General features: G+C 41.9%; 6 protein-coding genes and 1 long non-coding RNA gene across 13 annotated transcripts in view; 4 read left to right on the plus strand and 3 right to left on the minus strand.

Moving 5' to 3' along the window:
• Positions 1-1313, minus strand: part of LOC106603293 (nuclear FMR1 interacting protein 2-like) — a 12090-nt gene extending 10777 nt beyond the window's left edge. Inside the window, exon 1 of one of the 2 annotated variants that reach the window (XM_045717029.2) lies at positions 1011-1313. In XM_045717029.2, coding sequence (XP_045572985.1) covers positions 1011-1158 — 148 coding nt within the window. In that variant the 5' untranslated portion in view covers positions 1159-1313. Of the gene's footprint in view, positions 1-279; positions 945-1010 lie in introns of those variants that run through there. The other variant, XM_014196784.3, reaches the window with a different exon arrangement.
• Positions 1314-3617: 2304 nt separating this feature from the next.
• On the plus strand, positions 3618-4414 carry LOC145878651 (uncharacterized). Its single transcript, XR_014392156.1, has 2 exons — positions 3618-3861; positions 4106-4414. It is a non-coding gene; the product is annotated as an uncharacterized LOC145878651 (long non-coding RNA).
• Positions 4415-44543: 40129 nt separating this feature from the next.
• Positions 44544-47713, plus strand: LOC100194650 (ribosomal protein L36a-2). Its single transcript, NM_001139734.1, has 5 exons — positions 44544-44561; positions 44901-45006; positions 45610-45677; positions 45874-45996; positions 47646-47713. Exons 1-5 carry the CDS (start codon positions 44559-44561, stop codon positions 47664-47666), a joined length of 321 nt encoding a protein of 106 aa, NP_001133206.1. The 5' UTR covers positions 44544-44558; the 3' UTR covers positions 47667-47713.
• A 37788-nt stretch (positions 47714-85501) lies between these two features.
• Positions 85502-88571, minus strand: LOC106603294 (glycine receptor subunit alpha-2). The gene is made up of 6 exons (XM_082973813.1): positions 88534-88571; positions 87520-87647; positions 86546-86613; positions 86229-86452; positions 85936-86018; positions 85502-85736 (listed from the first exon to the last, which is right to left on the minus strand). Exons 1-6 carry the CDS (start codon positions 88569-88571, stop codon positions 85552-85554), a joined length of 726 nt encoding a protein of 241 aa, XP_082829939.1. The 3' UTR covers positions 85502-85551.
• Positions 88572-102645: 14074 nt separating this feature from the next.
• LOC106603296 (non-POU domain-containing octamer-binding protein) lies at positions 102646-107131 on the minus strand. Of its 3 annotated transcripts, none has more exons than XM_014196788.3 (10): positions 106854-107131; positions 105962-106088; positions 105676-105869; positions 105068-105369; positions 104864-104959; positions 104504-104700; positions 104064-104251; positions 103809-103839; positions 103247-103347; positions 102646-103032 (listed from the first exon to the last, which is right to left on the minus strand). In XM_014196788.3, the coding sequence occupies exons 1-10, from the start codon at positions 106914-106916 to the stop codon at positions 102928-102930; spliced, it is 1404 nt and encodes a 467-aa protein (XP_014052263.1). In that variant the 5' UTR covers positions 106917-107131; the 3' UTR covers positions 102646-102927. The 3 variants fall into 3 exon arrangements, with proteins under 3 accessions (XP_014052263.1, XP_014052262.1, XP_014052264.1); XM_014196787.3 differs by having other exon boundaries at positions 102646-103035; positions 106854-107129; XM_014196789.3 differs by having other exon boundaries at positions 102646-103035; positions 106765-107021.
• A 151-nt stretch (positions 107132-107282) lies between these two features.
• On the plus strand, positions 107283-140813 carry LOC106603297 (melatonin receptor type 1C). Its single transcript, XM_014196791.3, is given in 4 exon segments — positions 107283-107580; positions 137805-138106; positions 138108-138173; positions 138175-140813. Coding segments are annotated over 3 exon segments (462 nt in total). The 5' UTR covers positions 107283-107580; positions 137805-137822; the 3' UTR covers positions 138287-140813.
• A 7356-nt stretch (positions 140814-148169) lies between these two features.
• Positions 148170-241662, plus strand: LOC106603298 (neuronal PAS domain-containing protein 2). Of its 4 annotated transcripts, none has more exons than XM_014196792.3 (23): positions 148170-148708; positions 166692-172917; positions 205599-205800; positions 209524-209580; positions 210406-210560; positions 211044-211135; positions 211390-211479; positions 213178-213298; positions 223396-223509; positions 224507-224625; positions 225657-225739; positions 227218-227324; positions 227658-227805; positions 228076-228160; positions 228477-228606; positions 228826-228935; positions 229051-229131; positions 231144-231341; positions 231541-231729; positions 231889-232082; positions 232600-232692; positions 237532-237742; positions 237863-241662. In XM_014196792.3, the coding sequence occupies exons 3-23, from the start codon at positions 205745-205747 to the stop codon at positions 238061-238063; spliced, it is 2634 nt and encodes an 877-aa protein (XP_014052267.3). In that variant the 5' UTR covers positions 148170-148708; positions 166692-172917; positions 205599-205744; the 3' UTR covers positions 238064-241662. The 4 variants fall into 4 exon arrangements, with proteins under 4 accessions (XP_014052267.3, XP_014052271.3, XP_014052274.2 ...); XM_014196796.3 differs by having other exon boundaries at positions 148171-148708; positions 228829-228935; XM_014196799.3 differs by lacking the exon at positions 229051-229131 and having other exon boundaries at positions 148172-148708.
• Positions 241663-244150: the final 2488 nt, after the last annotated feature.

The following is a 244150-nucleotide window of genomic DNA, read 5'->3' on the forward strand; positions in this document are numbered from 1 at the left end:
ACAAATAACATCTTAATGTTATAGCCAGAATAACTAAAATTGTGTTAAGTGGTGTTCTATTTTCTTGTCTGAACTGAAGCCAAGGTATTTAACATTTTGTTTTATGCATGCCATCAAGTGTGAACTTGTCGAAAGAAACTGGTGAGGCTACAATTACATTTCAAGTCACGTAGTTAGCTAAAACATGCAGAAATTGGTTCTGAATTGTTTATTAAAATCAAAATCCCATGAATCACCCCGCTTGCTAGCAAGAAAATGCTATGTCGTCAAATCACCTACCCAGGCTAACATGTTTGCGTGGCTTCATCATGGTTAACTAAACGCAACAGGCCCGACCCAGCCGAAGCTGCTTGCAAGTGTAAAATGTCTGGCACTAACTAGCTATTTAATCCCCGAAAAGTCTCGAAAGTAAGTTAGTTAGCCATCTTGCTTTTGCAGACCTGTCTGCACCCAGGTGGTAGTAAACAAAATAAAATTGAAACTTGTTTTATGCACAAATCTCACTCTCGTTGCTAGGATTAACTAGCTAGCTCGTTAGCTTTCCATCTCGCATTTTCTAACATGGCCGACGGGAAATGGCAACTCAGAACATTCCAGTGGAGCCGGCTTGTTTTTGTTAGCAAAATATTTAACGGAATTCCGACCAAATTTGCATGAGTTTTTTGACAAAGTCAATGTAAGCACGTGACAAAATAATTGAACTACAAAATGACTAATTAGTAACACAGGGGAATTTTGTCAGGGAGTAGCATAAATTTAGAAATGGGTGGTGAAACCGGCGCACAAGGTCAATCCGCATCTGTCAAACCATCAGCTGTCATGCGACGTTTAACTACCCCATCCAGCAATATGCAGCGCTTGACCCAGCTAACTAATGAGCTAAATATGTTTTTTTAACAGCTTGCAACCACTCTGCTATGAGTCACGCAAGCTACATCGACGTAAGTAATAAACTGGCTAGCTAAGTCATTGACATTAGCTAGCTTGCTAACTTTTCCGGATGGCCCAACCTGTTTTCTTCGTCTGCGTTTCCTGATGCTGGTACTGGAAGTAGATCTGATCATTTTTTAGAGATGTTTTGTATTGAATGGGGTTTCTTTCTTCTCCATGGTGGTGATATCGTCTCTCTTGTGCCCGATCTTTGGGCTGTTCCTCCATTGAAGTGTAATATAATATCCGAGCTCGTCTACCAGTGTGCACAGCTCACTGGGCAAGTGGAAAGCAGACTGTTGAACTGTCCAATCAACGCCACTGACAAACGGAAGCTATTCGAGGCCTCTGTATTCGTCAGCTGTATATCTAAGAAGTATTTAAAAAATGTTGGTGGTTCCCCCAGCAACATTGCAAAGGTATTGTCAATATATACATTCATGCAGGTTGAACAACTGGAAATATTATATAAATCAGAAGCGTAGAGATTATATTTTATTCAAGCAAATCTGAACTGCCCAAAGTGGCCCTCTCAGTCACACACACCATTGAGACCTGCTGAGACATGTACCCATATACGGTTTATGATTTTATCACATTGTGGTTGGTTGGTTTTTACAATACATAATCCTGTATCATGCATCATTCTAGCCGCATTCAACTGACATGGGATACAATCTAATCAAGATACAAATACTGTCTGTGTAAAAAGCATACCAATTCTAAAATATAGTTTAACACATTTTGAAATATGCGTTGTAGCCATCTGACATGGTGTAGTGGACAGCTCTTCCTGTCAGAGCTACTGTAAGTTGCTATCCAGGCACCAGGTGGTGGCATTTCATAGTTTATAGATTTCATCCCACCCTAATCTTCAAATACTGGTAGTCAATGTTTGACCACTCAATTTGTATTTTAAAAGCACATAATGAAACTAATTATTGTACAGACATATAACCTAAGGGTACTACTATGCCATAAGAAGGATTAAACTGTGAATAGCTTTCATACACCATGAAGATAAACCCACTATTTCCCATTCCCTATTGATGAACATATGGCACCAGCACCACTTGACATCTCACCACAGAGATGTAATATTGGTTTATGCACATCACATGTGAGTCCTTCCCCATAGAGAACCTATGCACTGCAAGTCCGAGTGATTCAGCCACCCTCACCCCTCCTCTCCCAGCCTGCTCTCTAAGGTGCTGGAGGTCACTGTGCTTGTGTTGCCGTCTGGAAGTCTACTTGAGTGTAGTAAAGATGAGTTAATGTAAAATACCTCGTTGGTTCCGTTGCTGCTGGCTTCTTTCTTTCATTGACTTTTCAATCTCTCTCCATTTTGGCACTGTGGATGATGCAGTAGGACAGGTGGCAGTGAGCAGACTGGACGTTGTCTCACAGGAGGCACAGAGAGGTTTGGTGGTCCTGGGACCATTGTCGTCTCTGTGGAACGACTTGAGTTTCTCCACCTGCCACTGGGCTTCTCAGCACAATGGTAAGATTCAGTTGTGAGTATGTTCACTTTTGTCAAATCATTCATTTCTATGTAGTTGTTCATCGTTTTTAAGTTAATAAACAGTACCAGTCAAAAGTTTGAACACACCTACTCATTCAAGGGTTTTTCTTTATTTTTATTATTTTCTACATAGTAGAATAATAGTGAAGACATCAAAACTATGAAATGACACATATGGAATCATGTAGTAACCAAAAAAATTATAATTAAACATAGTGTGTGTGATAATTGGCCTGTCAATGGAGAATGTGATAGGGCTACAACAGTTCAATGAGTCTGAGGCTATCTAGTGTTGAGGCTGTCTGGTGTTGAGGCTATCTAGTGGTGAGGATAAAAGGAAAATAAGTTCAACAGTTGATAAAGTTTTGGGGTGTTCTAGGATGTAGAACAAATACTTAACTCTTGATTCAACTTGTTGACCACCACCATTGTGGAAACTGTTGACAAAACCCTTTCAATCAGAGAAGATCAGATCTCACTCAGGGAATTTGATGTAATGAGTTGTGTGCTCATCACAGCAGCAGATATTCATATATGCATACATGCCAACACTTTTTTCTGTCATGTAATTCCTTAGGTTGCACTTGTAAGTGCCAACAATTTTTTTTTTTTAAATGTTCATTCTTAATTAAGGGCATTTCACTCATTCAAAAGTTCTGGTCCTAAGCCGGAAATGTAATCTAAAAGGCTTGTATCAGATCACGTATCAAAGAGCAGACAGTGTGAGACAAACTTGCTTCTTGTCAGGCAACAGAGCTCTTCCCGCACTAGCTAATCCCCATGTTCCTTTGGTAACATCACTCATTTCGCAACCATAGGCAAGGTTCTCAATTGTTATTAAAATTGTTTTTAATATTGTGAGAGGGTAATCCTCTCACAAACAGCACTACTACCATAATCCATGCCTTATGGTAGTAGTACTGGAGAGCATGACACCCGGTGGCAGGTAGCCTAGTGGTTAGAGCGTTGGGTCAGTAACTGAAAGGTTGCTGGATCGAATCCCCGACCTTGACAGGGTCATTCTGTCCCTGAGCAAGGCAGTTAACCCACTGTTCCCCAGGTGCCAAAGACGTGGATGTCGATTAAGGCAGCCCCCCTGCACCTCTCTGATTCAGAGGGGTTGCGTTAAATGCGGAAGACACATTTGAAGGCATTCAGTTGTACAACTGACTAGGTATCCCCCTTACCCAGTATGCAGTAATGCTAAGTCTCATAGAATGGTTTCCTTATTTGCAGTGGCACATCTTTCGGGGCTCCGGAGTGGTGCAGCGGTCTAAGGCACTGCATCTCAGTGCTGGAGGAGTCACTACAGACCCTGGTTTGATTCCAGGCTGTATCACAACCGGCCGTGATTGGGAGTCCCTTAGAGCGGCACACAATTGGACCAGCGTCGTCCAGGTTAGCCCAGGGTAGGCCGTCATGTAAATAAGAATTTGTTCTTAACTGACTTGCCTAGTTAAATAAAATAATACATCTTACTGCAGTGTGTGGCTTAGTGGGTATCACAACCATTCATAAAGGTCAGAACAGATACAGTATATGGTTTGCAGGAAGAAATCACTTTAAGATTCACTCATATGTGCCTATATTTGTTATCTGTATTTGAATGGCCATCTGACCATACTGTCATGTGTCCCTGCTTGTCTCCTCTAGCTCGGGCATGCCTCTCCATGCCACAGTGTCAGTGTGAGCCACAGCCACACTCTGGGGGGTCCGTGGGGTCCTGGGGACCAGTCCGGCAGAGGACAAGCCAACCAGCAGGGAAGGCAGTGTGAAGACTGAGATGTGTTCTTCTGGTGTAGGGAAGTCCAACAGAATCCTCATAACACCAGGTAGGACAGTGCAAATGGAAGGTTTGTGTTGGCCTCTTTTGAATCCGAGTGTGGAAGTCTCCTTACGTCTCTAGTATACAGTCCCTTTACAAGTCAAAATGTTGAATAAACGTCATTTTAATTTACTCTACCTGTTGTCTGCTGATTTTGTTCTTCTGCCGTTGAATATTTTAGCCAAAATATCCACAGGAAAGTATTATTAAACCAGCTTCAAAACGCAGGTCTCCAAGTGTGGCTCTCACAATTTGTTTGAGGCACATGCACAAGACGTAAGTGTATACTATTGGAAGTCTTGCAGGTGTTTACATGGTTTTGCAAGTGTCAGGTGATAGAAATCTCAATGGCAGTACCAGTGTTTTGAAAAGTCAGTTTAATAATCCTGTGGATATTTTTTCTCAAATTTGTAGATGCAAAGACCAACAGCACAGAAAACCGGTAGACAACTGGTAGTTCAAATGTCATTTATTCAACATTCTGGCTTGTAGCTCTTGTGAGAGAACATTTTCCAGACAAATGTACAGCATTGTCTCAGACAGAGGTATCACAGTCTGATGTATTAGATTTGTGTATAACGCATTATTCCTAATGCTTGGTGTTCGGATTTTCGTTATTTAGCCCTCCGAAAAGGCTCACCAGGAAGCACACAATGTCATGACTCGTGTTTTGTCCTTAATTTTATTTTAAATCAAATGACCACAGGTCATAAACCTGAAATACAACAAACAAGTAATGACAATATATTATTCAGATATTATTTAGTATATATAATAATAAATCAAAATAAGCCTGCACCACCATCAAAGATGTGGCGAATCTGGCTTAAAACAGCACCGACTACATCACCCAGAATGCCCAGCGCCAGAGGAGCATGCGCACAGTGACTCTGCCGTCACAGGTTGCTATGGACGCTGTCACAGGACACAGAACCCATGCCACCACATGCCTCGTCCAAAGGATTTACACACAAACGCAACATAATGCGGCACTCCACCAGGGATCACCGAACCAAACCACCGCTATCACCACCGCCACCAGAAACCAGCAGAGTGCTCCGAACAATCAGCACAATGCAAATGGCTGATAATAATAGCCTAATGCTATATAGCATCTGGGTCGCTGAGCTACCGCACCCAGCGAGCTACAAGTTACTCCCGCCCAAACTAACACCAACACAGTGAGGTAAACATTCAGTGCACAAACATATAAGTGACTTAAACATCAATGCTAGACTGAGTAGTTCGCAGTTACATACCAACGGGCTGTGTGCTCCTGATGATTGTCTACGGGGAAGTGATTACCAGGTGCTGTAATTTAAGTCTCTAGTGAAGCTACGCATGCGCACATAACATAACATATCCGAGCATCTAAGAAACTTAAGGAAATCACTCGTTCCCCATTTAATTGAACACATCAGACCCATTTGCTTCTCTTTTATTTCTTTATATATATATTTTTTTTTTCTTTTCCTGAGTGAGCTAGAAATCTCAACACTTGGAGAGAGAAGTGGCATATAGCACTGAGCAGAAGGGACGGGCCCTGTCTGAAATGTTATTGTTAGCCTTGGGTCTGCAGAGACCATACATACTTACTATGAACTGTATGTAATGTATGCACATGTTAATATATGTAATGTAAAATATTGTGCATGAATGTGTTTGCATAATATTATGTATATGAGTTGGGTCTTTATACGAGCTTGGTCTATAAAGAGTCCACAAAGAACATGCGTGTGTGGTGTGTGTGTGTGTGTGTGTGCTTGCTTGTTTGCGCCTGTTCATGTGTGTGTCTTGTGTACGCTGATGCGAAGACTGATGTTTCTGGGTTAATGAATACATAAGGTAAGCTAGTCAAGCAGAAGGAGAGAGATGCAACCATGCGTTTTCCCCAGGCATTAGCTTTCATCTTCAATACAGAACAACCCATCTTGCTTTTTACTGTGATGCCAGTAGAAGTCAAGCTCAACCCTGATAGTTTGAAGGATGCCTTTGTGTGATGCTAACATCACATAATAGATACTTAGTCCACAGTATCCTTAACTGGGGTGTGTTGTCTTGTGCCCTTCTAGATGTGTTTATATTATGGGACTTACCATCTGCTATCTGTTCATTTAGCCCCTGACATTCTGTACCTGTTACTGTGGCCCTGTTTGTCAATTCCATATTTTCCTGTTTGTTTATGGTTTACAGTTTTTGTAAATTGCTACTTTGTTTGTGCTGTGTTGTTTTTGTCACTACCGAGGAGGATGGAACTCATTGAACCAGGCAGAATTCTATGGAGAGCGGAGAAATTTGCGCTAACACACAGCTTATCTCGGAGGCTTTAATTGGCACATGAACCATGAAGGGACCCCCACTGACTCTCACAGCACTTAGACAGGCTGGATTTAGCATTTTGATGGCTGGTGTTGACATTGAACTGACAGAAAGTAGACGTTGCTCAATCATAGATAACAGAGGGAAACATGCCCTGCAAGAGTGATACTTGTCATTACCATGTTGGATTGAGCATTTGAGGGTTCCATCTTTCAGACTGCTGGGCTCAGAGGTGTCCTCTGTCAGGGTATTGATTGGCTCTGGAGGCTGAGGTCAGGTCATGGGTCACTAGGGCATCTTTGTCTGTCTGTAGCTGGTAGGCTTGGTCTGGTGTGAGGAGGAAGTCACTATAGTACATTTCAAACACATCCATTAACTTCCCTGGGCTAGTCAACAGCCAGTGGAATCGCGTGGCGCGAAATACAAATACCTCAAAAATGCTATAACTTCAATTTCAACTTCAATTTCTCAAACATATTCAAAGCAAGCATATATGTCACCAAAACCACAGCTAAATGCAGCACTAACCTTTGATGATCTTCATCAGATGACACTCCTAGGACATTATGTTATCCTCTCTGGGCTAGGTGGGACGAAATCGTCCCACCTACGCAACAGCCAGTGTAATCCCGTGGCGCGATTTTCAAATACCTTAGAAATGCTATTACTTCAATTTCTCAAACATATGACTATTTTACACCATTTTAAAGACAAGACTCTCGTTAATCTAACCACACTGTCCGATTTCAAAAAGGCTTTACAACGAAAGCAAAACATTAGATTATGTCAGCAGAGTACCCAGCCAGAAATAATCAGACACCCATTTTTCAAGCTAGCATATAATGTCACAAAAACCCAGAAGACAGCTAAATGCAGCACTAACCTTTGATGATCTTCATCAGATGACACACCTAGGACATTATGTTATACAATACATGCATGTTTTGTTCAATCAAGTTCATATTTATATCAAAAACCAGCTTTTTACATTAGCATGTGACGTTCCGAACTAGCATACCCCCCCGCAAACCTAAATAATCCATCGTTATATCCAAATAGCGGTGTTTTGTTCGTGCGTTCAAGACACTATCCGAAGTGTAAATAAGGGTCACGAGCATGGCGCATTTCGTGACAAAAAAATTCTAAATATTCCATTACCGTACTTCGAAGCATGTCAACCGCTGTTTAAAATCCATTTTTATGCCATTTTTCTCGTAAAAAAGCGATTAATATTCCGACCGGGAATCTGCATTTAGGTAAACAGACGAAAGAAAATAAAGCATGGGGTCGACTCGGGCACGCGCCTAAGCCCACAGTACTCTGATCGGCCACTTGCCAAACGCGATAAAGTGTTTCAGCCTGCCTCGATATCATTCAGCTTTTTCCCGGGCTCTGAGAGCCTATGGGAGCCGTAGGAAGTGTCACGTTATTGCAAAGATCCTCAGTCTTCAATAAAAAGAGCCCAGATAAAACACAACTTGTCAGACAGGCCACTTCCTGCATGGAATCTTCTCAGGTTTTGGCCTGCCATATGAGTTCTGTTATACTCACAGACACCATTCAAACAGTTTTAGAAACTTTAGGGTGTTTTCTATCCAAAGCCAATAATTATATGCATATTCTAGTTCCTGGGCAGGAGTAGTAACCAGATTAAATCGGGTACGTTTTTTTATCCGGCCGTGTCAATACTGCCCCCTAGCCCTAACAGGTTAAACATATTTATATCAAAAAACAGCTTTTTACATTAGCATGTGATGTTCAGAACTAGCATACCCACTGCAAACTTCCGGTGAATTTACTAAATTACTCATGATTAACGTTCACAAAATACATAACAATTATTTTAAGAATTATAGATACAGAACTCCTTTATGCAATTGCGGTGTCAGATTTTAAAATAGCTTTTCGGCGAAAGCACATTTTGCAATATTCTGAGTACATAGCCCGGCCATCACGGCTAGCTATTTTGACACCCACCAAGTTTGGCCCACACCAAACTCAGAATTACTATTAGAAAGATTGGATTACCTTTGTTGTTCTTCGTCAGAATGCACTCCCAGGACTTCTACTTCAACAACAAATGTTGTTTTAGTTCCAAATAATCCATAGTTATATCCAAATACCTCCGTTTTGTTCGTGCGTTCAGGTCACTATCCGAAGGGTGACGTGCGAGCGCATTTCGTGACAAAAAATGTCTAAATATTCCATTACCGTACTTAGAAGCATGTCAAACACTGTTTAAAATCAATTTTTATGCTATTTTTCTCGTAAAATAGCGATAATATTCCAACCGGGCGACGTTGTATTCATTCAAAGGCTGAAAGAAAAAAATGGAGAATTCTCATGAACGCGCATCTCCAGTGTCACTGTCCCCAGGCTGACCACTCACAAATTCTCCTGCTGTTCTTCGCCCAGAGACAGCAGACACCCCATTACACTTTCTGGCACCTTCTGAGAGCCAATGGAAGCCTTAGAGCCTTACAGCAGAGATGCTGTATTTTCGATAGAGATGCAACTGAAGGACAACAAATTGTTAGACAGGGCACTTCCTGTATGGAATCTTCTCAGGTTTTGGCCTGCGATATGAGTTCTGTTATACTCACAGACACCATTCAAACAGTTTTAGAAACTTTAGAGTGTTTTCTATCCAAATCTACTAATTATATGCATATTCTCGTGTCTGGGCAAGAGTAGTAACCCGTTTAAATCCGTTTTTTATCCGGCCGTGCAAATACTGCCCCCTAGCCCCCCCCCCCCCACACATTTTTGAGAAAAATGTTGTATTTAAAAATACCAGATTAGTGTTTCCTATCCACAGTGTGGGATTGGAGAATCTCTCTGACATCAATGAGACTACAGCGTTTGCTACAGTACATCATTAATTTCTCTCCTCATAGAAGTATTTGGGAGTATGGCTAGACGGTACACTGTCCTTCTCTCAGCACATATCGAAGCTGCAGGCTAGAGTTAAATCTAGACTTGGTTTCCTCTATCGTAATCGCTCCTCTTTCACCCCAGCTGCCAAACTAACCCTGATTCAGATGACCATCCTACCCATGCTAGATTACGGAGAAGTCATTTATAGATCGGCAGGTAAGGGTGCTCTTGACCGGCTAGATGTTCTTTACCATTATTGTCGACACGGAGCCCCGCCGATCTATCATGACTGGACTGCCGATGTGATCGCCCGATGTGGTCTCAACAGGCTATTCTGTGACGATATCACCAAAGAACCATCTACTAGCCCCGACCCGCTAGCTTTTCTGAACGCTGTGTCCCCTGCTCGCCTAGCGTAGTAGTGACCGAACAGCACCCTGACTCACCTATTGCTGCTCTTTTGACAATATTATCACTCGGCTACGCAGCTGATGCCCCCTGGACTGTTTCAATAACACGGTACCTCTTTTTGTTTATCTGTCGGCCCCAGCCTCGAACTCAGGTCCTGTATGTAACTAACTGACCCACTCTGCCCATTCATCGCCATTTACCCGTTGTTGTCTTAGCTCTCCTGATCAACACCTGTGATTGCTTTATGCCTCTCTCTAATGTCAATATGCCTTGTCTACTGCTGTCTTGGCTAGTTTGTATTGTTTTACTTCACTGTAGAGCTCTCAGTCCCGCTCAAAATGCCTTAGCTCTTTCATCCCACCCCACACACATGCAGAGACCTCACCTAGGTTAACTGATGCCTCAAGAGACTAAACCTCTCGTCACCCAACACATAGGTTTACCTCCACTGTACTCACATCCTACCATACTGTCTGTACATTATGCCTTGAATCTATTCTACCACGCCCAGAAACCTGCTCCTCTTATTCTCTAGACGACCAATTCTTATAGCCTTTAGCTGTACCCTTATCCTACTCCTCCTCTGTTACTCTGGTGATGTAGAGGTTAACCCAGGCCCTGTAGCCCCCAGTTCCACTCCTATTCCCCAGGCGCTATCATTTGTTGACTTCTGTAACCGTAAAAGCCTTGGTTTCATGCATGTTAACATCAGAAGCCTCTTCCCTAAGTTTGTTTTTTTCACTGCTTTAGCACACTCCGCCAACCCTGATGTCCTAGGCGTGTCTGAATCCTGGCTTAGGAAAATTCTGAAATTTCCATCCCCAACTACAAAACTTTCCGCCAAGATAGAACTGCCAAAGGGGGTGGAGTTGTAATCTACTGCAGAGACAGCCTGCAGAGTTCTGTCATACTATCCAGGTCTATGCCCAAATAATTCGAGCTTCTACTTTAAAAAAATCCACCTTTCCAGAAATAAGTCTCTCACTGTAGCCGCTTGTTATAGACCCCCCTCAGCCCCCATCTGTGCGCTGGACACCATAAGTGAATTAATCGCCCCCACCCATTTTATCTTCAGAGTTTGTACTGTTAGGTGACCTAAACTGGGATTTGCGTAACACCCCGGCCGTCCTACATTCTAAGCTAGATGCCCTCAATCTCACACAAATGATCATGGACCCTACCAGGTACGACCCTAAATCCATAAACACAGGCACCCTCATAGATACCTGACCTCTAAATAAACCCCTGCTGTCTTCAACCAGGATCTCAGCGATCACTGCCTCATTGCCTGCGTCCGTAATGTGTCCGCTGTCAATTGACCACCCCTCATCAATGTCAAACGCTCCCTAAAACACTTCAGTGAGCAGGCCTTTCTAATTGACCTGGACCGGGTATCCTGGAAGGATATTGACCTCATTCCGTCAGTAGAGGATGCCTGGATATTCTTTAAAAGTGCTTTCCTCACCATTGTCATGACGTTGGCCTCTTTGAGTACAGGGAGGACAGTTGACCCCCTCCCCCCTTGCACCATCCCCCAACCTACCTCCCCCCACCCAGGCCCTGTGTGAAGGGTTGTAAAATTCCAGAGGAGAATCTTACAACCACATGGCCCAGTTGAGACACAGAGGGGTCCCATAGAGAGACACAGGAAATTCTTCCAACTCACAGAATTGGGGAACCGAATGACATTTGTGTTCTGGAGAAGGTATGGAAGATTGGTGAAGAATCCAGCTACGAACTGGTCCGCTTGGTACAATTTTGTGATACTCAGAAGAGACAATATAGCCATATTACCATAAAACGGTTTATATAATAGCCTCAGCCTTGAAACTTGCATCAACATGGTTGTATAGAATGTATTAACCTCTTGGGGCTAGGTGGGACGCTAGCGTGCCACCTGTGGTGCACTCCATCAACAGCAGGTGCATTTCAAGAGCGGCAAATTTGAATCCAAATAAATGTCAAAATTCAAATTTTTCAAAAATACAACTATGTTACACCATTTGAAAGATAAACATCTCCTTAATCTAACCACGTTTTACGATTTCAAAAAGGTTTTACGGCGAAAGCATAAATTTAGAGTATGTTAGGACAGTACATTTACAAGAGTTGTGTGTAATGTTTTGTCAAGTCAAAGACAGGGTCACCAAAACCATAAAACCAGCTAAAATGATACACTAACCTTTTACAATCTCCATCAGATGACACTCCTAGGACATTATGTTAGACAATGCATGCATTTTTAGTTCTATCAAGTTCATATTTATATACAAAAACAGCGTTTTACTATGGCATTGATGTTGAGGAAATCGTTTCCCTCCAATAACCGGCAGTCAAGTCAGCGTCAGAAATTAAATAATTAAAATTAGAAAACATTGTTAAAATATTATATTGTCATTTAAAGAATTATAGATTTACATCTTTTGAACGCAATCAACTTGCCAGATTTAAAAATAACCTTACTGGGAAATCACACTTTGCAATAATCTGAGCACTGTGCCCAGAAAAATACGCGTTGCGATACAGACTAGACGTCATGTTGGGGAGATCTAAAATCGAAAATACTATGTAAATAATCCATTACCTTTGATTCTCTTCATCAGATGTCACTTCCAGGTATCACAGGTCCATAACGAATGTAGTTTTGTTCAAAAAAGCTCATCATTTATGTCCAAAAATCTCCGTCTCGTTAGCACATGATGTAAGCCAGCCGGACTTCTCGTCATGAACGAGGGGAAAAAATATATTTCCGTTCGTTCAAACATGTCAAACGTTGTATAGCATAAATCATTAGGGCCTTTTTTAACCAGAACATGAATAATATTCAAGGTGGACGAATGCATAGCCTTTTATAACGTATTGGAACGAGGGTACCCAACATGAAGTAGCGCGCCAGGTGTCTAATGGGACATCACCGTTCCATGGCTCTTGTTCGGTCAGATCTCCCTCCAGAAGACTCAAAACACTTTGTAAAGGCTGGTGACATCTAGTGGAAGCAATAGGAAGTGCCAAAATATTCCTAAACCCCTGTGTCTTTCAATGGGATAGCTTTAAAGTCAATACAACACATCAGGTATCCACTTCCTGTCAGAAAATGTCTCAGGGTTTTGCCTGCCAAATGAGTTCTGTTATACTCACAGACACCATTCAAACAGTTTTGGAAACTTTAGAGTGTTTTCTATCCATATATAATAAGTATATGCATATTCTAGTTACTGGGTAGGATTAGTAACCAGATTAAATCGGGTACATTTTTTTTATCCAGACGTGCAAATGCTGCCCCCTAGACCCAACAGGTTAATAAGGATATTAATTAATTGTATAGAATGTATTAATAAGGATAAAGCTATTTGTAATACATTGAATTCATATCATTGAACGCGAAGACCAACGAAAGAGAGAGAGAGAGAGAGAGAGAGAGAGAGAGACCACTCCTTCCGTGGCCTCCAACTGCTCTTAAATGCATGCTCTTCAACCGATTTCCCGCACCTGCCCGCCCGTCTAGCATCACTACTCTGGATGGTTCTGACTTAGAATATGTAGACAACTACAAATACCTAGGTGTCTGGTTAGACTGTAAACTCTCCTTCCAGACTAACATTAAGCATCTCCAATCCAAAAATAAATCTAGAATCGGCTTCCTATTTCGCAACAAAGCATCCTTCACTCATGCTGCCAAACATACCCTCGTAAAACTGACTATCCTACTGATCCTTGACTTCGATGTCATTTACAAAATAGCCTCCAACACTCTACTCAGCAAATTGGATGCAGTCTATCACAGTGCCATCTGTTTTGTCACCAAAGCCCCATATACTACCCAACACTGCGACCTGAATACTCTCGTTGGTTGGCCTTCGCTTCATATTCGTCGCCAAACCCACTGGCTCCAGGTCATCTATAAGTCTTTGCTAGGTAAAGCCCTGGCTTATCTCAGCTCACTGGTCACCATAGCAGCACCCACTGTGGTGGCTAATTTCTGCATTACCAAATGAGGAGCGTTAAACACACCAGTCCGAGTTAACTACATCTTTAATACTTAAGATACTTTTGCAAAAGTACTTGACCTTCAATAATACACTCTCTCGAATGAACCATTGAACAAGGTGATTACACAATGGCTACAGGGATCTTTTATAGCAACGATACACCCCCTTCAACGTACATTGACAAACCACAGATACTTAGTAACAGTTCACAAAGGTTAAGTTTTGTATGACAGATATCCATAAAACAGAGCAGGCAGTAACTGCTATGTCAACAGGGTTCATTATATAGACCAGTATCTGGTCCCTTTAGAACTGTCCCTCTCTGGTACGGTATTGAACAAAACACAATTTCATCCAATGGCATATATCAATTGTCAACTCTAGATACTCCCATCTCAAGCAAACCCCCTCTTGACCCTACTCCTGGACAGGCTCACTGGGGAGTGAGCCTCTAGGCCATATATTATCACAGGATAAGTGCGAGATCTAAGAGAGGACATACAAGGGTCCATTTACTGCCATAATCCTCCCCACAATAAAGAAAAGGAGGGAGTGACTTGCTCACAGACATTGTGGAGACAAGTCATTGGTTCCCCATTAATCACGCCATCGCTTCACATGGTTTACGAAATAGGTAAAGAGACATTCCCATGACGACAAGTCTGACCTCTCCCCTCTCTGGGCCCCAAGTGTCTGAGCCCCAGCTAAGGGAGACGTGCAACTGAAAAGACACCAGAGTCCAATGGACACTTTCTAATGACAAGTACCTCAAATAAGCATATTATACTAATAAAACATCTTAATTTTCTATGTTACCCAACTAATTCTGATTCGTCCACGACACCACCCGTAGCATGCGCTCCAGCAGGTATATTTCACTGGTCACCCCCAAAGTCAACTCCTCCTTTGGCCGCCTGTCCTTCCAGTTCTCTGCTGCCAATGACTGGAACGAATTGCAAAAATCACTGAAGCTGGAGACTCATATCTCCCTCACTAACTTTAAGCATCATCTGTCAGAGCAGCTTACAGATCATTGCACCTGTACATAGCCCATCTATTTACAGACCACCCAACTACCTCATCCCCATATTGTTATTTATTTTTTCTGGTCCTTTGCACCCCAGTATCTCTACTTGCACATTCATCTTCTGCATATCTATCACTCCAGTGTTTAATTGCTATATTGTAATTATTTCACCACTATGGCCTATTTATTGCCTTACCTCCCTAATCTTACTTCATTTGCACACACTGTATATAGACTTTTCTATTGTGTTATTGACTGTACATTTGTTTATTCCATGTGTAACTCTGTGTTGTTTGTGTCGCATTGCTTTGCTTAATCTTGGCCAGGTCACGTTGTAAATGAGAACTTGTTCTCAACTGGCCTACCTGGTTAAATAAAGGTGAAATTAAAAATAAATTTAAAAAAACATTCGGCCATCAGAATTTCCACCAGTGCTCCTTATAGGACACATCACTGCACTCTATAGTCCTTTGTAAACTGGTAATCTCTGTATGCCCGTCGCATGACCCACTAGTTGATGCTTATTTATAAAACCCTCTTAGGCCTCACTCCCCCCTATCTGAGATATCTACTGCATCCCTCATCCTCCACATACAACACCCGTTCTGCCAGTCACAATCTGTTAAAGGTCCCCAAAGCACACACATCCCTGGGTCACTCCTCTTTTCAGTTCTTTTTGTTGTCTCTTGTCGTGTCTGTGACTATCATTAAATGTGAAGACTTATTTATATCAAATCAGTTCTCTAGGTTTAATTGTTAAGTGATGAAACTAATAATGTAAACATTAATTAACTAGGAAGTCAGGGCACCACAGAAAAAGTTGAGATTAAAGTTATAATTTTCCAAATATAACTCTTCAGATATTTTAATATCTGATAAATTAGTATTTTATTAATTGTTACCTCAGTCTCATTACAAACAACGTAAAATTCTTGGTTATCTGCACGAACCCAAGTTTCCATAATGAATCAGCAATATACAAATTGGCTCAATTATTTATTTACTAACTAACTAATCACAGAAATGCATAAAACAAACAGTAGATATTGGTTACTAACAATGATAGAAAAGTCCCTAGTGGGCTAAGCCGATATGACGGCTTGGTAGACAAAGGAAAGGGGTGGGGACTGAGAGAGCGAGAAAGACAAAATGGATTCAATTCACACAGTCTATATAATTATATTCATTGAAATGCTAATCCTTTGCACATGAACGGCCGCTCATTCTGAAAGAAATTGCAATGTACATATTTACGCCTGGATGTCGTTGTCTCTCCGTTAAACACTCGATCGTCCTGTAGAGTTCATCAGAGTCTCTGGTTAACTTTCCCAGAAGTCACAATGTCTTTCGTGGTTGTAGGGGGTTAGAATGCATACTTCAGAGTACCATTTGTAAATGTACTCATAGAATGGATGCTTTGGTGGTTGTCGGTATTCTCGTTCTAGACTTATGTAATTTGTAGCTGCAGACTAGTAATTATACGTCTAAGATTTGCTCTTATTCTGTAGTGATCAGTAGTCTCGGAGTTTAACCATTTCCAGCTGTGTAGCCAAACTACAGCTGTATGGTCTCCGATGGCCTATGGAATTGTAGCCATTCCAACGTGGGGACTCCTGTCCCGGCGTTCTCTGACTTGTTAACCATTCGAGACGTCTGGCTTACCGTGGGTCTCTTTGGCATGAAATGTAATTTCTGAAAATAGCCTTCATATATCTGCAGTAATAGTGGAATGATAATGTTTCACAATGTTTTTTCACCCCAAATTTTTTGGGGGGCCCACATAGCTTGGCCTTAACTTCTCTAGGGCCGGCGGGACGAAATCGTCCCACCTACGTAACAGCCAGTGGAATCCTGTGGCGCGTTATTCAAATACCTTAGAAATGCTATTACTTCAATTTCTCAAACATATGACTATTTTACACCATTTTAAAGACAAGACTCTCGTTAATCTAACCACACTGTCCGATTTCAAAAAGGCTTTACAACGAAAGCAAAACATTAGATTATGTCAGCAGAGTACCCAGCCAGAAATAATCAGACACCCATTTTTCAAGCTAGCATATAATGTCACAAAAACCCAAAGACAGCTAAATGCAGCACTAACCTTTGATGATCTTTATCAGATGACACACCTAGGACATTATGTTATACAATACATGCATGTTTTGTTCAATCAAGTTCATATTTATATCAAAAAACAGCTTTTTACATTAGCATGTGACGTTCAGAACTAGCATACCCCCCCGCAAACTTCCGGTGAATTTACTAAATTACTCACAATAAACGTTAACAAAAAGCATAACAATTATTTTAAGAATTATAGATACAGAACTCCTCTATGCACTCGATATGTCCGATTTTAAAATAGCTTTTCGGTGAAAGCACATTTTGCAATATTCTAAGTAGATAGCCCGGCATCACAGGGCTAGCTATTTAGACACCCAGCAAGTTTAGCACTCACAAGTCAGATTTACTATAAGAAAAATGTTATTACCTTTGGTGTTCTTCGTCAGAATGCACTCCCAGGACTTCTACTTCAATAACAAATGTTGGTTTGGTCCCAAATAATCCATTGTTATATCCAAATAGCGGCGTTTTGTTCGTGCGTTCAAGACACTATCCGAAAGGGTAAAGAAGGGTGACGAGCATGGCGCATTTCGTGACAAACAAATTGTAAATATTCCATTACCGTACTTCGAAGCATGTCAACCGCTGTTTAAAATCCATTTTTATGCCATTTTTCTCGTAAAAAAGCAATAATATTCCGACCGGGAATCTGCATTTAGGTAAACAGACGAAAGAAAATAAAGCATGGGGTCAACTCGGGCACGCGCCTAAGCCCATTGTCCTCTGATCGGCCACTTGCCAAAAGCGATAATGTGTTTCAGCCAGAGGCTGCCTCGATATCATTCAGCTTTTTCCCGGGCTCTGAGAGCCTATGGGAGCCGTAGGAAGTGTCACGTTACAGCAAAGATCCTCAGTCTTCAATAAAAAGAGCCAAGATGAACACAACTTGTCAGACAGGCCACTTCCTGTAAGGAATCCTCTCAGGTTTTTGCCTGCCATATGAGTTCTGTTATACTCACAGACACCATTCAAACAGTTTTAGAAACTTTAGGGTGTTTTCTATCCAAAGCCAATAATTATATGCATATTCTAGTTACTGGGCAGGAGTAGTAACCAGATTAAATCGGGTACGTTTTTTATCCGGCCGTGTCAATACTGCCCCCTACCCCCAACAGGTTAAAGACGTAACATAGTAAACGTAAATCTGTGACAATTAGTATTATATGTTAGGTATGGTTACATAAGACAGAAGGTTACTTAAGGATGGGTGGGAGTACAACGCGAATGTCTCGCAACTCAAAGGTTGCGTGTTCGAATCTCATCACGGACAACTTCAGCAATTTATCTAATTAGCAACTTTGCAACTACTTACTACTTTTTAATAACTACTTAGCATGTTAACTAACCCTTCCTCTAACCTTAATCCCTAGCCTAGCCAACGTTAGCCAACTAGCTAACATTAGCCACAACAAATTGGAATTCGTAACATATCATACTAATTTAAGTGTCACAGATTTACATTTACAATATTGTCCCAAGTTGAGTCCAGGTCCCAGGTTGAGTCCAAGTCTGCTGCCTCAGTTTGCATGATGGCAATTTGCATATACTCCAGAATGTTATGAAGTGTGATTAATTGCAAAGTTCCTCTTTTGCCATGCAAATGAATCCTCCCAAAAAATGTCCACTGCATTTCAGCCCTGCCACAAAAGGACCAGCTGACATCATGTCAGTGATTCTCTCGTTAACACAGGTAATGAGTGTTGACGAGGACAAGGCTGGAGATCACTCTGTCATGCTGATTGAGGTCGAATAACAGACTGGAAGCTTCAAAAGGAGGGTGGTGCTTGGAATCATTGTTCTTCCTCTGTCAACCATGGTTACCTGCAAGGAAACACGTGCCGTCATCATTGCTTTGCACAAAAAGAGCTTCACAGGCAAGGATATTGCTGCCAGTAAGATTGCAAGATCAGCAAGATCATCAAGAACTTCAAGGAGAGCGGTTCAATTGTTGTGATGAAGGCTTCAGGGCGCCCAAGAAAGTCCAGCAAGCGCCAGGAGCGTCTCCTAAAGTTGATTCAGCTGCCGGATCGGGGCACCACCAGTATAGAGCTTGCTCAGGAATGGCAGCAGGCAGGTGTGAGTGCATCTGCACGCACAGTGAGGTGAAGACTTTTGGAGGATGGCCTGGTGTCAAGAAGGGCAGCAAAGAAGTCACTTCTCTCCAGGAAAAACATCAGGGACAGACTGATATTCTGCAAAAGGTACAGGGATTGGACTGCTGAGGACTGGGGTAAAGTCATTTTCTCTGATGATCCCCTTTCAGATTTTTTGGGAAAAAATCCGGAAAAAAACTTGTCCGGAGAAGACAAGGTGAGCGCTACCATCAGTCCTGTGTCATGCCAACAGTAAAGCATCCTGAGACCATTCATGTGTGGGGTTGCTTCTCAGCCAAGGGAGTGGGCTCACTCACAATTTTGCCTAAGAACACAGCCATGAATAAAGAATGGTATCAACACATCGTCCGAGAGTTACTTCTCCCAACCATCCAGGAACAGTTTGGTGACGAACTTTTCCAGCATGATGGAGCACCTTGGCAAAAGTGATAACTAAGTGGCTCGGGGAACAAAACATCAATATTTTGGGTACGTGGCCAGGAAACTCCCCAGACCTTAATCCCATTGAGAACTTGTGGTCAATCCTGAAGAGGCGGGTGGACAAACAAAAACCCACAAATTCTGACAAACTCCAAGCATTGATTATGCAAGAATGGGCTGCCATCAGTCAGGATGTGGCCCAGAAGTTAATTGACAGCATGCCAGGGCGGTTTGCAGTGGTCTTGAAAAAGAAGATTCAGCACTGCAAATACTGACTCTTTGCATCAACTTCATGTAATTGTCAATAAAAGCCTTTGACACTTATGAAATGCTTGTAATTATACTTCAGTATTCCATAGTAACATCTGACAAAAATATCTAAAGACACTGAAGCAGCAAACTTTGAAAATTAATATTTGTGTCCTTTCTCAAAACTTTTGGCCACGACTGTACATTAAGTAAGCCATTAAACCCAGACCACTTGTTGGGATCATCCTCAGATGAAGGTGCTCTACCAGGCACTTGGTATGATTGGATTATTACAGTATAACAAGAATGTGTGATATACAGTGTCTAAGATGAAGAGACAGAAATTAGCTCTTTGTCACTGCAAAAAATCTGGGTACACCTGAAGTGAGGACACTCCATTATGTGGTGCTGATCTAAACATGTCCATATTTCCCTCCTTTCCCCAGCTGATCTGAACAACACCAGGTTCTCTGCATATCGAACAATACATGAAGCTGCGACGTGTACAACAGGCCTAGAGATGTGTAATTTAGTAATTTAGCAGACGCTCTTATCCAGAGCGACTTACAGTAGCAATTAGGGTTAAGTGCCTTGCTCAAGGATACATCTACAGATTTTTCACCTAGTCGCCTCAGGGATTCAAACCAGCAACCTTTCAGTTACTGTCCCAACGCTCTTAACCGCTAGGCTACCTGCCTCCCCTACTTCTGAGTATTTTGTATATTGCATTACACTGGGCTGACTGTACCGGCACCCCCTGTATATATTGTTATTTTTTGACTACTCCTCTTTAATTACTTGTTACTTTTATCTCTTATTCTTATCCGTATTTTTTTAAACTGCACTGTCAGTTAGGGGCTCGTAAGTAAGCATTTCACTGTAAGGTCTACACCTGTTGTATTCGGCGCATGTGACTAATAAAATGTGATTTGATTTGAACTACACTCCATTGTATTTTGTAAGAAGATACTTTCGAAAGCTGTACTTTAGTATTTTCAAAATACAAAATCATTTTCAAAACCATTTCGTTATAACGGTTCACAATTTTGTGGCCTCCTTTCACCCTGCATTGGTATTAAGTCTGATGGCACTATGGTGTGATAAGAGCATCTGCTAAATGTATATGTAAAAATTAACAATTGCAAAGCATGATGAGTATTACTCTGATGAGCTCCGCCCCAAAACAAGGCCAATGACAATACCCAGTGTGCTTTGCAGTTGTTCATTTTCACATACACATTTACATTGGTCATTTAGCAGATGCTCTTATCCAGATTGACAGTGCATTCAACTAATGTAGATAAACAACAACATATCACAGTCAAAGCAAGTAAGAAGTTTTTGAGAATGTTGTTGATGTTCGGCCGGCTACTTGCAAATGTATTTTAGTATTTTAAAATGCATATATTTTAATTAAATACAATACTTTGGTCTTTAGGGTATTTTGTAGTTGTATTTTGTCATTTATGCCTGTCCTTGTCTGTGTCCTATGTCCTGTCTAAGGAGAGGATGCTCTTTTCTGGCAGGTGTCTGGTCCTGGTGGATGTGCTGACCAGCAACACCTCAGTGCTCCAGGAGCTCATCCAGGTCCCACGGCAGCTAGGAGAGGTGGCCGCCTTCGGAGGGAGCAACGTGGGGCCCAGCGTGGCCAGCTGCTTTCGCATGGTGAGCTAGGATTTACGTTGGTCAAAATAAGCATTAGCTATTACTATTAAGTATAGCCCAAGGTTTTCCCCATGTTAGTCCCTGTTATAGAACAACATTACAAGAAGAAGTGTAGAAATAAAATCCAATCTGTGTTAAAAACTCTCATTGGATTATCTCCAATCTTGATATGTGATGCTATTGATTTTCAAAATGGATTTTGAATATTCTTTATGCACTTGTAAGGTGAACTTTAATCCATTATGTGAGCAGCAGACTAATGTCAAGAGAGGATTTGAGGCTATTTATACATCTTTGAGAGTAGCTCTGAGACCATGGTGGAGAGATGCAGATGCCTAAACACTGTGAGCTCTATTAAACTGAGCATCTAATTTATGATGACAGTTATGCTAACTCAAACCCTATAATGTCAAACAATCATGATGAATACAGTGAGACATCAATGCCTTGTTTCTGATCGACTCTTATAGATTAGTCAGTCATATGTCTGCTGCCTCAGTTTCATATTGACGTGTCTGAGATTAGTGTACACTAAATTGTTTGAAGGGGTCATGGCATTTTAATGGGCTGTGTTATCCGAAAGGGCTAATCACCACAGGCTCTGTCTCTCTGACCTTGTGCTGTCTGTCAGTTTGCTTGTGTGGGCTTTACAGGGGCACTTACGTGTACATTAGGCGTATTGTGTACGTTGTGTATTTGTACATGCACACACGTTTGTGTAGTAAATATGTGATTTGTCCTCTTATGTATCCCTGAAAGATACCCAGCAGTCTCTTACTCCAGGAGAATTGGGATGCTACTATAGTAGACAGGCTTTATCAGGCTCCACAGCTGGATTAGAAGACACCACTGGAACCCAAACGGGAATAGCAACTTAATTATGTAATTTCTCTCATGTAGACCCTTAAGAAATTAAACATGGAGTGCCTTTCAAACCCTTTTAATGAGAACTGTGTCCAGTAATGAACATTAGTGACTCATGAGAATTTTCTTTAACATTTCTCATCATCAGTTTTATGACTTATTTCTGGAAATAAATGACTGAGACTAGAGTAATTTACTACAGCTCTACTAAGTCAGTCTCTGAAGGGAACTACTGTCCCCAGGCTGCCAGAGAGCATATGCCCTGCCTCTGGATCTCTGGTGGTCTCATGGTCCTCCTCTCCTCTCTTCCCCACCATGTGGCTATAGGCTCCTGGGAAAACCTCCATCCAGCTCCAACTTCCTGAGGTGGATGAGCCTGGAGCTCCAGTCCGTGGTGTGGCTGTCTGTGCTGCAGCGAGAGGTCCAGGCAGAGAACGCCCAACACCAGGCTAAGTGCTCCATCTGGAAACAGTTTCCCATCAAGAGCTTTAGGTGAGCCACAGGACCTCGACAGGTGAACGCTATTTCAACCATATAGGGAATGTCAAATCTGCTTCCTGTCCTGGGCAAGGCTTTAATTTACCCCATCATTGAGTACTACAGTACACCCCAGTAAAAAGCGTAAATCATAGTCCACAGACGCTGAGATACGATAGTCTCGTGTCCCATCTGAGACCACCAAAGTGGGGGAGGAACATCCACACAATTCCTAGCCAACGCGACGCCGGTACGTGTCCTCTATTCATTTGAATGTGTTGACAGTTGGTGAAATTGCTTGAGCTGTGCTGAGAATTCGAAAAGTATGAAAGACAACGGTCCAATGTTGTAGAACACTGCTGTGCGTACGCATACACATTCTGGACTCTGATAAACCCATAAGAATAATTTCATTAAGCCATCAGTTTTTTTTATGTCACTCTCAGCCCATCCCAGCCACTCTCAACCCATCCCACCTATCACCATAGATCACCCTCGTGACCTTTCTAACCTTTCTAATCGTATATTTCTTATTTTTATTTAACCTTTATTTAACTAGGCAAGTCAGTTAAGAACAAATTCTTATTTACAATGACGGCCTACCAAAAGGCAAAAGGCCTCCTGCAGGGACGGGGGCTGGGATTAAAAATAAAATAAATATAGGACAAAACACACATCACAACAAGAGAGACAACACAACACTACATAAAGAGAGACATAAGACAACAGCATAGCATGGCAGCAACACATGACAACACAGCATGGTAGCAGCACAACATGGCAGCAGCACAAAACATGGTATGAACATTATAGGGCACAGACAACAGCATAAAGGACAAGAAGATAGAGACAACAATCCATCACACAAAGCAACCACAACTGTCAGTAAGTGTGTCCATGATTGAGTCTTTGAATGAAGAGATTAAGATAAAACTGTCTCGTTTGAGTGTTTGTTGCAGCTCGTTCCAGTCGCTAGCTGCAGCAAACTGAAAAGACGAGCGACTCAGGGATGTGTGCTTTAGTATCCACGGATTGTGAGCTTAAGATGAAAACCTTTCCTACGAGTATTATTATTTTATTTATTGACTGACTATGGCTTTCTAAATCGCCCAACACTTCTATTTGTAAGGTTCATTTTAAGTGAATATTGTGTTTTTTTTTATTTTATTTTTTTACCAGAATAAATGGGCTCCCGGGTGGCATAGTGGTCTAAGGCACTGCATCTCAGTGCTTGAGGCGTCACCACAGACACCCTGGTTTGATTTCAGGCTGTATCACAACCGGCCGTGATTGGGAGTCCTGTAGGGCAGCGCACAATTGGCCCAGCGTCGTCCGGGTTTGGCCGGTGTAGGCCGTCATTGTAAATAAGAATTTGTTCTTAACTGACTTGCCTAGTTAAAAATTATTTATTTGTAATTAAAAATTTTATTTAATGTAAAATTAATCTAGGGATTCTGTCTATTCTCAGCTAAATCTACAGAGCTGAGATTGTTGTATGCCCCATGTATGGCGGAAATGATTTTGTATCATTTAAATTGAAAAACCTGAAGTGTTGAATCAAGTGTTGTTTTTTTGTACCAGTTCATAAACCATGTGCCATGGAATCAGTACGTCGAAAATCTCTTCCCATTTATTTTGAAACCTGTATGATGCTGCTGTCAACATTTTTGTCCTCAAAAGAAACTCTTATATTTTTCTATTTATGCCAAATCCTTACAGCCAATTTGTATCTTTAATATATGGCAGGCAAACAAGTTCCCTACCTTCTCCCTTTTCCACTTGTCTCCTCCATTTTTGTGGGTAATGCTGCAATCAGTTGGTTGTAAATTTGGATTGAGCAGACATTCCCATATTTTCGATAGCTACATATGTGACATAACTCCACCGTTTCTATTCATAATATCATTAATAAATTCTTCACCACGCTGTCTGTGTGAGTGGACCATTTCAGTTTGTCCGTGATGTGTACGCCGAGGAACTTAAAACTCACCACCTTCTCCACTACTGTCCCGTCAATGTGGATAGGGGGCTGCTCCCTCTGCTGTTTCCTAAAGTCCATGATCATCTCTTTTGTTTTGTTGACATTGAGTGCGAGGTTATTTTCCTGACACCACACTCCGAGGGCCCTCACCTCCTCCCTGTAGGCCGTCTCGTCATTGTTGGTAATCAAGCCTACCACTGTAGTGTGATCTGCAAACTTAATGATTGAGTTGGATGCGTGCATGGCCACGCAGTCGTGGGTGAACAGGGAGTACAGAAGAGGGCTGAGAACGCACCCTTGTGGGGACCCAGTGTTGAGGATCAGCGGGGTGGAGATTTTGTTACCTACCCTCACCACCTGGGGGCGGCCCGTCAGGAAGTCTAGGACCCAGTTGCACAGGGCGGGGTCAAGACCCAGGGTCTCAAGCTTAATGACGACTTTGGGGGGTACTATGGTGTTAAATGCTGAGCTGTAGTCAATGAACAGCATTCTTACATAGGTATTCTTCTTGTCCAGATGGGTTAGGGCAATGTGCAGTGTGATGGCGATTGCGTCGTCTGTGGACCTATTGGGTCGGTAAGAAAATTGGAGTGGGTCTAGGGTGTCAGGTAGGGTGGAGGTGATATGATCCTTGACTAGTCTCTCAAAACACTTCATGATGACTGAAGTGAGTGCTACAGGGCGGTAGTCATTTAGCTCAGTTACCTTAGCTTTCTTGGGAACAGGAACAATGGTGGCCCTCTTGAATCATGTGGGGACAGCAGACTGGGATAAGGAATGATTGAATATGTCTGTAAACACACCAGCCAGCTGGTCTGCGCATGCTCTTAGGACGCGGCTGGGGATGCCGTCTGGGCCAGCAGCCTTGCGAGGGTTAACATGTTTAAATGTTTTACTCACGTTGGCTGCAGTGAAGGAGAACCCGCAGGTTTTGGTAGCGGGCCGTGTCAGTGGCACTGTATTGTCCTCAAAGTGAGCAAAAAACTTGTTTAGTCTGTCTGGGAGCAAGGCATCGTGATCCGCGACGGGGCTGATTTTTCTTTTGTAGTCCGTGATTGACTGTAGACCCTGCCACATACCTCTCGTGTCTGAGCTGTTGAATTGCGACTCCACTTTGTACTGACACTTAGCTTGTTTGATTGCCTTGTGGAGGGAATAGCTACACTGTTTATATTTGGTCATGTTTCCGGTCACTTTGCCCTGATTAAAAGCAGTGGTTTGCGCGTTCAGTTTTGTGCGAATGCTGCCATCAATCCACGGTTTCTGGTTGGGGAATGTTTTAACCTGTTAGGGCTAGGGGGCAGTATTTTCACGGCTGGATAAAAAAACGTACCCGATTTAATCTGGTTACTAATCCTACCCAGTAACTAGAATATGCATATACTTATTATATATGGATAGAAAACACCCTAAAGTTTCTAAAACTGTTTGAATGGTGTCTGTGAGTATAACAGAACTCATTTGGCAGGCAAAACCCTGAGACATTTTCTGACAGGAAGTGGATACCTGATGTGTTGAATTACCTTTAAGCCTATGCCATTGAAACACACAGGGGTTGATTAATGTTTTGGCACTTCCTATTGCTTCCACTAGATGTCACCAGCCTTTACAAAGTGTTTTGAGTCTTTTACTGTGAGATCTGACCGAACAAGAGCCATGGAACGGTGATGGCCGATTAGACTCTGGCGCGCGAGTTCATGTTGGGTACCCTCGTTCCAATACGTTATAAAAGAGAATGCATTCGTCCACCTTGAATATTATTCATGTTCTGGTTAAAAAAGGCACTAATGATTTATGCTATACAACGTTTGACATGTTTGAACGAACGTAAATATATTTTTTCCCCTCGTTCATGACGAGAAGTCCGGCTGGCTTAGATCATGTGCTAACAACACGGAGCTTTTTGGATATAAATGATGAGCTTTTTTGAACAAAACTACATTCGTTATGGACCTGGAAGTGACATCTGATGAAGAGAATCAAAGGTAATGGATTATTTACATAGTATTTTCGATCTCTCCAACATGGCCGTTTGTCTGTATAGCAAAGCATATTTTTCTGGGCGCAGTGCTCAGATTATTGCAAAGTGTGATTTCCCAGTAAGGGTATTTTTAAATCTGGCAAGTTGATTGCGTTCAAGAGATGTAAATCTATAATTCTTTAAATGACAATATAATATTTTACCAATGTTTTCTAATTTTAATTATTTAATTTGTGGTGCTGACTTGACTGCCGGTTATTGGAGGGAAACGATTTCCTCAACATCAATGCCATAGTAAAACGCTGTTTTTGGATATAAATATGAACTTGATAGAACTAAAAATGCATGCATTGTCTAACATAATGTCCTAGGAGTGTCATCTGATGGAGATTGTAAAAGGTTAGTGCATCATTTTAGCTGGTTTTATGGTTTTGGTGACCCTGTCTTTGAATTGACAAAACATTACACACAACTCTTGTAAATGTACTGTCCTAACATACTCTAAATTTATGCTTTCGCCGTAAAACCTTTTTGAAATCGTAAAACGTGGTTAGATTAAGGAGATGTTTATCTTTCAAAGGGTGTAAAATAGTTGTATGTTTGAAAAATTTGAATTTTGACATTTATTTGGATTCAAATTTGCCGCTCTTGAAATGCACCTGCTGTTGATGGAGTGCACCACGGGTGGGACGCTTGCGTCCCACCTAGCCCATAGAGGTTAATAGACGCTGTTGGTACGACATCACCGATGCACTTATTAATGAACTCACACACCGAGTCAGCGTATTCGTCAATGTTGTTGTTCGCAGCAATGCGGAACATATCCCAGTCCACGTGATCGAAGCAATCTTGAAGCGTGGAATCCGATTGGTCGGACCAGCGTTGAACAGACCTGAGGGCGGGAGCTTCCTGTTATAGTTTCTATCTATAGGCTGGGAGCAACAAAATGGAGTCGTGGTCAGCTTTTCCAAAGGGAGGGCGGGGGAGGGCCTTATATGCGTCGCGGAAGTTAGAATAACAATGATCCAGGGTTTTACCTGCCCTGGTAGCACAACCGATATGCTGATAGAATTTGGGGAGCCTTGTTTTCAGATTAGCCTTGTTAAAATCCCCGGCTGCAAGCTTTTAGTGAGAGTTTTAAAGCTTTAATATTTAATCATTTTAGCCCCCCAAACTCATATTCATTATATAAATAGGCACGTTTAATTTTGTCTGGCTTAGCATTCCAAATAAAAATGTATATTTTTTGCTCATATGATTTAAAAAATGATTCATCTGGAGTAGGCAGTGCCATTAGTAAGTAAGTAAACTGTGATAGGACCAAAGAGTTAATCATTGTGATTTTTCCATAAATAGACCTCTCCATGGTTGCAGAATCTTATCCATTTTTGCAAACTTTCTATTGAAATTGATTGTGATAAATTGATTTATATTTTTTGAGATGTGAATACCAAGTATGTCTACTGCACCATCCGCCCATTTTATTGGTAAACTACAAGGTAGTGTAAACACTGTCTTTTAATGATCCAATACGTAATATGGTACACTTCTCATAATTAGGTTTTAGTACAGAAGATATAAAAGTGATCAAGATCTTCAATGAGATTGTGCAGGGATCCAGATTACAGATTTAAGAAAAAATTTGAGTCATTGGCATACATTGACACTTGTTTTTATCCCCTGGATTTCTAACCCCTTGATGTTCTTGTTGGATCTAATTTTAAAAGCTAGCATTTCAATGGTCATAATAAATAGATTTGGAGACAACGGACAGCCTTGTTTTACTCCTTAAAAGCTCAACACTTTCTGAGAAGTAACCATTATTTACATCTGGGGTTGCTGTACATAACTTTAACCCATTGTAATTGAGATTCACTTAAAGTAATTCAGGTATTTATATATAAATTATAGTCGTACTTTATCAAACACCTTTTCAAAATATGCTTTGAAGACCAGGCCTTGTATATTTGATGTTTCATAACGTTCAATTGTTTCAAGTAATTGTTGTATATTATCTCCAATATATCGTCCATGTAAAAAAACTGTCTGATCAGGATGAACAATATCTGGTAAAAAACTTTTTTATTCTATGTGCTTTGCATTTCGCCAGGAAGTTCGCATCACAACATTGAAGTGTAAGAGGCATCCAGTTTTTTAAATGGACTGGCTTTTTATACTTACCACATGGGTCCTGTTTTAGTAGTAATGAAATCAGACCTGGTTGAGTACTTGAAAGTCTACCATTTTTATAGGAGTAATTAAATCATGCTAATAATGGAACTTTGAGTACATCAAAAAAGTTCTGATATACCTGGTATACCATCAAGCCCTGGTGTTTTTCCAGACTGAAAAGATTTAATTGCCTCAAAGTTCCTCTTTCTGTAAATTTGTTAATTTTATGCCATCATTGTTTACTACATCCAAGCATGGATTGTAGAATATTTCCAAGGATTTGAAATGTCTGTTATTTTCTGATCTCAGAACAGGGGAGAGGATGTGTGATTTTGCCAAAACATTGAAGAACAAGTTCAGATGTACAGCCTGTCTTGGGGGCAGGGAGTGAGGATAATTAGTCCTAAAGCCTGGGAGGTCTTATGTGATGGAACATCCAGAGACTGTCAGCACAGATTGACACTCCTTATTTTGACAGACATCTCTGTGCTTCCGTCAGGTCCAGCTCGTCCCCAAGGCTTCCCCACTCAGACACACACACTCCAGAATTGAGCACTATACCTGTAGGTATGAGTCAAGAAATAATTTTATAGCATCACCCACCTTCTGCTGCCCACTAGTTGAGTAGGCTTCACCCCAGGGGTATTGATCAGTTGTAACACAGCTGTGAATAAGGCTCAGAGAAGTCAGAGAAGTGGGCCAGCCCTACCAGACAGCACAGGAGAGCACACTGAAGGTCAGCAAGGTCTGCAGAACTTCATAGCCCAGTTTTTATCAGGCAATGACTCCTGCAGACTATACTTTGAACAGCTGGGTTGAGATCAGCAGACTGTGCATAGTGAACACTACTTGCATGCAAAGGGTAGCCCCGGCACCGTTATGTTTACTTCAACAGAGCAAGTCTTAGATCAGCCATGCATCTGTCAGTTTCTTTACTTAAATGTCAGGGGGAAAAGTTATCTGTAGTAGGCTAACTCCTTCATTTTAATGTGTACATTATGCATGCATGCAGTCTTTGTCATTATATTCTGCCCTCATCAGCACTGCCCAAAATGTGCCTTTTCTCTGAAATAATCTTCTCCACACAGATTAACATGATGCCACTAATGAGTATGGTGGAGTGGCGTGACTCCCTTGTTTAGGTTTTAATCATATTAAATAATTTGGTCTGGCGTGTCCTCGTTCTCTGCCAGATCATGTTTATAAAATGTAAGCAATGAGTGAAGAAAGCACAGAAATGAAATTCTGACAAAGAAAGTGTCTACAGAAAAGCACACAAACCTGATTTAGCAGCAACAGCTAGGGTTCCCCTTTTGTAATGTTAAGACTGCTGGATTTGCACTTCTTGGAATTCCCTCCCATGACACATTAATTTTACAGTGAACTATGTTTTTACTCTCTGCTTCTGTTCAAGACTCGTTGAGATGGAGAACCAGAACTGCTCCTTCTTCACTGAGAGCCTGTGAGTTTATCATATAAAGCTCTTACGATACGACAAGATGAGACTGTGTTAGAAAACATTAGATTAGCTTCACTCAGGATTCCTCACGTCCGCATAGTTCATTCTGTCCTTCCCTCTGTTCTGGTTGAGGATTCTGGTTGAGGATCAGTATCTTGACCGCCTGGATCAGGACTCCCTGGCATCCTATGACCATTACCTGGGTTATACAGGCTGTGAGACCTAGGATGAGCTGCAGAGAACACTGACCATGCTGTAGAATGAGAACAGGTGAGAGGTCACGATCCCTCATGTCCTTTTCATCTTATGAGTACCAAAGTCAGTCCAATCACACACAAATAAAAATATTTCTGCCATCAGGGCCCAGTTTTTCAATGGTTATCTATCTGGATTTTGCCTATCGGATAGGATTAAATGCATAGAAACAGAATGAATAGAGCAGACAAATCATTTACTTTAATGGGGACTCCCGTTCTAATCATTCTATTTTTATGCATTTAATCCTATCCAATAGGCGAAATCCAGATAGATAACTTTTGAAAAACCGGGCCCAGAGTATCTAATCATAATGGGTTTACCTCAGATCTAAGAAAGAAAACAAGTAGGCGGCCAGTACAATGCAGAAATCTTTAGTGAACTATTTACAGATAATATATACATAAAGTAGGAGCCAATCAGCCTATAGTTTACATCAGGACGCACAACTGCAACGCGTTTCGAGTACTACAAGAGTCTTCTTCAGGCAGTGTTTACCTTAGATCTGCCATCATATCAGAGCACAGTTGTAGACATAAAACACAAAGTACCTCGGGTCACAAAAGTGTAATTCCCCCCAAGGTACTGCAGGGGGAGTACTGACATCTAGAGTGGCAGCATGCTGAGGCCAGGCCTGACCACATCTGAGGGAGGGCTCCATGGAGCAGTAGGACTACCAGAACCAGGCCTTGCTGGCTGAGGCCAGGGATCTGAGGTACCATCAGGGCAGGCTGGAAACCTGCATGCAGATCCTGGAGTACCCCAACAAGGAGCTAGAGTCCCAGCTCCACCGGCTGAGGGAGATTCTACAACAGGGAGTCCCAGTCAGAGGTAAGCAGACAGGGGGATGCCTTGAATGCAGTCCTATCCACATGAAGGTGCATCCTTTTATATCCTCATGATATTAGTATATGTTTAGAGAGGGAGGATTCCAAGGACAATGTATCGACTGGAACCCCATCATCGGTGTTATAAAGAGACCAGCTGGGGAGACAGCTAAGCACAGGAGCCAGCAACACAGAACCCCCAGGTAACATAGTACGCTAGTTTGATATGAGGATTAACTGTCAAAAGGCATTAGGGGCCTGTCTAAAAGGGAGCCCTCGTGCCTTTGTTTTCCCTCTGTGTAAGCAGGACTGGCCTTAGGCTCGATCACCCTGCTCCAGCTCCATCACCTTCAACAGGCCATAGAGCAACTGAAGAACGTCTTTCCCTTACATGGAACCCAAACCGGCTGTGCGCGTGCGCCATGGTGCATAAATGTATTTTGTCCCCCCACACCAAACGCGATCATGACACGCAGGTTAAAATATCAAAACAAACTCTGAACCAATTATATTAACTTCTATGGGCTACGTGGGCCGCTAGCGTCCCACCTGCGGGACACAGCCAGTGAAATATCAGGGCGGCAAATTCAAAAACAACAAAATGTCATAATTCAACTTTCTCAAACATACAACTATTTTACACCATTTTAAAGATAAATTTCTCGTTAATATAACCACATTGTTCGATTTCAAAAAGACTTTACAGCGAAAGCAAAACATTAGATTATGTTAGTAGAGTACATAGACAAAAATAATCACAGCCATTTTCCAAGCAAGGACATGTGTCAATAAAACCCAAAACACAGCTAAATAAAGCACTAACCTTTGACGATCTTCATCAGATGACACTCCTAGGACATTATGTTACACAATACATGTATGTTTTGTTCGATAAAGTTCATATTTATATCCAAAAACTGCATTTTACATTGGCGCGTGATGTTCAGAAAATGTATTCCCACCAAAACGTCCGGTGAATGTGCACATCAATTTACAAAAATACTCATCATAAACGTTGACAAAATATATAACAATTATTTTAAGAATTATAGATAGACTACCCCTGGATGCAACCGCTGTGTCAGATTTTAAAGTGGCTTTACGGAGAAAGCACATTTTTCAATATTCTGAGTACATAGCTCAGCCATCACGGTGAGCTATTCAGACACCCGCCAAGTTCGATGCAAACCTAAACTCAGAATTAGTATTAGAAATATTCTCTTACCTTTGCTGATCTTCGTCAGAATGCACTCCCAGGACTGCTACTTCCACAAGAAATGTTGTTTTTGTTCGAAATAATCCATATTTATGTACAAATACCTACGTTTTGTTCGTGCGTACAGATCACTTATCCAAAGGCATAACGCGCGAGCCTGGAACGAGAGACAAAGTCAAAATGTTCCATTACTGTACTTAGAAGCATGTCAAACGCTGTTTAATTTCTTGGGGCTATGTGGGACGCTAGCGTGCCACCCGTGGTGCACCCTATCAACAGCAGGTGCATTTCAAGAGCGGCAAATTTGAAACCAAATAAATGTCAAAATTCAAATTTTTCAAACATACAACTATCTTACACCCTTCGAAAGATAAACATCTCCTTAATCTAACCACGTTGTCCGATTTCAAAAAGGTTTTACGGCGAAAGCATAAAGTTAGATTATGTTAGGAGAGTACATTGACAATAGCTGTGTGTAATGTTTTGTCAATTCAAAGACAGGGTCACCAAAACCATAAAACCAGCTAAAATGATGCACTAACCTTTTACAATCTCCATCAGATGACACTCCTAGGACATTATGTTAGACAATGCATGCATTTTTAGTTCTATCAAGTTCATATTTATATCCAAAAACAGCGTTTTACTATGGCATTGATGTTGAGGAAATCGTTTCCCTCCAATAACCGGCAGTCAAGTCAGCACCACAAATTAAATAATTAAAATTAGAAAACATTGGTAAAATATTATATTGTCATTTAAAGAATTATAGATTTACATCTCTTGAACGCAATCAACTTGCCAGATTTAAAAATACCCTTACTGGGAAATCACACTTTGCAATAATCTGAGCACTGCGCCCAGAAAAATATGCTTTGCTATACAGACAAACGGCCATGTTGGAGAGATCGAAAATACTATGTAAATAATCCATTACCTTTGATTCTCTTCATCAGATGTCACTTCCAGGTCCATAACGAATGTAGTTTTGTTCAAAAAAGCTCATCATTTATATCCAAAAAGCTCCGTGTTGTTAGCACATGATCTAAGCCAGCCGGACTTCTCGTCATGAACGAGGGGAAAAAATATATTTACGTTCGTTCAAACATGTCAAACGTTGTATAGCATAAATCATTAGTGCCTTTTTTAACCAGAACATGAATAATATTCAAGGTGGACGAATGCATTCTCTTTTATAACGTATTGGAACGAGGGTACCCAACATGAACTTGCGCGCCAGAGTCTAATCGGCCATCACCGTTCCATGGCTCTTGTTCGGTCAGATCTCACAGTAAAAGACTCAAAACACTTTGTAAAGGCTGGTGACATCTAGTGGAAGCAATAGGAAGTGCCAAAACATTAATCAACCCCTGTGTGTTTCAATGGCATAGGCTTAAAGGTAATTCAACACATCAGGTATCCACTTCCTGTCAGAAAATGTCTCAGGGTTTTGCCTGCCAAATGAGTTCTGTTATACTCACAGACACCATTCAAACAGTTTTAGAAACTTTAGGGTGTTTTCTATCCATATATAATAAGTATATGCATATTCTAGTTACTGGGTAGGATTAGTAACCAGATTAAATCGGGTACGTTTTTTTATCCAGCCGTGAAAATACTGCCCCCTAGCCCCAACAGGTTAAAATCAGTCTTTATGGAATTTTTTACGTAAAATTGCGATAATATTCCAACCGGACAATAGCATATTCATTCAAGAAGAAAAAGAAGGAACGGCATGCTCGCGTGACTGCGCATATCCAATCCCTTTGTTGCCAGGCAGACCACTCAGTAACTGAGCTCATATTATCTGCCCAGTGACAGGAAAATGCTCAAACCACTTTCTGAAGGCTTTAGACAGCCAATGGAACCCTTAGGAAGTGCAACGTCACCCTACAGACACTGTAGCTTCGATAGAGAATCAAAAGAACTACAATTCTCAGACTTTTCACTTCCTGCTTGGATTTTTCTCAGATTTTTGCCTGCCATATGAGTTCTGTTATACTCACAGACACCATTCAAACAGTTTTAGAAACTTCAGTGTTTTGTATCCAAATCTACTAATAATATGCATATTCTAGTTTCTGGGCCAGAGTAGTAACCTGTTTAAATTGGGTACGTTTTTCATCCGGCCGTGAAAATACTGCCCCCTTGGTCAGACAGGTTAATTTGGGGACAGGTCGAAAAGCATTAAACATTTATGGCAATTTATCTAGTTAGCTTGCACTTGGCTAATTTGTCCTATTTAGCTAGCTTGCTGTTGCTAGCTAAATTGTCCTGGGATATAAACATTGAGTTGTTATTTTACCTGAAATGCACAAGGTCCTCTACTCCGCCAATTAATCCACACATAAAACGGTCAACCAAATCGTTTCTCGTCATCTCTCTTCCTTCAAGGCTTTTTCTTCTCTTGACTTTATATTGCGATTGGCAACTTTCATAAATTAGGTGCATTACCACCACTGACCTTGTTCGTCTTTCAGTCACCTACGTGGGTATAACCAATGAGATGGCACTTGGGTACCTGCTTCTAAAAACTAATGAGGAGATTGGAGAGGCAGGACTTGCAGCGCGATCTGCGTCAGAAATAGAACTGATTTCTATTTTAGCCCTTGGCAACGCAGACGCTCATTGGCGCGCACAAGCAGTGTGGGTGCAATAATTGAATAACATAGATTTCTAAATGTATTTATTTTGCAACGCTCGCACACGCGATGCGAGCGGTGTGGTCAGCCTGTTAGAGACCAGAGAGAACTGTGAGCTCCCTTTCAGTCAGTCAACTTCCGTACAACATACTATGGGGAGTCGCTCTCTCGTGACTTCGGTTGAAGGATCTACAACCACGCCAGACAAGGCCAATGAAATCCGCGCCTCGCTGGAAGCCCCGCCTTCCACAGGTGATAAGCGTGAGGCTTGGATTCATTCCTTCAATTATTCCACCTCGCAGGGCTGTAACCAGGGTTTGATTTTAGGTGAGGTCCAGAAGGGGGCTCCCAGGAATTTTTCTGAAAGTTGAAGCTCATTTTATGCATTTCTATAAAATAAAAAAAAAACGATAAAATGCTATTTGGAGAACAGTAAAAACAAGCAAAAATGACCCCAGCCATTATCACCTTGGCTGCTGTAGGTTAATTCACCTCAGTCGCTCTACAAACACATAACCTATTAGCTATACAATTCTAATGTTATATCCCTGAAAGGGGGGAAATATGATTATTCACACTGACAAGTAGAAGTCAAGTCGGGGCGGCAGGTAGCCTAGTGGTTAGAGCGTTGGACTAGTAACTGGAAGGTTGCAAGATTGAATCCCCGAGCTGACAAGGTAAAAATCAGTCGTTCTGCCCCTGAACATGGCAGTTAAGCCACTGTTCCTAGGACGTCATTGAAAATAAAAATGTGTTCTTAACTGACTTGCCTAGTAAAATACATTTAAAAAATAGAAAAAAAAGTGACTAAACGAAAACATTACATTTTTAGAACAGTATTGTTTGCATTTTAATGTAGGCCTACGGGGAAGAGGTTCATATTGAAACATCTTATTTTAGTAAGTTCCTAACTTGTTTGATAAGATTATTACAGATTTTCTCAGGGGACCCCAAGTTTGGGAACCACAATTAATAACCTCTCTCTGCTTGCTTTCTCTCACTCTGTCTCCTCTTCTTCCTCCTGCATGCGTTACAGCCTGCCTCAGCCTCACCACTGTGCGCCACATCACTGTTTGTCTCAGTAGTGTACTCTCTGTAAAGCAACGTTATTATGAGAATTTAGAAGCATATTTTTTGCTCCTGCTGAGGTAGGCTCCGTTTAACGTTAACTTCTTACTTAATCCTTCTAGCTGGCTAAGTAATAGTAGCCAGAGCCCTTCAACGTTACTGCAATACGTCTCTACCGGCAGCTAGCCACCTGACTGACTGACATATCTATAAGCTACTATTTACCAGTTGTGCACTCATTCTCTGAGTCTGGTTTTTATTTGTTTGGGGGTTGTATGTAGACACGCCAGGAGTCGCGGGACGGTTTGAAGATGGCATTTTTCCAGTATCTCGCAAACACTGTCTGCAGCATCTCTAGTTACCTACTTGAGCGGACTCCAAGATGGGGTAGTTCGTTTCACATCTCAGGCACTCGGCTTGTCCCACGAGAGGGTGGAGTTAGTTGTTTGAGCGAGTGGTGAATGTGGTGCTAAAAAGGCAAATCCAGGTATCAAATCTGGGCGACGCAGGAGAAAATAACGAACAAACCACTGTTTATGATTCCCACTCATTTGCAGAGGCAGGCGCTAATATAATTCGGTCAGATCAAGAATATAAGGTTTCGGAGCTTTGATCAACGCTAGGAGCAATGTTTAGATGTTGACCCGTAATTGATTTTCTTTGTGTACAAACGATATATTTTTATTTTTTTAAATTCAAAAGTGTGAAAAGATTACCGAGGTCCGGACCTAAGTGTCCTATGTAGTTACGGCCATGTCACCTCGGTTTGAACATGAACCATTAAGGCTACTAAAACAAACAATTGGAACACGAGACTGTCTTACGTTGTGCCAACTAAACTGTCACTTAGTGGTAGTAGAGCGTGCTCACCCCCTGGACGTTGTGTGCTGAAGTGTACTATAGAATACTACAGTACTTACTGTAGAATTATATAATAAACAGTAGTATACTGTAGAATACTATACTACACACTGTAGTATATCTATAATTTGTAGTATGTTGAATGTAATAGAATTTTGTAGTATACTGTAAAATAATATAGTAAAAACTACACTTATCAGAAAAACACTGTAGTAAATACTACAGTAATGTCCTCAAAAACACTACACCTTTTTACTATAGTAAATACTATCATATTTCATTTGAATATACCCTGCCCATTCCCCTCCCCATAATGCAATTTGTGCCAGCTATAAGTGAGAAACCTACATGCTACAAGTATAGACCATATTGTGTTCCCTACAGGTTGCAGAAAAGAGCAGAAGGACAACATTTGCTCTTTTAGTATTTCTCCAGTACACTATAGTAAATACTACAGTAATATCTGCAAAAACTCTACAGTAAATACTACAGTATACTACAGTCTGCAAAAACAATACATAAATACTACAGTATACTACAATCCGCAAAAACACTACACTAAATACATTATACTAGAATCTGCAAAAACACTACATTAATTACTATACTTTATACTACATTGTTCTATTACTACAGTTTTCATACTATAGTCGACTGTAAGTACTACAGTATACTACAGTAAATACTATAGTGAATACTACAATATTTATACCACAGTATAATATAGTATTTTTTTTGTTGAAGCACCTTTTGGCAGCGATTATAGCCTTGAGTCTTCTTGGGAATGACGCTACAAGCTTGGTACACCTGTACTTTCTCCCATTCTTTTCTGCAGATCCTCTCAAGCTCTGTCAGGTTGGATGGGGAGCTTTGCTGCACAGCTATTTTCAGGTCTCTCCAGAGCTGAGCAATCGTGAGAGAAGGGCCTTGGTCAGGGAGGTGACCAAGAACCCGATGGTCACTCTGACAGAGCTCTAGAGATCCTTTGTCGAGATGGGAGAACTTTCCAGAAAGACAACCATCTCTGCGGCACAGATGAAACCTACGGTGAAGCATGGTGGTGGCAGCATCATGCTATGGGGATGTTTTTCAGGGGAAGGGACTGGGAGACTAGTGAGGATCAAGGGAAAGATGAATGGAGCAAAGTACAGAGTGATCCTCAATGAAAACCTGCTCCAGAGAGCTCAGGACCTCAGACTGGGGCGAAGGTTCATCTTCCAACAGGACAACGACCCTAAGAACATAGCCAAGACAACGCAGGAGTGGCTTCGGGACAAGTCTCTGAATGTCCTTGAGTGGCCCAGACAGAGCCCGGACTTGAACCCGATCGAACATCTCTGGAGAGACCTGAAAATAGCTGTGCAGCGGCGCTCCCCATCCAACCTGACAGTGCTTGAAAGGATTTGCAGAGAAGAATGGGAAAAACTCCCCAAACACAGATGTGCCAAGCTTGTAGCGTCATACCCAAGAAGACTCAAGGCTGTAATCACTGCCAAAGGTGCTTCAACAAAGTACTGAGTAAAGGGTCTGAATACTTATGTAAATGTCATATTTCAGTTTTTTATTTTATTAAAAGTTGCAAAAATTTCTAAAAACCTGTTTTTGCTTTGTCATTATGGGGTAATGTGTGTAGATTGAGGGGGGAAAACTATTTAAATAATTTTAGAATAACGCTGTAACGTAACAAAATGTGGAAAAAGTCAAGGGGTCTGAATACTTTCTGAAGGCAATGTATATATTGGAATAAATAAAAAAAAGTATACCAGTTTAATTTAAGGACCAAAAATTAACAGCTGTGCCATACAGGTTGCAATCTAATTGGGAGGAGATTTTCAATGTACCGATTCCATGACACGTGGTCTATGAACTGATACACAAAACGACGCTGGATTAAAACACGTAGTTTTTAAATTGAAATTATCATACAAAATTCTTGCAACTAATAAAATGTTATATGGGGGATACAACCATCCCAGCTCTGCAGATTTTGCTGCGAAGAGAGAATCATTAGATCACTATATACAGTGGGGGGAAAAAGTATTTTATCCCTTGCTGATTTTGTATGTTTGCCCACTGACAAAGAAATGATCAGTCTATAATTTTTATGTTAGGTTTATTTGAACAGTGAGAGACAGAATAACAAAAATATCAAGAAAAACGCATGTCAAAAATGTTATAAATTGATTTGCATTTTAATGAGGGAAATAAGTATTTGACCCCCTCTCAGTCAGAAAGATTTCTGGCTCCCAGGTGTCTTTTATACAGGTAACGAGCTGAGATTAGGAGCACACTCTTAAAGAGAGTGCTCCTAACCGCATCTTGTTACCTGTATAAAAGACACACCTGTCCACAGAAGAAATCGATCAATCAGATTCCAAACTCTCCACCATGGCCAAGACCAAAGAGCTCTCCAAGGATGTCAGGGACAAGATTGTAGACCTACAAGGCTGGAATGAGCTACAAGACCATCGCCAAGCAGCTTGGTGAGAAGGTGACAACATTTGGTGCGATTATTCGCAAATGGAAGAAACAGAAAAGAACTGTCAATATCCCTCGGCCTGGGGCTCCATGCAAGATCTCACCTCGTGGAGTTGCAATGATCATGAGAACGGTGAGGAATCAGCCCAGAACTACACGGAAGGATCTTGTCAATGATCTCAAGGCAGCTGGGACCATAGTCACCAAGAAAACAATTGGTAACACACTACGCCAAGGATTTCTTGAGCAAGGTCCCCCTGCTCAAGAATACATATACATGCCCGTCTGAAGTTTGCCAATGAACATCTGAATGATTCAGAGGACAACTGGTGAAAGTGTTGTGGTCAGATGAGACCAAAATGGAGCTCTTTGGCATCAACTCAACTCGCCGTGTTTGGAGGAGGAGGAATGCTGCCTATGACCCCAAGAACACCATCTCCACCATCAAACATGGAGGTGGAAACATTATGCTTTCGGGGGTGTTTTTCTGCTAAGGGGACAGGACAACCTCACCGCATCATTTGACGGGGCCATGTACTGTCAAATCTTGGGTGAGAACCTCCTTCCCTCAGCCAGGGCATTGAAAATGGGTCGTGGATGGGTATTCCAGCATGACAATGACCCAAAACACACGGACAAGGCAACAAAGGAGTGGCTCAAGAAGAAGCACATTAAGGTCCTGGAGTGGCCTAACCAGTCTCCAGACCTTAATCCCATAGAAAATCTGTGGAGGGAGCTGAAGGTTCGAGTTGCCAAACGTCAGCCTCGAAACCTTAATGACTTGGAGAAGATCTGCAAAGAGGAGTGGGACAAAATCCCTCCTGAGATGTGTGCAAACCTGGTGGCCAACAACAAGAAACGTCTGACCTCTGATTGCCAACAAGGGTTTTGCCACCAAGTACTAAGTCATGTTTTGCAGAGGAGTCAAATATTTCTTTCCCTCATTAAAATGCAAATCATTTTAACATTTTTGACATGCGTTTTTCTGGATTTTTTTGTTGTCATTCTGTCTCTCACTGTTAATATAAACCTACCATTAAAATTATACACTGATCATTTCTTTGTAAGTGGGCAAACGTACAAAATCAGCAGGGGATCAAATACTTTTTTCCCCCACTGTATGTAGCTTGTTTTTGGTCGCAGGTTCAGAAATGGCAGAAACATTTCTACATTTACTTGAAGCTAACTCTGCAAATAGCACTGCTGGGTGATATGAAGTCATAGTAAATTGATCAATAATATAATAATATTCTTAGCAAAAGTGTTTATCTTTAATTTACAATCTGTAGAAACTATGAGAAAAGAAAGGTTCAGAACTTTTGTGAAACATCACAGCACAGTGGAAAAATATATGGCAGCTAGAAATCAAAACTGGATGGTCTTCAGAAATAGATGGGAGGGGTTGAGGGTAGCTGAAGGCTAGGACTAAAAACAAACAAGATAACTAATGTAAAATATACTGTCCATGAAATGTATGTATATGCTGTAAGTGGAAACCTACGTATTGTTGTCCAGTAGTTTAGGGGAGGGGTGGTAGGGTTAGGATGCGTATTATGGGACGTTGCAAGAACATTCATGTGTCTAGTTTTCTGAAGGTTAGGGAAATATTCCATCAACTTCCCGCCAAACATACTCAGAACATGGTTGCCATGTTCTCAGAATGTAAGATACAGTATTAAAGTTCTACACACGTTTCATGGGAACGCTGCAAGAAAACATTCTCCCCAAAAAATAAATGTCATTACATATCACAACTTGTTACTGTTGCCAAGCCCATCAGGGCCCTGATCCATTCATATATCTTTGTTTGGCAAGGTAAGGGATACTCACACACACAGTGCTTTTAACATAGTGTTTTCAACTTACATGACACTTCGACATACATGATTACATTGTGCATGTTAATTTATACAGTAATTATTATTCATCATGTCCTCACCTGGGATTTGGACTCACAACCTCTTGGTTCACAGCATTCAGATATTTCTACTATGCCACCATGTATGTGTCAGTTATCAGTTAATTTTACTATTCTCTCTTCATTGATTTTATATTTCAACAATTTAAGGGCTTTTGGTATAGTTGTCTAATGTTGGTGGGGCATATTAAGCCATTTTAATTATACTCCTGAATCTCTATGATCAATAAAAATCTTGGGTATACTTTTAATTTACTTAAAAGTGCATTCACCCTGATGCTTACTGCTATCAAGTTGTTTCAGATCTACACAAGTACCTAGGGAGGAGGGGTTAGGTTTTAATCTGGCCAGTGCCTAACTATACTGGCCCAATAAGCACATGCCCTAGAGATATCCCTTATTGGACAGTAGTTAGGGTGTTTGTCATTGGTGCTGGTGGCCTGGGTTCAAGACCTGCTAGGGGAGTCACCCTACTCTCACATTCATAGCAATATATGTTAACGTCATTATTTGGCATAAATTACACCACACCTATCTGTTCTAATTAAAATGAGTTTCACATTGAAAGATGTGAATCGGTAGAATTCTATATAGTTGAGCATCCACACCACATACCCTGAACAGTAGAACAAACATGTCTCTCATTAGGAATCACATCAGCTCTCATCATTGCATTTCTATCTGTAACATTCTTAAATGTATTGCTGAAACATGGCCCAGGTGGTAGTGTTGCTTCTGATAGAAACATACCCAGATCATGGTTGCCATATTCTCAGAATATCAAAAATGTGTTTACTTAGAGTAGCATGTCTGTACTTTCTCACATTTGCCCTTTAAGCATTGAGGATGCCAGTTATGCAAAAACAATACACAACAGTGTTTCAAAAACAGATTCTGTTCCAAAAACAGAATCACTCGGGAACAGTGTTGGGTGTAACATATTACTTACATGTGTAACGGAGTAATAAGCTCTTGTCTTTAAATATTGTAATATTAGTTACTTTTTCAACCCGTATATTACTTTGAAGCATATCTCTACCGCCATGTTATATAAGGTATACATGTTTAATGCCTTGTCTCATGGTAACGGAATTCATGCTGTAGGCTAACTTGTTTCCAATAGGCTATCGTAAAGCACGAAAATCAAAGAAAGATGGCAGCTGTTACCCTGTTTAACCTTTTCCTTGTGGAAATGCTCCCATTATTTTTTGTTTAATCGAGGAGATCAGTCAAATACAAACTCTGGAAAGTTCGTCCGGAAACACCACATCAAACTTCAAAGAACATCTTGAGGTCGTGCACAAAGCTGGTAGCCAAAGTTCTACAAATGCGTGAAATAGGAGAAATCTACACAGTGTACAAAACATTAGGAACACCTTCCTAATATTGCGCTGCACCCCCTTTTGCCCTCAGAACAGCCTCAATTCGTCAAAAGTTCATCGAAAGCATTCAACAGGGATGCTGGCCAATGTTGACTCCAATACTTCCCACTGTTGTGTCAAGTTGTCTGGATGTCCTTTGGGTGGTGGACCATTCTTGATACACACAGATAACTACTAAGCGTGAAAAACCCAATTCTTGACACACTGAAACCGGTGCGCCTTCCACCTACTACCACACCCCGTTCAAAAGCACTCTCTGAATGGCATACATACACAATCCATGTCTCAATGCCTGTCACCTCCCCTTCATCTCCATTGATTTGAAGTGTATTTAACAGGTGTCATCAATAAGGGAACATAGACTGACCATGTGAATCCAGGTGAAAGCTATGTCATGGAAAGAGCGGGTGTTCCTAATGTTTTGTTAACTCAGTGTATCGGTCTGGACAATCTATATACCAAAAATGATTAAGATCTGATTATTTGAACGTGTATTCACTTCACTTGATGTGTGAAATGTGTAAAAAAAACATTGACCTCATGTGTCCAAAGACTAAATATAGTAAAATATAGAAATAGCTGTAGTTCAAACAAAGTGTTAAATCATAATTGGCACAGGTCAAATAACAATACTATGATTTTAAACAAATACATTCTGAAAAGTATTTTAAAATACATATGCTGAAGTCATTTTAATGATTTTTAAAAAATGTTCTCAAAGTCCCAACTTTGATTGACAGTAGAAGAATGATTGTCATTATCTAAATATTTCAATGTGGCCTGTGTAGACACTTGTACTATGTTGACACCAAATTTCATGCAATAACACCAAACATAATTTGTTCAGTGGTGCATTTTGATATTGTATTAAATGCCGTACAAGGACGTGAATGGGTTAATACACATTGAAATGAATAAACAGGCTAATGATGAGAATCATGACTCCGTTTTACAAAATCAGTCTAACGTTACTGGATGGAAATCTGATGTGTTGTTTTATGGTATCAGGGCAGTCTGTCTATGTTGACGTAATATTTCATGATGTTAATATTTTTGACATTTTCAATAATTAATACATTCATAATTCAATGTTTCTCTCTAACATAATTATTTTCCACAACAGTAAATTTCCACATGCAGTTATTTATGTCAATATTACATATTCTAGTATCTCAGTAATGGTTTCAGTAAATGAAAGTCATATTTCATTGTCACAATGTAGGCTTACAAGTAATTTCTTCATTCTTACATCTGTTAACTGGGAAAAGCCATAAAAACCACTTACCTGTAACAAATATGGTTTAGTATGGTTTAGAAACTCTGCCAGTACTTTCCATGAAATGATTTTCTCTTCTGCTAGGCGGACTTAATCCACAGGACGGCACTATTGCATTGCACAGATCTCTTCTGTCCAGCTCACACACGCATTTCCGGTTTCATCTCCATGCGGTCTCCTGACTTATTTTTCTTCCTTTGACCTCCTGCATCAAGAGTGTGCAGTCATGGTACGTTATCGCCACCAATTGCTAATTTGTAATCTGAAACTATTTAAATGTATTTAAGATAGTTTATATTGTATGTAGGAGATAATGTGTTGCAACTATTGTTCTCCCTCACGTTTCATACGAGCCAGTTGATTGTGGCCCAAGAGCCTATTAACAGGAATTAGCTAGCGAACGTTAGTTTAGCAAACACTTCCAATGCAATGTGGTTTAGCTACTTGGCAACTAGCTAACGTTACTGAAGTTGCTAAAACGCAACGGAGCATATGTTACAGCGGAGAGAAGCCTTAACTATAGTATCTTTGGTACAGTCATTTACTTCGTTTTGTATCATGTATCTAGGTAAACGTACCGAAGACCCGCAGGACTTACTGCAAGAAATGTAAGAAACATCAAACTCACAAAGTTACCCAGTACAAGAAGGGGAAGGATTCTCTGTATGCACAGGGTAAGTTTGCTATAGTCTAACCACATATAGAACAATGAGGCAGATATTTCACAGGATGTATAAATGTGAATCATCCGCATTTTGTTTCCACTCACTACCAAATATGGCACTGAGAGGAAGCCCAGTGGCCTGCAGTGGGAGAAGATGGAAATTGGCCTGGCCGACATCCTGAAAATTCTCATCCATGAAACATTTGACTTCAATAGTAGTTATCTGTTCCCACAACTATAATCTGTTATGAACAGAGTCGACTACATTTTGTGTACTTTACCTTTTGCCAAAGTAAAAAAGTGTTATTTAGAAGTGCGAAGGCAAATTGAGTTATTGCACATGCACCTCACAGGGTAGGCAGTCCCTAATGGATATATGCAGATGCATGCTAGAAAGGGCCAGTAGGATCTGCTTGGCTCTGCCCTCCTTGAATATGCCAAATATGATTAATTTGTTCCCATTGGAAACGACAGGCTGTGGTCTATCTTGGTTTAGTTATAAAAAATCTTTGGTCTAACGTTACTTCGCTTTCCCTGTCTGCTTGAACATTCACATGTATTTATTATGTGTGGTATCGACCTTCCATGCATTTATCAGGTAACTGTCTTTCAGGCAAAAGGAGATATGACAGAAAGCAATCTGGTTATGGTGGCCAGACCAAGCCTATTTTCAGGAAGAAGGTATGGAAGAATCATAATGAGAAAAGATTTACAAATTCAACTTGTCTTCCCCTCCTACAGATGGGACATGTTTGTTTGCAAATTGCCACTGTCTTCTGTTTTAGTTTCCATGTCAATACTCAGTCTACTAGTCAGCACATAAATCATTTCCATCTTTTTATGTTACTTGCTCAAACACTTGTGATTTCTCCCGCAGGCTAAAACTACAAAGAAGATCGTGTTGAGGCTGGAGTGTGTGGAGCCCAACTGTCGGCAGAAGAGAATGGTGCCCATCAAGAGATGCAAACACTTTGAACTGGGAGGAGACAAGAAGAGAAAGGTAAACATACTGGTTCTCCTCAGTTTTGAGAGCCAGCAAACTTGGCTTCTACTCGAAGCCTAATGGAGAGCATTGCTTGGAAATAAGGGAATAGGCAGACGGTGGTTTTAATGAGATTGACACTAATACGATTGAGTTAACCTCTTGGGGCTAGGTGGGACGCTAGCGTGCCACCCGTGGTGCACTCCATCAACAGCAGGTGCATTTCAAGAGCGGCAAATTTGAATCCAAATAAATGTCAAAATTAAAAATTTTCAAAAATACAACTATGTTACACCATTTGAAAGATAAACATCTCCTTAATCTAACCACGTTTTACGATTTCAAAAAGGTTTTACGGCGAAAGCATAAATTTAGAGTATGTTAGGACAGTACATTTACAAGAGTTGTGTGTAATGTTTTGTCAAGTCAAAGACAGGGTCACCAAAACCATAAAACCAGCTAAAATGATGCACTAACCTTTTACAATCTCCATCAGATGACACTCCTAGGACATTATGTTAGACAATGCATGCATTTTTAGTTCTATCAAGTTCATTTTTATATCCAAAAACAGCGTTTTACTATGGCATTGATGTTGAGGAAATCGTTTCCCTCCAATAACCGGCAGTCAAGTCAGCGTCAGAAATTAAATAATTAAAATTAGAAAACATTGTTAAAATATTATATTGTCATTTAAAGAATTATAGATTTACATCTCTTGAACGCAATCAACTTGCCAGATTTAAAAATAACCTTACTGGGAAATCACACTTTGCAATAATCTGAGCACTGCGCCCAGAAAAATACGCGTTGCGATACAGACTAGACGTCATGTTGGGGAGATCTAAAATCGAAAATACTATGTAAATAATCCATTACCTTTGATTCTCTTCATCAGATGTCACTTCCAGGTATCACAGGTCCATAACGAATGTAGTTTTGTTCAAAAAAGCTCATCATTTATGTCCAAAAATCTCCGTCTCGTTAGCACATGATGTAAGCCAGCCGGACTTCTCGTCATGAACGAGGGGAAAAAATATATTTCCGTTCGTTCAAACATGTCAAACGTTGTATAGCATAAATCATTAGGGCCTTTTTTAACCAGAACATGAATAATATTCAAGGTGGACGAATGCATACTCTTTTATAACGTATTGGAACGAGGGTACCCAACATGAAGTAGCGCGCCAGGTGTCTAATGGGACATCACCGTTCCATGGCTCTTGTTCGGTCAGATCTCCCTCCAGAAGACTCAAAACACTTTGTAAAGGCTGGTGACATCTAGTGGAAGCAATAGGAAGTGCCAAAATATTCCTAAACCCCTGTGTTTTTCAATGGGATAGGTTTAAAGTCAATACAACACATCAGGTATCCACTTCCTGTCAGAAAATGTCTCAGGGTTTTGCCTGCCAAATGAGTTCTGTTATACTCACAGACACCATTCAAACAGTTTTGGAAACTTTAGAGTGTTTTCTATCCATATATAATAAGTATATGCATATTCTAGTTACTGGGTAGGATTAGTAACCAGATTAAATCGGGTACATTTTTTTTATCCAGACGTGCAAATGCTGCCCCCTAGACCCAACAGGTTAATGAGTGGTGATTTGAATCTTTGCAGCAATCTGAAATGCCAATTTCTAATGTCTTTTTTCTCACTCTTTCAGGGCCAGGTCATCCAGTTTTGAGCTCTTTTCTTGGGTCACTTGTCAATAAAATATGTATTCTAACTGTACCTGAACTTGTACTGTATTTACTGTCAGTTAATAAACCTTTATGCGTTGAAACATTGGAACCAATCACATAAGGGATCTTGAGTTGTCTGGCACATGTAGTTACACATTAAAGGTGCAATATGCAGAAATCGCTCTACCATTTCCTGGTTGCTAAAATTCAAATAGTTAGCCTAACTTCATTTTGACAAAACAAGCAGTAATTGTGTAGAGAATCATTGTACCATCACTGAAATGTTTTCCATCACTGAAATTTGTATTTTCAGCTGTTAGAAGCTGGTATAGAAAACTTAAGATCGGGAAGCATAGAAATAGCGCACATAAAGCTGATCTATTGCTTCTTAGATCTGCTTTCAATGAGAATGACTGATCTATAACTCACATTTCTGTGAAATTTGGTCAGGTGCCCAAAAAGATGCATTAAATGTGTCTGTAGTGAAGCTTGAGGATGATACCTTTGCCTGAATTGACTTTCAATGGTGTGAAGCAAATTGCTACATAGTTATCTTGCTTGGGGGCAGAATGTTTCTAGTTGTTAAATACTTATGAAGGAAAACAAACTAGATAATGCCTATGTATTATTCAGTGTTTCTAATGGAATAGCTATGGATTTTACACTGACTCGAAGATGTACGCTTTATGCATGTTTTCATTCACTGACAAATAATTCATCAATGGAAGCAAGCTTAGAAACATTGAGACATCTGCATGAATTTGTAGTGGTGACAGCCATTGTCTTATATTTAAACAGATTATTTGTTTTCACTCTAGCCATTTACAAAACATCCAAAACAAGGTGCATAAAAAAGGCAGACAATTAACGAAGGACATCGCCTAACTAGTCAATTCGAAATGTCAAGCATTCACTTCTGTTGATTCATGTACCAATAGTACTGTCCCATTATAGTGTACCATATTAGGTTGAAGTCATTTGTAGGGATTTATTAACAATTTGCCAATACTGTAATGTGGCAGAAACGAGTACAAAATACAATTCCGGGGAGGGGGGAATCCAACATTTCCATGCAGTCCTGCCTCAATATCTGGGCTGGTGCTTGCTCCATGAGAGTGACATTAAAAGTATCCATAGTACAAGGACTACAATATGTGCTCATTAGTGCATTCCATTGGAATTGTAAAAAATACATTTAAAGGGGCAATATGCATTTGGTACATCTATTTTTGGACGTAATTTATGTCTACCCATTTGATTCTTAAAGCGCTAGCCTAAAAACATTAAGTTTATCATGGAGGGTCATTCATTGAATCCATAACTGTACACATTTGAGTGGTTATACACTGCTCAAAAAAATAAAGGGAACACTTAAACAACACGATGTAACTCCAAGTCAATCACACTTCTGTGAAATCAAACTGTCCACTTAGGAAGCAACACTGATTGACAATAAATTTCACATGCTGTTGTGCAAATGGAATAGACAACAGGTGGAAATTATAGGCAATTAGCAAGACACCCCCAATAAAGGAGTGGTTCTGCAGGTGGGGACCACAGACCACTTCTCAGTTCCTATGCTTCCTGGCTGATGTTTTGGTCACTTTTGAATGCTGGCGGTGCTTTCACTCTAGTGGTAGCATGAGACGGAGTCTACAACCCACACAAGTGGCTCAGGTACTGCAGCTCATCCAGGATGGCACATCAATGCGAGCTGTGGCAAGAAGGTTTGCTGTGTCTGTCAGCGTAGTGTCCAGAGCATGGAGGCGCTACCAGGAGACAGGCCAGTACATCAGGAGATGTGGAGGAGGCCGTAGGAGGGCAACAACCCAGCAGCAGGACCGCTACCTCCGCCTTTGTGCAAGGAGGAGCAGGAGAAGCACTGCCAGAGCCATGCAAAATGACCTCCAGCAGGCCACAAATGTGCATGTGTCTGCTCAAACGGTCAGAAACAGACTCCATGAGGGTGGAATGAGGGCCCGACATCCACAGGTGGGGGTTGTGCTTACAGCCCAACACCGTGCAGGACGTTTGGCATTTGCCAGAGAACACCAAGATTGGCAAATTCGCCACTGGCGCCCTGTGCTCTTCACAGATGAAAGGAGGTTCACACTGAGCACGTGACAGACGTGACAGAGTCTGGAGATGCCGTGGAGAACGTTCTGCTGCCTGCAACATCCTCCAGCATGACCGGTTTGGTGGTGGATCAGTCATGGTGTGGGGTGGCATTTCTTTGGGGGGCCGCACAGCCCTCCATGTGCTCGCCAGAGGTAGCCTGACTGCCATTAGGTACCGAGATGAGATCCTCAGACCCCTTGTAAGACCATATGCTGGTGCGGTTGGCCCTGGGTTCCTCCTAATGCAAGACAATGCTAGACCTCATGAGGCTGGAGTGTGTCAGCAGTTCCTGCAAGAGGAAGGCATTGATGCTATGGACTGGGCCGCCCATTCCCCAGACCTGAATCCAATTGAGCACATCTGGGACATCATGTCTCGCTCCATCCACCAACGCCACGTTGCACCACAGACTGTCCAGGAGTTGGCGGATGCTTTAGTCCAGATCTGGGAGGAGATCCCTCAGGAGACCATCCGCCACCTCATCAGGAGCATGCCCAGGTGACGTAGGGAGGTCATACAGGCACGTGGAGGCCACACACACTACTGAGCCTCATTTTGACTTGTTTTAAGGACATTACATCAAAGTTGGATCAGCCTGTAGTGTGGTTTTCCACTTTAATTTTGAGTGTGACTCCAAATCCAGACCTCCATGGGTTGATAAATTGGATTTCCATTGATTATTTTGTGTAATTTTGTTGTCAGCACATTCAACTGTGTAAAGACAAAAGTATTTAATAAGGTTTTTTCTTTCATTCAGATCTAGGATGTGTTGTTTAAGTGTTCCCTTTATTTTTTTGAGCAGTATATATATATATATATATAATCCCATGGTCGTTTACCAAATCAGTGGCGGGTGGACACTTTTTGTTATTGTATGAACTGCAGATTGCCCCTTTAAGGATGACACTTGGACTACATAAGGTTTGCTAACTTTAGTGAAAAAAATGAATGGAACTGGACATGCAGTCAATTATTTTTCCATTGGCACAGCGGATGGATTTGACATTGTCTATAAAAGTGTTCTGTGGAAGACTAGGTTCAACTCCGTATTGGTTTTGAGTGCTGTAATTCAGTCCTCATGTTGGTTCGTCACAGAGTAGCTCGGATGGCTTCATTCCGCAGCACTTTGTAGGTGAGCCAATAGAAAACATTGAAGCAGAGGAAACTCAGAGGGAACACAGCCCTAGATATGGTGTCGATCCTTTTTGCCCGATCTACAAACTGCCTGCGGATGTCATACAGTGGGAACCCATGAGGTAAGGCCTGAAAGATTGGGGCGTCCATCTCTGGTGGTGCATCGCCTGCTACTCCATAACTATGGAGAAAATAGGCCTGGCTCTGCTCCACCAGCTCCTGCTCCTAAGAAAGAACAAAAGGAAAAGAGCCAAATGTCTGTCACCCTCAGTCATAACCTGCAATATTTTCTCCACATTACTTGCCGCATACTGGATTATGATTCAAGTCTTGCAAAGTCAACAAGGCCTTTGTAGGCATTTGATTTTGTGAGAAATACATTCCACAAGGTTAAACAGACAACCTTAACACTAAGTGAGATCTACAGTGCCTTCAGAAATTATTCACACCCCTTTACTTTTTCCACATTTAAAGTGTGATAGAAAAAATATTTAATTGCCATTTTTTGTCAACGATCTACACAATACTCTCAAATGGGAAGAAAGTAATATATCTTTTTAATTAATGGAACATAAAACATCTTAGATATTCAACCTCACCGAGTCAATACATGTTAGAATAACTTGTGGCAGCGAATACAGCAGAGTTTTTCTAGGTAAGTCTAAGGGCTTTGCTCACTGGGATTGTACAATTGTTCAATACTTCAAGCTCTGTCAAGTTGGTTGTTGATCATTGCTAGACAGCCACTTAATTCTTGCCATAGATTTTCAAACCTAAACTTTATAAACTAGGCTGGTCAGGACCATTCAACATTCAAGGATTTTGCATGTGCTTCTCTATTCCATTTATTTTTATAAAAATAACTCCCTAGTCCTTGCTAAAGAAAAGTATACCCATAACATAATGCAGCCACCACCATGTTTGAAAATATGAAGAGTGGTACTCAGTGTTGTTGGATTTGCCCCAAACACATTTCTTGCTATTCAGGACAAAAAGTACATTTTCAGTTTTACTTTAGTGCCTTATCGCAAACAGGATGCATGTTCTGGAATATTTTTATACTGTACAGGCTTTCTTTTCACTCTATTTATGTTAGTATTGTGGAGTAACTACAATGTTGTTGACCCATCCTCAGTTATCTCCTATCACAGACATTAAACTATCACCACTGGCCTGATGATGAAATCCCTGAAGGAAGGGCGCCTGTATCTTTGTAGTGACTGGGTGTATTGATACACCATCCAAAGTGTAATTAAATAACTTCACCATGCTCAAATGGATATTCAGTGTCTGCTTTCTGCTACCAATAGGTGCCCTTTTTGCGAACCATTGAAAAACCTCCCTGGTCTTTGTGGTTGACTCTGTGCTTGAAATGCGTTGCTCGACTGCAGGACCTTACAGATAATTGTTTGTGTGGGGTACAGAGATGGGGTAGTCATTGAGCCCATGCAACTTGTGACTTAAGCACATTTGTACTCTGAATTTAATTAGGCTAGCCGCAAGTGTTGAATACTTATTGACTCAAGACATTTCAGCTTTTCATTTATTAATTTGTAAACATTTCTAAAAACAATTCCACTTTGATAATATGGGGTATTGTGTGTCGATCAGTGACACAATCTCAATTTAAACTCCGGCTGTAACACAATGTGGAAAAAGTCAATGGGTGTCAATACTTTCTGAAGGCACTACCATTTTGTGGAATACTCCATTAAACTAAACTCCAGTCAGCATGAGAAATGTAGGAGTTTTTACCCTGGCACAGACGCTGCACTGCTGAGGGCCAGGCAGGGTCCCCTGGGAGGAGTTGTTTCCTGGCACGTTGTTACCTTTCACTTGGCTGCTCTCCCCACTTCCACTTCTCTGCTAATAAACCCAGAGCAACATGGAGGTCTAGCAGGCATACATGAATACTGTGATTCAATCTAAACAACATGCAGTGACACATTACTGATTTACATTCATTTTTCAAATGTACATTTAATAAAGTCAGACATACCAACTGAGTGTGTAAAGATCTCAAAATAACATGAGAACTAGGAGAAACAGTAGGCTTCCTGGTTTCTGGAACTGATATAGATGCAAGTGTCAGGGAAAAATAGAGAATTTTAGTAACGCTTAATTTTAAGGCGTCCTTATTACAGTGTAATTACATGTGTAATTACACTAAGTATTGTAGTTAATTGTAATAACATGTAACTGGTGGTAATTGCGGTCTAATTACAGAGGTGTAACAACAAATGCTTGTTTTCATGCTTGTTACAAATGGGCAAGTATCTACTAAATTCACCTATTTAGTGTTTAGTTTCTTCCCTGCTGCATCGGATTTAGTGATAACTGTCACAAGGTTGTAATCTCTTGTGCACTGGGTGTCCGAGATTAAAGATTGGAGGCTCAATAGGCTCCAATTACCTACCCGTGAATGTGCACTCAACAACAAATTGTTGCTAGAACTTGCCACAAAAAAGTACCATCTGGGTTAACCTGGTTGCGTTTACAATTACAGATCCGACATAGGTTCACCTTACCGACTAGGGTCTATCATACGGGTGTCATCCCAGATTATTTATTTACAGTTGAAGTCGGAAGTTTACATACACTTAGGTTGGAGTCATTAAAACTCGTTTTAAATTTCTTGTTAACTATAGTTTTGGCAAGTCGGTTAGGACATAATTCATTGTATCACAATTCCAGTGGGTCAGAAGTTTACATACACTAAGTTGACTGTGCCTTTAAACAGCTTGGAAAATTCCAGAAAATGATGTAATGGCTTTAGAAGCTTCTGATAGGCTAATTGACATAATTTGAGTCACTTGGAGGTGTACCTGTGGCTGTATTTCAAGGTCTACCTTCAAACTCAGTGCCTCTTTGCCTGACATCATGGGAAAATCTAAAGAAATCAGCCTAGACCTCCAATTGCAGACCTCCAAGAGTCTGGTTGATCCTTGGGAGCAATTTCCAAACACCTGAAGATACCGCGTTCATCTGTACAAACAATAGTACGCAAGTATAAACACCATGGGACAACGCAGCCGTCATACCGCTCAGGAAGGAGACGCGCTCTGTCTCCTAGAGATGAACGAAACTTCGGTGCAAAAAGTGCAGATCAATCCCAGAACAACAGCAAAGGACCTTGTGTTGGAGGAAACAGGTACACAAGTATCTATATCCACAGTAAAAACGAATCCTATATCAACATAACCTGAAAGGCCGCTCAGCAAAGAAGAAGCCACTGTTCCAAAACCTCCATAAAAAAGCCAGACTACGGTTTGCAACTGCACATGGGGACAACAATCGTACTCCTTGGAGAAATGTCCTCTGGTCTGATGAAACAAAAATAGAACTGTTTGGCCATAATGACCATCGTTATGTTTGGAGGAAAAAGGGGGAGGCGTGCAAGCTGAAGAACACCATCCCAACTGTGAAGCACGGGGGTGGCAGCATCATGGTGTGGGGGTACTTTGCTGCAGGAGGGACTGGTGCACTTCACAAAATAGATGGCATCATGAGGGAAAATTACGTGGATATATTGAAGCAACATCTCAAGACATCAGTCAGGAAGTTAAAGCTTAGTCGCAAATGGGTCTTCCAAATGGACAATGACCCCAAGTATACTTCCAAAATTGTGGCACAATGGCTTAAGGACAACAAAGTCAAGGTATTGGAGTGGCCATCACAAAGCCCTGACCTCAATCCTATAGATATTTCTGGGCAGAACTGAAAATGCGTGTGCGAGCAAGGAGGCCTACAATCCAGACTCAGTTACACCAGCTCTGTCAGGAGGTATGGGCCAAAATTCACCCAATTTATTGTGGGAAGCTTGTGGAAGGCTACCCGATACATTTGTCCCAAGTTAAACAATTTAAAGGCAATGCTAGCAAATTCTAATTGAGTGCATGTAAACTTCTGACCCACTGGGAATGTGATAAAAGAAATAAAAGCAGAAATAAATCATTTTCTCTACTATTATTCTGACATTTCACATTCTTAAAATAAAGTGCTGATCCTAACTGAGCTAAGACAGGGAATTTATACTAGGATTATATGTCAGGAATTGTGAAAAACTGAGTTTAAATGTATTTGGCTAAGGTGTATGTAAACTTCCGACTTCAACTGTATATATAAATACAACTCGTGTACATTACCCATTATGACAACCTGAACCTCCTTGCCATCCAAGTGAGAGGATAAATCCATAAGTACAATGTAACTTCTAGGTGTGATACAGGATTTAGCTGTTTACAATGAAGTGTATTTTGAGGTGAACTTACATAGTACAGTACATTACCCATCCTGACAACCTGGTCCTCATTTTAAGGCTTCCGGAAGTGCCATCCAAGTGGGAGGACAAGCATACTAGTACATCAGAATGCATGTAATATCTGTAAGACCAATGCAATTACTAGGTGCTACAGAGGATTTAGGTAGTTAAAATTTAGAGTATGTTGGGGGGTACTTGTAATTAATGTGTACTTATATTGTACGTTACCCATCCTGTCCCTCATTTTTAAAGTTTCTGGAAACCCCATACAAGTGAGAAAATAAACACAAGTACACCACAGAGTACATGCAATATCTGCATAAGTACAATGTAATTACTAGGTGTTACACAGGATTTAGCTAGTTAAAATGAAGGGTATCTTGATGAGTACTTGTAATAATTGTGTACCTACAAAGTACATTACTCATTCTGACAATCTAGTCGTGAGAAAATAAACACACTAATAGACCACAGACTACATATCTGTAATGATTAAAAAGTTGTCGATAGTTCTTACACAGGATGTAGCTATTTAAAGTGATGTGTAACTGTACCTATGAGCAATTTCTATATAATTACTTATTACCAAGTGAAAATACCTACAAAAGAGCTTCTACTTTAGTCAGCTTTATTGCAAAATACCCTTACAAAAAAATGTAACCTTTTGTGAAGGAATTGTGCAGGTGTCCTGCGGGAATCCTGTAGGATTGACAAAATCCTGCAGGAAAAGTCCCTGATGCTTGTGCAGGACTCCTGCAGTAGTATGACTTGTCCTGCAGAAATGTTGAAAATTCTGCACAAACATGACAATTCCTGCAAGAATCCTGCAGGACCGAAACCTGCAGGATATGGAAATTCCGGCAGAACCAAGTAAATCTCAGCACGAATCCTGCCGAACCGCCCTTACAAAAAAAGGATTGCAGTCAGAGTGCAGCATGTTGCAAATACTGCGTAAAGCTTTTTTTACTGCAGTAATTTCACAGTGTAACTGCAGTTACGGTGCAGTATAACTGCATTTACGGTGCAGTATAACTGCAGTTATTCTGCAATTACTGCGTCCAAAATAACATAGTTGACTGCAGTTACTGCACTTTTACTGAAATATTTTTTTTTGTAAAGGTGAATCCTGCAGGATTTTGATATTCCTGCAGGGTTTATGGTGGCGCACAATTGGCCTAGGGTCATCCTGGTTCATGGAGGGTGGCGCACAATTGGCCCAGTGTCGTCCGGGTTAGGGGAGGGTTTGGCTGGGGTAGGCTGTCATTGTAAAATAAGAATTTGTTCTTAACTGACCTGCCTAGTTAAATAAAGGTTAAATCAAAAATGGCAATTCCTGCAGGACCAATTCCAGAACGAATCTTGCAGGATTTTGATATTCGTAAGGCCATATCAGATAGTCAAACTACTGGAGGAGATAAAGTGTGTGTGTGGTGGTGAGTGCACATCATTTTGTATATAGCTAGCTAGTTTTTGATTACCCAAAAACGTGTTTTAAACTCTCCTTTACAATCTACAACAAGAAGACGCACAGTCATGTGACATCTTGGTCACCATAGCAACAGTTGAGGAAATGGCTGCCAGGCAGTTTAGCTAGCTAGTTCAAGTACTGCTAATATATACTTTTTTTAACAGGTAAAGAGTTAGAGAAACATACTAAAACTGCAACAAATGTCTATATAAACATGTTAAGGGGTCGCATAGTTATTTTTTAATGTTGTTTGCAGAATATTTTATGAGTAAATTAGCTATCTTAGCTAGCATGTGCTCTACCTAGCGTTGACAAAAAAAAAACGTTTAACTTTTTCTTCCATGGAAAGGGACAATTGAGGTTTGATATCCCCCCTGCTCTGTCTCTTTAGTGCTGTTGTCACAAGTTAGGCTATGTTTCATTGTTTTGAAACGGATGGTGATAGATGCTTTAAAAAAAATTGCTTATTGGCTTGCACTTGCCGACGGTAACCAAGTCACAAGACTGATCATGACATATAAATAAGGAAGTGATTGAATTTAAGTAGTAAAGGGGGTTTAAAACATTGTCTATGTTCCAAATTGCATACTTGCATTTGGGTGATCTTCCAAGAACACCTGAGAGAGCATACCGTCTAGTATAGAACGCAGAGCCCTTAAAATCTGCTAAATTTGAAACGTACTACGACATGACCTCTAACTTAAATAGGAAACTGCATTATCACGCAGCTGACGCCAACAAAGCTAGCTTTTATGCTAGCTAGCTACATCTGTTTACATTGTAGCAACTAGTGCTAGCAATTCAGGGAACAACTATCCCAGAATGGAAATATTTAACACGAATAACAAGTAACAGAATAGATTTTCTCTGTACCTGTTAGTGAATTAAGCTGACACCAACCAGAATAATTTTAGGTTGGGTCCTCCTCTCACAAATTGCTTGGTCTGCTGCTACATCATTGTGGACGTATGACAGGTAATCTTTCAAATCAAATTAAACTTCAGCAGTCACATGCGCCGAATAAACCTTACCGCGAAATGCTTACTTACAAGCCCTTAACCAACAGTGCAGTTCAAGAAAGAGTTAAGAAAATATTTACCAAATAAACTAAAGTAAAAATAATAAAAAGTAACAACAAAGTAATGAGGCTATATACAGGGGGTACCGGTACCGAGTCAATGTGCGGGGGTACAGGTTAGTCGAGGTAATTTGTACATGTAGGTAGCGGTGAAGTGACTATGCATAGATAATAAACAGCAAGTAGCAGCAGTGTAAAAAACAAATGGAGGGGGATGGGGGGGTCAATGTAAATAATCTGGTGGCCATTTGATTAATTGTTCAGCAGTCTTATGGCTTAGGGGGTAGAAGCTGTTAAGGAGCCTTTTGGTCCTAGACTTGGCGGTCCGGTACCGCTTGTCGTGTGGTAGCAGAGAAAACAGTCTATGACTAGGGTGACTGGAGTCTGACAATTTTTTGGGCCTTCCTTTGACACCGCCTAGTATATAGGTCCTGGATGGCAGGAAGCTTGGCCTCAGTGATGTACTGGGCCGTACGCACTATCATCTGTAGCACCTTACGGTCAGATGCCGAGCAGTTGCCATACCAGGCGGTGATGCAACCGGTCAGGATGCTCTCGATGGTGCAGCTGTATAACTTTTTGAGGATCTGGGGACCCATGCCAAAGTCTCCTGAGGGGGAAAAGGTGTTGTTGTGCCCTCTTCACGACTGTCTTGGTGTGTTTGGACCCTGATACCCTAACTCTCGACCCGCTCCACTAAAGCCCCGTCAATATTAATTGGGGCCTGTTCGACCCGCCTTTTCCTGTAGTCCACGATCAGCTCCTTTGTCTTGCTCACATTGAGGGAGAGGTTGTTGTCCTGGCACCACACTGCCAGGTCTCTGACCTCCTCCCTATAGGCTGTCTCATCATTGTCGGTGATCAGTCCTACCACTGTTGTGTCGTCAGCAAACTTAATGATGGTGTTGGAGTCATGCACGGTCACACAATCATGGGTGAACAGGGAGTACAGGAGGGGACTAAGCACACCCCGAGGGGCCCCAGTGTTGAGGATCAGCGTAGCAGACGTGTTGTTGCCTACGCCTTACTACCACACTGACCGAGTCTAAACATGTAGGTATTACAGACTCGGTCAGGGAGAGGTTGAAAATGTCAGTGAAGACACTTGCCAGTTGGTCCGCGCATGCTTTGAGTACACGTCCTGGTAATCCATCTGGCCCCGCAGCTTTGTGAATGTTTACCTGTTTAAAGGTCTTGCTCACATAGGCTCCCGAGAGCGTTATCACACAGTCGTCCAGAACAGTTGGTGCCCTCATGCATGTTTCAGTGTTGCTTGCCTCTCAACGAGCATAAAAGGCATTTAGCTCGTCTGGTAGGCTCGCGTCACTGGGCAGCTCGTGGCTGGGTTTCCCTTTGTAGTCCTTAATAGTTTAAGCCCTGCCACATCCGACGAGCGTCAGAGCCAGTGTAGTAGGATTCAATCTTAATCCTGTATTGACGCTTTGCTTGTTTGATGGTTACTCTGAGGGCATAGCGGGATTTCTTATAAGCGTCCGGATTAGCCTCCCACTCCTTGAAAGCGGCAGCTCTAGCCTTTAGCTGGATGTGGATGTTGCCTGGAATCCATGGCCTCTGGTTGGGATATGTATGTACGGTCACTGTGGGGACGACCTCGTCAATGCACTTATTGATGAAGCCAATGACTGAGGTGGTATACTCCTCAATGCCATTTGATGAATCATGGAACATATTCTAGTCTGTGCTAGAAAAACAGTCCTGTAGCGTACCATCCGCGTCATCTGACCACTTCCGTATTGAGCGAGTCACTGGTACTTCCCGCTTTAGTTTTTGCTTGTAGGCAGGAATCAGAAGAATATAATTATGGTCAGATTTGCCAAATGGAGGGCAGGGAGAGCTTTGGATCCATCTCTGTGTGTGGAGTAAAGGTGGTCTAGAGTTTTTCTTCCTCTGGTTGCACATGTGACATGCTTGGAGAAATGAGGTTAAAACGGATTTAAGTTTGCCTGCATTAAAGTCCCCAGGCCACTAGGAGCGCCGCTTCTGGATGAGCATTTTCTTTGTTTTCTTATGGCCTTATACAGCTGGTTGAGTATAGCCTTAGTGCGAGCATCAGTTTGAGGTGGTAAATAGACTGCTACGAATAATATAGAAGAAAACTCTCTTGGTAGATAGTGTGGTCTACATTGTGCATTCATGCATTGTACAGAGGCAGAAGCTGTCACGGTCGTCGTAGTAAGTGGACCAAGGCGCAGCGGGTCGAGTGCTCATCTTAACTTTATTTGTGAACACTTAATAAACAAAACAAGAAATGAACGAACTAACAGTCTTGCAGGCTAAATACAGCAGTGCATAGAACAACCTCGCACAATACCCATAACAAACATACTCCTAAATATAGGACCTTCAATCAGAGGCAACGATAACCAGCTGCCTCCAATTGAAGGCCCCAATCCCAATTACCTAAACATAGATCTAAATACCCTAGAACAGACATAGAACTATACAACATAGAACTAAACCAAAAACCCCGGAATACATAAATCAAACACCCCTCTACATAAACACACACTCAAAACCATATAAAACAAATACCCCCTGCCACGTCCTGACCAAACTATACTGTTCAAAAAAATTAAGGGAACACTTAAACAACACATCCTAGATCTGAATGAAAGAAATAATCTTATTAAATACTTTTTTCTTTACATAGTTGAATGTGCTGACAACAAAATCACACAAAAATAATCAATGGATATACAATTTATCAACCCATGGAGGTCTGGATTTGGAGTCACACTCAAAATTAAAGTGGAAAACCACACTACAGGCTGATCCAACTTCGATGTAATGTCCTTAAAACAAGTCAAAATGAGGCTCAGTAGTGTGTGTGGCCTCCACGTGCCTGTATGACCTCCCTACAACGCCTGGGCATGCTCCTGATGAGGTGGCGGATGGTCTCCTGAGGGATCTCCTCCCAGACCTGGACTAAAGCATACGCCAACTCCTGGACAGTCTGTGGTGCAACGTGGCGTTGGTGGATGGAGCGAGACATGATGTCCCAGATGTGCTCAATTGGATTCAGGTCTGGGGAACGGGCGGGCCAGTCCATAGCATCAATGCCTTCCTCTTGCAGGAACTGCTGACACACTCCAGCCACATGAGGTCTAGCATTGTCTTGCATTAGGAGGAACCCAGGGCCAACCGCACCAGCATATGGTCTCACAAGGGGTCTGAGGATCTCATCTCGGTACCTAATGGCAGTCAGGCTACCTCTGGCGAGCACATGGAGGGCTGTGCGGCCCCCCAAAGAAATTCCACCCCACACCATGACTGACCCACCGCCAAACCGGTCATGCTGGAGGATGTTACAGGCAGCAGAATGTTCTCCACGGCGTCTCCAGACTCTGTCACGTCTGTCACGTGCTCAGTGTGAACCTGCTTTCATCTGTGAAGAGCACAGGGCGCCAGTGGCGAATTTGCCAATCTTGGTGTTCTCTGGCAAATGCCAAACGTCCTGCATGGTGTTGGGCTGTAAGCACAACCCCCACCTGTGGACGTCGGGCCCTCATACCACCCTCATGGAGTCTGTTTCTGACCGTTTGAGCAGACACATGCACATTTGTGGCCTGCTGGAGGTCATTTTGCAGGGCTCTGGCAGTGCTCCTCCTGCTCCTCCTTGCACAAAGGCGGAGGTAACGGTCCTGCTGCTGGGTTGTTGCCCTCCTACGGCCTCCTCCACGTCTCCTGATGTACTGGCCTGTCTCCTGATAGCGCCTCCATGCTCTGGACACTACGCTGACAGACACAGCAAACCTTCTTGCCATAGCTCGCATTGATGTGCCATCCTGGATGAGCTGCACTACCTGAGCCACTTGTGTGGGTTGTTGACTCCGTCTCATGCTACCACTAGAGTGAAAGCACCGCCAGCATTCAAAAGTGACCAAAACATCAGCCAGGAAGCATAGGAACTGAGAAGTGGTCTGTGGTCCCCACCTGCAGAACCACTCCTTTATTGGGGGTGTCTTGCTAATTGCCTATAATTTCCACCTGTTGTCTATTCCATTTGCACAACAGCATGTGAAATTTATTGTCAATCAGTGTTGCTTCCTAAGTGGACAGTTTGATTTCACAGAAGTGTGATTGACTTGGAGTTACATTGTGTTGTTTAAGTGTTCCCTTTATTTTTTTGAGCAGTGTATAATAACAAATAACCCCTTTACTGGTCAGGACGTGACAGTAAAGGGGTGTACTGAACAAGCTTTTGTTAGGTGCAGCTTTTGTTAGGTGCAGACCCCGGATGCACCTAACAACAAAAAATATCTACAAAATTAAACCCCTAAACTAAAGGGAGGGAAGGGAGGATGGCTACCGTCACCGACGGCTCCCGTGCTACACCCCCCCTCCCCAAACCTCCTACAGTGGAGGTGGCTCAGGCTCAGGCCTTAGTCCCCCACCTGACCAATCCACCCCTACTGAATACCTTGGCCTGAAGCATGTCACTGGAGACCCTGGACTGTACTCTGGGAGCTCCGGACTGTAGGGCGACTCTGGGAGCTCCGGACTGTAGGCCGTCTCACTCGGTTCCGGACAGTGGGCCGTCACTATACGAGGCACTGTCGCCGGACACTCTGGACGAGGCACTGTCGCCGGACACTCTGGACGAGGCACTGTCGCCGGACACTCTGGACGAGGCACTGTCGCCTGACACTCTGGACGAGGCACTGTCGCCTGACACTATGGACGAGGCACTGTCGCCGGAAGCTCTGGACGAGGCACTGTCGCCGGAAGCTCGGGACTGGGCTGACGCACTGGAAGCCTGGTGCGTGGGGCTGGTACTGGAGGTATCAGATTGGAGACACGCACCTCAGGGCTAGTGCGAGGAGCGGGAACAGGATACACTGGGCCGTGAAGCATTACTGGCGGTCTGGAGCATACAACCCCTATGGCCTGAGTGCTCACTCGAGCATGGCACTTGCGAGGGGCTGGAATCATTTTCACTGGACTGTTCGTGCGCATAGGCGAGATCGTGCACACTTCCGCATAGTACGGTGCTCCTATGATCCTCTGTTCCCCATAATAATCACGGTTAGTTGGCTCAGGTCTACTGCCTGCCCTAGCCAAACTACCTGTGTGCCCCCCCCCAAAAAAAATATTTTGGGGCTGCCTCTCTGGCTTCCTTGCCAGCCGTGTTCCCCTGTAGCGTTCCCGGTCCTCCTCAGCCTTTCTCCATGGTCCCACTCCGGCTAATATCTCCTCCCAAGTCCAAAACTCCCGATAGTCCACCTGCTGCTCCTTTTCTCCGCTGCTTGGTCCGTTGGAGGTGGGAGGTTCTGTCACGGTCGTTGTAGTAAGTGGACCAAGGTGCAGCGGGTCGAGTGCTCATCTTAACTTTATTTGTGAACACTTAATAAACAAAACAAGAAATGAACGAACTAACAGTCTTGCAGGCTAAATACAGCAGTGTATAGAACAACCTCCCACAATACCCATAACAAACATACTCCTAAATATTGGACCTTCAATCAGAGGCAACGATAACCAGCTGCCTCCAATTGAAGGCCCCAATCCCAATTACCTAAACATAGATCTAAATACCCTAGAACAGACATAGAACTATACAACATAGAACTAAACCAAAAACCCCGGAATACATAAATCAAACGCCCCTCTACATAAACACACACTCAAAACCATATAAAACAAATACCCCTGCCACCTCCTGACCAAACTATAATAACAAATAACCCCTTTACTGGTCAGGACGTGACAGAAGCAAAAAAATGAATAATTGTTAAATAAATAATTTTGCTTGCTGTTTAAGAATGATAAATAGCCATGATAGTGGTGTTTCACTGTGAAGCTAAAATTACATTGCATTAGGACCACTGGTGTTGTATTTCCAATGAGCAGGTTTGCATTGTGATAAATTCATAACACTATAGTACCCATTCATATTATTAAAGGATGCTGATGTTCACGATTAACTTGGTTTTATATTCACCTTATGCATTGATAACTAAATGATAGCTGACATGATGCAATACAACTAGATTAGAAGGCCTAGACCAGGGATACTAAAGTACTATTTGAGGTCCAGTCACACACATTTCCTAGGTGGAAAAGGTCCGGATGGATAATGTAATTTATCGGCGTAGTAACAAACCCCCACCCCGCAACCCATGCGACCCCAAAATGTTCACACCCCTCTTGTTGGCAGTGAGAAAAGGTTGCAGTTTTAAAGTGAATTTCCAGCAATTCTATACATTTAGCACAGGGCAGATTTTTTTGGCTGTTTTAAAGTTCATTTCCTGCAATTATATGAATTTTTCCATGTCTTGTGTGTGTTTATAGTATACCAGGGGTCGAAGCCCGACCGAGTAAAATAAATAATAAAATAAAAAACAATTTTGGGGGTGTGTTGATCTGCGGTCCGTATTGACCCCGTTCTGTGTCCGGATCCATTCCGCCAGTTGAGTATGGAGGGCCTAGACTATTTCATCCTAATGTAAGCTAAATGCATTGGATACAAAACGAACACTGGCATATTATAAAGGACGATATCCACTTTAATTATACGCATGCATATCAAACAGGAATATTCAATTAACACACCATTGGAATATTATTAATGCCTTTCTCTCTCCCTACAGGGGATTAGACAGATGAACTGCAGCCCAAATGCCCAAGCCTCAAAACCAGAACAGTAGGGAGACATCAATACTTCTCCTTTTTTATAGATATTAACCATTTTATTGGTTTTCCTGTATCTGTGCATGAACACAGATCATTATAGAAAAGTTGTATTCATCGTATGTACAGGATACAGATGGTCCAACGAAATGCTTACTTGCAGGTTCATTCTCGACAATGAAACAACAATAAGAAATAAAAGCTAATACGAATATAAAGTAAATGGCTCAGTAGAATGGAACACATTTTAGAATTCCCAAGTGACGGACATCAAGGAGATTAACATTCAAAAGCTTGTTCAGTACACCTCATTCAACTAATTGTGGTCTAAATTGTAGACGATGAAAAGTTGAACATACATGGTGTTTGCTTGGCAGGAATAAAGACTTGTACATAGCAGAAATCATCCACGTCTGTATTTTAGATTGAGCTTCATATGTTATAATGAGCTGACAATTCTGCATGATAGAGAATAACATGTGTGGATCTACTTCTAACATAGCGATGTTGCACACTGCTGAATAAACTCCTGAGATACGGTGATTTTCATGGTGGATGGGAAGTTCCCAAGTTCTTTACATCTGTCTGGGTGATGGGGTGGGATGTGCTTCAACCTGAGGCGAACAGAGCAGACATATAAGGCCAAGGGAGGAGAAATGAACCTCACTGCTCAAATTTGAGTGCTGGTTCAAGTTGCTGAGAACCACAAATAGCTTTGTTAATGTGCAATGGTTTTGTAGACAGTTTCACATATTCATAGGCTTGATCAAGTTGTCACTGATTTACTTTTATTTAATAATTTCATTATTTAAAAAAATGTCTTTGTATGCAATGGTGAAACACGAGGGGAGGGGAAAGTGACAAGAAGAAAGTTGGGTAAAACACTGCATGCATTTACTGATCATGTAAGAATGCACAAATAACTTGGCTGGCAAACAAGCCTAGATTGAACAGAACACGGCTATCTGCATTTCGTATGTTCTTAATCAGATGTCATTAAAATGTCAAACCCATAAACCAGTCAGATCATTTTTGTCCTGCCATTGCCATGGAGTGAAATCAGTTGCCATCTGTCCCTGAAAACAAATGAACAAAAAGATTTGCTACGTTTCTCAATAGCTGCCTATAAAATTCACCAATAAAGGATAAAAAAAACTGTCCGGTTCTTCACAATTGACACCGCTAATTTTACGATTAGTTAGTCATCCCTAAACAGCTGATAAGCAGGATGAGATCGCCTGCTAGCTAGCAATCGCGTCCAACAAGCTATGAATGGGAAGCGGTGTTTCGCCGCACGGCATCCTGTGCTAGTGTATCATGCCTATTAGCTTGGCTAGCGGGCTGATAAACAGCAGTGACTCAACATTTGAATTCAAAATTCATATTAAAGTAATTTGTTGAATAAATAAACATAATACTTGCATTTTACAAAGTTATTCCTTATTCCTCTGGAACATTTTCTCCCAAGCGGGGACTTCAGTCTGCCATTAATTCAGAAGTTTTGGGAATTTTCGCTGTGTCGCAAGGTTTTATGAGATAGCCTCCCCGGCGAAGGGAACGAGATGTCACGTCCTGACCATGATAAGCTGTTATTTTCTAATGGTAGAGTAGGTCAGGGCGTGACAGGGGGGTTTATTCTATGTGTTCTATTTCTATGTTGTTAGGGTCTAGTTTTTGTATTTCTATGTTGGTTTGTTTGGGAGGATCTCCAATTAGAGCCAGCTGGTCCTCGTTGTCTCTAATTGGAGATCATACTTAAGTAGGGGTTTTTCTACCTGGGTTTTGTGGGTGATTATTTTTGAGTAGTGTTTGTTTTACCTCTGCATCACGGTTTGTTGTTTTGGTTATACAGTTTATTTATGTATTGCATAGTTTCACAGAGTAAATAAATTGTGTAACGACACACAGGCTGCACCTTGGTCCTCTCATTCCTACGACAGCCGTGACACAAGAATGTATGCTCCCTTGCGTGCGTTGTTTTCCAGACCTCCCAAGTACGCTTATAGAACCTCAGGCAAACCTAGTACATACTTGCCGTTACACATTCTTAGGTTTAGAATCGCACTTGAAAAATTACAGTTGACTTCCATACTCGCTATACGCTCTAGATAGAACACATATGCAATTTGGAACACAAGCAACGTTTATCTATGAAATATCACAAATTTCACAGAAATATATTTGGTCTCAATTGAATATACAAATAGTTTGATTTAAATAAAAATTTATAATTTTAACATGACTTTCTTTCTGTTTTACTTTTAGCTGCTTGGACAGTTTCACCACCATGTGAGTTATCTTTTCCCTTACAGCTTAGTCTACAGGGAGCACAGAAAACACACACACCTAGTATTTCACTGTACTTCTTTACATTCTTTGCATTTCTAACAGTTTAGCAGAAGGCCACCATACCGCATTAGAGATGGTAAGTGCATGAGAAAACAATATATGTATTTTTTTTTAACTAATTCATCTGTTTCTGATTCTTTGTCTGATTTGGAGCTCCATTAGTCTACTAGTTAAAGGTGAGTAGGTTGTCTTCTACTACTACAATATATAATTTGCGCTATTTTGTCACTGTTTTTCATGTAACACACAGATGTTCTGCAGTTTTATTCTGAACTCTGCCCCTCTCATCTCTCTCCTGTCCTGCCCAGTTAAAACCTGCCCAGCCTGTAAACAATAGTGAGACTGACTACCACAGATGGCAGCACTGGACAGCCATGCAGGCGCAGATAACACCACACACAGTTTCAGCCTCTCATTTCTGCCTTTAAAACAGAGCGTAACATGCATACTCACAGATGTTGTTGTACCAGCCATATTAAAACCAAGTTGCAGACAGTTTCCCTTCAAACCAATACCCATAAGCTGTTCATGTGATGACACCTTTACTCTCTCTTGTTACAAAATATGCTTTTCCATATTTATTCAAAATCGAATTTTCTTTCTCCTGGAAATCATATTTTATGCAGTGCTGGTGATATGGGCAATCAAGCATGTCAGCTGTTGCTTCATTGGATAATAAAATTGCCATACAATCTTATATCTTGTGCAATCCGTCCATTCTTTCAAAAGAATGGACGGATTGTCCTACATTAACTTCTCTGAAGGATGAGGAAGGAATTCAGCAGGTTGTCCAACAGGAAAATTACCCTGGAAATCTTGTGGAATTACCTACAGGATATCCCACAGGATTTTGGGGCAATTTTAGTGTAGGACAATTCCTGCAAGTAGTCCTTCAGGAAACAATCCTGCAGGATTTATTTGAGAACTTTCTGCAGGATTGTTTTCCTAAAAGACTACCTGCATGGTTCCCACAGGAAAGTGGGAATATCATGTGGTATATCCTGCAGGTCTTCCTATTCCTGCAGGATATATATTCTGGAGGATTCCTGCAGAAGTTTTCGTTCAGGATTCCTCTAGGACTTTTTTGTAAGGGTATAAAAATACCTTACATTTCTTACAAAATAATAAGGATTTTATTGTTAGATTAATAATTTTATTAATTAAATTAAACAAAGATATAGGCCTACTCAATAAAATTAAAATTAAAATTCTAGTGATGACTCAAATCTGCAGCCTATAGTATGGTGAGTGGCCTAGATAGCTAGCTAAATTAGACAAATGGGATTGTCTTTTTCTTCCCTTTTTAACATTACAAGAAACAATGGAAATCAAGAACTTTCACTCAGTCTTCATCTGTTCCTTTCTTGTAAGCATTTTTCCATTCTGCAGTCTGAGGCCTTGTGGCAATGTGTGGTAGAGAAGAAGTTTATGATAATTTAGCATAGACACTATACATTACCGCTAGTTATCATCAACATTATTTGCATAATTTAGGCATATAGCTGCCTAGGCCTAGCAAATGTTTGTGTTATCCAGCTAGCAATAATAGTGTTTGTGGTGTCTCACGAAATAACCTTGGGGTACGGATACCCTGAGAGCAAAGTTCAGGGAAGATAACACCATCGAGCCCAGCTGACATTAGCTAGCTAGTTAGCTAACAAGTAGCGACCATATTATATTTGCCCACTTTAGGTAGCTAGCTAGCTAGGAGTAGTTAGAATGCTAGGTAGAGTGCTATCTATTCCGATACAACTCAAAAGTATGTGGACAACCTTTCAAATGAATGGATTTGGCCATTTCAGCCACACCTGTTGAGATTGATGTGGAAGAACTTGACTGGCCTTGCGCAGAGCCCTGACCTCAACCCCATCGAACACCTTTGGGATGAATTGGAACACAGACTGTGAGCCAGGCCTAATCACCCAACATCAGTGCCCGACCTCACTAATGATCTTGTGGCTAAATGGAAGCAAGTCCCTAAAGGAATGTTCCAACATCTAGTGGAAAGCCTTCCCAGAAGAGTGAAGGCTGTTATAGCAGCAAAGGGGGGGACCAACTCCATATTAATGCCCATGATTTTGGAACAAGATGTTTGCCGAGCTGACAGACATGACTTTTGGTCATGTAGTGTATATACCTATGCTAAATCCTCCAGCAGAATTCATGTATCCAAAAAAGTAAAACAAATTGCATGGAAAACATACCTTCTCTCTCCTGTGTTGAAGAGTTTGACCTACAACACTTTGTTTCTTCGGCGGCAATATTTAATGTCTGGATTTTGCACATTGACCTTCTTGACCCCGTTCTTTTTGCACTGTTACATGACTACAGTGTCAACACGTGGGCACGTTTGAGGTCGTCGTTATTTCAAGCGTGTTGTGCAGATGGGCAGATCTTGACATGCCTTAATTCTTGGGATAAATAATTTTTGGGCTACTTCTAAATTGCACTGCGGCCGCCATGGCAATTTCTTAAAAATATATTTTCACTGTGACCTGCTGCTGAGTGTGTGAGTGAGAGAGTGAGTGCTCTGCTCACACTTACTGTAATGGTCCGAGCCTCAACCATACAAAAACAACACTAGACATTATGGAACACAAAGCTTTGACTATTTCACCCTGGAATATAAGGTCTGAGGTCATCTGCCTTTGGCCTAATGAGCAGGAACCCAGACTTCATCAAAGAAATTGGAAATATAGACATTGTCATCCTACAAGAAACATGGTATAGAGGAGACGGACCCAATGGTTGCATTCTAGGTTACAGAGAGCTGGTAGTCCCATCAACTAAACTACCAGGTGTGAAACAGGGTAGAGACTCAGGGTATGCTAATTTGGTATAGAGCAAACCTAACCCACTCTATTAAATAAGTCAAAACAGGAACATTTTACATCTGGATAGAAATTAATAAGGAAATGATCTCAACAGAGAAAAAGGCCTTGTGTGCTACCTTTATGCCCCCAATAGAATCCCCATACTTTAACAATGACAGCTTCTCCATCCTAAAGGGGAGATCAAACATTTCCCGACCCAGGGACATGTACTAGTCTTTAAAAAAAAAAATATATATATATATACACTGCTCAAAAAAATAAAGGGAACACTTAAACAACACAATGTAACTCCAAGTCAATCACACTTCTGTGAAATCAAACTGTCCACTTAGGAAGCAACACTGATTGACAATAAATTTCACATGCTGTTGTGCAAATGGAATAGACAACAGGTGGAAATTATAGGCAATTAGCAACACACCCCCAATAAAGGAGTGGTTCTGCAGGTGGGGACCACAGACCACTTCTCAGTTCCTATGCTTCCTGGCTGATGTTTTGGTCACTTTTGAATGCTGGCGGTGCTTTCACTCTAGCGGTAGCATGAGACGGAGTCTACAACCCACACAAGTGGCTCAGGTAGTGCAGCTCATCCAGGATGGCACATCAATGCGAGCTGTGGCAAGAAGGTTTGCTGTGTCTGTCAGCGTAGTGTCCAGAGCATGGAGGCGCTACCAGGAGACAGGCCAGTACATCAGGAGACGTGGAGGAGGCCGTAGGAGGGCAACAACCCAGCAGCAGGACCGCTACCTCCGCCTTTGTGCAAGGAGGAGCAGGAGGAGCACTGCCAGAGCCCAAACGGTCAGAAACAGACTCCATGAGGGTGGTATGAGGGCCCGACGTCCACAAGTGGGGGTTGTGCTTACAGCCCAACACCGTGCAGGACGTTTGGCATTTGCCAGAGAACACCAAGATTGGCAAATTCGCCATTGGCGCCCTATGCTCTTCACAGATGAAAGCAGGTTCACACTGAGCACATGTGACAGACGTGACAGAGTCTGGAGACGCAGTGGAGAACGTTCTGCTGCCTGCAACATCCTCCAGCATGACCGGTTTGGCGGTGGGTCGTCATGGTGTGGGGTGGCATTTCTTTGGGGGGCCGCACAGCCCTCCATGTGCTCGCCAGAGGTAGCCTGACTGCCATTAGGTACTGAGATGAGATCCTCAGACCCCTTGTGAGACCATATGCTGGTGCGGTTGGCCCTGGGTTCCTCCTAATGCAAGACAATGCTAGACCTCATGTGGCTGGAGTGTCAGCAGTTCCTGCAAGAGGAAGGCATTGATGCTATGGACTGGCCCGCCCGTTCACCAGACCTGAATCCAATTGAGCACATCTGGGACATCATGTCTCGCTCCATCCACCAACGCCACGTTGCACCACAGACTGTCCAGGAGTTGGCGGATGCTTTAGTCCAGGTCTGGGAGGAGATCCCTCAGGAGACCATCTGCCACCTCATCAGGAGCATGCCCAGGCGTTGTAGGGAGGTCATACAGGCACGTGGAGGCCACACACACTACTGAGCCTCATTTTGACTTGTTTTAAGGACATTACATTAAAGTTGGATCAGCCTGTAGTGTGGTTTTCCACTTTAATTTTGAGTGTGACTCCAAATCCAGACCTCCATGGGTTGATTAATTGGATTTCCATTGATTATTTTTGTGTGATTTTGTTGTCAGCACATTGAACTATGTAAAGAAAAAAGTATTTAATAAGATTATTTCTTTCATTCAGATCTAGGATGTGTTGTTTAAGTGTTCCCTTTATTTTTTTGAGCAGTATATATATATATATATATATAAATATAAATATATATATATATATATATATATATATATATATATATATATATATATATATATATATATATATATATTATATATATCTACATACATTATATATATATATCTACATACATTTTATATATATATATATATATATGATTGATATATATATCAACGAATTGGCAAGGGCACTAAAACAGTTTGCTGCACTCACTTCTGTCATCACGAATTGCTTTGAGAGACTAGTCAAGGATCATATCACCTCCATCTTACCTGCCACCCTAGACCTACTTCAGTTTGCATACCACCCCAACAGATCCACAGATGATGCAATCCCCATCACACTGCAGACTGCCCTATCCCACCTGGACAAGAGGAATACCTATGTAAGAATGCTGTTCTTTGACTACAGCTCAGCAGTCAACACCATAGTACCCTCCAAGCTCATCAATAAGCTTGAGGCCCTGGGTCTCAACGCCGCCCTGTGCAATTGGGTCCAGGACTTTCTGATTGGCCCTCCCAGGTGGTGAAGGTAGGAAACAACATCTCCACTTCGCTGATCCTCAACACTGGGGCCCCGCAAGGGTGCATGCTCAGCCCCCTCCTGTACTTCCTGTTCACCCATGACTGCATGGCCATGCATGCCTCCAATTCAATCATCAAGTTTGCAGACGATACAACAGAGGTGGACTTGATTACCAACAGTGACGAGACAGCCTACAGGGAGGAGGTGAGGGCACTTGGAGCATGGTGTCAGGAAAACAACCTCTCACTCAACATCAACAAAACAAAGGAGATGATCGTGGACTTCAGGAAACAGCAGCACCCCCATATCCACATCAACGCGACAGCAGTGAAGGTTGAAAGTTAAGTTCCTCGGCGTACACATCACGGACAAACTGAAATGGTGCAACAGCACCTCTTAAGGCTGAAGAAATATGGCTTGTCACCCAAAACCCTGAAAAACTTTTACAGATCCACAATCGAGAGCATCCTGTCGGGCTGTATCACAGCCTGGTATGGCAACTGTACCACCCTCAACCGCAAGGCTCTCCAGAGGGTGGTGCGCTCTACCCAACACATCACCGGGGGCAAACTACCTGACCTCCATGACACCTACAGCACCCGATGTCACAGGAAGGCCAAAAAGATCATCAAGGACAACAACCACCCAAGCCACTGCCTGTTCACCCCGCTTCCATTCAGAAGGCGAGGTCAGTGCATCAGGTGCATCAAAGCTGGGACCTAGAGACTGAAAAACAGCTTCTATCTCAAGGCCGTCAGACTGTTAATCAGCCATCACTAACACAGAGAGGCTGCTGCCTACAAATAGACGCAAATCATTGGCCACTTTAATAAATGGATCACTAGTCACTTAAAATAATGCCACTTTAATAATGTTTACATATCTTACATTACTCATCTCATATGTATATACTGTATTTCATACCATCTATTGCATCTTGCCTATGTCGCTCGGTCATCCATATATTTATATGTACATATTCTTATTCCGTCCCTTTATATTTGTGTGTATTAGGTAGTTGATGTGGAATTGTTAGATTACTTGTTAGATATTACAGCAATGTCAGAACTAGAAGCACAAGAATTTCGCTACACTCACATTAACATCTGCTAACCATGTGTATGTGACCAATAAGATTTGATTTGATTTGATTATCACCCAGCCTCACCCAACTAGAATCTGAAGTAAAATGTCTACTGTTTGCTGATGATCTGGTGCTACTGTACCCAACCAAGGGGAGCCTACAGCAGTACTTCGATCTTCTGCACAGTTTCTGTCAGACCTGGGCCCTGACAGTTAATCTCCAAAAAAGGTCCAGTTGTCAGGACCACAAATACAAATTCCATCTAGACACCATTGCCCGAGAGCACACAACAAACTATAACTAAACATCAGCACCACAGGTAACTTCCACAAAGCTGTGAATGATTTGAGAGACAAGGCAAGAAGGGCCTTCTACGCAATCAAAAGGAACATAAAATTTGACATCCCAATTACGATATCTCAATCAGTTATAGAACCCATTGCCCTTTATGGTTGTGAGGTCTGGGGTCCGCTCACCAACCAAGAACTCACAAAATGGTACAAACACCTGCGTGTACAACACCAAATAATGCATGCAGAGCAGAATTAAACGATACTCCGCAAAATCCAGAAAATAGCAGCCGTTAGAGTCTACAACCACCTAAAAGGAAACGATTCCCAATCCTTCCATAACAAAGCAATCACTTACAGAGAGATTAACCTAAAGAGTCCCCTAAGCAAGCTAGTCCTGGGGCTCTGTTCACAAACACAAACAGACCCCACAGAGCTCCAGGACAGCAACACAATTAGACCTAACCAAATCATGAGAAACAAAGATTTTTACTTGACACATTGGAAAGAATTAACAAAAAAAACAGAGCAAACTAGAATGCTATTTGGCCCTGAACAGAGAGTACACAGCGGCAGAATACCTGACCACTGTGACTGACCCAATATTAAGGAAAGCTTTGACTATGTACAGACTCAGTGAGCATGTCTTTGCTATTGAGAAAGGCCGCCGTAGGCAGACCTGGCTCTGAAGAGAAGACAGGCTATGTGCACTCTGTCCAGAAAATGATGTGGAAACTGAGCTGCACTTCCTAACCTCCTGCCCAATGTATGCCATATTAGAGACACATATTTCCCTCAGATTACACAGATTTGATAAACTCCCATATCTATTAGGTGAAATACCACAGTGTGCCATCACAGCAGCAATATTTGTGACCTGTTGCCACAAGAAAAGGGCAACCAGTGAAGAACAAACACCAATGTAAATACAACCCATATTTATGTTTATTTATTTTCCCTTTTGCACTTGAACTATTTGCACGTTGTTACAACACTGTACATAGCCATAATAAGAAATTTCAAATGTCTCTATTCCTTTGAAACTTGTGAGTGTAATGTTTACTGTTCCTTTTTTGTTTATTTCACTTTTGTTTATTATCTATTTTACTTGCTTTGGCAATGTAAACACATGTTTGCCATGCCAATAAAGCCCATTGAACTGAATTCAATTGAGTGAGTGAGTGGTGGGGAGGGCGTTGAGAATGAGCACTGCAAGCAGGCAGCTGAGCCACATGAGTGAGAGGAGACAGAGCAGCATATGTGCATGTCGTTTTACCAGTTGTAGGTAGGCTATTTAGATTGTCATTATGGAGACACCTATTTCCAACCCTTTTTTCATAAAACATATTAATGCGCTAGAACTCACTTTAGGTGCTCTAGAGTGCATTATATAAATTTGCTCTGAGGTGGTTTAAACTGCCTTCTAATGCCGACTGCTTATGGAAACCATATGAAGCGAAGGGTTTTACACATGCTCAGTTCTTGGATCTCGAGTGCAGCACAGTAGATCCCCACAGTGGAAGTGTCATAATACCTAGTGGTCAAACGGAAATGGTTCCAAATGTTTTTCCACCATTCATTTTTCACATAGGGAATTTTAGAAACACTTAAAATAAGGGCTGTGTTTCGTGTATACTGTAAACCCTTAGTTATCATTACTCAAAAGTTGTGGAAACCCGCTGCACTAGTATACTAAAGTACAGTTACAACGTTAGAGCTGGCTTTACTCAAACTATAAGTGTCACATTATCCCAAATGGGCCACAATTTAAAGTTGATTAAACACAAAACGTTTTAGTAAGTAGAGAAATATTTTAAGTACGTTGTACTCAACAGTTTGCTAAATTACGTAGATTAGTAGTGTAACGCACACTTAATTTTTCTCCAATAATGGTAATTTCAAAGTTACATAAACATAGTTTGAGCTAAATCTACTAAAAGAGTCTGGGCAACATGTTGAAGTATATTTTTTTGAGTGCAGAATACTTAAAAGAGCTGTCCATTAACTTGCTTTTACTCCCTATAATAACTTTAGCTGTAAAAGTTCTGTTTGTACTCAAAACATTAAAGCCATGGCAACTTGGCACTTAACTTGGTTCTATCGTATCACTGTGAATTAAATTGTTTAAGTACCCAAACTGTGTAACTTTTGTGCAACTTACTTAATTCCAAGTTATATTACAATATTGTATGTTAATATCACTTGATTAATAACTTAAATCATTCATGTTGTATCACTGTAATTAATTACTTTAGTTACACTATTCTTTGGAGTGCATTCAACAAATACAGAATCAACATGTTCAAGTTTGCATACAACTTTTATTGAGTAAATTAAACATTAAAACAGTAAAAAAAAATATTCTAAAACACATTTTAGTCCTGTGTAACTTGATATTTTTTGTTACGTAACTCAAATAATTTGTGGAAACCAGCTGCACTTCCACATTTTAAGTCAAAAACTACTCTTAAATTCCATTTTTTTCCTTTTAGACTTACCCTAGTGTGACGTTTTGATAACCATGTAAATCTCTCGGACTAGGTGACTACTTATCAATATATTCGGCTCTATTTACTCTCAGATTTGAAAATGCTAATTAGCATCAAAGTAGACATCATGCAGACTACAAATCCCTGCATGCTCCTGCACGTCATCTCTAGCTGACACCTAAGCTAACAGGCATTGTGTCAATTTAAAACAGTTTAAGAAATTTTGCCAATTTATTCATTACTAATTTTAGCTAACATTAATGTCTACAATTTTATACAATAAATATGTTGAAATAACGATATCACTGGAGACATCGCAAATCAATTTGTGCTACTTGTGTAGCATACCTTGTATCAAGGTGCAAGGCGAGACCCAGATGCAGACACAGGAGGCACATGGTTGGAGTCTTACAATGTGTAATAATCCAAAGGGGTAGGCAAGAGAATGGTCATGGACAGGCAAAAAGGTCAAAACCAGATCAGAGTCCAGGAGGTACAGAGTGGCAGAGAGGCTCGTGGTCAAGGCAGGCAGAATGGTCAGGCAGGCGGTTACAGAGTCCAGAAACAGGCAAGGGTCAAACCCGGGAGGACTAGAAAAAGGAGTATGGGAAAAACACACTGGTTGAATTGACTAAACATGCAAGACGAACTGGTACAGAGAGACAGGAAACACAGGGATAAATACATTGGGGAAAATAAGCGACACCTGGAGGGGGTGGAGACAATCACAGGAACAGGTGAAACAGATCAGGGCGTGACAGTACCCCCTCCCCCCAGGGACGCCACCTGGCGTCCTACCTGGGCGCATACCTGGCTGACCGGGGAGTCGGCGGTGGAAATCGGCGATGAGGGCCGGGTCCAAGATGTCTTTAACCGGGACCCAGCAACTCTCCTCCGGGCCATAACCCTCCCAGTCAACCAGGTACTGGAAACCCCTGCCCCGTGGTCGAACCTTCAGGAGGCGTCTCATCGTATACGCTGGCAGGCCACTGATAACCTGGGGTGGGAGGGATGGGCTTGGAAACAGAAGACAAAGGACAGTGAGACACGGGCTTAATTGTAGACACATGGAAGGTAGGGTGAATATGGAGGGTCCGGGGTAACACAAGATAGACAGCAGTGGAACTCAGGACTCTGGAGATGAGAAAAGGACCAGTGAACCGGGGAGACAGCTTGCGGGACTATACCCGTAGGGGCAGATCCCGAGTGGAAAGCCATACCCTCTGCCCAATGTGGTAGCGGGGAGCTGGGGTCCGGCGACGGTCTGCTTGTCGACGAAACCTGTAGTTGGTCTTGAGAATAGCCGCCCTGGCTCTTCTCCAGGTACGTCGACGCCGGCATCCAAACATCTGGGCAGAGGGTACACTGACCTCCTGCTCTTGTTCCAGGAAGAGTGGAGGCTGATACCCCATGGAGCACTCTAAAGGGGAGTCCCGTGGCAGTACTGGGAAGGGTGTTCCGGGCATACTCCACACAGACCAGTTGACGGCTCCAGGTAGTGGGGTTGGTTGAGACCAGGCAAATTAAGGTGGTCTCCAGGTCTTGGTTGGCTCGCTCCGACTGACCGTTAGTTTGGGGATGATATCCGGATGACAGACTGGCCGACGACCCAATAAGGGTGCAGAATGCATTCCAGAACTGAGATGAGAACCCTGATCGGAGATCATGTCTACCGGGAGTCCATGGCTCCGGAAGACATGCTGCACCATAAGCTGGGCCGTCTCCTTGGCAGAAGGTAGTTTGGGAAGAGGGATGAAATGGGCGGCTTTGGAGAACCGATTGACTACAGTCAGAATGACAGTGTTGCCATCAGACAGAGGGAGCCCAGTGACAAAGTCCAGAGATATGAGACCAGGGACCGGTAGTGACTGAAGGAGGCTAGAAGGAGCTTGCCGTGGAGTCTTGTTCTGAGCACACACTGTGCATGCGGTGATGAAGGCAGAGACGTTAGGGACCATTGTGGGCCACCAGAAACGTTGTCAGAGGAAGGCTAGTGTACAACAGGACCCTGGATGACAAGTCAGCCTGGAGGAATGAGCCCATTTCAGGACCCGGGACCGGACTGGATTAGGGACAAACAGCCGGTTAGCCGGGCCCCCTTCATGTCCAGGCTGGGAGCATTCCGCCTTACGGCCCAGCTTCTCAATAACCCAATCTGCAGTGGCAGCAAGTAATGAGGTAGGGAGAATGGTTTCAGAGGTCGAGGGTGTGGCAGAGGAACTGGGAGAGGGTGTCAGGCTTCACTTTCTTTTACCCAGCGCGGTAGGAGATGGTGAAGTTAAATCTGGTGAACAGGAGGGCCCACCGGGCCTGCCTGGAGTTGAGGCGCTTGATAGTATGGAGATATTCCAGGTTTTTATGGTTGCTTCCAGCCAGTGCCTCCACTCTTCCAACGCCATCTTCACCGCCAGGAGTTCTCGGTTGCCAACATCGTAGTTCCTTTCAGCAGGATTGAGATGATGGGACAGAAAGGCCCCTACTCCAACATCCGAAGCATCCACTTCCACCACAAATTGACACGAGGGGTCCGGATGGATGAGAATGGATGCTGTTGTGAACCGATGCTTCAGGTCCACAAAGGCTTTGTCGACAGCTGGAGACCATTTGAACAGTACCTTGGGAGAGGTGAGTGCCGAGAGGGGGGCCGCCAGGGTGCTGCAGTCGCGAATGAAACGCTGGTAGAAGTTTGCAAACCCAAGAAACCATTGCAACTGCACCCCCTTACCCCCAAGCCATAAGACTCCTGAACAGGTAATCAAATGGCTACCCGGACTATTTGCCATTGTGTGCCCCCAACCCACCCCCACCCCTCTTTTTACACTGCTGCTACTCTCTGTTTATCATATATGCATAGTCACTATAACTATACATTCATGTACATACTACCAGAATTGGGCCGACCAACCAGTGCTCCCGCACATTGGCTAACCAGGCTATCTGCATTGTGTCCCACCACCCACCAACCCCTCTTTTACGCCACTGCTACTCTCTGTTCATCATATATGCATAGTCACTTTAACCATATCTACATGTACATACTACCTCAATCAGCCTGACTAACCGGTGTTTGTATGTAGCCTACCTACTGTATATAGCCTTGCTACTGTATATAGCCTGTCTTTTTACTGTTCTTTTATTTCTTTACTTACCTATTGTTCACCTAACACCTTTTTTGCACTATTGGTTAGAGCCTGTAAGTAAGCATTTCACTGTAAGGTCTACACCTGTTGTATTTGGCGCACGTGACAAATAAACTTTGACTTGATTTGGACGTTGGTTGAGGCCAATCCGCCACTGCTTTCACCTTTCCACGATCCATCTGAACATTGCCCTCAGCAATGGCATATCCCAGAAAGGTGATTGCAGAGCGGTGGAACTCACACTTCTCGGCTTTCACGAACAGTTGGTTCTCCAGGAGACGCTGAAGGACCTGTCTGACATGAAGAACATGTTCTTGTGCAGATTGGGGGAAAAAACAGGATGTCGTCAAGGTACACGAACACAGACCGGTTTAGCATGTCCCGAAGCAAATCATTGACCAAAGCCTGGAAAACATGACCTGGTACTCATAATGTCCACTGGCTGTGTTGAAGGCTGTCTTCCACTCATCCCCCTCGCATATCCGAACCAGGTGGTAGGCATTTCGAAGGTCCAACTTGGAAAATATGGTGGCCCCCGGGAGAGGTTCAAACACAGAGGAGAGGAGAGGTAGGGGGTAACCATTCTTGACACTAATGTCATTAAGTCCCCGGGAGTCAATGCACAGATGCAGGGTCTTGTCCTTCTTCTCCACAAAGACAAACCCTGCACAGGCAGGAGATGCAGACAGACAGACGGTGGCCAGAGACTCCTCTATGTACTCTTTCATAGCTTTGGTCTCTGGTCCGGACAGAGAATACAATCGATCCTGAGGTGGTGTAGTGCCTGGGAGAAGATCAATGGTACAATCATAAGGACGAGGTCATGGTATTCTGTGGGGATAGCAGAGACATCCACAGTCTTGCTAACATCCAGAGGAAGAAGACTTGAGGAAGGCTATGCTGCTTGAAGGCAGTGGGAATGGCAAAATGGGCTCCAACCCAGGATGGAGCTTGTGGTCCAATCAGTCATCGGATTGTGCTTTTAAAGCCAGGAAAATCCCAAAACATGGGGAGATGCAATGAGGAGGAACTGTATTGTCTCACTGTGGTTACCAGAAACCCATAATTGAACGATCACAGTACAGACAACAGTTTTTATTCATCCTTTGTGAGTGTTCCCCAACTGATAACCTAGCTTCCCAACTGCATAGGCTCAGGAGTATCCAACTCACCCGTCGTAGATTCCCGAGAGAGCTCGGGTGGCTTTGAATCCTCTCTGAAGAGCTACCTTCGGAAACTTCCGGATTCCCTTGGAGGTGAACGCACCAAAGCAGGTGCACGAGTGTGCCCGAGACCAGACCTCCTCTCACTCTTGCGTTCCCTTAGGCATCCATCAATTTTAATGGTAATGGCGAGAAGGGAGTCCAGATCCATCGGCAATTCCCGAGCAGCTAGCTCATCCTTCACCTCCTCAGTGCAAAAAAGTATCAAAAAGAGACTGCGGATTCCAGGCACTCTCGGCGGCCAACGTGCGAAAATCAGTCCGCGCCCATCCCGACATTAGCGTAATAATATACACTATCTTCGGTCTGTCTGAAGGAAACGAAGATGGCTGTAGCTCAAAAATAAGCATGCATTGAGAAAGAAAACCTCAGCAGAATTCCCCGAGAAACCCGCTTACCTCCTCCGGAGCGATATTCGGGGAATTCTTTCTCATTGCACGCTTATTTTTGAGCTAGGGGGTAAGCGGGTTTCTCGGGGAGCCGGGATAGGCTGTACAAACTCACCACAGATAGGGGGAAAATTACTGGGTGATTGGGGTTTTTCAGAGGTGGCAGGTAGCCTCTGAGCTAACTCCCTGATTTGATCCATAATGGCCTTTAACCCATGGTCGTGGCGTTCCATCAACGACCTGAGCCCTTCCAAAAGGCCCTGTATCAACTCCTCATGTCTCCTAATGATGGCTCCCTGCAGGGAGACAGCGTGGTGGAGCTGGTCCAAGTCTGCTGGGTCTCTCATGGCCAGTTCGTACTATAAGGGCACAAGGCGAGATCCAGATGCAGACACAGGAGGCACATGGTTGGAGTCTTACAATGTGTAATAATCCAAAGGGGTAGGCAAGAGAATGGTCATGGACAGGCAAAAAGGTCAAAACTAGATCAGAGTCCAGGAGGTACAGAGTGGCAGAGAGGCTCTTGGTCAAGGCAGGCAGAATGGTCAGGCAGGCAGGTACAGAGTCCAGAAACAGGCAAGGGTCAAAACCAGGATGACTAGAAAAAGGAGAATAGCAAAAGGAGTACAGGAAAAACACGCTGGTTGACTTGACTAAACATACAAGACGAACTGGCACAGAGACAGGAAACACAGAGATAAATACACTGGGGACAGTAAGTGACACCTGGAGGGGGTGGAGACAATCACAGGAACAGGTGAAACAGATCAGGGCATGATACCTGGAGCTGTCAAACCTATTTCATCAGTGGTGGAAAAAGTACCTGTGAAATTCATCCAGTTAAATACTACCTGAGTAAAAATCTAAAAGTATTTGGTTTTAAATATACTTAATTATTAAAAGTAAATGTAATTGCTAAAATATACTTAAGTATCAAAAGTAAAAGTATAAATCATTTCAAATTCTTTATATTAAGCAAACCAGACGGCACCATTTTCTTGTTTTTATTTATTTATGGATAGTCACGGGCTATTGCCATCACTCAGACATAATTTACAAATGAAGCATGTGTGTTTAGTGAGTCCGCCAGATCAGAGGCTGTAGGGATGACCAAGGATGTTCTATTGATAAGTGTAGGATTTTGACCATTTTCCTGTCCTGCTAAGCATTTAAAATGTAACAAGTACTTTTGGGTGTCAGTGAAAATGCATGGAGTAAAAAGTACATACTTCACTACATTCCTAAAAAAAGTAAAAGTAAAAGTTGTCAAAAATATAAATAGTAAAGTACAGATACTCTGCAAAAAACGACTTAAGTAGTACTATTACTTAAGTACTTTACACCACTGGATTTAATAAATAGGCTATTTTATAACTTCAGTTAATTGTTGTTGTAGCCTTGTGTTATTATGCAATTATTAATGCCAATGTTTAGTAAATTAAGTAGTAACTAGTAACCAAACCATAGCAAAGTTGAATTACAATCATAAACCAGATTTTAGTCAGTAGGCCTAGCCTATGGAAATGACAAGTCAATCTCGCAAACAGGCCATTTATAACGGTTTGTAGTCATAACATCTGGCACATAATAACAGCACAATTGCTAGAAAATAGCCTAACATTTGTTTTTTGAAGTTTAATAAGGGCACATTATATTTTCTCTTGCAACATATTCAAATTCCTTTATTAGTCACATTAGTTTACAAGAATGATTATTTTGATGGAAAACCTTCTTAGGTTGTTAGAAGTTAAGTCGATATCCCTTCTTATTTCACTCAATAACGTTATTGATAAAGGGTTTATTGGCTAAATGTGGCAACTTCTCTCTTACTGTGAAAAAAACATTTAGGCTAGCTTTCAGGGCGTGTTTTGAGTAGTCATTGGGCAAGAAATTTTAACTAGATTGGGTAACTATGGGGCAAAACATACGAGGTTGGCTTAGATTGTTGACATGTAAACTATATTTCATTTCCAATGTTTATTAAAAACATAAATACATTTGCACAATGAGCACTTGTTGTCTCTCAAATACTTTGTTACAGTTGTTGGTTAGCTAGCTAGCAAATTTTAGCCATATTAGCATTGACATGAAATCAGTCAAAACACCTCAAAACAAGACATGTTATAGAGAACAAGATGAAACCAGCCTCTTACGATTCACCACATGGCCATTTCTTGTCATTCTTGCTAGCAATCTGGCCACCCAGAATCACAATAGCTGACTTCTGCCCAATGGAAGCTCGCACATCGTTTTCATGATGTTGTCAGCTAACCCGTCGATAGGCTTACAATTTGTCAAGCACAAATGACTATCTCACAATTTTAACTATAGTTTGTTTATGAGTCTAAAAATATTTAATTGATGGTTAAAGTAATTGATCCATTGTCAAATGCACCGTTAAAGGATTTAACAATTTAAAGTATTTTATTGAGGTGAACCGTTTGTGAACCAGTTTTTACCATTGGGCCTGGGCATCAGACTTAAGATCTTTATTGCAGAGTTATGTCAATGAGGTGGTCGGTTTTCAATTGGCTTACACTTATCACATGGTTTGTGCAGGCTGAAATATGGTGCGTTTGGATGCTATCGGAAACTTTAAGATTTGTAACGAGCATTCGTTGTTACACCCCTGTAATTACAGACTGCAAGTACCACCAGTTACATGTTGTTATTACATTGTAACTATGAATTATTACAATTAATTACAATACTTGTTACAATGTAACTATTACACCATGATAAGGACTACTTAAAATGAAGTGTTACCAGAATTGTCATAATATTGTGGGCAGGCTAGCTCTGGAGCTACACACAAACTACTACCACAATTCAGTTAAATAATTCCTGACCAAAAATGTTTTAGATCATTCTCTTTTGAGTTACTTGTTTACTTTCATATTTGTCTCATTATTTTGAGATGCAAAGGGAAATGGCAAGCTAAGCTGTTGTGCAGAGCACTTATAGCCAGAAGAAGAAAGAAAAGGACTTGAATTTAGCACAGGCCAGTGGATCTGTGGATCTCCCAGCATGAGATACGACAGCCAGCTGAACTGTGTAGCTGCTGCATAACTGGGCTTAGATGGAATTGCAGGCGACAGCAGCCTGAGGGGGTGGCTGCACAGGGGCTTGTACCAATGATTTATACACTAGATGACTGATAGGGGGGCACTGAGTTGAAGCCACCGTGCCTCCATCTTGGCATTCCCCCCACCATTGTAAAAAAAAATATTTTGGAAGCTATAGAAATGCATTTATTAATGTCTACATTTGTTTTTGCCAAATGTATTCTATTACAGACATCTTAATGCATACTTTTTTTGTATTACTAATCTTACTGACACTCTACAACATTTAAATACTTAAATACATACATTTGGTCCTTGAAACATTTAATTGAAATACTGCACAATTCCATTCATTCCTATGGAGGATTGCTTTTACTGGGGAGTGCAAATAGGGCTACCCAGTGGCTTCAAAGCCTCTCAATGGCCAATACATAGCATCAGCAATGCAATGTTTATATACATAATTGTATTGTACTCACAGTTCTCTGCCGCTGTTGTTCTTTGATCCTTTTCCTCAGTCTGAAGAACTCTTTGTGTTGCCGTGAAACAAAGTTTACTGCTGCATACTCCAGCAGTGCAGCGAACACAAAAAGAAGACACACAGCCATCCAGATATCAATGGCCTTCACATAAGACACCTACACAACCCACAAAATAAATTAATAATGGTTAGAATCACAACTTTAACATGCAGGTAAACAACACGGTGATGGTGCTCTTAGTACAGGAACATTCCCACCACTGAAATAATGTGGGGGCCTCCCGAGAGGCTCAGTGGTCTAAGGCATTGCATCGCAGTGCTAGCTGTGCCACTAGAGATCCTGGGTTCGAGTCCAGGCTCTGTCACAGCCGGCCGCGACCGGGAGACCCATGGGACGGCAAACAATTGGCCCAGTGTCATCCGGGTTAGGGGAGGGTTTGGCCGGCAGGGATGTCCTTGTTCCATCGCGCACTAGCGACTCCTGTTGCGGGCCGGGTGCAGTGCACGCTGACATGGTCACCAGGTGTACGGTGTTTCCTCCGACACATTGGTGCGGCTGGCTTCCGGGTTAAGTGGGCATCGTGTCAAGAAGCAGTGCGGCTTGGTTGGGTTGTGTTTCGGAGGACGCACGGCTCTGTACGGGAGTTGCAGCGATGAGACAAGACTGTAACTACCAATTGGATACCACGAAAAAGGGGTAAAAAATTAAAGAAATAATGTGTGATGATTGGGTATTAACTATAGAACTGGTAGTTTCTGAGTTAAAACATATTTTTAAATAAATGTTTATTGACTATATGTTGGTTGTCCAGACAGAACACCTGAGCAGAATACAATATCATTTCTCTCTGACCTTAGGCAGGGATGCCCTGGACCCAGAGCTTTGGGTTGTCATGGTGAGCACTGTGGTGATACCAAGGCCCACTCTAGCCGGGGCGGCGTCCATATTGATCCAGAAGGAGACCCAGGAGAGGATAACGGTTAGCAGGCTGGGGATGTACATCTGGATTAGGTAGTAGCCCATCTGTCTCTCCAGGTGGAACTTTACCTCAATGCAGGCAAATTTACCTGCCAGCATGCCAGATGGTTGGAGATTACTTTTTTTTTTTTTAAATGCACCTTTATTTAACCAGGTAGGCCAGTTGAAAACAAGTTCTCATTTACAACTGCGACCTGTCATAACCTCTTAAGGATTGGACCCTTTAAAATTATTTTTTTTTACCTAAAATGACATGCCCAAATCTAACTGCCTGTAGCTCAGGACCTGAAGCAAGGATATGCATATTCTTGATACAATTTGAAAGCAAACACTTTGAAGTTTGTGGAAATGTGAAATTAATGTAGGAGAATGTAACACATTAGACCCCCCCCCCCCCCCCCCCCCCCCCCATCTTTGAAATGCAAGTGAAAGGCCAAAATGTATGTCTATGTCCTGGGAAATGTTCTTGTTACTTACAACCTCATGCTAATCACATTAGCCTACATTAGCTCAACCGTCCCGCGGGGGGACACCGATCCTGTAGAGGTTTTAAGCAAAGTGTGACAATAACATACCATTGGGAGTCCAGAATCTACCTGTGTTATAGTGCTTGGTGCAGTAGCCCAAGTCTTTCTCCTCTTTCAACACAAACTGAGGAAGCATCAGGTCATCAGCCACCTGGACAGGACCAATGTCCAGCCACTGGAAACACAGGTCATTCATGGTGTAGCCAACTAGAGCACAGAGGAGAAGAAGGGAGACCATGGGTTTCTTTTATTCATGGTATAGCCAGTGACAGAGGGAGTTTATTTATAAAGTTGTCAACAGCAAAAGCCTGTGTAGTCAAGTGTAGAGAATGGGGAAAAAGAGGCATCAGGGAGTAAAACTAGCCAAGTGCAAAGAATAGATAAAAAGAGGGAAAAGAAAACTCACAGCTTTCCAGCTGCATAGAGCATGTCTGAATGTCCATTGGGAAATTCATCAGATCCATGGGGCAGGACAGGATCAGAGTTAACCTGGCTCACAAAACCAGAAGCACATAGTGAGAAGATGAATCGAAGACAGGTATGGGGAGCTTGGTACAATCTAACATTACCTGTGGCTTCAAATTGAGTGTAGAAAGTCAAAGATGTGAACTTTTGCTAATTATTGTTACTGATCACATTATAACATTTTACTATTATCTATCATTATGAGGAGACTACTGTTTTAGAGACACCGGTCACCTGATACTGTAGAGGACATTCCCATCTTGGAATATCCTCAGCAGTTTGTTATCTGTGGTGACTTCATGAAAGTTTGCCCCCTTTTCATTGGCAAAGAACAGGTCAGGTTTCCAGATGGAGTCCAACATGGAAGGATCCAGGTCCAGAGAGTCATCAGGGTACTCCTTATAGGCCAGTCGCGGGTCGTTCCATTGTTGACGTAGAAACACATTGAGACGATAATCCTATGGTAGTTATTGTATAAAAGAGACTATTAAATGGAGCGAACAGCCACTGTTTAGATGAAAGGTGGATGACGATAGTGAAAAGACCCTCACCATTGTGGTTTCTGTGATGGATCCAAAGCTGTTGATGAAGAGGTTAATGGTGACATTCACAGGAGGACCTGAAAAATTGTCCATGAGAAACTCAACCATTCATATGTAATATATCTGTAATATAAATATAAATTCCATGTTTCACTTTATGCTGCTTTCTGAAACAGGCAGTGTTCATAGCTTCAGATGTACAGTAAAATGTATTACTTATACATGTTCATTCATATATGTTTATTATCTCACTGAAAGGATGCAGCGTCTGTGGCAAACACAAACTGATCAGAAAACATTTTCAGGTCTACAGTATCTAAATTGCAATTACATGAGGATTGTATTGTCTACCATTGCATAATGGAATAACAGCTCTCTTACATTCATAATGTGGCAAGTTGTCTTGTATTAGATTGAGTTTTCACAAACAGACAAGAATAAAATGGTGTTGTCATTTCCAATACACTCTCATTAGTATATTGCATCTCTCAACTACTGACATCCTACATTCTTCCTAATATAATTTCCTAAGAGGGTATAATTTATTAATTCTACTTGAGTTACATTAGTGTATTTATAGACATCAGCAGGGAGTTACCCTGCAAGGCATGTACTGGCATATTTCAGTGATGTGGAGCATGCATGAAATATATATGACGAGATGTGACCCCTGAGAAATGAAGAGGAAGTATGTCAGAGGGAATCTGCTGGCTTCGCTGGCTGTGAAGAAACAAAATAAACTAGGCCTGTGGGTGAACATGCATTCAAAATGACACTTCTAACCAAAAACAAACACTGAGTTATTCTGGGTTCAAGTACCACAATAAATAGAAAGTGGAAATCTTTCTGATTTATGTCACATTGTGTCTTAGATTTATTCTGTAAAACTACTGTACTATACCCACCTGTTTAGGGTGTACTATACTGTAATGTGTATTAATTACTGTACTGTGTAATCTACTGTACTATGTATTGCAATATACCTTTGAAGTTGGGTCTAATGCGGGCGTCATACCCAGATGTCCTTCCCATAAGTTTATCCAGAAAGTCAGATGGGGAAGGGGCCTTCCCTACCCTGATAGGTAGCTTAATCTCCTTACAGGACCCAGGCCTGCCAAAGGGGAGGAGGAAACCGTGAGAGGAAAAGCAGGAGTGCTATTATCTGGAAGTGATGAGCAACTACTGCTTCAGATGATGGCCATGATAAAGGAAATTTGATTCATACAGGTGAAGGTGAGGAGTTACACTCTGTTTCACAAGTGGTTTTCTGCTAAAATATTTCTCAGAAAATATGAGGAAATAAGATATTCTCTTTGTATTTGCCATCTTTTTGTAATGAACCACATGCACTAAAGTAAATTCGTTTTTGGTAATACAATTGTAATATTACTATAATTACAATTAAAAGGATGGTACTTCAGTGGGAGTGATCAGTTATATATTATATTGAAATTAGAAACACCAAGGTCATGTAGCTTGCCCCTTTATGTAGACTGTTGTATTTCTCATCCAATGGACAAAATCCTATCTCCACTGTGTCTTTCCCAACATTCCAAATTGTCTCTTTCCGTCTCTCAGCGGTTTACAAATCCTAGTTATTGGTCATTCCTTTTACAAAATAAAATGTAAAACATGTTCAGCTCATCACCTCAATAAAATATATATGCTACATGTGTTCCTTAGGCACATTTAAATAACATGAATCTTTCAAATAACTATATTTCTCTGTAGGTAATTAGCCTGATTTTCATATAATTGGCAAAACATTGTAAATTCCCTATGGTTGAACAACTTCTCTCACTTCAAAAGTAGCTGATCTATATTTCTTCATTTGATTACACATTATAAATGTACACTGAAACAACATATTTCGTTTTTCTTAGTCTCCTCCCCAATTTTACTCAAAACAGGCAGAGGCATAGGCTATAATAAAACAATAATAAGTACCTAAAGGCTTAGTAAGCCCAAAGGCAAGACAATCATTAGATGTGTCTTACCTGCCTTGTAGAAAGCAGACAGAGGAGACCCATACCATCCATGGGACTAGTGAAAGCATTCTCTGCTTACAGCAATACACATAAAATAAAGGACAATTTTATTAAGTATTCAGAGGCATATAACTCAGTGAAGAGTCTGTGAACCTATGCAGAGAACCATGGTATTGTTCCGCTACCCAGACAAATCCTTATGGAGCCCTCTGAGCCTCCCGCTCTCTGCAGGTGTAACATCCAAGACGATGCTTGACTATAACTCAAGGTCTGGGGAAGTTTTGCTATATGAGTGTTTGTGTGGAAGACCACAAGCTTTATCTCTTTTTCATAGCCACATGCATGCTGCAGGAATTACGTCAGGAATATTTAAAGAGACAGCAGCATTTTAGACTCTCTTTTCAGTGCACTTTTGGGCCCAAAATACCTTGAGATTTTATCTTATGATGCTTTAGACTTTGACCACAGTTTGGATCCACACTCTTATTTTGCATTTTATGTGGAATAAATCATTTTTCCCCCCCACAAATAAAAACACATTCATAACAGAGAACGTGGACATACATTCCCCAAATATATACTGCTCCAAAAAATAAAGGGAACACTTAAACAACACAATGTAACTCCAAGTCAATCACACTTCTGTGAAATCAAACTGTCCACTTAGGAAGCAACACTGATTGACAATAAATTTCACATGCTGTTGTGCAAATGGAATAGACAACAGGTGGAAATTATAGGCAATAAGCAAGACACCCCCAATAAAGGAGTGGTTCTGCAGGTGGAGACCACAGACCACTTCTCAGTTCCTATGCTTCCTGGCTGATGTTTTGGTCACTTTTGAATGCTGGCGGTGCTTTCACTCTAGTGGTAGCATGAGACGGAGTCTACAACCCACACAAGTGGCTCAGGTAGTGCAGCTCATCCAGGATGGCCCATCAATGTGAGCTATGGCAAGAAGGTTTGCTGTGTCTGTCAGCGTAGTCTCCAGAGCACGGAGGCGCTACCAGGAGACAGGTCAGTACATCAGGAGACGTGGAGGAGGCCGTAGGAGGGCAACAACCCAGCAGCAGGACCGCTACCTCCGCCTTTGTGCAAGGAGGAGCAGGAGGAGCACTGCCAGAGCCCTGCAAAATGACCTCCAGCAGGCCACAAATGTGCATGTGTCTGCTCAAACTGTCAGAAACAGACTCCATGAGGGTGGTATGAGGGCCCGACGTCCACAGGTGGGGGTTGTGCTTACAGCCCAACACCGTGCAGTACGTTTGGCATTTGCCAGAGAACACCAAGATTGGCAAATTCGCCACTGGCGCCCTGTGCTCTTCACAGATGAAAGCAGGTTCACACTGAGCACGTGACAGACATGACAGAGTCTGGAGACGCCATGGAGAACGTTCTGCTGCCTGCAACATCCTCCAGCATGACCGGTTTGGCGGTGGGTCAGTCATGGTGTGGGGTGGCATTTCTTTGGGGGGCCGCACAGCCCTCCATGTGCTCGCCAGAGGTAGCCTGACAGCCATTAGGTACCGAGATGAGATCCTCAGACCCCTTGTGAGACCATATGCTGGTGCGGTTGGCCCTGGGTTCCTCCTAATGCAAGACAATGCTAGACCTCATGTGGCTAGAGTGTGTCAGCAGTTCCTGCAAGAGGAAGACATTGATGCTATGGACTGGCCCGCCCGTTCCCTAGACCAGAATCCTATTGAGCACATCTGGGACATCATGTCTCGCGTCATCCACCAACGCCACGTTGCACCACAGACTGTCCAGGAGTTGGCGGATGCTTTAGTCCAGGTCTGGGAGGAGATCCCTCAGGAGACCATCCGCCACCTCATCAGGAGCATGCCCAGGCGTTGTAGGGAGGTCATACAGGCACGTGGAGGCCACACACACTACTGAGCCTCATTTTGACTTGTTTTAAGGACATTACATCAAAGTTGGATCAGCCTGTAGTGTGGTTTTCCACTTTAATTTTGAGTGTGACTCCAAATCCAGACATTCATGGGTTGATAAATTGGATTTCCATTGATTATTTTTGTGTGATTTTGTTGTCAGCACATTCAACTATGTAAAGAAAAAAGTATTTAATAAGATAATTTCTTTCATTCAGATCTAGGATGTGTTGTTTAAGTGTTCCCTTTATTTTTTTGAGCAGTGTATATTTATAGATACTTCCATTATTAAAATAGTAATTAATTTCTATAATTATTTATTAAATAAATATTCATTGGTAAAAAGGATTTTGAAGTCTAGCATGAGAAGAGGGGCACTCAAGGCAGTCAAATGCAATAATAAAGGGTACAAAGTTAAAGGAAAGTACTTTCAAGGAGTAAAATAAAAAAGGTCAAAAGGGGAAGATATTTTGCATATTTCTTTCTTATGAGAAATGTTAGTTGTCTCAACTAGTTAATTAAACTCTCCCTCGGAGGGTTACATTTTCTGTTCACAGGTTAATTACTTCAGTATCTTTGAACACCTAAATAAATTACAACACGTATGGAGTAACCCCCCCCCCCCAAAAAAAAATGTTTTATTAAAAATAAAGGCACTTCCCTTTTACCACCAGTACAAACTTTGCTGATAAATACTTTGAGGGAAAATGTACATGATATGATTGTGATGTGTACCGTAAATTCCGGACTATAAGCCGCAACTTTTTTCCCAGCTTTGAACCTCGCGGCTTAAACAATGACGCGGCTAATATATGGATTTTTCCCGCTTTCAATTATTTTATTTTTTTTAAACACATTCTGTGACGTGCTCAGTTTTTTGGCGGCATGAAGCTTTCATTAGACCAATGAAATTGCCGAACGGGTTAAGGTCAAACAACATTTTTGTTTACTGTTGAGATTAAATCGAGCGCTCTCAAACTTCCCATCATTCTGATTACGGTAGTCATTTTGTCACCCTCATCATGGCAAAGACACAGAGAAATGCATATGATGCAGCTTTCAAGTTGAAGGTGATTGATCTGGCTGTTGGAAAAGGAAATAGAGCTGCTGCACGGGAGCTTGGTCTTAATGAGTCGATGATAAGACGTTGGAAACAGCAGCGTGAGGAATTGACTCAGTGCAAAAAAACAACTAAAGCTTACTGCAAATGTTGAATTTTTTGTTACAAGCCGTGTTTCGTTAAAGCCTGTGTAAAGTTAATTTGTTTCAATGTACCGGGACGCACCTGTGGCTTATAGACATGTGCGGCTTATTTATGTTAAAACATTTTTAAAAAAGTAAATTCAATGGGTGCGGCTTATATTCAGGTGCGCTTAATAGTCCGGAAATTACAGTAGTTGTCTTACCTAGCTACAGTATCATAAGATGAATGCATTAATTGTAAGTCTCTCTGGATAAGAGTGTCTGCTAAATTACTAAAATATAAATGTAACACAGATTTATAGTAAAAGTCAAACATAAGGTAGCAATACATTTCACACAGTTTTTAAAAATAGTAATTATGCCTACGACTATGCAACAGGGATGTTAGCTGCACATGTTGTCATAAGACCTTTCCCTCACATCTGTAAGACCTTTCCCACCTTCCCACAAGAAGGTGTTTAAGAGCCAAAGTGTCAGCGGATGGGGAAAAATCATTACAATCATGCAGTAAGTTTTCTGCATGTAAAACCATTTCCAGTTCCATAGTGGTGAAGTAGGCCGGCCTTAATTTTAATGTGGCAGCCTTCTTAAGAGCATAACGTATTCTGCAGAGCATACTGCAGACCTACTTTTCCAGTGAGTGGTTCTGTATGCTATAACCCGCACAGGTCAGGTACTCTCTGAGCAGGACTGCCTTTTCCCAGCCACTCCAAGGAGAGCCATGGCACTTTTACCAAGCCAGGAACAGTCTGTAGGAGCAGTGCAGGCAGGTTAGTAGTGATGGTTGAAATTTGGGAATGGCTCTTTTGATTAACTTCAACATGGTGAGCCCTTGCATAATAGATTCCAAATTTGAGCTTGTGTAATTTAATTACCAACATTTCAACGATGCGAAACCATGATGTCTTAATAAAGTACATTTCCAAGAAAACTTGCATCAAGGTGCTAGACTATAGTGCTATCATTTCATATCAGAACCAGTTCCCCGAACTGAGAGGTCATATCTTTGGACATAATAATGCAAATGGTAGGATAATTCAAAATATTTTTATTGCAGCCTTTAACATAATGAACTGCTCTGATCACACTGAAAAATAACCTCCACGTACCAGTATATTGTTAGTACTTTGTACACCGTCACCTGTATTCCCGGGATGAACAATTTCACCTTGATCACAAAATGCAACATTTATACTATAGATTGATTAGACAGGGTGAATATCACTATTCACTATCTTGAATAGAAAATAAAAAAACAGATGCATGTGATATAAATTACCAACATATGAAAATATTCCAGCGACATGAAATGTACATGTACAGAGTAGATGTGTCAGAGAGTCTCCCTTTTCTTTTCAAATGCATCATCATATCAGGGTCTGCCAAAGCCTGGCGATGACTGTGAAAGTTCAAAGCCTTCATGAGTAGTGACAGTGTACATCTCCCAGCATAGGCTCAGCCTCCCCAGAGGAGCGAAGACTCAGTCATCGTGAATGTTGAAGAGCTTAGCCACTTCATTCAGATCGGCATGTTCCTCTCCATCTTTGATGATCTGCAAAGACAAGAATGCAAAGCAAATCAGTCTATATTTAACTCTGCTTTGAACTTCACTTTGGTGACACTAAGTGTTAGAACAGAGAAAATATTTATCCTCCTACATTTGTGACGGTTCTCACCTTCCTTGCAATGGGCATTCTGTTGAACACGTTCCACTGGATAATGCCTACCACCACTTTGTGCCTACCACCACTTTGTCTCGCAGATAGAAGTTCACTCCTTTCCTGTAGTCGTCCTTCTGCTGGGGTATTGGAGGGGGTGCACAGGTGGAAGAGGCTACAGGGCTACTGGTCATCCCCTCAGTCTCTCTCCGAACGGATTCCAGTTATTACAGCAATCAGAGGAAAGACGCTCAGTCTATGTCTTCAAATCAATTGTTTTGGGGGGATATTAAATATTTATTCTTGATTTGTAAAGTACACAGAGGTCCTTCTGTAGAATCAGATGTTGACTGTAAATCAGTATATTGTGGAAGGTCATACCTGACTTCTCTGTGGCAGCTTTGGGGGTGTTCTTAGCAGTGGCTTTGGCAAACACTCCAACAGTTGGAAGGTTACTGTCTACTATCCCAATGGACTCATAGCCTACATCAGGCCCCAGGTCACTACTGTGGGACACAATAGGACATGAGATGCATAGTCAGGGTTCAGAGGTCAACGGAGAGGGAATCATTTGCTGAATCCCAAATTATTCCCTTCCCTCGCCCCTCCATTTGTGCGTTCACACGCGCCTCTGGCATATGCACAAGTATCCCAAAGCTGAGGGAGTGAAAATTACGGAGGGTGTAGGGGCTCATTAGACCCTCCAATAGCCACTTTGACTGAGCCAGCTACGCTGCCGGCTTCAGAGCTAAGTGGTATCCCATAACGCACTGCGTTGTTTTTTAGCTTGTGCAATTTCACACAAAAGAATGAAGAGGCATGCCTAATTATGAGCCACCTGTATTTGCTTGTGTCTGATTTCGAGGCTTGACACATGCATACAAAATACCTCAACATTTTAATGTTTCATTGTTACTGAGGTTTATGTCTTGTAAAACGGCAGCGGACATTTTTTTATTTGAATTTAATGCTTGTTTTATTATTTAAATGCTTTATTTATTTATTTTACCAGGTAAGTTGACTGAGAACGCATTCTCATTTATTGCAACGACCTGGGTAATAGTTACAGAGGAGAGGATGGGGGATGAATGAGCCAATTGGAAGCTGGGAATGATTAGGTGGCCATAATGGTATGAGGGTCAGATTTGGAATTTAGCCAGGACACTGGGGTTAACACCCCTACTCTTACAATTAGTGCCATGGGATCATCTCTTATCGGCTCTTAACCAACCATGCTATTTTGTTTAATTTTTCGCATTGTTGTTGCTACCGTCTCTTATGACCGCTAAAGTTCAATCGGTGGAAAACAAATGGGACGAACTCAAAGCACGTATATCCTACCAACGGGACATTAAAAACTGTAATATCTTATGTTTCACCGAGTCGTGGCTGAACGAGGACAGGTTATACAATCTATCGGCAGGATAGAACAGCAGCCTCTGGAAAGACACAGGGCGCGGTCTATGCATATATGTAAACAACAGCTGGTGCACGATATCTAAGAAAGTCTCGAGGTTTAGCTCGCCTGAGGTAGAGTATCTCATGATAAGCTGTACTATTTACCAAGAGAGTTTTCATCTATATTCTAAGTAGCTCTCCACTGTTGACGTTGAGACTGGTGTTTTGCGGGTACTATTTAATGTAACTGCCAGTTGAGGACTTGTTTCTCAAACTAGACACTCCAATGTACTTGTCCTCTTGCTCAGTTGTGCACCAGGGCCTCCCACTCCTCTTTCTACTCTGGTTTGAGCCAGTTCGCGCTGTTCTGTGAAGGGAGTAGTGCACAGCGTTGTACAAGATCTTCAGTTTATTGGCAATTTCTCGCATGGAATAGCCTTAATTTCTCAGAACTAGAATAGACTGATGAGTTTCAGAAGAAAGTTCTTTGTTTCTGGCCATTTTGAACCTGTAATCGAACCCACAAATGCTGATGCTCCAGATACTCAACTAGTCTAAAGAAGGCCAGTTTTATTGCTTCTTTAATCAGAACAAGAGTTTACAGCTGTGCTAACATAATTGCAAAAGGGTTTTCTAATGATCAATTAGCCTTTTAAAATGATAAACTTGGATTAGCTAACACAACGTGCCATTGGAACACAGGAGTGATGGTTGCTGATAATGGGCCTCTGTACGCCTATGTAGATATTCCATAAAAAAAAAATGCATTTTCCAGCTACAATAGTCATTTACAACATTATCAATGTCTACACTGTATTTCTGATCAATTCTATATTATTTTAATGGACCAAAAAATAGCTTTTCGTTCCAAAACAAAGACATTTTTAAGTGACCCCAAACTTTTAAAGGTAGTGTACATATTACCTCAATTACCTCAACTATGTGCCCCTGCACATTGACTCTGTACCGGTACCCCCTGAATATAGCCTTGCTATTGTTATTTTACTGCTGCTGTTTCATTATTTGTTACTTTTATTTTCAATTTTTTACTTAACACTTCTTTTTCTTAAAACTGCATTGTTGGTTAAGGGCTTGTAAGCATTTCACTGTAAGGTCTACACCTGATGTATTCGGCACATGTGACAAATCAAATCTGATTTGATTTGAAATGGGTGAGAAAAAATCTATTGAATCCATTTTGAATTCAAAATGTGGAATAAGTCAAGGGGTATAAAAACTTTCATAAGGCTAAACTTCGCGTCAGTTGCATGTTCTACCTCTTTCTCTTTAGGTACGTTGGACATTTTATCTACTACATCAAAATGTCTTTGATTGGTAGTGGTCAAAACCTATTTCCTGCACTTGGAATGGACAGAATAAGGTAGAGTTTCATTCCACCTTGAAATATGCAAATTAAAATGTAGGCTATAGGTTTTGGGTTAAATGTGATTATTTGAGTTTATATCCCCCTTTCATCTGTTTAAACAATCTCTTTCATATATTTTCCTGCACGCTGACATTTTAATTCTAGTGAATATTGGTGTACCATTTATTCAATTTTCTCTAAAGATACACCAGTGTGGTCCTTGAATCAGGATACATCCCTACTTTCAAAGACCTTTCTGAGATCCTGGATGGTAACTTTGGAGTTGAAACATACAGTCTTATAAAACTACACATCAAACTAACCAGCTACTCCTGAGATCTATGGACTGTCTCATGGCTAAATGAAGGTCAAGCTAACCAGCTACTCCTGAGATCTATGGGACTGTCTCGAGGCTAAATGAAGGTCTGCACTAAAAACAGCATGCTCTGGGTCCAGGCCTGATGTCCAGTCACATCACATTCTTGCTGCCTCTGGAAATACAGAATACCTCAAAGCTCGCATTGTTTCGTTTAATGGCCAACTATTAAAGAGAAATCTAACAGACCTGAAAAATGTCAAAACATTTACGCTATTGTTTTGATCTGCAAAAAAATGTTAAGAGCAGTTTGTCAATGTGGTAAGTTGTAGACTGCAGTGGAGACTGATAAGTGGAGAACGGCTCATAATAATGTCTGGAATGGCGCAAATGGAATGGCATCAAACACATGGAAACCTTGTGTTTGATACCGTTCCACTAATTCTGCTCTAGCCACTATCACGAGCCCGTCCTCCCAAAATAAGGTGCCATCAACCTCCTGTGGTAGACTAGTAAAAAAACAGTTGATGTTTTTTTGGACAAACACTTGATTTCAATGTTTAAATGGCCATAGAGTTAAAAGCCCTATTTTACTGTATACCAGTTTGTACAGTATATTAGACAAGAGGAACAATGTTATTGTATAAGACAAATATACCTTTATATTATTTATATTCCATATCATTTTCACTGAGAAGCGTAGCAGTGTTTTGAAGTATACTGAACATAAATATGAACACAACATGCAACAATTTCAAAGATCTTACTGAGTTACAGTTCATAGAAGGAAATCATGATTTCACATGATTGGGCAGGGGCGCAGCCATGGGTAGGCCTGGGAGGGCATAGGCCCACCCACTGGGGAGCCAGGCCCAGCCATTACTCTTGTGTATTGATATTCTAGTTTTGTCCCTTTAGGGCACCTGTAACCCCCCCCTTGCTTACCTATGTTGAAATGCTTGGAATGTTCTTCCTATGAAACGCATTAAACAATGCCCACGTTAATTTCTACTCCTGTCTCATGTCCTGTCCTTATATTAGTTGTATAAGTAATACAGTGTGCTATACAACAAAACTGGCGACGAGGAAGAAACTTTCTCACGTTTGTGCTCATTATCTTCGGCAGAAAGTCAGTTAAATTCTTTTTTTTTTTTCGCTGTAGAAAGACGCAAACAAAACGTGGAGCTAACCAGTCGAGTGATGCTAGCTAGCTTTTGATGTCACAGAAACGAGAGCCTCAAGGGATAGGAAGAATTTTGCTGCGGGAGAAAATGAAGTCATCGTGAGTTAAAAGAACAAAAAAAGGGTCTGGGAGTAAGGGACTGTCAGAAAAGTGTAAGAAAGAAAAAATAAACCGAAAATGTCTGCATTGGTTGGAAATATTGGAACATTTGATGAATCTGTGGAACAATGGAGTTGTTACACATAACGTTTTGAGTACTTTGTGTTGGCAAATGGAATTAAAGCAGAAGTCGTTGTGCCAACATTTTTGACTGTTATGGGAGGAAAAACATTCAATCTACTGTGCAGCCTAGTAACACCTGAAAAACCTGGTGATAAATCATATGATGAAATTGTGGTTATCTTAAAAGGACATTATTCTCCCAAAACACTGATAATCGCAGAGAGATTCAGGTTTCATAAGAGAAATCAAGAGGAAGGGGAATCAATCTCACAGTTTGTGGCTGTATTGAAACAGTTATCTGAACACTGTGAATTTGGGCGATCAATGAGTGACACTATACGTGATAGGTTAGTGTGTGGCATGCGCAGCGAAGCAATTCAGAAACGCCTTTTGACTGAGAGTAACTTAACATTGCAGAGAGCAATAGAAGTGAGTACGTCAATGGAAATGGAAAATAAGACGCACAACAGCTCAGTGCATCGACCAAAGGTGTCTACGGAGTTAAAAAAACAAGGCAGGAGGTGGCAAGCCATGCTATCGCTGTGGGAAACCAGGTCACCAAGCAGAGGAGTGTTGGTGCAAAGACTTAGACTGCAGAAGTTGTGGGAAAAAGCATCACATCAAACGTGCATGTAAAAACAAAAAGAGACAATCAAGCAAAAGTACTGAACAAAGGAAAAGTGACTTTACGGAGTACAAAAAGAAAGTGCATAAAATGGAGCACACAGAGGATGAACAAAGTGATACCCTGTCTGAAGGGGAAGAATCTTTGCATGTTTTGTCCATTTCAGACAATGGACAATAAACACCGCTACTGGATGGAAACGCAGTATGGATGCAAGTGGACACTGGAGCAGCCATATCTTTGCTGTCAGAGGCTGTATACAAGGATAAACTACATCACCTCACACTACAGCCCACAAAGATGACGCTGAAAACATACACCGGTGAGATTGTTCCAGTGAGAGGAAGCGTGATTGTTACAGTGGAGCTCAACAAACAGAAGGTAAAGCTACCACTCTACATTGTGAAAGGCAACCATCCAGCATTGCTAGGACGCATATGGCTGGAAAAGATCAAACTAAACTGGCAGAAAATTCAACATGGTTGCAAAAGAGGACACAAACCTACAAAGGATATTGAGGAAGCACTCAGATGTGTTCAAAGGAGAACTTGGCAGTATGAAGGACATTACAGTTAAACTGACTGTGAAACCAGACAGCAAGCCAAAATGCTTCAAAGCTAGACCTGTCCCATACACCATAAAACCAAAAGTTGAAATTGAGCTAAACAGTGAATGTTAGTGAATGGGCTACACCCGTTGTTCCAGTCATAAAAAAAGATGGATCACTCAGACTCTGTGATGATTTCAAAGTCACCATTAACCCAGTCTTGACTGCTGAAAAATATCCACTACCCCTCATTGACGACCTCTTTTCTGGTTTAGGTGGAGGACAAAAATTCAGTAAGATAGACTTATGTCAGGCCTATTTACAGATGCATGTGGACCAAGAGTCACAAGAACTGTTGACCATAGTGACTCACAAAGGACTGTACAGGAACCGGAAGCTTCCTTTTGGAATCACCTCAGCTCCGGCCTTGTTTCAGAGAGCTATGGACCAGATACCGAGTGGGCTCACTGGGGTCCAATGTTACCTCGATGATCTACTCATCACCGGCAAAGACGAGCAGGAGCACCTGAGAAACCTGAACACCACACTACAGAGATTGGAGGGACAAATGCGAGTTTTTCCGACCCTCTGTTGAGTACCTGGACCACGTCATTGACAGTTCGGGCTCCACACAGAACGTGAGTCAGCTGAGATCATTCTTAGGACTACTGACATACTAGGCAAAGTTTGGGCCAAACCTAGCTAACATGTTAAAGCCACTGCATGAACTTTTGAACAAAAGCAAACAGTGGAAGTGGACAGACAGATGTGAGGAGGCCTTCAAGAAAGTGAAAACAGCCTTAGCTCAGTCAGAGGCCCTAACCCACTTCAACCCCAACTTGCCATTACAGTTGGCATGTGATGCATCGCCTTATGGCGTTGGTGTGATTGTCTCACACATCATGCCATCAGGTGAAGAAAGGCCAATTGCTTTCGCATCATGGACCTTAAGTAAAGCCGAGAGCAATTATGCACAGATAGAGCGTGAAGCACTCGCCATTGTGTTTGGAGTTTCATCAGTTTCTGTTTGGCCGACGATTCACACTGCTGATGGACCATAGACCCCTCACCTCCATCTTTGGTCCCCACACCGGCATTCCGTCGCTTGCAGCCAGCCGCATGCAGCGATGGGCATTATTGTTATCTGCTCACCAGTACAATATCAAGTACAGAAGGTCTGAGCAGCACAGCAATGCAAACGGCCTCTCAAGGCTTCCCTTACCTGTCACACACACTGAGCACTCCCAGGCTGAAATCTTCTACTTCAAGGAAGTGACGAACGCCCCAGTTACATCTGTCCAAGTGAAAAAGTTCACCCCACTGATCCAGTGATGTCTGAGGTCGTGGAGAAGGAGTGCTGTTGGAAAGCCTACAACCTTACCTAGTGAGGAGAAACGAGCTCACAGTTCAGTTTGGATGCTTGCTATGGGGTTTTGGAGTCATCATACCGCCGCCACTGAGAAGGCAGGTGCTTGAAGAATTCTATTCAGGGCACTGTGGCATGGTGCGAATAAAGGAGATTGCACGCAGCTACTTTTGGTGGCCAGGTTTGGACGCAGCTATCGAAGACCAGGTCAAGTCATGTTCTGCATGTCAAAAGATGAGGAACATGCCTCAGCTAGCGCCACTACACCCATGGGACTTCCCAGAGGAGCCTTGGCAGCGCGTCCACATAGACTATGCAGGCCCACTGGAGGATCGTATGTTCTTAGTTATAGTTGACGCACACAGAAAATGGCCTGAGGTCACAGTGATGAAGAGCACCTCAGCGGAGAGAACCATCGAAGAGCTACGGTCAATCTTCAGTCGCTTCGGCTTGCCAACGCAACTCGTTAGCGATAATGGCCCCCAACTGGTGTCTGAAGAGTTCCGGTCATTCACGGAAGCAAATGGAATTCAGCACATCAAGTCAGCACCATATCACCCTGCAACGAACGGCCTCGCTGAAAGGTTTGTCCAAACAATGAAGCAAGCTTTAAAATCATCACAAGGGAACGGCTCCCTCAATAGGCGCCTAAACACCTTCCTGTTAACCTACAGAAACACTCCCCACACTACAACCAAAGTGGCACCCGCGTCAGCCATGATGAAAAGACAGCTTCGCACGCCACTCGACCTCAAGACCTCCAAAGACTAAACAGGTTGTACAGACACAACAGACAGCACAGGTGGAGAGACGGAGCAAAGCAAAATACAGAAGCTTCATAGCTGGAGAGAGAGTTCTTGCTCGGAACTACTGCAAGATCAAAAGTGGATACCAGTGGTTGCACAAACAGGGGCTGTGTCCTATACAGTTGACACACCGGAAAACATCATCTGGAAGAGACACGTGGATAAACTGTTGCCAGGAAACAACCTCAGAGATGACTCCTGTCAAGTGACAAACCAAGATCAGATACTGGAGACCTACCATGACTACGAGCTATCACCTGAACATCCACTGCAGCAACATACAAATGTGGAAAGTGCTCCAGACTCACCTGAACCCAACAGAGTGCCTACTCAGGGTAGTGTTGCACCCCAGTCTGGGCATACACCATCACCACTCAGAGACAATGTGACTGTCGACTCACCTGTACGCCATCATTACTCTGCAAGAGAAAGACAACCCCGACAGCTTGACTATTTAGTTCAGACTAACCTCCGACATTGGGGCAGAATACACCCCAGGGTTAAGTCTGGGAACTGAGGCAGTCTACCCTCTTTCCCTTGTTCAGAAAAGGTTAATCTGAAAAGTTCATTTATTTACATGAAGAGAATTTATGTTAAAAAGAAAACAATAGGCAAAACAGTGAATATGAACTTTTTCTTTATGAGTCATCAAAAGTAAAGGGGCAGGAATATGTTGTGTATTGACATTCTAGTTTTGTCCCTTTAGGGTACCTATAACCCCCCTTGCTTACCTACGTTGAAATGCTTGGAATGTTCTTCCTTTGAAACATATTAAACAACACCCATGTTAATTTCTACTCCCGTCTCATGTCCTGTCCTTATATTAGTTGTTTAACAATACAGTGTGCCATACAAATACTAATGAGTTTTCCCCCCACAAAAGGGCTATATTACAGACCAAAATACTCCTGACAACCCCCCCCTCCCTCCCCATCCAGCAGACGAAGAAGCCAGATGTGGAGGTCCTGGGCTGGTTACATGGTCTGCGGTTGGATGTACTGCCAAATTGTCAAAAACAACATTGAGGGCAGTTTGTGGTAGAAAAATGAACATTCAATTATCTGGCAACAGCTCTGTTGTACATTCCTGTAGTCAGCATGCCAATTGCACACTCCCTCAAGACATGAGGCATTTGTGGCATTGTGTTGACACAAAACTGCACATTTTAAAGTGGCCTTTTGTCCCCAGCACAAGGTGCACCTGTGTAATGATCATGCTGCTTAATATGTCACACCTGTCAGGTGGATGGATTATCTTGGCAAAGGAGAAATGCTCACTAACAGGGATGGAAACATTTTGGGATCTTTTATTTCAGCTCATGAAAAATGGGACCAACACTTTTCATGTTGCGTTTATATTTTTGTTCAGTATAGAAATACTTTAAAGGCCAAGTCATGAAACTTACTTGCAACTACACTATCCTCTTATGCATGTCTTCTATTCAATTGATTTCACAACACCTTCGCTGAACCAGCCTTTTGAAGGAAAGGATTACATTCTAACACGGTTAATGCACAAATAAAACACATGAAAAAGTACCAAGGAATTACAATTTTATTTAAAACTGTTCAGAAAGGCTTATTGAGAGAGAGTGAGTGACACATTTACTATTGCTATATAAAACGTTGCTTTGAGGAATAAAAAAAAAAAATCTATACAGAATCAGTATTCATCTGAAATACGAAAATGCCAACTCGTGATGCTATTTTAAAACAAAAACATTCTGAATATTTCCCATGCAATTTTCACAGTACATAACATGTATGAATTTTTAAATATAGTACAGTTTGAAAAGTTTAAAAAAAAATGTAATTGACCATTTTAGAATCTGCGACGCTTGTTGGCACCAAAGTCCGCAGGGCCTTGGCCAGGGACTCTTGGGAACACAGGCTGGCCTCCTACCGGCATGTTGTTGTTTCCTGCCCCCTGCTGGGAGAAAACAGAAAAGACACGCAAGATGAGCGATAATGACAAATGAAAGAGTTTCTTGCAGCTATATATTTACATGAGATTTACAAGATTAACATAGAGGTGAAATGATGAAATACATATTTGGTTACCCTATCCCTGGTGGCACAATAATTGTGTTGATCTTGGTATGTAAATATATTGTTTGTTATTCTAAAATATCTAACATTACCATTAAAGGGGGGTTCTCGGCAGGTATGTTGGCAGCTCCAGGGATGGGCACGCTGGGGTTTCCTTCACCACCACCCATCGAGTTTCTGTTAATTCCTTGAACTACACCAAACCAAAAAACAGACAGCACATCAGCAAACCAATACAATCGGGTCAGGAATGATTGGATCCCTTGATTAAGATTAGCAAAAAAAATACTAAAATAAAAAAATACTGAGCTATATTGTACGCTAAAAATAAAATACAAAATATAGATTTTATCCAAATGCAATTGCTCAGCGAAAGAGGTTGCTTAACAAGTAATTTTTTTAAATTCTAAAAAAGACGGGTTCAAAAGAACACATTGGGAGGGATCTAAGACATGTATTAGTATAAAATAGAATTCTTCATATTTTATACATTTTTCTGTAGTTTTCAATATAATTATTTATTTTACACTGTCTTTTTTACTTATCTTTATCAAGGGATCCAATAATTCCAGACCCCACTGTATATACTAGATAACATGGTGACCATCACCCTTGACAGCTCAGTGAAGATCTGAAAGCTAATGTAAACCTTACCTTGCATGTGCATCCGCATCTCCTGCTCCCGCTAAGAAAAATGATAACACATAGATTAAACAATAGACAGCTTAGAATAAGCAACCAAAATATTGTTTTAGTGAATAATGGTCCTTTTTCCAATTACTTAACCACAAACACAATTGCAAAGGTGCTTAGAAACATTTAGGCAACTTCCATTTGTGTATAGAGGAATAATGACAGATATTTGTTTTATCAGAGTATTTAAAACAGTGTCAAATAGCAATGACTCACATTTCCAGGGAAGTTCCCCTTGAAGCCCTCCTGCTGCCGCCTCATCATCTCCTCACTGTGCATCCTCATCTCCTCCTCCCTCCTGCGACAGTCCTCTTCCTGACGCAGCGCCATCTGCTTCCTCTTCTGCATCTCCTGGTTATGGATCTCCTCCATTCTCCTCAGCTCCTCTTGACGCCTCAGCAGGTCTGTAATGAGATGAATAATGAGACACCCCATTCGTTAGTAACCTAGTCAAAAGGCCTACACCATATGAATCAATTACCAACAGGATTGGATTCAAGTGGTGTATGAGATTGACATCTGGGCTATATCTGGTGGATGGACACTCCAAGAAATACATACATTTCTCCATGAGACACCCTGTTGTTTTGTGTTTATTAGTGTCCTTAACGTTGGATTGATAAGGTGTCTGTAGAGTGGACCCAGACCATACATACCTTGTCTCATCAAGATAACCTGGTGCTCATGTCTAGCTGCCTCCATCTCTTGCTCCAGCTTCTCCTGAGCCTCCTTGATGTTCCTGTCCACCTGCTCAAACTGCTGCTTCTCCATCTCCATCAGGGCCTTCCAGCGCATGGCATACTCATACTCAAATGTCCCTGGCTGAGCAAATCTCGGTGGCTGCTCCCGCTCCCTGGCAGAGAGATTTTACACAAGAAAACCAGATCAATATGCAACACTTTAATGTCATGGATTGTACCTCTTTTCAACAGCATGGTGCAAGATTGTTCTATGCACAGTTCTGACCAATGTATTTGGAGAAAGTATGCCAAAACCCAAAAACTATGATTACTCACTTGTGAAACACTTGGTTTTTGTTTACAATCCTCTCTGGCAGTCCCTCATCCTCATCAAACTGCTCCATTGGCTCAACTGTCACTGGCCTGGGGAATCTGAAAAGCGTAAAACAATCAGCATTACCTCTCCCATTTTGAAAACATTACAACAAAATGCATTTTAAACATTACATGTTTTCATTTTATTTACAGCCTGATACTTACGCAGTCAATAGAAAGGCTCCATCTGCACACCTATCCAGAGCCTTCCTTGCTGCAGGCTTGGCTGTGTATTCCACAATCCCTTTTCCTGTGGGTCTCCCTCTATCATCTACTATGACTATGGCCCTTTCAATCTGGCCAAAGACAGAGAAAGCCTCTTCCAGGAGCTCATTGGAAATGAACTGTGGCAAATTCCTCACAGTTAGAGCAGCACCATGTGTTGCAAATCGCACACGCAACTGTCTGCCTCTGAATGAGGTGTCATCAAGCTCCGCTTTAGCAATCTCAGCCACTGTTTTTGTCTCCTGTTGGTAGAAAAGTATAAAATAAGAACATTTACAAAGTAGTCACACGTGAATGCTTTCCCATTAATTTAAGATTGAGGAATATAACTTCTATCCTTTGAACATGCTACTGTGACAGAGTGGAAATTCATCCCAAACTGGGGTGAAAACTTACAACCCTCCCCACTGTAACAAAAACTCAAGAGGCACTGTCAATATAACTGACCCAGAAAGCTAAGGCAATTCTGGATCGGGGGGTGACGGTACTTCTTCATCTCAGGAAGGCAGTAGTGATGCACTTGGTCAGTCGCTACACTAACTACTTACCAGTCTAATGAATCCAAACCCCCGGTCCTTGTTGATGAAAATCTCAGCTGCCTTGCCATACTTGGAAAACAACTTCTCCACCTCTGCCTCTGTAACACCAGTTGGTAAATTTCCCACAAACAGACGGCTACGCTGAGTGTAAGTCTTCTCTCCAGGTTTCCTGAAGTTTTGTAGATCTATGGTTATCCCTGCATCTAAAGAGAAGCAAAATATTAGAATCATCTAATACTGGATAATTTCATTTCCTTCCAATACAGGGCTCAGGAGTCAATGAAACCTATCTTACTTGGGCTCTCCTGCTCATCTGCATGCTGTCCATTGCTGTTGACTCCAGGATTTCTCTGGTTTTCAAACTGGTGTCTAGATGGGCCATGGTACTGCTGTTCTCCACGGGGGCCCTGGTTTCCTTGCATCTAATTAAAAGGACAGTCATTAACAGAGTCACCACATTGATTTTTATAGCTAACACTATCGGGCAAAAAAAAAATGCATGATGATGCAAGCGATGGATGTCAAAGCCAGAGGAACGCTATAGCTAATGTTAAGCTGGCTAGCAAAGTGTTTCGTTATAACGTTAGCTATAACAGATAATTTCAGTCTAAAACATATTTTGGTTAACGTTTAACAAGCAAATCGTATATGGTAACGAGTGGCGTTGAGAGCTACCATTGGCTAGGTAACAAAATGTAATATACAGTAGCTAAATCAACTAGCTAGCCAACGTTAGTTACTGTAGAGTAACGTTACCAAAATGTGAAAGCCACCGGCTTTGTTTGTTAGCTAGCATAACTAGCTAAATAGTTCAAGACGGGCAGTTGCAACTAGCAAACCAATATCGATTGTTCAACAATCTGTTAGTTAGCTAACGAATTAAAACATGTTAGTTAACTGTTAGCTACTTATGTGAAGTTAGTTAGCAATTTCGCTACTTACCTAAGCTAACCATCCTCACCACTAAGCTAACATAGCTAACTAGCACAATCGTTTTGTTCCTAGCAAATGTATGTAACATATTGCTAGTTAGCTAATATAAGCAACTTCTCAGATGAAAGCAACATTCTTGCATATTCAACTATTACGTTTTCATACCTTTACAAAATAAATGTTTGGAGATTCCAACACACGTAGAAGGGAAAATCGCTCTTTACAAAGAACAGATAATGGATTTCACAAACAACCTTTTGATTCCACTTGAGGAAGCAGATTGGCTGACTGGGAGAAGGCGGATGTAGTGTAGACATGCAGTGATTGGAAGAATCCCCGTCAATTATATAGAGAATAGTAAATCTAACAATCTAATTGGTACATATTCTATTTTGACTATTCCTTGATTTTTGCCAGAGATCTGAAAATATTGACGGTGTTGGAACCTCTAACTCTTGTGTACACTCGCAATGGCTGCCTGGTATTATGATGCAATAATTTCCATGTAATGTAGAATGTTCCCTCGGATGATGTTAACTGATGCGGATCATGCAATTCAATGTACTTTTTGCAACGTCAGTTGCGTTGAATCAACAAATCACAGCACATTTTGATCGGTACACTTCCTGCTTTTACTTCTTTTACTTCCTGCTTTGCTCCATAGTGCCACAGTATGAGCCATAATACCCATAAAACCTAGCAGTCAAACAGGGAAATGGTTTCAATCATTTTTCGACCATTCATTTTTACCATAGGAAACACTTAAAACAAGGGCTGTGTTCCGTGTAGGCTTACCCCGGCGTGATGTTTTGATAACCGTGCAAAGCTCTCTTGGACAAGGTCACTTTTATCAATATAGTCGCCTGCAATTACCCCCAGAAATGAAACGCTAATTAGCCGCTAATATACAGAACTACACATCTTGTCGCAAGATTTGACGTCATCCCTTAAGGCACATTTCTCCATGCAGTAACCTAGCAAGTAAATATAACTTTTTTTGTTTGATATTGTGTATTTCTTGTGTGTATGCTTGTTAAGCATTTTCTAAATTAACTAGCTAGCTACCTTTAGCATTTTTTTGTTACTAGAATTACCCTCTGGCCTTTGTAGTGAACTAGCTAACCTTCGGTGTCTCCGTTGATCTGAAGCCAGCTGCCAGGATGGTTCAGTGCTATGTACCAGATTGTAACCGCTACTCCGATAAGCACACATGCGTTTTGTTTTCCGACCTCTATAATCGAAAGGCGTTGTTGGAGCTGTGTGATAAGGTAAAGCGGAGTCAATCACCACCTTCCGGAGACACCTGAAACCCCACCTCTTTAAGGAATACCTAGGATAGGATAAAGTAATCCTTCTAACCCCCGAGGCTTTCCGAAAGATGGCGGCGAGTGTAGACGAGATTTCAGCTTGCTCCGAGTAACCTTAACTTTTATCCCTCTCAAACTTACTTAAATGTAACGGAACTTGGCTTATAGTAAACACAATAGAGAACAACACTTAGTTGATCGATAATTTGATTCATAACTTTGAGAAATGGAAGGAAAAAATGTGCGAAAGAGCAAAGGGAGGAGAGGGCAGTTGCTAGCTGAGCACTCATGCGTTGGAGAAAAACCGCCACCTGACTCCTCAGGAGAAGAAATGGAGGATTCTGGACATTCGGTTGATTCTGAAAATGCAGTCAATAGTCCTGCACCCAAAAAGACACATAAAGAATTATCTTTGCGCGAACTACAGATCAACATAATCGATGCTGTAAACGAAAGAGCCGACGGTCTGGAGAAAATGATACGCGAAAACACATAAAAAATAGTTGACCTCGAGACCTCTCTGAATCATGCATACAAGAGTATCGAAGAGCTTAAACTTGCAAACACTGCTACGTCTGAGAAATGCATTGCTCAGGAGAAGACCATCGCAGACATGCAAGAGCGCTTATCGGAAGCAGAGCGATACCGGAGAAGGTGGGGGCTACGGCTTTACGGTGTCCCCGAGAACCAGGATGAGAATGTGAAGCGCTTAGTAAGAGACATCTGTAACCGTGTGGCACCGGACTTCCCCGATGGATATATGGATATGGCTGTGGATGTCGCTCATCGTATTGGGAAGAAACAAGATGCCATCGTCAGCCGATCGATCATCATCCAGTTTGCTTTTCGCACAGCGAGAGATGCAGTTTGGAAGAAAGCAAAGGAAAGCGCCTTTCTGAAAGAAAGAAAACTTAGATTCGGTGAGGACTTGACTGCAGCAGACAAGGCAGCAAAGGCAAAATTGTGGCCTCTCGTACAACAGGCCCGAAATCAAGGAAACGGTGGATACTACAGGGGAATCAGAGCTTTTTTCGCCAACGGTAAAGAAATACGACCGGGGTGATTTGATTTGTTCTGTCGGTAGGTTTACAAGGTAGTTCCTTCCCCACTGCAAACTGAACGTTCTACTTTTGAAACATGGTGTTACTATTTTACAAGTTAAGAATTCTGTTAATACATATATGAAGCAACTTTTTATAGAGAGGGTAAAGTTGAGATTGCATAGGATTTTTCTTTCTATTCTATAGATATGGACTTGAAGTTTATGTCAATCAATGCCAGGGGGATACGTAACATGTTGAAGAGAAAAGCTTTTTTTTTGTTTTGTAAGGACTGCAACGCAGATCTTGTATTCGTTCAAGAAACACATTCATGCAAAGAGGACTATAATTATTGGAAAAATCAGTGGGGCAGTGACATTTTTTTGGCCCACGGGACAAATTATTCAGATGGGGTTTCAATTTTAGCACACAATTTCAAAGGGAAATTTTTGTTTACTCAAATGGACTCCAGTGGACATTGGCTAATAGCGGTCATCAACCACATGGACAGATTATTTGTGTTGTGTAATGTATATGGATACTGTTCTAGTCCTCCAAATAACTTACTTCTAGAGGAAATTGAAGAAATTCTTAAAAATCTTATGAGAAAATATCCATCCAGTCAGATAATAGTTGGTGGAGATTTTAATATGGTTTATTCTTATGAGACTGATAGATTGCCTCATAGGCCTAACATTGGTGTGAACAAGTTGGTGAATTTCTGCCAAAGCCTGGACTTAATTGACATATGGAGAGTAAAAAACCCTGGAGAGATACAATACACATGGAGTAATAGAGATCGTTCCTTACAATCAAGAATTGATTTGTGGGTGATAACCTCTAGTCTTGTGCCCAACACTGTAGAGGTGAAAATACTGCCTGCAGTCCTGACGGATCATAAAGTCATATGGTTGACTGTAAGAATATGCAGTAATGATGGTAAGAAATACTCTGGTGGTTACTGGAAACTAAATAACTCATTGTTATTGCATGATGATTTAAAAAATGTGATTAAGAATCTAATTTCTGTTTACTGGAGTTTAGCTACATCTAATGCAGAATATGGGAAATATTGGGAACTGCTGAAATTTAAAATCCGCTCAGCCTGTATTACTTATGGAAAACGGCTTGCTTTAAGAAGGAGATGTGAGGTAGCTGGACTCTCTAAGACAATTGCCGATATCACAGATATTGAGCATCTTGATCTTAATGAGAAAGCTAAATTGAATGATTTACAGAATCAACTAGATACATTGTATGAGGAAAAGGCTAGAGGAGCTTTCATAAGATCTAGAAAACAATGGCTTGAAAAAGGAGAAAAGAACAGTAGATACTTTTTTAATTTGGAGAAGAGGAGAGGGGAACTCAACACACTTCGGAAACTTAAAATTAATGGGGTTACCACTGAGGATAGAGAGTTGATATCAGAATTTACCACTAAATTTTATGAGAATCTTTACTCCTTAGATAACAATTTGAGTGACTCTAAGGATCTCCTTGATTCTATAGAGAATGTTAATTCGATTAGTGAAGAACTCAATCAGTCTTGTTGCCAAGATTTATCCATTATGGACATCCAGTACGGGGTTGCTCAGTTAAAAAAGAACAAATCTCCAGGTTGTGATGGATTAACCTCTGAATTTTACAAAACCTTCTTTGAAGAAATAGCACCTTTTTTACTTGAAACCTTTAAGGAGGCTATAAAGAAGGGAGAACTACCTGCCTCTCTGAAGCAAGGTGTTATTACTCTTATACCTAAACCACACAAGGATCTCCTAAGTATTGATAATTGGCGTCCAATCACACTCCTAAATAACGACTACAAAATTATAGCCTTAATCTTTGCAAAAAGGTTAAAGTCTTGCTTAAATGATCTGATTGATGAATGTCAATCAGGGTTTATGAAAGGGCGCCATATATCTAATAATCTGAGGCTGATATTAGACTTGGTTGAGTATCGTGATCTATTAGATGACTTCCCTGTTATCCTATTTCTGGATTTTCAGAAAGCATTTGATACAGTAAGTCACAATTTTATCTTTGATTGTCTTAAGCATTTGAAATTTGGTCGTTTCTTTGTTGATGCTATTAGAACTCTGTATAATGGTGGCAATAGCTGTATCAAACTCTGTCATGGAACATCCTCAAGATTTAACATTTACAAAGGAATACGACAAGGTTGTCCAATTTCACCTTTTTTATTTTTGTTAGTTTCTCAAATATTATGCTCATTAGTTCATAAAAGTCAATTTGAAGGCATTACATTCCAGTCCAGAGAGATCAAGATATCCCAACTGGCGGATGACACCTCACTTTTTTTGAAAAATGTATCTCAAGCTAGATTAGCATTGGATATCGTGAAGCAGTTCTCCAAAATCTCAGGCTTACATTTTACATTTACATTTTAGTCATTTAGCAGACGCTCTTATCCAGAGCGACTTACAATTTGGTGCATTCACCTATAATATCCAGTGGAACAACCACTTTACAATAGTGCATCTAAATCTTTTAAGGGGGGGGTTAGAAGGATTACTTTATCCTATCCCAGGTATTCCTTGAAGAGGTGGGGTTTCAGGTGTCTCCGGAAGGTGGTGATTGACTCCGCTGTCCTGGCGTCGTGAGGGAGCTTGTTCCACCATTGGGGTGCCAGAGCAGCGAACAGTTTTGACTGGGCTGAGCGGGAACTGTGCTTCCTCAGAGGTAGGGAGGCGAGCAGGCCAGAGGTGGATGAACGGAGTGCCCTTGTTTGGGTGTAGGGCCTGATCAGAGCCTGAAGGTACGGAGGTGCCGTTCCCCTCACAGCTCCGTAGGCAAGCACCATGGTCTTGTAGCGGATGCGAGCTTCGACTGGAAGCCAGTGGAGAGAGCGGAGGAGCGGGGTGACGTGAGAGAACTTGGGAAGGTTGAACACCAGACGGGCTGCGGCGTTCTGGATGAGTTGTAGGGGTTTAATGGCACAGGCAGGGAGCCCAGCCAACAGCGAGTTGCAGTAATCCAGACGGGAGATGACAAGTGCCTGGATTAGGACCTGCGCCGCTTCCTGTGTGAGGCAGGGTCGTACTCTGCGAATGTTGTAGAGCATGAACCTACAGGATCGGGTCACCGCCTTGATGTTGGTGGAGAACGACAGGGTGTTGTCCAGGGTCACGCCAAGGCTCTTAGCACTCTGGGAGGAGGACACAAGGGAGTTGTCAACCGTGATGGCGAGATCATGGAACGGGCAGTCCTTCCCCGGGAGGAAGAGCAGCGCTCCGTCTTGCCGAGGTTCAGCTTGAGGTGGTGATCCGTCATCCACACTGATATGTCTGCCAGACATGCAGAGATGCGATTCGCCACCTGGTTGTCAGAAGGGGGAAAGGAGAAGATTAATTGTGTGTCGTCTGCATAGCAATGATATGAGAGACCATGTGAGGATATGACAGAGCCAAGTGACTTGGTGTATAGCGAGAATAGGAGTGGGCCAAGAACAGAGCCCTGGGGGACACCAGTGGTGAGAGCACGTGGTGCGGAGACAGATTCTCGCCACGCCACCTGGTAGGAGCGACCTGTCAGGTAGGACGCAATCCAAGCGTGCGCGGTGCCGGAGATGCCCAGCTCGGAGAGGGTGGAGAGGAGGATCTGATGGTTCACGGTATCAAAGGCAGCAGATAGGTCTAGAAGGATGAGAGCAGAGGAGAGAGAGTTAGCTTTAGCAGTGCGGAGAGCCTCCGTGACACAGAGAAGAGCAGTCTCAGTTGAATGCCCAGTCTTGAAACCTGACTGATTAGGATCAAGAAGGTCATTCTGAGAGAGATAGCAAGAGAGCTGGCCAAGCACGGCGCGTTCAAGAGTTTTGGAGAGAAAGGAAAGAAGGGATACTGGCCTGTAGTTGTTGACATCGGAGGGATCGAGTGTAGGTTTTTTCAGAAGGGGTGCAACTCTCGCTCTCTTGAAGACGGAAGGGACGTAGCCAGCGGTCAAGGATGCGTTGATGAGCGAGGTGAGGTAGGGGAGAAGGTCTCCGGAAATGGTCTGGAGAAGAGAGGAGGGGATAGGGTCAAGTGGGCAGGTTGTTGGGCGGCCGGCCGTCACAAGACGCGAGAGTTCATCTGGAGAGAGAGGGGAGAAAGAGGTCAAAGCACAGGGTAGGGCAGTGTGAGCAGGACCAGCAGTGTCGTTTGACTTAGCAAACGAGGATCGGATGTCGTCAACCTTCTTTTCAAAATGGTTGACGAAGTCATCCGCAGAGAGGGAGGAGGGGGGGGGGAGGGGGAGGAGGATTAAGGAGGGAGGAGAAGGTAGCAAAGAGCTTCCTAGGGTTAGAGGCAGATGCTTGGAGTTTAGAGTGGTAGAAAGTGGCTTTAGCAGCAGAGACAGAAGAGGAAAATGTAGAGAGGAGGGAGTGAAAGGATGCCAGGTCCGCAGGGAGGCGAGTTTTCCTCCATTTCCGCTCGGCTGCCCGGAGCCCTGTTCTGTGAACTCGCAGTGAGTCGTCGAGCCACGGAGCAGGAGGGGAGGACCGAGCCGGCCTGGAGGATAGGGGACAGAGGAAATCAAAGGATGCAGAGAGGGAGGAGAGGAGGGTTGAGGAGGCAGAATCAGGAGATAGGTTGGAGAAGGTTTGAGCAGAGGGAAGAGATGATAGGATGGAAGAGGAGAGAGTAGCGGGAGAGAGAGAGCGAAGGTTGGGACGGCGCAATACCATCCGAGTAGGGGGAGAGTGAGAAGTGTTGGATGAGAGCGAGAGGGAAAAGGATACAAGGTAGTGGTCGGAGACTTGGACGGGAGTTGCAATGAGATTAGTGGAAGAACAGCATCTAGTAAAGATGAGGTCAAGCGTATTGCCTGCCTTGTGAGTAGGGGGGGAAGGTGAGAGGGTGAGGTCGAAAGAGGAGAGGAGTGGAAAGAAGGAGGCAGAGAGGAATGAGTCAAAGGTAGACGTGGGGAGGTTAAAGTCACCCAGAACTGTGAGAGGTGAGCCATCCTCAGGAAAGGAACTTATCAAGGCGTCAAGCTCATTGATGAACTCTCCAAGGGAACCTGGAGGGCGATAAATGATAAGGATGTTAAGCTTGAAAGGGCTGGTAACTGTGACAGCATGGAATTCAAATGAGGAGATAGACAGATGGGTCAGGGGAGAAAGAGAGAATGTCCACTTGGGAGAGATGAGGATTCCAGTGCCACCACCCCGCTGGCTCGATGCTCTAGGGGTATGCGAGAACACGTAGTCAGACGAGGAGAGAGCAGTAGGAGTAGCAGTGTTATCTGTGGTGATCCATGTTTCCGTCAGCGCCAGGAAGTCTAGGGACTGGAGGGTAGCATAGGCTGAGATGAACTCAGCCTTGTTGGCCGCAGACCGGCAGTTCCAGAGGCTGCCGGAGACCTGGAACTCCACGTGGGTCGTGCGCGCTGGGACCACCAGGTTAGAGCGGCAGCGGCCACGCGGTGTGGAGCGTTTGTATGGCCTGTGCAGAGGAGAGAGAACAGGGATAGGCGGACACATAGTAGACAAGCTACAGAAGAGGCTACGCTAATGCAAATGAGATTGGAGTGACAAGTGGACTACACGTCTCGAATGTTCAGGAAGTTAAGCTTACGTTGCAAAAATGTTATTGACTAAAATGATACAGTACTGCTGGCTGGTGGAGTAGGCTAGCTAGCAGTGGCTGCGTTGTTGACTTTGAACGTGTAGCTGGCTAGGTTTAACTGGCTTGACTTTAAATCTTTCCAAATGTGAGTTGTTTGTTTTGAAAGGGGCTGTCAACCCAGCAGATTGTAACATCTCTGAAAAAGATACTGTAACCTACCTCGGTGTAAAGATCACCAAAAATCTTAAGGCTATGAATGATCTTAATTTGAACCCTGTAACTGAATCTGTCAAAAAAAAATTATCCTCATGGTTAGGGAGGGATTTAAGTCTTCAAGGAAGGGTGCTTTTATCCAAAGCTGAGGGCCTATCTCGTGCATCCTATCTTTTTTCATCTATTGACATTCCCAAATCCACTTGCTGTACCTTAGATAGGCTTTTGTACAACTTCATATGGAAAAACAAGCCACATAAGATAAAAAGAGATGTTATCACCAACAGGGTTTGTGATGGCGGTCTAAATGTCTTAGATTTCACTCTCTTCAATCAGATATCAAAGGTCAACTGGATTAAAAGGTACATAAAAAATCCTCATAGTTTCTGGAATATTATACCTCATTTTGTTTTTCAGAAGTTTGGAGGGCTTAATTTTTTACTACAATGTCCATATATTGTGGGTAAAATTCCTGAGAAACTGGCGGTTTTTCACAAGCAGGCTTTAATGTGCTGGGCTTTGTTGTATAAACACAACTTTTCACCTCATAAATGTTTTATTTGGAACAATGGGTCAATATTACATAGAAATAAGATGTTATTTAACCATAAATGGTTCTCGAAAAACATTGTTCTTGTCAGCCAATTGGTTAATAACAGTGGGAATCTATTTACACGGAGAGAATTTATGGAAAGATACAACTTTGAGGTTTCAAGCAAGGAATATGACACTGTTATTAAAGCTATACCTAATGGGATAAAAACTTTACTTCAGAATAATACATATTTTGGAATATCTCCGATTGTAAGCGATATTCAGTTGAATGGCATTGGTCTACTAGATACGAAATTCAACAATCGTTTAATAAGGGATATTTTCTACAGGAAGTCTATTCCCTCTGCGATATTTTGTTGGGCTTCATCGTTTGATGTAAACTGGCGCCGTGCTTGGCTCACTCCACACAGATTTATGGTGACCAATAAAGTTAAGGAGATCTCCTTTAAGATAATCCATAGATGCTATCCGTGTAATAGCTTGATCTCTAAATATATATTTGACGTTACCAGTGAATGCAGTTTTTGTGAACTAGAAACTGAATCTATTGAACACTTATTCTGTAATTGTTTATATAGTGAAGTGTTTTGGACTGATGTAAAACTATATCTTAGCCGCAAATTGCATACAACCATTGATATTACTAAGTTTGACATGTTATTTTACTACACTGATTCCACAATTGAACGTGAGTATGTCATAAATCTCTTTATTTTATTAGGAAAATCTTTCATCCACAAATCAAAATTTATGAAGAAAAAGCCCCTTTTCTTAATTTTTTTATCTGATTTGGAACAGTACTTAGAATCTTTAAAACGTATACAAAACAATATGTCAAAAAAATGTATTCGATATATGTCTGTATTTGATTTGATATAATAGTTGTTGTTTTTTTCTCTAATTTTTTTGGATTCCCTCTAGCTGTTATGTTTATGTTCTGCATGTTACTGTTATTTACAACAAGTTAAATAAAGATTTGTGCAAACTTTAAAAAAAAATTTTTTTTTAAATCCTTCTAACCCCCCCCCCCCCTTAAAGATTTAGAAGCACTATTGTAAAGTGGTTGTTCCACTGGATATCATAAGGTGAATGCACCAATTTGTAAGTCGCTCTGGATAAGAGCGTCTGCTAAATGACTTAAATGTAAATGTAATGTAAATGTAAACCCTGTTTGCTAGTTGCGAACAAGCTGTTTTGTTAGGTCAAAGAGCTATGGTTAGCTAGGTGTATATGAAAATTAGCGAGATAACCACTGACTGTAGTAACGTGTACAACGCACGTTGCCTTCCTTACAAGTAAAAAGAAAACCAGCATAGACTAGCACAATGACTGTTGTGAACTTTTTATTGTCAAGTATTTAGTGAGCTAGCCAGCTAGTTAACATTAGTTCACAGTTTGGTAGTCATACTTTTTCACGTGGTGACATGCTAGCTAGCATTAGCCCACCAGGGAAAGGATATTTAGCTAACGTTAGCTATTTAACGTTAATTCCCCATTCGTGTAGTCAAGATTTTCTAGCTAACGTTACGACGGCACCATGGCAAGGAGAATTGGTTAGCTAGCATGTCACCACTTAGAAAAGTCTGACTGCATGAACTGTTTATTTTTAATTAACTTTTACCCCTTTTTCTCCCCAATTTTGTGATATCCAATTGGTAAGTATAGTCTTGTCCTATCGCTGCAACTCCCCTACGGACTTGGGAGAGGTAACGATCGAGAGCCATGCATCCTCCGAAACACGACCCTGCCAAGCCGCACTGCTTCTTGACACACTGCTCGCTTAACCCGGAAGTCAGCCGCACCAATGTGTCGGAGGAAACCCCATCCAGCTGGCGACCGAAGTCAGCTTGCAGGCGCCCGGCCCACCACAAGCAGTCGCTATAGCGCAATGGGACAAGGAAATCCTGGGCCCGGCCAAACCCTCCCCTAATCCGGACGACGCTGGGCCAGTTGTGTGCTGCCTCATGGGTCTCCCAGTTACGGCCGGCTGTGACACAGCCTGGGATCGAACCCGGGTCTGTAGTGACACCTCAAGCACTGCGATGCAGTGCCTTAGATCGCTGTGCCACTCGGGAGGCCCCGGTGAACTAATGTTAACTAGCTAGCTAGCTCACAAAGTACTTGTGGACTCAATGTTTTCCCCATACAAAACACAAACTCATCAAATGATACGATATTGTGTAAAACATTGAATTTGTAGATGCATCAAAATGGACTTCATATCCCCTTTTCCTCGTGTTTTAGACATGAGGCGGAACATCAGGCTCACCCCAAGAGAAAGCAGTGCATGATAAATGCCACCCTCAGCAAGGAGATCTGTTGGATGTGATGGGGGAAAGACATAATTTAAACATCATGGATATAAATTCCAACTGTGCCCATGATAAAATGCAATGTGAATTGTGTTGTACTACTGAATGAAACTGAACAGATGGACTCAGACCAGCCTTTGTGATTTAATTTACGTTAACTACATTACTTAAGCTCGCTGTTTTTGAGCAAAACTTGTATAATATAACCTATTCTGGGAGCCTAATGTGTGTATGAACTTTGCGGAAGATTTGAACCATTGGCTTCCCTGTAACAGGTACTGACAGGAGGCGCGACGAGAACGCTGATCCGGAGCCCGCCCAAAAAACTGATTGGAATAAAACCTCAAAGTAAGAACAAAAACAGTGTGAAAAAACTATTTGTAAGATATTTAGATGTTCACTGTTGCAAAGACAGCTTTGGGAGCATGTGGTGCTTGAAAACTCCTCTAATCCAGCAAAATGAGTCTGCCAGAGGTCGTCATGCTGGATGAGGGTGAGGATGGAGGCATTGGTGGTCCACACAACGAAGAAGCAAGTGTCCCTTCCATTGATGTCGAGCTGCCCTTGGACCTAATGCCAGTAAGGATGGTCTTCATGGAGGGTGTAAGACCCTCCCTCCTGGATCTAGAAATCCTTCGACTTCACTGCCTCCTCAATGGTAAGGTCCCTTGCACCGTAGAGACACTTGACGTCCACCACAGCTGTGGTGCCCACCAGACCATCCGGTGAAGCACCCAGGATCCCAGACCCTGCACATTCCTCCCTGTAGTCATTTTGAATGCCTTGATGCCCTCCTCTTTGTCATCTGTGCCCCACTTTACAGAAAACACCTCATCCAACGACTGTGATCCCCTGGTCACCTATAGAGACCTGCCGAGAGGAAAGATGTTAAGTGTCACATGCCATTTCAATGCATGACTTTGAACACCTTGAAATGCATTTGTTGTAAGAAATGTGCTGTAAAATAATTTGATTTGGTTGATGACATTACAGCTGTAGAATATTTAATAAACTGTAATTTTCACATGAGAACAAGTGCAGTTTTTCCATAAACCTTTAATTGATCATTTGGGATTTTATCACTTGACATACTATCAATCTATAAAGAGGAAGGATCATATAAATCAAGACTGAATGCATGTACTGTACCACCCTGAATCAATATATTCTGTGCCTTTCAAGATGTCTGGTCATGAAACTTTACAGAAAACCTCATCCAACGACTGATCCCCAGGCTGGATGTCTAAACAAAGTCAGTTCTGAATGTCAAAAGATTTTTAGGTTCATTCTCCTTCAAAGACAACATTCTAGAACTGAGTTATAGCTCATCAAAGTCTGGTGTCTGGGGTTGTGATGCGTGGGTTGAACTGGGGCGGATGGGTTTAGGGTCATTAAATATTTTGTTTCCTGAATGGCTGTGGGTTGAAATAAGGAGCAACAAACTTAAATCCATAAATGTATATTTATTGAGCAACTTATATAGGCTATATTGAGGTTTTTCTTTAATTATTTTAGACTATGTGGTATTAGTGCTTCAGCCTTAACTTTAGGGCTGTGTAGGCCCCAAATAGCCTACACAGCCAATCGCCAAATAATGCTTTTGGGAACGGAGGCAAAAAGGACATTGTCAAAGTTTAAGTCAATAAGACAAAAGCTGTGAAATGGGAGTTGAAAATAAAGAGAACAGTGATGTTTGGAAAAGATTGGGTGAAGTGGTAAAAGAGGATGGCAGTGCCGGCTATGTTGTGTGATGATTGTGAGGCACTATACAAATTCAACAGTCACAAGACGGGACTTCAAATAGGCCTATCGCATGTCAAGGGAACAGTAGCCTACTGTTTAGATGGGTTAAATGGAAACTGAAATCTGGACATTGACAAAGTCCTCTGATAATTGTATTTATTTTATTTCACCTTTATTTAACCAGGTAGGCAAGTTGAAAACACGTTCTCATTTACAATTGCGACCTGGCCAAGATAAAGCAAAGCAGTTCGATTCATACTACAACACAGAGTTACACATGGAGTAAAACAAACCTAGTCAATAATACAGTAGAAAAAGAAGTCTATATACAATGTGAGCAAATGAGGTGAGATAAGGGAGGTAAAGGCAAAAAATGCCATGGTGGCAAAGTAAATACAATATAGCAAGTAAAACACTGGAATGGTAGATTTGTAGTGGAAGAAAGTGCAAAGTAGAAATAGAAATAGTGGGGTGCAAAGGAGCAAAATAAATACAGTAGGGGAAGAGGTAGTTGTTTGGGCTAAATTATAGATGGGCTATGTACAGGTTCAGTGATCTGTGAGCTGCTCTGACAGCTGCTGCTTAAAGCTAGTGAGGGAGATAAGTGTTTCCATTTTCAGAGATTTTTGTAGTTCGTTCCAGTCATTGGCAGCAGAGAACTGGAAGGAGAGACTGCCAAAGGAGGAATTGGCTTTGGGGGTGACCAGAGAGATATACCTGCTGGAGCGCGTGCTACAGGTGGGTGTTGCTATGGTGACCAGTGAGCTGAGATAAGGGGGGACTTTACCTAGCAGGGTCTTGTAGATGACCTGGAGCCAGTGGGTTTGGCGACGAGTATGAAGCGAGGGCCAGTCAACGAGAGCGTACAGGTTGCAGTGGTGGGTAGTATATGGGGCTTTGGTGACAAAACGGATGGCACTGTGATAGACTGCATCCAGTTTATTGAGTAGGGTATTGGAGGCTATTTTGTAAATGACATCGCCGAAGTCGAGGATCGGTAGGATGGTCAGTTTTACGAGGGTATGTTTGGCAGCATGAGTGAAGGATGCTTTGTTGCGAAATAGGAATCCAATTCTAGATTTAACTTTGGATTGGAGATGTTTGACGTGAGTCTGGAAGGAGAGTTTACAGTCTAACCAGACACCTAGGTATTTGTAGTTGTCCACATATTTTAAGTCAGAACCGTCCAGAGTAGTGATGCTGGATGGGCGGGCAGGTGTGGGCAGCAATCAGTTGAAGAGCATGCATTTAGTTTTACTTGTATTTAAGAGCAGTTGGAGGCCACGGAAGGAGAGTTGTATGGCATTGAAGCTCGTCTGGAGGGTTGTTAACACAGTGTCCAAAGAAGGGCCAGAAGTATACAGAATGGTGTCGTCTGTGTAGAGGTGGATCAGAGACTCACCAGCAGCAAGAGCAACAACATTGATGTATGCAGAGAAAAGAGTTGGCCCATGAATTGAACCCTGTGGCACCCCCATAGAGACTGCCAGAGGCCCGGAAAACAGGCCATCCGATTTGACACATTGAACTCTATCAGAGAAGTAGTTGATGAACCAGGCGAGGCAGTCGTTTGAGAAACCAAGGCTGTTGTCTGCCGATAAGAATGTGGTGATTGACAGAGTCGAAAGCCTTGGCCAGGTCGATGAATACGACTGCACATTATTGTCTTTTATCGATGGTGGTTATGATATCGTTTAGGACCTTGAGCGTGGCTGAGGTGCACCCATGACCAGCTCGGAAACCAGATTGCATAGCGCAGAAGGTAGGGTGGGATTCGAAATGGTCGGTAATCGGTTTGTTGACTTGGCTTTCGAAGACCTTAGAAAGGCAGGGTAGGATAGATATAGATCTGTAGCAGTTTGGATCAAGAGTGTCCCCCCCTTTGAAGAGGGGGAGGACCGCAGCTGCTTTCCAATCTTTGGGAATCTCAGACGACACGAAAGAGAGGTTGAACAGGCTTGTAATATGGGTTGCAACAATTTCAGCAGATAATTTTAGAAAGAAAGGGTCCAGATTGTCTAGCCTGGATGATTTGTAGGGGTCCAGATTTTGCAGTTCTTTCAGAACATCAGCTGAATGGATTTGGGAGAAGGAGAAATGGGGAAGGCTTGGGCGAGTAGCTGTGGGGGGTGCAGTGCTTTTGACCGCGGTAGGGGTAACGCGGTAGGGGTAAATCCCGGTGGAAAGCATGGCCAGCCGTCGAAAAATGCTTATTGAAATTCTCAATTATAGTGGATTTATCGGTGGTGACAGTTTCCTATCCTCAGTGCAGTGGGCAGCTTGGAGGAGGTGTTCTTCTTCTCCATGGACTTTAGTGTCCCAGAACTTTTTTGAGTTTCTGTTGCAGGAAGCAAATTTCTGCTTGAAAAAGCTAGCCTTGGCTTTTCTAACTGCCTGTGTATATTGGTTTCTAACTTCCCTGAAAAGTTGCATATCACGGGGGCTGTTCGATGCTAATGCAGAACGCCACAGGATGTTTTTGTGTTGGTTAAGGGCAGTCGGGTCTGGAGAGAAGCAAGGGCTATATCTGTTCCTGGTTCTAAATTTCTTTAATGGTGCATGCTTATTTAAGATGGTGAGGAAGGCATTTAAAAAAATAATAACCAGGCATCCTCTACTGACGGGATGAGGTCAATATCCTTCCAGGATACCCGGGCCAGGTCGATTAGGAAGGCTTGCTCGCTGAAGTGTTTCAGGGAGCGTTTGACAGTGATGAGTGGAGGTCGTTTGACCGCTGACCCATTACGGATGCAGACAATGAGGCAGTGATCACTGAGATCTTGGTTGAAAACAGCAGAGGTGTATTTAGAGGGCAAGTTGGTTAGGATGATATCTATGAGGGTGCCCGTGTTTACGGCTTTGGGGTGGTACATGGTATGTTAATTGATAATTTGTGTGAGATTAAGGGCATCAAGCTTAGATTGTAGGATGGCTGGGGTGTTAAGCATGTCCCAGTTTAGGTCACCAAGCAGCACGAGCTCTGAAGATAGATGGGGGGGGCAATCTGTTCACATATGGTGTCCAGAGCACAGCTGGGGGCAGAGGGTGGTCTATAGCAGGCGGCAACGGTGAGAGACTTGTTTTTAGAGAGGTGGATTTTTAAAAGTAGAAGTTCAAATTGTTTGGGTACAGACCTGGATAGTAGGACAGAACTCTGTAGGCTATCTCTGCAGTAGATTGCAACACCGCCCCCTTTGGCCGTTCTATCTTGTCTGAAAATGTTGTAGTTAGGGATGAAGATTTCAGAGTCTTCCTAAGCCATGATTCAGACACAGCTAGGACATCCGGGTTGGCAGAGTGTGCTAAAGCAGTGAATAAAACAAACTTAGGGAGGAGGCTTCTAATGTTAACATTAGAGGTCGACCAATTATGATTTTTCAACGCCGATACCGATACCGGTTATTGGAGGACCAAAAAAAGCCGATACGGATTAATCGGCAGATAATTTTTTTTTTTGTTTATTTATTTGTAATAATGACAATTATAACAATACTGAATGAACACTTATTTTAACTTAATATAATACATCAATAAAATCAATTTAGCCTCAAATAAATAATGAAACATGTTCAATTTGGTTTAAATAATGCAAAACAAAGTGTTGGAGAAGAAAGTAAAAGTGAAATATGTGCCATGTAAGAAAGCTAACGTTTAAGTACCTTGCTCAGAACATGAGAACATATGAAAGCTGGTGGTTCCTTTTAACATGAGTCTTCAATATTCCCAGGTAAGAAGTTTTAGGTTGTAGTTATTATAGGAATTATAGGACTATTTCTCTCTATACGATTTGTATTTCAAATACCTTTGACTATTGGATGTTCTTTTTAGGCACTTTAGTATTGCCAGTGTAACGGTATAGCTTCCGTCCCTCTCCTCGCTCCTACCTGGGCTCGAACCAGGAACACATCGACAACAGCCACCCTCGAAGCAGCGTTACCCATGTAGAGCAAGTGACGTTTGAAACGCTATTAGCGCGCACCCCGCTAACTAGCTAGCCATTTCACATGGGTTACACCAGCCTAATCTCGGGAGTTGATAGGCTTGAAGTCATAAACAGCGCAATGCTTGAAGCATTGCGAAGAGCTGCTGGCAAAACGCATGAAAGTGCTGTTTGAATGAATGCTTACGACCCTGCTGGTGCCTACAAAAGCTCAGTCAGACTGCTCTATCAAATCATAGACTTAATTATAATATAATAAACACACAGAAATATGAGCCTTAGGTCATTAATATGGTAGAATCCGGAAACTATCACGTTTATTCTTTCAGTGAAATAAGGAACCGTTCTGTATTTTATCTAACAGGTGGCATCCATAAGTCTAAATATTCCTGTTACATTGCACAACTTTCAATGTTATGTCATAATTACGTAAAATTCTGGCAAATTAGTTCGCAACGAGCCAGGCGGCCCAAAATGTTGCATATACCCTGACTCTGCGTGCAATGAACGCAAGAGAACTGACACAATTTCACCTGGTTAATATTGCCTGCTAACCTGGATTTCTTTTAGCTAAATATGCAGGTTTAAAAATATATACTTCTGTGTATTGATTTTAAGAAAGGCATTGATGTTTATGGTTAGGTACACGTTGCAGCAACGTCGCCTTCACCTCAAGGGCCCTGAGCCCCACAGAACAACGGTACTCTGTGGGCGAACGAGAAGCACTGGCCTGTGTCTGGGCGTGCGAAAGGTGGCACCTCTACCTATATGGCCGTCTGTTCACGCTCCGAACCGACCACCAGTCCCTCACAATGCTACTGTCAGCATCAGGAACAGGCCACAAGCCACTTCGGCTGCACAGATGGGCCGACCGCCTCAGACAGTACGACTATCAGCTGAAATTCACTCCGGGGAGGGATAACGAAGGTGGCAGACCTCCTCTCACGCTCCTTTGACGCTCCTACTCCGACCGTCTTGCCAGACGACAACTAAACAGAGCTTGTACAAATGCTTTACGCTCCTCTTCAGTCAGTCGTCTCACTGGAGGAGCTGAAGCAAGCATCGGAACAGGATCCCACACTGTCTAGCATGCGCACCTACATACACACTGGATGGCCAGCACACGTGCAGGAAGAGCTGGCGACTTTCGCCAGGGTGAAGCACGAACTTTCTTGCTGGGAAGAAGTCTGTGTCTCTCGAGGGCTTTGTACTGTGGTCCCGAGTGGTCTGCGTGCGCGTGTTCCATGGCGCATGAGGGGCACTTGGGCATAGTGAAGGTCAAACAGCGATGTCGAGACCTTCTGTGGTGGCCAGGCATCGACCACGACATTGAAGCCCTGGTCAGGGATTGTGCTGCATGCCTCTTCAGTGGGAAAAAAGGACAGTTCCCCCCCCCCCCCCTCCCCCCAGCCTCTCGCATGGCCGTCCCGCCCCTGGGAGCACATCCAACTGGACATTTGTGGCGAGATCCATGGACACGCAGTCCCTCACCATCAGCGCTTCCTGGTGGTGTATGACCTCCACTCTAAGTGGCCAGAAGTGGTTCCTGTCGGAACTGTCTCAGCACAGGCCATCGTGGACATCCTAGACAGCCTGTTCACAAGGTGGGGCCTATCCCTTACCCTTACCACGGACAATGGGCCCCATTTAACCTCTGCCGAGTTCTCCTCATATCTCAGCAACAAGGGAATCAAACACATCCGCACGGCCTACTACAACCCACAAGCTAACGGAGGGGTGGAACGCTTCAACCAAACGCTGAAGAACGGCATCAGAGCGCACCTGGTCCAGGGGTGCACGTTCCAAACTGCTTTGAATCAAACGCTAATGCACTACAGAGCAAGCAAACACACAACAACACAGGTCTCCCCGGCATCCCTCATGCTAGGTTGTGAGATGGAACTGCCACTGGACAGACTCAGAACACAGAGAGTAGCAGAACCGGCGACTAGGTGCACCCAAGAACAGCAGGCAATGACCAGGCACCAAAGAGCAATGAAACAGCGTTTTGACAAGGCACACAGGGTGAAGAAGTCGATCATCCAAGTGTCTGACTGGGTCCGAGCCCGACGGCCTCAGCGGTGCATCAAAATGGCCTCATTCTGGTCGGACCCCTTGCAGGTCAGTCGACAACTGGGGCCCGCCACATTCATGTTGAGCAATGGATCACGCTGGCATGCCAGCCGCCTCAGAAAAGTCCCTGCCCCTTGAGGAATACGAATGCACACAAAACAGACATGCAGGCCAGAGATGCCACCGGATGGACCTCCCCCACCACTACCACCCGAGCCCCAGCCTCTGTGGGCTCCCCAAGGGCCAGAGCCACAAGCGGTGGCGGTTGAAGAAAGGCCTATGCAGGCACGAACTCCTGGGGAATGGGAGTGGAGCTAGGCACTGCAGGGCCTGGATTCACCTCTACATCATCAGAGGACCAGAGAAGGGGTAGGATAAGGGTACGGCTAAAAGCTATGAGAATTGGTCATCTATGACGTCCGGAATAGAGAGTAAAAGGAGCAGGTTTCTGGGGGTGATAAAATAGCTTCAAGGTGTAATGTACAGACAAAGGTATGGTAGGATGTGAATACAGTGGAGGTAAACCTAGGCATTGAGTACTGATGAGAGAGATATTGTCTCTAGAAACATCATTGAAACCAGATGATGTCATAGCATGTGTGGGTGGTGGAACTGAAAGGTTGGATAAGATATAATGAGCAGGGCTAGAGGCTCTACAGTGAAATAAGCCTATAAACACTAACCAGAACAGCAATGGACAAGGCATGTTGACATTAAGGAGAGGCATGCTTAGCTGAGTGATCATAAGGGTCCAGTGAGATTCAGACAGCTAGCCGGGCCATAGGTAGCAAGCTGGCAGAAGATGGAGGGAGGTCTGTTTTTAGCCACCTCGTGCGTTTCCGTCTGTAGATTAGTGGGGTTCCGTGTGGTAGAGGGGACCAATCCAATTGGCAAAATAGTTATAGTTATAGTGGCCCAAGAAAATTGTCCGATAGACCTATTCAGATAGCAGCCGATAAGACAGCTAACGATTAGCGGGCCGCAGATGGGCGTTCAGGTTACGTTGCGACGGAGGGGCCAGTTGGATAACTCCCTCGGGCAGATAACGTCGGTAGTCCAGTCATGAAGGCCCGGTGAGGCTCCGCATCGGCAGTGAAACGGGTCCGGATAGGTGATTGTAGCCCAGGAGTGGCTGATGGAACTCTTAAGCTGGCTAGCTTTGGAATAATTGATGTTTGCTCTGGGACCGACGTCAGCCAATAGTCACTCGGATAGCAGCTAGCTAGCTGCAGGATCCAGGTGTAAATGTCCAGAGCTTGCGATAGAAATCCGGGGATATGGAGAGAAAAATACGTTCGGTATGCTCTGGTCTGAGTCGCGCTGTACAAAACTGGCGATAGCTATTCGAGCTAAGGGATAGCTGATGACCGCCAGCCGTGGTTAGCTGAATACTAACGCTAGCTTCTGGCTAGCTTCTGTTGTGGATTTCAGATTTGAGGTGAATAATACTTTTTTTTGGTTTTTTTATTATTGGTGAGGCGGGTTGCAGGAGAGTTTTGAAGTTGAGTTTTTTAGAAAAAAATATATAAAAAGATATGCGAAGAAAATAAGTAAATATATATACACGGGACATGACAAGACGAGGACAAAAGACGTCTGACTGCTATGCCATCTTGGTAAAATGTAAAAAAAATAATACTAGTCCCGTGCGAATCGACATACCTATGTTTTGAGAGAAATGTCTGAGTTTGATAGGTATTGCGCAAGGTTTGAGCAAGAAAACAAGAACTGATTCGTTGAATTAAACGAAGTGCTGCGCGTAGCCTACAGTGCATTCTGAAAGTTTTCAGACCCATTCACTTTTCCACATTTTGTTACGTTACAGCCTTATTCTAAAATGGATTCAATAAAACATTTTCCTAATCAATCTACACACAATACCGTATAATGACAGAGTGAAAATAGGTTTAGACATTTTTGCAAATGTATTACAAATAAACAGATACCTTATTTACATAAGTATTCAGATCCTTTGCTATGAGACTCGAAATTGAGCAGAAGCATCCTGTTTCGATTGATCATCCTTGAGATGTTTCTACAACTTGATTGGAGTCCACCTGTGGTAAATTCAATTGATTGGACATGATTTGGAAAGGAACACACCTGTCTACATAAGGTCCCAAAGGTGACAGTGCATGTCAGAGCAAAAACCAAGCCTTCAGGTCGAAGGAATTGTCTGTAGAGCTCCGAGACAGGATTGTGTCAAGGCACAGATCTGTGGAAGGGTACCAAAAAATGTCAGCAGCATTGTATGTCCCCAAGACTACAGTGGCCTCCATCATTCTTAAATGGAAGAAGTTTGGAACCACTAAGACTCTTCCTAGAGCTGGCCACCAGGCCAAACTAAGCAATCGGGGGAGGTGACCAAGAACCAGATGGTCACTCTTACAGAGCTCCAGCGTTCCTCTGTGGAGATGGAAGAATCTTCCAGAAGGAAAACCATCTCTGCAGCACTCCACCAATCAGGCCTTTATGTTAGAGTGGCCAGACGGAAGCCACTCCTCAGTAAAAGGCACATAACAGCCCACTTGGAGTTTGCCAAAAGGCACCTAAAGGACTCTCAGACCATGAGAAACAAGATTCTCTGGTCTGATGAAACCAACATTGAACACTTCGGTGTGAATGCCAAGCGTCACGTCTGGAGGAAACCTGGCACCGTCCCTACGGTGAAGCATGGTGGTGGCAGCATCGTGCTGTTGGGATGTTTTTCAGCGGCAGGGACTGGGACACTAGTCAGGATCGAGGCAAAGATGAACGGAGCAAAGTACTGAGAGATCCTTGATGAAAACCTGCTTCCGAGTGCCTAGGACCTCAGACTGGGACGAAGGTTCACCTTCCAACAGGACAACAACCCTAAGCACACAGCCAAGACAACGTAGGAGTGGCTTCGAGACAAGTCTCTGAATGTCCTTGAGTGGTCCAGTCAGAGCCCGGACTTAAACCTGATTGAACATCTCTTGAAAGACCTGAAAATAGCTGTGCAGTGACATTCACCATCCAACCTGACAGAGCTTGAGAGGATCTGTAAAGAGTAATGGGAGAAACTCCCCAAATACAGGTGTGCCAAGCTTATAGCTTCATACCCAAGAAGACTCGAGGCTGTAATTGCTGCCAAATGTGCTTTAACAAAGTACTGAGTAAAGGGTCTGAATACTTATGTAAAAATGTCTAAAAACTGTTTTTGCTTAGTCATTATGGGGTATTGTGTGTAGATTGATAAGGGTAAAAAAAACAACAATTTAATGCATTTTAGAAGAAGGCTGTAACTTAACAAAATGTGGAAAAAGTTAAGGGGTCTGAATACTTCCCGAATGCAACGTATATATGAAGGGCCTACATGTATAAACTTTGACAGTGAATGCTTTTGTTTGTTCGTTTTGTGCAAATTAATTGAACATTGCCAAATGCATAAAAATAAAAAAATACACCCATTGAGCATGTTTGGGATGCTCTGGATTGATGAGTATGACCACGTGTTCCAGTTCCTGCTAATATCCAGCAACTTCGCACAGCCATTGAAGAGGAGTGGGACAACATTCCACAGGCCACAATCAACAGCCTGATCAACACTATGCTAAGGAGATGTGTCGCGCTGCATGAGGCAAATTGTTAATTCATTCAATATACACTGCTCAAAAAAATAAAGGGAACACTTAAACAACATAATGTAACTCCAAGTCAATCACACTTCTGTGAAATCAAACTGTCCACTTAGGAAGCAACACTGATTGACAATAAATGTCACATGCTGTTGTGCAAATGGAATAGACAACATGTGGAAATTATAGGCAATTAGCAAGACACCCCCAATAAAGGAGTGGTTCTGCAGGTGGTGACCACAGACCACTTCTCAGTTCCTATGCTTCCTGGCTGATGTTTTGGTCACTTTTGAATGCTGGCGGTGCTTTCACTCTAGTGGTAGCATGAGACGGAGTCTACAACCCACACAAGTGGCTCAGGTAGTGCAGCTCATCCAGGATTGCACATCAATGTGAGCTGTGGCAAGAAGGTTTGCTGTGTCTGTCAGCGTAGTGTCCAGAGCATGGAGGCGCTACCAGGAGACAGGCCAGTACATCAGGAGATGTGGAGGAGGCCGTAGGAGGGCAACAACCCAGCAGCAGAACCGCTACCTCCGCCTTTGTGCAAGGAGGAGCAGGAGGAGCACTGCCAGAGCCCTGCAAAATGACCTCCAGCAGGCCACAAATGTGCATGTGTCTGCTCAAATGGTCAGAAACAGACTCCATGAGGGTGGTATGAGGGCCTGACATCCACAGGTGGGGGTTGTGCTTACAGCCCAACACCGTGCAGGACATTTGGCATTTGCCAGAGAACACCAAGATTGGCAAATTCGCCACTGGCGCCCTGTGCTCTTCACAGATGAAAGCAGGTTCACACTGAGCACATGTGACAGACGTGACAGAGTCTGGAGACGCCGTGGAGAACGTTCTGCTGCCTGCAACATCCTCCAGCATGACCGGTTTGGCGGTGGGTCAGTCATGGTGTGTGGTGGCATTTCTTTGGGGGGCCGCACAGCCCTCCATGTGCTCGCCAGAGGTAGCCTGACTGCCATTAGGTACCGAGATGAGATCCTCAGACCCCTTGTGAGACCATATGCTGGTGCGGTTGGCCCTGGGTTCCTCCTAATGCAAGACAATGCTAGACCTCATGTGGCTGGAGTGTGTCAGCAGTTCCTGCAAGAGGAAGGCATTGATGCTATGGACTGGCCCGCCCGTTCCCCAGACCTGAATCCAATTGAGCACATCTGGGACATCATGTCTCGCTCCATCCACCAACGCCACGTTGCACCACAGACTGTCCAGGAGTTGGCGGATACTTTAGTCCAGGTCTGGGAGGAGATCCCTCAGCAGACCATCCGCCACCTCATCAGGAGCATGCCCAGGCGTTGTAGGGAGGTCATACAGGCACGTGGAGGCCACACACACTACTGAGCCTCATTTTGACTTGTTTTAAGGACATTACATCAAAGTTGGATCAGCCTGTAGTGTGGTTTTCCACTTTAATTTTGAGTGTGACTCCAAATCCAGACCTCCATGGGTTGATAAATTGGATTTCCATTGATTATTTTTGTGTGATTTTGTTGTCAGCACATTCAACTATGTAAAGAAAAAAGTATTTAATAAGATTATTTCATTCATTCAGATCTAGGATGTGTTATTTTAGTGTTCCCTTTATTTTTTTGATCAGTATATTAGTATTACAGTCTTTTACAGTTCTCACTGTCTAAGTGGACACGTTGTTTGCAGAGTGCACAACCTAGGCTACACTTGTGACAAAAGAAGTTTGGGTTTATTTCATTCCATTTACGAGTTGTATATGTATTAATTGTGTTTTGTTTGGAATGCTCCTGTCAATGTTGAGTAAGGATCTGCACCTGACTACGCATAGAAATAGACCTAGGCTTCCTGGCCTGTGCACAAATGTAGGCTTAGGAATGTGCCCATTTGGGGATCTGATAGTATTTCTGATTGTCTTAACTCACCACCACTAATGAACTGTGAAGCTTATCAAAGTAATTTTTTCTTCACCTCAAACAGCAAGTAAACAAAGTCTGTTTTTACATCCATTGAGAATGACTTCTTCCCAGCTCTCTCCCTGTCGATAACCATTCAGTGTGAAAGGGAAATAAATGGCATGCTCTGATCCAGTGGAATCTTCAGAAAATTGGCCTATCCGATTTACTTCTTATCAAATCAAATTTATTTTTATATAGCCCTTCGTACATCAGCTGATATTCTCAAAGTGCTGTACAGAAACCCAGCCTAAAACCCCAAACAGCAAGCAAAGCATGTGAAAGAAGCACAGTGGCTAGGAAAAACTCCCTAGGAAAAACTCCCTAGAAAGGCCAAAAACCTAGGAAGAAACCTAGAGAGGAACCAGGCTATGAGGGGTGGCCAGTCCTCTTCTGGCTGTGCAGGGTGGATATTATAACAGAACATAGTCAAGATGTTAAAATGTTAAAATGTTCATAAATGACCAGCATGGTCAAATAATAATAATCATAGTAGTTGTCGAGGGTGCAACAAGCACGTCCGGTGAACAGGTCAGGGTTCCATAGCCGCAGGCAGAACAGTTGAAACTGGAGCAGCAGCACGGCCAGGTGGACTGGGGACAGCAAGGAGTCATCATACCAGGTAGTCCTGAGGCATGGTCCTAAGGCTCAGGTCCTCCGAGAGAAAGACAGAAAGAGAGAAAGAGAGAATTAGAGAGAGCATATTTAAATACACACAGGACACCGGATAAGACAAGAGAAATACTCCAGATGTAACAGACTGACCTTAGCCCCCCGACACATAAACTACTGCAGCATAAATACTGGAGGCTGAGACAGGAGGGATCAGAAGACACTGTGGCCCCATCCGATGATACCCCCGGACAGGGCCAAACAGGCAGGATATAACCCCACCCACTTTGCCAAAGCACAGCCCCCACACCACTAGAGGGATGTCTCCAACCACCAACTTACCGTCCTAAGACAAGGCCGAGTATAGCCCACAACGATCTCCGCCATGGCACAACCCAAGGGGGGGCGCCAACCCAGACAGGAAGACCACGTCAGTGACTCAACCCACTCAAGTGACGCACCCCTCCCATGGACGGCATGGAAGAACACCAGTAGGCCAGTGACTCAGCCCCTGTAAAAGGGTTAGAGGCAGAGAATCCCAGTGGAAAGAGGGGAACCGGCAAGGCAGAGACAGCAAGGGCGGTTCGTTGCTCCAGCCTTTCCGTTCACCTTCACACTCCTGGGCCAGACTATACTTAATCATAGGACCTACTGAAGAGATAAGTCTTCAGTAAAGACTTAAAGGTTGAGACTGAGTCTGCGTCTCTCACATTGGTAGGCAGACCATTCCATAAAAATGGAGCTCTATAGGAGAAAGCCCTACCTCCAGCCGTTTGCTTAGAAATTCTAGGGACAATTAGGAGGCCTGCGTCTTGTGACCGTAGCGTACGTGTAGGTATGTAGGGCAGGACCAAATCGGAAAGATAAGTAGGAGCAAGCCCATGTAATGCTTTGTAGGTTAGCAGTAAAACCTTGAAATCAGCCCTTGCCTTAACAGGAAGCCAGTGTAGGGAGGCTAGCACTGGAGTAATATGATCAAATTTTTTGGTTCTAGTCAGGATTCTAGCAGCCGTATTTAGCACTAACTGAAGTTTATTTAGTGCTTTATCCGGGTAGCCGGAAAGTAGAGCATTGCAGTAGTCCAGCCTAGAAGTAACAAAAGCATGGATTAATTTTTCTGCGTCATTTTTGGACAGAAAATTTCTGATTTTTGCAATGTTACGTAGATGGAAAAAAGCTGTCCTTGAAACAGTCTTGATATGTTCTTCAAAAGAGAGATCAGGGTCCAGAGTAACGCCGAGGTCCTTCACAGTTTTATTTGAGACGACTGCACAACCATCCAGATTAATTGTCAGATTCAACAGAAGATCTCTTTGTTTCTTGGGACCTAGAACAAGCATCTCTGTTTTGTCCGAGTTTAAAAGTAGAACGTTTGCAGCCATCCACTTCTTTATGTCTGAAACACAGGCTTCTAGCGAGGGCAATTTTGGGGCTTCACCATGTTTCATTGAAATGTACAGCTGTGTGTCGTCCGCATAGCAGTGAAATGTAACATTATGTTTTCGAATGACATCCCCAAGAGGTAAAATATATAGTGAAAACAATAGTGGTCCTAAAACGGAACCTTGAGGAACACCGAAATTTACAATTGATTTGTCAGAGGACAAACCATTCACAGAGACAAACTGATATCTTTCCGACAGATAAGATCTAAACCAGGCCAGAACTTGTCCATGTAGACCAATTTGGGTTTCCAATCTCTCCAAAAGAATGTGGTGATCGATGGTATCAAAAGCGGCACTAAGATCTAGGAGCACGAGGACAGATGCAGAGCCTCGGTCTGACGTCATTAAAAGGTCATTTACCACCTTCACAAGTGCAGTCTCAGTGCTATGATGGGGTCTAAAACCAGACTGAAGCGTTTCGTATACATTGTTTGTCTTCAGGAAGGCAGTGAGTTGCTGTGCAACAGCTTTTTCTAAAATTTTTGAGAGGAATGGAAGATTCGATATAGGCCGATAGTTTTTTATAATTTCTGGATCAAGATTCGGCTTTTTCAAGAGAGGCTGTATTACTGCCACTTTTAGTGAGCTTGGTACACATCCGGTGGATAGAGAGCCGTTTATTATGTTCAACATAGGAGGGCCAAGCACAGGAAGCAGCTCTTTCAGTAGTTTAGTTGGAATAGGGTCCAGTATGCAGCCTGAGGGTTTGGAGGCCATGATTATTTTCATCATTGCGTCAAGAGATATAGTACTAAAACACTTTAGTATCTCCCTTGATGCTAGGTCCTGGCAGAGTTGTGTAGACTCAGGACAATGGAGCTTTGGAGGAATACCCAGATTTAAAGAGGAGTCTGTAATTTGCTTTCTAATGATCATGATCTTTTCCTCAAAGAAGTTCATAAATGTATTACTGCTGAAGTGAAAGCCATCCTCCATTTGCGAAGGCTGCTTTTTAGTTAGCTTTGCGACAGTATCAAAAAGAAATTTCGGATTGTTCTTATTTTCCTCAATTAAGTTGGAAAAATAGGATGATCGAGCAGCAGTAAGGGCTCTTCGATACTGCACGGTACTGTCCTTCCAAGCTAGTCGGAAGACCTCCAGTTTGGTGCGGCGCCATTTCCGTTCCAATTTTCTGGAAGCTTGCTTCAGAGCTCGTGTATTTTCTGTATACCAGGGAGCTAGTTTCTTATGACAGATGTTTTTAGTTTTTAGGGGTGCAACTGCATCTAGGGTATTGCGCAAGGTTAAATTGAGTTCCTCGGTTAGGTGGTTAACTGATTTTTGTCCTCTGACGTCCTTGGGTAGGCAGAGGCAGTCTGGAAGGGCATCAAGGAATCTTTGGGTTGTCTGAGAATTTATAGCACGACTTTTAATGCTCCTTGGTTGGGGTCTGAGCAGATTATTTGTTGCAATTGCAAACGTAATAAAATGGTGGTCCGATAGTCCAGGATTATGAGGAAAAACATTTAGATCCACAACATTTATTCCATGGGACAAAACTAGGTCCAGAGTATGACTGTGGCAGTGAGTAGGTCCAGAGACATGTTGGACAAAACCCACTGAGTCGATGATGGCTCCGAAAGCCTTTTGGAGTGGGTCTGTGGACTTTTCCATGTGAATGTTAAAGTCACCAAAAATTAGAATATTATCTGCTATGACTACAAGATCCGATAAGAATTCAGGGAACTCAGTGAGGAACACTGCATATGGCCCAGGAGGCCTGTAAACAGTAGCTATAAAAAGTGAGTGAGTAGGCTGCATAGATTTCATGACATGAAGCTCAAAAGACGAAAACGTAATTGTTTTTTTTTTTGTAAATTGAAATTTGCTATCGTAAATGTTAGCAACACCTCCGCCTTTGCCGGATGCACGGGGGGTATGGTCACTAGTGTAACCAGGGGGTGAGGCCTCATTTAACACAGTAAATTCATCAGGCTTAAGCCATGTTTCAGTCAGGCAAATCACATCAAGATTATTATCAGTGATTAGTTCATTGACTATAACTGCCTTGGAAGTGAGGGATCTAACATTAAGTAACCCAATTTTGAAATGTGAGGTATCACAATCTCTTTCAATAATGGCAGGAATGGAGGAGGTCTTTATACTAGTGAGATTGCTAAAGCGAACACCGCCATTTTTAATTTTGCCCAACCTAGATCGAGGCACAGACACGGTCTCAATTGGGAAAGCTGAGCTGACTACGCTGACTGTGCTAGTGGCAGACTCCACTAAGCTGGCAGGCTGGCTAACAGCCTGCTGCCTGGCCTGCACCCTATTTTATTGTGGAGCTAGAGGAGTTAGAGCCCTGTCTATGTTCGTAGATAAGATGAGAGCACCCCTCCAGCTAGGATGGAGTCCGTCACTCCTCAACAGGCCAGGCTTGGTCCTATTTGTGGGTGTCCCAGAAAGAGGGCCAATTATCTACAAATTCTATCTTTTGGGAGGGGCAGAAAACAGTTTTCAACCAGCGATTGAGTTGTGAGACTCTGCTGTAGAGCTCATCACTCCCCCTAACTGGGAGGGGGCTAGAGACAATTAATCGATGCCGACACATCTTTCTAGCTGATTTACACGCTGAAGCTATGTTGCGCTTGGTGACCTCTGACTGTTTCATCCTAACATCGTTGGTGCCGACGTGGATAACAATATCTCTATACTCTCTACACTCGCCAGTTTTAGCTTTAGCCAGCACCGTCTTTAGATTAGCCTTAACGTCGGTAGCCCTGCCCCCTGGTAAACAGTGTATGATCGCTGGATGATTAGTTTTAAGTCTAATACTGCGGGTAATGGAGTCGCCAATGACTAGGGTTTTCAATTTGTCAGAGCTAATGGTGGGAGCCGTCGGCATCTCAGACCCCACAACGGGAGGAGTAGAGACCAGAGAAGTCTCGGCCTCCGACTCGCTTAATGGGGAGAACCGGTTGAAAGTTTCTGTCGGCTTAATAAGCGACACCGGTTGAGCATTCCTACAGCGTTTCCCTCCAGAAGCCATGAGAAAGATGTCCGGCTGCGGGGACCGTGCGAGGGGGTTTATACTAACGTTACTATCTGTACTTACTGGTGGCACAGACGCTGTTTCATCCTTTCCTACACTGAAATTACCCTTGCCTAACGATCGCATCTGAAGCTGGGCTTGCAGCACAGCTATCCTTGCCGTAAGGCGATCGTTCTCCTGTATATTATAGGTACAACGACTGCAATTAGAAGGCATCATGTTAATGTTACTTAGCTTCGGCTGTTTGAAGTCCTGACGAACCATGTCCAGATAAAACCTCTGGGGTGAAAAAGTTGAATGAAAAAAGTTGAGGGAAAAAGTAAAAATATACGGTAATGAAAAAGTAAAAAACCGTCAGGTAGCAAAGTAAGATCTTATCCCTTGTGCAAATGGCTTACAGCCGTCAGGTAGCAAAGTAAGATCTTATCCCTTGTGCAAATGGCTTACAGCTGTGTCTGTCCTGAGCTCACTGGTGCAGGAAACACTGAGGGTCCAGAATATGCAAGCTTTGGCTTTAACAAGTTGATAGTTGATATAATGTTTCAAGTTCCTTGCAGACAGACCATGAATAGCAAATGTGATTTAATTTTATTAGGATATTTTCTACTTGCAGGCCGCAATGTTTTTATATGTTGGCTATTTTTGTAGGCTATTTTTACATAGTTGGCAATGGCAATATAAATTACTTTTAGATTTGTATCTAGATTTGTATAGTTTTCATAGATCACATTTTTATTAATCATATGACAATGATTTTGAGATAAGACTTTATTATAAAATAAATAAAACTGTTCCATGAAAATGTGCATATGAAAATCATAACTGGCATGCAGATCGGTAGAAACGGTAAGATAAATTGGCACTCCAAATGGAAAAGGTTGCTGACCCCTGGTGTAGCCTATTACTGGCAACTTCGAGCGTAACAGCAGAATCTGCAAAGCCCAGCAGCAGCTGGAGGAGGAGATTTGGGAACAGTTTATTTTCTTCTGGTTAGGCTATCTTGATTTCTGGCTCCATCGAGTAATTTGTGTGTGTCTTAATTATTTAATGACAGCGTGCTTAAAGCATCAGACAAGCTTAGTAGCCTACATATAGTTGTTTTTATTAAAACACATAGGGTGTGTGTATGTATGGAAAAATACACGTTTTAAAACTTCAACCAGTCAATTGGTCGATAGACCAGACTACTCTTGGTCGACCAATATTTTTTGGGGTCGGGGACAGCCCTAGTAAAATCTTTGAAATTGTTGCATTTATATTTTTGTTCACCATTCTTTGTAACAAGTCAGATTTGTCTGTCAATTACAAAAATACACGAATCTACAATCCAAATTGCATGATGTTTACATAAAGAAGGTGAATGGCACCTACATAAAATCAAGGGCAAAGTGGATAGGATTATCAAGTCAAGACAATTCTATTATTGAGAAGTGTGTGTTTCTCTGGCTGGACATTGGTCATCAGAGGGAGAGAGAGAGACAGACGCTACTCCTGCCAGGAGGAATCATGCTCCATAAATCAAACTGATGACATAGAGTCCACAGCAGGAAATTATTTTGCTTCAATTGGCTCAGTACATTTTGTCCCATTGGATTAGACATTTTTAAAATTAGGTTATTGATTTGCTGCTCAAGTTTACCTGAACAAATACTACTATATTAGTATGCACCTAGTCTTGTGAAACCAGACGACTGTGTCTCAAGTCAAATGTATTTGTCACATGCGCTGAATCCAACAAGTGTCTCTAAATATTACGCAGTAACTGTCTGGCCATGATATTAGTATGCACTGGAACAGCCAGACATATTTAATATGGCTGTATGTTTATATTTACTAAGTTAGACCACTAAAATTATTGTTTTGTCTCTTGTAGGAAACATCTTTGGTGAGGATGTTGGTAGAAGACGTGGTGGCAGTGTACCCCTACCCCCTGGCTCTCCTGTCCATCTTCCACAATGACTGGATCGTTGGGGACATGCACTGCCAGCTCAGTGGCTTCATCATAGGCCTCAGTATCATTGGCTCTGTCTTTAACATCTTGGCCATTTCCATCAACCGGTACATCTGCCACAGCCTGCACTATGACCACATGTTGTGCACCAGGAACACCTGCTGTTACATGGGCCTCACCTGGCTGCTCACTGCCATGGCCACAGTGCTCAACTTCTTAGTGGGCTCTGCAGTATGACCCACGCCTCTACTCCTGCACCTTCACCCAGACTGTCAGCTCCTACTAGACCATCTCTGGTGCTGATCCACTTCCTGGTGCCCCTCTCGGTGGTCTGTTACTGCTACCTGAGGATCTGGGTGTTTATCATCCGGGTGAAACCAGATGACAAGCAGAAACTAAAGTAACTTCTTGACTATGTTTGTGGTGTTCCTAATGTTTGGTGGGCTGGGGACCACTAAACATTATTGGCCTGGCACTGGCCATTAACTCGGGAATGGTGGCAGCAAATATCCCAGAGTGGGTCTTTGTCACCAGGTACTTTATGGCCTATTTCAACAGCTGTCTCAATGCTGTCATCTACGGGTTTCTCAATCAGAACTTTTGTAAGGAAAACATACACATCCTCTTACTGCTGTGTACCCATCAAACAATTTTTATGTAAGGCTACAGGTGTTGGACTGAGGGATTTAAAAGAACAAATAAACCATCCAGTGGCGAGCCGTCATTCAGCCCCACATTTCTAGCAAAAATGGCCTGTTTTGCATGTTATTTTAGCATTAATACGTGTCACATATCAATTTACAAACAAGGTAAAAATAATATATACAATTGAGTTATTAAAGCCGCATACAAACATGGTCTCTTTTTTGTTTTCTTGAGTAAGGCAGCTCCAAAATGCAGGTGTTTCAGCCTAGCTCAGTGCTTTCTGTGGTGGTGGGGCAAGCCAACAGAAAATACGGAGCGTTGCGCTGTGATTGGCTCAGTGTTCTGTCACTCATGGGGACTTTACGTTACTGCCAAGAGGAAGAGGAGACCTTAAATTCTAGCCCTTCAGGTGTTACATTAGAAGTGCTCATCCAAGAAGACTTAAGGTCATTGGCCACAGATAAAATTACATCAAATCACATTATATGTACAGTAGCTTTGATTGGACTGATCATGTCAGCATCATACTTTCACAATCTTAGCTAGCAGTCATCATCGTGAATCAAGTCGACAATCTACTGGCAAATCCTTTTTAATCCTTGTCATATGAAGAGAAATAATGAAGAGAAATTATAGATAAAACGTATCGATGCTCATTGGCCATTGGACATTACACAACAAGTTGTAAATCGCAAATTCAACAAGTGGTTTGGAAGAAATCAGTGACAGTGGTTGTGTGGTCCCAAATCTGGTATTAAGGGGCTCTTTTCCAAGTTTAAAATGATAAACATTCAACATTGGCCATGCTGTCAATGAAACATGATTTGTGCCACGCTCAAAACGGCTGTTAACTTGACTTCAGTGAGTTTCAAGACAACTGGCAAGTCGGGAATAAACGAGCTCCGACTGGGAAAATACGTTTTGAATGGTCATCCAACTCGGTGTTCTAAATCTGGCCTCCAGTATAGTTGTTTTGAAAGCACCATAAATCCAGAGAATGCCAGACTTTGATGACAAAATTTGCCCACGAAGACTCGCCGTGCCACCTTCCTGTTCAAGTGATCACAACAAGTTGAGTCCAAAAATGTATTATATGCTGCTGCATAAATTATGCAATATGCCAGGGAGATATGTATACTATAGCTAAGAAAGTAATACTAAGTGTATGTTGTGTAGTAAAATGTTAGTAGCCCATGTGCCTCACCCTAATAATTTGGTCTATTTACCCCTCTTAATTTCACCTACTGTTCTGACTTGGTGGTGCACATGTAGCCTATAACCTGTTTTAGAGAAATGTAATCATCAAATATTGTAAGAGCTTTCATTGTCTGCTTATACTGTATGCATCCTACGGTTCCTTTATTTATCCTACGGTTCTGACTTGGTGTACAGGGAGAATACTGTAAGAACGGCCCATGTTCTGAATTCTGTCGCTGTACATTTCAAAAGTGCTAAACAAATAGTTATATTCACTAACGTTACGCCCATCATAGCTCGCTGATTAATGTCTTAATCGAATTACGGATTGCCTCTTATCCGCTTGTCATCCCCTTATGCCATAGTTTGTACATCTCAATTGTCATTAGAAACCACATTTGTTTAAGCAAGTGAGCCATGTTTTTTTTAAAGGCAGTAAATGAGGCTGAATTAACTGTTTCACTGCCAGACAAGGCTCCGCTGATAGCCAGGTGTAGCAGTGGTAAGATGTTGGGACTGCTGTTAGGAAGGCTTTATGTAGGCCTTAACAGTTTGTGGGTACCGTTTGTCACTCACCGTTATAGTGCAATTAATGTATTGTTTAGTGTTGTGTTGTGGCTTTGCTGGAATGCATCAACTTTATTTATTTTTCCCCCACCATGATTGACATGTTAAAATCGCCACTGAAACCATCACACATAGTGTCAAACAGCACACAGGTAAGGGTGATGGAGAATAGCTAATTACTGTTCATTTCTTCCTTTAAAATAACATGAAAGGGCACAAGATAAATGTCATGCTTTCATAGGCTATAACATGTTTTTGATCAAATTTGTTCAGTGTTCAAATGTTGTTGTTTTTTGCGTAACCAGTATATCATTCTTTGTGTCATATTTTTGAGCCTACAGAGAAGTTTGTATTGTAAAATTCTGAGACATTAGATATTTAAAAAAGTTGTCCTTTATAAGTTGTACAGAGATTACTTCATAGAGCATATACAGTTGAAGTCGGAAGTTTACATACACTTAGTTTGGAGTCATTAAAACTCGTTTTTCAACCACTCCACATATTTCTTGTTAACAAACTATAATTTTGGCAAGTCGATTTGGACATCTACTTTGTGCATGACACAAGTATTTTTTCCAACAATGGTTTACAGACAGATACTTTCACTTATAATTCACTGTATCACAATTCCAGTGGGTCAGACGTTTACATACACTAAGTTCACTGTGCCTTTAAACACCTTGGAAAATTCCAGAAAATGATGTCATGGCTTTAGAAGCTTCTGATAGGCAAATTGACATAATTTAAGTCAATTGGAGATGTGTCCCTGTGGATGTATTTCAAGGCCTACCTTAAAACTCAGTGCCTCTTTGCTTGACATCATGGGAAAATCAAGAGAAATCAACCAAGACCTCAGAAAAAAATTGTAGACCTCCACAAGTCTGGTTCATCCTTGGGAGCAATTTCCAGACGCCTGAAGGTACCACGTTCATCTGTACAAACAATAGTACGCAAGTATAAACACCATGGGACAACGCAGTTGTCATACCGCTCAGGAAGAAGACGCGTTCTGTCTCCTAGAGATGAACGTACTTTGGTGCGAAAAGTGCAAATCAATCCAAGAACAACAGCAAAGGACCTTGTGAAGATGCTGGAGGAAACAGGTACAAAAGTATCTATATCCACAGTAAAACGAGTCCTATCTCGACATAACCTGAAAGGCCGCTCAGCAAGGAAGAAGCCACTCTTCCAAAACAGCCATAAAAAAGCCAGACTATGGTTTGCAACTGCACATGGGGACAAAGATTGTACTTTTTTGAGAAATATCCTCTGGTCTGATGAAACAAAAATAGAAATGTTTGGCCATAATGACCATTGTTATGTTTGGAGGAAAAAGGGGGTGGCTTGCAAGCCGAAGAACACCATCCCAACCGTGAAGCACGGGGGTAGCAGCATTATGTTGTGGGGGTACTTTGCTGCAGGAGGGACTGGTGCACTTCACAAAATAGGTGACATCATGACCCCAAGCAGACCCCAAGCATACTTCCAAAGTTGTGGAAAAATGGCTTAAGGACAAGGAAGTAAAAGTATTGGAGTGGCCATCACAAAGCCCTGACCTCAATCCCATAGAAATTTTGTGGGCAGAACTGAAAAAGTGTGTGCGAGCAATGAGGCTTACAACCCTGACTCAGTTACACCAGCTCTGTCAGGAGGAATGGGCCAAAATTCACCCAATGTATTGTGGGAAGCTTGTGGAAGGCTACCCAAAACGTTTGACCCAAGTTAAACAATTTAAAGGCAATGCTACCAAATACTAATTGAGTGTATGTAAACTTCTGACCCACTGGGAATGTGATGAAAGAAATAAAAGCTGAAATAAATCATTCTCTCTACTCTTATTCTGACCTTTCACATTCTTAAAATAAAGTGGTGATCCTAACTGACCTAAAACAGGGAATTTGTACTAGGATTAAATGTCAGGAATTGTGAAAAACTGAGTTTAAATGTATTTGGCTAAGGTGTATGTAAACCTCCGACTTCAACTGTATATGAAGCAAAACAACTGCCAAAAGAGTTTAAAGCAAGACACTGCTGCGTCATACAGGTAATGAGATAGAAACAGTTGACCTCATCAGTGATATTGTCCCTCATCAGTCCCAGCTAAAAGTTGTAACCTGTAATTTCGATTTTAAGTTATCTAAAATCAAATCAACCTTTATTTGTCACATGCACCGAATACAAGTGTAGACCTTACCGTGAAATGCTTACTTACAAGCCCTTAACCAACAGTGCAGTTCAAGAAGAGCTAAGAAAATATTTACCAAATAACCTAAAGTAAAAAATAACAAAAAGTAACACAATAACACAACAATAACGAGGCTGTATACATGGGGTGCCGGTACCGAGTCAGTGTGCAGGGGTAGAGGTTAGTTGAGGTAATTTATACATGTAGGTAGGGATGAAGTGACTATGCATATATAATAAACAGTGAGTAGCAGCAATGTACAAAACAAATGGGGGGGGGGGTGTCAATGTAATAGTCCGGTGGCCATTTGATTAGATGTTCAGCAGTCTAATGGCTTGGGGGTAGAAGCTGTAAAGGAGCCTTTTGATCCTAGACTTGGCGCTCTGGCACCGCTTGCCGTAGCAGAGAAAACAGTCTATGACTTGAGTGACTGGAGTCTCTGACAATTTTATGGGCTTTCCTCGGACACCCCCTATTATATAGGTCCTGGATTGCAGGAAGCTTGGTCCCAGTGATGTACTGGGCCGTACGCACTATCCTCTGTAGCGCCTTACGGTCAGATGCTGAGCAATTGCCATACCAGGCGGTGATGCAACCGGTCAGGATGCTCTCGATGGTGCAGCTGTATAACTTTTTCAGGATCTGGGGACCCATGCGAAATCTTTTCAGTCTCCTGAGGGGGAAAAAGTTTTGTCGTGCCCTCTTCACGACTGTCTTGGTGTGTTTGGACCATTATAGTTCGTTGGTGATGTGGACACCAATGAACTTGAAACTCTCGACCCGCTCCACTACAGCCCGGTTGATGATAATGGGGGCCTGTTCGGCCCGCCTTTTCCTGTAGTCCACGATTAGCTCCTTTCTCTTGCTCACATTGAGGGAGAGGTTGTTGTCATGGCACCACACTGCCAGTTCTCTGACCGTCCCCCCTATAGGCTGTCTCATCGTTGTCGGTGATCAGGCCTACCACTGTTGTCGTCAGCAAACGTAATGATGATGTTGGAGTCATGTTTGGCCACGCAGTCGTGGGTGAACATGGAGTTCAGGAGGGGACTAAGTACACACCCCTGAGGGGCCCCAGTGTTGAGGATCAGTGTGTAGACGTGTTGTTGCCTACCCTTACCACCTGGGGGTGGCCCGTCAGGAAGTCCAAGATCCAGTTGCAGAGGGAGGTGATTAGTCCCAGGGTCCTTAGCTTAGTGATGAGCTTCGTGGGCACTATGCTGTTGAACGCTGAGCTGTAGTCAATGAACAGCATTCTCACATAGGTGTTCCTTTTGTCCAGGTGGGAAATCAGTGTGGAGTGCGGTTGAGATTGCGTCATCTGTGAATCTGTTGGGGCAATATGCGAATTGAAGTGGGTCTAGGGTTTCTGGGATGTGAGCCATGACCAGCCTTTCAAAGCACTTCATGGCTACCGACGTGAGTGCTACAGGCGGTAATCATTTAGGCAGTTTACCTTCACTTCCTTGGGCACAGGGACTATGGCGGTCTGCTTGAAACGTGTTGTTATTACAGACTCAGTCAGGGAGAGGTTGAAAATGTCAGTGAAGACACTTGCCAGTTGTTCCACGTATGCTTTAAGTACACGTCCTGGTAATCCGTCTGACTCTGCGGCTTTGGGAATGTTGACCTGTTTAAAGCTCTTGCTCACATTGGCTACCAAAAGCGTTATCACACAGTCATCCAGAACATCTCATCTTATTCCAGTGCTGAATGAAGGAAAAATCCATATTATGCATAATGGACTTAATACAAGGGGCGTTGGGACATTGCTGCAAAGACACCTTGGGGTTGATGATTCACAGTACAGAACATTGTGAAACTAATTGCAATTCATCTCACGTAGCTATAAAAGGAGGGGTGTACAACAAATAAGCAGTATTCATTCAGAAGTTGTTGAAATGTTAACTGTGGGACTCGTCTCATCTATTTGGATTTCACAAGCCAGTTGACAGACACAACACATTTCTGGTGATGTCATCTGACTTTAATCACTCATCACACCCTCTCAAGGGGAACTAGAACTGAATTAAAGAAAATAAATATTCTAATCCTGCCATGTGCATATTGCTATGACCTCTGCTTGCCGCTTGTCTTTCATCCTATACTATCGTTGTGAGAGTGGTGTAGGGTAGAGGTCTTCATGGGTCCAAGAAGTTGGACCCGGACCCAAATAGAACCGAAGACAATCAGACCCGGACCTGTTAATAAAAAATAAAAACTGGGGACCTGGACCCAAACGGACCCAAGAACAATCAGAACAATCAGAACCCGAATGGACCTGAGAACAACCCAACCTAGACCCGACCCAAATGGGTCCTGGTGTGTAGACCAGACCTGATTGGACCGAGTGACAAAAAATTATGTTTATCATCAAGTTGCTCTTCTGGTTAACGAATGTCTCTATATGTTGGCTAGGCCTTTGATAAGTCAATAAATTCCCCTTATTAGTGTAAAATAAATATGCTATAGACTATGCAGAGCCTGGTTGGGTCCATTCGGGTTCACTCGGGTCTATCAACTGTAGTTACATAAACCCGAGACCCGATGGCAATCAAACAGTACCCAACCCGGACCCGAGGAACAAGTTAGAATTTTGGACCCGGACCCGCTCAGTATATCAGGTTTGGTTGGACCCGTGAAGACCTTTACCACAGAGTTTCTAAATCCAGAGGCACCATGTTTGTAAATACTGTACAGTATTACTGTGACTTTTCAAGCATCAGGTCATCATGTGAGTGCATCTGTAGGCTAGAGATAGTCAGAAACAAAGTTATCAGTATTTGATAGGACAACAATGTTGGTGAATAAAATGATCCTATTTTAGAAACATAGACATGGTTAAAAGAACACTGATTGGCACTGCACAAATAAAAAATATGCCATGTCAAAACTATTGACTTTAGCCTGTGTGCCAGTCTATTTCTGCTCTCTTAATTGAACTCCTGATGAAATTGTCATGACAAACATGACAAGGAGTGGAATGATAGCTAATCAGACTGACTGGTACCCAGGCTACATTGACTTGGTCAACTCTTGGTTTCTATAGACTGGTTGGCTGACAACTTCACAAAAATAATGTATGTGCAACGTGGCCGGAAGGCATGTGTTGTTATGATTCTGAAAGGTCAGATGGCTATCAACAAATGACAAGAAGCCGCCATGTGGGGAATCGTAGGTGACTCGTTTCAGCTTGTTGTATCTTGTTATTGATACCATGTCTTGTTTTGAGGTGTTTTGACTGATGTCATGTCTATGTTGATGTTACAGGTCCCATGTGGCGGGAACTAAAATGCAGATAATGTTGTGTTTCTGTTAAACAGAACCAATAAAAGGGAGACAGGAGGAAACAGTTGAAGTTGTAACAGGCGTATTCCTCTAGTGTTTATTCACTTTTCATTTGATAAAGCACTCAATCATGTTTTCTTTACTAGTTAAAGTTCAAAAAGGTCATGTGTACAAATTACTATTCCAATATTCTAAAACAAATTCACATGAGAAACCACAATGAAATACATTCAACTTGTTTTCCCTTTAGAAACTCATGAGACCTTATAAAGTACTTTAAGTGCAGCAATATAATACAGCCTCTGTATTTAAAATAGTCCTACTAATACATTAACTTCAATTTCAAAATATACCTTTGCAGTATTTATCATGTATTTATCATAAAAATGAATAAAGGTATAAATGAAGTAGAAAAGAAACCACAATATTATATTAGAGGAGATATTAACCAAACGTTCAAACTTGAATATTAGCAGGCGCCATTTTGTCTAATATTATTCTATTAACTAGCCTAGCTTAACCCATTTATCTCTATGGTGAGATCACTTTGAAAAAAGATTGCAGTCTGAGTGCAGTACAAATGCAGTATGTGGCAAATAGTGCATTCCAATTATTATTTTTTTACTGCAGTAATTATGCAATTCAACTACAGTTAGAGTGCAGTTATTCTGCAATTACTGAGTCCAAAATATCAGTCGATTGCAATTACTGCACTTTTACTGCAGTTTCAAAACTGCAATCTTTTTTTGTAAGGGTCATTTTCACTCGATCAATTTATACATTTAAACTTTTCAATTTCCACATAAAAAGGTAAGTATCACTCGGATAACCATTTCGACTGTAACATTTCCTATAGATAATGTGATTGTGTACACTACATACCTGTTAAACAGAATACATTAAAGAGAGACAAGAGGAAACTGTTAAAGTTTTCACAGGCATCTTCCTCTGGTGTTAGAGTTGAGACACAAACCGCTGTGCTCATGCTCCTACCACGTATGCTGCTCGTGGCAACAGGCATAAACCTGAACAACAACTGTAACAACATACAGTATTTGACAGACAAGTGCTCATTGTGCAAATGTATTTATATGTTCAATAAACATTTGGAGACTAAATATTAGTGTACATGTTGTCAACAGTCTAAAGGCGTCAGCATGCTTCAGTTCGGCTGGCACCTAGCGGAACTTGGCAAGCCGAACCAAACGAGTGTGCTCACATACTCCCTTAAATGACATTCTCTTGAAAAACAAGATAAACAAATAAAAAATACGGTTTGCGTAAAGTGGAATTGGTTCTTGTGACCAGGAGCGGTATGATGCTGATTTCGTGTGTGTCAAAAGCGCAAAAAGAGAAAGCTCTGTGGCTCAAGATGTCAACGTATGATGTGGAAAGCTAAGATTTTCAGAGTAGGGCACCGGTTAAAGGTGTCATCTCTGGTGTTTTGTTGAACATAGAGTCTGTGTGGTTTAGGAATAACATTCCAGGAGTGGTAGACGAGTGTCGATTGAATCGAATGATAGACGGAAGGAAGGAGCAAAGCATATCGCTTTTAAAAGTTTTTGGGTGAAGTGATTCTCCCAACTGATGTAAAACTTGGGTATGTGAGATATGCGGTGAGACTGTATGAACAGATGCCGTTGCAGTGTTATAATTCTAAAAAGTTTGGACTCGTAGCAAGTGTTTTTTGAATGAATAAATATGTAGTAGTTGAAGAGTCAGATGAAGTATGTTGTTGTAATTGTGATGGGAATCACATTCCCAAGTTCCCAGAGTGCCCTGTACGGATGAAGGAGGTCGCAATACCTAGGATCAGGGCGATCCAGCATGTCTCCTATAAGGAGGCAGTGAAAATACCTGAAGGAGTGAGTAGAGAGGAGATGGTAGTGGATGTCCCACAGTCTGTAGTGAATGCCATGCAGGAGAAGGATCCTGACATACTAATAGTGAAGAAGGTGGACTTTGTTGCGTCTATAGCACAGGTGATAAATTGAACTACTCAAACTAATCAAAAATCAAAGAAGCTAGACATCATTGTGAAGGCGGCAAATAGATTTTTGGATCTCCAGGACTTCACAGCCAAAATGTTACAGGGGTTCCCCCTCCCAGGTTCCTATGCTTGTGTAGGGATCTGAATAGTAGTAGTTTTTTGAATAGTAATAGTTTTGTTTGAAATTCAGGGTAGTAGGGTGAATTTGGTTTGTGTTTATTTTTGGTATTTTATTTTTGATAATTGGTATGATTTGTTCATTTAAAAAAAAAAAAGTACAGTAGGTGGCGGCAATACACCTTATGAGTCTGCCAATAAACCTCAGCGGAAAAAGAAGAAGAACGAGAATAACACGTCAATAGTACGGTTTGTCCATTTTGAGATGCAGTAGCCACTTACTCAAAATAGTCAGAATTACTCTAGGATAACTCAAGAAATCACACATTAATTTTTATGTTTTTGTCGAGGAACTCTACTGCACGAGTCGGTTTTGTTTTGTTGCTAAACAACCAACCTGTTCGTCTCTGGCAAATAGTACACACCCTGGTCCTTTAAATTAGCTACGTCATTGTCATGTGATTTAACCCGGAAGTCATGTATGTTTACATCGCCACTGCAAGAGTCATCGACATTGTAATATTTTATTCAAAAGTATTACTTGTGGAATTTAGTTAAGCCAAACATGGATAACTATAATAAACAATCGTCGAACTCAATGCCAAGTCCTGTTCCAGATATCAGAGGGTAACCTGATACGGATAGGCAAACGTATGCGGCTTGACAGAAATGGTAACGTTAGCAGAAGGTGAATGTTGAACTTTTGTTGCATACATGTCCAGATGATGGTGCATACTATTTTGCGCAAGGATTCTTTCGGTGTGATCGAGCTTCAACCGTCTACGCATACAGTTTGACAACCCAAACAGTTTGATGCATACGTTCGATGAATCCAAGGTATGCACCACACCGAACGCACTGTAACTGCCAACTCACAATCACTTCCTCTCACTTTCAAATTATAGTTTAACTTATTTCACCGGTTGTCTGTGCAGTTTATCCTTTTGCATGTAGTAATGTGAGACGGTATATCCACAGGAAAGTGTAATCTAATTAACTTTTCAATGCTCTCGTAGTACATTTACATTGCTATCACCTTAAGCATGTGCAGAACCATGTAAACACGTGCACGAAACACGTAAGGTAAAAATATGTTGTTCTGCCCCTGAACAAGGCAGTTAACCCACTGTCCCTAGGCCGTCATTGTAAATAGGAATTTGTTCTATGCACTATGAGTACTTTGAAAAGTTGATCTATTTATACTTTCCTGTGGATATATTATTTATGCATACTACTACTTAATTTCCAGTTTTTTTTTTTTACAAAAACACATTTACTTGACAAACAGTGCAGATGCAACGTTTGGTAACATAATGACTATTCATGAAGTTTGTGCCGTCATTCTGTTACCAAACTTTGCATCTGCAGTGTTTGTCAAGTAAATGTGTTTTTGTCAAATTTTCTGTGGAAACTGTGCAATATGATTTTCCTGTGTTTTTATATATAGTTCCACACTATAAGATTAGAATAATACTGTGAAATTGTGGAAATTATGATAATGCCCTTTTAGTGTAAGAGCTGTTTGAAAAGACCGCCTGGAATTTCAGCCTGTTATGGTGGGATGGAGTTTTGGCCTTCCTGGTGACATCACCAGGCAGTAAATTAGTTAATAGACCAATAAGAAATAGTTCCAAACCTCTCTGCCAATAAAAGCTAGTTTTGAGTTTTCCCCTCCCGACTCAGACCACTCCCAGACAGCCCTAGCAAAATTCTTACTTGAGAAATGTGTCTTTGCTAAGAAGCTATTTTTGTTTATTTTTACAATTCACTTTTTTTTTTTAAATCACAGTAATGTACTTCATTGTTATCCAGAAATTATTTGATATTGTGATTAGAAAGGGCTGCATTGGACCTTTAAAAGTAGTCCTTGTGCATAGAAGTTGTATGGTTTGTTTACATTTTTAATCATTGGTTTTTGTTTGACATACATTTTTAAAGTGAAAAATCTGAGTCTCAGCATTACTCTGTTACCATGGAATTTATTTGCCCATATGAATAAATTATACTGGAAAGATTTTTATTTGTTACTTATACAGTTGAAGTCGGAAGTTTACATACACTTAGTTTGGAGTCATTAAAAGTCGTTTTTCAACCACTCCACAAATTTCTTGTTAACAAACTATAGTTTTGGCAAGACGGGAGGCTTACAAACCTGACTCGGTTACACCAGCTCTGTCGGGAGGAATGGGCCAGAATTCACCCAACGTATTGTGGGAAGCTTGAGGAAGGCTACCTGAAACGTTTGACCCAAGTTAAACAATTTAAAGGCAATGCTACCAAATACTAATTGAGTGTATGTAAACTTCTGACCCACTGGGAATGTGATGAAAGAAATAAAAGCTGAAATAAATCATTCTCCCTACTATTATTCTGACATTTCACATTCTTAAAATTAAGTGGTGATCCTAACTGACCTAAGACAGGCAATGTTTTCTAGGATTAAATGTCGGGAATTGTAAAAAAACGTAGTTTTAATGTTTTTGGCTAAGGTGTATGTAAACTTCCGACTTCAACTGTACCTGTACGCCTATGGATGTGTAGCTAGCTATCTAGCTGATCTGTGTATGGACCCAAACGTTTGGTATACATATTAGTTCAGAACCTAGCTATGAACCTCAGCTATCATAGCCAGTTGTATAAACTTGAAAACAGTCTGAATGACATTTTAATGAAGCCTATGGATTGAGTAGAATATAATATAACTTTGTGCCAAGGATGCAAATCTTATATACATGTAGTTATTACCATGCATGACATCCATCCCCACATTGTAGCCTGTACATTAAATATATTCACTGATCATGTATTCTACCTTGGCAAATAAAGGTGCAGTTCAGGTATGAGTGTCTTTGAGATTATTTTTCAGTCATATCCAATACCAGGAGTATCAAATTCCAGTCTTTGAATGATGATGTGTCTGCATTACAATTAAACACTTCAACAGTGTTTACCAATCTTGGTCCTGGGACATCAATGGTTATACATTGTAACTAATAGACTAGAAAAAGGATTTAACTAGTTAAAGGCTGATTTGTAATTCATATATACAGAAATATCATTTTAAAAAACAGTACACTACACTTCCTATGCATCATGTAAATAGCCTAAAACCGGTTAATCTCAATATCTAATGCCCTTCATCTGCATTGAGGTGATAAACACAGGATAGGTGTAGTATTTCATCAAATGAGACTTAATTTCAACCAGTAGAGAATGAAACGCTTTATTGAAAGAAGTTAATTATCCAAGTGTTATAAATACATGCATTATAAATATAATTGTAATATTATAAAAACAAGTTAAATCTGTACTTCAATGCACATCTGTTGTGCATTATAAAAACAGAGGAAGAAAGAGGAGGTGGCAAGAGAGGTGGAAAAGACAGAAAGGGAAAAGAGGTAAGAACATAGGAGCAGGGAAGGCAGCATATGATTCATGAATTACAGTGCTACCCAAATATTCTCTCAGTTCATCACAATTACATAATAGTGTCTCTAGTCGGCCTGAAGGTTATCTTAAGAGCGGGTGAGGTGGCGATGATGGGACTGGGGGTTGGCATCCTCTGTTACATCAAAACATATCTGCATGTTTAAGCCTAGTTTTTATTTTTTATTCTAACATTGTTAGTCATCATAATAATCAGGTGAAATGCGAAACTGACCTTTGATCATTGACTCTGGGACTAGTGCATCTCTATCTGTATTTCAATGTAAAGCATCTCTTTATTAATATTACTTCCTGTTGACCTGACCAAGTGCCCTCTATGTAGCCAGTTCAGATGCGGGATGGGTTCACCGACACAGATGATATAACCTAGTGGATTTAGGGAGAAGAGGAGAGAGGGATGAAGTGAAGGAGCGAGACTGTTATTGAGAAAATAAGGTAGTTGAAGAGACAGTGTTCAACAGGAATCTGTGTGGCCTCACCTGGTGTCCACACCACACTAAGTGGCTGCAGGGTACTTAATGCCTAAAAACATGAATGGGCACACGAGGACAAACAATATAGCGTAGTTATAGAAATAATGAAGTGTCTTACTATTCTCCATGGTTGGCCCTCTTTGCCTATTCGTTGAAGGTGGAAGGAGCCACAGTTATACACTTGAGCCTGCTTATTGCACAAAACAATCCATCAATCAGATTGATACATGAGTGTGTGGGTTATAGGGTGTCTTATTGTTCTACATATTTTCAATATGGGTGACTCTTAAAAGTAAAGGTCGACCGATTAATTGGCATAATTATGGCCGATTTCAAGTTTTCATAACAATCTGTTATTGGCCTTTTTGGACGCCGATTATGGCCAATTACATTGCAATCCACGAGGAAACAGCGTGGCAGGCTGACCACCTGTTACGCGAGTGCAGCGTCAAAAGGACCTTGTGGCTGCAAGGAGCCAAGGTAAGTTGCTAGCTAGCATTAAACTTATAAAAAAAACAATCAATCTTCACAATCACTAGTTACCTACACATGGTTGATGATATTACTAGGTTAACTAGCTTGTCCTGCGTTGGATATAATCAATGCGCTGCCTGTTAATTTATCATCGAATTACAGCCTAATTCAACTTCGCCAAACGGGTGATGATTTAAAAAAAGCACATTCGCGAAAAAAGCACAAATGTACCTAACCATAACATCAATTCCTTTCTGAAAATCAATACACAGAAGTATCTTTTTTTAACCTGCATATTTAGTTAAAAGAAATTCATGTTAGCAGGCAATATTAACTAGGGAAATTATCACTTCTCTTGCGTTCAGTGCAAGCAGAGTCAGGGTATATGCAACAGTTTGGCTCGTTGTGAACTAATTTGCCAGAATTTTACATAATTATGACATAACATTGAAGGTTGTGCAATATAACAGCAATATTTAGACTTAAGGTTGCCACCCGTTCGATAAAATACGGAACGGTTCCGTATTTCAATGAAAGAATAAATGTTTTGTTTTCGAAATTATAGTTTCCAGATTTGACCAAATTAATGACCAAAGGCTCATATTTATGTGTTTATTATATTATAATTAAGTCTATGATTTGATAGAGTAGTCTGACTGAGCAGTGGTAGGCAGCAGCAGGCTCGTAAGCATTCATTCAAACAGCACTTTACTGTGTTTACCAGCAGCTCTTAGCAATGCTTGAGGCACAGCGCTGTTTATGACTTCAAGCCTATCAACTCCCGAGATTAGGCTGGCAATACTAAAGTGCCTATAAGAACATCCAATAGTCAAAGATATATGAAATACAAATGGTATAGAGAGAAATGGTCGACGCTTCATAATTCCTACAATAACTACAACCTAAAACCTCTTAACTGGGAATATTGAATCACCAGCTTTCATATGTTCTCATGTTCTGAGCAAGGAACTTAAATGTTAGCTTTTTTTACATGGCACATATTGCACTTTTACTTTCTTCTCCAATACTGTTTTTGCATTATTTAAACCAAATTGAACATGTTTCATTATTTATTTGAGACTAAATAGATTTGATTTATGTTTTATATTAAGTTAAAATAAGTGTTTTATTGTTCATTCAGTATTGTTGTAATTGTCATTATTACAAATATATAAAAATCGTCCGATTAATCGGTAGAGTCTTTTTTTGGTCCTCCAATAATCGGTATCGGCGTTGAAAAATCATAATCGGTCGGCCTCTACTTAAAAGAGCCTGTTTTGTTTTTGTACAGACATCCCTTACCTAAACAGCACCCTCACCTGAGAAGTAGAAATCAAAGGGAGAGAAACTGGGAATTGAATAACTGCAGTTGACATGGCTAAGTAAATGGAAGAATACTCTTATTGCAATGTGAATGGCTCTTAAAAGAGCCTTTGGTTGTGCATAGTGTAGTCTATGGTGTTGCCAGGGAACAGAACCCTCTTCGAAGAAGTAGTAGGTGAAAATCTCCCGCACACGGATTGCCTCTCTTAGGAGGACCCGCAGTTGTTGGACCCCATCCTTGAAACATCCTGCAGAGCAGCAGACTTCCCCTCTGGCACACAGCGGCAAGCTGCAGATCCCCTCCTGGTCCTCGTGTTCATCCTAATGAAGTTATGCAGGAATATAACAGGAATATATACAATATAGCAATTAAACACTGGAGTGATAGATGTGCAGAAGATGAATGTGCAAGTAGAGATACTGGGGTGCAAAGGAGCAAAATAAATAAATACAGTATGGGGATGAGGTAGTTGGATGGGCTATTTACAGATGGGCTATGTACAGGTGCTATGATCTGTGAGCTGCTCTGACAGCTGGTGCTTGAAGTTAGTGAGGGAGATAAAAGTATCCAGTTTCAGCGATTTCTGCAGTTCGTTCCAGTCATTGGCAGCAGAGAACTGGAAGGAAAGGCGGCCAAATGAGGAATTGACTTTGGGGGTGACCAGTGAAATATACCTGCTGGAGCGCGTGCTACGGGTGGGTGCTGCTATGGTGACCAGTGAGCTGAGATAAGGCAGAGCTTTACCTAGCAAAGACTTATAGATGACCTGGAGCCAGTGGGTTTGGCAACAAATATGAAGTGAGGGCCAGCCAACGAGAGCATACAGATCGCAGTGGTGGGTAGTATATGGGGCTTTGGTGACGAAACAGATGGTACTGTGATAGACTGCATCCAATTTGCTGAGTAGAGTGTTGGAGGCTATTTTATAAATGACATCGCTGAAGTCAAGGATCGGTAGGATAGTCAGGTTTACGAGGGTATGTTTGGCAGCATGAGTGAAGAATGCTTTGTTGCGAAATAGGAAGCCAATTCTAGATTGAATTTTGGATTGGAGATGCTTAATGTGAGTCTAGAAGGAGAGTTTACAGTCTAACCAGACACCTAGGTATTTGTAATTGTCCACATATTCTCAGTCAGAACCGTCCAGAGTAGTGATGCTGGACGGGCGGGCGGGTGCGGGCCACGATCGGTTGAAGAGCATGCATTTAGTTTTACTTGCATTTAAGAGCAGTTGCAGGCCACGGAAGGAGAGTTGTATGGCATTGAAGCTCGTCTGGAGGTTAGTTAACGCAGTGTCCAAAGAAGGGCCAGAAGTATAAAGAATGGTGTCGTCTGCTTACAGGTGGATCAGAGAATCACCAGCAGCAAGAGCAACATCATTGATGTATACAAAGAAAAGAGTCGGCCCGAGAATTGAACCCTGTGACACCCCCATAGAGACTGCCAGAGGTCCGGACAACAGGCCCTCCGATTTGACACACTGAACTCTGTCTGGTGAACCAGGCGAGGCAGTTGTTTGAGAAACCAAGGCTGTTGAGTCTGCCGATAAGAATGTGGTGATTGACAGAGTCGAAAGCCTTGGCCAGGTCGATGAATACGGCTGCACGGTATTGTCTTTTATCGATGGCGGTTATGATATCGTTTAGGACCTTGAGCGTGGCTGAGGTGCACCCATGACCAGCTCGGAAACCAGATTGCATAGCACAGAAGGTACGGTGGGATTCAAAATGGTCGGTGATCTGTTTGTTAACTTTGCGTTCGAAGACCTTAGATAGGCAGGGTAAGATAGATATAGGTTTGCAATAGTTTGAGTCTAGAGTGTTTCCCCCTTTGAAGAGGGGGATGGCCGCAGCAGCTTTCCAATCTTTGGGGATCTCAGACGATACGAAAGGGATGTGGAACAGGCTAGTAATAGGGGTTTCAACAATTACGGTGGATAATTTTAGAAAGAGAGGGTCCAGATTGTCTAGCCCAGCTAATTTGTAGGGGTCCAGATTTTGCAACTCTTTCAGAACATTAGTTTTCGGGTGAAGGAGAAATTATTATTATTTTACCTTTATTTAACTAGGCAAGTCAGTCAAGAACACATTCTTATTTACAATGACGGCCTAGGAACAGTGGGTTAACTGCCTTGTTCAGGGGCAGAACGACAGATTTGTACCTTGTCAGCTCGGGGATTTGAACTTGCAACCTTTTGGTTACTAGTCCAACACTCTAACCACTAGGCTATCCTGCCGCCGTGGTAGGGGTAGACAGGTGGAAAGCATGGCCAGCCGTAGAAAAATGCTTATTGAAATTCTCAATTATCGTGGATTTATCGGTGGTGACAGTGTTTCCTAGCCTCAGTGCAGTGGGCAGCTGAGAGGAGGTGCTCTTATTCTTCATGGACTTCACAGTGTCCCAGAACTTTTTGGAGTTTGTGCTACAGAATGCAAGTTTCTGTTTGAAAAAGCTAGCCTTTTCTCGCCTAACTGCATGTGTATATTGGTTCCTAACTTCCCTGAAAAGTTGCGTATCGTGGGGGCTATTCGATGCTAATGTAGTACACCACAGGATGTTTTTGTGCTGGTCAAGGGCAGTCAGGTCTGGAGTGAACCAAGGGCTCCATCTGTTCCTGGTTCAACATTTTTTGAATGGGGCATGCTTATTTAAGATGGTGAGGAAAGCACTTTTAAAGAATAACCAGGCATCCTCTACTGACGGAATGAGGTCAATATCCTTCCAGGATACCCGGGCCAGGTCGATTACAAAGGCCTTCTCGCTGAAGTGTTTTAGGGAGCATTTGACAGTGATGAGGGGTGGTCGTTTGACCGCAGACTCATTACGGACGCAGCCAGTGAGGCAGTGATCGCTGAGATCCTGGTTGAAGACAGCAGAGGTGTATTTAGAGGGAAGGTTTGTCAGGATGATATCTATGAGGGTGCCCGTGTTTACAGATTTTGGGTTAATTTGTGTGAGATTGAGGGCATCAAGGTTAGATTGTAGGAAGGCCGGGGTGTTAAGCATGTCCCAGTTTAGGTCACCTAACAGTATGAGCTCTGGAGATAGATGGGGGTCAATCAATTCACATATGGTGTCCAGGGCACAGCTGGGGGCAGAAGGTGGTCTATAACAAGCGGCAACAGTGAGAGACTTGTTTCTGGAAAGGTGGATTTTTAGAAATAGAAGCTCGAATTGTTTGGGCACAGACCTGGATAGTATGAGAGAACTCCGCAGGCTATCTCTGCAGTAGATTGCAACTTGGCAGTTCTATCTTGTCGGAAAGTGTTATAGTTAGGGATGGAAATTTCAGGATTTTTGGTGACCTTCCTAAACCAGGATTCAGACACAGCTAGGACATCCGAGTTGGCAGAGGTTGCTAAAGCAGTGAGTAAAACAAACTTAGGGAGGAGGCTTCTAATGTTAACATGCATGAAACCAAGGCTTTTACGGTTACAGAAATCAACAAATGAGAGCGCCTGGGGAATGGGAGTGGAGCTAGGCACTGCAGGGCCTGGATTAACCTCTACATCACCAGAGGAACAGAGGAGGAGTAGGATAAGGGTACGGCTAAAGGCTATAAGGACTGGTCGTCTAGTGCGTTCGGAATAGAGAGTAAAAGGAACAGGTTTCTGGGCGTGGAAGAATAGATTCAAGGCATAATGTACAGACAAGGGTATGGTAGGGTGTGAATACAGTGGAGCTAAATCTAGGTATTGCGTGACGATGAGAGAGGTTTTGTCTCGAGACATCATTTAGACTAGGTGAGGTCACCGCATGTGTGGGAGGTGAAACAAAAGGGCTAGGTAAGGCATATTGAGCAGGGCTGGAGTCTCTACAGTGAAATAAGACAATAATCACTAACCAAAACAGCAATGGACAAGACATATTGACATTAGGGAGAGACATGCATAGCCGAGTGATCATAGGGACCATTGGGAGGCTAGGCGAGCTGGAGACACGGCGATTCAGACAGCTAGTGGGCCGGGGCTAGCAGAAGGGCCTTAGGGAGGATGTCGCGACAGAAGAAAGTCTGTTGTAGCTCCCTCGGACGGTTACGTCGGCAGACCAGTCATGTTGGATTGGCAGAGCTCCGTGTAGGCAGTTATAGGGTCCAGGCCAATTGGCAAAATAGGTATTGTAGCCCCAGAAATTGGCTGATGGTCCTCTTCAGCTAGCAGTCCGATATGCTCTAGACAGCTAGCGGGCTGCGGCTAGCAGGCTAGCGATTGGGCCTTCAGGGGACGTCGCGACGGAGGAGCCTGTTGACACTCCTCGGGCGGATTACGTCGGTAGACCAGTCGTGTTGGAATCGGCGGGGCTCCGTGTCGGCAGTAAAAGGGGTCCAGGCCAATTGCAAAATATGAATTGTAGCCGAAGGAGTGGCTGATGGACCTCGTTAAGCTAGCCGGGGGCTGGGCCTAGCATGAGGCTAGTTCCAGGCTCACTGGTGCTTGCTTCGGGACAGAGACGTTAGCCAGGGGGGTAGCCACTCGGATAGCAGCTAGGTAGCTGCGATGATGCAGGTGAAAAGGTTCAGAGCTTGCGGTAGGAAACTGGAGATGGAGAAAGAGCAGTCCGGTAAGCTCTGGGTTGAAACGCGCTGTACAGACTGGCAGGAGTTGACCAGGCTAAGGTTAGCTGATGACCGCTAGCCGTGGCTAACTGACTATTAGCTATTAGCTAGTTATCTGGCTAGCTTCTGTTGGGGGTTCCGGTTGTAATGTATAGAAAATAGCAGATCCATACCACATTGGGTGAGGCGGGTTGCAGGAGAGTATGTTGAAACAGAGGTTAAAATATAAAAAAATATATACGAAGGGGGAAAAAATATATATACACGGGACAAGACGAAGACAAATTGCTACGCCATCTTGGACTAAAATAGAGTATGATTTCATTTAATAATTTAATTAGAATTGTTTCAACACCAATCATAGTCAAACTATCGCAAACTGTTTGACTTGAAAAAATACGAAACACTTTTTTTTAAAGAGCCGTTTGGGAGCCAAAAGAGCCGGCTCTTTATGGTAAGCTGAGCCGAACGAGCCGGCTCACTGAAAAGAGCCGGAATGCCCATCACTAGTGTGCGCGCATGTGGGTGTCTAAGTGTGTTTGTTTTTCCCTTTATTCTCCCTTCTCTGACTCACCATGATGGCATATCCTCAAGCTGCAAGGTCTGTAAGGTAGATGGGAGTTGTAGAACACAGTTTATTTAATTTACTTTTTATTGCTACATGAATCCTGGTCAACTAATTGATGAAAAAGTTGTACCATGAGGACTCCAGTGTGCATTGTTAATAATGAAGTGCATAATTTATGCGACTGCTACTGTAGGATACTATGACAACCTCTAATACATGTCAAAGTGCAGGCATATATATATATTGTGTTTTTTGTTGTTGTATGTTGTACATTATATTTTATGGTATAGCTGAAATTTGAAGTGTGTAATGAAAAATGCATCTGCTGAAAGGTGCCTGTGGCAAAACATGCCAGACACCTTTTCAGCCAATGTATTTTCAAGCATACAGGGATCAGCGTATACTTCATTCAGCAAGCCTCTAATCATTACACTATGAAGATGTACATTTGATTACTATTTGATGGTTCTACGGTCAATTAGTGGTGAACCTTTATAATTAAAGCCAGCACAGCAGTATCTTTCTACACTGGCTTTAATTATAAAGGTTCACCACTTTGCTGCAATTTAGACCTCTACATTATCTAGTAATAACCCCCAAAATACATTATTCCAATTCATAACCTTAGAATGTTCTGTATGTGACCTAATCTAGTGGTGACCAGTCACAATACAGCCAGGGAAGACCACTAGGGTTAAGTAATGGATGGGAGGAATCTCTTGCTCTCCTCTTCCGAAATAGAACGAAGTCACCATGTCGCCATGGACACACATGGAACTAATATCCTGTAAGGTTATTGTGCAATGTAACCAAGGGTGATTCAGCAAAGAGCAGTGATTTCCATAAAGGTTGTGCCATTATCAGAATTTCAAATCAATTCACTTCAGGTCAGAGCTGTTTTAGAGTGCATATGTGTAACAGCAAGGACTCCTCTGAATCTTTTCTGTTATATACCACATTTTTAAAGGTTTCAATAGAGCTTACTGTAAATTGTCTGACCAAGACAAATGATTCAAGCAAGCAAAACAAGCAGTGACATATTAAGGAAATAAACATTCCACACCATAACCTAAGGATACTTGCGTAACCCTGGTTCTCTGATAATGAGTGGGGTCGCTCACTATGGGGGACGCCTTCGGGGCAGAGTCACAGGAATCTCCAATCATACAACATCTGTCGGATACAGACAGGAAACATGGTGAATAGTGGGCAACCCCACTCCTTATAAGGCGCCACTGTCCCGCCCACTACTTCATGATCAACCATATGTTTTCTTCCTTACAAGTGTGAAGGGAAATGCGGTGAGAGACCTCACTCATATTATCAGAGAATCGGCGTTAAGCAAGTAACCTTAAGTTCGCTTTCAAATACTAGTTTCGGTCTCTCACTATGGGGATGTAGCCAACTTCCGTAGTGCTCATATACTCTCTGAAGCTAGGTAGTCTTGACAGAATCATACCTAAGAGGCCCCAGGATGTATGCGCCGAACAGGCGCAAGACGTCCATTTGGGGGAAACTTCATAATGAATGAGGGGTAACGTAGAGCTTAACAAATCTCTTAACAGAGATGCCTCAAACAATACCTTTGAGTGGGCCTGACCATGGTAGCAAAGAGAACCTCAAGCCTCACCGGGGTAGTATACCCATGCCAACTTAATGGACCTCCTCTATCCAACAGGGACAGCTGAGAGAGAAGTGACCTGACCCTGCAGGGAGGTGCCCAGGAGACAGGGAGAGGCAGCTCTCCTGTCAATCCAACTCTATCCAAACTGACGTGTAAAAAGCACAAATGGATCCCCAAGTCGGGAGGTGCCCTTTTCCTAGGGGAAAAACGGGGGTCGTGGGTAGAGACCAGTAACATCTGGATGGAAAAGCATCCCACCGGTACCAGGCAAAAGGTAGGGTTCGATCCCGTTACGGAAGAAACCCTGGCAAGCTGCCGGCAATAGCAGAATGATAGTGTAGTAGCGCACCCGTTCGCTCTGCAGATGTAAAGGCTATGGCAGATGGCTTGTTACAGGAAGGCAAAGTGTATGTCTAACTGCGGCTGAAAAGCTGCAACACCAAATCCCAGCAAGACCTACAAGGCCCGGAACGGGACCATAGGCTTGGAGATCAAGCGTAAGCAGCGCTGCCCCTCCATAGGGCACCCTACTAGAGGGAGGCTTTCCTCGTTGTATTGCTCCAGCGCCCATATAAAACACCAACGCTGGGAAAGCTAGGCATCTGTAAATAAGTATAGCAAGAAGGCTATCCAGGGGAACAGAACATGATGGAAGCGGAAGGTGGACGGTAAATTCCATTACTGACACCAATGTAGCGAACGGCGGGGCAAGGAAGCAAACCCACGTCGCTGGCTTAAAAAGGCAAACACCTTACACATAGTGTCAATAAGGTTCACCCTGTCTCCACAGATTTTTAGTTCTCTACTTACCTCTGGTGTATCGGCTGGGCTGGCAGAGTAGGAATCAGTCAATGGAATCGGCTGTTAACATAATATATAATAATATAAATCTTTAACTAAATATGTAACAGTTGATGTGGTCAAATGTAACGGAGTAAAAAGCACCCACGGAAGCTGACCGTGAGATGTACCAACTTAAATCCCACGAGAATCTCCAATTCATGGCTAACAGCCTTTACAGCCGTGGGCTTTTATCCTCAAAAAATCTTGAGGAGATGGCAGATGTCACTGTGTGCAACACCAAGTCTTAAACCTGTGCGTATGGTGAGTGTAAAGAGTGCCAACATACCACTCACACCCTTGTGAAACTCCCATCAAACAATGAAATTGCCCTGACTCAATGGTCAGTTGCGACCTCCAAAGATGAAGAACAGAGGACCAACGTTACAGTGAAGAAGGAGGTGACGACGACTGAGGACAAACTTGTCAGTCATTTCCAGGATAGGCTCTTCAGATTCAGGCACCACCTTTTTAACATCAGATGGCAGTATGCAGTGTACAAAGAGCTGAGGGTGAGTCTCAAGCTGTATCACTGCTTGGTACAGCAACAGCACTGCCCGCAACCGCAGGGCTCTCCAGAGGGTGGTGTGCTCTGCCCAATGCATCACCGGGGGCAAACTATCTGCCTTCCAGGACACCGACAGCACCCGATGTCACAGGAAGGCCAAAAAGATCATCAAGGACAACAACCAACAGAGCCAGTGCATGTTCACTCCGCTATCATCCAGTAGGTGAGGTCAGTACAGGTACATCAAAGCTGGGACCGAGAGACTGAAAAACAGCTTCTCAACAGCTATCTCAATCAAATCAATCAATCAAAGAAAATTTATAAAGCCCTTCTTACATCTGCTGATATCTCAAAGTGCTGTACAGAAACCCAGCCTAAAACCCCAAACAGCAAGCAATGCAGGTGTAGAAGCACAGTGGCTCGGAAAAACTCCCTAGAAAGGCCAGAACCTAGGAAGAAACCTAGAGAAGAACCAGGCAATGAGGGGTGGCCAGTCCTCTTCTGGCTGTGCTGGGTGGAGATTATAACAGAACATGGCCAAGATGTTCAAATGTTCAGAGATGACCAGCAGGGTCAAATAATAATAATAATCACAGTGGTTGTCGAGGGTGCAACAGGTCAGAACCTCAGGAGTAAATGTCAGTTGGCTTTTCATAGCCAATCATTCAGAGTATCTCTACCGCTCCTGCTGTCTCGAGAGAGTTGAAAACGGCAGGTCTGGGAACAGGTCAGGGTTCTATAGCTGCAGGCAGAACAGTTGAAACTGGAGCAGCAGCATGGCCAGGTGGACAGCAAGGAGTCATCAGGCATATATATATATATATATATATATGAATATATATATATGAGAGAGAGAGAGAGAGAGAGAGAGAGAGAGAGAGAGAGAGAGAGAGAGAGAGAGGAGAGAGAGAGAGAGAGAGAGAGAGAGAGAGAGAGAGAGAGAGAGAGAGAGAGAGAGGAGAGAGAGAGAGAGAGAGAGAGAGGAGAGAGAGAGAGAGAGAGAGAGAGAGAGGAGAGAGATTTGAATTTGGCGCTCTGCAATTTCACCGGATGTTGTCGAGGTGGGTCGCTAGCGGAACGCCAGAGAGATTAAATAGTCATCACTAGCACATAGAGGCTGCTGCCTATATACATATACTTGAAATCACTGGCCACTTTAATAAATGGAACACTAGTCACTTTAATAATGTTTACGACAGTTGAAGTCGAAAGTTTACATACACCTTAGCCAAATACATTTAAACTCCGTTTTTCACAATTCCTGACGTTTAATCCTAGTACAAATTGCCTGTCTTAGGTCAGTTAGGATCACCACTTTATTTTAAGAATGTGAAAGGTCAGAATAATAGTAGAGAGAATGATGTATTTCAGCTTTTATTTCTTTCATCACATTCCCAGTGGGTCAGAAGTTTACATACACTCAATTAGTATTTGGTAGCATTGCCTTTAAATTGATTAACTAGGGTCAAACGTTTTGGGTAGCCTTCCACAAGCTTCCCACAATAAGTTGGGTGAATTTTGGCCCATCCCTCCTGACAGAGCTGGTGTAACTGAGTCAGGTTTGCTCACACACACTTTTTCAGTTCTGCCCACAAATTTTCTATGGGATTGAGGTCAGGGCTTTGTGATGACCACTCCAATAACTTGACTTTGTTGTCCTTAAGCCATTTTGCCACAACTTTGGAAGTATGCTTGGGGTCATTGTCCATTTGGAAGACCCATTTGCGACCAAGCTTTAAGTTCCTGACTGATGTCTTGAGATGTTGCTTCAATATAGCCATATAATTTTCCTGCCTCATGATGCCATCTATTTTGTGAAGTGCACCAGTCCCTCCTGCAGCAAAACACCCCCACAATATGATGCTGCACCCCCGTGCTTCACGGTTGGGATGGTGTTCTTCGGCTTGCAAGCCTCCCCCTTTTTCCTCCAAACATAACAATGGTCATTATGGCCAAACAGTTCTATTTTTGTTTCATCAGACCAGAGGACATTTCTCCAAAAAGTACGATCTTTGTCCCCATGTGCAGTTGCAAACCGTAGTCTGGTTTTGTTATGGTAGTTTTGGAGCAGTGGCTTCTTCCTTGCTGAGCGGCCTTTCAGGTTATGTCGATATAGGACTTGTTTTACTGTGGATATAGATACTTTTGTACCTGTTTCCTCCAGCATCTTCACAAGGTCCTTTGCTGTTGTTCTGGGATTGATTTGCACTTTTCGCACCAAAGTACGTTCATCTCAAGGAGACAGGACGTGTCTCCTTCCTGAGCGGTATGACGGCTGCGTGGTCCCATGGTGTTTATACTTGCTTACTATTGTTTGTACATATGAACGTGGTACCTTCAGCCGTTTGGAAATTGCTCCCAAGGATGAACCAGAATAGTGGAGGTCTTGGCTGATTTATTTTGATTTTCCCATGATGTCAAGCAAAGAGGCACTGAGTTTGAAGATAGGCCTTGAAATATATCCACAGGTACACCTCCAATTGACTCAAATGATGTCAATTAGCCTATCAGAAGCTTCTAAAGCCATGACATCATTTTCTGGAATTTTCCAAGCTATTTAAAGGCGCAGTCTTTAATACTTAGTGTATGTAAACTTCTGACCCACTTGAATTGTGATACAGTGAATTATAAGTGAAATAATCTGTCTGTAAACAATTGTTGGAAAAATTACTTGTCATGAACAAAGTAGATGTCCTAACCGACTTGCCAAAACTATAGTTTGATAACAAGAAATATGTGGAGTGGTTGAAAAACGAGTTTTAATGACTCCAACCTAATTGTATGTAAACTTCCCACTTCAACTGTATCTTGCATTACCCATCTTATATGTATATACTGTATTCTATACTATCCTACTGTATCTTAGTCTATGCCGCTCTGACAGTGATTGTCCATATATTTAATATTTCACTTAATTATATTCCTTTACTTACATTTCTGTGTATTGGGTATATGTTGTGAAATTGTTAAATATTGCTGCACTGTATACTTCTGGCCCTTCTTTGGACACTGTGTTCACAAACCTCCAGATGAGCTTCAGTGCCATACAACACTCCTTCCGTGGCCTCCAACTGTTCTTAAACACAAGTAAAACTAAATGCATGCTCTTCAACCGATCGCTGCCCGCACCCGCCCACCCGTCTAGCATCACTACTCTGGACGGTTCTGACTTAGAATATGTGGACAACTACAAATACCTAGGTGTCTGGTTAGACTGTAAACTCTCCTTCCATGCTAACATTAAGCATCTCCAATCCAAAATGAAATCTAGATACCGCTTCCTATTCCGCAACAAAGCATCCTTCACTCATGCTGCCAAACATACCCTCGTAAAACTGACTATGCTACCGATCATTGACTTCGGCGATGTCATTTACAAAATAGCTTACCAATCATTGCACCTGTACACAGCCAGTCTGTAAATAGCCCACCCAACTACCTCATCCCCATATTGTTATTTCTTTTTTGCTCCTTTGCACACCAGTATCTCTACTTGCACATTCATCTTCTGCACATCTATCACTCCAGTGTTTAATTGCTATATCATAATTACCTCACCACTATGGCCTATTTTATTGCCTTACCTCCCTTAAATTACCTCATTTGCACACATTGAATATATTTTTTCCCCTACTGTATTATTGACTGTATGTTTGTTTATTCCATGTGTAACTCTGTGTTGTTGTATGTGTCAATCTGCTTTGCCTTATCTTGGCCAGGTCGCAGTTGTAAATGAGAACTTGTTCTCAACTGGCCTACCTGGTTAAATAAAGGTGAAATAAATAAAAATAAAAACTGTCGGAGCTAGAAACACAAGCATTTCGCTACACCCGCAATAACATCTGCTGAACACGTGTATGTGACCAATAACATTTGATTTGATGCACAATGAGTGTTTGATCCATGTGGACTTCAGCGAGAATTACTCCTGCTATCAAGGCACAAGGTGAGACCCAGATGCAGACACAGGAGGCAGATGGTTGGAGTCTTACAATGTTTAATAATACAAAGGGGGTAGGCAAGAGAATGGTCATGGACAGGCAAAAAGGTCAAAACCAGATTAGAGTCCAAGAGGTACAGAGTGGCAAACAGGCTCATGGTCAAGGCAGGCAGAATGGTCAGGCAGGCGGGTACAGAGTCCAGAAACATGCAAGGGTCAAAACCGGGAGGACTAGAAAAAGGAGAATAGCAAAAGGAGTACGGGAAAAAGACACTGGTTGACCTGACTAAACATACAAGACGAACTGGCACAGAGAGACAGGAAACACAGGGATAAATACACTGGGGAAAATAAGTGACACCTGGAGGGGGTGGAGACAATCACAGGAACAGGTGAAACAGATCAGGGTGTGACACCTGCAAATACTCTATGGAAGTCCAGTCTGTTCATTTTGGAGGTTCGCATCAGCAGGCGACCATCCATACTGGAGTATTATATGCAGGAGCACAGCCTTCACCCGTTGCCTTCTGCTCCATCTCCCCATTGAGAAGGCATGACCTGCCAGCAATCTGGGCACACCTTGATCCAGTTCTGGAGATGGTTAAGGACAGGTACCCAGAAGTTAATCAGCTGCATTTCTTCAGCAACTGGCCAGCAAGCCAAAATAAAACAGAAGGGAAACTTCTTCCTCTTTTCGACTGAACCATTCAAGCGAGGCTTCCATGACATAAGCTAGAATTTCTTCGAGGCCAGCCATGGCAAAGGGGACCCTGAATAGATCAGCCCACAGGCTAGTGCGCCCAGGAGAAGACATTCCAGATACTGGGGCACTGTTCAACAACTTAAAGTCTGCATCAGTAGAGCTCTTCTTTGTCAGCGAGAACAGTGTTGACACAAAGGTGCAGGAAACACTTGAGGTAGGTGTGTGTGCATACACACAAACCCAGAGCTGCTTTTTTGCATGTCAATTTTTTTACTGCAAGAAGGAGATCTTGTCTAGATGCTGTGTGAGTAGGGGAATGTTTTCAAAGCTTTTCTAATCTTAGTATATTGTAATCCCTTCCCAGGTAACCCATCTAACTGCATCAAGTGATAAGATTCCTCAAGTACCGAGACATAACCTGTCTGCCAAAGAAATGAGGGGGTCATGGAGTATCCCTGCTTTCAGTTAAAAGAAGCAACTAAGATCAACTGTAGAAGCTGCTGAGGCTCCAAGATCAACTCTAGGAGCTGCTGAGGCTCCAAGATCTGTGGACAGAGGAACTCTGCCTAGAAGGCCAGCATCCCGGAGTTGCCTCTTCACTGTTGACGTTGCGACTGGTATTTTGCGGGTACTATGTAATGATGCTTCCATTTGAGAACTTGTGAGGTGTCTGTTTCTCAAACTAGACACTCTAATGTACTTGTCCTCTTGCTCAGTTGTGCACTGGGGCCTCCCACTCCTCTTTCTATTCTGGTTAGAGACAGTTTGCGCTGTTCTGTGAAGGGAGTAGTACACATTGTTGTACGACATCTTCAGTTTCTTGGCAATTTCTCACATGGAATAGCCTTCATTTCTCAGAACAAGAATAGACTGACGAGTTTCAGAAGAAAGTCTTTGTTTCTAGCCATTTTGAGCCTGTAATCGAACCCACAAATGCTGATGCTCCAGATACTAAACTAGTCTAGCTTATTTAATCAGGACAACAGTTTTCAGCTGTGCCAGCATAATTGCAAAAGGGTTTTCTAATGATCAATTAGCCTTTTAAATGATAAACTTGGATTAGCTAACACAACGTGCCATTGGAACACAGGAGTGATGGTTGCTGATAATGGGCCTCTGTACGCCTACGTAGATATTCCATAAAAAAATGCCTTTTCCAGCTACAATAGTCATTTACAACATTAACAATGTCTATATTGTATTTCTGATCAATTTGATGTTATTTTATTGGACAAAAACGTGCTTTTCTTTAAAAAACAAGGACATTTCTAAGTGACCCCAAACTTTTGAACGGTAGTGCACATGCATCATTAACACTTTCAGATAGGGTGGAAATATCCCATGGTCCGTGTGTGAACAATCTACCTATATTTATTAGGATTTAAGTGCCTGAGCTTGACCAATATGTTTTTCTGATACAAAACAAATGAAAAATCTTTTTTTTTTACCAAAAGTTATTTGGTCCAAAAGTAACCATTGTAGGAATGACCCAGTTAGCTTCCTAGCAAGATAACGTTCATTGATCTTGCCTCATCAATAGCCTGTTTTAATAACAGAAAACCAAATAACTGTTTACTTCAATTTCAACATTTTAAAATCATAGTTGGTTAGCTGTTTTTTCCACTGAAAAACTATCGAACTTACCTCTTCATTTTTGTCAGCCATCGTACACCTTTCACCGTCCCCTCTCATTTCCATGGTAAAAAAAAATCTGGTTAGAGAACAGTCAAGCCGTGATTGGTCCAAAAACCTGACCAATTGCGTTTCAGTAGACTGCTACAGGCTATGTTCATTGGCTCGAATGTCCCCGTATAAAATTATAGTAAGCATTTGCGAGAGCTAAAGGGATTTTGGAGAGCAAAGTGGAAAATTGATGTGGGCTGGAGAAAAGACACCAGTGTGGTGAAGCAGCGTATTTTTGAGAGTTTACAAAACTTAGTCCACTCTGTTCATAACAGATTCTAGGCTTGGGAACAGAAAACTGTATTGAGATCAAATGTTTCATCGATGAGAAAATTTGCAGAATGTCGGCCAAAATCGATCTCATTCCATCTTCTCCCACTGCCGGCCACTGGGCTACCTCTCAATGCCATATTTGGTATTGTAAAGAATGGCGCCGAAGGAGATGGCTGCCGTTTTACAATCGCGTAACCAGTTGTGCTATTGTGTAATTTTTATGCGTTATTTTTAACTAATTTTGTACATAATGTTTCTGCCACCGTGTCTTATGATCGGAAAGAGCTTCTAGATATCAGGACAGCGATTACTCACCCCGTGCTGGAGGAATACTTTTTCTTCAACGAGTCGGATGGGAAGAATTTACTTCAGACGCCCGACAAGGCCCTCATCCCCGTCATTCGTAGGAGATGGAGGTATCAGAGACGAAGGTCCAGGTGCCTTGTTCGGATTCGTTGCCGAGAGGGTAATCTACCTTTACCATCGGTCCTATTAGCCAACGTACAATCAATCGATAATAAAATAGACGAACTATGATAACGTATATCCTACCAACGGGACATTAAAAAATGTAATATCTTATGTTCCCCCGAGTCGACGAACGATGACATGAATAACATATAGCTGTTGGGTTTTAAGTTTTTTCGTGCAGGATAGAACAGCGGCCTCTGGTAAGACAAGGGGTGGCGGTCTATGTATATTTGTAAACAACAGCTGGTGCACGAAGGAAGTCTCAAGGTTTTGCTCGCCTGAGGGAGTGTGATCTACAGCTTATCATGAGATACTCTATTTACCAAGAGATTTTTCATCTGTATTTTTTTGTAGCTGTCTATATACCACCACAAACCGATGCTGGCACTAAGACCGCACTCAATGAGCAGTATACGTCCATAAGCAAACAGGAAAGAACTCTAGACCACCTTTACTCCACACACAGAGACACGTACAAAGCTCTCCCTCACCCTCCATTTGGCAAATCTGACCATAATTATATCCTCCTGATTCCTGCTTACAAGCAAAAACGAAAGCAGGAAGCACCAGTGACTCAGTCAATAAGAAAGTGCTCAGATGAAGCAGATGCTAAGCTACAGGACTGTTTTGTTAGCACAGACTGGAATATGTTCCGGGATTCTTCCGATGGCATTGAGGAGTACACCACATCAGTCACTGGCTTCATCAATAAATGCATCGATGACGTGGTCCCCACAGTGACCGTATATACATACCAGAAGCCATGGATTACAGGCAACATCCGCACTGAGCTAAAGGGTAGAGCTGCCGCTTTCAAGGAGCTGGACTCTAACCCGGAAGCTTATAAGAAATCCTGCTATGCCCTCCGATGAACCATCAAACAGGCAAAGCGTCAATACAGGACTTAGATTGAATCATACTACACCGGCTTTGACGCTCATTTTCAACCTGTCCCTGACTGAGTCTGTAATACCAACATGTTTCAAGCAGATCACCATTGTCCCTGTGCCAAAGAACACTAAGGTAACCTGCCTAAATGACTATCGACCCGTAGCACTCACGTCTGTAGCCATGAATTGCTTTGAAAGGCTGGTTATGGCTCACATCAACATCATTATCCCAGAAACCCTAGACCCGCTCCGATTTGCGTACCGCCCCAATAGATCCAACACTGCCCTGGACAAAATGAACACCTATGTGAGAATGCTATTCATCGACTACAGCTCAGCGTTCATCACCACAGTGCCCTCAAAGCCCATCACTAAGCTAAGGACCATGGGACTAAACGCCTCCCTCTGCAACTGGATCCTGAACTTCCTGACGGGCCGCCCCCAGGTGGTAAGGGTAACAACACATCCGCCATGCTGACCCTCAACACGGGGCCCCTCAGGGGTGCGTGCTCAGTCCCCTCCTGTACTCCCTGTTCACTCATGACTGCATGGCCAGGCACGACTCCAACACCATCATCAAGTTTCCGATGACACAACAGTGGTAGGCCTGATCACCAACAACGAGGAGACAGCCTATAGGGAGGAGGTCAGAAACCTGGCCCATGTGGTGCCAGGACAACAACCTCTCCCTCAACGCGAGCAAGACAAATGAGATGATTGTGTACTACAGGAAAAGGAGGACCAAGCACGCCCCCATTCTCATCGATGGGGCTGCAGTGGAGCAGATTGAGAGCTTCAAGTTCCTTGGTGTCCACATCACCAACAAGTTATCATGGTTCAAACACAGTAACAGCCGTGAAGAGGGCACACCAAAGCTTAATCCCCCTCAGGAGACTGAAAAGATTTGGCATGGGTCCTCAGATCCTCAAAAGGTTCTACAGCTGCACCATCGAGAGCATCCTGACTGATTGCATCACTGTCTGGTATGGCAACTGCTCGGCCTCCGACCGCAAGGTACTACAGAGGGTAGTGCTTACGGCCCAGTACATCACTGGGGCCAATCTTCATGCCATCCAGGACATCTATACCAGGGGGTGTCAAAGGAAGGCCCTATAAATTGTCAAAGACTCCAGCCACCCTCGTCATAGACTGTTCTCTGTGCTACCGCACGGCAAGCAGTACCGGAGCACCAAGTCTAGGTCCAAAAGGCTTCTTAACAGCTTCTACCCCCAAGCCATAAGACAGCTGATCAAATGGCTACGCAGACCCCTCTTTTACGCTGGTGCTACTCTCTGTTCATTATCTATTCATCGTCACTTTAACTCTACCTACATGTACATATTACCTCGACTAACCGGTGCCCCCACACATTGACTCTGTACCGGTACACCCTGTATATAGCGTCGCTATTGTTATTTTACTTCTGCTGTTTAATTATTTGTTACTTTTACTTTCTATTTTTTACCTAACACTTCTTTTTTTTTATATAAAGCACTGTTGGTTAAGGGCTTGTAAGTAGGCATTTCACTATAAGGTGAATATACCTGTTGTATTCGGCAGATGTGGCAAATAACATTTGATTAGATTTAGAAATTCAGCTGTTAATGTGTTTTCTACCTGTGAATGTACATTTTGACATCATGATGTCGTGGATTTTAGACATTTTAATATTTCAGTGATTTAGATAATGTGAAGGTCTCATAGCGTTTCTAAATCATTCTAAATACAAAAGTCATACGTATTTTCAATCATGTAATTGCACTAAGTTGGGTTTGATACTGTGTGGCCTTTATCTGTCCTATATAGAGACCGTAAAAAGTCCTGGATGACCCAGTTTCAGCCCACCTGTTTAATCCAACTATAGTGGGCTACTTTGAACTCTGGCATAGTAGGCTATTTGCGCCATATGCCAATAGGCCAATGGTAAGGCTTAATAGTTATTGACATAAAAAGCAAAGAAGTCTGTCAGGGTAGTGACGCAATATCACTGTCCATGCAGTGATGGGAGCAAGTAGTAATAGCCCTTCATTTGATTAATTAATGGTTGTTGTGTAACCAAGTTGCTGAACACACGTCATACGACTTGGTCCTGACACCAAAAAGGCCGTGCACATGATGCATGTTGCATAAATTGGAAACTGTTGCCAAAGTCGGAACCTGGGAAATGTGGTTCTTGCCCTGCAGCAGCAGATTACCTCGGTTGATAGCCTAGTACGAATTAATTGTCTGATGCCGCGTTCGAGTGCTAATCGGAACTAGGAACCTCCGACATTCCCGATTTACTAACGTTTATTGAATGTGCCGTGTTCAATAGCAAATCGTTCATTTCCGAGTATCCTAGTTCCGATTTAACACGTGAACGAATATATAGTGAATGGCCGTGTTCGAGAGCATCAAAACGACTGCAGGCAACTGCCGACGGACTGATCTACAAATCATCTTGCATCATAAATAAAAAATAATTACCCATTGTAGATCAGTCAGTCACAATTTACCCATGATTCATTTCGGGTTTGATCCTTTCGAATACGGCCAATGTCGTCTATAATTTTACGCGATGACATTAGCGGGCTACGTTTCTATGGCAATGAGGGGATTCGATTATCTGGCCCGGGTTACCCCGGTTGGAGGAGTTTATTTCGGGTGAAAAGTGATTGCATACGTTTTGGAACCAGCCAGGTAACCCCTTCAAAACCCACAGCAATATCGGCTCAAAACACAAGTGAGGTAGCCTTGGCTAGATTACGCACGTGGTGTAATGTACAATTATGTGTTTTCACACGCAAAAGTTATTGCTTTTGATAAAAACGCTTTTTCTGCCTTCCCAATGAAAACTAGTTTGAACATTTGAAAATATATTTGATGGAAAAGAGATGTATATTTCTGGACGATGCACCATGCTGCTTTATTGACAAGTTGATTAGGCTAATGCTCGATTTGAGAACGCCGCTCCTCCCTCATTGAAACTGAGTATCACTTGCGGTGCTGGGTGCTTCCCTCCCCAACTGTAGCGAATCCGGATACAACGCGCTTGATTTGGTCACACCCTTTATCTCCTTTTAAGGTGCGACGAAGGCTGATGATGTAAATTGTGAGGTGTGTGGGTTGGAAAATGAAAACCAGCACAGAGAACACTTCGATGTCTTGCCCACAGAAATGGTGCCAGTTACATAACACTATTGCATGGTAGGAATAGCAGTGTAAAAGCCGTTTTGTATTTCACGGATGCGCCTTTCATATTGGAATCGTCCCCTCGTTACTGCTTTACATGAGGTAAGTTCATGCATGACTTTTAGTCACTTACAGCAAGTTCAAGCGTAACCTACATTTAGTGGAGTGAGTGACATCTGGCTACGCGTAATCGAACGTTGAAGTTCCACTGATATGTCTGTGAATAATAGTCTACCGGTATGTTGCGTATACATGTTTAGTAGCTTAGGCCTGCCTATTGTTTTATGTTTCTCTCTTGAGCCTATAATGGTTTTATATTCGTGCGTTTGTCCGAAAGGAACTTCCAGGTGATTTCATTATTTCTATAAGATTACCTAATTTGACAGGCTACTAGACCAAGTGATGTATATATATTTTTTTCATCCAATATTTAGGAATGATAAAAGACTGCACGTTTTAGATCTGTTGATTGTTGAATAGCCTATAGCCTACTTTGAAATACAGTAAGTGCTATCCTATGCTATCTGAGACAGACCATGGTCCAGGAAATTATAGTTTTGGTCCTATATCAAGTTTCTTTATTCTGAAAGGATGTCAGTGAGCACACAGTCAGCAGAGCAGGCCTAACAAAAATCTAAGTTATGTAGGTTAATCACTAAAATAGAAATTTGCTCTTATGTAACTCATGACTCAAGAAGAAGCATGAGCCGATTGCAGTGACGTCATGCCCCAGATTTATTTATTAAAAGGAAAACTATCTAACCCTTGCTGCGCAGCAACGAAAGCTGTTCAACCTTATGCAGGGCTTTGATTGCGTGGTATGATTGATGATAATTGGGCCTCTCCTCAATTTCTTGAATATCAGACTATCTGAAATAGTACAGCCTTAGTTCAGATAAGGCAACCTTAGGAAACGATGTCCTATATTTTTCTATAAGATAAATGAAAGTAGGCTACAATAGAGCAGAGCAGAATATGATAGAATACTTTATTATCCCCTGAGGATGTTATTTTGTACAGGTTAGACTACACAATCAACTCAGCAGGAGGTACAGTTACAGTCACATTGGCCTACATAGGACAGACAGTGTCACACAATACAAAGCAGAGGTAACAGTACATCAGACAAAAATATGCTCTTCAGATCATTTCAGTCAGTTTTGTAAAATAATACTTGTAAAATGTATTTTTGTGACTGGTATATGCCCTTGCTTCAAAAAATGAATATTCAAACCATTTGAAACATTGGCCTAATTCAGTCTGTATCCCTTTCGGCTGCATGGATATGGATAGTACTCCTTCAATCAAACCACATTCAATTTATGATGGCAAAAGGTTTGTGGTCATCGTTTCATTACTGTAACACACTGCAATGATGTGAACCATTATTTTAAAGTCATTAAATATTCAAGTTTCCATTTGCCTTGATTATGTTCGCTCTAAGCTGCTCGCGGGTGCAGGACTGCCGCGCAGAATAAATATCAGGCCGCACAGAGAAGCAGAACATTGAACTTCAACTTTCTAGTTTTCCCCTTTAGTTAACACTATCAATGTTTCCCTCTACTGGGGGAATTGCCAATATTAGCCACTTTCACTGCAACATACCGTAACAAAACAAACTATGCAAGACTAGTATGCAAAACTAACTATGCAAGAGATTTTCTTGTACAGTAGGCGGAACACACCGGAGTAAGATTATTTTGCAGTGACAGGCACAACTCAGCCCGTACTCTACAGACCAGTGTGGCAAAACCAATCAGAGCTTCAGTATCTCTATATGCAAATAGACTATTGCCATATATGGATCTGTGCCATTTAGTTTGAACTGGACTGTGTTTACACCATGAGTGGTCACGAGTAGATGTGCATTGCATGTAGCCACGTGTGCACATTTGTTCATATTCTTTGCTAGTAAGTGAGTTATTAACCAGTTATAGCTAATTTCTAGTCAGCAATGCGGGAGTAGTTGTTTCCTACAAGAGCACAAAGCGTGTGCCTTTCTAGCCATCTTTGAAAAGTGAGTCAGGTAAAGATAATTATTTCTGTCTTAAGGGGCGGTGTTGTATTTTGAGACAGGCTTGACTAAGCTAAGTAGCCAATAGGCAGAGGATAGCATAATTTGTCTGATTCTCTGTAATAATGGTATGGGAATAATAATTAACTTTATTTGTAAAGTGGTTTCTTGCATCAAACAACACAGTTTCAGTCAACTTCTTGTCTGAAGCACAAGTGGTTAATGTCAAACCCTGCATATTCTTTCCAACATTTCACGGAATGTAGGCCTACATTTAACACCACACATTGGCTGCTACTGTAGGCTGAATGATAGAACAAGTATTTCCATGTTAAAATGTTATGGGGTGCATTTTCTCCATTGTTTTTGATGGTAGACCACTCTGATAGGCCTACATTATGATCAAATATCCATAGCAGCCTACTTGGCCACTGTTATAACTGTACTGTAACTTAAAGCGGATAGAGCCTCAGTGTTCATAGTAAATGCGCCTAAAATTGCACAGAATTGTCACAACGTTCAAGTTTGCGCTCTGCAGACCTGACATTTGCTCAGTGGCAAAAAAATATTTTGACGGAACATGGATTGTTATCCTATGTTTTACTCATGTTAATCCGGTCTGTGATGTGGGTGGTTCCATGTGGTCAGGCTTGTGGAAGCCACAGTTAGGTGAGGTAAAGTAACGGTGGTGAGGTAAGGGTGTTTTACTGAACCAACCTGCTTGAGCTAGACTTTTAACGCAAGAGATACGCTGTCTGCCCTCAACTGTCTCCCATCTCATTTTTCTCACTCATCTGCACATTTCTATCTACCGGTATCTGTTTCTCCCTGTATTTCACGCTCTTACCATACAATTCCTTTATTTTTATGGATACCACTGCCCTTTCGCTCTGACTGTTTGGCTTAACTATGAGGTCTTCCTAGCAAAGCTGTGTCATGGCAGTAGTATAGAGGGTCAGTTCAAGCCCTGGTTATAAAGGTTGAAAATGAACAACAAGCCTTAATTTGAGTTTATAGCTAAAGTAGATGCAGCAAGCTCTGTTAAGGAGGTGATGCTATAACCTTTGCTTTCACATACCTCATTGACATTCTTTTATTTTATTGGAAGTGCGTTCAGAGAGGAAGTGGGGTCTCTGACCCCTCCTTATAATGTAGAGGGTTTTCACGTTTCTTTGCCTGAAAAAATGCTGGTGAAATCCATCAATTTTTGACAGCACCCCATTTGATTTGAACAAAACCTTCCATACATGCATGTATTTGCCCATTGTAGAGTGTTCAGAAAGTGACTTTTTGGACCTGAATGCCAAAACATTCAAGAGATAAAGGTCCTCAAAGTAGATATATTTTGCATACCCCACCATACCGTGAGACAACCATGTCTTCATCACTGGAAAATATCATTGTCATCATGTCATTTAGAAACTTACAAACAGGGTTGTCAAGCTATTTGATAATTTATTTAAAAGACAAATGTACATTATTGACATTGTCAATTATCTAAAATATTTTTTTTTCAAGAAATTAACAAATAGTTTGACAACCCTATTGGTAAGCTTTTAAATTAAATCAAACTGAACCGTTTATCTTTTCCTGTGATGAAGACATGGATGTCTCATTGTATGGTAGGGTATTCAAATGGGTCAACTCTGAGCACCTTTATCTCCTGAATGTTTTGGCATTCAGGAAAAAAAGTAACTTTCTGACCACTTCTTCCATGGGCAAACCTGTATGGAAAGTTTTGTTTCAATTAAAAGCAATGCTGTCAAAAAGGGATTGAATTCAAATGGATTTACCCTGCTGTGTGAACGTTAGGTAACTGATGACATGTACGCCTCTGATGTTACAGAGCCTGCTGGAGGGAAAGTAGGTTACTGGGCCATGTCCTGCAAGCTTAGACTGAACACTAGTCAGAATATTGCTGGAGCTGCGTTGTGTGACTGGCCATCCACAAATGGAGCAGGTCCATGCAATAGGAAAGACATCTTTGCTTGTGCTCTGTCCCTTTAAGAAAGACAGTCGGCTCTCCTCAAAGCTTTGGTGAAGGTTCAACTCATGTTGCTTCATTTCAACTGCACAAAATATAGATGAAACATGACTACAGGTTTATTTTTTAGGAGTCTGGAGATGAGTTTTCCCTTGAGCAGTGAGGATCGCACCGCACCATTTTCTATTTCCATGGTTTACCTGAGAATGCTTCTTTCTGTACTCTCTCAATGAAACTGAGAGTGTCTGTATCGCAAAAGTTTTTTTGTTCAACTGCTATTATTGTGTTATTAGGTGTCTTTGTTAAAGAGAAACAACAAGCTTACCAGTGTGCTGGAGTTTTTCTTTTTAAAGGCAGTTTTATATCAAAGAAAATGTTCATTTTGTGAATTGACCTGTTAGCATTGTGAAACACAGTTGAACTCCTCTGTCACGGTGCATTCTGGGAAATCAGTGAGGATTTAGCCTACTGCATGTGAATATAGAGCTCTCTGTCTCTCGTTCTGTATGCCAATATTCTATTCACCAGACAATATTCTATTCACTGACTCAGCCTCTATCTGACCTCTGAGTTTGGGGTCACAAGGTCTCTACTTAAGGTTCAGCAGCTAGGCACCAGATATCTAAACCATCTTACAGTGACCTACATCAGTGGCTCTAATTAGGCAGTGCATTCTACTCGGCAGCAACTCAGGACAGAATCCAATCAAACCTGTACTGCTTTGCAGAGAAATAGCAGAGCTCCAAGTGTAAGGTTATGAAACACATTCAGAGAATGATTCAGACTTGATTCAATCAGAAAGACACAGGTCAGACAGAGACTGTGCCCTGACCTTTTATGTCATGGACAGGTCAGGGAGAAATCCCAGTCTGAGAGCCAATCCAAAGAAAAGGATCTAACTCCAAAGCTACGATGGTTTGATTTGGGGGTGCCTGGTATCTGTAGTCCTCAACTGTCTAGTCAGTTTGTATGGCAACAGGAGGTTTGGAAGATAAGATGGAGCCGGGGTTAGCATAGCGGGGTTAGCATAGCTCTAGTAACTGATGTAAAATAATAAAGGCAGTCACCCTGGCAGTGCACAACTGTTATACAGCAAGCATCTATTTGCGGGCCCCTTCTTCAGTTGTGTTGTGTCACCTTGTGTTTGTGCTATGTTTTTTTGGGACACCGAAAATGTCATGTCACATGAGTGTCAGCTGCACTGTGTCACATTAAATATCAACATAATAATGCCTCCCATCACCAACATCATGCATTTGATGGTTATTTTCCTGTCTCTTATGTCCTCAGGCAGTGACTGATAATACAGTGAACAAACACTTGTTTCCTGGGAAGTCGTTGTTGTAGCAAAGAGGATATTTATTTCATTCATTTTTGAAGGGGATCCCTAAGCCCTTCTTTTGGAACATAATTGGAATGGATGTAAGAGCAGTAATTAACACTTCACTACTGTAATGAAGTGACAGTCAAGTTTAATGCATCTGCCAACAGGATTAGAATATGACTGACTCATAACCAGTCATACAAATTATATTCTTGTGATTTTGGTGTCCCCTGCTGGGATAGGTTGAGGATACAACTATTGATCAGTTAAATAATTAGGTCAGAGGTGTTAACACATCTGGAATACATTATTTATTTATCATTCCCATCACTCCTTTTTTGAAAATGAAGTTTAACAAAGATGAGATCAAGTGCTGCCAATTCCCCCAGTTGAATAGGCCTGACAGGCATGACACGGCACAATCGGATCGTGCTATGGATTTGACATTTGAGTCATTTAGAGCGACTCACAGCGACAATTAGGGTTAAGTGCCTTGCTCAAGGGCACATCAACAGATTATTCACCTAGGTGGCTTGGGGACTCGAACCAGCAAACTTTCGGTTACTATCCCAACGCTCTTAACTGCTAGGCTACCTGCCTAGTACAGCTTAGTGCTTGTCATATAAGCAAAAAATAGGCATTTCTGCTATCAGATAACCCATATTCATTTAACCGATTTAACCTATGGTGGAAATACAGTTATGCAAATCTAGAGGTAGAAAGGCCTGACATGATGACCTAAATATGTCAGGTAGCTTGTGGTTCAGTATGTCATTAGGCACAGAATCCTGGTGATCCTGTGTGCTGTAGTAGTACTGTAACATTCCTTGGTGTACTTGGCGGTGGCTTCATATGCCCAGTGGAACTATGTTGCACATGACTCTTGAGAGTATGTCTGGTATTCATGTCACCCTCTTTAACCTTCTAACTGTGACAGACAAAATGTTCAGCTCGCGTTATACAACTGACAGTACAGACGTCATTAGCCTCTCTGCTGATGTCGCTCATCTCTGGGCCACAGCACACTGTCTTTGTACTTACTAGCTACAGGCAGAGACCTACTAGGGGCATGATTAAAGACACTAAATTGCTTTTTCATTTTATGTTCCTTTCTTCCAGTTGTTCAAATGATATTAATGTGTTGTGTGTCATGTAGCTTCAGTGGATCCATTGAAATTAGTTAGCAGAAATGGCATGCGTACTAATTTCCAAAGGCATGCGTACTTACTGAATGTGAAACATTTACTAAGATAACATTTCCAAGGATTTTCCCCCTGCAGTGTTCATTTCTACCACTCCAACATTACTACAAAATCTATGGCCTAAAAAACGTTAGCTGACATGGGCAAGATGATCTGGACATTTCTGACAAGTTATAAATAGCTCTCTAAGGTATGCAATGACTGACATGACAAGTGGAAAACTGATAATTCACTACCCAATTTTGAAATTGCACCTTGCATTCTACTATTACAACTTTCAAGAGTATTGCAAGTTGCCCCCGATCCCATGCCCCACAGTTGGGAACCACTGGCCTTGATGACCTGGAATCCCCAGACAGATGGTGATCAGTGCAGCTGGTTCACGGGATCATAGAATAAACCTCTTACATAATGAGTCTAGTTAACTGAGAGGTGAACATACTTCAATCTGGGTCTATTTTAATCCCCAACCGTGTGCCAGACAGGGATGCCTTGTAGAGGGTCTATTCTTATGGCTGGTTGTAATAATCCTGGCTGTTCAGGCTTTATCTAAGTCACCCAAGGCAAAAGGTCACAGTCAAGGATTGGGTGTGGCTACACTGGTGCTCTCAGAGGAAGACCGTTTGGTTTCAAAATATGAGCAGTCCCAGCCCTTGTGTGAATGACCTAGATGTAATTCAGATCTTGTGCTCAGTGTGTTGGTTGTGCGTCTATTACTGACGTAATCATTTGTTTGTGTTATGGAATACTACAAATGCACATTTGGCGCTTCTCCCTGAATGTTTATCAAATGAGCAAATGTCTAAATCACTGTACAGTAGAATATAGGTCTGACAACTCCCTAGTATGAACTAGAAAAAAGTATTTCCTCATGTTAATAACCCGTTTTAAATGATCAGGAAATTGTCAATTAAATTTTTACAAACCTTTACTCACATGTGGGTTCAAATGTCAAAGCTGTGTACATTTTGTAGTAGAATCTTAGGCAATATTTTGATTTAGGATATAGAGACGGTATGAAATTCTATTATTACAATGCTTAGAAGATGCTGTTGTTACACCTTAACACTCTACTCTTAACATTGCTTGTATTTTGGAGTTAATTTGTGGCGGCTTTTCCTTCCCAGAGTGTCTGTCATATTTTCCCGCACAAATGTGTTCTTTCTCTTACACGCCGCTGTGTACACATGTCAAGAGGGAGATATATGTGTGTGACTTGTTACCGTAAGTGTTTTTTGTTGTTGCTGAAAAGCAAACTAGAGGGAGTATAAGGTAGGGATGTCTCTGACAAAAAAAAGGATTGGTCGACCGAGAGTTGTCTGTTCTTTCGACCAATCGATCCTCACGCTGCAGCGCCTTACACTCCTGAAGTTGCCGGTAATAGGTGGTTGGCAACCTTTTCCTTTTGGAGTGCCAAGTTATCGTACCATTTCTACTGATCTGCGTGCCAGTTATCATTTTCATTTGCACATTTTCTTGGAAGAGTTTCATTTAATTTATAATAGTCTTCATATCTCTAAATCAATCTTATGTGGTTAATCAAAATTCTATCTAAATGAAAATGCTACATATCTAAAAGTAACTTTTCTTGCCATTGCCAATATGTAAATCTATCCCACATAAAGCCCCCCCCCCCCCCCAAAGAAATGTCAGCCTGCAGGTAAATATCCTATAAATCACATTGGCTCTGCATGGACTGTCTGCTGTAAGGAACTTGAAACATTGTATCAACTATTTTCTTGGTCTAGCCTGAAGATGCTAGTGCTAGCAAGTTTACAGACAGACAAACACAGCTGTAGGCTATTTGCTCAAGGGATAATTCTTATGCCTTTTCCACCGAATCAGAGCATGACATTTTTTCCCGCTTTCATGTTGTGGTTATTGAAAGGGAGAGAGCTGGAAAGATTTTTCAAATAGGCTACATTGAGGAACTATTGTCATTCTCAATGGACGTAAAAACGGACTTTGTTCGAAGAAAACACTACATTGAGAAGCTCCACAGTGATGGTGTTAAGAATCAGAAATAGTATCAGATCCCCAAATGGGCACATTTATAAGCTTACATTTGCGCACAGGCCAAGTAGCCTAGGCCTACTTCTATGCGTAGCCAGGTGCATGTCCTTACTCAAGATTGACAGAAGCGCTCCAAACTAAAGACAATTAATAAGTTGACAACTCATACATGGAATTAAATAAACCCCCCAAAATTCTCACAAGTGTAGCCTAGGTTGTGCACTCTGCAAACAACGTGTCCACTCAAGATTGACGACGGTAAGACTGTAATAATACTATGTTGAATGCTTTAATAGAAACGACCGTAACCAAACAAACATTGTAGATTAGAAATGATGGTAATTATTGGTACATGTACTACTGGTGAAACTGGTGTGCCATCCCCACGGCGTCCGCAATGGATTAGTCCACTCAAACAGGTGTAAATCAGACAGGTGTCTCATGTGCCGTAGGATCTTTTTTATATATTTGCCACTGCTCAACCACAAAAAATCTTTGTCGACTAACCAACAGCCTATCGACTAAACAGTTGACCAGTCGAGTAAATGGGGTCAGCCCTAGTATAAGGAGCTGTGTTAGAGAGAGACTGCTCCTAAAAATCTACTTCTTGTTTTGACAATGTCCAATGTCAGAAACATTTATTCTAGTATCAGAATTTACTACACAGGGTAGGATTTGTAGTTAGGATAATTCTGGTGATAAAGCATGTCACGGAATGAAGGGTACCATAACGGTTTTCTGTGGGTTGGGTTTATTTTAATCCTGCCCACATCTGACAGCACCGAAGTAATCATCAATTTGGAGCACAATTTGGTTTGACATCCGATATCCCTATGTGGCTAGTTGGGGACGATAAGTAAATTACACAATGTACATGAGACAATATTTAAAAAAGGTCAATAGCTCTGAATTTCAATGACTAAACACTTCAATGACTAGAAATTCATATACAAATATTGAAAGCATTTAATGAGTCAACTAAAATATGTGCAACATTAAAATATTGTCCCATTTACATTGTTTAATTTATGGACGGTTCCTAACTATACCCAGAGTGAGGCTACCCAAAGTCAAACCAACTTTGCCATGGTCACACACCAGCCGGCTGAAGCTAACTGGCTAAATAATTTGTCTAACTCTTCCCACCTGCGAACACCCACAACAAACCACAACCGCGAAACCATCTTATGTTTGAATTCAGTCATGGCCACTAGCATTTCTTAATGAACCAGAGGAAGTGGCGATGTCAGAGGAAGGCCCTAAAAACTGTCAACAACTCCAGCCACCCAAGTCAGACTGTTCTCTCTGCTACCTCACAGAACAGCTTCTACCCCCAAGCCATAAGACTGCTGAACAGTCATCAAATGGCTACTCAGAAAATTTACATTGACCACCTTTATTATTTATTCATTTATCTTAATTGTTTTGCACTGACTTTCTTACACTGGCTCTGTGCACACTCACTAGACTCTACCCACACATTCACACATCCTACACTGACACACACACACACACGCGCGCGCGCACACACACACACACACTACATACGCTCACACACACAAAACACACACACATGCATATAGACGCCACACACACACACACACACACACACTGCTGCTACTCTTTATTATATATCCTATATCCTGATTGACAAGTCACTTTTGTTCCTACCCACGTGTACATACTGTATTATCTCAATTACCTCAACTACCTCGTACCCCTGCACATTGACTCAGTACTGGTTCTCCTTGTATATAGCCTCATTATTGTTTTTATTGTGTTACTATTTCCTTTTTTATTTAGCAAATATTTGTCTTTTTAACTCTGTACTGTTGGGAAAGGGCTTGTAAGTAAGCATTTCACTGTAAAGTCTACACCTGTTGTATTCCGCACTTGACCAATAAAAATGTATTTGATTTGATTTTAAATCTAAAACGAGGCCAAATCAGGAAGTGCAGTAAACTCTTACACAATGAGGAAAATTAGGTAGCAATTGACAGGAATGACATATTGGATCATATTTTCCATGGATAGTTTGTTCTGCTTTTCAAAGCCATTCCAGTATGCTCCACTTACAGCTTTATCAGCTTCACCTTTAGATCTTAAATGTATTTAGTTTTATTATACTGATGGTGACGATGATGATACTTTGTCAGCCCAAGGTGTCTCTTCAGGGTATTGTAACATAATCAAGGCCTTTCTGCAGCAAGGAATTCAATTAAAGATGTCAAATCAAATCAAATGTTATTGGTCACATACACATGGTTAGCAAAGTGTAGGAAAATGCTTGTGCTTCTAGTTCCGACAGTGCAGTAATATCTAACAAGTAAGCTAACAATTTCCCAACAGCTACCTAATACACACAAATCTAAAGGGGTGAATGAGAATATGTACATATAAATATATGGATGAGAGATGGCTGAGCGGCATAGGCAAGGTGCAATAGATGGTACAGTATATACATTTGATATGAGTAATGTAAGATATGTAAACATCATTATTAAAGTGGCATTATTTAAAGTGATATTGTTTCAAGTGATCAGTGATACATTTTATTAAAGTGGCCAGTGATTGGGTCTCAATGTAGGCAGCAGCCTCTCTGATAAATTGGATTTCCATTGATTATTTTTGTGTGATTTTGTTGTCAGCACATTCAACTATGTAAAGAAAAAAGTATTTAATAAGATTATTTCTTTCATTCAGATCTAGGATGTGTTGTTTAAGTGTTCCCTTTATTTTTTTGAGCAGTATATATCCATAATACTGTTATGTTTCTACGTTGAGTATTATTAATATGAGTTCACACAGTCATTTCCATATAATTGTTGAAATGAATTGCCCCTGGTAGTTTTAGAATTAAGATGAACTGATCATCTATTAAAGTTGCACAGACATTTGCTTTAGGCACATTTCTTAATGAAACCATTTGATGAATTGATTTACCGGGCATTTATTAATACATAACGATTTGTTCAGGGGATCTATTATCAGGGAAACTGAGCTTTCTGAATAATTGTTGAATCTGAACATGTGTTAATTGATTGAATCAGAATAGTAAAAAAAATTGTGACTTCTTGGTGAAAAATCATGGCACCAGCTTTGTAGTTAGAATGTTTCTTAGATGGTGCATGAAAACAGTTAGTTCATTTACAAAAAAACAGTAGGTCCACTATCAGAAAGTAATTCAAAGAGCTCACTTAATTGTACTTTTTTAAAATCACTTTTATCTGCATCAGGGGATCATACAGAACGTTTAAAGCTTATTTCCTGCAATTCTACAATTTTGCCACGTTTTATGTGTTTTTTATGATACCAGAGGTCGAAGCCCGATCGAGTTCTGACCAGTTGAGTATGGGGTCTACACTGAGTGTAAAAAACATTAGGAACACCTTCCTAATGTTGAGTTGCACCCCTTTTTGCCATCAGAACAGCCTCAATTCATCGGGGTATGGACTCTACAAGGTGTCGAAAGCGTTCCACAGGGATGCTGGCCCATGTTGACTCAAATGCTTCCCACAGTTGTGTCAAGTTGGCTGGATGTCCTTTGGGTGGTTGACCATTCTTGATACACACGGAAAACTGTTGAGTGTGAAAAACCCACCAGTGTTACAGTTCTTGACACACTCAAACCGGTGCACCTGGCACGTACTACCAAAACCCGTTTAAAGGCACTTAAATCTTTTGTCTTGACCATTCACGCTCTGAATGGCACACATACACAATCCATGTCTCAGTTGTCACAAGGTTTATAAATCATTATTTAACCTGTCTCTTCCCCTTCATCTAATCGGATTGAAGTGGATTTAACAAGGGACATCAATAAGGGATCATAGCTTTCACCTGGATTCACCTGGTCAGTCTGTCCTGGAAAGAGCAGGTGTTCCTAATGTTTCATACACTCAATGTATGGCTTTGCTGCTACCAATAGATTATTTATGAATAACAATGTCCTATCCCGGACCTCGAGTAAATGACATTACTAAGATGCTCCCGAATGTACTACGTCAGGACATTTAAATCGATTCTATCGTAGTCCATGTGGGTTTTAATGGCATTATGAAGGGCAGCTCTGAGCAGTTGAAACTGCATTTTAAAGAGCTGTTTGACTTTCTGCTAGACACTAACAAAAGAACCATCGTATCTGGCCCTGTGCCCTCTCTGAATCGTGGCATTGAACGCTTTAGCAGGTTTCATTCTCTTCAAAATTTACTACGGGATTATTGCAGCTCAATGGGTGTAACTTTTGTTGACAATTTCAATATCTTTTGGAAACAAAACAAGTTTTATAAGGAGGATAGAATCCACCCAAATAACTTGGGTTCCTGGATCTTTTCACAGCATTATAAGGCTGCGTTGAGACAATGACTTATTAAAGACCCAAGCCCAGCTCATCTAACCCCTACCATTGTGACACAGAGTTGTCATAATGCTTCACAAAATGTACATTACACCAGGGGCATTGGTAGACACAATGTAAGTTACCTAATTTATGTCCATCTAACTGCCCTAAATGTCTCTGCTGATCCTACAACTATTGTATGCAGTAATCATGTGCCTATGAACCAGATTTATACTGTTAGCACTGAGTCGGTGTGCCCTAGGAGGAAGTCGACTGTGTGCAGCTCACCCTGCACTAATATAAATAACATGAGCATATCTACTTCTGCTAAGCTTCCCAGTAAAGCAATGAAAACAAGTAAGCATACCAGAAGAAAAGTGCTAAAAAATAGCCCATGTTAACCTGTTATGGATAGGGGGCAGTATTTTCACGGCCGGATAAAAAACGTACCCGATTTAATCTGATTATTACTCCTGCCCAGAAACTAGAATATGCATATAAGCTTTGGATAGAAAACACTCCAAAGTTTCTAAAACTGTTTGAATGGTGTCTGTGAGTATAACAGAACTAATTTGGCAGGCCAAAACCTGAGAAGATTCCTTACAGGAAGTGCCCTCTCTGACCATTTCTTGGCCTTCTACACTCTCTTTATTGAAAACTGAGGATCTCTGCTGTAACGTGACACTTCCTACGGCTCCCATAGGCTCTCAGAAGGCGGCAAAACGCTGAATGATGCCTTTGCAGGCCCAGGCTGAAAAACAGTAGCGCATTTAGATAGTGGTCGATCAGAGAACAATGAGACTGAGGCGCGTGCACGAGGCGACACCATGTTTTTATTCTTTCGTCTTTGAATGAAAACAACGACTCCCGGTCAGAATATTATCGCTTTTTTACGAGAAAAATCGCATAAAAATTGATTTTAAACAGCGGTTGACATGCTTCGAAGTACGGTAATGGAATATTTAGAATTATTTTGTCACGAAACGCGTCGGGCGCGTAACCCTTCGTCACCCTTCGGATAGTGTCTTGAACGCACAACAAAACGCCGCTATTTGGATATAACTATGGATTATTTGGAACCAAATCAACATTTGTTATTGAAGTAGAAGTCCCGGGAGTGCATTCTGACGAAGAACAGCAAAGGTAATCCAATTTTTCTTATAGTAAATCTGAGTTTGGTGAGGGTCAAACTTGGTGGGTGTCAAAATACCTAGCCTGTGATGGTGAGCTATCTACTCAGAATATTGCAAAATGTGCTTTCACCAAAAAGCTATTTTAAAATCGGACACCTCGATTGCATAAAGGAGTTCTGTATCTATAATTCTTAAAATAATTGTTATGTTTTTTTGTGAACGTTTATCGTGAGTAATTTAGTAAATTCACCGGAAGTGTTCGGTGGGAATGCTAGTTCTGAACATCACATGCTAATGTAAAAAGCTGGTTTTTGATATAAATATGAACTTGATTGAACAAAACATGCATGTATTGTATTACATAATGTCCTAGGCATGTCATCTGATGAAGATCATCAAAGGTTAGTGCTGCATTTAGCTGTGGTTTTGTTTTTAGTGACATTATATGCTAGCTTGAAAAATGGGTGTCTGAATATTTCTGGCTGGGTACTCTGCTGACATAATCTAATGTTTTACAGCGAAAGCAAAGCCTTTTTGAAATCGGATAGTGTGGTTAGATAAAGGAGAGTCTTGTCTTTAAAATGGTGTAAAATAGTCATATGTTTGAAAAATTGAAGTTTTGGGATTTTTGAGGAATTTGTAATTCGCGCCACGCCTATCATTGGATATTGGAGCAGGTGTTCTGCTAGCGGAACGTCTAGATGTAAGTGAACATATGTAGCTTAAGAAACAAGGTTCATGAAATCAATAATTTGCTAGTAACAGATGACAATCATATTCTGACTATCTCTGAAACTCACTTAGATAATAGCTTTGATGATCCCGTGTGGCTCAGTTGGTAGAGCATGGTGTTTGCAACGCCAGGGTTGTGGGTTCGATTCCCACGGGGGACTAGTACAGAGAAAATAATTTATGAAATGTATGCATTCACTACTGTAAGTCGCTCTGGATAAGTGCGTCTGCTAAATGACTAAAATGTAAAATGTACAGTGGTAGCAATACAAGGTTATAACATTTACAGAAAATATAAAAATGCCAATGGTGGAGGTGTTGCTGTTTATATTCAGAACCATATTCCTGTAAAGATTATCGAGGATCTCATGTTAAATACTGTGGAAGTAATATGGCTACAGGTTCATCTGCCTCACCTAAAGCCCATTCTGGTGGGAAGCTGCTATAGACCACCAAGTGTAAACCGTCAGTAGCTGGATAACATGTGAAATGCTTGATAATGTGATATCAACAGAGGTATATTTTCTGGGTGATTTTAAATATTGACTGGCTTTCATCAAGCTGCCCATTCAAGAAAAAACTTCAAACTGTAACAAGTGCTTGCAACCTGGTTCAGGTTATCAGTCAACCTACCAGGATAGTTACAAACAGCACAGGAATGAAATCATCAACATGCATTGATCACATCTTTACTAATGCTGCAGAAATTAGTTTGAAAGCAGTATCCAGATCCATCGGATGTAGTGATCACAATAAAGTAACCATATCACAATATAGTAACCAGCCTGTTATCAACATTTGGTAAACTTTTGGAAATAATTGTTTGACCAGATACAATGCAATTTTACAGTGAACAAATTGACAACAAACTTTCAGCATGCTTATAGGGAAGGACACTCAACAAGCACAGCACTTACACAAATGACTGATTGGCTGAGAGAAATTGATGATAAAAAGATTGTGGGGGCCGTTTTGTTAGACTTCAGTGCGGCTTTTGACATTATCAATCATAGTCTGCTGCTGGAAAAACGTATGTGTTATGGCTTTGCACCCCTGCTGTATAATAAAGTGTTACCTGTCTAACAGAACACAGAGGGTGTTCTTTAATGGAAGCCTCTCCAACATAATCCAGGTAGAATCTGGAATTCTCCAGGGCAGCTGTGTTGGCCCCTTACTTTTTTCAATCTTTACTAATAACAGTAAAGCCAGTGTGTATATGTACAGTTGAAGTCGGAAGTTTACATACACCTTAGCCAAATACATTTGAACTCAATTTTTCACAATTCCTGACATTTAATCCTAGTAAAAATTCCCTGTTTTAGGTCAGTTAGGATCACCACTTTATTTTTAGAATGTGAAAGGTCAGAAAAATAGTAGAGGATGATTTATTTCAGCTTTTATTTCTTTCATCACATTCCCAGTGGGTCAGAACTTTACATACACTCAATTAGTATTTGGTAGCATTGCCTTTAAATTGTTTAACTTGGGTCAAACGTTTCGGGTAGCCTTCCACAAGTTTCCCACAATACGTAGGGTGAATTTTGGCCCATTCCTCCTGACAGAGCTGGTGTAACTGACTCAGGGTTGTAAGCCTCATTGCTCGCACACGTTTTTTTAGTTCTGCCCACAAATCTTCTATAGGATTGAGGTCAGGGCTTTGTGATGGCCACTCCAATACCTTGACTTTGTTGTTCTTAAGCCATTTTGCACAACTTTGGAAGTATGCTTGGGGTCGTTTTCCATTTGGAAGACACATTTGTGACCAAGCTTTAACTTCCTGACTGATGTCTTGAGATGTTGCTTCAATATATCCATATAATTTTCCGTCTTCATGATGTCATCTATTTTGTGAAGTGCACCCGTCCCTCCTGCAGCAAAGCACCCCCACAACATGATGCTGCCACCCCCGTGCTTCAAGGTTGGGATTGTGTTCTTCGGCTTGCAAGGCTCCCCCTTTTTCCTCCAAACATAACGATGGTCATTATGGCCAAACAGTTCTATTTTTGTTTCATCAGACCAGAGGACATTTCTCCAAAAAGTACGATCTTTGTCCCCATGTGCAGTTGCAAACCGTAGTCTGGTTTTGTTATGGTAGTTTTGGAGCAGTGGCTTCTTCCTTGCTGAGCGGCCTTTCAGGTTATGTCGATATAGGACTCGTTTTACTGTGGATATAGATACTTTTGTACCTGTTTCCTCCAGCATCTTCACAAGGTCCTTTGCTGTTGTTCTGGGATTGATTTGCACTTTTCGCACCAAGTACGTTCATCTCTAGGAGACGGAACGTGTCTCCTTCCTGAGCGGTATGACGGCTGCGTGGTCCCATGGTGTTTATACTTGCGTACTATTGTTTGTACAGATGAACGTGGTACCTTCAGGCGTTTTGAAATTGCTCCCAAGGATGAACCAGACTTGTGGAGGACTACAATTCTTTTTCTGAGGTCTTGGCTGATTTCTTTTGATTTTCCAATGATGTCAAGCAAAGAGGCACTGAGTTTGAAGGTAGGCCTTGAAATACATCCACAGGTACACCTCCAATTGACTCAAATGATGTCAAATGATGTCAATTAGCCTATCAGAAGATTCTAAATCCATGACATTTTCTGGAATTTTCATAAAACTGTTTAAAGGCACAGTCAACTTAGTGTGTGCAAACTTCTGACCCACTGGAATTGTGATACAGTGAATTATAAGTTAAATAATCTGTCTGTAAACAATTGTTGGAAAAATGACTTGTGTCATGCACAAAGTAGATGTTCTAACCAACTTGCCAAAACTATAGTTTTTCCCCACGTCTACCTTTGACTCATTCCTCTCTGCCTCCTTCTTTCCACTCCTCTCCTCTTTTGACCTCACCCTCTCACCTTCCCCCCCTACTCACAAGGCAGGCAATACGCTTGACCTCATCTTTACTAGATGCTGTTCTTCCACTAATCTCATTGCAACTCCCCTCCAAATCTCTGACCACTACCTTGTATCCTTTTCCCTCTTGCTCTCATCCAACACTTCTCACTCTGCCCCTACTCGGATGGTATTGCGCCGTCCCAACCTTCGCTCTCTCTCTCCCGCTACTCTCTCCTCTTCCATCCTATCATCTCTTCCCTCTGCTCAAACCTTCTCCAACCTATCTCCTGATTCTGCCTCCTCAACCCTCCTCTCCTCCCTTTCTGCATCCTTTGATTTTCTCTGTCCCCTATCCTCCAGGCCGGCTCGGTCCTCCCCTCCTGCTCCGTGGCTCGACGACTCACTACGAGCTCACAGAACAGGGCTTCGGGCAGCCGAGCGGAAATGGAGGAAAACTCGCCTCCCTGCGGACCTGGCATCCTTTCACTCCCTCCTCTCTACATTCTCCTCTTCTGTCTCTGCTGCTAAAGCCACTTTCTACCACTCTAAATTCCAAGCATCTGCCTCTAACCCTAGGAAGCTCTTTGCTACCTTCTCCTCCCTCCTGAATCCGAGCCCCCCTCCCCCCCCTCCTCCCTCTCTGCGGATGACTTCGTCAACCATTTTGAAAAGAAGGTTGACGATATCCGATCCTCGTTTGCTAAGTCAAACGACACCGCTGGTCCTGCTCACACTGCCCTACCCTGTGCTTTGACCTCTTTCTCCCCTCTCTCTCCAGATGAAATCTCGCGTCTTGTGACGGCCGGCCGCCCAACAACCTGCCCACTTGACCCTATCCCCTCCTCTCTTCTCCAGACCATTTCCGTAGACCTTCTCCCCTACCTCACCTCGCTCATCAACTCATCCTTGACCGCTGGCTACGTCCCTTCCGTCTTCAAGAGAGCGAGAGTTGCACCCCTTCTGAAAAAACCTACACTCGATCCCTCCGATGTCAACAACTACAGACCAGTATCCCTTCTTTCTTTTCTCTCCAAAACTCTTGAACGTGCCGTCCTTGGCCAGCTCTCCTGCTATCTCTCTCAGAATGACCTTCTTGATCCTAATCAGTCAGGTTTCAAGACTGGGCATTCAACTGAGACTGCTCTTCTCTGTGTCACGGAGGCTCTCTGCACTGCTAAAGCTAACTCTCTCTCCTCTGCTCTCATCCTTCTAGACCTATCTGCTGCCTTTGATACTGTGAACCATCAGATCCTCCTCTCCACCCTCTCCGAGTTGGGCATCTCCGGCGCGGCCCGCGCTTGGATTGCGTCCTACCTGACAGGTCGCTCCTACCAGGTGGCGTGGCGAGAATCTGTCTCCATACCATGCGCTCTCACCACTGGTGTCCCCCAGGGCTCTGTTCTAGGCCCTCTCCTATTCTCGCTATACACCAAGTCACTTGGCTCTGTCATATCCTCCACATGGTCTCTCCTATCATTGCTATGCAGACGACACACAATTAATCTTCTCCTTTCCCCCTTCTGATAACCAGGCGGCGAATCGCATCTCTGCATGTCTGTCAGACATATCAGTGTGGATGACGGATCACCACCTCAAGCTGAACCTCGGCAAGACGGAGCTGCTCTTCCTCCCGGGGAAGGACTGCCCGTTCCATGATCTCGCCATCACGGTTGACAACTCCCTTGTGTCCTCCTCCCAGAGTGCTAAGAACCTTGGCGTGATCCTGGACAACACCCTGTCGTTCTCCACTAACATCAAGGCGGTGACCCGATCCTGTAGGTTCATGCTCTACAACATTCGCAGAGTACGACCCTGCCTCACACAGGAAGCGGCGCAGGTCCTAATCCAGGCACTTGTCATCTCCCGTCTGGATTACTGCAACTCGCTGTTGGCTGGGCTCCCTGCCTGTGCCATTAAACCCCTACAACTCATCCAGAACGCCGCAGCCCGTCTGGTGTTCAACCTTCCCAAGTTCTCTCACGTCACCCCGCTCCTCCGCTCTCTCCACTGGCTTCCAGTTGAAGCTCGCATCCGCTACAAGACCATGGTGATTGCCTACGGAGCTGTGAAGGGAACGGCACCTCCATACCTTCAGGCTCTGATCAGGCCCTACACCCAAACAAGGGCACTGCGTTCATCCACCTCTGGCCTGCTGGCCCCCCTACCTCTGAGGAAGCACAGTTCCCACTCAGCCCAGTCAAAACTGTTCGCTGCTTTGGCACCCCAATGGTGGAACAAGCTCCCTCACGACGCCAGAACAGCGGAGTCAATCACCACCTTCCGGAGACACCTGAAACCCCACCTCTTTAAGGAATACCTAGGATAGGATAAAGTAATCCTTCTAACCCCCCCCCCCCTTAAAAGATTTAGATGCACTATTGTAAAGTGGTTGTTCCACTGGATATCATAAAGTGAATGCACCAATTTGTAAGTCGCTCTGGATAAGAGCGTCTGCTAAATGACTTAAATGTAATGTAATGTAATGTAAATGTTAACACGAAATTGGTGGAGTGGTTGAAAAACGAGTTTTAATGACTCCAACCTAAGTGTATGTAAACTTCCGACTTCAACTGTATGCGGATGACTCAACACTATACATGTAAGCTACTACAGCGACGGAAATGACTGGAACACTTAACAAACAGCTGCAGTTAGTTTCAGAATGGATGACATGGAATAAGTTTGTCCTACATATTTCTAAAACTAAAAGCATTGTATTTGGGAAAAATTATTCACTAAACCCTGATCTAAATCTTGTAATAACTAATGTGTAAATTGAGCAAGCTCAGGTGACAAAACTGCTTGGAGTAACCCTGGATTGTAAACTGTTATGGTCAAAACATTGATACAACAGTAGCTAAGATGAGAAGTCAGTCCATAATAAAGCGTTGCTCTACCTTCTTAACAGCACTATCAACAAGGCATGTCCTACAGGCTCTAGTTTTGTCGCGTCTGGACTACTGTTCAGTCGTGTTGTCAGGTGCCACAAAAAGGGACTTAGGAAAATTGCAATTGGCTCAGAACAGGGCAGCACAGCTGGCCCTTGGATGTACACAGAGAGCTAATATTAATAATATGCATGTCAATCTCTCCTGGCTCAAAGTGGAGGAGAGATTGACTTCATCACTACTTGTATTAATTGAATGCACTGAGCTGTCTGTTTTGAACTACTGGCGCACAGCTTGGAAACCCATGCATACCCCACAAGACATGCCACAAAAGGTCTCTTCAAAGTCCCCAAGTCCAGAACAGACTATGGGAGGCGCACAGTACTACATAGAGCCATGACTACATAGAACTCTGTACCACATCAAGTAACTGATGCAAGCAGTAAAATTTGATAAAAAACAGATACAAATACACCTTATGGAACAGCGGGGACTGTGAAGCAACACAAACATAGGCACATGCATACACACACGCGATAACAGACGCACTATACACACACGTACACATGGATTTTGTACTGTAGATACAGTGCCTTCGGAAAGTATTCAGACCCCTTGACTTTTTCCTCATTTTGTTACCTCACAGCCTTATTGTAAAATCGATTAAATAAAACAAATTCCTCAGCAATCTACACACAATACCCCATAACGACAAAGCGAAAACAGGTTTTTAGAAATAAAAAACAGAAACAACTTATTTACATAAGAATTTATACCCTTTGCTATAAGACTCGAAGTTGAGCTCAGGTGCATCCTGTTTCCATTGATCATCCTTATGATGTTTCTACAACTTGATTGGAGTCCACCTGTGGTAAATTCAATTGATTGGACTTGATTTGGAAAGGCACACACCTGTCTATATAAGGTCCCACAGTTGACAGTGCATGTCAGAGCAAAAACCAAGCTATGAGGTTGTAGGAATTGTCCGTAGAGCTCAGAGACAAGGCACAGATCTGAGAAAGGGTACCAAGAAATGTCTGCAGCATTGAAGGTCCCCAAGAACACAGTGGCCGCCAACATTCTTAAATGAAACAAGTTTGGAACAACAAAGACTCTTCCTAGAGCTGGCTGCCCGGCCAAACTGAGCAATCGGGGGAGAAGGGCCTTGGTCAGGGAGGTGACCATGAACCTGATGGTCAGTCTGACAGAGCTCTAGAGTTTCTCTGTGTAGGTGGGAGAACCTTCCAGGAGGACAACCATCTCTGTAGCACTCCTCCAGTCAGGCCTTTATGGTAGAGTGGCCAGACAGAAGCCACTCCACAGTAAAAGGCACATGACAGCCTGCTTGGAGTTTGCCAAAAGGCACCTAAAGACTCTCAGACCATGAGAAACAAGATTCTCTGGTCTGATGACACCAAGATTGAACTCTTTGACCTGAATGCCAAGCGTCACTTCTAGAGGAAACCTGGCACCATCCCTATGGTGAAGCATGCTTGTGGCAGCATCATGCTGTAGGGATGTTTTCAGCGGCGGAGTGGGAGACACTAGTCAGGATCGAGGGGAAAGATGAACAGAACGAAGTACAGAGAAATCCTTGATGAAAACCTGTTCCAGAGAGCTCAGGACCACAAACTGGGATGAAGGATTCATCTTCCAACAGGACAACGACCCTAAGCACACAGCCAAGACAATGCAGGAGTTGCTTCAGGACAAGTCTCTGAATGTCCTTGAGTGGCCCAGCCAGAGCCCGGACTTGAACCTTATCGAACATCTCTGGAGAGACCTGAAAATAGCAGTGCAGCGACACTCCCCATCCACCTGACAGAGCTTGAGAGGATCTGCAGAGAAGAATGTGAGAAACTCCCCAAAAACAGGTGTGCCAAGCTTATAGCATCATACCCAAGAAGGCTGTAATCTCTGCCAAAGGTGCTTCAACAAAGTACTGAGTAAAGGTTCTGAATACTTATGTTTTTTTATTTTTTATAAAATCCTGTTTTTGCTTTGTCATTGAGGTACTGTGTGTAGATTGATGATTAAAAAAACTATTTAATCAATTTTAGAGTAAGGCTGTAACCTAACAAAATGTGGAAAAAGTCAAGGGGTCTGAATACTTTCCGAAGGCACTGAATGTGGCAGTGGTGGAGTAGGGGCCTGAAGGCACACAGTGTGTAGTGAAATCTGTGAATGTATTGTAATGTTTTTAAAATGGTATGAATGGCCTTAATTTTGCTGGACCCCAGGAAATGTAGCTGCTGCCTTAATAAATACAAATAATCACCTTTGGATGTTGATTTTCCGTCACCTCATAATGGTTCATTTCAAGGTCAACAACTATATTCATGTCACTCATAATTTTCAAGATGACAAATACATTTATTGCGTGCTTTTGTAGGCTGCTTGTATATTTATTGTAAGGTCCATTAGTTTCAAATGCATGTCATGTGTAATTTATGCCTAAGCAAAGTATCCAATTCCATTCAGTTAAGCTGAATGAAACCCAACATGATAAGATATCCTTATCTTATCTCGACAAGAAATATGTGAACGTACGCCAGAACTCACTCAGTCCATGCATGCGTGGCATGAAATTCATTCTGAGGTAAATTTGTGATTTTCAGAATGGTCAGCTGCTCTCCACTCACATGATTTCTGCTGCCTCAGGGCTTCCAAAGGTGTCTCCTTTGGGAACATTGTCTTTCCTTTTGGGAACATTGTCTACACAGTCCATCTTAGTAAGTCATAAGGACATGATGACCTTTTGTCAGATGGGACATGGGATCTAAATGAAACATCTTGACCTAGAGTATATTGTGGCAATATCGTGAACATCAATTCCATCAAATATTTATCAAAAATGTACTCTTAGTTTTGCCAACATTAATGTGGATGCTACACTTAAAGTGTAGGTTTGTATTTCATCAGACTTTAGAAAGCCAGTCCTCAGTCTTGCGGAAACAGGGACATTCTAAGACTACCTTCCAGTTATATTTGGACCTATGGTAGGACTCTGCTTTAATTCAGTGAGTTGAGGGACAGGACTGCGTTGGCTGATGGAAAAGACAGGACCACATGCATTTCCGCCACACAGCGTTTCCATGGAAACACAGAGAGAACAGAAATATCCCAGCCTGATTAATGACAGTCAGTGCTTCAGATGACGACTGTGATGACATCACATACACCAGCATCACAGATGCCTGCTAGAGGCAGTGTGGCTAAATATCAAATTTTTAGCAGTGTTAAAAGACTATTCTCTTTTTTTCTAAGATCTGAGGGCATCAGCTGGGCTTTAGGTACAGAGTGACATACGCTGCAGCCCATCTATTTATTTCGTAGAAGGACACTGTTTATGAACAGTGAGTGTCATCCCATTTATCCAATCGCCTGACCTATATAACAGAGAGGAACTAATCTCCACGTAGGCGGATAGTGAATAATGCAGTAAAATGTGGGAGATCTTTATGAATCATATATGCCTCCGACATGTTGGCCACTGGCATAGGAACTGTTCTTTCAGTGTGATACAGCATCATTATCCTGGAATCAGTTCACTCTGTGATCATCATGCAATAAGGGTACTTTTTTGACAAGCATGAGGGAACTTTTTTTTACTCATATAACCTTATTTCAATCAAAAACTATGCTACATTTATTTGAATAATTCTGATTCAAAATTACAGTGCGTAGGCCTTTCCTGCAGTCAAATGACCAAATCGCCCTCTAGTGGCCTCATGGGTGGAATGTTATGAGTATTTTTTTATAATTTTATAATTAATAAACATTATCCAGGCTGGCTAATCGCTATTTGACCAAGAAGGAGAGTGATGGAGTGCTGCATCAGATGACCTGGCCTCCACAATCACCTGACCTCAACCCAATTGAGATGGTTTGGGATGAGTTGGACCGCAGAGGGAAGGAAATCAGCCAACAAGTGCTCAGCATATGTGGGAACTCCTTCAAGACTGTTGGAAAAGCATTCCTCTTGAAACTGGATGAGAGAATGCCAAGAGTGTGCAAAGCTGTCATCAAGGCAAAGGGTGGTTTTTGAAGAATCTAAAATCTAAAATCTATTTTGATTTGTTTAACACTTCTTTTGGTTACTACATGATTCCATATGTGTTTTTTCATAGTTTTGATGTCTTCAGTATTATTCTACAATGTAGAAAATAGTACAAATAAAGAAAAACCCTGGAATGAGTAGGTGTGTCCAAACTTTTTACTGATACTGTACATAAAGTTTACATACCAAATTTCATGCGCCCTTTTTTATCGGTTCAGTACTTATAGCCCTAGTGTGCTATGGTGCCATCTAGTGGTGTAGCGTGGCCGACTTTGAATGTATCAACTAATCTGGAGTCGATCTGATTTATGGTTCATGAGAAGAGCCTTTTAAAATGATAAACTTGGATTAGCTAACACAACGTGCCATTAGAACACAGGAGTGATGGTTGCTGAAAATGGGCCTCTGTATGCCTATGTATATATTCCATAAAAAATCTGCCATTTCCAGCTACCAATAGTCATTTACAACATTAACAATGTCTACACTGTATTTCTAATCAATTTTATGTTATTTTAATGGAAAAACAGTTTTGCTTTTCTTTCAAAAACAAGGACATTTCTAAGTGACCCCAAACTTTTGAAAGGTAGTGTAGACAAATAGCTTGGGGGTTGGTGTGTCTCTGACTGAAAGACTGTTGAAGGGAAATCAGGTATCTAAAACCTGCCAGAATCTCTGCATCAACTTGCATTTTGTCATTATGAGATGAAGCACTATTATTGTTTTTTTACAGTATTACTACTGCAATTGGCTAAGGTTAATAAAATACAGTGAAATAGAAGGAAATAGGAGAGATTATAGTGTCTACTGCATGGGGGGTGTGGACAGGTTCCCATGATGCCTTGATACACAGGACATGGCAATGGTTACAGAATAGATCATCTCAGTTACCCAGAAGTACAATTATCTTGCTAAAGTTTGTCATTTACCCTTTTACTTCTGGGGTTAATTCCATTAACAATTGTGATTACCTGTGTACAAAGGAATGAAGCGAAGTCTCCTCACTCACAAATGAAACTCTCGGCCAAACTCCTCCCTTCTGCTAATTTCACACGTGTTTATCATGGCCAATAAGCAAATTTTTCTTTTATGATACAGCCAATTTTAACTTTGTGGCTGTGGAATCTAGTAGAAACTGTTTATCATCCGCACACAGGCTTGAAAATCACCGCACCAATTTAAGTACCACATTCGTCCAATCCTGATTCGTCCAAATAATCAACGACGAAAACCCAAAACTAGGAACTACTGCTGCTCATATCACATAATTCTACGTGATCCTTGACAGATTCTCACCGTTTCATCTGTCCATGAGAATCTGTCCACGAGAGATTACAGAATAGAGAGCATACTTTAACATCGGTGAGTGAAATAGTGGCACCTAAGGTTTGTTTCTGAGTGTGCATACTACTTCCTTTGAATCTGTGTTTATTTCTGTATCAGTTTGACTATTGCTGCCATTAAAAACTAAGCCTTTTATTATCCAGCTTATACTCTGAGGTATTTCCAAAGGTCTCAAAAGGAAACAGTCCCGTTTTGTATCCAGTTTGAGTTCGAAGACAGGTCTTGGAGCTAAAGCCTGTGTGGAAAGAACACATTTCCACCTCTGAGACTTTAGCATCATTCTGGTACAGGAAGCTTATGGCTGTAATTAGTTAAGGAACTGACAAGTTTAAAGTTGAAACGTGTCATGATGTTACATTTCTCAGGTAAACAAAGTAATAAGGTTTTATTGCAGCCAGATAAGTAGTTATGGCTCTTATGGCTTGGGAAGCCTCCTCATTCACATGTTTTCCTTTTCATGAGGAGGTTGTCTAAAGCTGTATATAGTGGACTAAATGTCACCTGGGCTGCGGAAAGAAACGCAAATTTGTAAGTTGTCAATTTCAAAAAATATATATCAAATACAGTGATTAAAATTATTTTGACACTACAAAGAAAAACTGTGGAACGGGTCTATGTGAACAGACTTAACCCAGGACAGATGTGTTTTAATGAATTTTAATTGTATTGTTAAATCAAGAGCATAAGTATTACAGTGCTTAAACTGTGTGTGACACATTTGTGATTGACATGAGTAGTCCATCTGTCCCTCATTATTATAATTATTGAAGATTTATCAGAGTAACAGGTGTCTGCATTTATGTGTGCGATACACAAAAAAACGAAGCAACACGTGTTTTTATTGTGTATGTGTACAGTAGCCTGAGTTTGGTATTCAGAAAGCATTCAGTAACATTATTTTGTAAGTAGATGAGAGCCAGTTCAAAACACATTTATTGATATATCAATATTACCAGTGTAGTGGAGGTGATCCGGCAAGGCTGTTGGTGTAGGGACATTTTTTATTTATTTTTTATTTACCTTTATTTAACTAGGCAAGTCAGTTAAGAACAAATTCTTATTTTTATATCATGCAAAAGGTATTCATGGAACTTACTGAATATTATTTTTGTAATAATACAGAAGAGTATGTAGAATCTGAATCCATGTGTCGCCATGTGTGCACTGTAAATGTGGGTTTGTGTGTTGTTGTTACAGCTTATCAGATCTTGGGCTATTTTATTATTTCCCATATCTGGGTTGTGTATATTTTATTACTCTGTCTGCAGGACCTGACCAATATTCCCTTTTGCTTAACTGTTCCCTGATTGTTCTGCTACTCTGGTAGGTCCTAATTTGATTTCACAAGTTGGGAAGATGCAGTACTTCTTACAATGAGATGATGAGTAGCATAAACTCTTTTGTTCAGTTGGGTTTAATTATGTTTAATTAAATTATTAGACTCTAAATAGACTTCTCTGAACAGACAGAAATATTCTGTAAATTGTACTAACATTATTTGTAAAGCGTAGCCTTTATAGAACATGTGACTTAGAGTTCTAGTGAATGAGATCTTATTGGTAGCATCGAGCAACCACAGTACCAGATATTTTCTTAGAATAGGCTGACTTTTTTTGGAAATGATTTCTGCTTGTATGTTGGCCTATTGTACTGAATATTTTTCATAATTACACTGTTCAGTATTATTTGTTAGGCTCCAGGCCAGGGCATTAGAAAAGACTGATCAAATGTTATTCATTGTGATCTCAGAAGTTTTCAGTATAAAATTCATTTAATTCTAATTTCAATATTTGTCATCATGCCATGCCATTGCCAACCATGCACAAGAGGTTATAGGCTACATGATACAGGTGACAATAAGGCCTCGATCATATATGACATTGGCAACATTATTACAATGTAGTAATTGGGAGCAAACTCATTGACAGCAAACCTCGAGCCTATCCGAGTTTCTACACGTCCTGCTCTACCCCCTGTTGGTTACAATGTTTCAATTCACATGGAAGAAACTCAGCACTGAAATTAATTACAGATGGTCAAATTCAGAATAATGTGTCCCGAAATGGCATTCAAGTGTCAATAGCCTATTATCCAAACTATTTTCTCACTATATACTCTTAGTTGTGTGTTGCACAGCCGGTTGCTAATGATGTCGTTAGCTAAGTATTGAGCTACCGACTGACCTACTTTCCCTGGTCACAGCGGCTCAGTCCTGTTTACAAGGGACTGTCAACGGAGGATGTTGAGTGGTAGAGGAAAACAGACCGAGCATAGACCTGAAAATGATTACTCCTGAAATCTTGTTAGTCTATGTTCCGAATAGGTATGTTACTTAAATTGTAGTTTGCACAATACTTAGGCAGCGTCTGTATGTACTATGATCTGTTTGTGATGTGTTTGTGGTGAGTCAAGCTTAGGGTAGTTGGCTCAGTGAGTACCTTCAAAAGTAAAATATGGATCAAAAGTCCAATTTTCAAGGTATGTAAGATTAATGTCCTTTGCATTTTCTGTCACTCTAGTCTTGTATTATTAAAACGTACAGTAGGCTATAGGTTGGCAGTTGCTTCCATTTTGGATGGATATATCTGTTGGCTACTGCTTCTAAAGCCAAGATGTCAACATACAAATAAACTAGGCTAACTATAATACAATGTTAATTTCTATGCTTTCTATGTCTATTTTCATAGAGAAGTGTTGTGTCCTGTGTGTATTTCACAACGTAGTTAATCATTTTCTTAAAAGGCACAATGACAATTCAGCTCACTGGTATAGATTTACAAGTACAGTGTGTCCTTGCAAGTGAATGAGTTGTCTTTTTTTGAGAGACATAATTTTAAAACCATGTTTACCTTGATTAAAACATAGGGCTTTTGGGACTTTAGATCTCTTCAATATCCACTGAGTCAGGTAAATCTGCTTTTTGTGTTTTTGCCCCTTAATTGTGGAATAATCTCCAAGGCTCTCTAAAATGTGATGAATTGGTGCCTCTAGGGCAATTCAACAGGCTGATTGAGGACCTATTTTACTGACGAATGTGTTTGTTTTCTGTGATTGTGTTTTGCTTTTCATGTATTGATGTGAATATTGATGTGTATGTTGATGTGTGTAGTGTGTATTGATGTGGACACAGGGCTCATCTGTGAAAGACACCTTGGTCTCAGCATGACTACCTGTCAAAATAAAGGTTAAATAAAATTATTATAAAAGAATGGGAGTTTCTCCCATTCTTCTCTGCAGATCCTCTCAAGCTCTGTCAGGTTGGATGGGGAGCGTCGCTGCACAGCTATTTTCAGGTCTCTCCAGAGATGTTCAAGCCAGGGCTCTGACTGGGCCACTCAAGGACATTAAGAGACTTGTCCCAAAGCCACACCTGTGCTTTCTTGGCTGTGTGCTTAGGGTCGTTGTCCAGTTGGAAGGTGAACCTTCGCCCCAGTCTGAGGTCCTGAGATCTCTGGAGCAGGTTTTCATCAAGGATCTCTCTGTACTTTGCTCCGTTCATCTTTCCCTTGATTCTGACTAGTCTCCCAGTCCCTGCCACTGAAAAACATTCCCTTAGCATGATGCTGCCACCACCATGTTTCACTGTAGGGATGGTGCCAGGTTTCTTCCAGATGTGACGCTTGGCATTCAGGCCAAATAATTCAATCTTGGTTTCATCAGACCAGAGAATCTTGTTTCTCATGGTCTGAGAGTCATTTAGGTTTCTCTTGGCAAACTCCAAGCAGGCTGTCATGTGCCTTTTACTCGAGGAGTGGCTTCCGTCTGGCCACTCTACCATAAAGGCCTGATTGGGGGAGTGCTACAGAGAATCCTCTAGCACTGAAATGCAGTGCCTTGGATCGCTGCGCCACTCAGGAGAAAAAGAGAAGGGGTCTGAATACTTTACGATTGCACTGTAGTTTACATGTTGTCAACAATCTAAGCCGGCCCCATCTGTTTTGCCCTAAAGTTGCGCACGCGTCGGTTTTGATGCTAATCAGCTAACCTGGCTATACAAATTAGACCATTTAGTATATCATATTTTTTAATTAAAAAAGTATGTTTTAATGTCACATCCAGCAGATAGGTGCAGTGAAATGTGTTATTTTACAGGGTTAGCCATAGTAGTACATTGCCCCTGAAGCAAATTAGGGTTAAGTGCATTGCTCAATGGTACATCGACAGATTTTTAACCTTGTCGGCTCGGGTATTCAAACCAGCGACCTTTCTGTTACTGGCCCAGCGCTCTAACCGCTTGGCTACCTGCTGTCGTGACATTACGTACAACACTGACATTATATATCGCAAATGTCACATCAATTACATCATTGTCAAGTACAATCAAATCACCCCCCATAAATGATATCATCAGCCTGAAACATGTCATGTCATATGTGTTTAGTCTCACATTCTCTTTCCCTTTTTTCACCGTATGTTTCACTGACACTTCAGCTTAGATTGAATATCCTTATGCCGTCATTGGTTACCTCTCACCTCAAGTAAACAACCAATTGTTCCTTGACATGATGCAAAGGTGATAATCTCATGGAATTACATCCTTGATGAACACTTAAATAAGTCACTTTGGTTATGAAAGAGTTGAGAGCTGTAACCAGCAGCTCCTTCCAAACCAATCTCAGCAGTGATATATATTGACAGGTTTCATAGTTGAAAGATTCTAAGATTAAAGATGGCTGCTTCAATAAAACTCTCTGAATTCCATTGAATGTGTGTGTGTGTGTGTGTGTGTGTGTGTGTGTGTGTGTGTGTGTGTGTGTGTGTGTGTGTGTGTGTGTGTGTGTGTGTGTCTGTGTGTGTGTCTGTGTGTGTGTGTGTGTGTGTGTGTGTGTGTGTGAACGTGAACCATTGGCAGTGTGAATATGCTATTGCATGGCTTTTCATTAAAGAAACAAACTGAAATACACAGTCAAAATCTCCCACAGGCAAAGATAAGAGGTTTTCTGCCTTTTGCAATAGAACAGGTTTTTGTCATTGTGAGGTTGTTCACCATGTGTACAGACGGGTTCTAGGAAGATGTAGTCTGACACGTCAATCGTTTCTTGCCAGAGTTAGTGAGAAAAGTAATCTTGTGGTGTGCCTGCCTGAGGTGGTATATGTTAGTGCAGGCGATGGTCATGAACATAAACTTGGATGTGTATTCCTCTCCTCTGCCATCGAGTTCAGGCAGACAATTTAAGATCCGTGCCCCTCGGGCACTTGACAGCTGTAAACCTTGTCTCACTGAACTCAATGCATTCTGGGTGTGGTGTAATATTCTCACTCAAAGAAGAGTTTCCAGTAGAAATTCACCATGCACCATGTACAGTAGACCACTAAAATGCATGTGTTGTTCAATGTTTTATTTCCTTGTATATGAAAGTAAGGTAGTCCTCTTCGATGGAAGAAGCTCCCCACTGGGCACACACTGGTTGATTCAACGTTGTTTCCATGTCATTTCAATTTAATTTCGTTGAACAAATTTGGAATAGATGCTTAATTGACGTTTGTGCCCAGTGGGTCCAGTCTACTCTACTAGACTTGGTCAGTTTTTTTGTCCAATTGAAGGAGAAGTAGCGTAGTCCACAGACCAAATTCCTAGTTCTCAAAGGGACACCCATCCTATCATTATCTGATTTTAAAATATATTCTTGTGATTTTGTTGTTCGCGCTCCATCTGTAACCACTTTCTGTCTTTGTAAAGGGTATACATCAAGTGTTTGAGGTCTAAGTTGTAAGATATGAACACAGTGTACAACATCTTGTACTGTTGTTTTTGTTATTACATCTGGGTAAAAGATTGAAAATAATCTGATTTATTTAGAATTCAAGGCACACTTAACCAGCATGGATACCACAGCATTCTGCAGCGATATGCCATCCCATCTGGTTTGCGCTTAGTCTCACTATCATTTGTTTTTCAACTGGACAATGACCCAACACACCTCCAGGCTGTGTAAGGGCTATTTGACCAAGAAGGAGAGTAATGGGGTGCTGCATCAGATGACCTGGCCGCCACAATCACCCGACCTCAACCCAATGGAGATGGTTTGGGATGAGTTGGACTGCAGAGTGAAGGAGAAGCAGCCAAGTGCTCAGCATATGTGGGAACTCCTTCAAGACTGTTGGAAAAGCATTCCAGGTGAAGCTGGTTGAGAGAATGCCAAGAGTGTGCAAAGCTGACATCAAGGCAAAGGGTGGCTACTTTGAAGAATCTAAAATATATTTTGATTTGTTTAACACTGTTTTGGTTAGTATAGGATTCCACATGTGTTATTTCATAGTTTTGATGTCTTCACTATTATTATAGAATGCAGAAAATAGTTAAATAAAAACCCTTGAATGAGTAGGTGTGTCCAAACTTTTGATAAATAAATACATTTCCAGCCCACATACCTCTATTATTTTAATAGCAGTAATGGTGGATTAGCAAAAGAGGTGTCTCTGCCTCTTTGATTTTTTGGGGGTCAGTAGAGCTCCTCCATGTTGAATTGTTGTATCCAGGTGGTAATTGATGTTTAACACTCTTCCCTTTAATGCATGCTGTTCACTGTGGAAAATCATGGCTCATAAATCACAATGAATAATGATGTTTCTTCTGGTAATGTGTTCACTCACTGAGATTATATTCTCTGAGATATGCTCTGGGTTGATAAATAATAGCCTATTGTATTTTACAATAAACATGATACTTTTGTATGCATTGTTTTTCACAAGAATAACTTTAAAACGTACACTTGGTCAGAATAGAATTGGAAATAGGATCACTTTCAAGTACCTTTTGGGATGTGCTTAAGTGTGAATAAGGGTTATGACACTTGAATGAAACTGCAGATGAATCAAGTTACAGTAATTAACGGATTATCGATGTATGAGTAATAGGCCTAGATTTTCCCCCTTTACTCAAGCCCACATTCTTATTGTCCTCCACAGGTTTTGGTGTTTCTGTGGTGGACTCCAGGAGGAGGTGGGCAGCAGCAGCAGGTGATCACTAGCTTTTTCCTTGCAGCTTCAGCGCAGCTAGCGCGGATGGGATACATCAGACTTCGGATAGGGCCTGGCTGGGAGAGGGAGTGAGAATGGACAACCTTTCCGACTTTGGGTCCCTGTGTCCGTCCAGCAGGAGGGAATGGGAGTAAGTATCTAGGCTACTTTTATTCTCTCTTGTGTTTCCTGTCACTGTCAAATACATTAGTTTGTATAGAGAAATACTACTTGGTTACTAACAATATATGAAGAGTTTATTTCCAAGATGCTATATCCACCAATTTTTTACATTTGTGTTTTTTCATCAGTGGTTATTTCTTATGGGTACATTTGTGTGTGTGTGTGTGTGTGTGTGTGTGTGTGTGTGTGTGTGTGTGTGTGTGTGTGTGTGTGTGTGTGTGTGTGTGTGTGTGTGTGTGTGACATATTACTGTTCTCAGATTTGTATTAATACATTTTAGATGTGTACGAAAATATCATGACACTAAGCGAGACCCAAATGCAGACACAGGAGGCAGATGGTTGGAGTTTAAGATGTTTAATAAATCCAAAGGGAATAGGCAAGAGAATCGTCATGGACAGGCAAAAGGTCATAACCAGATCAGAGTGCTGAAATGCAATGTTTGTATCTTGTATATTTGACTGTGATATGTTGTCTCACTTAGCTATCTCAGAATATGCGCCGAACAGATGGCAAGTGTCTTCACTGACATTTTCAACCTCTCCCTGACCCAGTCTGTAATACCTACATGTTTCAAGCAGACCACCATAGTCCCTGTGCCCAAGAATAACACTCACATCTATAATAACAACCTATCCCCCAACGTAGTCAAGACAAAGGAGATGATTGTGGACTACAGGAAAAGGAGGACCGAGCACGCCCCCATTCACATCCACGGGGCTGTAGTGGAGCAGGTTGAGAGCTTCAAGTTCCTTGGTGTCCACATCACCAACAAACTAGAATGGTCCAAACACACCAAGATAGTCGTGAAGAGGGCACGACAAAACCTATTCCCCCTCAGGAGACTGAAAAGATTTGGCATGGGTCCTCAGATCCTCAAAAGGTTCTACAGCTGCAACATCAAGAGCATCCTGACTGGTTGCATCACTGCCTGGTATGGCAACTGCTCGGCCACCGACCGCAAGGCCCTACAGAGGCTAGTGCGTACGGCCCAGTACATCACTGGGTCTAAGCTACCTGCCATCCAGGACTGCTACACCAGGCGGAAGGCCCTAAAAATTGACAAAGACCCCAGCCACCCCAGTCATAGACTGTTCTCTCTGCTACCGCATGGCAAGCAGTACCAGAGCACCAAGTCTAGAACCAAAAGGCTTCTCAACAGCTTTTACCCCCAAGCCATAAGACTCCTGAACAGGTAATCAAATGGCTACCCGGACTATTTGCATTGTGTCCCGCCAGGGCTTGTAAGTAAGCATTTCACTGTAAGGTCTACACCTGTTGTATTAGGCGTATGTGACAAATAAACTATAATTTGATTTGTAGCCATGAAATGCTTTGAAAGGCTGGTCATGGCTCATCAAAATCATTATCCCAGACACCCTGGATCCACTCCAATTTACATACTGTCCCAACAGATCCACAGATGACGCAATCTCTATTGCACTTCACACTGCCCTTTCCGACCTGAACAAAAGGAACATCTACGTGAGAATGCTGTTTATTGACTACAACTCAGTGTTCAACACCATAGTGACCTCGAAGCTCAACACTAAGCTAAGGTCCCTGGGACTGAACACCTCCCTCTGCAACTGGATCCTGGACTTCCTGACGGGCCACCCCCAGGTGGTGAGGGTAGGCAACAACACATCCGCCACACTGACCCTCAACACGGGGGCCCCTCAGGGGTGTGTACTTAATTCCCTGCTGTAATCCTGGTTAACCCACGACTGCATGGCTGCGCACAACTCCCAACACCGTCATTAAGTTTGTAGACGACACAACGGTGGTAGGCCTGATCACTGACGACGATAAGACAGTCTATAGGGCAGAGGTCAGAGACCTGGCAGTGTAGTGCCAAGACAACAACCTCTACCTCAACATCAGCAAGACAAGGGAGCTGATTGTGGACTACAGGAAACGGAGGGCCCGAGCACTCCCCCATTCACATCGACGTGGCTGTAGTGGAGCGGGTCGATCACTTCAAGTTCCTCTCTGTCCACATCGCTAAGGATCTATCATGGTCCAAATACACCAACACAGTCATGAGGCTGAAAAGATTTGGCATGGGACCCTCAGATCCTCAAAAAGTTATACAGCTGCATCTTGACTGGCTGCATCACCGCTTGGTATGGCAACTGCTTGGCATCTGACTGCAAGGTGCTACAGAGGGTAGTGTGGATGGCGCAGTACATAAAAATTGTCAAAGACTCCAGCCAACCAAGACATAGACTGTTCTTTATGCTACCGCACGGCATGCAGTACCGATGCACCAAGTCTGAAAATAACAATAACCCTGTACAGCTTCTACCCCCATAAGACTACTAAATAGTTAGTCTGAGTAGCTATTTGGTTAACTATTTAACTACCTGCATTGATCCTTTTTGCATTCACTTTTTTGACTCATCACATACGCTGCTGTTACTGTTTACTATCTGTTACTTTATTCCTAGTTATATGTACATATCTACCTCAATTACTTCGTACCTCTGCACATCGTCTCTGTACTGGTACCCCATGTATATAGCCAAGTTATCATTACTCATTGTGTATCTATTATTACTTTTATTATTTCTCTATTTTTGTTCTCTGCATTGTTGGGAAGGTTCCATAAGTAAGCATTTCACTGTAAGTCCATACCTGTTGTTTATGAAGCGTGTGACAAATAAAAATGTACTTGATTTGAGATAAATGCACGTCGCTCTGGATAAGAGCATCTGCTAAATGACTAAAATGTCAAATGTAAATGTTTTACATATAGATCTCATATTACTGTATTGAGAAAGAATATTTAGTGTTTTTAAATATTGATGTCACAAATGTATCATTTGTACAGTTCTTTATTAAAAATGTAGTTATTTGTTACATTTGTCTGTGTAAAACCAAGCAGTACTAATTATTTATCTGAGATTGAGGCCAATTATATAGCATTTTCAAAAAAAACATGATTATTTGTCTCTCTGAAATGAAACCATCAAGTGATAGATTTTAAACTGTCACTTGTGCTTCCTCTCCGGCCTCTAGGTCACCAGGCTGCTTGTTAGGGCGCACACCTGTCACCAGCGTTAGGCGCATAATGACACTCACCTGGACTCCATCACCTCCTTGATTACCTGCCCTTTATATGTCTCTTCCTTTGGTTTCTTCCCCAGTCGTCATTGTTCCTGTTCTATGTCGAAGGGCTGTTCGTGGTTCTTGTTTTGTTCCTTTATTTATTACATGTATTCACTCCCTGAACTTGCTTCCTGACTTTCAGTGTACATCGTTACATAAACAAATACATGTCTGTCATTGAACAACCCCATGCCATGATTAGATAGTGAAAAACACACCAGTCTCTTTCATAATTTCTTTAAACAATAAAAGCTAATTTACCAACATTTCTGAAAATGGATATATAGCGTTTTGGAATGAAACTCTTCATATACAGGGCTATACTTGGTTGACTACTGTACTATGTGAACACAAACACCCTAGAAAACATTTTGGCACATGTCAATTTCTTTGGACCATAGTATGAGAGACCCTGTTTATGTATAAGATGTAGATTAAGTCATTATTAAGAATGGTTTCCACTCCAATGGTGTCTATCTATCTCTATTCATAATGTTGTAGCGGAGAAGGGGCATAATAATCTTATTGGTGAATATTCAGAGAAACAGCATTCCAACTTGTCTCTCCCTTTTCCATCTAGCACCAGCAGCTGTGTGGACGATTTGATGGATGAAGATGATAAAGACAGGGCAAAAAGGTATTCCACATGTGTGTGTTCACGTGTGTGTCTCTGAGCAAGAGACATATGAGTGTGAGGACGCAAGATGAGGCAGACAGAGGCAAGTGGAAGTTCACAACTTGTACCTGTTAATAAAAGGTCCTCTTTGACGTGGCCCTACTTTGGCATTACATCTGTGAAGATGTCTGCTTTGCAGATGTCAAGACTCTTCACATTTTCATCTCTCAAAATCCCTTTTCAGCACAAAGACAAATGTTTCTGTTGGTTTCTGTGCCTAGACAGCTTAGAAAAATGTCATAGGAATGTGTTGAGGAGAGGGCCCCCTCCATCTATCCAACAGGGTCACGACATTTTTGCTTTCCAGTAATGATGCACACAAGTCTGGCTGAAACTAGACTTTCAAATCATTAGTCAGGGGGTGCAGATGTATTTGAGTCTGGGGAGAATGGCAGCAAAAACTTAAAGAGAAAATGTCTGAACGTTTGTGTTAATGGTAGATTTAGTGTTTGAGACGCTATTGATATCATAGTTTTTTCCATCACAAGTACATATCAGATGAATCTTCATAAACGTTTGCTTGTGCGATCAGAAGGGATTTCCATCCTGCAAGCTGTTTTATGGTGGCAGAGGAATGAGTGAATTGCGATGGTGGTTATTGATAAGCAGCTATCACTCATTAGCAGGAGTGTGTGTTTCATAAATACGAAGCTGTAGTTGGAATCGTTGAGCTCGCAATTTCCACTTCAAATGCACTTCTTTATAAAGCATATAGATGGTCAAAGTTCCCGAAGTGTATATGGTCAGAAATGTAATCCTGTACATTTATCATCTGTTCTGTTCAAGGGCATCTCGGAACAAATCAGAAAAGAAAAGAAGAGACCAATTCAATGTGCTCATCAAGGAGCTGTGCACCATGTTGCAGGGCCAAGGCCATCCGCGCAAGATGGACAAGTCCACCATACTGCAGAGAACTATCGACTTCCTGCAGAAACAGAAAGGTAGGAATGTGTAACGTAGTTGGCTGCGTCAGTCATCACATTGATGTTGACCTCCTGCTGACCTGTCGTGCGTGTGGCACATGCGTCCTGCCCTACATGCAGAACATCACTGCTCACAGAAAGGGTGGGAAGAGAAGGAACTATGAGGGTGGAGGACATTAACTGTCAAGTACTTGTTGGACAGGACAGAGAGAAAAGAGAGGACTACTCCACTTTCCTACCAAGCTTGGCCCAGACCGACAGAACCTCAACTCAGTCTTCAGTCAGAATCAAGGTCACAGATGTCAGTGTTTCTGAGATAAACATTCCTTATCTGGGATATTTCTTAACCTCTTTTCCTCTTCTGTTGTGTGTCTCCGGTATTCATCAGGATCCTTCCACTACTAACCTATTTGGCAGCGATGGTCCCTGGATGTGGGTGTGTAGTGCTAACAGATCTATCTAACCCCTCTTCCTGGCCTTTCTCTGCCTCCTCTGTTTCAGAAATCACAGCACAGACAGAGTCATGTGAGATCCGGCAGGACTGGAAGCCTTCGTTCCTCAGTAATGAGGAGTTCACCCAGTTGATGCTGGAGGTAAAAATCAGCTCAGCTCCACGTTTATGTCCTCTGATATGAAATAAAGTCAAAGGATATCCTCCACTAGTACTGGTGATAGACTGTGTTGAAATGAAATAAGCTTTGTAAATGAAGGAATATTGTATTTTGACATCCTGATGAACCTCTGTAGGCCAGCACCAACATTACCCATGATGCACCTCTGAAAGAAATATAACACACAATAATTATAGTAGCCGGCATAATAATAATGACTTTGTTTCCTTCCATAGGCTTTAGACGGTTTCCTCATAGCACTAACTACAGATGGAAACATTATATATGTGTCCGACAGTGTGTCTTCACTCATTGGCCATTTACCGGTAAGTGAGAGCCACTCTGATCTAGCTCGTAATTGCATGTTTGATTCTTAGTATTCATGTATATACAGTACCAGTCAAAAGTTTGGACACACCTACTCATTCCAGGGTTTTTCTTAAATTTTACGATTTTCTACATTGTAGAATAATAGTGAAGACATCAAAACTATGAAATAACACAAATGGAATCATGTAGTATGGAATCATGTTTGCCTTGATGACAGCTTTGCACACTCTTGGCATTCTCTCAACCAGCTTCATGAGGTAGTCACCTGGAATGCATTTCAATTAAAATGTGTACCTTGTTAATTTGTGGAATTTCTTTCCTTAATGCGTTTGAGCCAATCAGTTGTATTGTAACAAGGTGGGGGTGCGATAGCTCTATTTGATAAAAGACCAAGTCCATATTATGGCAAGGACAGCTCAAATAAGCAAAGCGAAACAACAGTCCATCATTACTTTAAAACATGATGGTCAGTCAATCCGAAACATTTCATGAACTTTGAAAGTTACTTCAAATGCAGTCGCAAAAACCATCAAGTGCTATGATGAAACTGGCTCTCATGAGGACCGTCACAGGAAAGGAAGACCCAGAGTTACCTCTGCTGCAGAGGATACGTTCATTAGAGTTAACTGCACCTCAGATTGCAGCCCAAATAAATGCTTCACAGTTCAAGTAACAGACACATCTCAACATCAACTGTTCAGAGGAGACTGCGTGAATCAGGCCTTCATGGTTGAACTGCTTGGGCCAAGAAACACGAGCAATGGACATTAGACCGGAGTAAATCTGTCCTTTGGTCTGATGAGTCCAAATTTGAGATTTTTGGTTCCAACCGCCGTGTTTTTGTGAGACGCAGAGTAGGTGAACGGATGATCTCCGCATGTGTTGTTCCCACCATGAAGCATGGAGGAGGAAGTGTGATGGTGTGGGGGTGCTTTGCTGGTGACACTGTCAGTGATTTATTTAGAATTCAAGGCACACTTAACCAGCATGGCTACCACAGCATTCTGCAGCGATACGCCATCCCATCTGGTTTGCGAATTAGTCTCACTATCATTTGTTTTTCAACTGGACAATGACCCAACACACCTCCAGGCTGTGTAAGGGCTATTTGACCAAGAAGGAGAGTGATGGAGTGCTGGCCTCCACAATCACCTGACCTCAACCCAATGGAGATGGTTTGGGATGAGTTGGACTGCAGAGTGAAGGAGAAGCAGCTGACAAGTGCTCAGCATATGTGGGAACTCTTTCAAGACTTTTGGAAAAGCATTCTCGGTGAAGCTGGTTTTGATAATGTCAAGAGTGTGCAAAGCTGTCATCAAGGCAAAGGGTGGCTACTTTGAAGAATCTAAAATCTAAAATATACTTTGATTTGTTTAACACTTTTTTGGTTACTACGTAATTCCATATGTGCTATTTCATAGTTTGATGTCTTCACTATTATTCTACAATGTAGAAAATAGTAAAAATAAAGAAAAACCCTGTAATGAGTAGGTGTGTCCAAACTTTTGACTGGTACTGTACTTATGCTCTCAATACACTCATTCAAATCAATGTATGCTTTATTACAATTTGGACACTGACACTGACACTGACACTACAGAATGATGCCATAACTTATAATATGACTATGATATATGACATGTTCATGGACAATCATGGACCATAGCAACTGACCTTTTATCCTTTTGTATCAGTCAGATATGGTGGACCAAAATATCTTGAACTTCCTCCATGAGCGTGAGCATGGGGAGGTCTATAAGCTGCTATCATCCCACATGCTGATGACTGACCCCATCTCTGCTGACGCCCTGGACAGTGAGTATTTATTCCTCATTTTCACTGTCTCAGTACCACCCTTCTCAGTCCATCAGTACTGGGTCCATCTCCAGCCCTGGCACCACCAGGAATGCTCAGCTTAGGAGATGGCTCTGTATTTTACAATAGTGTTGTTTGATGAGAAGTTTAAAATGTTCTTGCCTGTCTCAGTGTCTTGGACTCGTGGTGATGAGAAGTCGTTTGTGATGTCTAAGCAGGGAGTCCATCACCATATTAATTAGCTTTTACATAAACGGTATGGCTGACATTTAACAAACATTTACACCATAATTATGTTGTTGTTCACCCACAGGTCTAAACTAGGGTAGCTGAATAAACATTTGTTCTATTTTGTTTTTCTTATTGGCACCATGTTACAGAACAATTATTGAAGTTGGATATCACTTATTTCATGAACGATATCCCCATGTCATGAATTATACATCAAAGCATGCAGTGGCCAAGCAGTCACACACCAAAGCCTCCAACACAAGCAGCGATTTTATTCCAGCAGTGGGGGAAATTCTGTTTGACACGGTGTTAAATCTTTCCTGTAGGCATCCATCCAGTTCTATTGTATTTACATGACTATTGCCACTGTGCTTTAGGAGTTCACACTGTACTGTACTGTTCGTCTGCCGATCATTCAGCGTGCTGTGTTTTAGGGACCACCTGCTGAGACGTCTGAATGCCAATATTTTCACGTGATTCTACATGTAAAATCGGTGCGCACTTGGTATAGAAAATTACGGCCGGCACTCTGTTCAGATGTGCTAAGTACGCTCGGCTATAAAACGCTATTGGTGTGTTGGAGCCATGAAATATAGAGCAGGTTGCCGTTTATTGGATTGCTGGACAGTGTGGTCCTATGATGAGTCCTTTAGCTAAAAATAGTAGCTGGCCTAGCAGCGTGGATAGGAGTTTTAATCACTGTTATGGTAGCGTCAGTAATCCACAGCAGTGCTGTCTGTATCTAGGGCTCTAGAGACTGACCTCAATCCCACGTTACAATTGTGCTCTTCTGAGAAAGAGACCGGTGTGGAATCGTCTAGGTCTATGTTTAGAACTACAGGAATACAAAGCATAGACTGTATTCCTGTACGATACTGTGTCCAGAATAATCATCATCTCCTCCTTGCCTCATTCACAATAGGCAATTCCTGCATTTGTCTTTCATCTCCTTTCTTTCATGTAAAGCAACACTGCTTCAGGCCTCCCGAGTGGCGCAGTGGTCTAAGGCACTGCATCGCTGTGCCACTAGAGATTCTGGGTTAGAGTCCAGGCTCTATCGCAGCCCGCCGCGACCAGGCAACCCATGGGGCGGTGCACAATTGGCTCAGCGTCATCTGGGTTAGGGGAGGGTTTGGCCGGCAGGGATGTCCTAGTCCCATTGCACACTAGCGACTCCTGTGGCGGGCAGGACGCAATCCACGCTGACAGGTCGCCTGGTGTACGGTGTTTTTAAAAAAAAAAGCTTCAATATTGTGGATAGATTGTTGCTTCCATCAATGTAATTGTCTGCATCATTTCCAATCCCCCATATATTTTTGGGGTAATATATATATATACGTACGTACGTACACATATGTATGTGTGTGTATGTATGTATGTACGTATGTATATATGTGTGTATGTATATATATATATATATGTGTGTGTGTGTGTGTGTGCGTGCGTGTGTGTGTGTGTGTATATGTATGTATGTATGTATGTATGTGTGTATGTGTGTGTGTGTGTGTGTGTGTGTGTGTGTGTGTGTGTGTGTGGTGTGTGTGTGTATTCATACATATATACATACATACACATACATTTGAAGTCGGAAGTTTACATACACCTTAGCCAAATACATTTAAACTCAGTTTTTCACAATTGGACGGAACCCCAGCAAGTCACATGGGGCCTGAGGCACTGGGCGAAGAGCCAGGGGATCACAGGTCGGCCGCTCCCTCGCCCATCAATACTTCCCTTAGACAGTCAGGTGACACGCCTGTGCGGGAACCCGCAGTCCTCGCAGACAAGCCCCCTGTCTTTTCACGCTGCGGCGTCTGTCCCAGCCACCAAAAATACTTAATCTGTAGGTTTCCCATTAGGGATTGTTGTCAGACAGAGATAAAAGTGAAGAGACTATCAAAATGTGTTAAGTTGTTACCTGAAAAAAAAAAACTAAACTGTTCATGTTGGAAATTACTACTAGGTTTGTTTTGTTAGTGAATTGACAGCTCCTGTCCTACTTATTTCCCTCATTAAAATGCAAATCAATTTATAACATTTTTGACATGCATTTTTCTGGATTTTTTGGTTGTTATTCTGTCTCTCACTGTTCAAATAAACCTACCATTAAAATTATAGACTGATCATTTCTTTGTCAGTGGGCAAACGTACAAAATCAGCAGGGGATCAAATATTTTTTCCCTTACTGTAGATTTTGTTTGTTTTTAGTCCTCTAATTCTGATGTCCATCCAGTTTGTTATCTATTTGTAACTGTGCTATTTAACAAAATCTATGAACCTATATGCATTTTACAGACCCATTCAACACCTCCCATCTATCTCTTAACACCATCCATTTAGGATTTCTATTTGCCATATATTTTTCAACTGTGTTGTGATGCTTCACAAAAGTACTGAACCTTTCTATTCTATAGCATCTACAGATTGTAAATTAAAGATAAACATTTTTGCTAAAATAATTATTATATTATTGATTGATTATGACTTTTCAAATCACCCAGTATTGCTATCAGCGTTAGTTCTAGGTAAATGTTGCAATTCTTCAGCCATTCCTGGACCTGTGACCAAAAACGAGCTACATATGGACAGTACCAAAATAAATGATCTCCTCACAGCAAGATCTACAGAGCTGGGAAGATTGTATCCCCCATATATATAACATTCTATTGGTTGCAAGAATTTTGTATAATAATTCAAATTGAAAAATTAGAAGTTTTGAATCCGGCGTTGTTTTGTTTCATAAACCATGTGTCATGGAATAGGTACATCAAAAATCTCTTCCCAACTATTTTGCAGTTTATATGGCACAGCTGTAAATTTTTTGGCCCTTAAATGAAATTGGTATATGTTTTTATTCATCACAATTTTCTTTAACCATTTATGGTCTTTAATGCAGGACCGACAAACATGTTCCTTACTTTTTCCCTCTTCTACTTGCCTGTTTAATTTTTGTGGTAATGCTGCAATTAGTTGGTTGTAATTTTGGGTAGAGCAGACATTTCCATGTCTGTGTTAGCTGCCTGTGTGACATAACTCTACCAGTCCTATTTATGATATAATTTACAACAATTATACCTTTTTTAAACATTTTATAGAAAAATGTTTTTTTAATTAATTAGTATATTTGAGTTAAACCACAATATTTGTTGTATTATTTGTTCTGTCTTTTCAGGTGGATTAAACTGAAATTGCAACCAACTTTCTAAGGCTTGTTTAAAAAATAACGATATTTTGAGATTATTTCGTTTTCAAATAACCGAAAGTGAACAGTTGTAATCTGAATAAAGGGGAAAAGGCCATTCTTGAACATGGTGTTAGACATTCTTACTAATTTACTAGAGAACCATTTTGGATTTAAGTATAACTTTGTATGACTGATGCCTTTAGTGAGAGGTCTAATGCTTTAATATGTAAACATTTCTGCCCTCTGAATTCATATTCGTTATACAAATAAGCCCTTTTAATTCTGGCTTGCCATTCCAAATAAATGTGAATATTTTTGGTTCATCTAATTTAAAAAGCTGGTCACTAGGTGTAGGTAAAACCATAAGAAAATAGGTAAACTGTGATATGACTAAAGAGTTAATCAGGGTGATTTTTCCACAAATAGACAAGTATTTTCCTTTCCATGGTAGCAAGATCTTATCTATTTTTACTAACTTCCTATAAAAATGTATTGGAGTGAGATCATTTCTTTCTTTCGGGATTTGTATACCGGGTATGTCCACATCCCCGTCAGATCATTTTATTGGTAAACTACATGGTAATGTAATTTTTCATTTTTTTTGTGATCCAATACATACAATAAATACACTTATCATAATTTGGTTTTAATCCAGAAAGGTTAGCAAAAGTATCTAGATCCTCTATGAGGGTGTGGATGGGTTCTAATTGTGGTTTTAAAAGAAAACATGAATCCTCAGCATACAATGACACCTTTGTTTTTAAGCCACGGGTTTCTAATCCCTTGATATCATTGTTGGATCTAATTTTAACAGCTAACATAACAACGATGGCAATAATAAATAGATATGCCGATTGTGAACAACCTTGTTTTACTCCTCTTGACAACTTAAAACTTTCTGAGATGTAGCCATTATTTACTATTTTAAATCTAGGGTTACTAGACATAACTTTAACCCATTTGATAAGAGATTCTCCAAAACTGAAATATTCCAGGCATTTATATATAAACTTCAGTCATACTTTATCAAAAGCCTTTTCAAAATCAGCTATGAAAACCAGGCCTGGTGTCCTAGATATTTCATAGTATATTTCATAGATATTTCATAGTATTCTATTGTTTCCAGTCTTATATTATCTCCAATGTATCGTCAATGTAAAAAACCTGTCTGATTAGAATTAATAATATCTGACAATACCTTTTTAATTCTATGCGCCAAGCATTTAGCTAGAATTTTTGCATCACAACACTAAAGTGTAAGATGCCTCCAATTTTTTAAATGGACTGGATCTTTATATATACCACTTGTATCCTGTTTCAGTAATAATGAAATCAGACCTTCTTATTGCGTGTCTGATAATCTACCATTTATATAGGAGTGGTTAAAGCATGCTAATAATGGTCCTCTGAGTATATCAAAAAAAGTTTGGTATACTTCCACTGGTATGCCATCCATCCCTGGAGTTTTCCCAGCCTTAAAGGCTTTAATTGCATCAAGAAGTTCCTCTGTAATTTGGCCTTCGCATGAGTCTTTCTGTGCAGATGTTAATTTTACATTATTAATAGGGAAAAAATCCATAGAATTAGCTCCGGTTAGTGGAGATGGAGGAGACTGAAACGAAAACATATTCTTAAAGTACTTTACTTCCTCTTTCAAAATATCATTCGGTGAATCATGCGTGACTCCATCATTTGTAACAAGTTTTAAAAAAAAAATTGGGTGAAAAATTGAAAATTGAGATTGAAAAATTGAAAAATAATTTGGTGTATTTTTCCCCATATTCCATCCAGTTCACTTTATTTTTATAATATGTTACACTGGATCTTTCTTGAATTAAGTTCCTCCATTTCTTTTTGTTTTTCCTCTAACTTATTCTGTGCCTCGATGGTACAGTTTTTATTGCTATCTAACTGTACTGTTAGTCCTTCAATTTCCTTTGTTAATATGGACTATTTTGATCTAAACTGCTTTTGTTTTATAGATTAGTACTGAATTGCATGGCCTGTAAATGCACATTTAAAGATCTCCCATACAATAAGGGGATCTGCTGTACCTATGTTATGTCAGAAAAAGTCAATTATAAATTCTCCTGTCCTAGTTATAAACAAGTTATCATCCAGTAGGCTTTGATTACATTTCCAATATCCTTGCCCACGTGGAAATTCTGTAAGAGTAATATATATATATGCCAATTATGCGATGATCCGACCGCATTCTGTTCCCTGTCAACACTTTTTAAACTTTTGGTGCTAGAGAGAATGACATAAGAAAGTAATCAAGATGACTAGCTTGATTAAGCTCCTGCCATGTATATCTCACTAGGTCAGGGTATTTAAGTCTCCATATATCCACTAATTCCAATATATCCATGACATTCATGATTTCCTTAAGTGCCTGAGGGTGATAGTTTCTAGTGTGATCTCCTTTACGGTGCATAGAGGTATTTAAAACCGTATTAAAATCCCCCACCATAATAATAGAGTCTAGTGTTGCTTGTAGCGTTGATAAATTCTTATATATATTTTCAAAGAGGCTTGGGTCATCATTATTTGGATAGGTTAATAAGTCATATATGTTTATTGTCCAATAACATATTTAAAATAATCCATCTACCTTGATGATCTGTTTGGACAATTTGCACATTTGGATCAAAATTACTGTTAATTAATATCATCACCCCTTTTGAATTTCTTTGCCCATGGGAGAAATATATTTCGCCCCCCAGTCCTTTTTCTACAAAACTTCATCTAAAATTGTTGAATGAGTTTCCTGTCAACAATAGATATTATATTCCTTCTCTTTTAGCCAGGGAAATACTGATCGTCTTTTCTAATGATCTGCTAGGCCATTACAATTATAACTGGCTATACTTATTTCACCACTTACCATAATGAGAGACAAGTTTCAATTCTATTTATCAAAATATATGTTTGTAAACGTACCATCAAAAAGTAACATGATGATTGTCTATATAGCTGTACCATGATATTTGCATTGCTACTAAGTAAACCTCCAATTGGTCCCCACTATTCCCCCCGCTAAAAGCCCTCCTTATCCCAAGTTGGGTTGTCATCCCGATGCCCGGCAGACCACCCTCGATCCCCTGGATCCCGTGGCCCCGGAGAGATTATTGGCCCCTGGATCCAATTATTGTGAATCATCCTTTATTGTCCCTAACATATTTTACTCCCTCGCAACAGTTGTGGGATACCCACACACCCACACACTCATACACACTCATACACACTCAACCCCTTTCCCCCACAACAACCGTAGACTCAGATTCTCAACAGTTGCACCATCCCAGAGCCCAACTCAAGAAAGGCCTTGATTTACAAATGCATATACAGTTGCAGCTGTATGAGAAGCCCTGCAAAGCTGCGCAAAAAAAAAAATGGGCAGAAATGTGGAGATTTGATTAACCATTGTCACGTCCTAGATGATGGAGGTCAGATATACCCCCTTCCCCTGAAACACCCACAACATGGTCCCCCATATTGACCATATTCCCAAGCATCTCCGTGCAGTCAGACCTTTGATTTTGTACCACCAGGGCCACAATGATATGCCCCCTCTCTGAATGTGGGGCGGCAGGTAGCCTAGTGGTTAGAGCGTTGGACTAGTAACCGGAAGGTTGCAAGATCGAATCCCCAAGCTGACAAGGTAAAAATCTGTCATTCTGCCCCAGAACAAGGCAGTTAACCCACTGTTCCAAGGCCATCATTGAAAATAAGAATTTGTTCTTAACTGACTTGCCTAGTTAAATAAAGGTCAAATAAAAATGAAAAAATGTCAGAGTGTGACCCCCATCGGTTACTGCGGCTAGTGTTGCCAGTTACTGCGGCTAGTGTTGCCAGTAATGCCACAAGGTCGTCAAGGTTGTCATTTGAGAATATCCTTGTATATTATGCTCTCTGGCTTTGCAAGACCAACCCTGCCAGGCAGGCTCAGATTCTTGAGGGGGCGGTGCAGCTCTAGACTGCATTTTGGCTGCATATAGGCCGCTTACAGCAGGCCCATAAAACACTCCTTAGTATCTGGGTCATTCAGGTGGGTGTAGGGTATAGGGTTGTACGGTGTTTCCTCCGACACATTGGTGTGGCTGGCTTCCGGGTTAAGTGGGCATTGTGTCAAGAAGCAGTGCGACTTGGTTGGGTTGTGTTTCGATGGACGCACGGCTCACGACCTTCACCTCTCCCGATTCCTTACGGGAGTTGCAGCGATGAGACAAGACTGTAACTACCAATTGGATACCATGAAATTGGGGAGAAAAAGGGGTAAAGAAATGTGTGTGTATATATATATATATATATAAAACAAAAAAACAACACTGCTTCTCATGTTTAACACACAAAATGCTTAGGAAGTCTGCAATTTTCTTTTGATTAATGTGCTGCTATCATTCTGTTGACGATTGCTATGGTAATGTGTGTTGCTCTGAGTTGAGTGGTCATCACTAATACATACATTATGTTGGGTACTTCTAGCTACTCTTGGATAAGTGAACTCCGATACTTGAGTTGGAGCTTACAGCACCACAGAGGAAGCATTTTACTTCTCTTTGAATCCACGTATATATGTAACAATGGAGGGATGATATCAGTCTTGGTTTGATAAGGAATGTTTTTTTCTGCACTTTAAATCCCAAATGTGTGTCATTCTACACAGATCTCTCTCTCTCTCTCTCTCTCTGTTAGAATGGCACAGGGCCACTGGTATACTCAGCCTCCTGACAATGCCACAATGCTTTATTTTCAGTCTAATGAAGAGCAACACATTGGGTTTGGAGGCTTAATAAAAATTATATACAGTGAGTCTCCTTAGTGTGTACAGTACATCTGAGCTAGTGCTTTGACAAGTCAGTGGGGGCATTCTCTTGACCCAAGGTAACCCATTTAAAGAGGAGCCATGCACTCGCTAGAAATTGACGACTGTTTTCAGACATTCTGTGTGACTGTGACTTTGTGTCTGGATGAAGAGTATTTGGAACATCATCAGTGCTCAGTTTGTAAGAGTGTGTTGATGGCACAGTGACATACATACTCCCCCTCGTCCTCTCCCCCGCTGGTCTCGTTCCCCTGCCAAGTAAAACCTCAGCTGTAGAAACAACACTGCTGAGCCATCCTATGACAACTGAGACAAACTATGTTGGGTTGAATGCCATTCACCAGGAGCTGTGTGATTTCCAGCCATGAGAGAAAGGCCAAAATGTCTGAGCTGTCAGCGGTTGTGAGGAACAGAAGTTGTAATGGCAACTTTTCCCTGAGGTTCACCGGCTCTGTCAGAGATTCATCCATTGCACTCACATAAAATATTAAACTATTTGAAAACAGAGTTTATCATGTTGCACCATGAAGACTACAAGAAGATATACACTACATGACCATAGGTATGTGGACACCTGCTTGTCGAACATCTCATTCAAAACTCATGGGCATTAATATAGAGTTGGTTCCACCTTTGCTGCTATAACAACCTTCACTCTTCTGGGAAGGCTTTCCTCTAGATGTTGGAACATTGCTATGGGGACTTGCTTCCGTTCAGTCAACAGGGGCATTATTGAGGTCGGGCATTGATGTTGGGCGATTTAGGCCTGGCTCACATTCCAATTCATCCCAAAGGTGTTCGATGGGGTTGAGGTCAAAGCTCTGTGCAGGCCAGTCAAGTTCTTCCACACTGATCTCGACAAACCATTTCTGTATGGACCTCGCTTTGTGCACAGGGGAATTGTCATGCTGTAACAGGAAAGGGCCTTCCCCAAACAAAGTTTGAAGCACATAATCGTCTAGAATGTCATTGTATGCTGTAGCATTAAGATTTCCCTTCACCCGAACCATGGAAAACAGCCCCAGACCATTATTCCTCCTCCACCAAACTTTACAGTTGGCACTATGCATTGGGGCAGGTAGTGTTCTCCTGGTATCAGCCAAACCCAGATTCGTCCGCCAGATCGTGAAGCGTAATTCATCACTCCAGAAAACACATTTCCACTGCTCCAGAGTCCATTGGTGGCGATCTTTACACCACTCCAGGCCACGCTTGGCATTACGCATGGTGATCTTAGGCTTGTGTGCGGCAGCACGGCCATAGATACCTATTTAATGAAGCTCCCGACAAACAGTTCTTGGGCTGACGTTGCTTCCAGAAGCAGTTTGGAACGCGGTAGTGAGTGTTGCAACCGAGGACAGACAATTTTTACGCTCTTCAGCACTCGGGCGATCCCGTTCTGTGAGCTTGTGTGGCTTACCACTGAGCCGTTGTTGCTCCTTGACGTTTCCACTTCACAATAACAGCACTTACAGTTGACCGGGGCAGCTCTAGCAGAGCAGAAATCTGATGAACTGACTTGTTGGAAAGGTTGCGTCCTATGACGGTGCCATGTTGAAAGTCACTGAGCTCTTCAGTAAGGCCATTCTACTTCAAATGTTTGTCATTGGAGATTGCATAGCTGTGTCCTCGATTTTATACACCTGTCAGCAACGGGTGTGGCTGAAATAGACGAATCCACTCATTTGAAGGGATGTCCACATACTTTTATATATATAGAGGATGTCTAAATATAACCTGGTAATGGGTTATTTGCTTTGGCAGTAAAAAAAATCGCAATTTATATTTCTTTATGACGAGCATTGTGTTTTGTTGAAGACACTCCAGCTAACTCCCATCTGCTCTTTTTTCCAGGTAAGACACACATTGAGTTCTGCTGTCATTTAGCCAGAGGAAACAACCACCCAAAGGAACCGTCTACATATGAGTATGTTAAATTTGTCGGAGATTTGAAGTTTCATAACAATGGTGAGTGTTTTTGTTTTTCTTCCTCCAGCTCACTTGACATTGGAATGTTGTGTAATACTTTGCAATGTTTTAGTTCCCAAGTCTTTGTTTCCTTGACATATTCACATAACAACAGAAGTGACTTTCCCTGTCAGCAGCCAGAACTATTGATTATCATCTGTATTTTATGTGCCATTTCATCTTTTAGCTACTGACTGAGCTACAAACTGATAAAAAGACACTTAACTATGTAGTTATATTTATAAGGCCAACCTCTGCATTCTATTAAGTTTGGAATGAAGATTTGTGCCATAAACCAGATATTATGTCATGAAAACTTACTCAAGACATAAAGCAGGCAGACAATCAAACAGGTTTTTAAACCGTTTCAGAACTGCATATCTCATTGTGGATCATTATTCAAATATCAGGCTAATTGACTGGAAAATTAGACGTATGAGGAAATGTTTCCCTCTCCTCTGAAATGACACTCCGTATTGTTGGGTATTTCCATACTCTTTAAAGTGCGGGACTTCCAGTCATTTGAATAGCATAATGCCATTGTAAGGCCACCCGAGTGTGTGTTGAGATGGAAAGATTATGTAAAGATATTTGGCACTCGTAGAATAACCCCACACAGCCAATCATAGATTTTTTTGTGTCTGATTTGCCATTACCCTCGACTCTTAGCTGGAGATCACTACTCCAGTCCTCAGGGGCCACAGTCCTGCTGATTTTCCTTTCTCCAATTAGTGTGTGATTAAAGCGGCAAGGACAAAAACCCCTGCACACACTGATGTGGCCAGGAAACACAGTTGACTTTGTTTCACAGCGCCTACGTCCTCTTGTAACAGATATACCTGTGTGGGGTTGATGGTTATCACTCATAGTGTCTATAACATACCGTTGTAATACACCTAATGGATTGTAGTTGTTCATTCATATTTGCTATTCCTACATCCGTCCTCTGGTGAGATATTTAGAAGTGAATGTTGTTTCTGTTGTTTCTGACTCACAGTGCCTACATCCTCTTGTAACGGGTTTGATTTGACATTACCAAGAACCCTGCCGTCGTCGCTGGAAGAGCAGGTCTGCCTTGTTGCCACTGTACGATTAGTCACTCCGCAATTTTTAAAGGTAAGATCATGTTTCTTTTTCTAAATCTTTGCTGATTCTATTTGAGAACATACAGATGGTTTATGTTTGTGGATATTACGTGTAAAGAACGGTGGAAAAGTGTTGAAGAAAATAGTACATTTTGAAAATCCTGTTTTAGAGGCCTGTTTTAGAGGTTTTTGCATTGTGAATCTTCATATTATATGCATGTAAAGTCATGTACTTATTGAGTCATGAAAGAGTAAGACATCACAAAACAGTTCTGAGATCTGGGACTTGAATAATACTCCATATGTCAGAAGTATACATTTTGAAGATAGAACCTTATAATTCCAAGTCCTTGACTTCCAAGTCCTTGATATCTTATGCGATGGCCCTCTTTTGCAACCAGTTTTGCAGAAGAATGGCTCTGGCTAACATAAATATAGGTACCTTGGAGAGGTACCAAGGCCCATTGGAGAGTAATTGTTGTTTTGTCTGATATCGTTCTATATGTCAATACGAAAACTTCCCATAGAATGAATATTTCACCAAAAAATATAAACTTTGCACATTTCATGGATAACTAGCAAATAGTTTGCTTACTATGGGCATCAGAGACCAGACAATTATTTAAGTTTACTGATACAGATGTAAGCTTCAGCAATGTTCCTAGTTATTTGTCATTTTAGTGAACTATATCTTTAACAAATATATGGTGAACATGAATTAATGTACTTGATAATGTGGTTTGAAGAAGTGTATTCTCTTCATTTATAAATTACTTTACTTTTCTATGAAATAACCTTTTTACTCAACCCAGATCCACTTTTGAGAAAAACAATGTTACAATTACAACCCCCTCCCCTAAAAAAAAACACATTTACAAATGTCCCAGGATTTTGATACTCTGTACTCTTACCTTTAAGGTGAGGGACTTCATGAGGAATTCATCACTGCAAAACAGTTCTGATGCTTTGATGCTCAATAACTCAAATCTAGACTTTTCGCAGATAGAACTTTTTATAATTCCAGGACTGGTCTTAAATGTATATTTTTGTTTCTTTGACCAGGATTTGTGTAATGTGGAAGGTCCCTGTGATGAATTCACATCCAGACACAGCCTTGAATGGAAGTTCCTGTTCTTAGATCACAGGTAAAAGGAGCTGAGAAACATTAACATCTTGTCTTCCATCTGTTATCAGTCTTTAATTTGATAAGTTTCATAGCCTTATTGAAAGCTACACTATCATCGATGCCCATCTACTGACATCCTCTGGGCTGCACATCTTTAACACTACAGGAACACATAGAATCAAGAGGACAACTGCTGTTCTCTCCTTTCCTTATGTTGGCATTAACATGATATTGTTGTTTGTAAACTCTGTTAACTGGTGTGTCATACTGCCACGCTGTGTGTCCCTTGGTTACGTGCCATCTGATTGGCTTTGGGTGATCAGGCTCAGTGATCAGCAGACTGCTGCTGCTGCTAGTAGCGTGACTGACTGATTGTGCTAGTTTCCACCGTGTGGCCGGGCCTCCTCACCCAGAAAGGCCTTTAAACCTGCTGCCATGCCCTGGATAGTGACAGGGATCCCCAAGATTAGTCTGCAACACCAAGTGATAACGGCCCAGTAAGAAACAGCCCAGACTGCTACGTTCTATCATTCATGACACCAGCGCTGCAGTATCAAATCCATTAACATTTGTTTTTTCACGTTTATTCTATTACAGACACATTAATGCATACATTTCAAATATATTATGTGAGTCAAACATAAAATAGAAAATTAACAAATATATAAAAACATTTTCCTTAAAGTATAATTTTTTTGCAAAGACTAATGTTAATGTCCCCACTACAACAACAAAAATACATGTAATTTTGTCTCTGAAACATTTCATTGAATTACTGTAGAATTCCATTCATTCCTATGTACGTCTGCTTCTTCTGGGGAGTGCCAATATGGCGAACCGGTGGCTTCAAAGCCTCTCATTGGCCAATACAAAGCATCAGAAATCCAGGGTTTATATATTATTGGGTAAAACCAGGGGAGGAAATTGTACGTTGTGTCCTCTGCTGAGCTATAATTGGACATTCACAGCTCCTTGCCAAACTACTGTGCTATGTGCTGGGTTACAAGAATGGCTGCCTCCATAATGTGACCTGCATGCCATTCAGAATTTGGCTTATGGGGGCCTAGGCTAAATGGATTTAACTGAGCATTGATGAATGAAACACATCAGGTGAGCCAAAATCAAGTCATAATCATAGCTGTGATTATACGACATTGCCATGTTTATGCATTTTTGAGGCATGAGAAACGTCACACTCGCTCAGCCCTAACCAATTTAGAGAGGTGATATTCTGTCAATGTGTTATATCTGAATGCATAAGATGAGATTCTATTGCCCTGTGTGCTTGAGACAATACAGACTTGTTAGGTTTATTTAATCGTAATGTTTATGAATTTTTCAATGTATTCGTCAAGGTAGTTATGGAAGTTATTCTCTCCAGGCTATAAATTGGTAAATTCCGACAAAATAAAAACTGTAGTTGTTGTCCCAGTTTAACCAGTCTGTTGTTGTCATAAAACATAGTTGTTTAATATCTTGATTATTGTCTCTCTTCAGAGCTTCACCAATCATCGGGTACTTGCCCTTTGAGGTTCTTGGGACTTCTGGCTATGATTACTATCATGTGGATGACTTGGAGCTTATAGCGCGGTGTCATAAGCAATGTAAGCAACTCTCTCCACGTTCTCTCTCTTTCACCCCCCCCCCCCCTCTCCTACCCTATCTCGCTCTCCCTCACTACCACAGGATCCAGGCAGCCATTTCACAGAAATAGGTCATCCTGCTGTAGTTACATTTCTATTTCTGCTTCACCAATGAGCATAAAAAGCCTGGAACTATGAGGCTGCTTAGAGTTTTTCACCCCTGCCCTGATGTTTTAGGATGACGCAAACTGCTCCTACCTTGTACACTGTGAACTAGGGCAGTGTGCTGTAGTGGTTTGTATATGCCTGACTGCTGAAAATATCCCTCTGTGTTGTGTTGTGTTGTCTTCACAGTAATGCAGTTTGGAAAGGGTAAATCCTGCTACTATCGGTTTCTAAGCAAGGGTCAGCAGTGGATCTGGCTCCAGACACACTACTACATTACATACCACCAGTGGAACTCCAAGCCAGAGTTCATAGTGTGCACTCACACAGTCGTCAGGTAAACCTAATTCCTCTGTCTCTCTCTGTTATGTTTGGTATTGTATACTCTGACGCCCCCTGATGGTGAGAAAGTTATCGCCTCCCTATAGTTCAAGATCAGTCTCGTGTAGAGCTATTGAACCTTATCTACTGAATTAGGGGTCTGTGGTATCTGTCTGTTATTTGATATTGTAAATTTAGGATGAATATAAATGTGAAAGCTTGACTTATGGGCAGATAATTTGACATTTGATCTTTCTTTCTATTGCACTCTTTCACGGACTTGTAGTTATGCGGAGGTGCGAGCGGAGAGGAGGAGAGAGTTTGGCTTGGAGGAGACGTCACCTGACATGGCCACTTCGTCATCCATGAAGGTATGAAGAAGAGACTCTACGATCAAACATAAATGATGAATCGTGAAGAATGTTACAATAACATACAGTATTCAAGTTTCATAATGCATAGCCATTTTACCAAGTCGAGTTCCAGTTGTAGTAATCATGTACAGTAGTGCTTTACTTCCCACTCCTATGTCAGTGTTCAGAACTGAATGGGATGGTGAATTGCCATGCAAATACGGCGCTATCCAGTGTCAGGCTGTTGTGTGAATTCAGGGAAAAAGCAGATGTGTTCCAAATCTTGTTTTTGGTGCTGTCAGTACTTAATGCTCCTCTATCCTGTGTGTTTCAGGCTCAGGAGGTGTACCTGGACATCTGTCCCAATCTGGACCCCCCCGGACTGGACAGGATGAGCGGGGCACGCTCAGTGTCCTCCCACAGCTCCCGGAAGTCCTCCCACACGGCCCTGTCCGACACGGCATGTGAGTCCCCCTGCTGCTCTCTTTGTCCAGCTAACCCAAATACCCCCATACTGGATCAGTCTGTTCCAAATTGAACCCTGTACCATACAACACCACTCTCACCCTAATCCAAACTCTGCACCACCACACACTTACTTATTGTATACTATTTTGAATTTAGATGGTTAATTATGAAGTATGCATAACCTTCTACAGTACCTATTGATACATTTTTCCCAGCAGCCAACTCATCTTTGCGGTACACAGATGCTTGCACACCATCACGGCAGTCTGCATCCATCGCTGGGACAGAGAAGAATTTGTCCAGACTCGCACCCAGTAGTGCAAAGGTCAGCTCACCTCATTATGCCAGTGGAAAAACCAATACATGTGAAAGAACATTAGCCCGGAGGTAGCATCCAGGATCCCGCTCAACTCCCTGTTTTGTTTTCCTTCTCCTTGTAGACTTTGGGGCTAAACTCTTTTGACGTCCTTCCCCAACTAAGCCTCCCCCTTTCTCCTACCTGCAGCCAGCACTCCGCAATGGTTGGTGTTGAGTTTTCCTGTCTGTCACCTGTCTGCCTGCTCACTGTTTGTCTTGTAGTCTCACAGTATTATGACAGCTTGTCTGTTGGTTTACTTCCTCGTTCGATTGCGTGAAATGCTTCCATACCCACTTGATTTTAGACCACATCAATGTCATTTAGGATGATCATAATTTAGATGTAAATATAGATGATGTTTAAATTCTACACTGAACAAAAATATAAACGCAACATGCAACATTTTCAAAGACTTTACTCAGTTACAATTCATACAAATAAATCAGTCAATTGAAATAAATTCATTAGGCCCTAATCTATGGATTTCTAATGACTGGGAATACATATATGCATCTGTTGGTCACAGATACCTTGAAAAAAGGTAGGGGCGTGGATCAGAAAACCAGTCAGTATCTGGTGTGACCACCATTTGCCTCATGCAGGGTGACGTCTCCTTCGCATAGAGTTGATCAGGCTGTTGATTGTGGAATGTTGTCCCACTCCTCTTCGAAGTTTCTGGATATTGGTGGGAACTGGAACACGCTGTCGTACACGTCGATCAGGAGCATCCCAAACATGCTCAATGGGTGACAAGTCTGGTGAGTATGCAGGCCATGGAAGAACTGGGACATTTTCAGCTTCCAGGAATTGTATAAAGATCCTTGCGACATGGGGCCATGCATTATCATGCTGAAACATGAGGTGATGGTGGCGGATTAATGGCATGACAATGGGCCTCAAGATCTTATCACGGTATCTCTGTACATTCGAAATGCCATCGATAAAATGCAATTGTGTTTGTTGTTCGTAGCTTATGCCTGCCTATACCATAACCCCATTGCCACCATGGGGCACTCTGTTCACAACGTTGACATCAACAAACCGCTCGCCCACACGATGCCATACACGCTGTCTGCCATTTCGGTTTCCTGTGCAGTTGAAGCCAGGATTCATTTGTGAAGAGCACACTTCTCCAGCGTGCCAGTGGCCATCAAAGGTGGGCATTTGCCTACTGAAGTCGGTTACAACGCCAAACTGCAGTCAGGTCAGGACTCTGGTGAGGACGACGAGTACGCAGATGAGCTTGCCTGAGACGGTTTCTGATAGTTTGTGCAGAAAGTCTTTGGTTGTCCGGGTGGCTGTCCGGGTGGCTGGTCGCAGACGATCCTGTGGGTGAAGAAGCTGGATGTTGAAGTCCTGGGCTGGCGCGGTTACAAGTGGTCTGCGGTTGTGAGGCTGGTTGGACGTACTGCCAAGTTCTCTAAAATGACATTGGAGGCGGCTTATGGTAGAGAAATGAACATTCAGTTGTCTGGCAACAGCTCTGGTGGACATTCCTGTAGTCAGTATGCCAGTTACACACTCCGTCAACTTGAGACATCTGTGGCATTGTGTTGTGTGATGAAACTGCACATTTCAGAGAGGAATTGTATTGTCCCCAGTACAAAGTGCACCTGTGTAATGATCATGCTGTTTAATCAGCTTCTTGATATGCAACACCTCAGGTGGATAGATTATCTTGGCAAAGGAGAAATGCTCACTAACAGAGATGTAAACAAATTTGTGCACAAAATTTGAGAGAAATCAGCTTTTTGTACGTATGGAACATTTCTGGTATCTTTTATTTCAGCTCATGAAACATGGGACCAACACTTTACATGTTGCTTTCATATTTTTGTTCAGTGTCGCAAAACTACTATTCTCACGTATGTTAAAATTGTCTCAAGATGATCACTTCAACTCATCTGAAATGAGGCCCAGGAAAAGCATCTCCTACATCTACATGATATGGAAACAAGAAGAGCTGGAAGTGCTAATCAAGCTGTAATGATTGTGAGGGTGATTTCTGTGGTCCTCAAGTTATCGAGTGCTGTATTTCTGAACTACTGTAAAGCCCTCCTTGGTTCTGAAAATGTGTGTGAGCAGCTGTGAAGGCTTGTGCCAGAGCATGACCCATACATGGTACTGTGATATGAATCGCCTTTATCATGATGGCTGTGTATCCTATTCTTCCAGTCGCAGCAACAACAACAGAAGCCACAGCAGCAGCAACAGTCCATGTACCAGCAGCAGCCTCCTGAGCCTCAGCTAGGTGTCATGCACCAGCTCAAGGAGCAGCTGGAGGAGAGGACACGCATCCTGCAGATGGACATCAAGACTCAGCAGCAGGAGCTGTATGACATCAAGGAGAAGCTGCAGCTGGCTAACCTCCAGGTAACCATGCTTACCGCTAGTCAGACGCCCTGCCTAAAACGATCTCTAAACCTAAGCAAATTGTTGTACAGTGGATACAGTAGCTTATCCCTCTTTCCCTCCTGTGTGTGTGTGTGTGTGTGTGTGTGTGTGTGTGTGTGTGTGTGTGTGTGTGTGTGTGTGTGTGTGTGTGTGTGTGTGTGTGTGTGTGTGTGTGTAGATGTTGTTACAGCAGCCGGTCCACAGTGACTTTGGCCAGGTCCATCAGGGTCCAGGGAGGCCAGCCCAGCAGCAGGCCCAGTCTGGGGTGATCAGGCAGGCCTCGAGCCACTCCAAACAGCCTCTTCATGGAGCCCACGGCTCGTCCCCTCACTCTCTCCTCACAGAGCACAGCACACCCTCCCCTCAGGTACCCCAGTTCTCCCTCCGTACTCTTATCCCAATAGCTTTCAACTTTTACTTTGTGTAGAGTAAGCAGGGTAATATTCTGTCAAAATATACAAGGAAGTGGGGTTTGCAGACTGTAGTCAACCTGGTGGTAGTTTCAGTGTTGTTGTTGTTGCTTTAGGTGCAGCAGAGGTTGATAAGGAGTGCAGGCGGGCAGATGCAGGCAGTCAGTCTCCCGGTGCAGACCCATGCCAACCTGACCATGCCCTTCTACAGCAACCCCATGATGTTCTCTCAGCAGACGACCGCACGGGCACTGCAGGACGCAAACCAAAGACACTCAGACTCTGAGTTTAGCCAAGAGAGACAGCTACGGTGAGCCCTACAGACAGTAAACCACTCAGTCTGATTTCTTGTTGCAGAATTATTTTCAAGAACATGTTGTCGAAAGTTTGTTCTTCATGGTCAGTGTAACTCAGCCTTTAGTTTGGTCTAAATTGAAGCAACTTGTAACTCAGTACATTTTGGGCAACAATTGACATGGGAAGCTTTATTTTATCAAAACAAAGCTTTATGAGTTGAAGTTCAAATCATATCTACATTGTATGAATTCCGAATGAAAGAACACCTGCTTAACACGTGCTTACTCTAACCTTGAAGAGAAAGTAACTAGAAGAAAAAATATTGGGTTACATTGGAGAGGTAATAGTCTCCTTGAGTCACGAAACCTTTTGTCCTGTCCATTGTACTCACACTGTGTTTGGAAAATTGAGAAATATATCACGGGTGGAAAATAACAGCTTGTGCAGTCTGTCCCCATGGCCCAGGAGGCTTTTTTTTTAAAGGTTGGAGTATTAGCTTTGAGAATGACATAGACTGTTCTTTCTGGCAGCATGCTGCTCAACCAGCCAGTGCAGACACTCGTACCTGATAGCAGTGTTAGCTCCCAGGCTTCCCAGTGCAACACAGCCATCCAGCAAACCAAGTAAGTATGCGTTTGAGTGTGTGTGTAATCATTATGTTGACTCTTTACGCTGTTGGTTATTTGACGTACAGTACCAGTCAAAAGTTTGGACACACCTACTCATTCAAGGTTTTCTTTTTTTTTTTTTTACTATTTTCTACATTGCAGAACTATGAAATAACACATGTTCAATCATGTAGTAAACAAAAAAGTGTTAATGCGTTTGAACCAATCAGTTGTGTTGTGACAAGATAGGGGTGGTATACAGAAGATAACCCTAGTTGGGAAAATACCAAGTCCATATTTTGGCAAGAACACCTCAAATAAGCAAAGAGAAACAACAGTCCATCATTACTTTAAGACATGACGGTCAGTCAATATGGAAAATTTCAAGAACTTTGAAAGTTTCTTCAAGTGCAGTTGCAAACACCATGTGCTATGATGAAACTGGCTCTCATGAGGACCGCCACAGGAAAGGAAGACCCAGAGTTACCTCTGCTGCAGAGGATACGTTCATTAGAGTTACCAGCCTCAGAAATTGCAGCCCAAATAAATGCTTCACAGAGTTCAAGTAACAGACACATCTCAACATCAACTGTTCAGAGGAGACTGCGTGAATCAGGCCTTCATGGTCGAACTACTAACTACTACACCAATAAGAAGAAGAGACTTTCTTGGACCAAGAAACACGAGCAATGGACATTAGACCGGTGGAAATCTGTCCTTTGGTCTGATTAATCCACATTTCCGATTTTCCAAACCGTCGTGTCTTTGTGAGACGCAGAGTAGGTGAACGGATGATCTCCGCATGTGTTGTTCCCACTCTGAAGCATGGAGGAGGAGGTGTGGGGGTGCTTTGCTGGTGACATTGTCAGTGACTTATTTAGAATTCAAGGCACACTTAACCAGCATGCCTACCACAGCATTCTGCAGCGATACGCCGTCCCATCTCATTTGTTTTTCAACTGGACAATGACCCAACACACCTCCAGGCTGTGTAAGGGCTATTTGACCAAGAAGGAGAGTGATGGAGTGCTGCATCAAATGACCTGGCCTCCACAATCACCCAACCTCATGGTTTGGTTTGGGATGAGTTGGACCGCAGAGTGAAGGAAAAGCAGCCTACAAGTGCTAAGCATATGTGGGAACTCCTTCAAGACTACTGGAAAATTGTTCCAGGTGAAGCTGGTTGAGAGAATGCCAAGAGTCTGCAAAGCTGTCATCAAGGCAAAGGGTAGCTAATTTGAAGAAGGTGAAATATATACTGCTCAAAAAAATAAAGGGAACACTTAAACAACACATCCTAGATCTGAATGAATGAAATAATCTTATTAAATACTTTTTTCTTTACATAGTTGAATGTGCTGACAACAAAATCACACAAATAAATCAATGGAAATCCAATTTATCAACCCATGGAGGTCTGGATTTGGAGTCACACACAAAATTAAAGTGGAAAACCACACTACAGGCTGATCCAACTTTGATGTAATGTCCTTAAAACAAGTCAAAATGATGCTCAGTAGTGTGTGTGGCCTCCACATGCCTGTATGACCTCCCTACAACGCCTGGGCATGCTCCTGATGAGGTGGTGGATGGTCTCCTGAGGGATCTCCTCCCAGACCTGGACTAAAGCATCCGCCAACTCCTGGACAGTCTGTGGTGCAACGTGGCGTTGGTGGATGGAGCGAGACATGATGTCCCAGATGTGCTCAATTGGATTCAGGTCTGGGGAACGGGCGGGCCAGTCCATAGTATCAATGCCTTCCTCTTGCAGGAACCTGTGGACGTCGGGCCCTCATACCACCCTCATGGAGTCTGTTTCTGACCGTTTGAGCAGACACATGCACATTTGTGGCCTGCTGGAGGTCATTTTGCAGGGCTCTGGCAGTGCTTCTCCTGCTCCTCCTTGCACAAAGGCGGAGTTAGCGGTCCGGCTGCTGGGTTGTTGCCCTCCTACGGCCTCCTCCACGTCTCTTGATGTACTGGCCTGTCTCCTGGTAGCGCCTCCATGCTCTGGACACTACGCTGACAGACACAGCAAACCTTCTTGCCACAGCTCGCATTGATGTGCCATCCTGGATGAGCTGCACTACCTGAGCCACTTGTGTGGGTTGTAGACTCCGTCTCATGCTACCACCAAAACATCAGCCAGGAAGCATAGGAACTGAGAAGTGGTCTGTGGTCCCCAACTGCAGAACCACTCCTTTATTGGGGGTGTCTTGCTAATTGCCTATAATTTCCACCTGTTGTCTATTCCATTTGCACAACAGCATGTGACATTTATTGTTAATCAGTGTTGCTTCCTAAGTGGACAGTTTGATTTCACAGAAGTGTGATTGACTTGGAGTTACATTGTGTTGTTTAAGTGTTCCCTTTATTTTTTGGAGCAGTGTATTTTGATTTGTTTAACACTTTTTTGGATACTACATGATTCCATATGTGTTATTTCATTGTTCTGATGTCTTCACTATTATTCTACAATGTGATCAATAGTAAAAAATAAAGAAAAACCCTTGAATGAGTAGGTGTGTCCAAACGTTTGACTGGTACTGTAAATGTAGTGAAATATGGGAACAATGAATGCATTTATCCTTGATATGAACTGAATGTACTTAAAACACATGATATACCCTTAGTTGCAAAGAATCACACCATACCCACATTTTAGCACTACTGATCTACATACACTGAGTGTACAAAACATTAGGAACATCTTCCTAATATAGCGTTGCACCCCCTTTTGTCCTCAGAACAGCCTCAATTCGCCAGGGCGTGGACTCTACAAGGTGTCGAAAGAGTTCCATAGGGATGCTGGCCCATGTTGACTCCAATGCTTCACACAGTTGTCTGGATGTACTTTGGGTGGTGGAACATTCTTGACACACACGGGAAACTGTTGAGCGTGAAAAACCCAGCAGCGTTGCAGTTCTTGACACACTCAAACCGGTGTGCCTGGCACCTACTACCATACCCCGTTCAAAGGCACTTAAATCGTTTGTCTGGCCCATTCACCCTCTGGGCTCTATTTTAACAAACCTAACGCAATGGTAAATCTAAGCATAGGCGGTAGCGTTATAGTTTCAGGGGTGTGGCAGAATTAATTTTGCTATTTTTACTATTACAAATATTGGCGCACTTGCTGGCATTGGCGTGAAAGGGCTGGGTTTTGATGAATAAACAAGTTGTGGGTGTGTCGAGGCTTGGCCCCTCACTGGCCAATCAGAACGTGCTCTATGGCGAAGTATGTGGTTCCTTTAAGTTGTGTATTTACGGTCTTTTATACATTGAATCAACTCCAATTCCAATGTTAGTCTGTTATAGTTTGTTAAATGTCTTACAGAAATGAAATAACAAAATGTAGACCTATCTTTGCTAAATATGTTAACTTGAACCCATTTGCAGTCCACTTCTTCTAAGGAATTGCATGACTTCCGTAGCATTCACACTGATATAGGGGCTAGGCCTACTATAAATTGCATTATGGCAGAGCATGGATATGGTAAACATTGTCAATAAGCAAGATTCAATTCATTATTGATAAGGCCTAAAAAGAGAATTTAGGCAAAAACCAAATTCTAAGCAAAACTAAACAACTTTTTTTTAAATAGGCTATGCCACACTTACAGGCACCATAATTTCTCCTGTGGTCATATAATATTAAAACAATGCAGACTATAAAGGGTTTTACGCACATCCAAACTTTCACAGTTGCTGGATCCAATATAAAGAGAATGTCCACTCACCTTTATACAGCTCCCTAATACGTTTTATGAACATAGTTCTGATTATGTTACAGATCAGATCATATTCACACAAGTCCAAGAGTTGCATTGCATTTGCGCCATGGAGTTGTCATCATAAAACCAGGAAAGTGAATCATTCTAATAAGTTTGGTTGTAGTAAAATTAAACGAAAAACAAGCAATCAGTTTTTTTTTAACAACAACAATAAATGTAAAATGCAATGATATCATAAAATCGCTTGGATATAAAAGATGCATTGCTGTTGAACCAGCCTTCATTATAGTAGGCCTAGAGTAAGGGAGTCATTATAGTAGCGGCAGGTAGCCTAGTGGTTAGAGGGCCAGTAACCGAAAGGTTGCTAGTTCGAATCCCCGAGCTGACAAGGTTAAAATCTGTCGTTCTGCCCCTGAACAAGGCAGTTAATCCACTGTTCCTAGGCCGTCATTGTGAATAAGAATTTGTTCTTAACTGACTTGCCTAGTTAAATAAAGGTTAAAGAAAAGAAAGTAGGCCTAGGGTAAGGGAGTCATTATAGTAGGCTTAGGGTAAGGGAGGCCTTGGTTTTGAAAATATAAAACGCAAAACAAGCAATTGTCACAGGAAAATAACTTCTAAATACGAGGTTCACCGGTACAGATGTTCTCATTGCTTATTTGATGATGGGCATGGACACGTAGCTTACATCATGGAGGGGGTTTTACGCACGTCCAAAACGGCATTTGCATGGTTAAAATAACGTGGGTCTCCCTAAAATGCATAGATAAAAATGGAATGTGAGCTCACAGTTTTTTTAATAAGGCTTTGGTAATTAAGATGTAATTCAAAGCGGTCTCAGGATCCAAACCATTTATCGATAGTTTTGACTTTTTCGCGACAGCATTGGGCAGGGGGGGGAAAAGCCTTAAGAGGAGGGGAGGCTGTGCTTGGTTTTTAATCAAATAAAACGAAATGGGGAAAAAAGCATTCGTTTTTTATGTTTCTAAATAACGTGCCTTTGACACTAACGCCGCCATAACGCCAGACGAAAATAGAGCCCTCTGAATGGCACACACATTCTGTAACTATCAACATAGTAAACATATTTGACCTGTTGATTGCACCCATCCCTTCCCAGATACACCCTGGAGCAGCAGATGATGACCCCATCGTTTCCCATGCAGCAGGTGAACTGCAACGCTGTCCTGGTCCCCTCTCCTGTCTTCACGTCCTCCATCATGATCCCTCACAACAGCTTTATCACGCACCAGGCCCAGCCCACCTACCATGCTCAGCAGCAGGCCTGCCAGCACTCTCTCCAGTTGCAGCAGCCCCAGCAGTTCTTTCAGGTACAGTAGTAGTCCTACTACTTGCAGTAGTGTGATAGCAGGCCTTGGGCTGGAGGGGTTTGGCTTACTCTGTAGAACTAGTATCGCCTCACTTATGCCCTGATCCCTTTCTGTTGATAGATGCAGCCCCAAGGACTCTTACACAGTGGAACCACTCAGGCTTTTTTCCACACTACTAATGTCCCACAGCAAGGTACTGTCAGTTATATTCAACAACAACCGCAGCAACAACAACAACAACAGCAGCAACAGCGGCAACACCACCATTCCCAAAACCAGCCTGGCAGCCTTTCAGACTTCCGAAATATGCTCACTCAGTAGCACCGAAGACACAAACAGAGTGGTGAGATATCTTCTGAAACGTATTGTTACAGGTTTGGCGGCAGAATTCTATGGGATGCATAGAAGACACAGAGAGGCATATTTGGTCCCATGCTGTGCTGTGTTGTGTTCTTCACTGTTTAAGAAGCCATTGTGGCTTTTTTTACACAGCAAAAACAAAACGTGAAAATGAAAATATTCGCTGCACCAACATCTCTGTCCCACTTCACTGAGCTACTGGGGGCCATGCTTACTCGTCATATTTCATCATGGCACTGCTGGATGAGAAAAAAACTGTCAAAGGAATCAACAGGAAAACCGTGCTACTGTGTGTTTTCATGCAGATGTGTTTTCAACAAAAAAAAGAGGTTGTTGGGTGAGCCTTGTTGTGCACTGACTGCACTGTGTTCATACCATCTGTCCTGTTGTTTCCAGAGAGTAAACGCATGCAGTGAGCATTTACTCCTTCAAAGTTGCATCTTCATTTCACATGAAAAACACTTGTCTGTAGGTTATGGTTTTGCTGTGCATACATATATTTGTTTTAACATAGGAAGACTATTATGAAACTGTAGTTTCAAGGAAACATAAAGGAAGAGGTCATTTTGATGTTGGACGTGTCGTCTTTTCATCAAACATTCAATCAGCCACTCCCAGACATAGTTGATATCATTAGTAAACACTGAAGCATATTCACCACTCAACGCTATTAGTCCATGTTTGGGGAAAAAATATTTTGCATGACTGACACAGCAACAAATGTCCTCATACAATTACTATTATATTCATTGTAGAATCAAATATTTAGACATGATTTTTCTAAAAGCGAACAATAGTACCAATTAGTTATGGCAACATTTGTATTCAATAATTCATAAAAATCAAGCTTCATATTATTTATCCACACCTTAATGGAAAGAGCAAACCTTATTAGTAGACTACCATAGCATGTTTGTTTATTTATCATACATTTCTGAACAAATTGAAGCTGTTTTACTGGGTGCGTTTTTAATCAGGCATTGAAAGATAAGTCAATAAGGTCTTAATGCCTTAACCGGCTTACAAGCATTAACAGCTACTAACAGCACAGTAACAGTAGTTTGTTGCCCAAATCACCCAAGAACTCATTGTTTTGTATCAAGTGTAACAGATGCTGCAATGATTAGGAAGACATCACTAATATATTGTAGTTGTCTTACATTGATTATGTATACTGTCATAATGTAATTTTTTTCTCAGGTTATTTGTGGAAACAAATATTCTCAGTATTACATTAACAATTTGTACGTTTCATAATTTGTTGGTTACAGTTTAATTGTTTATATTTGGTCATCTTTGCAATTCAGCAGAATGTTGTTGATTTTTGGACTATAGAGACTATAAGTGTATTTATCCATGTATGAGTAATTGTGTCCATACACTGGGGATTTTAGGAATACTGTGTATGAACAAATAGAGACAAATGGCCTGCTAATGTAAATGACAATCAAACTGACCACTTCAAATAATACTACGTATTTCCTATTTACTTTTTTTTCAAGTTCCATCCGTTTTCCCCAAATAACTACAACAGTAGGTGTCTGACTTGAGTTGCCCCATGTTCATTAGATATTGTCATATTTTAATGTGAAAGTCCTACTGTGAAACACTTATATCCTGTCAAACAAAGAGGCCTATGTATGCCTCAATTTCCCTTTACACTCACTAGCCATAACAAAATTGAACAACATATTGGAATTCTAAACTAAATGTGCCATTTCACATGAAGTGAAGGTTGAAATGCATTGTGGAGTGATAAGAATGTTAAATTGTACAACGTTTATGACAATCCTACCAATCTCTGCTATGGACATTGAGTCGCTATCACGTCATCGGTTACAGTCACTCTCACGAAGACTGGTGCTGTTCATTTTGGTTGAAGAGATCAAACAAAGTTCTAGAATTCTTATAGTATGTGCTGTTTTAATTTAGAAAAAATGATTTATGCTGTTGAAATTATGTTTCTTGGCAAGTATGCACTCATGTAAAAAAAAAAAAGAGATATAGTTGTATACTATAATCTAATGTACTATGTGAATTAAATGGAAATATCTTTAACATTCCTTCAACCATGAATATCAGCAGTGTCTTTACTGAGGTACAGCTTGTATCTGCTAAAGACTTTGTTAGAATGACTTAATCCACACTAAAGACGCAGGTCAACTTTTCTCAGAGTGATGCTGGCATCAGGAAAGGGGGCCACATTAGATTCAGTAAAACTTGTTGGCCTCTTGCTGGGGTCAGCCCAACATAAACATTGTTTTAAGTGGTATGAGCAACACATTGTTTCAACATAGTTACTGTGTCAGTTCAGTATTACTCTAAAGACACAACAGTGACTCTATTCAAGACCTACATGCAGATTTGTTTAGAAACAGTCCTGTTAACATACCCAATCCTTTTTAAATCCTGTTTGTTGATAGTCAGCCAAATATGTCCCCAGGTTGGCCTCCTCTCAACCTTATCATTCAGAAAAAAAGTCAGTTGTTGGTTCAATGTGCTCAATGCCCAATCATATAGTAAACTGCCTTTTGAAGCTGGTTGAAGGAACATGTAGTGTATGTTTAATTTCCAAGCTGATAGAATAAGAGTAAACCATGTTCTTAAAATTGTCCAGTGTGCTCTCTAGCTAACTGTAGTTTATCCTCCATTTTATGTAAAGAATTTGCTTTAGTTGCCCCTATTTGCATCCACAGGCAGTTATTACATTTCCATTAACCCAGTCCCACAGATGATTTCCCAAAGAGGTCATACTGATAGCCATTGTGTGTTTGCTGTGTATTGCTTCAGTTTATACAAATGTTCATGTTTATTGGTATTTGTTTGTTAATTGTGATTGCTACATTAGATCAAATGGTACTGTTTCTCTTTGATTCTGTTGAATCTGTCTCCCCAGCAGTAGAATACGCACTTTTTGTTTTACCGTTTGACTATAGTTTTATGTTCATTGATTCTTCATCAAGTGTCATTATTTTTGTGACCTTGATTTTTGCATTTCTGACCTTTAGAGGTGACTGCGCATCCTTGCAGTATATGGGGTGGAGAGTCCATGAATGAATACTGTATAGAATTTGCTAGGAAGAAGTAAGACACAAACAAAAAAGAACCTGGTACTGTACATAACAGCCATTTCATTGCAGAAAACTAATTGAAAATATTGTATTATAGAATGTACAAAACATGTTTAGATTATATAGTTATTTTATAAGATGTCAAATAGATTGAATATATGTGTATGTATGTATGTATGTATGTATGTATGTATGTATGTATGTATGTATGTATGTATGTATGTATGTATGTATGTATGTATGTATGTATGTATGTATGTATGTATGTTACATGATTTTAAAGTAAAACAAACAAGTATTTTGTAACACATTATTAAAGTGTCTTATTGGGGAGCTGAGTTTTTTATTTCTTCAATTCAGCAAGTTGGTGTTGCACAGTTGATAATATTGTATGGCTTGTTTTTCTCTCTGTATATACCATCAAAAATAAAATTGTAACATATTAATATTGTTTTAAAATAAATTAATAAAAAAGTTTACATTCTGAAACCGCATTGATATTAATTTTGTGATGGTGATATTGAATTATTTATACATCAATCTGGATAACATGCTATCTTTGAAAATAAATACATATTTATTTATATATATAAATAACACATTTGGTGCACCTTATTCTGCGTGTTTTCATTAACCCATTCATGTCAATATCAAAATACACAGGCCACATTGACATTTTACGATTGACACTAGAAGTATGAAATAGTGTAGGTATGCCGTACCAGTAAAACGTGAGCATATCACAATTAACAAAAAATGGCAAGATAACTATAGACTATTACAACATTATTTAACATTCCCGCATGTCAGTCACATGAAAATTAGCGAATTGACTTTAAACCTGGTGGCATACGCTCCAATTTACGTTGTGGTTCGAGGAGACCAATTTTGCCAAGGCGGAGATGTGAGACCGAGACGCGCAGGGACATGAGTGGCCGAGATGAGGGAAATGAGTAACCGAGACCCGAGGCGCGTGTGGACAAAAGTGGACTCATCAATTCAGGCTACAAGTGTAGGCCTAATGAAAATCGCAGAATGCCATTCATTAAATTGCGGGTGGATAGTGCACAGTTGGGGTTTGGATGCTGGAATTATTTTGTGAGTGGACGAATGTGCGCGGGTTAGTGATGCGCGGGTTGACTCATAACCTGCAATCCCTGCTGTTATATCTGCGGGGCAGACGAGTTAGGGTCATTAAATATTGTGTGGCTGAAGTGCGGGTGGGTGGCCGGCGAGTTGAATAAAGAGAAACAATATTTGAAAATGTCCATACATTTATTATTATTGTGCAATTTATACAGGCTACAGTATATTGAGGTTTTTCTTACATTATTTTAATCTATCTGGTATTAGTGCATAAACCTAAACTTTAGGGCTTAACTGTATGTGTCAATCGCCAAATAATGCTTTTGGGAATGGGCAGAAAAATGTAACGTCAATCCACAAAGGCAAAAAGTCTAAATTTAATTCAATAAAACAAAAGCTGCGAAACGAGAAATGAAAAAGAGAAGGGAGGGCCAGAAAAGTAATGTTAGGAAAATATTTGATGAAGTGGTAAAATGATTGTGAGGCACCATACAAATTCGACAATCACGGGACTTCAAATAGGCCTATGGCATGTCAATGGAACGGTAGCCTACTGTTTAGATGGGTTAAATGGAAACTGAAATCTGGACACTGACTGAAGGTCTATAACCTCTCACATAGCCTTAATAATAATTCCTGCAGAATTAAGCATTTCTTGAAGTAAAATGATACACCAAATTAAGGAGAAATTTGGACTTGGGAACAGGAGTGGAGAAATATGATTTATTTACTTCTGCATCTTGAGAGAATGCAATGCTCAGTTAGATACCATCTGTAAAGGTACTGTCTTCATCATAACAGCTGATAGATAGTGTTTCAACCACATAAAATATGCATCGAAGCCGAACTGAAATCTTATCAGAAACAAGTTGGGTCGTTTTCACAGCTTTCTTTTCCTTACAACAAATAAAACTGATGTCATTTGGACATTTTGCACAGAAAATATAGACCTTTTTTGTTATTGTATTTTCTCCCCAGTCCCTAAACATCTTTGCTCTGCGAAAGATGACTGAGAAAACTTGATATCAACTAGATTGAAGCATTCGTTCTATTGATCTATTACGAGACATTATTCTGCTGTGCAAGGGTTTATTTATCTTCTAGGGCCCCATGTAATGCCAAAAGATAAGCTACATGTATCTAATTATAGACAAGTTGACTAACAAATAGCCTACCAAAATGACAATTATAAGCAGAACCATATCTAAATCAGGCAGCAAAAAAAATCCTCCACCCCGTTTCAAAAAATCGTACTGCCTTCTTTGACTGTATCCTATAGCGCGTTTTCTGTATTTACGGTTAGGGTTGGGTGCTGGCCTCAGATTTTCACTTTATCACATATAGTCGGATGGGTTATTAGCAACTGCCGGTGGCTGAACAAACAGCTGACCTGTGGGCAGTGGCAAACCATCATTGAGCCCCACCTTTTTAGCTAAAAACAGGTTTGCATGTTTTTCACGTTATTTTGACATTAATACCTGTCACATATCAGTTTGCAAACAATGTAAAACAATAAATAAAATCATTGAGTTAATAAAGCTGCATACAAACTTGGTCTCTTTTTTGCTTTCTTGAGTAAGGCAGCTCCAAAATGCAGTTGTTTCAGTCTAGCACAGTGCTTTCTGTGGTGGAGGGGCAGTCTGTGGTGGTGGGGCAGCCCGTGAAAAATACAGAGTGTAGGGGTTGGTAATGTTCTCTAGTTGCGCTGTGATTGGTTAATGTTCTCTAGTTGCACCGTGATTGGCTCAGTGTTCTGTCACTCATGGGGACTCTACGTTACCGCCAAATCTAAGGGTAGAGTTTGAAAATTCAAGACCCTTGGGTGCTGCCATAGAGTGCCCATACATTAGAAGTGCCCATCAAATTTGGCTCAAGGTAATTGGCCACAGAT

The sequence above is a fragment of the Salmo salar genome, chromosome 04 (genome assembly GCF_965601325.2).
Source record: "Salmo salar chromosome 04, fSalSal1, whole genome shotgun sequence".
Classification (NCBI taxonomy): Eukaryota; Metazoa; Chordata; class Actinopteri; order Salmoniformes; family Salmonidae; genus Salmo; species Salmo salar.

Bases quoted from the DNA above. Each gene is read 5' to 3' on its own strand.
- LOC106603296 (XM_014196787.3), bottom strand. From the start codon at position 106,916: ATGTCTACACTACATCCGCCTTCTCCCAGTCAGCCAATCTGCTTCCTC. The intron at 105,370-105,675 runs GTAAGTAGTTAG...TTCTACCAACAG, and splicing joins GGTTTGGATTCATTAGACTG to GAGACAAAAACAGTGGCTGA. The intron at 103,840-104,063 runs GTGAGTCATTGC...CATTTTTCTTAG, and splicing joins AGGGGAACTTCCCTGGAAAT to CGGGAGCAGGAGATGCGGAT.
- LOC106603294 (XM_082973813.1), bottom strand. From the start codon at position 88,571: ATGGTATGGGTCTCCTCTGTCTGCTTTCTACAAGGCAG. The intron at 86,453-86,545 runs GTGAGGGTCTTT...TAACTACCATAG, and splicing joins CCATCACAGAAACCACAATG to GATTATCGTCTCAATGTGTT. The intron at 85,737-85,935 runs GTGAGTTTTCTT...TCTGTGCTCTAG, and splicing joins CTCTATGCAGCTGGAAAGCT to TTGGCTACACCATGAATGAC.
- LOC100194650 (NM_001139734.1), top strand. The intron at 45,007-45,609 runs GTAAGTTTGCTA...ACTGTCTTTCAG, and splicing joins GGATTCTCTGTATGCACAGG to GCAAAAGGAGATATGACAGA. The intron at 45,997-47,645 runs GTAAACATACTG...TCACTCTTTCAG, and splicing joins GAGGAGACAAGAAGAGAAAG to GGCCAGGTCATCCAGTTTTG.
- LOC106603298 (XM_014196792.3), top strand. From the start codon at position 205,745: ATGGACAACCTTTCCGACTTTGGGTCCCTGTGTCCGTCCAGCAGGAGG. The intron at 225,740-227,217 runs GTAAAAGGAGCT...GTCTCTCTTCAG, and splicing joins TTCCTGTTCTTAGATCACAG to AGCTTCACCAATCATCGGGT. The intron at 227,806-228,075 runs GTAAACCTAATT...ACGGACTTGTAG, and splicing joins TGCACTCACACAGTCGTCAG to TTATGCGGAGGTGCGAGCGG.